Source organism: Rhamphochromis longiceps, linkage group LG11, assembly GCF_057381845.1.
Source record: "Rhamphochromis longiceps isolate RC_006_pf linkage group LG11, R_longiceps_female_GT1.1, whole genome shotgun sequence".
NCBI classification, from domain to species: Eukaryota; Metazoa; Chordata; class Actinopteri; order Cichliformes; family Cichlidae; genus Rhamphochromis; species Rhamphochromis longiceps.
This window is the reverse complement of record NC_140567.1, coordinates 34,572,427-34,841,337: the sequence shown is the minus strand read 5'-3', so window position 1 is coordinate 34,841,337 and position 268,911 is coordinate 34,572,427. Positions and strand designations below refer to the sequence as shown.

At 42.6% G+C, this 268,911-nt stretch overlaps 4 protein-coding genes, 2 long non-coding RNA genes and 169 other non-coding genes across 183 annotated transcripts in view; 47 read left to right on the top strand and 128 right to left on the bottom strand.

Annotated features, from left to right (window-relative positions):
- Nucleotides 1–29,583, bottom strand: part of LOC146659841 (uncharacterized) — a 30,637-nt gene extending 1,054 nt beyond the window's left edge. Inside the window, exons 1-8 of one of the 7 annotated variants that reach the window (XR_014913821.1) lie at nt 29,435–29,583; nt 6,085–6,139; nt 4,405–5,992; nt 3,705–3,948; nt 3,102–3,167; nt 2,595–2,751; nt 2,050–2,142; nt 1,596–1,751 (exon numbers count right to left, since the gene is read on the bottom strand). This is a non-coding gene — a long non-coding RNA (uncharacterized LOC146659841). Of the gene's footprint in view, nt 1–205; nt 1,752–2,049; nt 2,143–2,594; nt 2,752–3,101; nt 3,168–3,704; nt 3,949–4,404; nt 5,993–6,084; nt 6,140–29,434 lie in introns of those variants that run through there. The other 6 variants (XR_014913819.1, XR_014913823.1, XR_014913820.1 and 3 more) reach the window with 6 other exon arrangements.
- On the top strand, nt 29,560–68,098 carry LOC146659840 (ubiquitin-conjugating enzyme E2 E2). Its single transcript, XM_085423792.1, has 6 exons — nt 29,560–29,699; nt 32,427–32,610; nt 34,979–35,029; nt 62,452–62,584; nt 65,323–65,470; nt 67,948–68,098. The coding sequence occupies exons 2-6, from the start codon at nt 32,435–32,437 to the stop codon at nt 68,043–68,045; spliced, it is 606 nt and encodes a 201-aa protein (XP_085279918.1). The 5' UTR covers nt 29,560–29,699; nt 32,427–32,434; the 3' UTR covers nt 68,046–68,098.
- Nucleotides 68,099–72,588: 4,490 nt separating this feature from the next.
- Nucleotides 72,589–87,871, top strand: LOC146659839 (ubiquitin-conjugating enzyme E2 E1). Of its 2 annotated transcripts, none has more exons than XM_085423790.1 (6): nt 72,589–72,734; nt 74,777–74,960; nt 75,469–75,519; nt 80,971–81,103; nt 84,824–84,971; nt 87,586–87,871. In XM_085423790.1, the coding sequence occupies exons 2-6, from the start codon at nt 74,806–74,808 to the stop codon at nt 87,681–87,683; spliced, it is 585 nt and encodes a 194-aa protein (XP_085279916.1). In that variant the 5' UTR covers nt 72,589–72,734; nt 74,777–74,805; the 3' UTR covers nt 87,684–87,871. The 2 variants fall into 2 exon arrangements, with proteins under 2 accessions (XP_085279916.1, XP_085279917.1); XM_085423791.1 differs by having other exon boundaries at nt 72,621–72,730.
- A 5,472-nt stretch (nt 87,872–93,343) lies between these two features.
- nr1d2a (nuclear receptor subfamily 1, group D, member 2a) lies at nt 93,344–100,057 on the top strand. Of its 2 annotated transcripts, none has more exons than XM_085423788.1 (8): nt 93,344–93,866; nt 96,440–96,676; nt 96,763–96,851; nt 96,954–97,098; nt 97,199–97,893; nt 97,999–98,184; nt 98,652–98,862; nt 98,987–100,057. In XM_085423788.1, the coding sequence occupies exons 1-8, from the start codon at nt 93,836–93,838 to the stop codon at nt 99,184–99,186; spliced, it is 1,794 nt and encodes a 597-aa protein (XP_085279914.1). In that variant the 5' UTR covers nt 93,344–93,835; the 3' UTR covers nt 99,187–100,057. The 2 variants fall into 2 exon arrangements, with proteins under 2 accessions (XP_085279914.1, XP_085279915.1); XM_085423789.1 differs by lacking the exon at nt 93,344–93,866 and adding an exon at nt 93,887–96,309.
- Nucleotides 100,058–115,030: 14,973 nt separating this feature from the next.
- LOC146659837 (uncharacterized) lies at nt 115,031–116,931 on the top strand. The gene is made up of 3 exons (XR_014913727.1): nt 115,031–115,381; nt 115,742–116,068; nt 116,845–116,931. It is a non-coding gene; the product is annotated as an uncharacterized LOC146659837 (long non-coding RNA).
- A 12,487-nt stretch (nt 116,932–129,418) lies between these two features.
- Nucleotides 129,419–129,491, bottom strand: trnav-cac (transfer RNA valine (anticodon CAC)). Its single transcript has one exon. It is a non-coding gene; the product is annotated as a tRNA-Val (tRNA).
- Nucleotides 129,492–130,076: 585 nt separating this feature from the next.
- On the bottom strand, nt 130,077–130,149 carry trnav-aac (transfer RNA valine (anticodon AAC)). The gene has a single exon. It is a non-coding gene; the product is annotated as a tRNA-Val (tRNA).
- Nucleotides 130,150–130,731: 582 nt separating this feature from the next.
- On the bottom strand, nt 130,732–130,803 carry trnad-guc (transfer RNA aspartic acid (anticodon GUC)). Its single transcript has one exon. It is a non-coding gene; the product is annotated as a tRNA-Asp (tRNA).
- Nucleotides 130,804–130,954: 151 nt separating this feature from the next.
- Nucleotides 130,955–131,026, top strand: trnaq-uug (transfer RNA glutamine (anticodon UUG)). Its single transcript has one exon. It is a non-coding gene; the product is annotated as a tRNA-Gln (tRNA).
- A 462-nt stretch (nt 131,027–131,488) lies between these two features.
- On the bottom strand, nt 131,489–131,561 carry trnav-cac (transfer RNA valine (anticodon CAC)). Its single transcript has one exon. It is a non-coding gene; the product is annotated as a tRNA-Val (tRNA).
- A 585-nt stretch (nt 131,562–132,146) lies between these two features.
- Nucleotides 132,147–132,219, bottom strand: trnav-aac (transfer RNA valine (anticodon AAC)). Its single transcript has one exon. It is a non-coding gene; the product is annotated as a tRNA-Val (tRNA).
- A 582-nt stretch (nt 132,220–132,801) lies between these two features.
- On the bottom strand, nt 132,802–132,873 carry trnad-guc (transfer RNA aspartic acid (anticodon GUC)). Its single transcript has one exon. It is a non-coding gene; the product is annotated as a tRNA-Asp (tRNA).
- Nucleotides 132,874–133,024: 151 nt separating this feature from the next.
- On the top strand, nt 133,025–133,096 carry trnaq-uug (transfer RNA glutamine (anticodon UUG)). The gene has a single exon. It is a non-coding gene; the product is annotated as a tRNA-Gln (tRNA).
- Nucleotides 133,097–133,558: 462 nt separating this feature from the next.
- On the bottom strand, nt 133,559–133,631 carry trnav-cac (transfer RNA valine (anticodon CAC)). Its single transcript has one exon. It is a non-coding gene; the product is annotated as a tRNA-Val (tRNA).
- Nucleotides 133,632–134,216: 585 nt separating this feature from the next.
- Nucleotides 134,217–134,289, bottom strand: trnav-aac (transfer RNA valine (anticodon AAC)). Its single transcript has one exon. It is a non-coding gene; the product is annotated as a tRNA-Val (tRNA).
- A 582-nt stretch (nt 134,290–134,871) lies between these two features.
- Nucleotides 134,872–134,943, bottom strand: trnad-guc (transfer RNA aspartic acid (anticodon GUC)). The gene has a single exon. It is a non-coding gene; the product is annotated as a tRNA-Asp (tRNA).
- A 151-nt stretch (nt 134,944–135,094) lies between these two features.
- Nucleotides 135,095–135,166, top strand: trnaq-uug (transfer RNA glutamine (anticodon UUG)). Its single transcript has one exon. It is a non-coding gene; the product is annotated as a tRNA-Gln (tRNA).
- A 462-nt stretch (nt 135,167–135,628) lies between these two features.
- On the bottom strand, nt 135,629–135,701 carry trnav-cac (transfer RNA valine (anticodon CAC)). Its single transcript has one exon. It is a non-coding gene; the product is annotated as a tRNA-Val (tRNA).
- Nucleotides 135,702–136,277: 576 nt separating this feature from the next.
- Nucleotides 136,278–136,350, bottom strand: trnav-aac (transfer RNA valine (anticodon AAC)). The gene has a single exon. It is a non-coding gene; the product is annotated as a tRNA-Val (tRNA).
- Nucleotides 136,351–136,932: 582 nt separating this feature from the next.
- Nucleotides 136,933–137,004, bottom strand: trnad-guc (transfer RNA aspartic acid (anticodon GUC)). The gene has a single exon. It is a non-coding gene; the product is annotated as a tRNA-Asp (tRNA).
- A 151-nt stretch (nt 137,005–137,155) lies between these two features.
- Nucleotides 137,156–137,227, top strand: trnaq-uug (transfer RNA glutamine (anticodon UUG)). The gene has a single exon. It is a non-coding gene; the product is annotated as a tRNA-Gln (tRNA).
- Nucleotides 137,228–138,336: 1,109 nt separating this feature from the next.
- On the bottom strand, nt 138,337–138,409 carry trnav-aac (transfer RNA valine (anticodon AAC)). The gene has a single exon. It is a non-coding gene; the product is annotated as a tRNA-Val (tRNA).
- Nucleotides 138,410–138,991: 582 nt separating this feature from the next.
- Nucleotides 138,992–139,063, bottom strand: trnad-guc (transfer RNA aspartic acid (anticodon GUC)). Its single transcript has one exon. It is a non-coding gene; the product is annotated as a tRNA-Asp (tRNA).
- A 151-nt stretch (nt 139,064–139,214) lies between these two features.
- On the top strand, nt 139,215–139,286 carry trnaq-uug (transfer RNA glutamine (anticodon UUG)). Its single transcript has one exon. It is a non-coding gene; the product is annotated as a tRNA-Gln (tRNA).
- A 462-nt stretch (nt 139,287–139,748) lies between these two features.
- On the bottom strand, nt 139,749–139,821 carry trnav-cac (transfer RNA valine (anticodon CAC)). The gene has a single exon. It is a non-coding gene; the product is annotated as a tRNA-Val (tRNA).
- Nucleotides 139,822–140,406: 585 nt separating this feature from the next.
- trnav-aac (transfer RNA valine (anticodon AAC)) lies at nt 140,407–140,479 on the bottom strand. Its single transcript has one exon. It is a non-coding gene; the product is annotated as a tRNA-Val (tRNA).
- Nucleotides 140,480–141,061: 582 nt separating this feature from the next.
- On the bottom strand, nt 141,062–141,133 carry trnad-guc (transfer RNA aspartic acid (anticodon GUC)). The gene has a single exon. It is a non-coding gene; the product is annotated as a tRNA-Asp (tRNA).
- A 151-nt stretch (nt 141,134–141,284) lies between these two features.
- Nucleotides 141,285–141,356, top strand: trnaq-uug (transfer RNA glutamine (anticodon UUG)). The gene has a single exon. It is a non-coding gene; the product is annotated as a tRNA-Gln (tRNA).
- A 462-nt stretch (nt 141,357–141,818) lies between these two features.
- trnav-cac (transfer RNA valine (anticodon CAC)) lies at nt 141,819–141,891 on the bottom strand. The gene has a single exon. It is a non-coding gene; the product is annotated as a tRNA-Val (tRNA).
- Nucleotides 141,892–142,476: 585 nt separating this feature from the next.
- On the bottom strand, nt 142,477–142,549 carry trnav-aac (transfer RNA valine (anticodon AAC)). The gene has a single exon. It is a non-coding gene; the product is annotated as a tRNA-Val (tRNA).
- A 582-nt stretch (nt 142,550–143,131) lies between these two features.
- trnad-guc (transfer RNA aspartic acid (anticodon GUC)) lies at nt 143,132–143,203 on the bottom strand. Its single transcript has one exon. It is a non-coding gene; the product is annotated as a tRNA-Asp (tRNA).
- Nucleotides 143,204–143,354: 151 nt separating this feature from the next.
- trnaq-uug (transfer RNA glutamine (anticodon UUG)) lies at nt 143,355–143,426 on the top strand. Its single transcript has one exon. It is a non-coding gene; the product is annotated as a tRNA-Gln (tRNA).
- Nucleotides 143,427–143,888: 462 nt separating this feature from the next.
- Nucleotides 143,889–143,961, bottom strand: trnav-cac (transfer RNA valine (anticodon CAC)). The gene has a single exon. It is a non-coding gene; the product is annotated as a tRNA-Val (tRNA).
- Nucleotides 143,962–144,546: 585 nt separating this feature from the next.
- trnav-aac (transfer RNA valine (anticodon AAC)) lies at nt 144,547–144,619 on the bottom strand. The gene has a single exon. It is a non-coding gene; the product is annotated as a tRNA-Val (tRNA).
- A 582-nt stretch (nt 144,620–145,201) lies between these two features.
- On the bottom strand, nt 145,202–145,273 carry trnad-guc (transfer RNA aspartic acid (anticodon GUC)). The gene has a single exon. It is a non-coding gene; the product is annotated as a tRNA-Asp (tRNA).
- Nucleotides 145,274–145,424: 151 nt separating this feature from the next.
- Nucleotides 145,425–145,496, top strand: trnaq-uug (transfer RNA glutamine (anticodon UUG)). The gene has a single exon. It is a non-coding gene; the product is annotated as a tRNA-Gln (tRNA).
- A 462-nt stretch (nt 145,497–145,958) lies between these two features.
- trnav-cac (transfer RNA valine (anticodon CAC)) lies at nt 145,959–146,031 on the bottom strand. Its single transcript has one exon. It is a non-coding gene; the product is annotated as a tRNA-Val (tRNA).
- Nucleotides 146,032–146,616: 585 nt separating this feature from the next.
- On the bottom strand, nt 146,617–146,689 carry trnav-aac (transfer RNA valine (anticodon AAC)). Its single transcript has one exon. It is a non-coding gene; the product is annotated as a tRNA-Val (tRNA).
- Nucleotides 146,690–147,271: 582 nt separating this feature from the next.
- Nucleotides 147,272–147,343, bottom strand: trnad-guc (transfer RNA aspartic acid (anticodon GUC)). The gene has a single exon. It is a non-coding gene; the product is annotated as a tRNA-Asp (tRNA).
- A 151-nt stretch (nt 147,344–147,494) lies between these two features.
- trnaq-uug (transfer RNA glutamine (anticodon UUG)) lies at nt 147,495–147,566 on the top strand. Its single transcript has one exon. It is a non-coding gene; the product is annotated as a tRNA-Gln (tRNA).
- Nucleotides 147,567–148,028: 462 nt separating this feature from the next.
- trnav-cac (transfer RNA valine (anticodon CAC)) lies at nt 148,029–148,101 on the bottom strand. Its single transcript has one exon. It is a non-coding gene; the product is annotated as a tRNA-Val (tRNA).
- A 585-nt stretch (nt 148,102–148,686) lies between these two features.
- Nucleotides 148,687–148,759, bottom strand: trnav-aac (transfer RNA valine (anticodon AAC)). The gene has a single exon. It is a non-coding gene; the product is annotated as a tRNA-Val (tRNA).
- Nucleotides 148,760–149,341: 582 nt separating this feature from the next.
- Nucleotides 149,342–149,413, bottom strand: trnad-guc (transfer RNA aspartic acid (anticodon GUC)). Its single transcript has one exon. It is a non-coding gene; the product is annotated as a tRNA-Asp (tRNA).
- A 151-nt stretch (nt 149,414–149,564) lies between these two features.
- trnaq-uug (transfer RNA glutamine (anticodon UUG)) lies at nt 149,565–149,636 on the top strand. The gene has a single exon. It is a non-coding gene; the product is annotated as a tRNA-Gln (tRNA).
- A 462-nt stretch (nt 149,637–150,098) lies between these two features.
- Nucleotides 150,099–150,171, bottom strand: trnav-cac (transfer RNA valine (anticodon CAC)). Its single transcript has one exon. It is a non-coding gene; the product is annotated as a tRNA-Val (tRNA).
- Nucleotides 150,172–150,756: 585 nt separating this feature from the next.
- On the bottom strand, nt 150,757–150,829 carry trnav-aac (transfer RNA valine (anticodon AAC)). The gene has a single exon. It is a non-coding gene; the product is annotated as a tRNA-Val (tRNA).
- A 582-nt stretch (nt 150,830–151,411) lies between these two features.
- On the bottom strand, nt 151,412–151,483 carry trnad-guc (transfer RNA aspartic acid (anticodon GUC)). Its single transcript has one exon. It is a non-coding gene; the product is annotated as a tRNA-Asp (tRNA).
- Nucleotides 151,484–151,634: 151 nt separating this feature from the next.
- On the top strand, nt 151,635–151,706 carry trnaq-uug (transfer RNA glutamine (anticodon UUG)). Its single transcript has one exon. It is a non-coding gene; the product is annotated as a tRNA-Gln (tRNA).
- A 462-nt stretch (nt 151,707–152,168) lies between these two features.
- Nucleotides 152,169–152,241, bottom strand: trnav-cac (transfer RNA valine (anticodon CAC)). Its single transcript has one exon. It is a non-coding gene; the product is annotated as a tRNA-Val (tRNA).
- Nucleotides 152,242–152,826: 585 nt separating this feature from the next.
- On the bottom strand, nt 152,827–152,899 carry trnav-aac (transfer RNA valine (anticodon AAC)). The gene has a single exon. It is a non-coding gene; the product is annotated as a tRNA-Val (tRNA).
- A 582-nt stretch (nt 152,900–153,481) lies between these two features.
- trnad-guc (transfer RNA aspartic acid (anticodon GUC)) lies at nt 153,482–153,553 on the bottom strand. The gene has a single exon. It is a non-coding gene; the product is annotated as a tRNA-Asp (tRNA).
- Nucleotides 153,554–153,704: 151 nt separating this feature from the next.
- trnaq-uug (transfer RNA glutamine (anticodon UUG)) lies at nt 153,705–153,776 on the top strand. Its single transcript has one exon. It is a non-coding gene; the product is annotated as a tRNA-Gln (tRNA).
- Nucleotides 153,777–154,238: 462 nt separating this feature from the next.
- Nucleotides 154,239–154,311, bottom strand: trnav-cac (transfer RNA valine (anticodon CAC)). Its single transcript has one exon. It is a non-coding gene; the product is annotated as a tRNA-Val (tRNA).
- Nucleotides 154,312–154,896: 585 nt separating this feature from the next.
- trnav-aac (transfer RNA valine (anticodon AAC)) lies at nt 154,897–154,969 on the bottom strand. Its single transcript has one exon. It is a non-coding gene; the product is annotated as a tRNA-Val (tRNA).
- Nucleotides 154,970–155,551: 582 nt separating this feature from the next.
- On the bottom strand, nt 155,552–155,623 carry trnad-guc (transfer RNA aspartic acid (anticodon GUC)). The gene has a single exon. It is a non-coding gene; the product is annotated as a tRNA-Asp (tRNA).
- A 151-nt stretch (nt 155,624–155,774) lies between these two features.
- trnaq-uug (transfer RNA glutamine (anticodon UUG)) lies at nt 155,775–155,846 on the top strand. The gene has a single exon. It is a non-coding gene; the product is annotated as a tRNA-Gln (tRNA).
- A 462-nt stretch (nt 155,847–156,308) lies between these two features.
- On the bottom strand, nt 156,309–156,381 carry trnav-cac (transfer RNA valine (anticodon CAC)). The gene has a single exon. It is a non-coding gene; the product is annotated as a tRNA-Val (tRNA).
- Nucleotides 156,382–156,966: 585 nt separating this feature from the next.
- trnav-aac (transfer RNA valine (anticodon AAC)) lies at nt 156,967–157,039 on the bottom strand. The gene has a single exon. It is a non-coding gene; the product is annotated as a tRNA-Val (tRNA).
- Nucleotides 157,040–157,621: 582 nt separating this feature from the next.
- On the bottom strand, nt 157,622–157,693 carry trnad-guc (transfer RNA aspartic acid (anticodon GUC)). Its single transcript has one exon. It is a non-coding gene; the product is annotated as a tRNA-Asp (tRNA).
- A 151-nt stretch (nt 157,694–157,844) lies between these two features.
- On the top strand, nt 157,845–157,916 carry trnaq-uug (transfer RNA glutamine (anticodon UUG)). Its single transcript has one exon. It is a non-coding gene; the product is annotated as a tRNA-Gln (tRNA).
- A 462-nt stretch (nt 157,917–158,378) lies between these two features.
- Nucleotides 158,379–158,451, bottom strand: trnav-cac (transfer RNA valine (anticodon CAC)). The gene has a single exon. It is a non-coding gene; the product is annotated as a tRNA-Val (tRNA).
- Nucleotides 158,452–159,036: 585 nt separating this feature from the next.
- trnav-aac (transfer RNA valine (anticodon AAC)) lies at nt 159,037–159,109 on the bottom strand. Its single transcript has one exon. It is a non-coding gene; the product is annotated as a tRNA-Val (tRNA).
- Nucleotides 159,110–159,691: 582 nt separating this feature from the next.
- Nucleotides 159,692–159,763, bottom strand: trnad-guc (transfer RNA aspartic acid (anticodon GUC)). Its single transcript has one exon. It is a non-coding gene; the product is annotated as a tRNA-Asp (tRNA).
- A 151-nt stretch (nt 159,764–159,914) lies between these two features.
- On the top strand, nt 159,915–159,986 carry trnaq-uug (transfer RNA glutamine (anticodon UUG)). Its single transcript has one exon. It is a non-coding gene; the product is annotated as a tRNA-Gln (tRNA).
- A 462-nt stretch (nt 159,987–160,448) lies between these two features.
- On the bottom strand, nt 160,449–160,521 carry trnav-cac (transfer RNA valine (anticodon CAC)). Its single transcript has one exon. It is a non-coding gene; the product is annotated as a tRNA-Val (tRNA).
- A 585-nt stretch (nt 160,522–161,106) lies between these two features.
- On the bottom strand, nt 161,107–161,179 carry trnav-aac (transfer RNA valine (anticodon AAC)). The gene has a single exon. It is a non-coding gene; the product is annotated as a tRNA-Val (tRNA).
- Nucleotides 161,180–161,761: 582 nt separating this feature from the next.
- Nucleotides 161,762–161,833, bottom strand: trnad-guc (transfer RNA aspartic acid (anticodon GUC)). The gene has a single exon. It is a non-coding gene; the product is annotated as a tRNA-Asp (tRNA).
- A 151-nt stretch (nt 161,834–161,984) lies between these two features.
- trnaq-uug (transfer RNA glutamine (anticodon UUG)) lies at nt 161,985–162,056 on the top strand. The gene has a single exon. It is a non-coding gene; the product is annotated as a tRNA-Gln (tRNA).
- A 462-nt stretch (nt 162,057–162,518) lies between these two features.
- trnav-cac (transfer RNA valine (anticodon CAC)) lies at nt 162,519–162,591 on the bottom strand. Its single transcript has one exon. It is a non-coding gene; the product is annotated as a tRNA-Val (tRNA).
- A 585-nt stretch (nt 162,592–163,176) lies between these two features.
- trnav-aac (transfer RNA valine (anticodon AAC)) lies at nt 163,177–163,249 on the bottom strand. The gene has a single exon. It is a non-coding gene; the product is annotated as a tRNA-Val (tRNA).
- Nucleotides 163,250–163,831: 582 nt separating this feature from the next.
- On the bottom strand, nt 163,832–163,903 carry trnad-guc (transfer RNA aspartic acid (anticodon GUC)). The gene has a single exon. It is a non-coding gene; the product is annotated as a tRNA-Asp (tRNA).
- Nucleotides 163,904–164,054: 151 nt separating this feature from the next.
- trnaq-uug (transfer RNA glutamine (anticodon UUG)) lies at nt 164,055–164,126 on the top strand. The gene has a single exon. It is a non-coding gene; the product is annotated as a tRNA-Gln (tRNA).
- A 462-nt stretch (nt 164,127–164,588) lies between these two features.
- trnav-cac (transfer RNA valine (anticodon CAC)) lies at nt 164,589–164,661 on the bottom strand. Its single transcript has one exon. It is a non-coding gene; the product is annotated as a tRNA-Val (tRNA).
- Nucleotides 164,662–165,246: 585 nt separating this feature from the next.
- trnav-aac (transfer RNA valine (anticodon AAC)) lies at nt 165,247–165,319 on the bottom strand. The gene has a single exon. It is a non-coding gene; the product is annotated as a tRNA-Val (tRNA).
- Nucleotides 165,320–165,901: 582 nt separating this feature from the next.
- On the bottom strand, nt 165,902–165,973 carry trnad-guc (transfer RNA aspartic acid (anticodon GUC)). The gene has a single exon. It is a non-coding gene; the product is annotated as a tRNA-Asp (tRNA).
- Nucleotides 165,974–166,124: 151 nt separating this feature from the next.
- Nucleotides 166,125–166,196, top strand: trnaq-uug (transfer RNA glutamine (anticodon UUG)). Its single transcript has one exon. It is a non-coding gene; the product is annotated as a tRNA-Gln (tRNA).
- A 462-nt stretch (nt 166,197–166,658) lies between these two features.
- Nucleotides 166,659–166,731, bottom strand: trnav-cac (transfer RNA valine (anticodon CAC)). Its single transcript has one exon. It is a non-coding gene; the product is annotated as a tRNA-Val (tRNA).
- A 585-nt stretch (nt 166,732–167,316) lies between these two features.
- trnav-aac (transfer RNA valine (anticodon AAC)) lies at nt 167,317–167,389 on the bottom strand. The gene has a single exon. It is a non-coding gene; the product is annotated as a tRNA-Val (tRNA).
- Nucleotides 167,390–167,971: 582 nt separating this feature from the next.
- trnad-guc (transfer RNA aspartic acid (anticodon GUC)) lies at nt 167,972–168,043 on the bottom strand. The gene has a single exon. It is a non-coding gene; the product is annotated as a tRNA-Asp (tRNA).
- A 151-nt stretch (nt 168,044–168,194) lies between these two features.
- Nucleotides 168,195–168,266, top strand: trnaq-uug (transfer RNA glutamine (anticodon UUG)). Its single transcript has one exon. It is a non-coding gene; the product is annotated as a tRNA-Gln (tRNA).
- Nucleotides 168,267–168,728: 462 nt separating this feature from the next.
- On the bottom strand, nt 168,729–168,801 carry trnav-cac (transfer RNA valine (anticodon CAC)). Its single transcript has one exon. It is a non-coding gene; the product is annotated as a tRNA-Val (tRNA).
- A 585-nt stretch (nt 168,802–169,386) lies between these two features.
- Nucleotides 169,387–169,459, bottom strand: trnav-aac (transfer RNA valine (anticodon AAC)). The gene has a single exon. It is a non-coding gene; the product is annotated as a tRNA-Val (tRNA).
- A 582-nt stretch (nt 169,460–170,041) lies between these two features.
- Nucleotides 170,042–170,113, bottom strand: trnad-guc (transfer RNA aspartic acid (anticodon GUC)). Its single transcript has one exon. It is a non-coding gene; the product is annotated as a tRNA-Asp (tRNA).
- Nucleotides 170,114–170,264: 151 nt separating this feature from the next.
- On the top strand, nt 170,265–170,336 carry trnaq-uug (transfer RNA glutamine (anticodon UUG)). Its single transcript has one exon. It is a non-coding gene; the product is annotated as a tRNA-Gln (tRNA).
- A 462-nt stretch (nt 170,337–170,798) lies between these two features.
- On the bottom strand, nt 170,799–170,871 carry trnav-cac (transfer RNA valine (anticodon CAC)). The gene has a single exon. It is a non-coding gene; the product is annotated as a tRNA-Val (tRNA).
- A 585-nt stretch (nt 170,872–171,456) lies between these two features.
- Nucleotides 171,457–171,529, bottom strand: trnav-aac (transfer RNA valine (anticodon AAC)). The gene has a single exon. It is a non-coding gene; the product is annotated as a tRNA-Val (tRNA).
- A 582-nt stretch (nt 171,530–172,111) lies between these two features.
- On the bottom strand, nt 172,112–172,183 carry trnad-guc (transfer RNA aspartic acid (anticodon GUC)). The gene has a single exon. It is a non-coding gene; the product is annotated as a tRNA-Asp (tRNA).
- Nucleotides 172,184–172,334: 151 nt separating this feature from the next.
- On the top strand, nt 172,335–172,406 carry trnaq-uug (transfer RNA glutamine (anticodon UUG)). Its single transcript has one exon. It is a non-coding gene; the product is annotated as a tRNA-Gln (tRNA).
- Nucleotides 172,407–172,868: 462 nt separating this feature from the next.
- Nucleotides 172,869–172,941, bottom strand: trnav-cac (transfer RNA valine (anticodon CAC)). The gene has a single exon. It is a non-coding gene; the product is annotated as a tRNA-Val (tRNA).
- Nucleotides 172,942–173,526: 585 nt separating this feature from the next.
- trnav-aac (transfer RNA valine (anticodon AAC)) lies at nt 173,527–173,599 on the bottom strand. Its single transcript has one exon. It is a non-coding gene; the product is annotated as a tRNA-Val (tRNA).
- A 582-nt stretch (nt 173,600–174,181) lies between these two features.
- Nucleotides 174,182–174,253, bottom strand: trnad-guc (transfer RNA aspartic acid (anticodon GUC)). The gene has a single exon. It is a non-coding gene; the product is annotated as a tRNA-Asp (tRNA).
- A 151-nt stretch (nt 174,254–174,404) lies between these two features.
- trnaq-uug (transfer RNA glutamine (anticodon UUG)) lies at nt 174,405–174,476 on the top strand. Its single transcript has one exon. It is a non-coding gene; the product is annotated as a tRNA-Gln (tRNA).
- A 462-nt stretch (nt 174,477–174,938) lies between these two features.
- On the bottom strand, nt 174,939–175,011 carry trnav-cac (transfer RNA valine (anticodon CAC)). Its single transcript has one exon. It is a non-coding gene; the product is annotated as a tRNA-Val (tRNA).
- A 585-nt stretch (nt 175,012–175,596) lies between these two features.
- trnav-aac (transfer RNA valine (anticodon AAC)) lies at nt 175,597–175,669 on the bottom strand. The gene has a single exon. It is a non-coding gene; the product is annotated as a tRNA-Val (tRNA).
- A 582-nt stretch (nt 175,670–176,251) lies between these two features.
- On the bottom strand, nt 176,252–176,323 carry trnad-guc (transfer RNA aspartic acid (anticodon GUC)). The gene has a single exon. It is a non-coding gene; the product is annotated as a tRNA-Asp (tRNA).
- A 151-nt stretch (nt 176,324–176,474) lies between these two features.
- Nucleotides 176,475–176,546, top strand: trnaq-uug (transfer RNA glutamine (anticodon UUG)). Its single transcript has one exon. It is a non-coding gene; the product is annotated as a tRNA-Gln (tRNA).
- Nucleotides 176,547–177,008: 462 nt separating this feature from the next.
- On the bottom strand, nt 177,009–177,081 carry trnav-cac (transfer RNA valine (anticodon CAC)). The gene has a single exon. It is a non-coding gene; the product is annotated as a tRNA-Val (tRNA).
- Nucleotides 177,082–177,666: 585 nt separating this feature from the next.
- Nucleotides 177,667–177,739, bottom strand: trnav-aac (transfer RNA valine (anticodon AAC)). The gene has a single exon. It is a non-coding gene; the product is annotated as a tRNA-Val (tRNA).
- Nucleotides 177,740–178,321: 582 nt separating this feature from the next.
- trnad-guc (transfer RNA aspartic acid (anticodon GUC)) lies at nt 178,322–178,393 on the bottom strand. The gene has a single exon. It is a non-coding gene; the product is annotated as a tRNA-Asp (tRNA).
- A 151-nt stretch (nt 178,394–178,544) lies between these two features.
- trnaq-uug (transfer RNA glutamine (anticodon UUG)) lies at nt 178,545–178,616 on the top strand. Its single transcript has one exon. It is a non-coding gene; the product is annotated as a tRNA-Gln (tRNA).
- Nucleotides 178,617–179,078: 462 nt separating this feature from the next.
- On the bottom strand, nt 179,079–179,151 carry trnav-cac (transfer RNA valine (anticodon CAC)). The gene has a single exon. It is a non-coding gene; the product is annotated as a tRNA-Val (tRNA).
- A 585-nt stretch (nt 179,152–179,736) lies between these two features.
- Nucleotides 179,737–179,809, bottom strand: trnav-aac (transfer RNA valine (anticodon AAC)). The gene has a single exon. It is a non-coding gene; the product is annotated as a tRNA-Val (tRNA).
- Nucleotides 179,810–180,391: 582 nt separating this feature from the next.
- On the bottom strand, nt 180,392–180,463 carry trnad-guc (transfer RNA aspartic acid (anticodon GUC)). Its single transcript has one exon. It is a non-coding gene; the product is annotated as a tRNA-Asp (tRNA).
- A 151-nt stretch (nt 180,464–180,614) lies between these two features.
- Nucleotides 180,615–180,686, top strand: trnaq-uug (transfer RNA glutamine (anticodon UUG)). Its single transcript has one exon. It is a non-coding gene; the product is annotated as a tRNA-Gln (tRNA).
- A 462-nt stretch (nt 180,687–181,148) lies between these two features.
- Nucleotides 181,149–181,221, bottom strand: trnav-cac (transfer RNA valine (anticodon CAC)). The gene has a single exon. It is a non-coding gene; the product is annotated as a tRNA-Val (tRNA).
- A 585-nt stretch (nt 181,222–181,806) lies between these two features.
- On the bottom strand, nt 181,807–181,879 carry trnav-aac (transfer RNA valine (anticodon AAC)). Its single transcript has one exon. It is a non-coding gene; the product is annotated as a tRNA-Val (tRNA).
- A 582-nt stretch (nt 181,880–182,461) lies between these two features.
- Nucleotides 182,462–182,533, bottom strand: trnad-guc (transfer RNA aspartic acid (anticodon GUC)). Its single transcript has one exon. It is a non-coding gene; the product is annotated as a tRNA-Asp (tRNA).
- Nucleotides 182,534–182,684: 151 nt separating this feature from the next.
- On the top strand, nt 182,685–182,756 carry trnaq-uug (transfer RNA glutamine (anticodon UUG)). The gene has a single exon. It is a non-coding gene; the product is annotated as a tRNA-Gln (tRNA).
- Nucleotides 182,757–183,218: 462 nt separating this feature from the next.
- Nucleotides 183,219–183,291, bottom strand: trnav-cac (transfer RNA valine (anticodon CAC)). The gene has a single exon. It is a non-coding gene; the product is annotated as a tRNA-Val (tRNA).
- A 585-nt stretch (nt 183,292–183,876) lies between these two features.
- On the bottom strand, nt 183,877–183,949 carry trnav-aac (transfer RNA valine (anticodon AAC)). Its single transcript has one exon. It is a non-coding gene; the product is annotated as a tRNA-Val (tRNA).
- A 582-nt stretch (nt 183,950–184,531) lies between these two features.
- On the bottom strand, nt 184,532–184,603 carry trnad-guc (transfer RNA aspartic acid (anticodon GUC)). The gene has a single exon. It is a non-coding gene; the product is annotated as a tRNA-Asp (tRNA).
- Nucleotides 184,604–184,754: 151 nt separating this feature from the next.
- On the top strand, nt 184,755–184,826 carry trnaq-uug (transfer RNA glutamine (anticodon UUG)). Its single transcript has one exon. It is a non-coding gene; the product is annotated as a tRNA-Gln (tRNA).
- A 462-nt stretch (nt 184,827–185,288) lies between these two features.
- trnav-cac (transfer RNA valine (anticodon CAC)) lies at nt 185,289–185,361 on the bottom strand. The gene has a single exon. It is a non-coding gene; the product is annotated as a tRNA-Val (tRNA).
- A 585-nt stretch (nt 185,362–185,946) lies between these two features.
- Nucleotides 185,947–186,019, bottom strand: trnav-aac (transfer RNA valine (anticodon AAC)). Its single transcript has one exon. It is a non-coding gene; the product is annotated as a tRNA-Val (tRNA).
- A 582-nt stretch (nt 186,020–186,601) lies between these two features.
- Nucleotides 186,602–186,673, bottom strand: trnad-guc (transfer RNA aspartic acid (anticodon GUC)). The gene has a single exon. It is a non-coding gene; the product is annotated as a tRNA-Asp (tRNA).
- Nucleotides 186,674–186,824: 151 nt separating this feature from the next.
- trnaq-uug (transfer RNA glutamine (anticodon UUG)) lies at nt 186,825–186,896 on the top strand. Its single transcript has one exon. It is a non-coding gene; the product is annotated as a tRNA-Gln (tRNA).
- Nucleotides 186,897–187,358: 462 nt separating this feature from the next.
- trnav-cac (transfer RNA valine (anticodon CAC)) lies at nt 187,359–187,431 on the bottom strand. The gene has a single exon. It is a non-coding gene; the product is annotated as a tRNA-Val (tRNA).
- A 585-nt stretch (nt 187,432–188,016) lies between these two features.
- trnav-aac (transfer RNA valine (anticodon AAC)) lies at nt 188,017–188,089 on the bottom strand. The gene has a single exon. It is a non-coding gene; the product is annotated as a tRNA-Val (tRNA).
- A 582-nt stretch (nt 188,090–188,671) lies between these two features.
- On the bottom strand, nt 188,672–188,743 carry trnad-guc (transfer RNA aspartic acid (anticodon GUC)). The gene has a single exon. It is a non-coding gene; the product is annotated as a tRNA-Asp (tRNA).
- Nucleotides 188,744–188,894: 151 nt separating this feature from the next.
- On the top strand, nt 188,895–188,966 carry trnaq-uug (transfer RNA glutamine (anticodon UUG)). The gene has a single exon. It is a non-coding gene; the product is annotated as a tRNA-Gln (tRNA).
- A 462-nt stretch (nt 188,967–189,428) lies between these two features.
- trnav-cac (transfer RNA valine (anticodon CAC)) lies at nt 189,429–189,501 on the bottom strand. Its single transcript has one exon. It is a non-coding gene; the product is annotated as a tRNA-Val (tRNA).
- Nucleotides 189,502–190,086: 585 nt separating this feature from the next.
- trnav-aac (transfer RNA valine (anticodon AAC)) lies at nt 190,087–190,159 on the bottom strand. Its single transcript has one exon. It is a non-coding gene; the product is annotated as a tRNA-Val (tRNA).
- Nucleotides 190,160–190,741: 582 nt separating this feature from the next.
- trnad-guc (transfer RNA aspartic acid (anticodon GUC)) lies at nt 190,742–190,813 on the bottom strand. Its single transcript has one exon. It is a non-coding gene; the product is annotated as a tRNA-Asp (tRNA).
- A 150-nt stretch (nt 190,814–190,963) lies between these two features.
- Nucleotides 190,964–191,036, top strand: trnaq-uug (transfer RNA glutamine (anticodon UUG)). Its single transcript has one exon. It is a non-coding gene; the product is annotated as a tRNA-Gln (tRNA).
- A 462-nt stretch (nt 191,037–191,498) lies between these two features.
- Nucleotides 191,499–191,571, bottom strand: trnav-cac (transfer RNA valine (anticodon CAC)). The gene has a single exon. It is a non-coding gene; the product is annotated as a tRNA-Val (tRNA).
- A 585-nt stretch (nt 191,572–192,156) lies between these two features.
- Nucleotides 192,157–192,229, bottom strand: trnav-aac (transfer RNA valine (anticodon AAC)). The gene has a single exon. It is a non-coding gene; the product is annotated as a tRNA-Val (tRNA).
- A 582-nt stretch (nt 192,230–192,811) lies between these two features.
- On the bottom strand, nt 192,812–192,883 carry trnad-guc (transfer RNA aspartic acid (anticodon GUC)). Its single transcript has one exon. It is a non-coding gene; the product is annotated as a tRNA-Asp (tRNA).
- A 151-nt stretch (nt 192,884–193,034) lies between these two features.
- Nucleotides 193,035–193,106, top strand: trnaq-uug (transfer RNA glutamine (anticodon UUG)). The gene has a single exon. It is a non-coding gene; the product is annotated as a tRNA-Gln (tRNA).
- Nucleotides 193,107–193,568: 462 nt separating this feature from the next.
- trnav-cac (transfer RNA valine (anticodon CAC)) lies at nt 193,569–193,641 on the bottom strand. Its single transcript has one exon. It is a non-coding gene; the product is annotated as a tRNA-Val (tRNA).
- A 585-nt stretch (nt 193,642–194,226) lies between these two features.
- Nucleotides 194,227–194,299, bottom strand: trnav-aac (transfer RNA valine (anticodon AAC)). Its single transcript has one exon. It is a non-coding gene; the product is annotated as a tRNA-Val (tRNA).
- A 582-nt stretch (nt 194,300–194,881) lies between these two features.
- Nucleotides 194,882–194,953, bottom strand: trnad-guc (transfer RNA aspartic acid (anticodon GUC)). The gene has a single exon. It is a non-coding gene; the product is annotated as a tRNA-Asp (tRNA).
- A 151-nt stretch (nt 194,954–195,104) lies between these two features.
- trnaq-uug (transfer RNA glutamine (anticodon UUG)) lies at nt 195,105–195,176 on the top strand. Its single transcript has one exon. It is a non-coding gene; the product is annotated as a tRNA-Gln (tRNA).
- A 462-nt stretch (nt 195,177–195,638) lies between these two features.
- trnav-cac (transfer RNA valine (anticodon CAC)) lies at nt 195,639–195,711 on the bottom strand. Its single transcript has one exon. It is a non-coding gene; the product is annotated as a tRNA-Val (tRNA).
- A 585-nt stretch (nt 195,712–196,296) lies between these two features.
- On the bottom strand, nt 196,297–196,369 carry trnav-aac (transfer RNA valine (anticodon AAC)). The gene has a single exon. It is a non-coding gene; the product is annotated as a tRNA-Val (tRNA).
- Nucleotides 196,370–196,951: 582 nt separating this feature from the next.
- Nucleotides 196,952–197,023, bottom strand: trnad-guc (transfer RNA aspartic acid (anticodon GUC)). The gene has a single exon. It is a non-coding gene; the product is annotated as a tRNA-Asp (tRNA).
- A 151-nt stretch (nt 197,024–197,174) lies between these two features.
- On the top strand, nt 197,175–197,246 carry trnaq-uug (transfer RNA glutamine (anticodon UUG)). Its single transcript has one exon. It is a non-coding gene; the product is annotated as a tRNA-Gln (tRNA).
- Nucleotides 197,247–197,708: 462 nt separating this feature from the next.
- On the bottom strand, nt 197,709–197,781 carry trnav-cac (transfer RNA valine (anticodon CAC)). The gene has a single exon. It is a non-coding gene; the product is annotated as a tRNA-Val (tRNA).
- A 585-nt stretch (nt 197,782–198,366) lies between these two features.
- On the bottom strand, nt 198,367–198,439 carry trnav-aac (transfer RNA valine (anticodon AAC)). Its single transcript has one exon. It is a non-coding gene; the product is annotated as a tRNA-Val (tRNA).
- A 582-nt stretch (nt 198,440–199,021) lies between these two features.
- trnad-guc (transfer RNA aspartic acid (anticodon GUC)) lies at nt 199,022–199,093 on the bottom strand. The gene has a single exon. It is a non-coding gene; the product is annotated as a tRNA-Asp (tRNA).
- A 151-nt stretch (nt 199,094–199,244) lies between these two features.
- Nucleotides 199,245–199,316, top strand: trnaq-uug (transfer RNA glutamine (anticodon UUG)). Its single transcript has one exon. It is a non-coding gene; the product is annotated as a tRNA-Gln (tRNA).
- A 462-nt stretch (nt 199,317–199,778) lies between these two features.
- trnav-cac (transfer RNA valine (anticodon CAC)) lies at nt 199,779–199,851 on the bottom strand. The gene has a single exon. It is a non-coding gene; the product is annotated as a tRNA-Val (tRNA).
- A 585-nt stretch (nt 199,852–200,436) lies between these two features.
- On the bottom strand, nt 200,437–200,509 carry trnav-aac (transfer RNA valine (anticodon AAC)). Its single transcript has one exon. It is a non-coding gene; the product is annotated as a tRNA-Val (tRNA).
- A 582-nt stretch (nt 200,510–201,091) lies between these two features.
- trnad-guc (transfer RNA aspartic acid (anticodon GUC)) lies at nt 201,092–201,163 on the bottom strand. Its single transcript has one exon. It is a non-coding gene; the product is annotated as a tRNA-Asp (tRNA).
- A 150-nt stretch (nt 201,164–201,313) lies between these two features.
- On the top strand, nt 201,314–201,386 carry trnaq-uug (transfer RNA glutamine (anticodon UUG)). The gene has a single exon. It is a non-coding gene; the product is annotated as a tRNA-Gln (tRNA).
- A 462-nt stretch (nt 201,387–201,848) lies between these two features.
- On the bottom strand, nt 201,849–201,921 carry trnav-cac (transfer RNA valine (anticodon CAC)). Its single transcript has one exon. It is a non-coding gene; the product is annotated as a tRNA-Val (tRNA).
- Nucleotides 201,922–202,506: 585 nt separating this feature from the next.
- Nucleotides 202,507–202,579, bottom strand: trnav-aac (transfer RNA valine (anticodon AAC)). The gene has a single exon. It is a non-coding gene; the product is annotated as a tRNA-Val (tRNA).
- Nucleotides 202,580–203,161: 582 nt separating this feature from the next.
- On the bottom strand, nt 203,162–203,233 carry trnad-guc (transfer RNA aspartic acid (anticodon GUC)). Its single transcript has one exon. It is a non-coding gene; the product is annotated as a tRNA-Asp (tRNA).
- A 151-nt stretch (nt 203,234–203,384) lies between these two features.
- trnaq-uug (transfer RNA glutamine (anticodon UUG)) lies at nt 203,385–203,456 on the top strand. Its single transcript has one exon. It is a non-coding gene; the product is annotated as a tRNA-Gln (tRNA).
- A 462-nt stretch (nt 203,457–203,918) lies between these two features.
- Nucleotides 203,919–203,991, bottom strand: trnav-cac (transfer RNA valine (anticodon CAC)). Its single transcript has one exon. It is a non-coding gene; the product is annotated as a tRNA-Val (tRNA).
- A 585-nt stretch (nt 203,992–204,576) lies between these two features.
- Nucleotides 204,577–204,649, bottom strand: trnav-aac (transfer RNA valine (anticodon AAC)). The gene has a single exon. It is a non-coding gene; the product is annotated as a tRNA-Val (tRNA).
- A 582-nt stretch (nt 204,650–205,231) lies between these two features.
- Nucleotides 205,232–205,303, bottom strand: trnad-guc (transfer RNA aspartic acid (anticodon GUC)). The gene has a single exon. It is a non-coding gene; the product is annotated as a tRNA-Asp (tRNA).
- Nucleotides 205,304–205,454: 151 nt separating this feature from the next.
- trnaq-uug (transfer RNA glutamine (anticodon UUG)) lies at nt 205,455–205,526 on the top strand. Its single transcript has one exon. It is a non-coding gene; the product is annotated as a tRNA-Gln (tRNA).
- Nucleotides 205,527–205,988: 462 nt separating this feature from the next.
- trnav-cac (transfer RNA valine (anticodon CAC)) lies at nt 205,989–206,061 on the bottom strand. The gene has a single exon. It is a non-coding gene; the product is annotated as a tRNA-Val (tRNA).
- Nucleotides 206,062–206,646: 585 nt separating this feature from the next.
- trnav-aac (transfer RNA valine (anticodon AAC)) lies at nt 206,647–206,719 on the bottom strand. Its single transcript has one exon. It is a non-coding gene; the product is annotated as a tRNA-Val (tRNA).
- A 582-nt stretch (nt 206,720–207,301) lies between these two features.
- On the bottom strand, nt 207,302–207,373 carry trnad-guc (transfer RNA aspartic acid (anticodon GUC)). The gene has a single exon. It is a non-coding gene; the product is annotated as a tRNA-Asp (tRNA).
- Nucleotides 207,374–207,523: 150 nt separating this feature from the next.
- Nucleotides 207,524–207,596, top strand: trnaq-uug (transfer RNA glutamine (anticodon UUG)). The gene has a single exon. It is a non-coding gene; the product is annotated as a tRNA-Gln (tRNA).
- Nucleotides 207,597–208,058: 462 nt separating this feature from the next.
- On the bottom strand, nt 208,059–208,131 carry trnav-cac (transfer RNA valine (anticodon CAC)). The gene has a single exon. It is a non-coding gene; the product is annotated as a tRNA-Val (tRNA).
- Nucleotides 208,132–208,716: 585 nt separating this feature from the next.
- On the bottom strand, nt 208,717–208,789 carry trnav-aac (transfer RNA valine (anticodon AAC)). The gene has a single exon. It is a non-coding gene; the product is annotated as a tRNA-Val (tRNA).
- A 582-nt stretch (nt 208,790–209,371) lies between these two features.
- On the bottom strand, nt 209,372–209,443 carry trnad-guc (transfer RNA aspartic acid (anticodon GUC)). Its single transcript has one exon. It is a non-coding gene; the product is annotated as a tRNA-Asp (tRNA).
- A 150-nt stretch (nt 209,444–209,593) lies between these two features.
- trnaq-uug (transfer RNA glutamine (anticodon UUG)) lies at nt 209,594–209,666 on the top strand. Its single transcript has one exon. It is a non-coding gene; the product is annotated as a tRNA-Gln (tRNA).
- A 462-nt stretch (nt 209,667–210,128) lies between these two features.
- Nucleotides 210,129–210,201, bottom strand: trnav-cac (transfer RNA valine (anticodon CAC)). The gene has a single exon. It is a non-coding gene; the product is annotated as a tRNA-Val (tRNA).
- A 585-nt stretch (nt 210,202–210,786) lies between these two features.
- On the bottom strand, nt 210,787–210,859 carry trnav-aac (transfer RNA valine (anticodon AAC)). Its single transcript has one exon. It is a non-coding gene; the product is annotated as a tRNA-Val (tRNA).
- A 582-nt stretch (nt 210,860–211,441) lies between these two features.
- Nucleotides 211,442–211,513, bottom strand: trnad-guc (transfer RNA aspartic acid (anticodon GUC)). The gene has a single exon. It is a non-coding gene; the product is annotated as a tRNA-Asp (tRNA).
- A 151-nt stretch (nt 211,514–211,664) lies between these two features.
- On the top strand, nt 211,665–211,736 carry trnaq-uug (transfer RNA glutamine (anticodon UUG)). Its single transcript has one exon. It is a non-coding gene; the product is annotated as a tRNA-Gln (tRNA).
- Nucleotides 211,737–212,198: 462 nt separating this feature from the next.
- Nucleotides 212,199–212,271, bottom strand: trnav-cac (transfer RNA valine (anticodon CAC)). Its single transcript has one exon. It is a non-coding gene; the product is annotated as a tRNA-Val (tRNA).
- Nucleotides 212,272–212,856: 585 nt separating this feature from the next.
- On the bottom strand, nt 212,857–212,929 carry trnav-aac (transfer RNA valine (anticodon AAC)). The gene has a single exon. It is a non-coding gene; the product is annotated as a tRNA-Val (tRNA).
- Nucleotides 212,930–213,512: 583 nt separating this feature from the next.
- On the bottom strand, nt 213,513–213,584 carry trnad-guc (transfer RNA aspartic acid (anticodon GUC)). The gene has a single exon. It is a non-coding gene; the product is annotated as a tRNA-Asp (tRNA).
- A 151-nt stretch (nt 213,585–213,735) lies between these two features.
- On the top strand, nt 213,736–213,807 carry trnaq-uug (transfer RNA glutamine (anticodon UUG)). The gene has a single exon. It is a non-coding gene; the product is annotated as a tRNA-Gln (tRNA).
- A 462-nt stretch (nt 213,808–214,269) lies between these two features.
- Nucleotides 214,270–214,342, bottom strand: trnav-cac (transfer RNA valine (anticodon CAC)). Its single transcript has one exon. It is a non-coding gene; the product is annotated as a tRNA-Val (tRNA).
- Nucleotides 214,343–214,927: 585 nt separating this feature from the next.
- Nucleotides 214,928–215,000, bottom strand: trnav-aac (transfer RNA valine (anticodon AAC)). Its single transcript has one exon. It is a non-coding gene; the product is annotated as a tRNA-Val (tRNA).
- A 582-nt stretch (nt 215,001–215,582) lies between these two features.
- Nucleotides 215,583–215,654, bottom strand: trnad-guc (transfer RNA aspartic acid (anticodon GUC)). The gene has a single exon. It is a non-coding gene; the product is annotated as a tRNA-Asp (tRNA).
- A 151-nt stretch (nt 215,655–215,805) lies between these two features.
- On the top strand, nt 215,806–215,877 carry trnaq-uug (transfer RNA glutamine (anticodon UUG)). The gene has a single exon. It is a non-coding gene; the product is annotated as a tRNA-Gln (tRNA).
- Nucleotides 215,878–216,986: 1,109 nt separating this feature from the next.
- trnav-cac (transfer RNA valine (anticodon CAC)) lies at nt 216,987–217,059 on the bottom strand. The gene has a single exon. It is a non-coding gene; the product is annotated as a tRNA-Val (tRNA).
- Nucleotides 217,060–217,641: 582 nt separating this feature from the next.
- On the bottom strand, nt 217,642–217,713 carry trnad-guc (transfer RNA aspartic acid (anticodon GUC)). Its single transcript has one exon. It is a non-coding gene; the product is annotated as a tRNA-Asp (tRNA).
- Nucleotides 217,714–229,295: 11,582 nt separating this feature from the next.
- On the top strand, nt 229,296–230,009 carry LOC146659667 (C-type lectin BiL-like). The gene is made up of 3 exons (XM_085421954.1): nt 229,296–229,551; nt 229,683–229,771; nt 229,911–230,009. The coding sequence occupies exons 1-3, from the start codon at nt 229,296–229,298 to the stop codon at nt 230,007–230,009; spliced, it is 444 nt and encodes a 147-aa protein (XP_085278080.1).
- The last annotated feature ends 38,902 nt before the right edge of the window (nt 230,010–268,911 follow it).

Sequence of the window (268,911 nt, the reverse complement as noted above, 5' to 3'; positions counted from 1 at the left end):
TGTATGAACATAGATGATATATTTTCAGGTTAGATAGTTTAGATTAGTTACTTCAACACATTTCTTATTTGTGGCAGTAAAATGTTAAATTTAAGTTAGATTAATTCAAATATTATATTTTCAGCCACCTTGTGCTTTATTAATTAGTTTTACATAAATCTATTTTGTCAACAGGTTCCACACAAATGAATTAAGTACATCCAACTTATTTTTTAAAATTTATTTTATTGCCAACACATTCAGTGAGCATTTGTGTAAACCCAGTCCAAAATAAAACACAACAGCTCATTAGGGTTAGTAATTAACAGTATGTAGACAGATGCAACATCAAGACTTTAAATTAAATGTCTGTATCTACCAGAAATAGAAGAGAAAAAAAACGCATTGAAGATCACATAACACATTGATAAGATGACACTTGAGTTATGCACATGTGATGCTAGTAAGGTCTGTGAGTGTTTTTTTCTTTTAGTGTCTAAAATGGATAGCAAAGTTGCTATTTGCAATGATTGCTTAGGGTCAGTCCAGTAACACAATGCCAATGAAGTGCTTTCCTTTAACAATGCAAAGTGAAGTGTCCACCTCAACAGCCACAATTTAAAAAAAAAAAAAATGTAACAACAACAACAATAATAATAATAATAATAATAATAATAATAATAATAATAATAATAATAAAAAATAGTCCACTGATATTAGCAATCAAAGAAAATTACATCACCATCCCAAATAAAACTTTAACAAAACATGCCAACATTATGGTCTAACAATAAAACAGCTTGTCAGCGTTCAGTTTTTTTGCAACAGCACAGCAGTAACCATTTAACACTCGCCACTGTCAACATTTATTTTACCAGTGTTTGGGCAAAAAACTTCAGATGTAAACAATTTAACATGGAAACAATTGTTCGTCTTTAAAAGTCCACAAAATATACATTCATCCTGCATTCCCAACTTGGATGATCTGATATCCTCGTGTTGGTGTTGTTCCCAGACCATCATGAAAATGTTGTTCCAGGTTCAACATTGCAAGTGACCAATCACATTGTTGTGACGTTATTCTATTCCAAGCCATTCGTGCATTTATGAAATTCCAATGTTGCAAGGACAATATCAATTCTGCTTACTGTTTATTAAAGGGTTACGGTTAGGGTTAGGGTCAGTTGATCGGCGGACAGAGGCGGTTTCACGCAGCTTAAGTACAGTTTTTTGTTTTACGCCGGTTTTTCCCGAAGTCGCAAAAGTATGACGTCACAACATTCTGATTGGTCACTTGCAATGTTGATCCTGGAACAACATTTAGTATGATGATCTGGGAACAACACCAACACGAGGATATCAGATCAACCTCCTAACTTACCCTTATTTTTAGTATGTATTGCAATTACCTTTACAATGCACACAATGTAACACAAACTGAATATGTACATATTTCCACCTCATAACAATATGCCTTGAACGCTAATATACACACCACCCTTCAACATTTCTGGTGCAGTATCATCTCTCAATTAAATCCTTTAAATCTCAATGCTTTTGATTGTCTCTTAGCTTTCAGTCTTGAGGTTAACTGAGATTCAGTGCATATATCCTACCCATTAAGAGTGCACATGCAGAGGCCAGGTCTTCCAGGTCATGCAGGACACACTAGATGGTTATACCCACATCGGCTGGAGGAGTGCTGGCATCAGCTCTTTCGATGGTAAAGATAGCAAGGGTAATTTGTTCCAGCTCCCTCTGAACAGCTGTAGCTTAGACACAAAAACATAGAAAAATGGCATCCAGTTTTAAAAAAAGAAAGAAAGAAGGGCCAAAGCTACCCTTTAATGACGTAAACACAATATTAGGAACATGCACCCCAGTGCGCCACTATTTTAGACTACAGATTCAACGATAAATATAAATAGTTTGGGTATACAAGAAGATTTCCCAAAACATTTAAACAGGTTCCATGCAAATTACAACAACAACAACATTACAACATGCAACAACATTAGTTATTCAAAATTTGGTTTAATACAGATAAAAAACTAAACTAAAATTACCAACCAATTATTCTTTGAAGAGGATGCTTGGGTCTTCATTCAGGTAAAAAGGTAGTGCCCTGAGGACACACTCCCTCCCCTTTTCAATGGTTTCCTTCTGTAGAGAGTGGCAGAGATACAGGAAGAGAAAACAGATATACTTTAGGATGACAGAAACTCACATTATACGCAAAATGAATGACATATCCACTGCACAGATAGACATGTACACAAGACCAACTAATCATCACATGGACATGAATAGTTAACCTGTTGGGCAGGGTTTCCACCACATTATATATGTCCATAATGGAGGTAAAGACAAACTAATACATCATCTTTTTTGCATTCAAAACATAACATAAAAACATTCACTTCTGGTTTAACCTAAATCAAGGGATCAGATTTTACATATGTTTAGGTAATTTAAATTTTCCAACGTTTTGAGTACCAAACTTTGTCTTGCTTAATATAAATGTAAGTGCACTGTGCAGCTACCATACACTAGCTGTTTAAATTTGAAAATGATCTTATTAGCCATAATATTTTGCTACCAACAGAATAACGCACCTGTGTGGCTGGGGCCAAAGTTTGTCTAATTTTCTTCCCTGCAACGCCTCCTTTTTTTCTTGAAGACTTTTATGAGCTGGTCAGTGTATTGGTCAAGTTGTGTAAAAAGCCTTGGAACATGTGCAGCAGTAGTAATCCTCACATATTCTGCTTCCACCTGAAAATATGTCAACAAACACAACATACTGTACTGTAAATATACATACTATATGTACACATATACAAACTAAAACTAATGTAGTAAGACCTCATTAAAGCTATAATTTTAACACAAACATTTACACAAAATGCTAATGGAGCCATTACAGCTTTTATTGTTATTTATCAAGTTCCAAAAAATATTGATCACAGCTGATCTGAAAAGAATTTCATGCCTCAGGCCCTTGAACTGCAACCTTTACCATGGTTCAGATGTGGAGAAGAAATAACAGGGGCATGGGATGGGTCACAAAAGAAAACTTAACTTATAAAACAGTTTTGTTTTTAAAAGTATAACAGTTCACATACCACATATAAGCTCAGCAATACCACATACACCACATCAGTATAGGAGGGAGCAGGTAAAGGCAGGATCTGAGATTTATAAAGAAAAAAAAAATTCCTTAATTTCAAGAAGCAAATTATTGTTTGAATTACAACTAAATAAAATACTACTCAGAAGAAAAGCAAGAGATTGACACTGCCATGTGCTAACTTTCTATAGAAGCAATTATCACCAGGTCTGTCGACCTCCATTGTCTGTCCACTCATATGTCTTGAATAATTTTATTAAAAAAAGTAAGTGTGTACTTTCACAAACTGTAATTTATAACTACATTGATATGTATAACTCCGCTAGGAAACATGCTGTATTTACAGACCATTTTTACATAATACAGATTACTGATAGAGCAGAACAATGGTGTCACAGTGGCTTTCGCCCTTGACTTTTTGGATTTTAAATGTCACTTTATGCTATCCTTGCTATCCTATTCGATATTTCCGACTCTCGGATTACAGAAAAGGAATCCCAAGAAAGCAAATGGAAAAATAACCCCTTGAAAGAATAACCCCATGAACCCCTGTAGCTAATCCCTTAATAAAACAAAAAACAATAAAAATGTTTCTTACACAGTCCACAAAATAAGCATGTCCAGGACCCAGTAAAACTAATGTAAAACAAGCACACGCAAACGATATAACATGTCTTGTAAGACAAACGCAAAATATAACCATGCTGGACATATAGATACTACACAACATAGTCAAAGAAAAAAGTGGTCTTACCTCTCAAAGAAACAGTAGCTTGGCGCCAAAACAGCCTTTTTCAGTTAAATTTGAAGTCTTGTGCATGAGCAGGCACAAGCCGTGAAACCTAGTGATGGGCAGATGAAGCCTCATGAAGCACTGAAGCTTTTCATCCAATTGGTTCACCCCAACGCGAAGCTTCTTGAAGCTTCATTTGCTCTAGCAGGACACCTACTGGACGTAAAAATATTAGTTGGCATGAATTTGAAGAGTGTGGCATTTTGCACACAGCCTGTAAATGTCAACAACAAAAGGAGTGTGTAAAACATCTATATTGTAGTGATGGCAGTATACTGTGTATATTTATGCTGGCAGTATGGAAAATGATTATTTGCGGCAAAGTTCGAACCGTTTCCTGAACCAGTCACGTGGTACAGCCGGGCAGCGAGGCTTCGGACGTCATCATTTTCAGCTCCTCCCATAAATGAAGCAAGCCTCGATACGCGCTTCGCGGAAACGCCCCCTCCATTACTCGACACACGCTTCGAAGCCTCGATACAGAACGTCACATCACTAGTGAAACCTTCTTGTTCTGCGCGGTTTCATTACAACTGTTTTTGCATTACTGCCACCTTGTGGATATACAAGGTATATCGATCCTAATTGACTTAACTTAAATGTTATGCGATCAAGTAACACATTAGTATTATGTACGTTGAATAATAGACACAATTACGTAGACTTGATTAGAAAAACATATGTTAACTTAACAAAAACATATATTTTAAGTAAAATGAAAATAAATAATTAATATACACTGAACAATCCACCTCATTCATTTTTTTGAGTGTAATGCTGCTGTTTCCCTCCTCTTTTGGTTGTTTTTATTCATTCTATTTACTTATTGTTTTTATAATAAAGCCTTTTTACTATGTTTATTGATAATAAATATTCATTCAATCATCCGTATGCAGTTAAAATATAAAAAAAAACTTCAAATGCTGTCTTTTTCCAAATAACCACTTGAATTCCTTTATTCTTATCTCTTTAAATTTAGCCTAAAAAAACAAGCACAGAAGCCTTCATCAGGGAACGAAAGTGGGACTCCGTGGGAGTCCATATTCACCACAGCTGCAGTTGTTTTGATGACCTCAGTGTCAGACTCAGATTATCATCCCTGTCTCCCTAAAAGTCCCAAAGCCAGATGCTGTAGCCTACAAAGTGCAGCATCATCTCTGTGAAACACACTGTACTGCATACTGTAATATAATGCATAATATAAAACCACATAATAACTATATGCAGTTTTTGTGCTAGAGAAAATGAAAATTGACAAGCAAAAAAAAAAAACTTTTGGAAAACTGATGACGGTTGACGGTTGGAAGGTCGGGTAGTCGGGTATAGTGCTGCACCAAAAGTCTCCCTGTGACTGTTTAGTTGTAAGCAGGTTGCTGCAGTCACCAGTAGTTTGCATGGAAGACGCCGACTTGTCTGCAAACACTCACTAACAGTTCAAAAGGTAGTGAAACTGAAAGGTGGTGAGAAACAAAGACCATTTATATTTAAAGTAAACATTATGCTTCTTGAAATATGTTGTTTGCAGCAGTAAAGCAGGCCATTTAATCTGAAGGTTTCAGGGTTTTTGCAGGTTTTGTCTCAAGTGTTTGCAGAAAAGATGCCGTCGTCTATGCATCGTCTAACGGCATCCACTGCAACCTGCTAGAGATCAAAGTAATCGTAAGGACGTTTTTAGTGTTGCAATATTTTTGGGGTGTTTTCATCTGATGAACAACATCCAGCAATGGCTCACCAACCAGTCCAGGAGTATTCAGTACCCCACCCCTTTCCAGGCCTGCACGACTGAGGCCCAACATTCAAATTTGGGTTGGGATCAAGCACGATTTTGTCACGGCACACTGAGAGGACTCAAACTCAGAACTTACCACGATCAGTTTTACAAGATTTAACAAGGAAACTCAAGAATATTTTATGATCCCAATGGATCCGACTGCAGACAGGCTAAATACACAAACAGTGGTTTCCAACTTTCTTTATTCAGCTTCAGCTCTGAATAAAGAAATGCCAGGTTTTTTTTTATATTTAAAATCTCTTTATCGCATCCTCGTCAAGTCTTCCCAGCTCCCAGCAGCAGAGTCAGGGGCTGAACAGCTCTGAAAATGTGAGAAGAGAAATTCAGTCAGAGTTCACATTTTCAGTTCCTCCCCTGAGGGACCGCTTCACTAGCTTCTGTGCTCTTCATCACCTGCTGATTATCGCAGTCTGCTCAGTTCGTCACCCAAATGTCCAGAGGTCAGAAGCTAAACACACAAATGAAAGAAAAATAACTGTAATGTGAACATAAACTCTAATTTTATGACCCATGTAAACGGTAAATCACATTTACACAACTTCCTCCTCCCTGCCACTTTATCTTTCATAATATGTCCTGCATGTATCACCATCACAACACTGTGATAAACAGCATGCAGGGAATGCAAACAAACCATTAATCTCCTTCTGCCAACAGAAAAACAACCCACACCGCAAACATTTCCTAAATAACCAACTCCTGCTTATTTACACTGCACTATTAAGGCTGCGAGGATGATGCAAACAATGAGACAGCGGTGTGTTTGCTTTAAAAAGGAACTGGAAGCAAAACCGTTTATGAATATTTTACTGTGGAGAGCGGAGAGCGACAAAGAGGACGTCTGGAGTCAGCTTTTGATAGTTTTTAAACGGCCCTGTGTGTGTTTGTGCGGCGTATGAGTAAATAACTGGAAGTAGCTGCGGCACTTTGTCTCCCTCGCTCTCTCTGAATACCTGCTGCCAAAGTACACAAGAGGAAATAATAAATAGAAATGCAAAAAGAGAACATCTGGTGGGAACAGTTAAAAAAAAAAACACATGAAAAATTGTGATTATACTCAGGGAAAATACACAGGGGCCTTACAATAAACGCATGTGTTTTCCTTTGTTAAAATGCATTGGATATTTCTCTCCGAGTTATGACGCTGAAATCTGTCTCCCACACACAGAGCGAGCATTTTTTTTTTTTTTGGAAAGTGACCAATGCAGACATGAAAAGCAATCAGATGTGATTGTGTTTGTAATTGGAGAGGAGTTCTGTGCGGCTCCGTAGCAGAACATGGTTGATTGTGTTTGAATAGTTGCTGATTGACTGTAGCTCTGCTGCAGCCAAGCTGTGCACACTATGTGTCCAATAGTTTTCTTTTTCTTTTAAAAAAAAAAGGAACTTGAAAATTGCTTCGTAAACTAAGGAGTTAACCATTTATTCCCCGTGCAATCATATTGCTCCTTAGGTCACAAATTCAGCCTGACTGCTGGACTGAAATAACTCTGGTGAAGAGTCGCCACTGGAAAGAAATGTGCAAGGATGGGTTTTGTAATGAAAAATTAACAAGCTGTGCTGTGTGGGAAATAACACAGAAGTATTCAAAAGTGCTACTCTTGTGGAGAGGTAATTATTGTCTTTCATAAAAATAATATTCTTAGAAATACGAGTCATTTTTGGGATTGTACATGCCACATTTCTGGAAGTTTCCTGAACAATAAATAATCTCACATGCAATAATATCACATAATCTCAATCAAATTGTAGCTCCACGGTTTAGCAGTCAGATTAAAAGAGTTTAGACTGGGTATGTCTGAAGACAACTACACAAAAGAGGAGTGTAAAGGCAGGTAAACACTGTGAAATTTCAGATTAAAGACAACCACGATGGAAGAATCACAGTAAAATTTCGGTCACAGTTACAGAGACACAAAGTGGGTGTTATAATAATATTGTAACCAATGAAAGCCTGGGACAAAATTATGTTGTACCAGAAATTTTGTGTGACTCACAACACTTCATCCTACATCTGCATCATCATCACATCGAGAAAGAATAAATAAAGTGGAAAAAAAGTGGAGGAATTGTAGATCTGCCTTCAAGTCCAGCAGAAACCTCTGGTGAACTCAAGCTGTCTCAATAAAAAATGAGAGCCCTCACAGACTGTATATAAAAGATGGGCAGAGCTTCCAGAGGCCTGCGCTATGAAGCACGATTGAGTCTTATCCAGATAACTTCATGGTTAGGCTACAAACCTATGCTGCAAAGCTAAGATATCTAAGATATCAGCATGTATGAAATCTGCTCTTCAGAAAAAATCATCACCATTCCTGGAAGAGCCCTCAGACCTCTGTGTGCAGGTAGTGGGAGGTTTATCAGTAATAAAGAGATTCTGAGGTGCAACTTTATTCCTTGAATTTTTCCCTGCTGATACAAACAATTTTACTAAAACTATTTTTCTATAAGCAAACATGACATCTATGCTGCTGACCTTATATCAAATTTGCACATAGACTAACCTTAGGTTTGAATTCTGTTCAAACGATCGTGGCTCAAGAGTTGGGAGTTTGCCTTGTAATCGGAAGGTTGCCGGTTTGAGCCCCGGCTTGGACAGTCTCAGTCGTTGTGTCCTTGGGCAAGACACTTCACCCGTTGCCTACTGGTGGTGGTCAGAGAGCCCAGTGGCGCCAGTGTCCGGCAGCCTCGCCTCTGTCAGTGCGTCCCAGGGTGGCTGTGGCTACAATGTAGCTGCCATCACCAGTGTGTGAATGTGTGTGTGGATGACTGGATATGTAAAGCACTTTGGGGTCCTTAGGGACTAGTAAAGCGCTATATAAATACAGGCCATTTACCATTTTACCATTTCTGTTGTTACATGTGAAACATCACTGAGGCTGTTAAATATTAATTTAATGGAATACTCAATGATAACCCATCCATTCATTTCATTAAATGATACAGTTGTAATACTGTTAACTCGTAACCAGCTTTGTGCGTCCTCTTATTCTGACCAATGTTGGGGTAAGTGAATCCAGATAACAGGAAGACTTATTTCATAGTATGGGCAAAGGTCTTAAAAGTGCAATCAATGTTGTCTTAAACATGCATTCTTAATAACAGCCAGCAGGTGGCAGCAATTCTGGTTGCAAAATAAAACAGACATTTTGTTCAATGGCTGGAAATTGTACAAAGTATCTTGTAGAGGAGATCAAAATGGCAAATGTTTCTTTCGTTGAAAGAGATCCTTCCGTTGTTTCTGACATCAGTTTCAAACAGCTCGTTCAGTTGTAACCTCACCAGTTGCTGTTTGGTTGGTTTTGGTAAAATGTTAGATAAATGGAGTGGAGACGGTTAATTTACCTCAGTAAAGAAACATAACTAAAAAATTATGCATCATAATAAAATCATATGTTCAATTTGAAATAACTTTTTTCTGAAATTAAATCCTCTGAAGTCTATTTTCAGTATCCCAAAAACAATTTATGTTTATTTTTCATAGACTGTTACAAATATCTGTAACTGTACCCAGCAAGACAAAGGTCTGTGTTTACAGCACAGCAGGGCATCGCTGTGGTCTCCTTTCCCTTTCAGTGATGATCTGCCCTCTATCTTTTTTCTCCTCTTCCCGTTTCTGCTATTGTCTGTGTTCCCTCCATGGAGCCATGACTGTGACTGGTCTCACCTGGCTCGCTGGTTTGCACACCTGCACTCAATCTTTAATCAGTCTCCCTCTGCATTTAATCCCTCGCCCATCCATCCAATTTTGCCAGATTGCTCTGCTGGCTAAGTAGAGGTACCATGCAGGGTTGCTAGTATTTGCACTGTAATCTTTCTGGAGAGTTTAACTAAGACCAGAGCTTTTCCCTCTGGACATAACTCTGGGTTTTCTGCCTTTACTCTGACCTTCTCATGTATGCCACCAGCCACCCTGCCTCCGTTCCCTCTGCCTGCTCCCTGTCCTCACTATCTCTCTGCTTTAGTCATTTCATGTTTCTATACTTCTCTGCTTCAGTTCGCCACTCCAGACCTGTAACGTTAACAGAAATGGTCACGGTGACAGCACCCGTTAGTTGCTATGCTCCTTATTTTGAAACATCAGTGATTGTGTTTTAGACTCAGCTGTTGTTGCTGATGTTTCCATATTTGGCAGGATGGAGCAGTAACTTATCTTTTAGAGTTAGCAAGCCTGGTTAGCAACCTGCATTGTGCAACACGTGGCAAAAACAACAGATTTATTTGCACAGCCTGTACCTGTAACATTCCTAACTAAAGCAGGCACATCCCTAGCCTCAGGCTTCAACCAAACCAAATGGTTTTGTAATTTGTCAGTTGTTATGAATCAGCTACAGAGACGGATCAGGCTATTAAAAAAAATCTTAATTTCATGCCAAGAATTGGACGCTTTAATGTGGGACTCTGAGGAAATACTTAAAATGCTTTTCAAGCCACCCTCAAACTAGAGAAGCTGCAGTTGTTTGACTTCATTTTTCAGCCAAGAAGATTGCCACTTGGTTTACAAGAAAACCGATGTCATCGACCACTTTGGGGAGGTGACGGTCTAGACATCTGTGGACTTTTCTTTGAAATAACTGAAAGATAAGTAGTTTTGATTGGAGCAGGAATCTTCAGGAGGGCTCTCATCTGAGTCATATTTGGGGTCTGCCTCTTCAGCATGACACCAAAGAGGAGGTAGTCCAGTAACTGATAAAAAGACCACTGATTGGTAAATGGTCTGTATTTGTATAGCACTTTACTTGGTCCTAAGGACCCCAAAGCACTTTACACTATATACAATCATCCACACACACATTGGTGATGGAAAGCTACATTGTAGCCACAGCCGCCCTGACAGAGGCGAGGCTGCCGGACACTGGCGCCACTGGGCCCTCTGACCACCACTAGTAGGCAACAGGTGAAGTGTCTTGCCCAAGGACACAACGACCGAGACTGTCCAAGCCGGGGCTCGAACCGGCAACTTTCCGATTACAAGACGAACGCCCAACTCTTGAGCCACGATCATCCCTGCACGCAGTGAAGAGCTGGTTTAAAATAAGTGAAGGACGGTATAAAGGGTTCAGTCAGGCAGCTCTGAGGGTTGTGGTAGTTCTTTCTAGATTAAGTTTTACTGGGCTTTTGAAATATTTTCATATTCTTGAGGCTAAAGTCAAAGAGACTTTATTTATCCCCAAGGGGCAATTCAGATAGATGACACCTTGCCGACCATACATACAATACACAAACATCACATTGGGGAGACAGGTCAGGCTAGGTAGCACTGGCCGGTCGACCACATGAGCAGCGACCCCGAACCGAAACCATAGAAAATGCACAGCATGAGGAAAGACGAGGAGAAAAAAAAGAACTCCCCCCAGACTGAGCTTCAGCAGGGAGATCAGTTTGAGAACAGGAAAAAACCACCTCAGCACATGAATCATCACATCTCACAACATAGAAGACATAAGCTTCGAAGGCGTTTGGAGGGGTCAGTGTACATGCGTATGTGTGCGTGTGCGTGTTAAATTGCTGTGATGTGACACAACAGATGTGGGACATCAAAGGGAGGGTCACTGGTTTGCATCCAAAGCCCAGCTGCTCTCAGGAAAGACACAGACTGGCTTCCAGGGCTGAGGAACACCCAGGTGTGCTTATATGCTGAGCACATAAATGAAAATCATTTTCTATTGTGTGCAACATAAACCTGCTCACTAAATACATATAGGTAAACAATGTGTTGTTCAATGATGTTAAAACAAACCTCATGCTCATTTTTTGCAGCAAAGTCTTCAGCTCTGACTCAGACTGGAATGCATCCAGCTCTGCTTGAAAATAGACTTGCACGGGACTGATCCTCAAACAGAACAAGACAGCAATAAAAACCTCCCCTGCAGCCTTGAATTTGATTTGTTTTGGTGCTGTTGTGGGGAAAAGTCAGCTTCATAGCATTATGTGAGTACTTTATTCTGAAGAGAGAAATCAACATCATCATCTCTGTTTTGAACTCACAAATATCAGAATGGAAGTCACGCAGGCAGACTAGACTCAATTTTCCAACCTCCAGCTCAGTGAGATTTCTTTTTTTCTGCTGACACAAGGTTTTCATTTCACAGTAAAGACATGCTTCTTGCTTCAGCTATTACCTGAGAGGTGTACCTTTTCTTCTCTTCCAGCTAAAATCCACTTTCATACCAACTTATAGCTGGTTTTAAGGACTCAATCCTATCAAAGAAACGCTATAAAAGTCCATTAGGACCAAATGCCTTTCTGTGACATTTCAGGAGGATGATTACACCTGGTAAAACAATTTAAAGCCTCAAAGGATCATTGAGCATCAAACGATTCTGGACCAGGAGTTCATTTTTCCATGCTTATGGGACTATAAGGAAAGCTTTTAAAGAACCTATCCTTCCCATGCTCCGCTGCCGAGCGGCTCTCACTTCTGAAAAAGAGAGATGATAGCTTTGAATGACCTTGACACGCTTTGCTTTGTCTCATCACTGAGCTGCAATTCCAAGCAAATCAAGCACTGCCATGCCTGAGCAAGAGAGAGAAAACAAGACCCTCAGGAATACACACACGCACATGCACACACACAATCTCCCAACCCGGTCACACCTTCTTCACTTCACCACCGTGACATTAAAGATGACAGCAGCACCAAGAGGAAATGAGAAACATGAGAGTGGGAGGTCGGGTGATTAGTGCAGGTCTCACAGCCCCACCTTGTGTTCAAAGGCAGGAAGTGACACACATACAGACACATAATAGGGATGAAATAAAGATTATTCAGTTGCTGAACACATTAAAATAGAGTCCTCATAAGCAGATGGACATAAAGACAGTGGAGCTACAGTTTGCTGTAGAGAACTGGAATCAGGTTAGGCTGTGCTGGAATTGCTACACTGTTGTCACTGACGCACTGGTGCACGTGTTATGCTGCTGCAACCTGTTTTATACAATAATTCTCATTTTTGGCTCAAGAAATGGACTCATCATCCTTACAGTGCACATAAAAAATGAAATAAACATGGCAAACAATCTGAAAATAAAGAATCCCTTTGATTTTACCTCTGCTGAATCATGAGGTCTGAATGAAACTAACTAGTAACTAATCGAGGGATAACCATCCAGTTCTGTTTCTCACAAGCTGATTTGCAATTACTTGAAGGTACATATTTTATTTCACTGTTAATCAACCTATATGTAAAGTGCTTTTCAAGTTATATTTTATTATTTATTCATCAGAAAAATATTTCCAGTGGCATAAGCTTAATTTTATTTGACCACATGGCTAATTTAATCCTTCAACATGGAGACAGAAATTAAGTCAGACAGAGCAGTAAAAGCAGGACCTCGAAGAACAACTTAAGGGAAGCTAGAGGAGCTTAAACAGGGCACCGTGTATGACAATCAATGGAAATTCTGGGATTGTGGACAGAAACTAACTGGTTGTCTGCTTGATCTAATGTTCATGTTTGAAAATCCAAGACTAACAGTGCCATAAAGACCAGTTACTTAATGGATCGAGACTTCATCCGTAAAGATTTGCAACAGTATCTTTCATCTCAAAAATGGGCAATCAAAACTACCTTCATGGTTGTTCCTCTTGCAGAAAGTCGGCGCTTTCCCACAAGAACTTTCACACAGACTCACAAAATACTAGCAATAGAGAAAACAGACTTTTAAATTGGATCCACTATAAGAATACTGTGCATGTGATCAGTACAATCAATCAATAATAGCCTAATATGAAGTAACAGAAATCAATAGTGCAAATCAGCCTGTTACCAGTAATTCAGAAACACCCCAGGGTTGGGTTTTTTTTTAGAAATCTCTCTTTTTAAAAGCAGCATACATTAAATATATGTTGTAGTACGCCTCAGAGCCTGCATGTAAAATATGTGCAGTTCCCATTTTGCATGCTTATTAGCCACATTAGCATTCAGTTAAAAGCACCGCTATGGCTAAGTGAAGCCTCACAGAGCTGATAGTCTCTTGTTTTCTGCTGCCCGTTTCTGAAGCAGATCATATCCCAGTTTTCAAACGTGTCATTAAACAGTAAACTGTCACTTTTACAGACACGCAGCCTGAATCTCTGATTGAATGCTGATTGCAGAACAGAGAAGAAGATCACGATGAAGCAGCAGAACGACACAACAGATGAATCCTGCTTGTTGGCATGAAAAATATTAAAGGCAGTCAACTGACATGGAGCAGATTAGCGTTTAGATGAATAATGAGAACGTACGGAGCTGGTAGATGGGCATATTCAGCATTGATGGTATGATTTCTCTCTCTCTCTCTGCACTATAAAAGACGTGGCTACTAGCTGAGCTCACGTAGGCTGAACCAGCATTAATCTCATAATTTAATATTCAGTCTAAGCACAGCTCTCAGAAAAGGGGAATGAGAAGAAAAGCAGCTTGGCCTAAGGGGGACGGTGTGATTCCGAAATGTTGACAGTGGCCTCTTGCCATCAAAACCACTGAATCTTATCAGTTTTACAGACTTGTTTTTTGATTGTCGACTTATTTCTGCAGATGAATGCAGATTATTACAGATGGATTTCGTTCCCCCTCTGTTCCTCCACCCCCGTGCCTTTTTCGCTCACAGCAACATCTGTGACAAATATAAAGAATACAATGAAAACCCACTTAAGCTCACTTAACACTCATGCATCCAATCTGCAGGAGGGTCCGATAACAAGGCTCTGCCACAGGACTTGCAGCCTACTGCTTCTGGATTGGAGCACGAGGGGTGAACGAGGGAAGCTAGTGAACATGCAGGACCAGGTTTTGGATTGTTCTAGGGGTTAAACTTTATCCACTGGATTTCCATCACAAAAGCCTCCTCAGCAGTGAGCAGACGTGACCTTGGGGCCTGCCAGGGACAAACTGAGGAAGTGAATTCAATGAAGCGTCCTCCATTCACGTGTAGGCCTAATAGGTCGCTGTCTATCACACCAAGTACCCGACCCTAGGCACACCTCCTCCTCTTACACTGGTCAGAGTCCCTTTATTATGCTGATCTAATGACTGTGGAGGGTAATCCCAAGGACCTTCATTTGAATCAGGGTGATGTGTTACGCACTCAGCCAGATTTGAACTGACACTGGGCCCCATACCTGCCAACTTGGGTGAGCGTTAAAGTCAGCCGTTGCAGTACCAAAACAAATTTATCCTTCTACAATTTGTGCATTCGTTTATTCTGATCTCATAGTAAAATCTCTTGATGCAAAAAAACAAATACCTGCACACAAAGAAAGCAGTGGTAGAACGTGTGCTGCAGAGATATGATATTGCTGGAAGGATCTGTCTTGTTTGAACAGTAATAGAAAATATCTCAGTGAGTCCAGTTTGACAACAAAATACAAATTATTTATAGAAATATTTGTCTTGATACTGACCCTAATGATTTAGTTTCAAGAATATCGACTTCACCAGCTCACCTCTGTGATCCCTATAACTTTCTTATCATGATAAATAGCCGACTGTATGGTTACACTTTTAGCTACACTTCGCACTTTTGCTCTGGAAAGCTCCTGCCCTTCCCCTTCCTCATGGTCGGGGATTCCTGGAACTCAAGATTGGGGTTATCGAATTTTTAATACACAATTATCATGGGCAAAAGAATCTCTAATAATGATATTATTGTCATAGCTATAGCAGGAATGCGTAGTTGTAATACTCCGTATTGTGACCAAAATCACAAGAACTAATTTTGGAGAATAATCCAGTACGATCATAGAGTGCATATATTTAATTAACGTAGAACAACAATTCTGAAGTCTTGAACTTCACTGTCATCATTGTGGGGTTTTTTTTTTCCTTTTTTGGACCATAGTTGTATTAGTGGAGACAAGACATTAAACATATTGCTAAGCTGGGCGAGCAAGAAAACAGGCTAAACAGAACAAACTTAAAACTATCAGACAGATGGAACAACTGCCACCTATGTGTAAACCTTTAAATGTTTTTTGCCTTTTAATACACTGAAAAAGACCAGACAGAACCTGCCTGTCACTCGAATTGATCACATCTCTAATAATGCAAAACTTTAACCCTTAATACAAATTAGAGGAGTTATACACATTAAAAGAATACGCAAAGTAGAACAGCCATGAATGAGGTATCAGCCACAGGAATTAAAACGCCTTTATTTCTTCTGTAAAGTTGGGTACTTTAATATGGGAGTATATAGGAGCAAAGTGAAGGAGGAGATGAAAGCAGCACAGCGGGAGGTGAAACGCTGCCTGAGGGAAGCAAAGGACACCTACAGGAGGAAGGTGGAGCAGAAGTTGGAGAGGAACAATATGAGGGAGGTCTGGAATGGTGTGAAAACCATCACAGGCCACAACACCAAGAAAAGCACAGTGGGGGGGACTGTGGAGAAGGCAAACGAACTCAACAACTTCTTCAACAGGTTTGACCAGCCCACAACCCCCCCACCCTCACCCTCACCTTCACTACAGAGTCCTCTCCCCACTCTCCTGCCTCCCTCGCTTCCCCCCCTTCCTGACACCATGACACCCCCCTCCTCCAATCCCTCTCTCAGCAGCAAGACATCTCCCCCCCTCCCCTCCTCCCAAACATCTCACAGTGTCACAGTGGATCAGGTCAGGAGGCAACTGAGGAAGCTTCGCCCCAGAAAGGCAGCAGGCCCAGACAAGGTGTGTCCTAGGATGCTTAAGGCGTGTGCTGCTGAACTTGGGGAGCCGCTACAACGAGTCTTCAACCTCAGTCTGCGACTGGGGAGAGTGCCCGCCCTATGGAAGACATCCTGCATCGTCCCGGTCCCCAAAAAGAACCGGCCCAATGAGCTGAATGACTTCCGACCGGTGGCACTGACGTCACATCTTATGAAGACTCTAGAGCGGCTCTTCCTCAACCTCCTCCGACCACAGGTACAACATGCCCAGGACCCACTACAGTTTGCATACAAGGTGGGTGTCGGAGTGGAGGATGCCATCCTGTACCTCCTACACAGAGCCCACTCACACCTGGATGGGGGAAAAGGCACGGTCAGGATCCTGTTTCTTGACTTTTCCAGTGCCTTTAATACCATCCAGCCCTGTATGCTTCAGGAAAAACTGAACAGGATGGAGGTGGACCCCTGCCTGGTGGCTTGGATCTCCGACTACCTCACCGACAGACCACAGTACGTCAGGCTGAAGGACATCACATCTGACACAGTGGTCAGCAGCACAGGAGCACCACAGGGAACTGTGCTGTCCCCTCTTCTCTTCACCCTGTACACCTCTGACTTCTGCTACAACTCTGAATTATGCCATATTCAGAAGTTTGCAGATGACACGGCCATCATGGGGTGTATCTGGGATGATCAGGAAGAGGAGTACAGAAGTCTGGTGAGGAACTTTGTCGCATGGAGTCACACAAACCACCTGCAACTCAACACCTCAAAGACTAAGGAACTGGTTGTGGACTTCGGGAGGTCCAGAGAAGGTCCACTGCCGGTTCAGATAGAGGGGGAGGAGGTGGAGGTGGTCAACAAGTACAAGTACCTCGGGCTGTGGGTGGACAATAAACTGGACTGGTCATGCAACACAGAGCACCTGTATAAAAAAGCCCAAAGCCGACTGTACTTCCTCAGGAGGCTGAGGTCTTTTAACATCTGCAGGAAGCTCCTGAGGATGTTTTACCAGTCAGTGGTTGCTGGAGTACTTTTCTATGCTGTGGTGTGCTGGGGGAGCAGCACAGCAAAGAAGGACTCATCCAGGCTGGAGAAACTGATCAGGAGGGCTAGCTCTGTGGTCGGCATGAAGCTGGACACTCTGGTGACAGTGGCAGAGAAAAGGACATTAAAGAAACTGATGGACATTATGGACAATGCTGGGCATCCTCTGCACACGGCCATAAACAATCAGAAGAGTCTGTTCAGTGACAGGTTGCTTCTCCCCAAGACAAGAACTAACAGACTTAAAAACTCCTTTGTCCCACACGCCATCAGACTGTTTAACTCCTCTCTGGAGGGGAGAGGGAGGGGAAACAGGAGGACAAAGGAGGGGGGAACAACTAAGCTGCAGTGCCTCTGCACCTCACTGTACAATACCTTGTGCAATACTTTTTGTAAATAGTCAACAGTGCAATAGACTCAATACTTGAAATGTGCAATTCACTTGTATTTTTATTTTTTATTCCTATTTATTCTATTTATCCCCTTTGTATATTTTATTTATATTTGTCTCTGTATTTATATATATGTGTGTGTGTGTGTGTGTGTGTGTGTGTGTGTGTGTGTGTGTGTGTGTGTGTGTGTGTGTGTGTGTGTGTGTGTGTGTGTGTGTGTGTATATATATATATAACAGTTCTGTAACTGTAACTTCGGTCGTTGCTGTGCTTTTTTTGGAAGTCGAATTTCCCAGAGGAACCCACCCGAGGGATTAATAAATTTCTATCTTATCTTATCTTATCTTATCTTATCTTATCTTATCTTATCTTATAGCCGACCTCAAGTGGCCACTTAAGGAACTGCAGTTTTTTTTTACATTTGCACACTGTGGTTTTGAATTTTATTACTTATAACTCATTTTACTGAGAAGGTGCCAAACAACCAGAAATGATACCAAAAAATAAAAATAAACAAATATTTTTTTCCATAACTGAGTCACAGTGTAGACCTTTTATTTCCTGCTTTAAGGGAGTAGAATATGTGTTTCACAGTTACATGTTCAACAAATAGACAAAGTGCTAAAGACGAAACTACTATTAACCACTCTGGTGTTTTGGAGAGGGGAAAAGACGGTACTGGATGCGATGTTTGCCATTACCATGATTGCTGACATGGTCAAAATAAATTGATGAGATTTAAATTTGTGACGTACAACCTGTTTACCTTTTGGTATTCAGTCAAATACATCGCTAACTTTATTCATTGTGTGCTCATTTTTGGCTCTTGAAGTGCAGGGAAAATAAAAGTATTTGAAATTCTGGTGAAGATTAACCACAATGCACAAAAAATATAAAAAATGTACAAGTTTTTACAAGTTATGAACATCTTTCAGTTTGTAAACGATCATCAGTGCTGCTGTACCACAAGGTCATTGGTCTAAGTGAAGGTGTTGATCCGATTTACTCATTAAGTAAAAACAAAACTGTTTTTATTTCAGATTTATATTTTTCACTCATGAGAATTTATAACTCAGAGAGCTGCTGAGAGAGATGCAGACTCCCAGTCTTCTTTAATTAATGCTCAGCACAGTGAACTTCATAAATAAGTATTTTCTCAGACTTGGAGCCAACCCTCTTCAGCCCAGCAGACGATTTGGTGTGTCCCTGCCTGCAAACTCGTGTGAGATTATTCAAACCCAGAGCACAATTTTTAATTCTAGCCTAGATCCCAGAGTTTCCCAGGACACCAAATATGTTAAAGTGAATTACAGGGTAATGCAGTGAAAACAGTGCAGCAGAAGCCTAAAAAGAATCCACGTAATGAAATGCTGCAGTCATAAAAATATTCCCTCAAATTACACAGAAGTTTAATACAGCTTCATTAAATGATGCAAAATCTAAATATATATATATATATATATATATATATATATATATATATATATATATATATATATATATATATATATATATATATATATATATGTGTGTGCTGTTTTCTAACTGTGGAGAGTGTTTTTCTTTTTTCAAGTCAAAGAGACATGGGAATAAAAGATGCAATAAAGCCTAATGTGTTGCCTTACCAACAAGGTTACAGCCTCAGGGCTCCAGCTCCCCCGGGCCCCATATTCACTCTGTGTCAGTCGCTTTATGAAAAATGCACCATTATATTCCATAAACCAACTGACCATTAAATTATAGTGTCAGCTCAAATGATAAAGCTCTCTGATAAGGCATCTTCATTTCCACACAGCCATTTTACCTTTGCTCTGATGTGCACGTTGCATATTCCCAAATGAATTTATGTTTCAACAAATTACCATAAATAGCGGGTAATCAGGGACTGCAAAGAAACTGTTCGCCCCGGGGCCCCTTTTCAGGGTTCATGTTTATGGGTCAAACAAATGAGTCATTCTCTGGTTTAAAAAAAAAAATCGGAGCTTAAGCAAATAAAACGCTGTTTTTTTTGTCCTTCCCTACAAGCAAAGAATGTAAAGCATCTACACAGTGTGATTTTTATGAGGACTGGAGACAAACTGGTGTAAGAAGTCGATTTAAACGTCCTCTTTAAGATCCTTTAAAGCAACAGGAAGCCATCAACACCATAAAAACACTCCAGAGAAAGTTGCAAACACAGGCAGAATGTTTGGTGCTGGCAGTAAATTCAAAATAATCACTTTTCTTTGTTTTGTCCATCATCTCAGTACAGTTATGGTTAAATGCAGGCTTCCATGATTAGTAAACCATTTAATTTATTTATATTTCATACAGCTTCCCAAGTTGTTGAATTTGATCCTACATGGAAAATCTAATATTTTTATAATAATGGATTGCATTTACATAGCGCTTTTCGGGACCCCTCAAAGCGCTTTACAATACCACTATTCATTCACTCTCACATTCACACACTGGTGAAGGCAAGCTACAGTTGTAGCCACAACTGCCCTGGGGCAGGCTGATAGAGCCGAGGCTGCCATATTGCACCATCGGCCCCTCCGGCCAACACCAGTAGGCGGTAGGTGAAGTGTCTTGCCCAAGGACACAACGACCGAGACTGTCTGAGCCGGGGCTCGAACCGGCAACCTTCCGATTACAAGACGAACTGCCAACTCTTGAGCCACGATCGTTCCTTCCTTGTAAAAGTTCATATTCTAGTTTGTTTAATTATTGCACACCTTTTACAACCGAATAATATAAAAGCTATTATGCCAGTACACACCTTCAGTGCACGTGGCAAATTCTCAGGCTATACATTTTCCAGTGAAAGTAAACAATCTGAATCTGATAAATCTCTGTGTAAACAAAACATGAAAAGCCTGCTGCAATCACAGACTGAGCCTTTACGTGTTTTATTGATTCTTGAACAGTCATCCCACGGGGATATGAGTCTGCAAAGCATATTGGATAAATCATGATTTATTATTTTTCTGCATGTGAAGAAATGCTGCCAAAATATGCATAAATGTAATTAACTGACATTTCACTCAGTGAGTTCCCATCAGGCACTGGTTATCAAACAATTTATTTCTCGTAGTTTACGACCGAGCTTGCCCTCAGGCGTGCCCACAGATCACTGTGGATTGACTCTTGGGGAGGCAGAAGAAAAGAACAGTGCTTCCAAGTAAGCCATTACCTCTGCCTATGGGGTTATTAATCCACACAATAAAGGTTTTAGCTCTCAGCAACCCAGAGAGAGAGTTACAGTGATTATGGCCAAACCAAACAACTTTACAGCAGTGAGAATGAGGCTGAGTTTAAGTACTGCCTGCTATGTGCTAAATATTCCTTAAAGAGATTAAGACCTTTGTTCATATCATATTCATATCAACTGTCTAACTCGAAGTTGCACATATTATTAAATCAATAAGTAATATAAAATACACCATGCTGAAATAGGTCATTCTACACAGTGTGTGCTATAATTGTATAGTAAGTTTGCATTTATATGCACTGTGTCGTTACTGCCGTCAATTAAATCTCATAAAACACCTGCATATAAAATGTCACTCAATTGAAAAGGAAAGAAAATTGTCACCTTTTGTTTTCTTATTATGTCCTCTAATAAGGCTATCGCTACTGATGAATTAATCGTTAATAAGCACTTACTTTCTAAAGCTGGTTTAAAACGACATCTGTCTTCCAGATTTTATAAGCATGTGTTTGTGTTCAATTTGAAAAATAGTAGAATGCTGTAATATAAATATAATGGCTTTTAGAGCAGAATATTTCTCTCTAAATTGTTGCATATAAACTGGTATTACATGAAAATACTAGTGCAAGTTCAGGCATTAAAGACTCTTTAGAAATGTAAGTGTGACTTTCATTTCCAGCGATCACCTTTCTTACATAAGGCACCGCATTCTCCGGGTTTACCTTTTATCCTCTATGAAACTATATAATAGTACTTTACTACAGACAACGTTTATGTTCACTCACCCTAACACATGGACGACTTAATCTGACTTGGCAGTCATATGGTTGCAGTTACCTTGCTTAAGCTGTTTTGTGTTAAGCATAATGAGAGCCATCAAACTCCGGTAAATGCGAGACACTCCTCAAAGACCCTCCGCTGAGGACTTTTCAAATGTGCCACGGTAACAATTACATGTAAATCAGACCAGCAGGCTGGAATTTTAAAAAGTTGAAACAAAAGAGATGGATGAGAGCAGATGAAACTTTAATGGATGTTGGGAAGGAGTTTGGTTATTTTAGCAGCATTTGAGCCAGAAAGAAGAAAAGATGTTAAATCAGATAAATAACTAAACCTGATGAAGTAAGGCAAATATTTTTCTTATGATTTTCTGTTCCTACTTCATTTCAAGCTTTAATCCAGTTTTTAAAAGGTGATTTAATATCCTTTTAGTTATTTTCTGTAATTTGCGTACAGATACTATTACAATGGCTGTCTGTGAAGGTTCTCAGTCATCCAGGTCGTCGTAGTCTAAAGAGCCTCGAAAGAAAAGCGTTTGAACTTCTTTAAGTTGCTTAAAGACGTTTCACCTCTCATCCGAGAAGCTTCTTCAGTTCTAGGATCAAATGGCGCAGAGTCTCAGATTTAAGCCCTGTGGGAGGGTCCCCCTAAGAGGGACAATGGACCCCCTAATGATCCTCTACAAAATCACATGAGCCAAGGTGTGAAAACAGGTCACAATCAGCCAGGGTTTCGGGTGAGCTCATTGTGAAACCTGGCCCCACCCTATCATGTGATTTTGTGAGATCAGATGGCCCAGGATGTGAGTGGGCGTTAAGGCGTCTGGGAAGGGATCTCAAAACTGGATTATAGATGGCAGAGAGTTGGTGTCGTAAACCACCGCCTCTGTTCAAAGATGGCCGTTCACAGAGAGTGGACTCTTTCAAACCGTCTGTTTATTACAATGGTTGGTACTCATATTAAACACGGATACAGTTTTAAATAATGAGGTCAGAGTATGTACAAGTAATCCCCGTGAGACTGCTTTAAAAAACTCAGTTTCAGACAGTTTTTTTCTGCACTTGACTCTTTATAGATATTTCTAACTGGGTCATCTTCCCACTAAAAGCCTCAGTCATATAGACCTAGAGACCAGTCCACCACACCCTGGCAACATTCAGCCACTTGGGGGAAAAAAATCTGTATTCCCCAACCAAGTTCCGAGCAGTTGCTGGATGCTGCTGGCTATATGTAAATAAAATCAATCACAAAGGGGATGAGAAAAAATAATAATTACATAAGTATAAGAAATAACAATCATACCAGCAGTGTAAGGATTCACAAATGCCAGCAAACTCTTGGAGATTTCTGAAACTATCGTAACGGATTTGAGGGGATGTGGAAAAATATGTTTACACCTGAAAAAAACACGACCACAACAAAGACTGAGGAGGGAAAAAAGTGCCAGTATTTTATTTGTTTCTGTCGTTTGGCCGGTGTATAAAACGCTGGGACACGACCACATGGTAATTGCCTATGCTGTGCCAGCACAGCATAGGCATAAGTGCTGGCCACAACATCAGCCACCTACATAGGTTACATCCTAGACTCCACAAAGATCTCCCACAGAAGCCTAAATCAGGCATTTAGCCTGGCTTTAGCAATACATTTCACAGCAACTGCCAATAACCTCTAGAAATCCCCTTTTAACCTGTCAGGGAATACTAACTTTTTCCCCATGAGCAGTGGTTACCAGGTGGTTGCCAAGAGGTCTGTAGACCTGTGTGGCCCGAATGCTGCTCAAACCCTCTGCTTATGTGGGACAGACAATTAAGAGAAAATTGGTTTAAAAGGTGAGGTAGAACTGCTTGTGTAAAACAGAAGATGAGCAGGGATGAGAGTGCATGAATAAAAATGTGGAAATATTCATACGAGGTCCCTTTTAATAACTTAATGTTCCAATGAAACTACTATTTTACCCCAGCCTTCAGCACAAGCAGTGTGTAAGTGCCTTAATGCAGCCATAAAATTCTTTAATCATGCTTCAGCTGCTAAGCTGAGGGTTTTACCATGTGTGGCTATAACAAGCAGTTAACACTATCTAGTAGCACCAAAGCTGTGATTTTAATAATGATAAATATGCCCGCTAATTCAGTAGTCAATTATTGTGTGGAGGTGTGTTCATATTTACACTATGAGACGCAGATCTTGTGAAGACTGCAATTATCTACCATCTATATGGAATTAAGGCTATTTAAAGATGGCAAATAGCAAGAGTAGTGTCTGCAAAATGAATTCATTCTTATTTTATCTGACCAGTTGGCAGTTATTTAACCTGAAGTGAAATGGGGATTGGAACTGCTGTTTGAGACTGAAGAAGTGCTTTAGTGCTTCACGGATGCTCAGCTGTGTGGATGGGAGAGTTTGCACGGTTTCACAGCGAGTGCACCACACTTACTTTCAATATTTCATGAAAGTGCTGCACGAGCACAGTGTTGTTTGAACGGAGTGAATCACTGAACAAAGTATTTAATTCATGCATTGACTTTTCCACTACAGTTAAAACATCACAGAGCTATTTCTTTGGGGTGTGGTTGTTCAGCTCAGCAGCGTTGGGTTTAGTCGATATTATCGTGCTGCCTGATGCAGAGCCTCGGGTCCTGTCCGCATTTGTTTCACCAAAAACGGTGATGTCACAGCTCCAGATATTGATGGATATCACGGGTTAATGGAGTGCAATGAGAGTGTCACAAAGAACTCTATCCAAAAAGATGCCACTAAATGTCATCCGCCACCACCGGAGTCAGTGCGTGGTTAAATTTAGGTGGGTGAAAGCTTCATGTAAGCGATTCCCCGTGGCTACGTCGTGATTCACACGCTGCCTCAAAATGATGCTTTTTTTGGTTGATTTTCCAACTTCTTGCAACAGCTGTGAGGGCGATAATTCCAGCGTTACACGGGCACTGTGAGGAAATTAATTTCTCCACAGCCTATAAAAAGAATGAAAAATCACCTCTCTGTTTCAGTTACTTATCTTAAGGCGATACTGTACCAGCTGGAGTCTAATGAGCACGGTCACGCTGTAATTTTGGAAGTTCACACTGACCATTCACAGCCCAGCTTTTTGTACAAATTAAATTTGAATTCCCTCTTTTTTCCCCTTCAGTTTGTGTTTATAAGACACACAACATTTCAGGCTGCACTGACAATCATTCGGGCAGTGGGGCTCTTTTAAATTAACGCTTCTCACAGTTTCTTGTAGACAGACTCACAACAATGAGAGACCCACAGCAATATTTGTTAAACATGAAACAAACTTGTTGCTCTTACATTGTCCTCTCTGACTCCAGTGAAGCGTAATCTGCCTTTTGTGCAGACTCTGTTTGTGTGATTCCTTCACTGTGCTGCGGTGACTGATGGATGCTTGTACACAGACTAAGAAAGAGCGAGAGAGACCTCTCAGCTGAAATGCGAACAGGGAAAAAGCATCTTGGACAAAGGTCTTAATCTCTTTGGAAATTAGACAGTTATTATGTATGTTGCAGGCCAACGAGGCCTACTTTGACTCTGCTGTGTGGGCGTGTTGTGTTGCTGTCTTCCCAGCCTTAGGTGCCACCCATTTTCCTGTATAACCAGGAAATGTCTTAGTAATTAACCCTGAGAATGCTTAATCTATGTGTTTATTCTTGCTTGAGGGAGAGTGCGCGTTAATTCTCATCATTGTTTCCCAGTTTTATTTCAGCATTTTTGCTCTGTTTTTTTTTTTTTTTGTTGAAAACAGGTGCTCGGCTGTCCCTTTAAGCTAAATTATCAATTAAACCCTTTTTTAACTCCCTGCCTCCTTTTCCTCGTATACGTTTATTGTTCCTTCTCCACATCTGAAGCGTGGACTCTCTGGAGAGCGTAACAAATGAACACTCATCTGGGATTCAGACCCAGGACTTCTTAAACGTGTTATTTTTGCTTAGATTTCTTAGTTTTTGCTTAGTTTTCTAGTAAGCTAAACAATTCACAAGGACTACCAAAGTAATGCATAGTCATAAACATGTGCATAGCTATCTGTTATCGCAACTGCACACGTTTAAACGTGTGCTGGCTTGCAAGTGACACGTCAGTCCTGTTAGGTCCAACATTTAAAGATTTCTGTTTCTGCTGTTTTACAGAAATTGACCAGGGTACTCAATCAGACATGCAGCAAACATAGAACAGAGGAACAGAGATGTTTCTGGATTAATGGAGAGGAGTGCACATTTGAAAGCAGCTTTAGACAAAAGATGTGACATTTACTGATGTAAGTGGGTCTCTTCTCTTCTCACGGAGGGGGGGTATGTGTGTTAGATCTTTGGGTACAGCATTTGTAACTCTTTAATCTCAAATACCCACTTACTATCTATTTGGATATGCAATTTCATTGTGGAAATCACCATTGAATCATGTAGTTGAAAGCTCCATTAAAAATGCTGGTAGGTGAATGTATGAGCTCAGATTTTGTTGTTACGCTTCAATTCTCTTCTTTTTTTCATCTTCACTGTCTTTTGCATGTGCCCCTGCTGCTTATGTAAAATCATGATTTTCACATCAATTGGCACAGAGCAGGGCGAATCTGTTATTGTTTGCTTGCATGCATCTTCAAAGCCACAGATTTCCACTCTTAGTTGGATGTGAAAGCACAGTCACGGCTCTGTGTTCAAGCTGAAGCCCAATGTCCCCTCTAAGCTCTAAGCGCTGAATGTTCACAGACTTCAACTGACGTCACCGCTGCTGTCGTGCCACGATCGGTGATGAAACACCAGTTTGCCAGGCTTGAGATTCAATTCGTCACGTTAATTTATTAGGAATTTGACATTCAAAAGCAGATCTTTTTCACTTGAAGGTTTCTGCAAAGTATTCCAATCAGTACTCATGCTTTTAGACTGTGATTAAAAGAAAAATAACAGGCAAACTTGATGCATAAGAGCACTGGATCAGACTGTGCTAACAGGACTACACCATGCACTCAAAAGGTTTACTTTACTTTATTGTTTACTTCCCATATTCCTCTGTTTTCTGGCTCTTACCCAGGTCGAGGTTGCAGGGGCATGCTCTAACCACCTCGCCTACGAGGCGTCAAGGAGGCATCCTGGTCAGAACCCTGCACCACCTCAACAGGTGGATGACAAGCTCCTAACCCAGACACCCTTTTGAGGAACCTCATTTCTGTTGATCGTATCAGCGATCAACAGAAATGAGCTGTCACTTCCCACAGCTCATGGCCATAACACAGGAATGTAGATCGACCAGTAAATCTGCCTGCCTTCATGCTTACTTCTCTCTTTACCACAGACTGGTGCAGCATCCCCATCACTCCAATTCATCCATCAATCTGTGGCTCCACTCTCCCCCCACTCATGAATAAGAACCGAGAAACTTGAACTTCTCCACTTGAGACCCCAAATGATTCCCAAACCAAGAGTGGGCCCTCCACAGTTTCAAGAACCATAGCCTCAAACTTTTCATCCCAGCCATTTAACACTTAGCTGCAAACCACCACCATGAAAGCTGGAGGTTTTCACTCAATGAGGCCAACAGGATCTGCAAAAAGCAGAGACGATGATCCTGAGACCACAGACATGCCACCCCCCATCTCTTGGATTCACCTAGAAATTCCTTTCATAAAAGCAATGAACAGAATCGGTAACTAAGGGCAGCAGTAGCGGTTTCTGCCAGAACAAGTCTGACTCGTGTAAGCTGCTGTGTGACTGAGAATCTTATAGCTGTGTCTAAACACGTCAGATTTCTTCAGTGTAAATTTGTGTGGTCACTGGTTGATGACTCGGTTCACGTAAATAAAACCACACGCATGCATGCTGCAGGCTGTTTTACTGAACCAGATAATCCCGTTCGGTGCAAGGCTCATTCAAACCACCATTATGAAACACCTCTCAGTTCTAAAAACAGCAATATCATAAGATTAGTAACACATGTTTTTATTTAACATCAAAACTTCCTCTGTGTGGACTCACACAGTCATCACTGTACAGCGCTAGAGTGCTGTGGGCTACGCATTCTCTCAAGCAGACTAAATGGAAAGCGTATATAAAGGGACAAAAAATTCAATCAGAAAGACCTCGACTACATACTGGTTTCACAGTGGGACGGCGCCGTCCTCTCACACGTGCATGTATCAAAGCCTGTGAGCGCGTAAAGGGAGAGCACTGGAAACAGGCCTCTCAGCCACCGTTACAGCAATCCCTCATTCTGACTGAAACATGTTTACACAGAGTTAACAATGCGAAAGATCGAAACGTCAAACAAAGAGTTTCCATAAAATGTTGTGTAATAATGAACACCTGTCAACTGTGGCTTTCATTTCCACAACATATTAAAATGTGAGGTGCAATTGGATTTTCTTCCACTGCATGGTTTAAAAATAGGTATGTATTTCAGAGGAATGACTGCTTTCAGCAGAGGCAAAACTATCACATCTTCCTAAAGATGAATATATCTGAGTTTTGCACTTAATGATAAAGAAATTCACATCAGCCAAAGCCTATTTTTCAAGACATTTAAATGTGTATGGATTAAAAACAAACCGTCCCCTTTCTGTCCTAAGCGCCACTAAACAGGGAAGTGTATATTTATGCAACTAATTACATTTAAATGTATTTATATAGTGCCAGTTCACAACAACAGGAGTCATTTGTAAGGTAAAGACCCCATGTGCACACAGGCTGTGACTGTAAGCAGCTGCAAACATCCTACAGTGGAGGCTGCAGGACGACAGGACTGTAAGTTGGACGGGTGAGATGCTCAATAATAAATAAATAGACATGTTTTAGCTATTTATTTACTTATTTGTAAATCTCCAGCAAAAAAAGGGAAAAGTATCCATGTGAATGTCAATAACTGGTGATTTTCCACAGATGGGAGGTGGGGGAAATACATACTGTGTAAAAAAGGTCTGAACTATTAATTATGGTCAATGCCACGAATCCTAGCTTAAGTTACAACATCCTGACAAACTGTAGGGTTTTTTTTTTTTAGTTTGTTTGGGGGGTTTTGTCCTGAGGAGCCAAAACCCCTGTAGCTTTAAACTGAGTTATCAATGTCCACCATTTCTGAACTACTTTACACTCATAAAAGTGTTGATTATACCAAACAAATGTATAATAAATACTCTGTGTGTGCACAGAGTTGCAGGAGTTGGGGCTTTAAGCTGTGTGCAATTCAATAGGGTAGAGTAGGAAAAATATAAAGGAAAAACATTTCCTGCACACACGGGGCTCGTAATTTGTGGCTCCGCTCCTGAACACACTCAGTAAAATCTGATAAAGACATTTTATATGTTCCTTTACAACATACTGAAACCTTATTCAGATTTTCCCCCCAGAGACACCAAAACATGTTCCCTACTGCAGCTTTAAATCCAGCTTTATTGTGATACACACGATTTCAAACCAACTTTGCAGTCTTACAAGTGTCTACCAGAATAAGCAAACACATCATGCGCTACAATGTGTGTACATATGCTGCAATTGGGCTTAAATACCCGTGAGCTGTGTACATTGCAATAGGGTGGAGTTGGGAGGGGAAGTAGTGGGGCTGCGGGGTATTTCTTGCACACATGGGGCTCATAATTTCTGGCTACGCTCCTGCACAGGCTGATAAAGACATTTTATATGGTGACTTATTGTTACACGACTAACGTATTTTATTCCTCGTATTAAAAAAAGAAAAAACTTACTCATTAGGCCCTTTACTGCTTTGGCCTCGCGTAGGCTACTTCTCTCACCAATGCGGCGCACGTGCACGAGCGGTGTGCGCAGACCGGGAGCGCGCGCGGAGGCGGTCCGGGGCTTCCTCAGTTTTCTGTAATCGCTTTTCTGCTGCTGCTACCTCCAGTTAAATAGCAAGGACACGGGAGCGAGCAGGCGGCCGTGAGAGGATATACTTTTTTCGGTACCTTGGGATTACGACGCGGAATTGCAGCATCGACGGCCAGCTGTCAGGTAAGGTCGACACACGCGTTCAGCCGCCGTAGATCCGCGAAAAGTAACTAAATGTCCCGTAAAAAGTGTCGTTTTCCAGTGAAGAAGAAGGGAGGAGGAGGAGGAAAAGAAGGGGGAGGTGGTGGTGGTGGTGGTGGTGGTGGATGTGTGGGACGAGCCTCCCTTTGTGCCGAGGCAGGGTCACTGCTCTTCACCGCACAATGTGGACACTCCAGAAACGGCGAGGAGCCACACGTTTACCCCCCGCACCGCCACCGCACACCGCTCCGCTGGCACTGCCGCCGCTCACCGTCCTCCATCAGCCTCGCCGTCGGACGAGTCCGGCATTAACGCCTTCTCCTATGCGCATTTTCATTGAGTTTAAAACACCGAGGCCTGCTTCTGCTTCTTTTTTTCCCTTTAAATACCCCCCTCAGCGGTAATATAACGCACCCTTCTCCTCCTCCCCCCGGCCTTTTAACGTTAGCTAGCTCCCAATTATGTTTATGGTCGCTTTTGTTTTAGCCGGCCCCTTTTGTGTGCTTCACCCCCACAAATGTTGACCTCCTTGCTCTGACAAAGCAATGAAGTGATGTCTTATGCCACACACACCTCTTAACTTGTGTCCGTTGTTATTTTTGAGGGGATATACGGACCCTGGCATCTCGAAACCGGGTACGTTTCAGCCGTTGGTGTCCTTACCGTCACCGTGAAACGCCCCCCCCCCCCCTCATAGAAAGACGACCTATCCCCCGCTTCAGTTGATCGCTTTTATTCATTTCGTGCCTATCAGAGAGCTTAAATCTATCAGTTTTGCTTTTAAAAAATAAGTTCATGGTATTTATTCAAGCCCAGGGGCGTTTCCAGGATTTAGAAAAACAAAACAAAAAACAGGTAGCATATTGGGGGGGGGGGGGGCAGAAAAAATCTGAATCAGAAAAACGTTGAGAAAAACATGTTGGGTACCAATTTCAGGCTCATGGTGTGACATGAAAAATGGTGCTTAACCACAGATTGGGATTTATTTTAAATTTTTTTGTAAAGTGGCAACACAGTCAAAGGGTAGCAACTAACAGCAACCAGACACTGCTGACAATCAGCTGCATTCAGTAACTTCAAGAGGACAGATGCAACTGTGAGGCTTGAGATTGACATTTGAATGTGGTAAATGCATTAGAGGATTACCTTGCTACAAAGCATTTTGCCAAATTGCAGTATTTGCTTGTTGTCCGTTGCTTTGTCACTGATGGTTTGTTGCTATTGGACATTCCCATCTCTGGTCAGTCACCTCTACCTTAGAATGTCCACTTCGCACCACCCCGTCTAAATCACTGGATATGGTTTTCATTTGCCATGTTGCTGCCAGTTATGTTCTTTTTTTTCCCCCTTTCTTTTTTGGGCACCCCCTGGTGCATGCCCGCCAATTTCATAACTTTTAATGCAACATAATTACATGAAAAAGTAAGGGCTTGAATAGAGGTGGATATAGAATAGAAAATTAGCTTCACTGTGCACTGTGAAAACCCATCAGCTGGTATTCTCCTGACATCACTGATGATCAGAAATGGAGGGAAAGTTTACTGAGATCATTTGAAGGCAACTAGCTCGGACACTTTCTTTGATGCTTTTTAGATGAAGAAAAGAAAAGAAGCATAGGGCCTCTGCAGGACTTCATGTTACTGTAATTTGACTCGCGCTATCGGCCTTACTCCTTATCCTTTTGACTCCTTGGGGTGAACACTCATGGGTTTTTAACGCAAATGTATTCATGCAAGTAATGCAAAACTTACATCACTAGCTTTACTGCGTGTAACTTTTAACATGAATTTAATCTAAAAGGTCATTATTATTATCAGTTTGGGTTTTTTTAAATGGTTTAAAACCTCCCAAGGTGAGCTCAAGTTATCAGCTGAATCATCTGAAGTTCGGCAAGCACTGGGCAGCACTTTCATGAAATACCAGCTATTGCCACTAGATGAAGCATTGTAGGAAATTCTTAATTATAAAGATTTCCTGGCAAAAGCACAGGAAAGTTTCTTGAGGAAATGGAGACTAGAGGTACAAAGAATTGCCAAAAGTAAAAAGAACAAAACATTTTAAGTTGCCCAGAGGTAAAATGATGCCCCCTGGTGGTAAGGTTTTAGATAACTTACAAAACGTAACATAGCATAGGAAAAGTAGATTTATTTGTTTAAAATCTGCAAAAGAATATGTAAATAATTTTCAGTCGGGGCTGAAGCCACCCCACGGCCCCCACTCTGGACACACCCCTGTTCCTGCGTTGTCTTTGTCATTTGTAAACAAATGAGCAACAGAACCAGGGTAGTGTATTGATATTTATATTTTTCATCCACAAAGAGCTTTCTGTGTCTCAAACTACTACCACATTATCCAGTAAAGAAGAGGAGAGAGTATGACACAGAGCAGTGACAGGACCTCTAGTTTGTTTTAGAAATCTAGGCCAGTGGAGTCTACCTAATGACTGCTCTGTCTGTAACCCCTAGCAGATGATTGGGTGAATGTCTCATTATATTCTTAACAGGGGCCTTATACATGTGTAATCTGCTGCACTGTAAGCTTTGACAAATGTCTTTTCATCAGCTTTCACTCTGCACAATTTTAACCCTCGCCCACACCCAGCTTTTGATTTAGATTAAGTACATTTTGCTGTCCCCAAGTCTACCCAACTATCAGACATTGTGGAAACTTGCAACCTATTAATATTTGCATGTTCATTTATTGCTTTAGGGCCCACGATGTCCAGCGAAGTGCAGAGACCAGACGACAGCCCCAGCACAAGCGGGGGAAGCTCGGATATTGAGCAACGGGAATCGGTACCTGCTGAACAGGAGCGAGAGCAAGCACAGCCCAAAAAGAAGGAGACTAAGATCTCGAGTAAAACCGCTGCTAAACTTTCAACTAGTGCCAAGAGGTAAGAAAAGAAGAGAGGGCTTGAATCTGGCTTTGAGAGCCGAGCGTTTACACAGGAGTTGTTTGTTAAACTGAAGGCCTCTCCCCCTTCTTGTGCCCCAGGGGTGTGAAGTAATATAAAAAGACTGCAGTCCCACAGGCATTGTCATTTCAAACATCCACGCGATTCAGTGTGCCGCTTAACCCACAGAAAGGAAGAAACTCACCCAGCTCTGCGCTGAGGTGTCACTGCTGTCATTTATAAAGAGAGATTCTCGTTCCAGCCTGTTTGTTCGACTGGATGCGCCTCGTGCTCCACAGCCTACACCACCACCAACACTTACCTCCAACCAGTCTTCGCACTTATTCCCAAAAAAGACAGCCGATGAGAGAATTATGCAACCACTTGGCTTAGGCCACTGAGTCTTTTTATAACAGAGACTGACATTATGAACATCTCTGGGGGGGTTTTGTAAGCAGAAAAAGCCAAAACATGGGCGGACTTCAGCGTTGTTTTTGTGCAGCAGTGCCTGAATCCCAATTTTCTGGTTATCTGTAGCAAATGATCAAAGCTGTCTAATTTATCCTCGTGCTTAATAAACAGATAATAGGAGTACTTAATCTGGTTATATTTGCGATCTAACACTTGAAATCTGCACTGTTATAAACTGTAAGTAGTTTTACTTTTACCCAAGCAAGCATGACTGATTTGCATATATTTAAGGCAACTATCAACAATTGTCCAAAACCGCAACTTCTGTTCACTTCTCAGTTTCTTTTTTTCTTGGTGGTGTGGCTGATGTGGAAGCCGCTGGCCAATAATTGACTTGTTTTAAACAGGAGGGTGGAAAGAAATCACACCAACGGACTAGTCTAAAAGTAAGAAAACATTTGGCAATCAAAGCTGAGCACAAGCTAATGGACAAAATTACATGCTCTCCATAGACGTATTGCATTTTTATTATGAGCTATTTGAAACAGTTAATTGTATTCTTAAGAAACCAAATCATATTTTTAATATCACTAAAATGTGTGGCACAAATTAGTAATTACTTCTTTCCTCGCGCGGATGTGCCGAATAAGGCTGCACTTGGCAATAACCAGTAGTATCACTGCAGGAGCGGAAGGAGAGGAGGTTAATGTGCACCTACTATTGTAGCACTGTCCACCCTCCATAATGCACGTGTGGCCCAAGTGGGTGGATGCTGGAAGTTAGAAATAGTCTAACTTCCAGCATGAAGAGACTTTTACATGCTGACATACAATTATGGCTGAAAAGAAAAGTGGGTGGATATTAGGTGAAAGTGAAAAGGTGGAATTACATCATGACATATTTTGGCTCTTTGCTTCCTTACCTTCTTCACAGTTCTACTAACTCCTTCAGCCTGTTTTTAGATGTTTAAAATGTTGCACCTGCCTGTCCTCCACTCTTCATCATGCCAAACAACACACAGCAGCTTTCCACTGACAAAGCAAGCGTCTCTCCAAGTACAATCTTATTACTCTGTAACTCAAAAATCAATCAAACTGTCAGAAATATCCTTCTGTTTTCTCCCATGATGCTGATAAATCAGTGTAACCGCTTCCCACACACACACAAGCATGAGCTTGTCATGTCAATGTTGGTTGTTTGTGGAGCTTCTGAATGAAACTATAGTGAAGCATGTTCAGTTTAGTATGACTCTCATGAAAATGATCATATTAAAGCATCAATAATTATATCATCATCATCAGTGTGGAGAACTGTATTGCAAAGCCACACTGTTATTACACATATTACATGTCAGCAGGTTAAATATCAGGGCTGACATACAGCCAGTCATTGTCTATATGAACCTATTGCAGAACTTTCCACCTAACTTGAGGGGAAGTTCACATCTTCCCCTGACAGGGAGGGTGAGGAGCACCGCAGCCCCGATTAGTGGTGGGCACGATTGTAAAATCACAGAAAACTGTTCCCTGGTGTTGGCATTTAATAAAATAAAGACAATTAATATAAACAGTTAGTATTTTAGGTGCAGACTATCGAGGGCAGCAATGTCTAATTGCGTAGTCGACCACAGGTGTGGACACTTGATTATGATTTAAGCAGACTCGACATCAGTACTGTAGTATCATATTGAGTTTTTAGAATCTCATTTATAAGCCATTTAATAGGGGAAAAAAAGGTGTTTTCTAGTTGAGTAAACGGAATCCTAATTACAAGAAAAACTTTCTTTTAGGGGAAAGGCCAGAACCTCTTTGGAGGTCGTCTGCATCTCTTTTTCCGTTAGAGATTTGGGTTAAAGGCAACCACACCTCTTTGAAAGCTTTTGTATCACTGAATAAATGCACCAAGGAAATCTCCACTCTTTCAGATGAATTTTAATTTGCAAATCTTTCTTTTGCAGGATTCAAAAAGAGCTTGCGGAAATAACACTAGACCCACCTCCCAACTGCAGGTAAGGAGATGTTACACATTCGGAGCATTGCTGTAATGACTCATAACCCTGAGTGTAGATGGTAAAGCTGATATGGGCAGCAGCAGCAATGTGCTGCTTTCATGGCTTTTCTCTGGGAAAAAAAAAAGGAGATGTAATGCAGTTGTGTTTTTGTAACTCACCGCATACTGCTGCTGTTTGTTTGTATTTTTTGTTTGGTGTATTCGAGTGACTTAAGGCCACTGTGGAGTTGTTGTTGTTGCTGCTGCTGCATAATGCATGCTGCCTTTTTTTTTTCTTTAGATGACAGTATTCTGGTCCTCTGAAATGGTGGAAAACAAGTGTGCGGTGTGACTTTAAAACCTGTTTCGATTCTCGTGTGGGTCCCCCCCCCCCCCCAGCTCGCTGCGCTGGGGATTTACCACAGACAATGGTTATTATGTGCCACTGTCGCGGCTCTGAGCCCTTTGAGGAAGAGATACGGTCGCGAGCGAGCGGCAGGCCACATGTGCATCGGTCTCTGCGGACATGACAAAAGGCATACCTTTGGGAGGAAGCCAGATTTTATTAACCCAAACCACACAAAGTGACACTGTCATTGATTGTGCCTGTGTTTATTACTGCACAATAATTACTCTCTGAATCAGCACTCGACTGCAAATTAAGAAAGAAAATGGACGCCAGTGTTTGTTGACACTTGTGGGAGATGCTGATGTTTTCTGACCACTGTGATTGGCTATATCCGTTCAGGCACCTGCTTAAAATGATTAAGGAAAACCGCTTTGTGTGACTCATCTGGCAATTTGAAATTACTACACCCTAGACGGCCTTGTTTATTGCATGAATTAATCACCCCTGCTGGGTCTCATCAGAAGCCCACCATCATTAACGATAAACATTGAGCTAACCTTTTCATTTCAGCTCACGGCTCGGTTTTGTTATTGTACCGGGGGCTAAAAGAGATGTTGTTTTTTTCCTCGAGGTCTCTAATCTATTTCACCCCCACCCCCCTCCGTCTTAAAACTAGGTTGGCTCACATGAAGGATTTAGCTTGAGGACACAGCTAAGTCATTTGAAAGTAAAATAATCGCTAGCGGAAATTTCACAGTCATCGTCTTAGTGGGGGAACTAGTTGCCTGGGAAACAATTAAGCTTCTTCAAGATAATCCTTTGTGTGTGTGTGTGTGTGTGTGTGTGTGTGTGTGTGTGTTGCCTTTCTGTATTTAAGATGACACCAAAAACCTAATAATGTGTTTTTTGTTGTTTTTTTTTCACGTCTGATGTAGTGAACTAGATTAGCCCTGTGTTAACAATGACGGGGGGGTCAGGTGCATCAGAAAAGCAGATGATCACAGCACAGTTTATATTCTCGCACGACTGAGCACCCAGCCGCTGCGTTTATGTCGTCATCATTTGTATGCCACACACTCATCGCTCCTCCTGGCCAGGTTAGCCTGAGAGGTTATTCAATTCATTCCCCCCGCGACAAATGGAGGCACAGACTGTTGCCCCCCCTTTCATGAGGCAGATAGAGACTTGTGTCAAAGAGATTCACTTTTGTACTTTCAGTAAATGCAGCGTTGGTGGCCATCAACTCAGGAACCATCCAGATTATTCCTCCATTTGTGTCAACGGTCAGAGAGAATTTCTCTTTTTCTATCGTACAGCTAAAAATCTGCAGTCTCCTTTGTTTCACCGACAGTCTTTTCACCTTCAGGGCAGTGGAAGGGATCCCGCAGCTTTGCTGCCTGCAAAATGGAGAGCCCGTCTTTGCATATTTAGCCTTCCTTTTTTTTTAAACATGCACAGCAGCTTTGAACTTTTTAGGACTTAAGATTAATTAATAGTACCTCATTGAGTAGGGCCTATGCTGTAGTGTATTTGAGGTGGTCTGGGCATCTGATCAGGATGGCCTCCCTTAAAGGGTTTTCCAGGCATGTCTAAGTGAGAGGACACTTCGGGGTAAACCTAGAACTCACTGGACACATTATATCTTTTGCCTGCACTGGAACCACTTCAGGATTCCCCCATGAGGAATTGGAAAGCAGTGCTAGGGAGGGCGAATACCATGGAATTTGGAATACCATGTTTAGTTGGAGTAGAAAATCAACGGATGGATGAAGAGTTTTTTTTGCTTTCCATGTTTCTGGTGCTGTGTGTGCAGAAAACTGTGAAAAATATTCCCACCTGATTCTCCTGAAATTATCGAGTTCATGTGTAAAAATGGCTCATCAGTGAAGATGTGTGCTAAGAGTCCAAATTTACCTTTCACATCTTGGGAGGTGTTGAAGATCTAATTTAGTGAAGCATCTATGGCAGGAGGTTCCCACTAGATAAATATAATAAAACACCCACACATTTTCTTCATTCCACGTTCCTGTGATAACCCTCAAAATGTGTTGTTTAAATGAGCTGCCTGTCTTGATAAATCTCTCTTACTAATGTTTCCTGTCTTTCTCTGGCTGTAGAGAGGCTGCAATATTAATGCTTAAGTTGTTTTAAAACCAAAAAATCAATTCCTATGCAGTGTGAACAAAACTGTCATACCTTCAGTGCAATGTCACCACTTGGAAATCGCAAGCCGGTATTTAAATGTGTCTCCAAGCTTTATCTCACCCTCGGCTTTGTGACAGTCTGCTTGTCACCTTGGCAGTTGTCATGCATCAAACGAACAGGAACATGTTGAAAGCCCAAGAGGATTTGACATGGCAATTATTCTCACTGTCATACACTTCAAGTATATTGTACAGGCAGCTTGTGCTTTTACACCTATTGAAGCGTATAAAGCAGCTTTTGCGACGAATTGTTTTTTTGTTTTTGTTTTTTGGGGGGGGGGGAGGGGGTCCCTCTCTTTCCATCAACATGTGCAAATATTGCATTGATCTTACTAGGATGAAGTTTTGATTAGATGGGCTTAAAGCGAAGCATGAAAGGCTTATCACTAATACCAGATTTTCAAAGCCACAGAGATTCAAATGTATGCTGCCATCATCTGAAAGTGTTGCACATCTTCAGACAGTTAATCAGGTTTACAAAGGCTGCTGACCCACTGAAGGCATTTTATTTTTCATAAGCCCTTTACTCTCCAGTAACAATACAGATTATTTTCCCCATTATTTGATTCTTTAAAACGGCAAGAAAAGGTCTCATCATTTCCTAAATCCCCCTGTAGCACACATTTCGTGTGATGTGCAAAAGGTACCACTAATATTCTGGTGCATTTAGTGCTTAATCAGATTTTAATCTCAATTGTGATTCTGGCTTCCAACGATTATGCAAGCAAAATAATTGGTATAAAGTGATTACCGACTTGATTTCACTTTAATTGAGTGAAAAGGTGTGTCATGAATCAAGCGCACACCTCTCCCTTACAGCGGTGTGTTTTTGCTGCTCCCTGAAAGCCCAGATTCATTTGCTGTTTGGCTAAGCTGAAGCCAAGGTGAGTAATGTGGGATTTATACTTCAGCTTTAAACCCTTCAGAAATCCTCCATCGTAGCCAAATAACATCCGTCCGACTGTGATTTGTGATTGGCCTGTTCGGTACCGTAGTGTCCTCCAGCACACTTCTTCTGCTGCTGCCATTTTTTTTCTTTTTTAAATCCGCTAAGAGAATTTATAAACTCAAGGAAAGATATTCCACCCCCAGCTAGTGTTTTGGCACAGAAAATCCAGAACAACACAGGCGTTGTGATGGTTACATCGTAGGCTCTGCATTAGGCTCGAGGCGGGGATTATACTGCGGCGCGAGCGTGGACAGCTGCACCCACCACGGACGAGTAGTCATTTGTGTTGCGCTCCTTCTAAGGCTGTAAGGACGCATGTGGAGTTGGTCAATCGTCGTCATAGTGTAGACTCCACGGGACTACACTACGACGAGTCATAAAAAATGGGCAGGTGTGCAGACATCTGCAGAAATCACTGCACTTGCCATCTGACAAAATTTACATCATGTGAGCCCAAGCACACACTAGCATACTCATGAACATGGAAATTATAGCCAAGTGAAGCATTTGTCAACAAGATCCAAGTAGTAAAGTTTTTGCAGTTGAACCCTTGGAAGGACTGTCGTCTGCCTGCAGCTGTCTTTGTTTCTGGATCTTTCGGCGTCTCTTACCCAGTCCACTTTTGGTAGTACACGATACTTAGCTTGGCTTCAGCTTGTTGTCACTCTTTTCCCCCAAGGCACTCAAGCCCATTGCTGCCTTAGGCTCTGTTCGCCCTCATCTGCTCCCACAGTGGAGACAGGCTGGCAGGGATCAGCATTTGCCCTTGCAATAGGGGATTTTCTGTGAAAAACACCCACTAGTCAACTCCCTTTTAGGACAAACCTGTGTCCTCCACGCCTGCCTCCTTTTTTTCTTCAATTGAATTATATTTTAACGTTCAAGGAAACATACAGTAGAAACATGTGTTTTTAACATGAAATAACTGCATGTCTTTTAAGCTAATGAGAAGGTGATCATTATTTTGCTTATGATCAGCAGCTTTACTAGTGAGTGGGTTAGGGCTGCCACGATTTGTCGACTAGTCACGATTACGTCGACTATCAAAATCGTCGACGACTGATTTAATAGTCGACGTGTCGTTTGAAGCTTTGTAAGATCGCAAAAGACGCAGGAATAATAGCAGGATTTAAGAGTGTAATAACGGACTGAAACAGAAGATGGCAGCACAGCATGTACAAGGATGCCAGCTGCCGTTAAACCCCGAAGAAGAAGAAGCAGCTGTGTCCCAGAATTCATAGCGCGGCCCAGCTTAGTTTCCAACAATGGCGGTAGCTAGTTAGTTTTAATATTACTCTTATTATTCTTTCTGGGTCACAAAATAAACGTTTAACATATTTTCAGGCGAGAATGTAGCTGTGTAAACCTCAAATATCGGCTCAGTTTAGCAGGACACCACATATTTTCAAAAGCGCTCCGACGTTTTCGGAGACGTCTGTTACCCACTAGCTCGATAGCTTAGCCGGGGGCTAGGTCACTAGCGCCGTGAGAACACCGGACTCCCGGCAAATTGTTTTCAAACCCACCGCCGTCTTTCGCGACTCAGGTTAAATATATATGAGTCACTTAGATAAATTAAAAATGTTGTTGTTTGGCTTTTTTTTTTTTTTTTTATTTGTTCCTGAGTAAATCGGTTTGGCTGAGATTAAAGTTATAGTTTTTACACAGCTGAATAAACGTCAAGCAGACAGCTGATTATCAGAAGTGTGAGATGCTGGAGAATATACTCCGGTGTCCTGTTATATTTTAGATAGCAAGGAGTTTATTAAACTTCACCGAAACAATCTGCAAATTTCATTAAAATTGAATAAACTATCATCTTGTCTTTATTTTTAGTTAGCACCTTAAAAGCTTAAAGCTGTAAGCTAATGATAGTTATATAAGAGCAGATGCTGCTGGTGCAATAAGCTGTAGTTTTACGTCCAGTGGATGATGATCTGATTAGTCGACTAATCGCATAAATAATCGGTGACTAGTCGACTATCAAAATAATCGTTTGTGGCAGCCCTAGAGTGGGTGTCACGTGTCCTGCCTCCTGCACGCTCAGTCCAGGTAATTACCTCATCCAAACCACAGAGTATTTTCAGCAGTGCAAACTCATCTGAGGCAGGCTATTTCCTGCTTTGTGAAAAAATGGCAAATGTGGAAAATATCCTGACTTAATTCTCCATAAACTGTCCGAAATTCATGTGCGAAAATGGCTTTTGGCACAAATATTACAAGTTTGAGCTACAGCTAAAGACGTTAAAACATAATGCCCGTCCAAGGCTGCAGGAACAAAGTGGAATCATTTTTATCAGCTTTATCTGCTAAATCCCTTTTCATCATCATCCCCCATCTTCCTCTTCTGCTCTGTTTCTTTAAAATACTCTGGCCAAAAACACTCTGTTCTGCTTCTCAGCTTATTCCCTGACCGATCCCTTCTTCATTTCTATCAAATCATGAGTTGTTACTACTCAGCACAGCAACATTTCAAAGAAAAATCCAACCGGGGTCCAAAACCTGCTGGTCTGGACACTGTGCCATTTCATCTCACAGTCAGTCAAACAAAAACTTCCATTACACCCTCGGAGGAGTGATAGCCAAATAATGCTCAGCTGCTTGAAACGTTAATATTAAAAGCCAGCTTTTTGTGTTAGCTCATCCACACTCAGAAACAGCTGCTATTGTTCAGCAATCACGGCTGAATAATCCGTTGCTGAAGAGCTAGACATACCAATTTCTCCTCCTGAAGCAAATCGAATAGATTAAAAGCAGGGCAGCCACAACCTACGGTGCACTTTGAGTAACAAGTTCAGCTCTCTTTTCTGTCAGGACGCATTCAGGGAAATGTAGGAAACCACTAACTGAAGTAGATAAGGTTGAGGGAAGCTTAATTAAAAAGTAGTTTAAAACAGAACAGCTTCTGTGCCGATTTTGCCGATTATAAACTAAGAGCACTTAAACAGTGTAAAAACACCCACAGTTAGTACACATTAGTACTGTTTAGTAATTATTCTTTTAACCAGATTTCTTAAAATGTTCTTGCTGCTTAAGTATCAGTTTAACAGTATGTCTGTGTTTATGCAGTACATCATAAAAGACGTCATAAAAGCAAAATCTAGGAAACCATTTGTTAACCAGACGGCGGGCTAGGTTAGAGACTGAGAGCCACTGCCAGTCCAACAGCTAGAGATTGCTAACCTATTCCTAGAGCTCCTTGCCACCCCTATTGTGATTTACAGTTTCATTATGTATTTAAAATGCTGATGGAGTAGACTAGTCGCACACAACCGACCCCAACGTAGGCCTGGGCATAAAGAACCATACCTGCTATGACCAGGTCCCTCCTATATTTTCAGATCATCTCCCTGCACTTTGCTCTTTCTCATGGTAAACTCTCAAAATTTGTTTGGCCATAAAGCCTTATTAGGAGTATTTTTATGAGTAACTTAACTTACAAAAATAGGTGCACGTGTTTATCTATGAAAGTCACCGCACTACACATAATTACAAATAATCTCTCAGCGCAACCTGGCAATGCACACCCTGATTCAAGGGGTCTGTGTGTGTGTCTGTGTGTGTTCTCTACACCGGCAAACACATCAGTTATATGCTCGCTACCTCAGCAGCTGTTGTTGATTCACTACATCAGATGTCTTTACTATTAGAGGAAGACTTTAAAATACACTCAAATGAACGATTAAAATTAATGTCGTCCTTCAGTCTCAACAGAATCTTTCTGTAGAGCCAGCTGTGCAACATAGGAGGTAGGACTGTCTATAAAGATAATAAAAATATATGGTTTACACAGTTTGTTATGTTAAGCAAACAAAGACACTAAAGCAAAGTTTTCCTGGCTTTTCCTGCTTGCTTACTTAAGAAAAGTTTATGTACCGTAATTGTCGGGCTATAAGCCGCTACTTTTTGCACAAGCTTTGAACCCTGCGGCTTTTAGTCAGGTGCGGCTTTTCTATGGATCGTCCATGAGCGGATTTGTTTTGTTTGTTCCGCTGTTGTACGGCACTACGTTGCCTGGCGGAAGGATCGGGGTTCAAGAGTGGTATTTTGATCACATGTCCATCCGCCAGGCAATGTAGTGCCGTACGAAGTAGCGCGAAAAACAAACTTCAAAGTAGCGCTACGCGTTCAGCTGGAGGCGTGGATGATGAGCGGCGATAAACTTGCGAAAAGCAAGTTATGCTCAACTCCACCGGTGGATTCTGACAGCGTGGAAAAGTGTGAAAACATCCACGATCACCAACGGATTTCGAAGGGCTGGACTGCTGCATGATGGAGAGGAGGACACCGCCACGGCCCTTCTGAGGGTGTTCGACTCCGACACTGACAACGAGGATTTCTTTGGTTGGTTTTGAAAGTGACAACGAAGGAGAGAAGCGGAGAGTGGATGACGAAGCCATCCTGAACCTGTTCGTTTCCTGGAGAAGAGGACTTTGGTGGTTTTAGTGCGCAGGAAGAAGAGAAAGATGGTGGTGAATGACTGACTTTTCTTCTTGTTAAAGCTGTGTCACTGCACCTCAGCCTAAAAGGTAGTCTGAATCTATTTTTCTGGTGTGCTGTAGGTTATTGTTATGTACTACATTTGTTACTCATTTATGAAGCACAGTACATGTTTTGTACTTGTAATTACCGGTACTTGTACATATACCTAAAAAGTTATGCAAATATGTACCCATAACTTGTTTTTCAAAATATTAATAAAAGGGGTGTGTCTCCAAACAGCCGTCTCTTTCCTGACAATTCCCTTTGTGCATATTCTTTTACATATGATAAGTCAACATTGAAACACCTGCGGCTTTTAGTCAGGTGCGGCTAATGTATGTACAAAACAGGATTTTCCCCTGATTTTAGCTTGTGCGGCTAATATTCAGGTGCGCTCTGTAGTCCGGGAAATACGGTATGTCCCTCATGTTTCTTCACTTTTTTTTTTTTTTTTTTTTTTTTGTTATAAACAAAATGTTAAAAATGAATAAATCCTGATAATTTTCCTTCTGTGAAAGGTGGAATGTCATGGAATGTTAAATTACTCCTTTTATATTCGGATTAATATTCTTGCTGCAGCTTTGTTTCCAATTATACCAACAAGTATAACTGATAATTATAACAAAACATCTGCTATTCTTAAATGTTAAAACTTCAGCTACTTTCTTGTTATGCAGGTTTTACACTGTTTTCTGACACATTCAAGACTAGATTAACGAAAAGGTTATCACTAGGTTAGTAAAAAAAAAAAATCCCGTCTTGCAGGCCTTGTTTGCTGCTTGCTTGGAGCGTCAGCTAGCTGCCTCACGTCTTTCTTCCTTTTGTTTGGGTTTGAATTACAGATGTATTACATGGCTGACCTTTGGAACAAATGGTCTTCTTTGGTCTATGCATTTCCTTTTGTGTTGACATGATTCCAGAACTAAGCTGTCACTGCTTGACGATATCGGGCAAGCTGTTAGAAAAATGTCCCTTTCGCACTGCATCACATGCTTGCTGGCTCACAGCCTTAACACGAGTACGCACCTCCATCATCATCAAGACTCTCACAGAAATGAGGCTGCTGTTCTTGTAGGTTCTGACCTCTAATTCTCTTCTCGTCTTGGTGTCTGAGGTGGCTGTGCATTGGTTTTTTGCCGTGCCCCTCGGGGGATTATGTGTGAGTGACACAGCCAGCATAATTTTTCATGGCGTTAACATTAAGCACAGCAGGGAGGGCTTATCAATATTCATTAAGGGGCGGAGGGACCAGAGGAAAAGAGACCGGGGTGGGCTCCAGGAATACCTCCCGGGTGTTTGAACTGATAAACGTATTGTGTCTGGAAGCATCAGTGAATTATTATTGGTGTGATTTTAGTGCTATGATGTGCAGCAGATAAACAAGCACCTTTTCTGTGCTTCAAGGTGTTTCCACTGCTTACCTTTATGAAGTGTTTCTTCACTGTGTCAGCCGCCCAAATACAGAGACAGGCTGGATGACCGAGGAAAAAAGACATATACACACACACACACACACACCATCTGTCACTGGGGTCGGTCATTCACTCTGTGATGGATTTGTTGTATTTCTGTGCTAATTTTGCATGCAGAGTGTTTTGTTTTTTTTATGTAGATACACTTGCGTTATTTGCATCCTCCGGTCAAAAAAAAATACATCATCCTTTTTGCGGGTTTTCTTTGATGTTCACTTCACTGTGGAAACTGATGCACGTGCTGAATTTCTCACCTTCATCTGCCATTTATACTGGTGTGATGCACGTGAAAATAGGTACACTGAAAATAGGCTTGTCTGTGAAATGGGAGACATCTCGAGCTCAAGTGTCAGTTAAAAGTATCGCGATTGATGGAATTTGTTGTTTAGAAAAATATAGAGCACAGTTTTCCACAGTTCTGTCTTCGGGTGTTTTTCCTTTCTGTCTAACCAGCAGTCTTGAATAAAAGGCTATTTAATGCACAGCAAACTGAAAAAGTTTATTTTTATATGTCACCAAATGTTATCGACTTTATGTCCTCTGGTCATCGTGTTTTCTGTGCGAACACAGCTGTAGATTCTCCACTTCTGCTTTGTTTTTTTTTTATTCGGTTTCTTTTCCAATAACAGTCACTGACAGTAGTCACAATTTATGTTTTTAATAAAACAATGGCAGTTAAAAAACAAACTTTTCTTTCACTTAACTGAATGTCTAAATAAATCGCTTTCTGAAATGTTGGAGCAATCTCCTTTCATATGTCAGCTCTGTAATTACACCTCCAAAACACTGGTTAGTGGCAGTCTTGGTAGATGTTTCATCTTTTTATTGTTTTCTGTCTGAGAGAATAATCTTCTGTTATCAGTTTCCTAGTGGAAAAGTTCATTGACCGTTAACCATCGAGCACAAGCGTTTTTCATCTCGTACCAGCTCGGGCAGACTCCGGGTCAGTGGTCTTGGAGTACAGCTGGTGATGCCTGCATGGCAGTTCAGTTGTAGGCTGTCTACAGGATGAGAACCTTAACCTGCAGGGATGAGAACCACTTGCCTCATAATCTGTGCGGTTTGATTATTTATTTAAGGGAGTGTGTATGCACCTACATGTACATCATGTTGACACAAACTGAACATCATGTGGTCCAGACTGTATAATCTGTTGCTCATATGCACAAATGAACCAAGTGCTCTCAAAGACTATCAGAAAAATGAAAGATATCTTAAGTGTGCATCCGTTTTCGTGTCCCTACATAAAAGCTCCTGAAACGAATAGTTTTTCCAGCCAAACAAATCTGTCCTGTTTTTTTTCTCCTCACAAAAAGTTTAATGTGCGAAGGTAATAAGTTGTTTCCTATAGATTGCAGCTAACATATGCTCTCCCTCTGACACAATCCACAGTTTAATTCATCCTTAATGTTTTCCACTACGGCACTTGTTTGACAGTGAACATGGTCCGCCTTGATTCATGTGTGTCATTGAATTCTCAATGTCCTCATTTGTGAGGTAGTTTTCTGGCAAACATTTGTCCGCAGTGTTATTAATGGGTTTGCGGGGAAGTCGAGCATGAAGCATGGAGTGTGGACATTTTGTGGTGGATTGTTGCCATTACAGCGCCGCTTTCACACAAGCAGTTTAGGTCATTGAGAATGACTGAATGGTAATCTGAGGCTGGCAAGTAAGCAAACAGAAGGAATCTTTTGGCAAGCGAACAAATACTGTAACTCACAAGTAAACAGTTGCTCTTAGATCCCATTACCCTTCTGACTGGGATCTTAAAAAGTAATAGATTTCCCCCTGAAGTCACAAATCACAGCTCCTGCCAAGAAGCTTTAAAGTGTCTTAATGACATATTTGTGGTCTCTGGGATGAAATGTTAACACTCTTAACGTTCTGTTGTAAGTGATGAAAAGAAATGAATAATAACCAGGGAATAAAAACGTGCAGCTTAAAAATAAATAAATAAATAAAAAATCTTGATACGTTTCTCTACCTGCAAACCTTGGGGCTAACACGGTGTCCGGGGAATAGACCAGAGAAATATCGGGCTGTGTAGCAGATGTGGCAGCTCAGCTTGTTCTGATCACTGACCTTTTTGGTAATAAGTCCACTCCCTCAGCCAGGAGACTAAATGGCTGCCCAGAGTAGCTTTGTGGAGGGTGCAGAGAGGCTGAAGAGACGGCTCCAATTACAGCTGAACAGACTTTAGTGGATGGCTGTAAAATGAAGAGTATTAACATTGCACACTTGACTAATTTAGTTCATAAATTGCAAGAGGGTGCAGTTTTGTCTCGGAGGCAAATCTGTTTTTTAGGCAGTTTTCTTTCCTGAAGCAGTGTTCCTGCAAGTCCCTGCCCAGGCAACCAGTTTGCATGTCAGCACAAATTCTAGCTTATTTTATTCAAGCAGAGCAAACGTTTATAATTACCCCATGATAGAGTTCCATGCTCATAAAGCAATTATAAAAAGCTTCTGTACACACCAGTTATGATTTAGATCTCGGCATGTTCTTTGAATTTTATTTATTTTTGCCAAATTGTGCACATTTGGTTTGTCGGGCCTCATTTTAGGGAACCGAAGTTTCTCCTTAATAGATCAGTCACCCTTCACTTTAGGTACACAGCATGTTCTTTGTCGACTAAGTGGTATTTTTATGACTCGTATGGCTCTATGCTGTCGTTTATGCAAAGCATGTGTGCGTTATGCTAATGATATATGCTCTGCTTTATACATTTTTAGCTTGAGGCAAACATTTGCACTGCACCAGATGCTGGCAGCAAGCAGCAGGAACATGGAGAGGGAAAATGCTTACCACACTGAATTCTGTGTCGTACCTCAGAAGCATTGTGAAGAGATCAGATCCTCTGTTTATTTACAGCTTTGTGAACATGGGAAGAAAAATGCACATTTATTAAGAACAAAATAAATCTGTTTTTATGACTAGTAAAACCAAAGATAAGATTCTATGCAAGTCCTGCAATCTGCTGTAAATTGCCTTTTTTGTTTTTTTGTTGTTTTGTTTTTTTTTTTTTTACCAATTCCTATCATCACTAAGTGTTTATTCTATTACTTCCAAAGTATATATCCCCAAGGCTTTTACTGTAAAGGAAAAGACAGGAAGAAGCTCTAGCTGCACATGTGTAGAGCAAACGGGCTTTCTAGTCCAGATCTGGCTCATTTCCCTTAAGCAGCCTTGCTTATGATTGGCTGCCGCTCACAAATGGAGGGTTTTATTTCCAGTGGGTGAGGTTTCTCTGCTAGCAATCAGAGCTGTACTTTTAGGAAAAAATAATTTTTAAAAAAAAAATTTGCTCTTGAAAACACGAAATAAAACAATAAGTTAAAGGTTTGATTTCTATGCGAGTGCTGTTTGTGATATATTCTAAATAGCCTTTTTCTTCACAGTAATTGAAATACAGCTGCATGAACATGACAGACTTTTTAAGTAAAAGGCCTCTCTCATAAAGTATACTTCCTCAGTTCAACACTCACAACAGTGTGTATTGATTGAACCGAGCGCACACACAGTCGTCTCCCTGTGGGAATCAAACTGTATTATTCCCTTCGACTTGGAAACGCATGCATCCACCTACTCAACCATTTCCCTTGTTGCTGTATAAACCTTCCGGTCAGTAATTGCAGTATTCATTGTACAGACTAACAAAAAAAGGCTCGATTTAAAAAAAACAAACCATGTCATTTGAGACAATAAAGACGAGAGAACAGAGGAAGGAGGTGTCACCCCGGCTGTCGAGCTGCACAGTAATTGGTCTTGGGGCTCTTTCACGGTTGGGGGGAAAGAAGATTGCTTCATTATAGTTCCTCTTCTGATAACCGCCACAGCCGCTGATAGAAAAGAAGATCTTAACTGAATGGCGGTGCTGTTAGGGGGGGGGAAAGTGCCTGTGGGGAATGAACTGGAATGGCGAATAATACAGATAATAGCTTTATTTGTGCTTAGCGGTATTCACAAGCTCCAAAACATACTGATTCACATTCAATTACGAGTTTACCTCCCTGTTTTATTTATCAGCCCCTTGGTGCAGTTTGTGGCTCAGACAGCTATTTACCTGCCGCTGTAAACAGCTCTGTGTGTGACAGTCTGCTTCTGGAGCTCTCTGTTTTTGCTCTTTGTTTTGCTCACACACAGCATCACGTTTGATTATGTTTGCATGTTTCTGTCGGTGACCTTTTAGATTATGTGCAAGCAATATTGGATCCAACAGCATCTTTTCAGTGTCACACTCCCTCACCCTTTTTACGCTTTAAAGGTGGCGGTGTAGTTTCTCGTTTCGGTGAGAGTGCCAGCTGTGGTTAGCTTGAAGTCATCGGCTTCCTGTAGAGACCAGTTTATACAGTGGTTAGAGGGAAATAAAATCCATAGAAACCTTTAATAAAATTCCTGCAGCTCACAGCTGTACGTCTATATGTTCTGTATATAAACAGTCATATTTTCAGAAAAACATTTCCAGAGTTGTTGAAGATATTAGTGACTGGGGAGCTAAATTCATCCATGTGTTTTTAATATAAAAATCAGCTGCAAATGCTGGGAAAAAATTCTCGAAATATGTTGAAACATCCTTTCATGAGGAAAAAAGCTGAAGACCAGCACTGAGGCCCAGAAATTTCACAGATTGCTCAACTTTTCACATAGTTGGTTAAAGGGGTTCTATTATTATATCTATTTCCAGCTCCATATTTTTATTGTTGTAGTTTTGCATAATTCAGTCAAAAATCATCCCAGATTGTCACATGGTTTATTTTGTAGTGAGCTTTGAAGTTTTGTTCTGTGTGTGTTTTTGTGTGTAAATTTAAACAGCTCCCGTCACCACTGTCCTTTAAAATTTGTAGTAAATAATGTTTACATTAAGAGTAGTGTTAGTGTATAGAAACAAACGTGGACACTACAAAGTAAGATGGCTTTCCATTGCCAGACGCCTTCTTGGATGCATCTTGTGTTGGGATTCTCCTCCTTCTGACGCTCAGTTTACTTCAGCTGCACTCTGTTTTATCAAAATACCAGTATTCGTGTGGGGCTTGGCCCTAAACATGCAGGTGAGGACTCGGTAAAAAGAATAGTTAAAGCTTTGAGCCACTCACCTGCAGCAGTTATGCACTTGCTTAGATAACATCTACCCTTCTCATTCCACATAATATAGACTCCTAGTGGCAACTGTCATCACCACAGCAGGCAGAAAATAAGCTTTCTGTTGTTGTTGTTAAATTTTGTGCCACAAGAATACCAATGGTGGGTTTTTAACAGAAGAGGCGTTTGCACCGGCGCATACCATTTGTAAATCTGGCCCTGTGTCTCAGCGGCTTGGGAACGCCTCGTTGTTCTCCAGAAGAGCTGCAGGAGGAGTCTCAGCTTAAACTGCTACCCCCACAACCCAGATAAGTGGCAGATGATGGATGTTTAGCATGAACAGTATATATGACAGGATCAAATTAAAGCATAATAGTTCCCCTTTAATCTGATGGCTGTTCACATGCAGATTTATTTGATTATGTTCTGTTGACTGCAGCCTATGCACTGGACAGTCTGGCTTTAACATGGTGAGACCAGTAAAGAAGCCGTCTTTGAAGCCTTAGCGCTGTATTTGTTGGATGTGTTTCAGTGATGGTGAAGAGGGAATTTGTGTATTGTTTGTCTTAAAGTCTGTTTCAGAAAGACTCCATCACCACCACGCAGTCCTTTTGGCACACATGGCGGATGTTCTTGCTGTTTCCCTGCAGCTGCGCTTTTCACTCGTGCATTCTTTAATAGTGGTTGCTTGCAGTGTTTTCTTTGATGTAGAAAAACTTAAGTTTATTCTGGTCTGACATTTCAGTTTGTTCCAGAGCATCCTCAAGTGGTATCTGATGTTTATCAATTCCCTCTTTAAGAGTCTAAGAGAAGCTTTTTCCTGTAAACATGATCAGAGCAGATAATTTTACATCTGCTTAGAAATTCAGAAGCATGTCTCATGACCAACAGTCTTTCATCAACTTAACCTGATCCCTGTTGGCTCTAGGTGACAATAACCATGAGATGGGTCAGCGATGTTGCAAAGATTAGTCCTGCTCTCATGCTTTAAGATAAAGGTTATCTTTTGCCATTGGCACCTATCTGTAGATTGCTCCGTCTATGAGGTGTGGTAGTGTGGGTGATTAAATGTGTGAAGGACTCTCTGGTTGCGCAGGCCGAGCCGTACCATGGGAAAGAAAGGTCATTTAATATATATGGAAATGTTACGGCTGGCTGTGATTATGTGGCGCAGCTTGGATAGTTTTTAGGAACTGAGAGTGAAAGGTAAAAATGACGAGGCAGGCCTGTTGTACAGTGTACTCTTTATACGCCACAAAGAAACTGAAACCTCAAGACGGTTTGCAGAGGAAAAGGAAACTGTCCATTTTTATTTTCTCCCAGCTTTCAGTTCACTTGAGGATTTTCGTTGAGGCAAAATACTGAAGGCCGGTGTGAGGGGTCATTAAGTTGAACATCCTCACAGGCAACGCTGTCATGAATTCGTTGCAGGTTTCATACATGCAGAAGTCGTAAGCTCTTCTACAGATCACCCAGCTGAGGCGAATGTGAGAACACTGAGTTTTCTTACAAGGTCCATGGAAACCTCATTGAGTGTTGAAGCAGACTATTTCCTGCTGTGCTACATCTGAAAACAGACAACTGTGGAAAATATCCTGACCTGAGAAAATGACCAGAGGTTTGTGTGTGTGTGTGTGTGAAAACGGCTTTGGTATTGTGCTCATTGTTGAGGTCAGTGTGAGATTTGATTACTCGCTCCTTCTCACAGACACTGCCAGCATAAAAACATGACTGAATCGTGTCAACTACACAGCCTTCTGCTGCTAATATTAGCCATGCTCAACAAATCATCCTGTATGCCTTTTACAGGAGATTTATGTGAAGGTTAAATAAATTTCTTATTTCAACAAACAAATATCTAAAAATGGAGCAAAGAGAAGCAAAAATGATGGCGTGAAGAGGGTTGTTTATTAAGGGGTTAGGGCCAGGGTAGGCTGTGTTTTTGATCATGAGGTCCATGTCAGAGGACATGGGCCTTGGCCAGATGGTGAATTCACAGAAAAGATGCCTCAGAATAACTGTGGGGTAGTGGTATCCGTCATATGTCACCAAAAGAGGTGAAAGGCCCTGAGTAATTAGGACAAAGACAGAAACCTTTTTGGTATATGAATCTCACTGAATAAGGGCTCTGTTTTACTCATTTTGTCTGGAGCTGAACTAAGCAGTAAGTGAGTTTAGGTTTCCTGTAAAGGAAAGAGGTGTGTTTGTTTTGTAACCAAAGCAAAACAAGAGAGCTGTGTCCCAAAAGTGGAAGCGGCCTATATAACACCTCATTTTCAATTCACGTCACTGGAAGACAGAAATTTGATGTAAAATAAAATGTTTTTAATAACACAACACTCATGTATGTATATTTAACCACATCCATTAGATTTTGGTGCTGTTTTTTCTGTTCTGTTTTAATCAACTACTAAATTAGTCACCAGGAAAGTCCCTCATTCATCCCTAAAATAAATGTCCGGAGAAAGAATGAACCAAAAAGCAGAAGCGGGATGAATCTGTGTTGAAACGTCATATTGGGGCTCTGCTGTGTAGGAAGCAGCACAGCTGTCAAAGTGGGTTCCTCCGTGATCATAATCTCTGAGGACAAGGCAGTGGCAAGTTTCTCACAGACACCCGCACACTAATGCATCCCAGACCCCTCAAACAAATGACCCAAATACTACATCGAGGCGTTTGGCTGACAGTGCACTGCAGATGTAGCGTGTTATTGACCACAGATTATTGTTATTTCAGCCTGTAACAAAGCCTTTAAATAGCACTGTTAAGGTGGTGAACGTCATGTAAGTGTGCAGAGCTGCTTCTGTCTGCCTGAAGAGAGGATTGTTTTCCCACAGAGGCAGAGAAAGACAGAAGGGACGGAGAATATTTATGACTGTCACTCCCCATTTCAGGGTTGGTTGTAAGATTATTGCGGGTTAGCTTTTTTTCAGTTTCACAATTTCACTTGATTATTTATTTATTTTTATTTTTTTTGCCAAGGCACCAGCCAAGCATGATCACACAGAATCCAAAATCTTAAGTAAATATGTAAAATATTATGTTTTTTCAAAAAAGATTTTAATTACATTTACTTTAAAACAAAAGCCTCACAGCAAGAAGCTCCTGGGTTTGAACCACCATCTGTCCGGGGCCTTTCGTTGTGGAGTTCACATGCTCTCCCTGTGCATGTGTGGGCTCTCTCTGGGCGCTCTGGCTTCCTCCCACAGTCCAAAGACATGCAGTTAGTGGAGTTATGTTAACTGGTAATTCTAAATTGCCCGCATGTGTGATTGTGAATGCCAATGGTTGTCTGTCTCTTTGTTAGTCCTGCGACATGCTGCAAACCTGTCCACGGTATACCCCACCTCTCACCCAGTGGCAGCTGGGATAGGCTCCAGCCCCCACCCCTCTCCATTAGGATAAGAGGAACATGCATGGATGAATGCAAGGAGGGGAAAAAAAACACCCGACTACAACGATTGCACTGAAATTTGTTTGTGATCAAATTATTATGGAGTCCCAGGTTTTTAGACTGGTAACACATAATTCAATCAAACAGATCTTATTTTTTTTAATATATATTTTTTGAAACAAAAGAATTCTTTGAGCTATCAAAATGTTTTTTCTTTTCTTTTCTTTAATTCTTTTATACATAGAAAGCAAGGATGCATGGAGACCATAAAACACATCTACAAGCATGTGTGCGTATTGAAAAGACTGAGCCCAGGCAGCTTCTGTTTTTCCCAGCAGCAGTGAAGATGACACTGCGGTAAATTATGGTGAAGCTGGAGCCTCTCTGATATGCACACAGCGAGAAGCAAAGCGGAAGCTTCGTGATTGGATGGAGTGAAAGAAAATGGAGTTGCTTTGGAGGCGACAGTGACAGCTCTTGCTGCTGTAATCGCTATCACAATAGAATTTGAAGAAAAAGTGATCGTTTTGAACAAACCCGCATGCACTGTGGGTTAGTTTTCACAGTGACAAAGCTATAGAAGAAGTCTGAATAAAGGCTGCCTGGTTGTACATAAACTGCTAGCTTACTTTATTTAAATTTTTTCCTGTAAATTTTGCTCAAAGCTGGCAGCAGCGAGACCCTCTTTGTTGCGGGGTTTGACTAAAGGCTAGATTAATTGCAGAGCTTATTATTATGCAAACACATTTTTTGACTATTAATTTAAAATGGACTATTAAAATTACTACATAGTCATATTGTGGTGTTGCTGCCACAGTCTGATGTAGTGGGCAGAGGGCGAGCCTTCCTCAGTGTGTCGCACCCTCTCTGTGGTCATTAGGAGTTAGGTATAGGGCTGCCACAAACGATTATTTTGATAGTCGACTAGTCACCGATTATTTATGCGATTAGTCGACTAATCAGATCATCATCCACTGGACGTAAAACTACAGCTTATTGCACCAGCAGCATCTGCTCTTATATAACTATCATTAGCTTACAGCTTTAAGCTTTTAAGGTGCTAACTAAAAATAAAGACAAGATGATAGTTTATTCAATTTTAATGAAATTTGCAGATTGTTTCGGTGAAGTTTAATAAACTCCTTGCTATCTAAAATATAACAGGACACCGGAGTATATTCTCCAGCATCTCACACTTCTGATAATCAGCTGTCTGCTTGACGTTTATTCAGCTGTGTAAAAACTATAACTTTAATCTCAGCCAAACCGATTTACTCAGGAACAAATTAAAAAAAAAAAAAAAAAAAAAGCCAAACAACAACATTTTTAATTTATCTAAGTGACTCATATATATTTAACCTGAGTCGCGAAAGACGGCGGTGGGTTTGAAAACAATTTGCCGGGAGTCCGGTGTTCTCACGGCGCTAGTGACCTAGCCCCCGGCTAGCTATCGAGCTAGTGGGTAACAGACGTCTCCGAAAACGTCGGAGCGCTTTTGAAAATATGTGGTGTCCTGCTAAACTGAGCAGATATTTGAGGTTTACACAGCTACATTCTCGCCTGAAAATATGTTAAACGTTTATTTTGTGACCCAGAAAGAAAAATAAGAGTAATATTAAAACTAACTAGCTACCGCCATTGTTGGAAACTAAGCTGGGCCGCGCTATGAATTCTGGGACACAGCTGCTTCTTCTTCTTCGGGGTTTAACGGCAGCTGGCATCCTTGTACGTGCTGTGCTGCCATCTTCTGTTTCAGTCCGTTATTACACTCTTAAATCCTGCTATTATTCCTGCGTCTTTTGCGATCTTACAAAGCTTCAAACGACACGTCGACTATTAAATCAGTCGTCGACGATTTTGATAGTCGACGTAATCGTGACTAGTCGACAAATCGTGGCAGCCCTAGTTAGGTATTGTTTATACTTCCTAATAATTCTCTGATGAACAAATCCAGGTGACTTAGTGGTATTTTGATCCTTAGTGGTGTTGCTGCTGTTGTTATGGATAGGGTTGCCAACCGTCCCTTAAAAAACGGAATCGTCCCGTATTTAGAAACAAAAGCACACGTCCCGTGTTGAGCTAATAAGGGACGCACTTTGTCCCGTAATACAGTGAGAATCAAAAGTAGTCTATAAATGTTAATGGAATTAACGCTTTGTTTGAAAGCATAACTCCCAGCCCCTCTCCTGCTTTGTGACCAATGAGCTGACAGCACACTTATGACAATTCAGATTACCGCTCATCTCATTGGTCGAGGAAAGGTCGCTTGCGGAGAAAATACCGGAAGACAACAGATGACCACAACAAGAAGCATGGCCAACAGGGGAACAAACGCCGACACTGCGGTCTCGGACGACAGTACACCTAAAGCTGGGCAGACACTGTGTGATTTTTTTTTCAGTCGCGTTATTCAGCTCCTGCTCAAACTGCACGATTGACTCGCAGGGGTTAGAAGTTGGTAGGTCACGATGCAGGTCTCACACTATACCACCCGATGCTCTGATGCGACCCGAGTGCTCACACTGTGCCTCCATAACATGAAGGTTATAACAGAAAATCTGTCGCTCTGTCTTTCACTCACACAGACACACAAACCACCACCATCAACTTTGCTAAATTGCTAATGAAAAACATTGATCAGGCAGCTGTGAATGAGCAGCAGTGTAAATCCAACTATTTTCACGGTTGTTGTGGTCGTGATAATTTTGTGATGCCACATCGAAAAGGCTCGGATGAGCTTTCCGAAGTTCTACAAGTTGTGCCTCCATCGCTTGTGTCCAGATCACACGCTGCACAGCCGTGCTGCTCCGTCTTTTTCACCGACGTTTACGTGTTTGCGCGTGAGCAGTGTGAGCGGCTCACGAGCGATTGATGATCGGGAGCTGCTCGAGGTGTTAATCGCTTCTCGTTACCCCACGTATACTACACGATGCACGATGAAGGCCAAAATTGGGCCGATCACCAAATCGGTCGCACGACTCAAAAATCGTCTCAAAATGGGCCAGAAATCGCACAGTGTAAGCCCAGCATTAGAGCAGCAATGTTTGTTCGCTCAGAGAAAGAAAAAAAGGCTGCAAAAGCACAGGGAGGAATGGGAAAAGGGAAACACCTGGCTGGAAAAGGTCACCATAACACCTATAAAGCGCACTGCACTGTGTGCCGGCGCACTTTTTCCATAGGCATGCTTCTAATGGTGGGCACATGAAGAACATGAGGGGCGTGAAAGCTCAGGGAACCCTTAACCAATTTCTTGTCCACCAGGCCACGGCAGAAGCAGATATGGTATGTAAACACTGGTTTGTTTTTTAAACCCTCTGGTTAAGGTTAATATGGGCATGTGCAGTGAATATCAGCGCTATGTGGCCAGAAGTGTGATAATATAATTTATTTTGTGTAATAAACAACTGCAAGGATAGATGATTACAACAAATAGATGACTAATACATAAAAGTAATACATAGATGAATAATGATGATGAGTTATGATGCGTAATCATGGGAACAAGTGGGTTTACAAACAGGAGCAGCTGATTAGCTTTAGAAAAGCTGAAATAATACCTCAGCTGAAGCCAATTGTACTAAATGCACTAAATGTGCACAGTTACAAGAATATTTTTCGTTCTATTGCTTTCTATTAATTTATATAATTTTAAGTTAAGCAGGACAGAGTTCTTTTAAAGAAAGATTTACTTTTATTCTCAAAAGTTAAGCATGACAGGCTTCTGTTTAAGAAAGAGACCTGTTTTACTGTGTTAATGTTGTCATTTTGAGCTAAAAATAAATTGCTAAATGATCATTTGTTTCCCATATGGTCATATCACAAAGAATATGCATCTGCTTAAATCAAATTCAAGTCAAATGGTTAAAAAATAATTTCACACACACAAAAAAGAGCTACCACACTGGGAAGGGTGAAGACAACTGGGTTGCCCGGCCCTGGCCACGAGGTGTCCCTTATTTATTTTTCAGGGAGTTGGCAACCCTAGTTATGGAGCACTTTTTAAAATATATATAATGTCTCTAAGTCATCGTTGGGGTTTTAACTGACAGTTGCTACATCCGAAGCCAGTGTTGAACTCTAATAAAATAAAAATGGTAAATGGCCTGCATTTGTATAGTGCTTTACTTAGTCCCTAAGGACCCCAAAGTGCTTTACGCTACATTCAGTCAAAATAGAAATATCTTGGTCACTTGAGGTTTTAAAGGTGTATTTGCTGTGTTGTAACTCAAATATTGCCTTGGTTATCTGCTAACTACTCTATAATGTGTGGAACACAGAAAGTCAGGCATTTTAACTGATCACCACAACAGCCTGGTGAAGGAAATCTCTTACAAACACTTAAAATCGTGCATCTGCAGATGAACTGAACCAACTCGAACTTTATGACGGCTGCAGCGCTCAAATCTCCCAAAACTAATAGCCTCTGAGAGAGAGACTGTCAGATCCTGAATGAGCTGGCCTTCAACCAGCTGCAACAAAGCACCATGGGAGCGCCGGAGCCGGTGGGGGGAGGAGGTCTCCAAGCAACAGCCAGTGGTGGCATGCACATTCAGCTATTGACTTAGCCTTTATCCACAGCCCTTGTGCGGTTGTCAGCTCCCCTACAGCAATCTCGCTGCTGAGCGCGCACCTCTGCCGTGCCCTATCATCACTATCTTTCCTTCATGTCTGAGTTATTATCGCCACTACAATCTCATCACCCTCAAAAGAAGTGAGCATCTCCTTCTATTGGGGATGCCAGAGAATGAAATAGTCACCTCTTTTATTCACCGCGGTGACACAGAAGCTTTTGAATAGATGTGATAAAAGTGTTACCTTGATATGTGAGTGTGTCTGTGTGTATGTAGCACAGAAATGTAAGCTAAAGAGTCACAGAAGGAAGATATCCTCAAGCAAGAAAAATAAGCTGTCTTTGTGGTTCTTTCCCAGCAGGAAATGCAGAGTAATGTTGAGCCAGTGAGTGGCTCAGCTCACTCGTCCACATTTGAAAAGAACTAAATCATTTATTTATCAGTCAGATTTACACTAAAAGGCCTGCGTTTGAAAGCCATACCCACTCACAGATAAAGGTGGGTGTATGCTTGGAATAAGCTAGATGTTATAAAGCATCATTTGACAACATCTGAAGGTTGTTTTGAACAGTTGTTCAGACTAAAGGATGAGGTAAAAACCTACTGTTAACAGCGAATGAGGCACAAAATGAGTTCACATAAAGGCAGGCGCTGACATAACGACTGCGGTGCCAGTTATGACAACATGTCCGGACCAATTTGGACCGAGTCTTTTCCAGGGTGGCTCAGCTTGTGTTCACATTCAGCGGACAAACTAAGTGGTGTGTGATGTATAAAGATTGCAGTTGTTTTTGTTGCTCCAACATCAGCAGCCACGCAAAGAATTTTTCATTTTTTAACTAAATTTTATCATTCTTTTTTGTTTTTAAGTTAATCAAATCATTTGATTACAGATCAAATACATTTTCAAATCCACTTGTGAATAACCCTTTCAAATAGTTTTCCGTGTTTTCAAAAAAGATCCAACCTCCAGTCCATCGTAGTATGTTAGCCTTCCACGTAGTCTCAGGCTACGTGGAGTATTTCAGACATCCTTCTCCCAGCAGAACTTCTGAGTTCCCCCCTCTAGATGAGCGTGCATCCTAACTTGATGGCCAGACCAGCAGTAGCAGTTCAGCTGTTCTCCCTATCTCTACCCTACACTGGAAACTCATTTCAGCTGCTTGTTTTCGCAAACTTGCTCTTTTAGATCTCATGACCACGGGAGGGTTGGAATAGGGATGGTAAAGCCTTTTGGCTCAGCTCTCTCTTCACAACAACAGTCTGGTGCAACGCCTACATTACTGCAGGACTTCCCAGGATACTTGAACTCCCTCGCTTGGGGCAGCCTTTCTTCCCCCAACCCAGAGAACCATAGCCTTCTGCTCCTCAGGCCTGAAACCCGTCCAATTCAGCTACTCGCCGGTGGATTTCACTCATGACTCAATTGAATTAGATTCTCACAGTCTGGACACTCTGCTCAGTCAGCTGTGATTCTCCCTGTTCTGTACAGGCTGCACTGCTGTTTTTTTCACTTATCTGCTCTGGCTCAACATGCTATCCCCGACCACAACTCCTCCCTCTTTATATTTATCTGTTAAAAAAATCAAGCTAGCATTTGGTCATCATATAACATGCATATCAAAATGACAGCATTTAAGTAGCAGGAACTGGAAATGCTCAGGAGGAAATGATGGTACCAAACCAGCCAATCACAGCTGTTCTTTCCTACATTGATTTTGAGAGGTGCTCATCAGGTTTCAGTGTAGGATTTTAACTTTTTCCTTCAAAATGCCAGTGGATTCAATTGACCCGCTTGTTCTAGTGTTGCCCATGTTTGACATTTCTTACTCTTATGATTGACATGTTACACTAAACAGATCTGCTGTCCTGAAAGCTCTAGTCCACTAGTTCTCTGCTCTGATTTAACTTCTCTTTAGAAGGGATAGTTGGATGAGAGGAGCAGTTCATAATGTGTGTTTTTCCTCACTGTATATTGTTATGACAGGCCCAAACTGCTGGCTATCAGATGTCAACATCTGTCTCTGTGTGCCTGTAAATCCTTCTTCTTTGTGCTCACTGCCTACAGTGGCTTTAGCTGTTGTGCTCAGACCGAACGTTTGTTTGGAGGCGAAACGAAGCCTGAAATTTTGGGGTTATTTGGTGTCTTTTCAGCATATTTAGACAGCACTGTTTGTGCCTGCCAAAACAAACTAAACCAGTGTTGTAACACTCCACGGTTTAAATGGACCCTCTTACCACCCGTGTGCTGTTTAACACCACCTGTGTCCTTTATGCGACAATCACTCATCCAGCAGTCACCGTGCACTGTTTTAGATATCACACTTTAAAGTTTACAGATACAAATGACTAAAACCACGATTCTTTTCAAAGTCAGATTGTTTTATTATTATATCAAGTGTATTCTGCTGTAATTCCCCAGAGAATAAGTAGTCATAATGAGCTAATTAAAGAAGGCTTAAGAGACGGGCAGTGTAAAAGTAGATTAGTGGAAATTTGTGTGTGTTGACACTGGAAGGAAGAAGGAAATGTCTCAAGTCTGATTTCTATTTACGGAGAGTGATCTATTGTCAGGGGCATGCTTGGAGCCAGATGCTGCTTTTAACAGTTTAACGTTGGAGGCTGTTGCAGAGTCTCTTCCAGGAAATATCTCTCAAGCTCTTGGTTTAAATAAAAGTGCTCTCACAGCCCTGTGTGCCTGCGCTTCATATGCACACATTTGTTAGCACATCTGCCAGACGCTAAGGTTTGGCATTAAACACCATCCCTGGTAATTACATGAAATAGGAGGGATTGTTCATTGTCCCGGGCTTTGTGATCTGGACATTGTCCTGGTCTCTAAATGGCTCTGTGCCAGATCAGGGTCTTATTGTAGACAATGGTGGTTGGGGGGAAGGAAGCCCTTAATATGGAAATGGTATTAATTACGGCGCCTATACAACAGATGTGACCTTCAATCTCTGCGCGACATAAATACTCCTCTAATGAAGACAAAAACAGCATGAATATTTAATCATTTTGCACCAGTTGGGCTTTTTAAATATCTCATGTAAAAGTCTTTAAGGTCATATTTGTCTTTTTTTTTTTTTTTTTTTTGTCATTTTTCAACAAAAAATAGAACAAATAAATCCCACAATCATGGCCGTCAGTGGTAAAATGAAATGCGTATGGTGTCGGGACTAAAAGTGAAGGGCACACATTCAACAACGGAAAAGAAAACGTGACAGAAAAAGTGCTGGAATGTGTAAAAAATCTGGACACAAAGTACACCAGATTGTAGTGGAATTAAATGCTTTATATATTAGAATATACACCTAAATATAAGATTTACAGATGCAGAATCAAACACAAATATTTTTGTTCTGTGTACCTCAGTGAGGCAGTTTTCACTTGCTCAAAGTTTAAATCGAATGAATGGTAGAAAACGAACTCTGCTAATATTCATTTATTTATGAGAATATGTTTTATGACCCATGAGCTTTACTCGAGTGGGTGGCCCCACTATCAAGAAAATCTCCACACTCTCATTTTCAAAATTCAGTCTGCTAACCAGTCAGCCCCGGCCCTTCTCTCTCTTCATGTTTCCCTACGGGTGGGCTCATTTCCAGCTCCACCGTCTTGGGCTACTTGTGGTGACGGCACTACTTGTTCTGTTATGGAGATTTGCTGTGAGCTGGTGGTCCGCTCTAACCAGAGCTTACAGCAGGTGGAGAGCTGGCTGAAGTGACCACAAGGCTACAGAGCAGAACGAGGACTACCATCACAAACTGCTGTTCAAGATGTGGAGTACAAGTCTGTCCACAGGAAGAGAAACAAAATGAAGAGAGGCGATAACCTGCTCTTTTTTTTTTTTTTTTTATTGTCAGAGTGTATATATTATGATTTATTAATGTATTTAAGTGTGGGTGCACCTCCTTTCATGCTCACACACACGCGCTCCCTGCCCAAGCTTCATGTTTTATTGATGATTATAGCGGTGGTTTAGTTTTCCTTTTAGGAGAACTAAACAATCATATTCTGGGCCAGTGTGCGTAACACTCATATCCAGAGATCTGCTCCATTAGTTCTTCCTAAAAAACAAAAAAAAAACAAAATAAAACTAAACAATAAAACTAAACCTGCAGAAAAAAATCATTGCATTTCATTTCAGTCGGATACGATATCCAGTGTTTTTCCCAGCTTTCCCCAGATGTGTGTAGTTGTGTAGTCTGAGAGAATATCAATTCTTCCATTTCACACGTTTCCTGAAGTATTTTTATCCATTCAGGGAGAGCTGCAGAGTCTTTATGCAACTGTTTCTTAGTTATTGCTTTATCTGTCTTATTTTTAGAGCCCAGTTGGCACATTTTCCAAAAAAGTGTCACCAAAATGAATCTGTGAGCTGATTATTGAGCTTATCTCTGTTACCACATCAACCAGTGAGAAGAAACCACAGGACAAAACCAAAGAGCACTCTCTCTAACACTGGCCATTACTGTTTTGTTTTTTTGTTTGTTTTGTTTTGTTTTTTGGAGCATTAAAGCCTTTTTGCAGATGAATTATTTCCATGTACACGTGCGTTGCTGGTCTTCTTCTGTTAGCTTTTTGTGTGTCTTTCATTTATTGAGGTCTCATGCTCATGCAGTATCATTAGTGTGTGTCAGTTTTTCAGAAATGCTTCACTTCCTCGACCCCCCAGTGGCAAGAAATCCAATCTTCTGATCAAAATTTTGAAATATGGTGTAAATCCTTCAAAAATAGCCTTGAACTAAAAAACCCTCAACCCTCCATGGCTTCAGCATTCCCCAAATCTCCATCATTAACTTGTCAGAAGCAGGCATTTCACCGCCTCAGCTGCCGCCCCAAATCTCTATCAGCCCGCTGGCAGTATGAACACCAGGATGTCGATTTCAATGCTCCGTGCTGATTAACATATTAACCAATCTTTTGTTTCAATTTTCCAGCGCCGGCCCCAAAGGAGACAACATCTACGAGTGGAGGTCGACCATCCTGGGGCCACCGGGCTCAGTGTACGAGGGAGGGGTCTTCTTCCTGGACATCGCCTTCACACCAGACTACCCTTTCAAACCCCCCAAGGTCAGCAGTCAGAAGACGCAATTGTTTAGTCGTTTGGATTTTTTAGCAGCGGGCCAAATATTAACTACACACTGCACAGACTCTGGACGGACTGTGGGGGTGTGGAGGATATATCTGGCTCATTTCTTAATCTGGAAACCAATGATTAGCCTGCAGCAGTGCACAAAGCATGACCACATATTTCCTTTCATAATAAAAGCGCATTCGTGTGATATTTTCACAGCAGTAAGGTAAAGACCAACATCTGAACCTGCAATTCCCAAATGTAGACACCCACGTCCCATTTTCAAATCTGAAAAGTAAGTTTCCTTTGTTTTGTTTTCGCTGGTTGATTCTCCAGTAAGAGCTTAACTTCTGCTCTATTTGACTTCCTTTGGTGTTCAACATCAAACATGTTGTTTGAGGAATAAGTGCTGCAGTTGAGTTGAATATTTGACCCGTCCTGTTTTCACTGTATAAAGGACTCCCATTCTTGTAATATGTGGCGTTGTCTGCAGAATACTTTTAGTGATGTCAAGTTGACGGCATTTACTGAACATGCAGACTGTTGGGGACGATCTCCTTTAGTCTGTAGTGCTCCCGATTATACTTTCACTTGGCCTTCATTCCCCCCCACCCCCACACACACTCTCCATGTTAGTTACGTGCACCCCTCCCCGTGCTCCCTCACCCTCTTCTCTCCCTCTTCCTCGCTCTTTGTGCCATGTAACCACCAACTCTGTGTTTGACAGCAGACTCAAACAAACCCAGCTTTCTGTAGTCAGAGGGAGCTCGAGTGTTTCCGCCCCCTTCAATACCGCCAACCCCTCCAACACACTGTGATCTACAGCCAGCCCCACCCCCCCCCCCCCCCCCCCCACCCCACACACACACACACACACACGTCTTCGTCCTTTAGCCACCGTACACTCCTCACTGCAGAAACACTTTCACATCTGAGGCTTTACAAGAAAATAAAAAAAGTCAACCTAACAAGTTCACCAGGTGGATGTGTTTGTGTTTCTGAGCCAGGAAAGAGGAGCGCTGTGTCCGCAGAGGCGGTGGGGGTGAGAGGGGTTGGTTATTTATAACGTCCTGCCTTGTGTGTGATTTTCAGCGCTGGCCCCAAAGGAGGGGATAGGTTGGGGGGGGGGGGGGTGCCAGCGCTCATTAGATGTTTCCTCTGGAGGGTCAGGGTCAGGAGGGCCAGATGTTCATGATTGGAGAAGCAGAGGTGTCAAGTGTCCGGACCATACAGATGTCAAGCTCGAATCTGAGCGAGACGGCAGACATAAACAGCTCTGTGTTTGGAGGCTGTTAGCTGAGAGGGCGTGTTATGCAGTCTGTGGTTGCAGGAGCCTGTTTGCTGAGACAGGTAAGCTGATCAACTCTCAATGTGCTCGGTTGTTTTTACACCATGCTGCCCTCTGTTGGCCAGCCAGTTTCAGCAAAAATATAAAAATGTGAAAAATTCCAGAGGATAAAACCAAAAATAATCATGTTCACAATAATAAAAAACAGCTGTTTTAGATTAACTGTGTATTTATGGCTCAGTATTGATCCAGAAACTGTGACAAATGGTGCAGAATGGCCCTCAGTGAGGCGATCAGGCAGACCCATTATACTAGGCCTGATGCTGATACATCGGTGTTAATGTGAGTAACGGAGAAAAGCTTTTAAGCTGCCCTCCTCTGTCTCACCTGTTATTATCACTGAAAGTATCAGACTACATGGTAACATATTCTTTTTTTAAGATCTTTTATTTTATCCCACTTACAGCTAACATGCTGGTTTTACAGGCTTAATCATTTGTTGCCCTTTTTACTCGTCTTCTGCTGGGTGGTGGCTTTCAGTGTTGGTTGAGTGTTAGTGTTTATGGAATTAAAACTGACTTCCACTTATCTGGATCCAGGTGCCGGGGGGTGGGAGGTTAACAGTGTAGGCAGAGATGTCTTGATGCATGCTCAATCATCCAGGTAAGTAAATCTCCAAAAGTTGATTCTACTCATCTGGACGTAGCGTTTTGTGGGAGAAACGTTTCGTCACTCAGCCAAGTGACTTCTTCAGTCTCAGCTGACTGCAGGTTTCCCCAACCTTATAAACAGTACATTTGCATAATGACTGAAACCAGCCCAGTGAAGGAACAATGGGCTGGGAGGTCAGTGCCTTAATCTTAATTGTGTAGGCAGAGATGCCTTCCCAATGCCACTGCTTTTAGTTTCTCTGGAGAAGAGACAGAGGTGTTCCCAGGGAAGCCAAGGTCCTGGTTCTGCCCCAGGGTCTCCTCCCAGTTGGTGTTGCACAAAGCATCTCACCAAGCTGGCATCCAGGAAGCATCCTGATCAGAAGCTGGAACCATTTTAATTGGATCCTTTTGGAGGAGTAGCGGCTCTACTCAGAGTCCCTCTTGCATGACCGAGCTCCTCGTCCTGTCTCTAAGGGGAGCTCTTTCATAGGTAGCTCATATCCACCCCTTGTACCCGGAGTCTTATTCTTTTCTCCCCAGAGCTCACAGTGATATTTGAGGGTGGTTACATAGAGCAGCCAGTAAATCAACAGCTCTTCCTTGACAATCAGCTCTGGATTCACCTGGTATGATGTCCACAAGGCAAAGGGAAAAAGGGATCTCATGTTTTGTTTAATGCAGAGATCACCAAATAAAAACATAAACAACACTGATGGGAAAATCTCAAATATTTCTCTTATTTTCTTTTTTAAAGCCCTTCTTCTCTAAAGTGCATTTGTCTTTGTGTCTGCAGGTAACTTTCCGTACCAGGATCTATCACTGCAACATCAACAGTCAGGGGGTGATCTGCCTGGACATCCTGAAGGACAACTGGAGCCCCGCCCTCACCATCTCCAAGGTGTTGCTGTCCATCTGCTCCCTGCTCACAGACTGTAACCCAGGTATCTGTTTAATGCTGTTTGTTATGGCCAGAGACTTTTTAATGTAGGTAACTGTTCTGTCTTCATTTCCTTCTTTCTGTCCTTTGAATGCAGTGTTTGTTTTTACTTAACTCTGATGTGAAATGTGGTCTTATGTTTCCAGAATGCTAACTATTCCTGTGTATTAAGGAAACCACAGCCAATTCAAGCCCTCATTGTTTCCCCAAGGCCGTCAGATGCTGACAGATATTTGGCACAATTAGAAGCTTAAAGTTGTAAATACCAAAACCACATTTCGCACCAGGAAAGAACAACTGACCCACAGTCTTATAAGAAAAAACACAATGTCATGTTAAAAAGCAAACCAAAAAAAACACTGGGCTGTTATTAGCTTTGTGGCTTCAGAGCAAGATGTTATGTTTGCACAGTGTCTGCAACCATTAAGCAGCTACACTTGAAGAGGTGAGACAGGAAGTAGCAGAAACTCAGGACTTTATGTAGAAAAATGTAAGGTTATCAAATGTTAACGTTATTTACACTAATTTTAAGCTTAATGCTTTGAAATTGAGTCATTGTTGGGTGTATAGTGTATGATGAGACCCTATTAAAGAGTCTTCCTCATAGCTATACTGCAAAAAAGTTATTCGGGTGAGGTTTGGCCAGCTGCTGGTCCAGTGACTTTTTTTTTTCCAGCAGCAGCTTGAGTTCACAGGCTAAAGTGAATGTGAACAACAGAGATTTTAGTTTGCTGTTAATACACTCAGAAAAATAATTATTGGCCCTCTTCAGCAGTAGTTTTTAATAAAATCAAATTGATTTTTTTTTTTTAAGCTTTTTATTATTCATTAAGGAAAATATGCTTGGTATAAACTCAATCTATATGAGTCTAGTAAATTTTATTTGACCCAATTCCATTAACTTTAACATTTTACTTGTGTAACAAAATTACAAGGAAAGTCTAAATGTAATTAAAGTACCGAAAGTCAGAGGTTTAGACATCAATATTTTTTCAAGTGTATCCTGTTTTCAAATACAGGAAGTGTTTACGGTTACCAAAATAAGAGACTGTTCTTACTCCTAGTTTATACTTGCCTTTGTTGCCCTGGTGAATGGCAGCACTAGCCAAAGTGCAGGTGCACGCCTTGCTTTGTACGGGCAGCTTGGTCTTTACTGCAGTTTCACTGCTCTCGTACAGAAGCTCAGAGAGTCTCCGCTTCAGCATCTTCAAAAGACGAATCACTCTGGGAAAAACAACTTTAAAATCTGTGTGACTGCTTTCTTGACCGTACCAGTGTTGGGCTGTGTTCTGTTCTTTTTGTTCTTTATGGTGACACCTACAGAGCACCAGGATAAATGGTTTATAGGGCTGTGGTGATGTTACACACAGTAGCAGAGCGTAACAACGATGGCAATGATTCTAAGCACAGCAGGAAGACGTTTGCGGCTAAAAATAGACATGTGCAAAGTGTAAAACAGGAAACCTGTTCATGAACTTGTTCATGAATCAGAGTTATTAAGGTCCAGCCCAGGCAGCCTTAAGTCTTCTCAACAAACAGATTTATAACAGCAGCAGTGAAGCAATCAAAACTTTGCAGGCAAAAAGCCACTGAAGATCTTATCAGTCCACCTTATCAAGAAGCTTAAAAGCTAAAGGAAAAACATCTTTTCAGCTGCTCTCATCCACAGCGGGTTTCTTTTACAAAGCATCTAACTTAAGGTTCTGAGGTCTAAACCATCATCAGTGAGGACCCTGACTGTGAGCTATCAGATAATGTTGCTTTTGTTCTCTGAAGCCAAAGACACACGTCAAAACCCATTTACATTTTTAACCAACAAGTACTTTTTGCTTTTCTCCGAAACATAGGATTAGGATTAAGAACTCGCAGGATTAAAAAGAAAGAAAGTCTGTCGGTGTGTGCAGATAAACAGCTTGTTTAGTTTGCCAAATTTAAAGATTGAGGCAGTTTCGTTGTAAACGTTGCTGCCATCTGACAGCAGCCCTCCAGCATGCAGGGATGTGTCTAAACCGGAGAGCAGAGTGTACTCATCTCAAGAGCTGGAATAAATATTGCTGTTTTTGGTTTTCTTGGCCAGTTAAGGGAAAACGGTTACTTTGGAAACCATTTCTTTAGGACAGTTCGTTTATTTCTTTATTCATTAGGACTCCCAATGGCCGTAACACAAAGCACAGCTAGTCAGCATTAAATACATCCAACAACTTTAACCGTGCACTAAAATTAATGAAAGCAGGCAAAGTTCAGTGATGAAGAAAGATTAATCAGTTACATCAAAATAAAGATCCACAGGTTTTCCTTCAGTGACTGCTTGAATGAGCCTCTGTTTGATATTGTTTGGCAACCAGAGCGCTCAACCATAATGATCTACATTCTTCTGTTATGCTGCATTTCCATTGCTTATTTTATTTGACGTGTTGTTTGTTTTACATCTGGACTTTTGAGTCTGTAATAAAGATTTATTGATCTCTCTCTCTGTTTCAGCCGACCCTCTGGTGGGAAGCATCGCCACACAGTACTTGACCAACAGAACAGAGCATGACAGAATAGCCAAACAATGGACGAAGAGATACGCCACATAGACTCCCTGCCGTGACCCGCCCCCTCCTTCACCTCCCTCACCCCTCACTGAACCTCTCTCTACCTCTCTCACCCCTTAGTCTGTCAAAGCACACTCACTAAGTGCAGCGGTAAATCTGCCCTCCTGTCACCCTTCCTCTTCCATCTTCCTCCTCTTTCTCCTCTTCTTCTTCTTCTTCCCTCTTTTATCTACCTTTTCTGTGTAAAAACAAAAAACAAACAAAAGAAAACAAAAAAAAGTCCTTTGTTCCTTGTTGACTTGAAAGCTTCTTTTTTATACAAAGAGTAGATTGGGATTTTTATTTTCCAATATCTGAATGTTGGAAGTATTGTATTGGAGAAAAAAAAAACACAGAATATTATAATTATCATAAGCATTGTCCTTCAGCTATACATTATGTATTCTCATTTTCTTAGTGGCACCTGGAACAAACATGCAGAGTATGCTTTTACTTTGTTTTTCTCGTTTTTATTTTTTTGGTTGTCACCAGTATGATATCTGCATGGAACAGGAAAGTGGCTACTTCATGCTTTTTAACTTTCTCTGATTTTGTTTGTACTGTATGTATTTTTTCAAAGGCTTTTGAGGCAGACCGCAAAAGTATAGGTCTGCCTGTGAAAGAGGCAGGACTTGTATATTTACTGGCTACCCGCCACCTCTGCAATTGCAGAGTGGTTTGTTGTGCACTTGTATTACTGAAGCACCCAATAAAACACACTGTGGTTGGCTTGTGAGAAAACGCTCTGCTCTCTGTGTGTAACTGCAATCTCTTCACCCTTAAATATTTACACTTGTTCATTCAGTCGCGCACCCTCCTGACTGCTGATGTTGCATGTTTCACATACGCGAACACGCCTGATTATGAAACATTACAGTCATAAACATTACAGCACTTCTTGGCACACACTGGGTGAGGGGTAGATTTTATTACCCACATGAATGTGATGTGAAGTTTTTAAGTTAGCTAGTCTTACACCTCAGAAACTCAAAATGGGCCTTCAGTTTGTGGACAGAAAGACAAACCTTTTGAAGATATTGCAGAGACTGTATACAAAAGATGGATGTAGTCCCCGATTGGTTTTCATTTTATGTCATTGAAGCCATTAGAATTTTGTCTCCTGCTGTGCTGACTTTGTTTTGGTTTTTTTTGTTTTGTTTTGTTTTTTTTGGGGGGGGGGGTGCTTGTAGGCTAATAAAATCTGAGCTCTTGACCCATCAAAACTGAAAAAGACAAAGATCTTAGAATGTCTTTGTCTCATAACAGGTTGTGTTACTTATCAAATATTTCCATTAGACTAGTTCAATAACTCTGAATATATTGCTGTTATCCAGATGGATGAGTATAAAAACATAAACAAATAAATTACCCCCTCACTCCCTCGGATGTGTGATCAAGGGGAAAGTTAACTATAGAGACCCAAGCCCTTTTAGTCCAGACTGTAAAAATATTTATTTCTGCTGTTTTGGAACCAGCCTCAAGTGGCCACTAATGGAACTGCAGTTTTTCTGGCACACTGGCTTCTTCTTTTTCCTTTTTCTTTTTTTAGCTCCAGAGGACGTGACTTAATTAATTAATTTAGTCAACTGAACTAAAAACAACTTTAGAATTTATTTTAAAAAATAAAGTTTGCTTTTATTGAGTTACCTGTGCTTTTAGCCTGTTTACGACGACCAAAACTATTACACCATCATTTAACCATAGGAATTCACATGGACATATTCATATGGAGACCAAAGGTTGAATAACCATAATAAACATGAGCTCATCTTTAACTTGATTTATTATGAGGTTTGTCACTTGTTCAGCAAAAGAAAATAAAGTGCATGAAGGTGGAGAGACGAACCAGAAATGTTCAAAATGTCATTATGTTTCCTTCCTTTCATGCCAGGAAAAAAAGAACATAAAATATAACAAAATATTCCTGGAAAATGGTGCGAGTTGAAAATGTCTTCTTTTTTTTTTCCGGATATATTTTTTTTAAGAATAGAGGTGGCCATGTAGGGGGGGGGGGGGGGGGGTCACTAAAAACAGAACAGTACAGGGAGGGGGAGGGGTGGCGACAGGAAATCGTGAGGGGAAGTTGTATATGCAGAAATAAATGACTTAATGTTTCAGCTCATTGTAGGATGTCTCCTCTCTCTTGTGCTCACATTTATTTAACATATTACCAACATAGGACCGTCTTGCCAGGGAGCCGCTGGGGGGACCAGCAAATGGTGGCGTGTACTGTCATTTCAAAGGACGATTACTGTTTTAAAACACAAACGCATCACGGTGGCTCTTTGGCGTAACCACCTTAGTAGAAAAGTTATAAAGCTGCAATGACCCATTCAGAAAAAAAAGCTCTCCTGATGCGAAATACAGCCAAAAGTTGCCCTTTGTAATTTCTGCACTCTGAAAAGGCCTCCAGTGGGCCCGATTGGACCTTTCAGTGTGCCATTATGGCCTGGGGACCTTATATTTGATACCCCTGGTTTATACCGTTCTAATAAAAAGGTTAATGTACTTTTTTTCTCTCTCCATTAAACGGTCAGTACATCCCTTCTGCTTATTGGTAGAATTGATGATGTTTTCCAAGAAAATAAATATCCAGTCCTTAAAAAGGATTTTTTATGTATGTGAACTGGGGTCCACAGTGAGTCCAGAACTATTAAAATATTCAAAACAAAAGAATGGACCTGAAGGGGGATTAAAAAAAACACAAACTAAACTTTGTAGTACTTCACACAATATATTTTGGCGGTGTGCCATGTTTGAATCATAAATGAGTCATAGAGCAAAAAGCTTTTAAGCCTTTTCAACAGAACAAGAGCTGACTGATCCCTTGTTTCTTACAGATTTTGGTATTTCGCTTGCTCTCCTGATTAATGCTCCAATTGGCTGGTGCTTTGCATAAGTAATAATGTGGCCATTAGACTGTAAGACTGGCCAGAAGGCTGCTCGCCAAACGAGATAAAGTCTCCATCTCAGACTAAATTGGTGCTTAAAACAACTGCATTTTTTTTACCACACATTAGATTACAGGATTAGGTTGATGTGTTGCTTTTAAAACAGCAATCTAACCTTTGCTGGCTCCCATGCTGTTCTTATTGCCCGCGTACAGTACATGTTTTTTTCCAAGATAATAAAGGAGAATTGTATTCCAATTTCAGTCCATTACAGCATTTTAGGCTAAATTTTTCCACTCGATGTACTTTATAACTTCACTGAAGTGCCTAAACAGATAGTCAAAAACCTTGAAAACAACACTTGAAATTGGTTAAAGAAAATAGTATTCCACTGTCAAAGCACAGCAGTAGTCACCGTTTGACTAAATTACCCCATTAACCTCTTAAACCTGCGCACCCTCCACGGGTAACTGCATCATGATGTACTTCGTGGGTCATTTAACAGCTGCAAGGCACGTTTCCCTTACAAATCTATTAATATGTAATTTATCAGTAATTGAGCCACGGTCAGCCCAAATAACAAGGGCCTGAATTTTTTGTTTGTTTGTTTTGTTTTTTGCACATAATGGCAGGCACAAGCGCAGAGAATTGATGCGCCTTTAACACAGAAATACAAACTATTCGCCATTAACCTTTCAAAACTGTGAAAATGTGCTTTCGTGCCAATTTTGGTTGCAATACTTTCAACTCGTGGTCCTGCAATAACACGTTGTGAGTAATTATTGGATGAGTCCACAGACATGTGGTCAGTTTAAGTGGGTTTTTTGTCAGTTTCTGTGGCCGATGAGGCAGCAGCTTAGTCATAGCTAAAGATCTGTTAAATAAGACCTCCTGAATACAGCAGACAGAACATCACACTTTTCAGATTATCTGCTTTAGGTATTGCAAATGTGACCAGTGTGTAATAATCACCTCACATACTGTTTGGTAAATCTAGCCCATGCACTTTAGCTGCCTTCTGTGATCCTCCAGGTCACATAATGTGCTAGATTGTTGATTTGGCTACTGCTATTTTTTTTTATTTTTTTTTGCTCTTATTGCTTTATTGATTTTTTTTCTTCTTCAGCCTCCTTCAGCTGTTGGGTCTAATATTTATATCCTAAGAGACGTCTTTGAGATCTTTCATGGAATAATAAGGGAAAGGCCCATGTATGAAACGGCTTCTTGGTCAACTGCTTTTAAGCCTCTAAAGCGGTGGTATGTATGAGACACTTACTTCAATACTTTCGTTAAACCCCTTCAAATCAACCTGGAAGCCTGCACTTCACTGCACAGTTACTGGTGTGCAGGAGAAAAGACAAAAGCAGTGTCATTGTCCAAATATGCACGGCCCTGACTGTGTAATGCTGCGTTCGGGATTTTGCTCAAGCTTAAAATGCTTTAATGAATGTGCTGATTAATTAAAGGTGCAGTAATGATAGCTGCAACTGAGCCAACTTTAAGATATTCCTCCTGTTTCTAGAAACACAGAATCAACTGCCTGTTTGTTTTCTAATCATTACTCTTTCTTCTTGTGTACTGAATTGGACTGCAGCGCCCGAAATAAACTTTTTTTTTTAAATTATTATTAATATTATGTAACCTGCGTGAAGCACTCGCTGCAGGCCTGTACTGTTTCCAGAGTACGACCGGTGCAGTTCAGCCCACTGCAGCCGCGGTAGGCTACTTCCGTTCCGCAGAGGGCGACAAGCACCAGCCAGCTAGCCTCTACTGTGGCGGAGGTCCAGACACAATAGAGTGGGTAAGTTTTATTAGCGAATAAAAAATGGCTTAATGGCATTTATTTATCAGACTCATGTGAACTGTCTGCGTCTCTGCGTGTGTTTTTTCAGTCGAAGTCGATGGTTTAAAAAGAGAGGAGCACACGAACGAGAAGGTCGCGGTTATCACTTAGTCGCACGGAAAACGGGCTCCGACTATGTGCTGGAGCGCAGCTGTTGCTCCCGGCTAGTACCTAACGCGTTTAATGTTTCACTCTCAAACTGACACCCTTCATACGACAAGTTTGATATACGACAAGTTTGATATACGAGAATACGATGCAACCATGTGTGGTGCTACACAACCCGACATTTAAATATATATTACTGCAGAAGGCCAGAGTCTTTGCTAGTTGAAGTTGGGGTAAGAGTGGGGAGATCTGAGGGGACAAGGGGGGCGTTAGCCGGTAGCATTAGCTTTGGTGGAGGGTGTCACCACAGGGATAAACTTAAAATCATCTGAATTTTTTAGCATTGACCCCTCGTCAGGCACACTGAGCTTCTTGGCTGTGAAATTATTCGTTTTAGTGTACATAGCGCTAGCTAGCTAGCTTGTTCGTCTACTAACGTTAGCTAACGTTTTCCGTGACGCTAACGTTAAATCAGCATTCGCGAACGGCTTTGTTTGCGCTACCTCCTCTCCCACACGCGTACCCCCACAACCTGAACAGACAGTCGCTAAATATTGCTCACATTTACGTGTTGTCTTTGTTGACTTATTATGTAACCTAAATTACTTCAACTGCATCCAGTTAATCGAGTCGAAGCGACGTTTTCGCGAAATCGAGTTCGCTTAAATCGAAAGATTTCAGCCGCAGCGAAACGTTCGCATCGCCGCGTCTCGAAAACCGATCAGCTGGTGCTCTTCTGAGGCCACCGTCGATCAGAGGCGGAAGACCAGCTTAATTACGCCCTCTGAGGGCAGCTGGAGCTGAACGGTTCGTTTTCGCTTCGGATTTGGTGAAAAAAACTCCACGGGGCTGCTGTTAAATAAACACTTTCACCTCGTTTTGCTGATCACCTTTCCTACCCCCCCCCCCCCGGGATGTTGCTGAAGTCGACCTTCTGTGGCGAAACTGCAATGTCCAGGAGATGGACTTTAAAATGCATAAATAGCCCCTGAAGTGAAACCAATTCCCATCAGTGATCCAGGACAACTCTGACCTTTATAAAGACAAAGGGTCTGCGTTAACTTGCTTGACAGAGCTCGGTGACTGTTAATTCTGATCATTTAAAAAACAATTTTAAGTTTGAGTATATTGAAACAGACTTTAAAAAATGCCAGGAAACCCCTGTTTAAGACACTTTTATACTTCAGTAAATAAAACACATATATATTTTATCACCATCTAGGTGATCTTTTTTTCTAATTTTATTTTCTATAAGTTGTATTGGTCAATTAAATATGAACAAATTCTTTGGACTGCAATGAGATTTTGTGGTACAATATCAAACATCAAATATGCTTTGGATCATTTTGAGGTTGAAGAAAAGCTCAAACAGAAAATGTTGGAGGCTGTAGCTCAGGGGGTAGAAGAGGTCAGAAGATATTAACACAAGTTCACATTCTGTTAGATAGAAAGCACTTAAGCATAGAAAAAAGTGCTGGTGTGAATAGGTGAACGAGGCATGTTGTATAAAGTGCTTTGAATGCTTCAGTAGAGTAGAAAAGTGCTCTATAAGAACCAGTCTATTTACCAGAACTAGTAATACTTTTATGTATAGTCTCGGTTCAGACTTGGTTATGAGCTTCTTTCTTTCATAAAGGATGTTCTGGCGTCTCCTCTGCTTCAGTATTTGGAGAATTCAGCCAGTTCTTGTTAAGTCTGCCATACATTCACATAAAAAACCTTCAGCTGCAAATGAAGGTGGTTTAAAGCTCTATTTTTCTTCCTCAACCCTCCGCTGTGCTTCTAAACATTCACAACATGGAAGTGGCTTATTAAATGGCTGCTTGGAGGTCAAATTAACAAAAGCCCCATTTAGAAATGACTCTGAATCTTTTTGGCTTTCCACCTTTTAGGTTCCGGCTCTTCTCCAAACCAAACCGGTATGTCGGATGAAGACTCCCGTGCCAGCACCAGCTCTTCGTCATCGCCGCCTTCCTCCAGCCAGACCAGACAGAAGGACACTTTCTGCAAGAAGAAACGGGAGAGCAAAGCCAGCATGAGCAAGAACTCCAAGCTGCTTTCCACCAGCGCTAAACGGTAAAAAACCTAAACCATAAATCAGAAGTATCTCAAGGACATCCCCGTAATTCTCTTTAATCTCAAGAATTTGATTGTTGGGGGGTTTCTGTGTTAACAAAAATTCTGTGGGTTTATTTTTAGGGGTAAATTTTAACATAATTTATAAGAAGAAGTCCATTAGAGACATGTGTTTCAGCACACCACAAGATTGTCTTTTAGCACTTCCCTTTTCTCTTCTGTGTGTGTGTGTGTGTGTGTGTGTGTGTGTGTGTGTGTGTGTGTGTGCGTGCGTGCGTGCGTGTGTGTGTGTCTGTCTCTGTGTGTCTGTCTATATCTATATATTTGCACTTTCAGTCTCACTTTCACCAACACTTGTTCTTTTACACAAGGAATTGTAGCAGAAATTACATTAATTAATCCCTAAGTGAATATGTAAATTTCACATTTAAATAAGAGGGTCTGAGTCGTAAATTCTGTGATTTCTGGAGTAATTATTACTGTAACTGACTATTTCTTTGATGTGCAGGATTCAAAAAGAGCTGGCTGACATTACACTGGACCCTCCACCAAACTGCAGGTGGGTTTCACTCTGTACCACATGTCAATTATCTACCTAGCTGCACTGGTAATAAAACCCATCACTGTATTTTTCCTCAGATACCAGCCGCTGTAATATACAATACAGAGCAATACTGTGGTCAAATCCAGATCATAATTACAATGGTTAACATTTTTTCAGAATTTGTCCGCTGTGGAGATAAAATATGTTTGTTTTTTTTAATCTAAAACTAATAATTGGCTGCTGTTTCCAAGATATTCCTTATATTTAACACCTGTGTACATTCTTAGAAAGCATTGCAGGGTTATTTCTCCAGAATTCACAAAGTTGCTGCACTGAGTTTATTTAGAGCTCAGCTTGTAAGGTCAGGTCAAGATGCTGGGGCTAGTTGGGAAACATCATTTTCATCATTTACTTAGAATATTATGAAATGTAGATATGTGGGTTTTTGCTGCATGTCATGTATGTCTCCATAACCAAACGTATTTATTCACCGACTTAGAGCACCAATAGGGGAAATGCAAAGTTAGACAAATTAGTGCATATTTAATGAACTAGGGCCTCTAATGCAAAAAAGTCTTTATGTAAGTAATCAACTGGTGAAGTTTGATATTTATTACTTTTTTAAGCAGTGAATACTAGTGTCCAGTTAAAATGAATTCCATCATGTGCACATTTTAAGGCTGTTTTCACAAATTGTCTCATGCTCTGATCCTGAAATCTTCTATTCAGCAGCTCTTAGGTCCACCAGGCTTAGCAGTAGTATTCCTGCCTATACACTCAGAGCTTTGGCTGAAAAGCGTGTTCTTTTAACACCTTCAACTTGATTTATTGAGCATTTTATTCCTGAAAAAAGTGAAATGGTTTTTTTCTGACTGATGACCGACGTCAGATTTATGCAGAGATGGGATATCCAGAGTTATTTTTATTTATTTTTATTTTTTTAAACACTTTACGATGCGATATCTGAACATTACCCAGTGTTCACACATCTCTATTTAATGCATACTTGCATGCATTTCCGTATTTGCATATTTAAACACAAACATTTCAGAGAGCTTGTAATGATTAGTGTAATTATGTCAAATGTTTGTAATTACTAAATACTAGTTTCTAACTAAAAACTTCTAAACATATACGATACATAAGGACTCTTTTTTTTTTTTTTTTTTCTTTTTCTTATACTTTTAACTAGAAATCTTCACTTTAGACACTTTACAAACTGCACACACACAAATCCAATTTTAATCTTTTTATTCTGCGGTATTTTACATTAACAGTCAGTATACTAAATATACCACTTCAGATTCTCGGGGAAAAGTAGTGATTATTTAATAATTATTTTAATTATTTAATTGTCCTTAAATGTTAAAAGTAGCAATGCACCACTGTGATCGGAAAGACTGTGCTTAAAACTGACATGTTTGAGTTTAGCCTTTGCCTGCAGTGTCCTCAGGCAAATCACTGAGCCCCGCCACACTCCAGGTGGCTGTTCGGCAGCTGCGTCTGACCTTTGACCTCTCTCTGAAAGGAGGGAGAGAGGGAGAGGAATCTGTCCCACTGTGGCTCAGCAGATCAGACAAACAACCTCAGGCTACAGACCATCACACAAATGAACGCTGTCTGGATGTTTGCAGATAAATGAAAGAAACAGGAATTGGTGTCAGTTCACAGCCACAGTCCTAAAAGAAACGGCGGTTTCTGCTTTGACTTCAGTTGTTACTGCTGCCACTTTTCAGAAAACAGCAGCTTCTCGGGCTCCTTCAGGCATCAGACAGAAACTGGCCACTTTCATGTTGTTGCCTCTACCTGATTCTCGCTTTTGTAGATGTCCAGCTGTTTTCAGACATTTTATAGACAGGAGAATGAGGTCAGGATATTTCCCACAGATGCTCCTTTCTCACATGTGGCAAACAGCCGAAAATGGTCCCCTTCAGGCATGTTCACATTACTTGACGTGCCATGTGTTTAGAAAAGTTTCAGCCTGTTTACTAAATCAGACTGTTGGCTACAGGGATGCACACAGCACAACGTTTATCTAATAGTCACCCTACGGTGTGTTGTTTTTGTTTTTTGTTTTCTCTTTTAATTGTTGTTCAGTAGTTTAACAAGTTTAGAAGCCACTGCAGATGTTGTCTATGTTGTGAAGGCAGGAAGCATTATAAGAGCTGTATGTTTGTTTCAATCCTGGCACAGAATCATCAAATGAAGATAATCTAGCTGTTGTCTTAACTCGTGACTTTTACATAGTGAAGAAAAGTCTTTTTTTTTTTTTTCTTTTTTTTTTTTTTGAAACAGGTGACTTAAGGCAAGGTGCAGCCTGCTGAATTGTTGGTTGATTGATTTTTGGCCTGTACAATCTGAGTCAATAACAATAATTCAGTATTATCTGCCTGCTACAGGTGACAGGTTTACATCTTATTCTACAAATCATGTTTTCAGGCCAAATCCACCTCATTAAAAAAATCAGAATATTTAAAATCATTTAAAAGGTTAATGTAGTTTAGAGCTCATGATAGAGTAGCTGGCCCTGTCACTTCCTGTCCTATAAGGTCATTCTAGTTTAAACAGTACTGTGACTGTTTCAAAGGTCCTTTTTGAAGACACTTTATAGTGCAAACATGATAGCCATCCTGCTGTTTTCAAACTATGCACCACCTTGTTTTAACCCATAAAAGAGGTAGGTGGAGTCCAGTTATCTTAGACCAATATAGCTCAAGTAAGTCATATCCTATATGACGGCAACATTAATGTCTCATAAGGGTGCTACTTTAAGCTGATTAGCAGTGTGGAAAGAGTCTTATAATTAGAATTCATCCACTTGAAAGTCAGAGCCTTTCATCTATCACATTTGCTGCTATATCTTTTAACATCCAGATAATTAGTCCAGATGGTTCTCCCTGGATCGATATTCCATGTTGTCGTTGGCAGTGAAGCTCTGTGCTAACCTTGATTAAAAGCGAACAGAAGAGCGCAATATCTAACCCTACCCAGCGTCCCTGCTGCACCACAGGAGCTTTCAATCAATACTGATATTATGGCTCATAGCAATGAACCCTGAGGGGTTCACAGCCGCATGTTCTACATGTCAGAGGGATAAAGGCTGGGCTGCTTTGAGGAAAAATCAATACAGATTACAGATCATGAGGCATAGATGCATCACTGGGGATTTGCTTTCAACTCTGGCATCTTCTGAATGATGCTCAAGGGAAAAAGCTTCGACTCTCTATGTTTGAAGGAAAATATGCTACAAGTACAGTGCTTCTCTTTTTTTTTGTCCAGTGTTTGTTAATGGAATTTACAGATGTTTCCCACACGTGTCACATGTAGGGAAGTCGTGAAGTTGCAGTTTTCAAGACAGAACAGCCAAACGGATACATTTGCTGAATGTGTGTTCGATACTTTGGTGTCACGGTTCGATATTTTTTCGATACAAAAAAATGTTCATGCCTTTTTAATTTGTCATTTATTAAAATTATAAATATATATTTGAACTCAAAAGTACAGTTTTTAAATTTAATGTTGCTGAAACAACAAAGTAATAAAAAACTATCTGATCGAGAAATCACTCATCTTTGGAAAAGAGTTTATTACAGAGAAATGGCTCTTTCCAAAATAAAAGCTATACTATACGCTTCTTCTGGGCTATATTCTCAGCAGCATATTAAACATATCAGGTCCCCATAATGAGAATCATGTGCTAACGGCTGTCTAAATGACTCGGGTAAAGTTTGTAGCATGTGTGCTTGTTGTTTTTGTCTGCTTCCACTTGTCTTTGCACTAGGATGATGTCGGAGTAAATGTGCAGTCATATTCGTTGTCTTCCCACTAGTGCTGTCAGCGTTAATCTCGTTGAAATTACGTTAATGCCACAACACGGCAAATCTCCGTTAACGAGCTACCGCGGATCGCCCCGTGCGTGCGGCTGGACGGCGTCAACACGTTAACAAGCTAACTGCGCTAACGCACTAGTTCCCACCAATGTAATTGAGCATTGCGTGGCACATCCGACATAGTGTTTTACATTTGTCCATGACGCGCTTACCTTCAGGGTCATACTTCACATGAAAACCAAAATAGTTCCAAACGCCTGAATGAGGGTGGGGGAGGTTCAATTTGCCATGTTGCAACGAGCTTAGCTTCTGTCTCGCTAGCTTGCGCTGCGCTCAGTGGATCTGCGCTCGACAGTGCAGCCTAGGCAGATAAGTCGAACGCAGATCCACTGAGCTCTCAACACAGACAGCATCGTCAGAAGAAAAGTTGATAAAATAAATTAAAAATTTTGTATTGTTCGATACATATGCGTACCAAACCAAAAGCACTGTATCGAATGGTTCAATATTGATACGAGTATCGTTGCACCCCAAAATACAAAAAGTTTTGTTTTCCTCTTTCCCATTTTCTCCTTCTCTGTAACAGAGTGTTTCAGCTACACATTTTTCAAATTGGACAATGTAAATTAGCGTCAACAATGACGAATTAAATATTTATTTTCCAGGTTCATGTGCATGTAGTTTTTTTTTCTCTCCTTCTGTCTGGGCAGCAGATGGAAAGTTGTAAGTAAGATGACCATTAGTAAGACAAAAAATTTGCTTTTAAAATGGTTAGGAGTGACTCTTGAAGCTCTTTTCTGAACTGAGAGGTTTCTGTCATATTTCAGGTCTGCTTATAGAACAGAATGATTGGCTGTGCATCAGACATTAGCGAGGGAGGTCGCTGCCTGTGCAGCAACCTTTAGAAAAATCCGGATACTATTCTAATGGCTATTAAAACCAGATCTTTACTGAGATGTTAGAACTAATCGCTAAGGTTACAGGAGGTGTTGTCAAATGTCGTTTTTACGGGGGGGGCGTTACTTTGGGTGGGATTTCCCTTTAACAGCCCACTGAATTCATCTGTCGAATTACAAACGCGGCATTTATCATCAGCTTTAGCTCCTTTTTGACGCCTTCTTCGGCGTGCTGCCAGTAAACGTGAATTTTATTGTGATTCATTGTGTTTTATACACACAGTATGTGAATGAATGTGACTTTCATACTGTAGTACACACTGCTTTGATCACTGCCGCTGATGCACATCCACTGTGCAGCTTGTAATCTACAGTCTGTGTGTGGGTGTCTTTTTTTTTTTTTTCTTCTTTGTTTCTTTCCTCCCTTTCTGACTTCATTTGCGTCGGTGTGTCTGCTCTGTGGATGTTGTCTGTTTGCAGATGAGATTTGTATCGGCAAAGCTTTTTCCCCCTCCTTCGTTATTATTGATGTAGTATGATAAACACCAGAGATGACCGACAAAGATTAGAACTTTCATTCTTTAAAATGTGACTCATGGCACAGCAGCAAATAAATATTGTATTTTAGGCTTATGTGGGTGGTGCAATAAACTAAGTGTACCTTGATGTTTTCAGAATATTTTTGTGGCTTCACCAGAACATAAATCCAGTTTAAATGAATTTAATCCTTCTGATTGCAGTGCTGGTCCAAAAGGAGACAATATCTATGAGTGGAGGTCGACCATCCTGGGACCGCCGGGCTCTGTGTACGAGGGAGGCGTCTTCTTCCTAGATATCGCCTTCACACCCGACTACCCCTTTAAACCCCCCAAGGTACTGATACACAATACTAGAACCTCATGTCTGTTAACTGTACCTCAGAAGCAGGCAGCAGGTGCTGAAACTGTTTCAGCTGCAGGGTTTTAGATAACAACATCAAATCGAGTTCAAGGACTATATTTGATTTAAAAGACAAGGTGTACTATGTTTAACCCAAAAGTTGGAAGGTTGGGTTATTAAATGAAGCAAAACAAACAGATGTCACCTGATATAAAAGTAGCTCTGCATAACGGTGTAAAGTTTGACAGTGCAGGGTTGGGGGGAAAAAAAAAAAAACCCCGTCTGTTTTCTCAAGTCAGTACATCTGTTAACTTGAGAAAACAGATGTGTTACTTTATGAAGAATCAGTTTTATAAGATACCAAGATGGAGCTTTATTAGCTACACATTTGCTCGCTTCTTATCAAGAATATTTTTATTTCAAACAGCAGGAAAAGTAGAAATATACAGTGTGCTCCTTTTAATAAACACACATATCCCAAAGGGATTTTTTGTCATAAATAATTTCCAGAAAAATGGGAAACAAACAATTAAGAAAAAACTGTTCACACTGACTTCCAGTTAAATCTCCATCCCCACACTGTTCCAAAAACACGTTGGTGTTTATTTATGTTTTCAGTTCAGTTTCAGATTGCTTCCAGTGTGGGCTTGGTTCTTTCACTTTATTTTTTCCTGTGGTTTTACTTTAGTTTTTAGTTTTTACAAGGCAAAACTGAGCATGTTCAGAAATATATTGGACATAGTATAATTTAAATTTTTATTTTGTCTAATTAAAATGTTTTTCACATCGAGTTTTAGTTACCTTTGCTAACCTCTCACTGAGACACTGTACAGTTTCATAATACCAGGATACAGGACTTTACACAAAATATGTTGTCTCATTTAAAAAAAAAAAATCTTGACACAGATAAGCACTGTGGTTTTCAGTCATTACTCAAACAAGAGTACCGTATTAATCATCTGTTGGTCTGTTTTTTTTAAGCTGTAGATTTTGTGCTTCATTGCATGTTGCTGAGAGGTTTTAACATTGTGAAGCTCTGTAGTACACACGATTTTCTGACAACCAGTCCTGTGAATGTGAAAATCACCAGATCATTTTATTTTTAAAACAAAATGATGCTCCAAGCTTCAGTAAAACTTAGCTTTATTCTTTATTAGCGACGGTGACTATAAACATGGATCTCTTAAGAGAAAACACGCCCTCTCTAGGCACACTGTATTAAATATGCTATAGAATACATGTTCAAATAGCACAAAAAAGCCTCCAGCTCCACTCCCACACACAAAACAAACACATTGTACAACCTTTTGTTTGCCAGATTGCTTTTACTGAGACCCTGCTCCTCTTGCTTTTGTAACAACACAGCAGCTCATGATGGTCACATTTAACCTCTAAAATTACAGCCTAATTATCCCAAACACAGTTTAAAAAAAAAAAAAAAGTGGATTCAGTCCAGATTTCTGGGAAATCGGTGCTTCTACTTTCCAATTCAAGCATTTATGCATTATTCTTTTTATTTTGTGCTAATGCTAATGTTTGCAATTTCATGTTAATAATAATGAATTGGATTTATATAGCGCTTTTCAAGGCACCCAAAGCGCTTTACAATGCCACTATTCATTCACTCTCACATTCACACACTGGTGGAGGCAGCTACGGTTGTAGCCACAGCTGCCCTGGGGCAGACTGACAGAAGCGAGGCTGCCATATCGCGCCATCGGCCCCTCTGGCCAACACCAGTAGGCGGTAGGGTAAAGTGTCTTGCCCAAGGACACAACGACCAGGACAGAGAGCCCGGGGATCGAACCGGCGACCTTCCGGTTACGCTTCCCAACCCCCTGAGCCATGGTCGCCCCTTTTGTTTCCTAAATGGAAGCGTTTTCTTTTTCCATCATATAACTGCTTCAGCTGCTTACTCTGGATCAGCATCACACATTTACAGAGTTTACAAATGACTGGACGAGTGTTTCATTTGTTTTTCCCCAGAGGATTATTTGAATGATTTAAGCAGCATTTTTTTTAAACATACAGAGTCACAGCGGTGACAGTGAAAACTCTCATCCCAGTGGATGTGTATAGTTTCATCAAGTCCGTTTCCCAGTGGAATGAAACAAAACAAATACATGGTAAAAAGCCCAAACAGCAGTGGGAAACAACCTGTTCTGATGGGATTACAAATTAAGTAATAAACCACCACAAAATATTAAATGATGCTAAAAATGGACTAATTTAAACCCAAAGCATAGCCCTTTATACTTAATTGGCCCATTCATTACATTTAGTTTTAATAAAATAAACATCTGGTCTCTATGTTTGAGTAAAATTTATTTTGTTATGTAAATATCAACAGGAAATCTGCTCTGTTAAACAAAAGCAAAACTGAAGATTAAATGTAAGCACATTTCTGATAATCACAGCGTTTTACTATTCATGTCTGTGTAGGTGGTTTTTGTTTGGGGTTTGTGGTTAGGGACACTTGACGCAATCAGATTTTAATTTCGTGCTTTTGCTGCTTCAGTTCATGATGGAAATATAAATTCATGTAAAAAGAAAACACATATACTGGCTGTTTTCATAAGTAAGTTATTTGAGGAGAAAATTTTATGACCATGCGAGTCATTCAGTAAAAATTGGTCATCGTCTTTTATCTGAACCCTCAGACTCCCAGATTTTATTTATTTATTTATTTTTTTTAAATAACAATTTCAAAATCATGCAATATTTTATTTTCATACTATGAAAAAACTGAAGTTACAGGCCCTCAAAGTACACAAATAATTACTTTCTTTATGGTTAGATGATGAGCCTGGTGTCAAATGTAGATCAAAATGAGACATCTCAGAAGTTCTGTTCTGAGCAGTCACCTGTTCATCGTGGTGACATGACCTGTGAAAGCTTTCCAGTGAATTATAATAGAAAAGAAGTGCTGGTTTCTACTCCTCCACGCTACACACATTGAGTTATTGCAGTTTTGCTACTGAACAAAAGTAATCATGAAAAAAAGCAACATTAAGGGTTTAGATTGTGGCACTTCAGGTGGGTGTAAAATTTATTTGGGGGAACCCCACCATCACCCTGGTGGGGTTCTCTGTGTGTTTCCTGTAATTTATTTTTTAGTCTTAGATTATATTTAATGTCTGTGAGAAGTGATACAGCATGATAAATACCAGAGATGACCAACTGAGACAAAAACCGATTATCATTCTTGGAAATCTTGAGTCACGCTACAGTAGCGCATAAACTGAGTGTTTTCGTCTCTTTGGGGGGGGAAATGAGTATTAGACATTGTACGCTGAGATGAAAAGGACTCAAATTTCCTCCAAATGTTTTCCACACTTCACTTGTTCCACAATAATTTTGCATTCAGTTTTGACACGGAACATTTACTGTAAATGACTCACTGTTTATGGCTGATTGTTGTACTGATAAGGAAAAGTGAGGTTTCCTTCCAAGACAGTTAAGATGACGTACTTCTTTTCAGCCACTAGGGGGCTTTTGTCTACTGAAGAGGTTTCATTGCAGTCCAACACTGACTGAAATTCTCTACACAGAACAAATATTTTGTCATATTTTGAGCTGTGTGAGTGCTTAATTTTGTTTTTAATAACACATGTGAAAGTGATCAATACAGGAGTGTTTGAAGAGAAATGCAGAACACAGTACAGACTTTTTTTTTTTTTAAGTGTTTTTCATGCAGGATCTTTGTGTCTGCAGGTAACTTTCCGTACCAGGATCTATCACTGCAACATCAACAGTCAGGGGGTGATCTGTCTGGACATCCTGAAGGACAACTGGAGCCCCGCGCTCACCATCTCCAAGGTGCTGCTGTCCATCTGCTCCCTGCTCACTGACTGTAACCCAGGTAAGACATGCACGCTGATGAAAGCTGCATCATTTGAGTACTCAGAAAGCAAAGATGTATTTTTGTAACAGCTGTAACATCTGACAATTACTCATTAAGAAACATGGATTTATTTCAATGTAATCTGATGCCCATGAAAAACAAACGCAGTGAAGGGAAAACTGGGTCATCCAGGCTTGGGCCAGCTGGTGTTTTTTATTGAAAAACTTTATTCATTGTTTATGGTGTAGATTTAATGTAAAAGTATAACTCCTATATGTAGCGTCTTCATGTAAGGTACAGCAGTGGTCCCCAACCCCTGGGCCACAGACCGGTACCGGGCTGTGAGAGTTGAGGCTCGGTCGTGAAATTTATGATTTTCAGGGTTTTTATCGTTAACTCTGTTTCCCTGGGTCTTTTCCTGTGTTGTAGTTGTTTGTCTTATTTTGAAAGAATTAATTATGCATTACCATAGCGACCAGAGAGCATTAAGGGGCAGAGAGGAGGATGTTACTCTCGATGTGGTTAGTGCAATTCAGGAGGACGCTGCTAATAAAGTTACACATTTACACAATACTTTTTTTTTTTTTTTTTTTTTTTTGTAATTTTGGTCCTGTCATTTTATTTTGTTGTATTTATCCGCGACACCTTAAAGGCCTGTCCGTGAAAATATTGTCTGACATTAAACCGGTCCATGGGACAAAAAAGGTTGGGGACCGCTGGTGTAGAGTAATGGAAGAAGCTGCGTTACAGACAGACTGGTCCTCAAAACACTGTCCCGCTGAGCTGTAATGAAAATGAGAAGTGCGATACAAACAGGAGGAGGGAAGATAAAATGTTGCCCCTTTTTGAAAACATGTTGGCTGAGAGCTGAACTTTTTCCATTTCCAGTTTGTAAAACTTCAGGTTTTACCACCACTCGGCTAATCATTAGCAAGTATTTGCAGACAAACTTGAAAAACTAAAGGTAACCATGGCAATTCGCCACCAACTGTCACATTCAATATGGCGGACAACTCTTGAGCAATGCCTGCATCACGTCATGTGACAAACCTCATTGCTGCCAAAAGCAGAGAGGTGAGAGACCCTCAGATGTCAAGTCGTTAATGATCTTTTTACAGGTTTACAATTGTGAAACGCGCACTCTTTCCAGTGCATCATCAAATCAACTGCATCATTTCTCTTTACAGCAGTGGGTTTTTGTACCTCCAAAAAGGGCAGACTCACTGGACAGAAGTAAAAGCCGTGAAAGTTTTTTAGATTGAGCCTGTTAATCGTGGCATTGTCAGGATCGCCGCTGTCAGCTCTCTGTCACTTGTCCCGTCACCAATGTGCAGGTCTCCTGAGGCAGTAAAAAAAAAAAAAAAAAAAGTTCATCGTCATTGGAAGCCAAAGGAGTGATTAAAATAAAAATAAAAATTAGATGAATGGCCCTTCTCTAATGCATGTCACACTGGTTTTATTGGTATCTTACTTAGTGTGAGACTGAAGAGTCTTTGGTGAATAGCAGCACTATTGCCAGTTGGCTGCTTCAGGTCAGGGATTCTAAAAATGAGGCGCTGCAAAGTTTTCCTCTTTTCCTCACCCTGCTCAGTCACTGACATGCGCTGTTACTGTCACACTGTGGGAAACTGATACAAATTTAATAGCCTGCTGCTCCACATTTACTGCAGGTGTGCGTGTCGCACCGCTGCTTTGACAACCATTCGAATTGATGACCCCGTATTTTTACCACATACCTTCCACAGCTGTGAACTCTGATCTCATGACCCCAAAGCTGCACATTGTAAACGCGGTCAGATTTTATGTGCTCAGCATGCTGCTGCAGGCAGCTAGCATAAAAGTTTTACTCTGATTCATTCACCAGTGAGGAGAACCTGTCTGAAAGACAAGACAGCAGCCGTGTTGTAAAAGAGAGGGTGTAATTTAGCTTTTATGCAGCATGAAGCATTAAGAAAGAAGGCAGAGTTCAAAGTGAGGTGCAGTTTTAGAAATGTGATGTGAATTCCAGCTGACGGTCCACCTAAACATTTACATGATTTCATAAAATGGAAACATGTGACTCAAGTTTGTGTAAACCATCAATTTTATCATTTTATTTTTTCCAAAAAAGTAAATTGCAGTTGTATGAGAATGACTAATCTTTCAAAATAAGAGCATGAGGACTGTACAGTAGTCAGTGTCACTGAGAAACTGCTCAGATCCAAATGTTCAATAATTAAAAAAAACAAAAAACTTCTTAAACAATTGAAACCTTTTAATTTGCTTCAGTTTTTTGTTTTTGTAGCATTCATGCACAGAGATCATGAAAAAGTGGTGTCGAAATGAATGTTTTCCAAGTCTTAAATTGTTGCCGACCAGCCTACGAGCTTTTTTTTTATTTGAAGTTTTTAATCTGTATTAAAGAGACTATCGAACCTTTTCACCCTGCCATGAAGACGCTTCCGGGAGCTCTGAATTTTAATTCCAAACATGGTGGAATGTTAATTTATAACTTAAACTGTCATTTGGAGGTTTTAGATGGCAAATCGGAAGAACAGATTTGAATGTACTGCACATGCATTCCAGACGAAATGTTTCTAAAGTAATTTATTCCAATTTATTCTGATTATTCCCGTTTCTTCTGTTCACCCAGCCGATCCCCTGGTGGGAAGCATCGCCACCCAATACACGACTAACAGAGCAGAACATGACCGAACAGCCAAACAGTGGACAAAGCGATACGCCACATAAACCCACAGAGGACGGCAGCAGCAGGAAAAGGAGGAGGAGGGTCAAAGGGTCGCTGGGTTGCTTGTTTTGGGGGGAGGGGGTGTTATTTCTATCTCAGATTTTTAGTACTTTATTGTCTGGTATATTTTTTGCTTCCTGATTAAGTTATCTCCAGAAACGTGGTAATAAAGGAACACAATGGAAAGGAAGTGATGAGTCTGCCTCTTTTCTTTTTAAAAAAAAAAAACATTGTTAATTGAAAACTGAATTCCACATACAACTCTGTGCATGTTGAAACTTCCGCTGCAAGCATTGTAAAAATATTTGTGAAGGCACAAGAATGCACCGTGAAGCATGCCACACACCCATCGGCATTTATAGCCTAAGAAAAGCTGCCAAAATAAATGAGATATACAGTAAACAAAAGCACTAGTACAAAGCATAAACTGTAGTAAAGAGAAGCTGTATACACGACTGCAGTGCCGACCCTCTTTAAAAACTGAAAACGTACATTAGGGGACTGATAGTCAGGCACCCCTGTTTAGCTTTTATGGAGTCATTTAGTTGAAAGTAGATGCATTTAGTGTTTATATATGCTAAATAAGTGTTTAGCTTATCCATAAAAATGCACATTTTTCTTTTTGTTTATACCTGTCATGTTTACCTTTACAACTGTAAGAAGAGCACCTGCTAACATGCAGGATTAACCATGTGTCAGAGAAAAGTAGTGTCCTAAGAGAAAACATGCCTTCCATACCTGAGGGAACATGCTTAATTTTAGTGTTTGTCAGTTGACAACCCAACCTGTCCAACAAGGCTTTGATGGACATGTGACATTATGGACGTTTACATGACTGTGAGCCAGCAGCCTTCACAAATTGTTGTCTTTGTATTGTAACACCTGTTCTGAAACTCTTACATCTTGCTCTTGAAGCAAACACGAAAACAGATGGAAACTAAACTGAAGTGAGCAGACATGCTTGGGGAAACTACCGAAACTGAATTCAAAACAAAAAGTCAGAATAGAAGAAAAACTGATCTGAAAATACGAAACTACATTAACTCAGTGAGTAATTCAGTTGAAGCCTGTATGTGCTGTTACAGGCCTGTATTAAATCATATCATTAGCTGCTTTAGTACATTTCTATGAAGTAGTATTTTTTTTTTTTTAAACAGACACATAAGTTTAAATGAAACTTATCATAAAGGGTTATATTCAGCCTATGAATCCTGAATAGACTCAGAAAGTTGTGATATTTTTGAAGTGGTTATTCAATTTAGCTTAACAAGTGCATCGGGTAGTTTTAACTCCCAGGACACGATAATTGCTCTTTGTGACCTCTCTCACTTAGAGCTGGTGTTGGATTAAACACAGAAGTCTGCAGACTGAAATTAGAATCTACAGTGCAAAAGTCTTGATTACCACTTATCCTTTATATTTTGCTTCCAAGGTGCCAGATTTTGTTGTAGTTTTTAAAGCGGTCTGGAGTAGTAATTCTCCAGGCTGTCTGAAGGTTGTTGCTTTTAGACATTGGCTGCTTTTTCACTCGTTTTCAAACCAGTCTTTAAACCTGACTATTTTCAGTTGAATGAGTTTTGCATATCCAGTCTCTTACCACTGACCTATGAATCATATGTCAAGCATAAAAAAAGCACCTAACTCAAATGAACCATGTTGTGTCAGACAACAAAGAATTAGCTTTAGAACCTTTGTTAGCAGCCTGTCTCAAAAACACGATTTTTCCCCCATTTATTTAGTTGAATCTATGAAAAATCCCAAAGAAGACAGACATAAAATGGTATTAAAGTCATTAGCTGAAAACTTCAGCATGATGTGCAGTGTGTCTTTAAAAAAAGTCACTGGAAACTGAACAAGTGGGGGACAAAAGAAGTGGAAGTCCTAAAAACCTTAAAACAGTCTATACCAGATGAACAATGATTTAAAGTCCTTCAAATAACAGGAAGACATCCAAAAAATACCTGATGCAGAACTGAAAGATGCATTTAGCCCTTCAGATGATTCATCTAGCCCACATTTTCGGCTGCATTTCAGCCTGTGGTGTTGGGATTTTGTCAAATGAACACAGAAAAGTACCATCAGATTTTGATCTGCCATGGATCTGATTGGCAACAGCTTAATTTTTAATGCCTTAATTTTTCCAGCATGACAGTGATCCCAAACATCCAGAGAGGTCCTTCAAGAACTATTCCTGAAGACTACTTAAAGTATGAGAACACTTCCTCAGAGAGTTCAGGCAGTCTTTAAAAATAAAGGCAGTCATATGAAATATTGATTTTCAAGCTCACTAGAAACTCTGCTTTTGCTTTATATATTGTATGTTTGGATGTTTTTCAACAAATCACTGAATCTATTTCCCATTTTCCTAGTAAAATATAAAGAAAATGAGTGGCTGAAGACTTCTGCACAGCACTGAAAGGTAAAAGTGGTTTGTTCTGCCAACGTGCAGAAGCTTTGACAGTTAACTAAAGATGAAACTGCTGCTGGCTTTTACCAAATATAGAAGGTCTCTGATGTGGGTTTTAGGTGAGTGTCAAGTATGTAGATCACAGAGGTCAGGTCAAACCCAGGTCACCACCGGGGATGCCATGTTCCAGATTTTTCTGCACTGGGTCAGCATCACTTTGGAAAAAAAGAACAGTGCTGATCATCATGGTTGCAGTATGAGCAGGAAAAAAAAGATTAAATACATGCATGAGTAACAAGAGGGCGAGCTGTCAATTGTTTAAATGTTGTAAATGCACTAAATCAAAGCAGGGAACTTATAAGAAACTGGAAATCCAATATGTGTTCAGCATTTATTATTTAATTTTATTATGATTTTATTTAAGTCATTTGTAGTTTTAGGCTCTTGTTATGCACTCAGCTGTTAACAAAATGTGTGTCAGTCTTCTTAAAATACTGGGGTGATGGGGTGTGGAGCATTGGCGACCTGCAGAGTGAGAATCATTCCAAGGATGCCTGAACGCTGGGCAGAAAGACAAATCTGGTCAATGAGCACTTAGTCACACAGTCACTGTGCATGTGTTTGCACGAAAAATTTTAAATCATGACAACTTCATATAAACTGGCTTTTTGTCAAGAAACCAGTGAATCAAAGTTATAATTTCCAAAACAGCTGGATTTGTACATGCTCAAACAACAAATTCCAAATTCAGGCAACACTAAATCCATTGAGCTAGCTATAAATGTTACTGTATAGTATAAATGTTAATCATTCATCTCACTCAATCTCATTGTAGATATCGTGTCAGTGTAGCATTCAATGCTACAAGTCATTTATGATATGGTAAGCATATTAAACATGGTTTTATTGCATGCCGTTGAAATGAATAATGAATATCAAGGACACAGTCCTCGAAGGGTTTTGTTAATAGTTGCCAAATATGCAAAAACTGATCAGTTCGATTACAATGTTGAGTTTGTGTTATTAGAAGTTTGTAAATTACTGAAGCACATATATGATTGAGTTCAGTTTGAATGTAAGTAAACATTGCTCATTGATTTGACCACCTGTCTTCACAATATTATAATAAATCTTGTTCAGGGGTTGCCACTATCATCTGCCCCCCTCTCTCTCAACAACTCTCTCCAAGTCCTCCTTCACTCCATCATCTCTTTTTTCACCCACCATCAGGTCCATCTTCAACATCATTTGTCTAATTTCCTCTGCAGTTATTTTTTCTCTGCACAAATACGCATGTCAATTTAAAAAAGTTACATATAATTTCAAAACCATTTCCATCTAAAAAGTTATTTCACACTTTACTAAAAATTAAAAGGAAAAATAATCCTGGTTCATAGCGAGCATTTTCCCCAGGTAATTTGCAATAGCTACTCCAAGACTACTGCAAAAAAAACCCACAGAGACCAGCTGGGTTCACTGACAAGTAGATTGGTGCAAGAACACAGTGATTGAATTACAGGCGTTTACAAAGTGAGCATGAGTCCAGCGCCATAATCAGAGGTATTTCCAGGGTGCTTTACATGGGGACGTGGCAAAGGGAGGATCAAGAAGTGGTCAGCCCTGCTCTGAATCCCCACTGCTGTTGACGATGTCACTTTTTGCATATATGCTTCTGTGTGGGCCTCATCATAAGAAATGCTGAGCTAAATATATGGTGGACTTGGAGCTCATGAAAGGTTTACTCGATAGAGAAAAGTCTTCAGAACAACTGAGTGTATACACACCGTCAGAGCTATGAAAGCAGCACATATACACACTGACAGTGTATCAGCTAATGCATTACTAGTGCATTAGCATAATGAACAAATGAGATACAATTACAGCATAACACACTGCCTCATGGGGCCATTATCCTTGTGCTAATCGATATACTGTGTTTACACTCCACATTACTACCATAGCTCCATATTTTAGTGGTTTACACAGTTACTTTGCAAAAAATTTGCTAGTTCAGCTGCACGTTGTGTCAGGAAGAAAATGTAGAGTTAAAAAAAAAAATCAAAACATGAAGAGCTATCTGCCTGAGACTCCTTGTGACAAGGAAGCAGCTCAAATTAGCTTTCTATTACTAACCACCATATTCTTTTAGCAATCTTTTGCAAACAGGGATTGGGCTGCCAGGGCCTCCTTCAATGACAACCAATCAATCCAACCTCTACAGGCCTGTTCAGGGTGGTGGGCTGGCTTAGCTCTGTGGGCTTAGGCCTGAACAGCAGACGCTCACCCTTGAACCCCAGGACAGGTTAATTTTGTCCCTTGCTTTCCTCATTGACAAGGTTGCAGCACACCTCTCAGGGCAAGCAGAAGGTACAATCCACTAGACACCAGTCCAAGATGGAGACAGTCATACATTCACTTCACAAGGTTCTGCAGTAGTGATAAATTTGAGAACCTGACCGATGCAGATAGAGGGCGAAGAGCAAACTCCAACAAGGAAGCTTAAATAAAGAACCTTCTCACTGTGAGGTGACAACACAAACCTGCACCTGTGCTTGCTTAAGCCATGTTTTACAAAAATATACATTTCTAAAAAGATTACCTTCTTTCTGAGTGTTAAACAACTGAACTATGCAAAAATATTAACATTTAGAGACAGTTAAGGAAACTTCTTTCCTTTTACAGTTTTTTTCCTTATAGAACCTCCTGTACATACTTTTATTGTGACCTTTTTTTGTCTAATTGTAGTTAAATTGTAACTAACATTTGTTTATTTCTATCAATTACACTTTACAACTACAGCTTTAAAGTTTAAACCTCAGCCCAGGTTTAAACAGTTAGCGAAACAGTTATAAAAGAAAAAAAAAGTATTCCACATTTATAAACTGCAGATATCACAGCTGGAATCATGCGAGGGACAGATGTTTACACTTATAGTTGTCTTATTTTAAATACATCGTTAATTATTAGCGTTAGGACGCAACAGTGGCCACTTTTTTCCAAAGCTTGTTTTGTTGGTTTTCATGGTGACGCCTGTCCACGGAATGGTCTAGAAAACACGCTGGCGACAGGAAGCAATTTCAAAGTCGTGGTGACTGACTAGAAAAACTCGGCAGTTGGCGTCCGTGGACAGAACACGGGGCCGTGCATGTCTGGTGGGCTGTGAGGGGAAGGAGAGGCGTTATTCAATCAAACCTGAATAACTCAACGGTTCGCCTGCAGCCGCAGCGTGAACTGCAGAGCTTTTTGGGGCTTCTCCACTTCACGTTGTGCTTTGCAACGTGACCGCTGTTATCCAGTCCTCTGTTACGTCGACGGGGCGCTTGGCTCCGCCCTCACCAGTGTCCTGAAAGTGTGTCACTGGGTTAAAGTGGCTCGAGCAGCCCTGGCGGAGGGGCGTGGCTGACAAATGGGTCACATGGGCGAGCCCACTATTGAGAACATTTAGTTCTCTCCACGAACCCGCAGTCACAAACACGGCGAAATAAAGAGGGGGGAGTTCCTCCCGATTCAGCTGCCTATACTCGACCTGCTCTTTCTCAGACGCGCCTTCATGACTCACCGAGTTGGACCTGCAGAATTTTTCCGAAATAGAAGCTCGATGTGAGCTCGTGCACCGTCTTTGACTATCAGAGTTCAGTACCATTCGTTGATCTGTGAAGTGGCAGAATAAATCCTGATAGACTGTGCGAGTTAGTCAGATATCTGTTGGACATTTTTTTTTAAATTTTCTTAATTCATTGATCAGAGATGCCTGAGGACATTGGGACAGCCAAGCCTGGTAAGTTTGTTTTTCTTTAATAGTTAAAGTAATAGATATTTAAGCCTGTCACAACCATTGCATGCACTGTGCAGAGACGCTACTGCTACTACTACTGCTGTGTTTTTTGATTAACGGTGTCAGCTGCTTTTAATATATTTATTACAAAAAAGTTTATTTATATGGGCTTTTGACGGTTGTGGATGGGCTTCCCATTAAAGGTATGCGTGACATTGACTTGTACTTGTGTGTACCTGTGTGTCATGCACTTATTTAGTGAATAATAAGGAATTTAAAGTGTTTTAAACAGCAGGAGGTGAATGAATGGCGTCCTAGCGAGTGGACAGTATTTTAACGCAATAATCAGACTTAACGTTTGAACACCATCGTGTTTTTTCTATAGACTTGTGTTACGTTAAGTTGTCGCAGGTTTTAAAGTGTGCTAATAGACGTATTTTCGCTGTATTACCGTGTTTTAAAACGAGGTTAGGAGTGCCACTGAGGCGCTGCGTCGTTTACATTTGACACAACAACAGTGTTCCACTTCCCCGAGCCCTCTCACATGGACAGCGTATCCTGGCCATGTGCCTCTGTGTACACGCTCCCAGGGAACACTGCTCTGATTGGTCGAGGGGCGTTCCCTTCTTGGGCGCACGCTTCGGCGGTGCTCTACTCCGATTGGTCGGGACGAAGCCCGTGACGTAGGGTGTTGCACAATCCACTCCGAATGCGGCTCTCCTGGCGCGAGGCTCTCTTGCTGGGTACACGTGAGCCGGGGAGAAACAGCAGCGAGCTGACCTAGATTTTTTTTCCTGTCTTCTTGGCGTTTCGCTTTCACAGAAATTCATGACAGGTCCACGTGTGGGAGGGCCGTGAAAGAGAGCAGTCATGGCTCGGGTTAGGTAATCGTCTGCCGCGGCCTCTGGCACTAAGGGGCTTTTTAAAGAAAGGGTTAATGAAGAAAAACAGTTTAGCTTTCACGCAGGTATTCCAGTAAACCCCGACTCTTCACACGTACACGTTATATTCGTGGAAATTTCCCAAGTATGTTTGGCAGGGGCGTTTCGAGGAGTTTATAGACGGGATGGCACTGGTGTGACCCAGAATGACTTAGCGCAGACGGTGCTGTGTGAGAAGTAGCACAACACACAAGTTTTTTTAGTTGTTGTTTTTTTTGTAAACGTTTTGAATATCTGCCACCAGTCATACTCAGTACTACAACACACAGCTTCAAAGTATATTTATAAGGTACATGAAGTAAGAAGTAGAAGTTACACAGAATTATACAATATTGGCTCTTAACTAGCGACTAGTTTTATACTTTAAAACTTTTAAAGTTAGTGGCATAAAAAGGCCATGGGCTTCCAAACTGAAGGGTCTCTAGAGCTTTTACAGAAGACCCGCAGATGCAGTTTTCTCAGTAAACCGTGTTTTTGAACTTGATCTTACAAAGCATGTTTGGCATTTAACATCCGCATCACCCTACTTCCCATTCATTCACTTCAACAAACTGGCGTTTGCCCTGAGGGAATTAACAGGTTATTTGAAATTTGAAAGACTTTCCTGAACACTTTAAGCAGACCTGTCTGTGGATCTGTTGGCATAAAAACTGCGGGGCTAAAACACGGGGCCAGCCCGCTGAGATTTTCTTGCTGAACATGTCATTACGTAACACACGGTGGATGTTTTCCCTTTGTGTTACTTGCCTCCTACACGTGTTGCCTTGCTCTGGTGCTTCACTGACCCGTCTAGTCGTTAAGTCATTGGAGCACGCTGCCATGGCACAGAGACCCAGGCTTGTTATGTAACAGTGTTATCCAACCAGCAAGCATTGGAGGTGATAAAACGGGTCATCACAGTGTTGAATAAACCAACCGGGAACAGCACATGCTAGACTGCTGTGCTGCCTGGGTGTGTCAGAGGCACCTGTTTCTACTGTAGATGTTTGTGTTATTGTTTTATTCCCGTTACCGTTTCTGTTTCACAATAAGAGTTGGCACGCTTGATGTTTTGTATGTCAGAAAGACAAATATCTGGATCTGCTGATATGGCTGCAATGCACCATAATTCTTGGTATCAGGTTTACATGGAAACGGGCTATCACAGGTCCACAGATAGCAGTGTTTACCTTGTGTGTTTGCACTGGTTCACTTTTGTGTTAGAATTAGGGTGGACCACCACCGCCCAAAGGCTATTCTGACAGGCAACGTAAGCAAAAGTTGTAGGTTACAGTGAAAATAATGCTGAAAGCAAAATCCACCTCAAATGCCGTATGAACATTTACATTAGCCAGTTTTTTTTATATGCATCTCTGCACAGGCCAGTGAAGAAAGCCATTGTATTGGAATGAATTTAAACAGCAGTACATTAAAGCCATTTTGCCTCGAGAATCCTAAGGATAATGTTGCTTCTTGTTGATTTTTCCAGGCCATATTTTGCCCATGTGTGTATTAGAACAACAGCAGTAAGTTGCGTCTGAATTTCTATGTTGAGAAAGACTAAATTCATGGTTTTCGGATGGAGCAAGTATATAAGTAAAGAGCCTTTCCCTGATTTTAAAGTGACCCTCTTGTCCTCTTTCTTTCTGTCTGCAGGAGGTGTAATTGCCTATATTTCCTCCGGGTCTGCCCCCAGCCCAGAGTCCTGCATGAGCAGCAGCTCCAGCAGCGGCTACCTGTCGATGTCACCAACTCCTTCCCGCCCCTCGCTGCCTAGCAGGGCCGTAGGCATGGTAGTGGATATTGCTCCACCAGCCAAGAACGGCAGCCCGCGGGGACACGGCGGTGAAAAGGCCGGCCGCTCATCTGCGTCTTCAAAGAGCAGCATCACAAGTAAGCACTAAAGCCTTCATTTTATGATCAGCACGCTTATTTATGTGTCACATGTGGTGAACCCCTGTTCATCTTTTTCTTTAAAGAAATCAACGGCATGGTGCTGCTCTGCAAAGTGTGCGGGGATGTGGCGTCAGGCTTCCACTACGGTGTCCACGCTTGCGAAGGATGCAAGGTGAGACGCATCCCTAGAAGGATTCATTTAAAATTAAATTCACATCCTCTTGTGCACATAGCTCATGCTCAACACTGGGGGATCTTGGGAAATTGTTTTTAGGGCTTCTTCAGGAGGAGCATCCAGCAGAACATCCAATATAAGAAGTGTCTAAAGATGGAGAACTGCACCATCATGAGGATAAACCGCAACCGCTGTCAACAGTGTCGCTTTAAGAAGTGCCTGGCTGTTGGGATGTCTAGAGATGGTGAGAGTTAAGATTTATTTACATTCAGAAAGCAAAAAACACCCTGTGATTTATGTTTACGCTAAAAGCTTAGTAAACTTAATGACTGGTTCTCTCTCAGCTGTTAGATTTGGCCGTATCCCAAAAAGAGAAAAACAGAGGATGCTGCTTGAGATGCAGAACGCCATGAACAACATGATGAGCAACAACAGCCAGTTGCACAGCATGCTCCAAGGACACCAGAGCCCCCCGCTGCCAATGGAGGCCATGACAAGTGACTCCAACTCCTTTCCATCCTCTTCCTCCTCTGCTTCCGATTCGCCATCGTGTTCCAATCCGTCCTCCCCGCAGTGCCCTCAGGACTCAGAGTCAGTGGTTTCTATGGACACCACCTCAAGCTCATCCTGCTCATCGGACAGCGGTGAGGACGAGGCACTTGTCACACTGAACAGGCAGCACCAAGATGCCTTAGCGTTCACCCAGCAGAGATCACCAATGCAAGGTCAGACCTCACCAGCCACAGTCTCCGTGGAGATGGGGTGTGAAAGACGATTGGAGGAGCAGCAGGATAGGTGGAACTGCTGGAACAACAGCGTGGCGGTGAGAGATTACCAGAACTGTCCTTACAGCAGCGGCCAACACGTCACCAACCCGGCCTACAGGGAGGAGAGGGGAGGTTGCCAGCAGCAGCTCAACAGCACCCCTAGCTGTGAACAGTCAGAAGACAGCCAAAGACAACAGACAGAGCTCCACACACAACCTGCCTCACATGGTTATAATGGACCAAACAGCTGTGTGAATAACAGGGCACACTTGGTGAGTGATTTCATTTCTCCCTCTTTGAAAATCTTCAGAGTCCAATGAAAAGAAAAGCTGGATTAATTTTCATCACACTGACATCTTTCTTGTTTGTTTTTCCAGCTGTGCCCGATGAACACCTCACCTTACGTGGACCCCAGCAAGCCCAGCCAGGAGGTTTGGGAGGAGTTCTCCATGAGCTTCACACCAGCCGTGCGAGAAGTGGTCGAGTTTGCCAAAGTGATCCCGGGCTTCCGCGACCTACCCGAGCACGATCAAGTCGGCCTGCTGAAGGCTGGAACCTTTGAGGTAAGAAGGCAAACAGACTGAACACAAACACTCGTGTTATTTTGTCCTCGCTTTGAAGTCAGACACTGCAGGCTCGTTAATACCAGGAATACAGGAGCCACAATACAGGTGCACACAGGCAAATATTTGTTCTGATAACAGTTGGGATAGAAATGAAAGAGGCTTATCGAATCTTCTGTTTCAACTGTGTACCAGTAAATTCTTGTCAGATTCTTCGAGGAGCTGAACCTCAGTTAATTTAAAGAAAAAATTGATACAGTGCAAAGTTGCAGATTCTTGGTCATATACCAACTACAGTATGCAGTGAAATGACCCTGCTCTTAAGTATGGTGCCAAAGGTTTAAAGTGGGATGAGACTATGAGGCATTTATTACATTATAAAGTGAGAAGTGCAGTTATTCGTATATTTCTGTTGGCTTGATCAAAGTCTTTGTCATGGTCTAAATAATTCCCGTCTTTGCTTCCAGGTGCTGATGGTTCGATTTGCCTCTCTGTTCAACATCGCCGAGCGGACGGTGACCTTCCTGAGTGGCAAACGCTACAGCCTTGACACACTACGCTCATTGGGTGCCGGCGAGCTCCTCAACTCCATGTGCGAGTTCAGCGAGAAGTTGGCGGCGCTGCGGCTCAGTGCAGACGAAATGAGCCTCTTCACCGCTGTGGTGCTTGTCTCAGCTGGTGAGTAACATACACCATACATATATGGACAACAGTTTAACAGCACAACTAGCAGTATTATCACAACGGAAGGAGTTCTCCAGTAATAATGCCCTCTCTCTTTGTCGTCTTTGTTCCGGCTCAGACCGCTCAGGGATCCAGGACCTAATATCAGTGGAGGCTCTGCAGGACAAACTTATCCGAGCACTGAGGAACCTGGTGATGCAGAACCACGGCGACCAGTCGGCCACCACATTCACCAAGCTGCTGCTCAAACTTCCTGAACTGCGCTCGCTCAACAACATGCACTCGGAGGAACTACTCTCGTTCAAAGTGCACCCTTAAAAAGCTTCCTGAGCGGGTACTCGTGTAACTTCCACTTCCTCCACACACACCTTCACCTGGACCTGCCTCTTACCGTGCCCTCTCAGCCCCCCCCTTTCCCTGCAAACTGACCAACCCAGTTGTGTGTTTGTTTCTAGAATGTATGAAACTGTTTTGTTTTTTTATTCTATTTTTGTGGAAAAGAGAACAATTAAAAATGTACTGTATTTATAGACGACGTAGCTTACGCTTGTTGCACACAAACACACGCAAGTGCTCGTGTGTCAGAGGTTTATAGTTTTGCAGTTCGATGCAGTTTTCTATTTTTAAAAGCACGAAGAGTATTTAACTGGCTTAATGAGAATATAGAATAGAAACGAATTAGTCCATGATATTGATTATTTTTTAACATGTTTCCTCCAAAAGCCATTTAATTCCAAAGTGTATTCTCTAATGAGCGGGTGAATGTGAGAGATTTTATATATATATATATATCTATATGACATATACTGTACCTTACACACATTTTGACTGCTACATGTTTGTTGAAGAAAACAAGCTATCAGAAAAATATTGAAAATTGTGTGAAGATTGCTGCTAATGCATGGCTGTATTAATGCAAAACTACTATTATCCCCCCCCAAAAGCATCTGTTCAGTTAATTGACTCGCTAAATCTACAGTTATATGCTTTGTGTTTAAATTTGGTTTTCATACTCATGTCCATGCCAACTGCTGGTTCACCTTCCAGTGATTTCTGGGCAAAGTCAATAAGGCTATTTGAAGCAAAAACACTACATTTGCACTTTTGGGAGAGAGGAATTTTTTTTTTTTTTTTTTTTTTTTTTTAAAATATATGTATGCTTTCAGCACACAAATGTTTTTGCCTTTTTCCACCAAACTGTTTTCAGCCCAGCACTCAATTTGAATTTGTTTTTGTCAGCCGTTTTGTTAAAATGTTTCTTCTACTGGCAGCACTGCCACCTGTAAATAAATATAAATATCTGAGGAATATAGAATATAAATATGATATAGTATAAATAAAAACAATGGAAGAATAATTTGTGTGTGTGGTTTTTTTTTTTGGTTTTTTTTTTCTTTTTTTTAAATAAAAAAAAAAAAAGGTTTTATACTGTACATGTCCAGAAATTTTGGGGATGTAATGGTTGTTATCTACCACTAGATGGAGCAATGTGCACATGGTGTCTCTATTTAAACATGGAAACATCACTCTTGAAAAACAAAATGTTATTTATCCTAAAAGGAACTGCTGCCAAAGTGCCTCAGGTAGGAACGGAGACAGTAATTAAGCAATGAAATATTGTAGACTTCACCCCTGACTGAAAAAGTCTGGCCTGAAGGGCAGCTTCAGAACTCAAGCACTAGATTCATAAAGGTAAGGGTCCATAAAGTAGCAGAGAATGTTGCAAAGAAAAAAATAACATTGTAATTTTTTAATTAAACCCCACATCGACTCATAACTTAAACTTCACATTAGAGCCACAAGGGGGCGAACCACTACATCAAGACGACATAGGACCTTAGAGATGCCCTTTAATTGATCTACAGTCCACTGAATCCTCATCAAAAATGGAGTCTATGGAAGTGTGGCTGTCAAGAACCCATGTTTTAAGAGGCAGTTTTTCATGATTTTGTTGGATAACACACAGTGAAGATTAGACAGGAAAGCATGGAGTCAGGGATAACACACAGCAAAGGGCCTTGGGTCAGACTCAAATCCAGGCTGGTACATCGCCTGATCAACCTAGTGAGATAAACTGGCACCCAAGAATCCATTCTTAAAGAAGGAAAAGACAGTGGAGGCTCTGTCATGGCCTGGGCTTCATTTCAGCCTGTGGCTTCTAATGAATGCAGAAAAGTACAGTCAGATTTTCATCTACCAGACAAAAACAACTAGAAAGCACCAGACTGGCAGCAACTTCATTTTTCAGCATGACAATGATCCAAAACACAATGCTAAAAGAATACCTGGATAGAAAACAATTACCATGGATCACCATTACTAGCCTCCCAAGAGCCTGGACCTCAACATTATTAAAGCAGTGTGGGGTGGAGAAAAGAACTAAAGACATCCAACATTCAAAGAAAAACTTTGAATGTCCTTCAAGAAGCCTGGAGAACTATTCCTGAAGACTACTTAAAGAAAATTCAAGAAAACTGGCAAAGAGAGTTCAGGCTGCCAAATTTGGATTTTTAAGCTTGAGTAGTTTCAAATCTGAAACTTAAAGTTTTAAAAATAAATAACCTTGAACACAAAGTACGATACTTTAATTCAAAATATAGTTGAATAGAAGTAGAAAGCAGCATGACAGAAATATACATGAGGTGCAATCAACCGGTACTTTAGCAAAATAACTGAGTGGGTTTTTAGGTATAATTTAAAGATTAAATTGTTTTATTGTATCAATATGTTGTTTATTATGAGGTATTGTGTAGACATTTACAATAATTTAATATATGTAACGAGATAACGCAGTGTGTCAGGGCCAGACAGTTTGATCGTGCAGCTGATTATCCTAAACTACCAGGATTTTTCTTATTGTTACATTCAACCACTGACGTTTTGTGGTCCAAACATTTGAATGAATCATTAATGGAGGTTTGAAGCTTTCGAGTTGCTTGAATGTTTTGTCAGTGCTCAGGTACCTGTGTAATGACAATCACAAACAATGAAATATCTACCATGTTTTAGGAATGAGGAAAACTCAATGTAAGCGCACATTTTTACAAGGAAACTCCAGCTTTAATCTATATAGTACAGTAATTGCACAACACCTAAATTCTTGAGAGAGAAATATGCTTAAGAGAGCTTAGATATATGGCGATTTTATGTTGAAGCTAATTTGAATGTTGTAGCTTTCTTTTTTCTTATGTCTGAGCTGGCATTGTGCAACCCTTTGGATTTGAATGATACCTCAAGGGAGCTTTGAATGCAAACACACACAGAAAAAAGCTCAACCAAGCAAACAAACAATTAAAAAACTAATTAAGAAAAAACAAACAAGCTCCACACTCATTTTTACTCATTTTATTAATGATGTTATGTCCTCAGGCTCATTCATTGATATGCATTTATTCAAAAGTAAAAATTTCCATCACTCTTTTGCAAGTCTAAGATTTTCTGTGTTCATTCATAACTTCTTATTGCTACATTCAACCACTGATATTTCGTGGTCCAAACATTTGAATGAATCATTAATGCAGGTTTGAATGCAAATCAGGACAAGCTTGCAACTTACCAGAATGTTTTTTCAGTGCTCAGGTTCAATACAATTTACCCGCGTAATGACCTGAATCACAAACAATTTAATGCCTACCATTGTTTTAACAATGAGGAAAACTCAATGTAAGCACATATTTGTTTTACAAGGAAACTCTAGGTTTAATCTTTATATTACAGTAAATGCACAACATCTAAATTCTTTTAAGCGAGAGAAATCTGTTCAAGAAATTTTTGATATATGATGATTTTAGGTAGAAACTAATTTGCATGTACTTTTCTTACATCTGAGCTGGCCTTGTGCAAACCTTTGGATTTGAATGATACCTTAAAGGAGCTTTGAATGTAAACACACACAGAAAAAAACCTCATCCAATCAAACAAACATTTAAAAAACAAGAAAAAAAAAAACCCTCCACACTCATTTTAATAATGTTTTTTTTCCCCCTCAGGCTCATTGATTGATATATTTATAAAAAAAAAGTGAATATTTCCATCACACTTTTGTATCATCTCATAAATCTAAGTCACAGATTGAAGAGACATCGTAATAGTGCTGTTTGTGTTCAGTAAGAAATCAGATAAGTCGTCAACTCACAAATACAGACTTGAATTGAAAAAAAGAAAAATACATTTTTTTCAGTTCTTGTTCTGTATTTCGTTCTGTTGTAGCAATGCAGAATGACATGTTGAAAAGTTAAATATAACATACAGCAGCGTCTTTTTTCCTCTTCTTCAAAGGTCACAATTCATAAACAAATTTAATATGAGCTAGACCTGCTAGAAAACGCAAGACAAAAAAAGTCAAATCTATTTTGGGTTGTTAAACAGCTGTTAGAATTACTTTGCTATTCAGGTTTTATTTATGCATATTACTTCATTTTTTTTAATGTAGATATGATTAAAAAAAAAAAAAAGTTTATTAAAGCTTCCAAAACATTATTTCCCCTCAATCAAATCTCATGTTGGATCTTTTTTGGATGCGTTTGTGGTCCACACACAAGGTAAGATTTTCCCCCAAAAAAATCAAAAATTGATTTTTGGACATCAAATATTTAAATATTACTTAAATATTTAATAAGCTTTATTACTAATAATAAAATCAACCCAACAATCTTCCCTTCCCCATGGTACACAACTGTCGACAACTGGTATCTGAGAGTTGATCTGAATATGGCTCAATAAATAAATATGAGCTACTTTATGTCATGTGAAGGGTGTTGCAGGTAGAAGTGGTGGTAAGGAGGACCCACAGTGCAGACACTTGGAGGCAAAATGTAAACTCAAAATGTAAACCAGCTTTAAAGCTGAACTCAAAAGTTACAAAAATAAAAATTACAAAATAAACTCACGCTGGCAGACAGCACACACAGTAAGATGAGGGTAGAGCACGACACGGACAGATGAAAACACAGGGCTTAAATACGCAGAGGGAGCAGTCAGGGAACGAGAGACAGGAGGGAATACAGCTGGGGCAAATCAGGGCTGACGAGACAAAGGAAGCAAAACCAGACACATTAACATGAGATGCGGCTTTTTAAAGTAAAACAGGAAAACACAGAGACACAGACTGAGAAGGGGATACAGCAGACAGGGGAGACAGAGCAAGGAACACAGACAGAAACCAGAAATCACAAAGAAACCAAAAGATGAGAAATGATAAATAATATCAAAATCACAGTTCAATAATAAAGTAAGCTTAAAACTGGGTCGACGACCCAGGTCTCCTAACACTTGAAGCCTATCGCTTATTCACACAGGGTTACCACATTTGATTTGTTGGGTTTTTAAAGGATGCTCTTCCTGATATTAAGAGGGGATTTGTGCCTTCCCAGACTCAAATCACTTTTTCTGTTTCACTTGTTTGGCAAATGTGTAAACCACTGCACTGTGTAGCCAGTCAAGCCCACTATGAAGGTGAAAAAACTGCTATGGGACCCAGTTATTATCTGGATTTTTCAGTTGGCAACACACAGTGATCTCTTCAGGAACCAAAAGGACCACAGAGCCAGCCTTCCTGATCAGTTTTTCCAGCCTGGATGAGTCCTTCTTTGCTGTGCTGCTCCCCCAGCACACCACAGCATAGAAAAGTACTCCAGTAACCACTGACTGGTAAAACATCCTCAGGAGCTTCCCGCAGATGTTAAAAGACCTCAGCCTCCTGAGGAAGTACAGTCGGCTTTGGGTTTTTTTATACAGGTGCTCTGTGTTGCATGACCAGTCCAGTTTGTTGTCCACCCACAGCCTGAGGTACTTGTACTTGTTGACCACCTCCCCCTCCTCCCCCTCTATCTGAACTGGCAGTGGACCTGCTCTGGACCTCCCGAAGTCCACAACCAGTTCCTTGGTCTTTGAGGTGTTGAGTTGCAGGTGGTTTGTGTGACTCCATGTGACGAAGTTCCTCCCAGACTTCTGTACTCCTCTTCCTGATCATCCCAGATACACCCCATGATGGCTGTGTCGTCTGCAAACTTCTGAATATGGCATAATTCAGAGTTGTAGCAGAAGTCAGAGGTGTACAGGGTGAAGAGAAGAGGGGACAGCACAGTTCCCTGTGGTGCTCCTGTGCTGCTGACCACAGTGTCAGATGTGATGTCCTTCAGTCTGATGTACTGTGGTCTGTCGGTGAGGTAGTCGGAGATCCAAGCCACCAGGCAGGGGTCCACCTCCATCCTGTTCAGTTTTTCCTGGAGCATACAGGGCTAGATGGTATTAAAGGCACTGGAAAAGTCAAAAAACAGGATCCTGACCGTGCCTTTTCCCTTGTCCAGGTGTGAGTGGGCTCTATGCAGGAGGTACAGGATGGCATCCTCCACTCCGACATCCGCCTTGTATGCGAACTGTAGTGGGTCCTGGGCGTGTTGTACCTGTGGTTGGAGGAGGTTGAGGAAGAGCCGCTCTAGAGTCTTCATAAGATGTGACATCAGTGCCACCGGTCGGAAGTCATTCAGCTCATTGGGCCGGTTCCTTTTGGGGACCGGGACGATGCAGGATGTCTTCCATAGGGCGGGCACTCTCCCCAGTTGCAGACTGAGGTTGAAGACTCGTTGTAGCGGCTCCCCAAGTTCAGCAGCACACGCCTTTAGCATCCTAGGACACACCTTGTCTGGGCCTGCTGCTTTTCTGGGGTGAAGCTTCCTCAGTTGTCTCCTGACCTGATCCACTGTGACACTGGGAGATGATTGGAAGGAGGGGGGGGGAGATGTCCTGCTGTTGAGAGAGGGGTTGGAGGAAGGGGGTGTCATAGTGTCAGGAAGGGGGGGAAGCGAGGGAGGTAGGAGAGTGGGGAGAGGGCTCTGTACTAAACCCGCTGTGTTGCTTTCATCTCCTCCTTCACTTTGCTTGTGAAAGCCTTCTTTTTCATGTTGAGGACAGTTTTGACTTCCTGTGTTACCCACAGTTTGTTATTAGGATAACACCGTATCGTCTTAGCAGGGGCGACCGTGTCCACACAATTAATAAAATCTCCCAAATTCAAATTTGGAGCTGTTCCAGAAGAGGGTCCTGACAAATGAGGGCTTTGTCTCTCATTCTAGTTTTAAATATCCTGGAAATTACATATAAGCTTGCAGTCTGATTGCATTTATTTGTGTATGTGATTCAACTCTTGAGCGATCGTGGCCCAAGAGTTGAGAGGTCGCCTTATTATCGGAAGGTTGCTGGTTCGAGCCCCGGCTTGGACAGTCTCAGTTGTTGTGTACTTGGGTAAGACACTTCACCCGTTGCCTACTGGTGGTAGCCCGATGGTGCCAGTGTTCTGCAGCCTCGCCTTTATCAGTGCCCCAGGGTGGCTGTGGCTACAACGTAGCTTACCATCAGCTGTGTGTGAATGGGTGGATGACTGGATGTGTAAAGCGCTTTGGGGTCCTTAGGGACTAGTAAAGCGCTATACAAATACATGCCATTTACCATATAATAATGAAAGCCTCGGGGTTTTGTGTCTGCAGTCTTGCTGTAACTGTGTGTATTTCCTCACAATTTGAAGCCTACATGGGATAAATGTGGGTTGGCCCTGCCCACACAGCCCCACAGAGTTTCCCGATACTGGTTGAGAGTGCATCTACACAAGATGAGAGGCTTATTGCCTTCCCTTCAGTTGAGCTGTAATGTTAGTGAGCTACATGCTTCTTTTGGTTGGCAGTTGTAGGTTATGATGGAATTTGTCACGTTTAATCTTTTGAGGTCTAAGTTGTCATTGGTAAGGACCTCAACTCCAACACTAACCTGAGACAATCAGAAAACTAATTTTTGTTTTCATTAAATTGTTTTGTACATCAGGAAATAAATAAAACGATCATCCTAACTGACACAAATCAAAAACTATTTGTCTGTTGTCACCTTCTCCAACTTATAGGGTTAGGTTTAGAGCAGGAGTATTAAACTAAAATTTGAGGAGGTTCAGTGGGAGAAAATCTTCTCAAGCGCCTGTACCTACTACAACAAATGACACAGCTACAACACAGGCACTGTGGAGAGCATCCTCACACAGAACATCACATCCTGGTTTGGGAAAAGCTTTGTTAAGGACCAAAAAGCACTTCAGAGAGTGATCCGTACAGCAGAACGCTGCTACAGGATTGCTCTCCCCCCGCTTCAGGACACCAGACTAGAGCAGCACAGATACTGAAGGACCTGTCCCATCCTGGCAACAAACTGTTCCAACTTCTGCAATCAATCACACACACACACACACACACACACACACACACACACACACACACACACACACACACACACACACACACACACACACACACACCTAAACCTACCGGCACAATTTACATTTCCCTCCAAGGTGCTCAGGAACTTTTACTCATGCACCATAGAGAGCATCCTGACGGGAAACATCTTAACCTGGTTCGGGAACAGCACCATGCAGGACAGACGAGCTCTACAGAGGGTTGTGCGATCAGCTGAGCGCACCATCCGCTCCGAGCTCCCTGACCTGCACTCAAACTACTGCAGGCGGTGCTGGACCAAGGCCAGGAAGATCGTGAAGGACCTCAGCCATCCCAACAACGGACTGTTCTCTCTGTTGAGGTCAGGAAAGCGATTCCGCTCCCTGAAGACCAACACAGAGAGACTGAGGAGGAGCTTCTTCCCGCAGGCGATACGGTCTCTCAATAACACCACCACACAGTACTGACCCACACATATAGTTCTTACACACACACTGGACTTTCTGGACATTGTTTTCACTTCATCACTTAAATCACTTTAAGCATATTTGCACTGCACAAGACATAATGTGGATTGCACAACACTGGTCACTATATTCTTCATTTCCAGTTAATACTTGTACAGCTGCTGTTATTTTGTATATATATATATATATTTATTTATTTATTTATTTATTTATATTTCTTCATGCATTCTTATATAGTTCTATAGTGTGTATTGTGTATTTTGTTGTACAGTTATTTTATTTTCAACTTTAATTTATATATTTTATCTTATTCTTTCCCAGTTAAATTTACCCTTCATTCTAATTTGTGTTGTACAGTTATTTCATTTTTAACCTTAATTTATATTTTATTCCTTCCTAGTTAAATTTACCCTTTTTAATTTTTCATATTTATTTCCTATCTTATTCATAGCCTTTTCCTTTTTTTTTCTTTAGGTCACGAGCAGTTGTCTAAGCATTTCACTGCATATCGTACTGTGTATGACTGTGTACGTGACAAATAAAATTTGAATTTGAATTTAATTTTAAATATCTTCATATTGTCTATTCTGTAAAATAGTCAGATTGCCTATTCTTATTTAATTCACTTAATGTACAGAATTGACCTTCTTGCTGTTTATATGCTACTACTGCACATTCATCTAATGTATATATTATATATAATGCTCTCCACCCCCCCCCTTTTGCACAAGTCAAAAAGAGAGACGCGAACTTGAGACGCGAACTTGACACGGTGGAGACAGAGCAACTAAGAAACACAGAGATATAACCATAAGGCAAAGAACCAAAAGACTAGAGATGATAAATAATACACAGAGGGAAATCCTGGAACACAAGAACACTAGACTGGAGGGAGTAACAAAAGACCAACCATGAGAACATAATTCACAATACAGAGTGACAGAAAACACAAGAAACTCCAAACATGCGAAGACACAGACCAAGGAACACGGACTTTACACAGAACAGAGAGGGCACAGAAAAACATGAGGGGCAAGGGATCAAAAATAGAAACCACAGAGTACTCGAAAAAAATACAAAAATCACAAAGAACTAAAAACTCTGGGTGAGGAGACCCAGGATCCTGACAGGTTATCATATTTGATTCAAACTGTTTATTGTCATGTGTACAGAAGAAATAGCATTTCTCTGTGCAATGAAATTCCTCCTTTGCTGTCCATATACAAATGCCAAGTTAGGTAAGGTTGAAAGCAGAGGTTCACAGAAACGTAAAGCAGAAGATGAAGTATTGCCAAATATGTTTCCAAACCAACTTCATTCTAAGCCAAAGCCTAAAAATATGACGAAACATATTTTGCTGAGGTAGGTCTCCGCGACAGAATTAGTTTGCCCTGCGTCGGAAGCATGTGCTGGGCTCTTCAAATCACAGACAAACAGTATCCCACATTCTTGATTTTTAGTTCACAAACACTTGTTGTAATGACTAACTACATTTTTGAGATGTTAGCTCTTTATACAGTAAAGTTACAGTGGGATACAAATAATATCAGTCTGATCCTGCCACGATTTGTTCCCCCTGTCCGAATCACGGACAAACAGTAAAGCATAGTTTTTTATGTTTTTCAACTCATTTTGCACAGAGAGGCATTTTTTTGAAAAATGCATTAATAGCAATGTTGACTATTATTACACAGGAAAAAACACTACACATAAAATAATTACACTATGACGCCTCTGTCTTTCTAAATGGAGGGACAGTTACTGTGTGTGTATATGTAAGCATGTAAAAACTGCACATAGTCAGATTAACAGTAACAGCAAAAAGTTTGGGAACCACTGGGTTAAAGGAACAAGATAAATAGGGATAAAAATAAGACAAGATATTGAGATAAATAAAAATAAAAATAAGAATAAAAAATAATGAAAGATAAATGAATAAGTACAAAAATAAGTAAGTGAAGACAAGTGAGGTATGCAGATGTTGAGGTAGATGATGTACAAAGAAGCTTAATGTGTAAAATTAACTTAGTGTGCAAAGTGTCCTGATGTGCAAATTGCAGTTGAGGTAGGTCAGCTGTTCAGTCTGATACTAGTGGGGAAGAAGGAGATGTTGTCATGCGGCGGCTGTGTGAAGGCAAGAGAGGACCCAAATGCACGGCTCAAGACACGCGGGGATAAACTCAAAAGGCAGGTCTTTATTAATAGGAACATAAGAAGTCATACAAAACTATACTGGGAGAAATTAAAGCTGAGGCGCTGGGAAGACACGGGGGAACGCACACTACCTAGAGGGACGACACAACACGGAACAAAGGGATACTCTGACATAAATACACAGAAGGTAATGAGGGAAGTGGGAACACACGGGGAACACAGTTGAGGACAATTACTCATGACCGAGCGGGGAGGACACGGAACTGAAAATACTGACACCAAGATGTGGACCTTAAACACAACACAGTACACAGAGAAAGAGGCAGAGAGAGAGAGAGGCAGAGAACAAGGATGAATACACGAGAGGACGAGGAGAACACAGAACACAAAGGACGGGAACACAGTACCAGAACAAACACCACAATAAAAGTATGGACACAAGGGGAATCCAAATACCAAACCAAACAATCCAATGAACATAAGGAACAAAATACAAAACCACAGGAAAACTAAGAACACTGGGTCAAAATGACCCAGGACCATGACAGATGTTGAGTTGGGACATTCTGGACTTCACACTTCTAAACCTTCGTCTCGAGGACAGAAGTGTGAGTGTGTGTGAGCAGGCTGAGTGTACAGTTTGTGGATGAGTTTGTGAGGGATGACTGTTTTGAAAGCAGAGATGTAGTCAACCAAAAGTACCTTGATGTAGGAGTCATTATTTTCCAGGTGGAAGAGGGAATAGTGAAGGGCATTAGCGATGGCATCTGATGTGGACCTGTTGGGCCGGTAGGCATACTGCAGGGGATCCAGAGTGTTTGGAATATTTCTCCTAATGTAGGCCAGCGCCAATCTCAAAGTTGGTGTAAAACACATTGAGGTCATCCGGCAGACCACCTGGAGAGCTGATGATGTCGGTGGTGGCCCTATACTCTGTGATGTGCTGCAGGCATTGCCACATCTGCCTGGGGTCAGCAGAAGAATAGAAGCCATCCAACTTCTCTCTGTACTGCCTCTTTGCTGCTGTAATGGCTTTCCTCAGTCCATACTCAGGCCATGGAGAAGATCGTAAAACAGCACATCGTAAGAGCAACTGACCCCCTGATGGACCCACTCCAGTTTGCTTACCATGCATGCAGAGGTGTTGATGATGCCAAAATCTTCATCTTGGACTCCATCCACAAACATCTGGAGCTCCCTGACTCCTCCGCCAGACTTCTGTTTGCTGATTTCTCATCAGTGTTCAACACTCTGCAGCCTCATATCCTGACCACTAAACTTTCCACCCGATTTTACCTGGATGATCAGCTAATCCTGTGGATATTGGACTTTTTGACCAACAGGACTCAGAAAGTTCGGGTCAACAAGTCTCTTTCTGGTTTCCATTCCACCTCCACTGGCTCCCCCCCAGGGCTGTGTGCTCTCCCCCCTGCTCTTCATCCTTTACACCGATGACTGCAGATCCATGCAGCCCAACTGTCACCAGGTTAAATATGCTGACGACACAGTTCTGCTGTCACCGCTGTCAGGCCCCTTACAACACCATGGGCCCGCTCTGCAGGAGTTTGTAGAGTGGTGTAACAGCTCCAAACTTGAATTGAATGTGAGTAAAACCAAAGAGATGGTGACCTTCTCCAGTAGACAGAGGGATCTGGCTGCTTCAGTCACCACCACCATCAACAGGAAGCCAGTGGAGGTAGTTGAGGAGTACAAATACCTGGGAACCATCTTTGACAACCTCCTGAAATTCTCTGCCAACACAGAGGAGATTCTCAGGGGGTGCCACCAACTGCTATACCTCCTTAGGAAACTCAACTCCTTTGGAGTCAGCACATCCATCTTTTTACTATGCCTTCCTGGAAAGCATCATGACTTTCTCCATCACCTGCTGGTTCACTCCCTCAGCCTTCAGAACAGGAAGAGACTGCAGCACACTGCATCAGTGTGCTCTAAAATCATTGGACTGCCTGTCAGAACTCTGGCACAGGTTTTCAGCCAACAGGCCCTTAGACAGGCAGCCAAAATCATCAACGACCCCTCTCACATTTCAATGGCTCCCCTTAGGGTGACGCCTCTACTGCATTTCCTGCAGGACTGAGAGGAGGATAGCCACCAAAGCCACTCTGGTTTTTAACTCCAGCTTGTAAGAACGTTTCCCATACCAGAAACATAAACTACCCTCTTCTTATACTACTGACACTTTATTTGCAGTTATTTATTCACCTTTAGTCACTTTAATTTTAAAACTGTGTAATTTTAAAACTGTATATACTGTATATTCTGTGCATTTATTATTATCTTCAATGTTCAATATTGTTTGTTAATTGCCCCTTGGGGATAAATAAAGTCTTCTGATTCTGATTCTGATACTTCGCGACTTTGTACTCCGTCTCATTGCCTAATCTGAGTGCAAGAGAGCGAGTACGCAGCATGGGTCGTACCTGACTGTTGATGTAGGGCTTCTGCTTGGGGAACCTTCTGATTTGTGTGGTGGGCACAATATTGTCAACACAGGTGCTGATGTACCCAGTCACATACTCAGCATAGTCCTGTATGTTGACAGAGCAGTTCTCCATGGTGGCTGCAGTTTGAAACACATCCCAGTCTGTTCGAGCAAAATAGTCCTGTAGGATGGGCTCAGTCTCTGGGGTCCAGAGTTTAACAGGTTTGATGACAGGGTTTGATTGTTTCAGCTTCTGTCTGTAAGCCGAGTACATGAACAGAGAGATGTGGTAAGACTGTCCAAAGTGGGGATGTGGTGCCGCCCTGTATGAACCGTGTATGTTGCTGTAAATGTGATCCAAGGTGTTCTTGTCACGGGTATGAATGGCCATGTGTTGGTGATATTTTGGGAGTACAGTCCGCAAATTGCACTTATTGAAGTCACCAGCAACAATAAAAGCAGCATCTAAATGTCTCTAATGCACTGATGACTTCATGACGCTGGGTTCAGTCTGACTTCAGTCAGCTCGCGGCAGGATGTAAACAATGGCCAAAAATACAGCTGAGAACTCCTGTGGTCTGGTCTCCTATGTGTACAGAGTGAGTCTGCAGCTGGACGGCGCATTCCAGGACTTTATCTGAGAGCCAGGTCTTGGTGAAAATAAGAGCGCAGCATTCTCTTATCTCCCTCTGTGTTGTGATCCTGGCTCGTATTTCGTCGAGTTTGTTTTCCAGGGATCGCACGTTGGTCAATAAGAGGCTGGGTAGCGGTGGTTGGCTAGCCCGAGCTTTTAGTCTTGCCTTGTTTGCGTCGCCATCTCCGAAGCACTCTCCTGGGGTAGGGTGGCTCACTTGGACTCGGTGCTTTGTGGCCTTTCTGGGAGTGGTGGCGTTTGCGGTGGCTGCCGGGGAGAACGATGGCTGAAAGCTCCAGTGGTAAAGCTGAAAGCTCAGGTGGTAAGAAAATAGTAGAATCCAGATGATTGTGTGAGTTGCCGATGTCTAGTAGTGCCTGTCTCATGTATGTTAACAGTGCACAACACTTGTCCAGTGCAAAAAGAACAGAAAACACAAAAAACAAAAGAAAGTCGACATTCGAGAGTGGAGCGAGCAAACATGTCTGCCTCGAGGGTGCCATTGTCTTCGGTAAGGTAATATGGATTTTTAATAGAATTTTTACAGGTTGACATTATGTGGTCTGAACATTTGAATGAATCATTAGTGGAGGTTTGCATGCACATCAGCACAACCTTGCAATTTACCCAAATGTTTTTTCAGTGTGTGGAAAGAAAATCAACCTGATTCATGACCTGAAAAACAAACAATGAAAAAATTACAATGTAAGTTTACCACTGATGTAATTTACTTTGGTAAAACTCAATATAAACACAAAATGTGACTTATGTTGGTGCTTTGAACACATATCTTAATAGATATGAATAGAAGATAGAATGCCTTTATTGTCGCTATGCAGTTGTACAATGAGATACAGAGCACAGTTCTGCAGCACTATACACATATTGGCAGTATTAAATGGTAAAAAATGGTAAATGGCCTGTATTTGTATAGTACAGAGGAAAAATATATAAAATGTACAAATATACAAGCCAGTTTTAAAAAGTAATATGTAATAAATAGCATTATGTAATTTCACATAGAATTAGGTATTGCACAGTAGTGATTCATAGAGGAAATGGGGAAAAACTGTGTGTGTGTGTGTGTGTGTGTGTGTGTGTGTGTGTGTGTGTGTGTGTGTGTACCATGATGTAGTAAGTTAGCAGGCTCTCAATGGATGAGTGGTAGAAGGTCAGCAGCAGGTTGGAGTTCAGCTTGTACCTTCTGAGGACCCTCAGGAAGGGCAGCTGCTGTTGGGCTTTCATAAACAACATGATGAACCACCTAGATAATTATTTCATAAGAAATCATGGAAGTTGTAAGGAGTTGTAAGCTCTAAGGTTAGCACAGTTTATTTGGGACGGTCACGAGAAAGCCTCACAGTGTCATCAAGGGTGTGTCACAAGTTAACTTTAAACTTTCCACTTATTTGCATCATATTATAAAAGCAACCTCAAAGAGAAAAGAACACACAGTGACGAGCAGCTGTGTGTGTTTGGTAACTCAAGAAGTGTGGCAAGTTCTTGTCTTATATTATCTGTCTGTCTGTCTCTCTCTCTATATATATTTAGAGAGAGAGAGAGAGAGGGGAAACATTTTTGATGTACTGTCCTTTCTAATCACTTTTTAACCAATGTCATTCTAACAAAATGCTCTATATTTATTATAGCTTTCAGTGTATTCATTATGCTGAATCAGATATGACACAATCTTTTTTTTTCCTCCACAGTTAATCAGAGTGAACATGGATGTGTTTCTAGTCCTTCTCCTGCTTTCAGGTAAGATTCCAGCAGTTTGGTAATTTCTCATTCAGCATATAATAATTCACTGTTTTTTTCAAATATAAATTGTTTCTACCTTGAATTTTTTAAAAGAGAGGTAATAACTGACCAAATATGGAGCAAGTTTTATTAATTCATATTTGAGGGCGAGCTGTTGCTCCAGCATTATGACTTTACTCCAACAAAAATGCATATATAATTAAATTAAATAAAAGTAACAAATTAACGAAATTAATCTGGAATCTGGGTGACTATCAGTTTAGAAATTTTCAGATTCACTGACATAGGCACAAATGAAAAGTGGTTTCTGTCCACATATTAATAAGTTGAACCATCACTGATCTACTGAGCAAATCTTATTTAAGGAATTCTTTTACTGCAGAAAGTAAAATTCTATAGAACTCCAAGTATACAAGCATTCTGAATAAATAAACAGTATTTCTTAGTAAAATCTCAAATAAAAATCCATTTCCTTCTTCAGCTTTCTGTGTCCCCACTGCTTCCTTTCCAAACATCTATTACTTTGTGAATGAGAATATGACCTGGGATGAGGCCAATGCTTACTGCATCAAGGAGTACCTTGGACTTGCACAAATTACTTATCCAGAGAACAACACTGCTCTGGTGAACACTCCAGCCGGGGTATACACCGGCAAAGCCTGGATCGGACTTCATATAGACGTAGGTTGGGCCTGGCTGGATGGACGACCACCCACATATTATAGTTGGAGCCCTGGCCAGCCACTCAACACTGGCCCTGGATATTGTGTGTCCACAAATTACAGAGGATGGTATAGTGTAAAATGTACAGAAATGCTTGGCTTCATTTGTTTTGACGGTAGGTATAAAGAGATCATTTGTTGTAAGGTTTTACTCCTGTAGATTAAATTGACCCTTGGTACTAATTTAGCAGAATGAGGCTCAAAACATGAAATAAATAATAAACATAAAAATACAACTTTTAAATATTCTAGTTTGAGACTGGAATAAGTCTCCCAGTGAAGCTCAAACCTGAACTACTCAGTATAAATATTAAGAAAATATAAAGACTATATATATGCAGTACTGACATATGATTTATATGGTGTATTTAAATCACAGCTTTTTTCTGCATAGCCTATTTTTCAAAACATAAATGAAATCATTAATATATGTATAATGTTACTAATGGAATCTATAACTTCTGTTTCTTTAACAGGCAGTGATTACATTGTTAATAAGACATATGTGACTTGGAATGAGGCCAAAATCAGCTGCAAAAACAAAAATTCAACTCTGGCACAAATCCTTGATGTGGAAACATTTGATAAAGTCAGCAGAGTTGTGGATAAAGAAAAAGAAATTTGGATTGGCCTTAGTTTTTCTCCAGTCTGGTTTTGGTCAGAAACTCAACAAATCAGCACATTCATGAACTGGAAAACAGGACAACCTAACAATGAGTTTGATTGCGCTGCTATATTGGTGGGAGATGGAACTTGGACCACCGAACCATGCATTAAACAATATCCTTTCTTCTGCTATGCAGGTATGAATGACATTTCCCTAGTTTTAACACTCAAGTGAATTTCCAGAGATGGTATGACCAGAAAATATTTCTTGCACACTAATCAAGATATAATGAAGACAATATACTTTGTTTAATTCTAGAAATATTTTTGCCTGTTTGCTTGTTTTCTGCCCCTGATAAATGGCAAAGATGGTCATGTGACATTCTCTATCTGCTGAAGGCTGAGTCTAAGGCTTTAACTAGTTTGATTTTTTTCTTTAGCAGTTAAAGTACAACTATTTTTAAAAAATGTAAACAACAAAGTCATCAGCAGCACAAAAATACAAATAACGAAGTGCACCTGCAGCATTTGCTTTTCTTTTTTTTTTAATTTAAAAGTGTATTAAATCAATGCTAGTTGCAAAAATAACTTCAATCCATTAATAAATCTACAGTATTAGCAAGTCTAAACATTACCTAGATATCTTAAGCTTTATATTTCCAAAAAAAATGTAGTCACTTTATCCGCATGCAGCGCAAAGACAAGTAGAAAATTTGACAAATTTATATAAAAAAAGAACAATAAAAGCTATGATATTCGTTTAGGTCAAAGAGGTGCACTTAATAGCATCTCTCCAAACATGGCATCTTAATGTTGTGACTGTGTTCTGTATATTTTAACAGGGTTTTGGTTAATGTTTAAGACATTCTATTTGAATCTAATAATATACTTATATATTATTAATAACTTCCTCTAAGCCAAGTACTTGTCAAATTCCATATGATTTATTTGGAAATGTTTTGTTTTTGTGTAGTTTACAAATCAAAGAAAACAGTGGTGAGCATGAATATCCAAACTGATGTCGACCTGGAAAATCCAGATAACCAGGCTGCCCTGATGCAACAGGTATAGTGTTTGTTAACAAGTTAGCCTCACTTGATTAATATTACCAATAAGAGAGCTTTCTCCATTCTCTCAGCCAGTGTTGTGTCCAATGTTCCCTCTAATTTTTCATGTGTCTGAGCGAACACACAAACTGCCTGAGCGGTCCCTTGGACCACTGTGAGCAACAGCAGAAGTGTGCAGTGTGATCACGCCAGCATTGAATCCATCCAAGTTAAATGGTTTATTAAAATAATCAAATCTCAACATTTACATTTATGTTAAACTACTTTTAATTAACTGCTTTAGCCCACTTACAATGAAAATTTAAAATAATCTTTTCATGACCTGTGTACACTCTTGGAAGTAAAAATAACTTGAACTCCAATTTTGAAAAGACAACTTTTTTTTAAGTAAAGCTCTGACTTGTATTATGAGTATGAGTCTGTGGTTTGGGAGAGAGTCCTGTAACTCTGTCTGCAAAATACAGTATATAATGACCGATGTTGGGCAATTAATTATATAGTTACTTCTTCAAAAAAGTTACTGAGTTGTGCAAAGTTTTTTTGCAGCTGTTTACCTAAAAATGCTGCCAAGGCATTTTTTAAATAAACATGTAAAACTATTTACAGAACAATCATGTGTTCTGCATCAAATGTGATGCCACACAAATTCTTTGTGCCACTCCAAAAAATAATTTCTGTCCACTATGAGATAAATGAGAACAACAGCCTGATACCTGCAGGCCTGACAGCAGGAGATGTATCACTCCTGTAACACCTGTAACATTCAGTAGTCGCCTCATTGTTCTGACACACACAACAAAACTATTGACTACACTACACACTAACTACACAAGATTTGCGCTAAATTTCGCAAATCTCTCACATCTCAAAACACCACCATTACTCCTAAAACTTCCCCCTCCCTAAACAACTAAATGTCATGTTTTGATTGGTCGACATGGTACATTATGTCACTGTAATCCAGGAGTGATAAAAAGGTGGTAGCGCTAAGCCTTTTTTGTTGCAGTGAAAGAGAAGCACAACCCATTTTGGAAAAAGAACCCCAACTTCACCTTAAGTTTCTTTAACAGGTGTGGCCTAGAGGAAAGATTATCATCAATCACAATACCTAATGTGAGGTCAAAGTTTCAATAGAAATGCCTTGAGAAAATACAAGAAACAGAAAAACTGCAGGCCCCCTTATTTCTATTAAGAACAACATGGCCTTTTTTGCATTTAAAACCATTCGGAGCCCACACAGCTGTGAGTGTATACATTAATTAGAGCTAGCTGTAACTGTTTGAAAACCACGACCATGGTACAAGCACAGCAATAAATAATTGTATCATCTGCACTAAAATGGACAGATGCATTTAGATTTTGTACTAAGCCATCGAAATAAATGAATAGTGTAGGTCCAAGACAGAATCCTGCAGCACTCAGTAAGTGAGATTAAAAAAAAATGGGAGAGAGAAATGTTAGGTCTGAAAGGCCTATTTCCAATAGTGGATGCTAAAGTGATGCCATACAGAGTAAGCGTCTGGTAGATTCTATATTACTAAGATTTTTAGGTAATGCCACTTTCTTCAGGGATAACTCCTATTTTTAATTTTGTTAAAGCATCTCTTCCTAACAAATTTAGTGGACAAGATGGGTCATAGATGCACTGGTTTCTGCAGCCACGACCACTTTCTCTATGTGACATAAAGAGGGGAACGGTTAGCTGTTGCAATGTCACATGTCCTGTGGCTGATTTCACAATTAAAGTGTCTTTTGAGAAAGTTACATTTGGGACTTCTACTGTTAAGACAGATCTACACGCTCCTGTGTCACAAAGGAATTTTACTGGGACACCATTCACGTGTACTATAACTGTTGGCTTTGCTTCTGATCCCAGCAGTAGTTGTTCAATATTGTAAACTTCCCCTTCACTTGTTTCACTTCCTTCCTCTCGTGCTAGTCATTCATCACGGCGTCTGCGCCTGTCATCATCACTTTCTTGTTCCTGGCTTACACTTCTACAGTCTCGAGCAAAGTGCCCGTATTTACCACAGTTATAACATTGTATATCTCTTTTGTCTCTTCTTTGTCCTACTTTCTGCTTTCCCTTACGTGGCTTAAAACCTGCTGTGTGTTTTTGTTGTCCTGAGAAAGCTATGAAGCCTGTCTCTGGGTCAATCATGAAAACTCCTTCTGTTTTTTCTTTCTGTTTATACACTTTAACTGCATGCTCAGCATATTGCAGGGCGTCAGGCAGAGTGCCTGTGTTTTGTGTCACCCAGTGTTTGTCTACGTGTGTTTTTATTTTGGGCATTAGGCCATTCAGGAAGGCATTTTTTAATTGTTGTTGAAAAGCAGACTGTGGATTTGGATCGTGATCCAGTCCTGAATTTTGCCCGAAAACAGGACGTAAGCGATCCAGATAGTCTGATGCTGTCTCTCCTTCCTTTTGTTTGCACTCTCCTATTTTTCCATAATCTGGCCTTGGGGCTAAATTGACTTCTATTCTGCCGTACAAGTCATTTGTTTCTTGAACTAACTGAGGAGTGTCTGGTCCTAGGACGTCGCCGTTTTGGTCGTTTCCTGTGTAGGCTCCTCTGACTCTAGGAAAACGTAAACCTAATAAATCTTGAAGAACTTGGAGCATTTCATGACCATTCAAACCCCACCCACGACGAATCAACTCTACTGCATGTCGCCACTGTTGAAAACCTTCATTAAGGGGTGGGACATCTTTTAGCACATTCTCTCTGTCCTTATGGGACCAGGGTCTGAATGCGTATATCAGAGGTTCTCCATCTATTGGTATGATTCCTTGGCCGTCTACAGGCCCACTGGGTTGCCCATACCTAGGATTTGATAAGGCAACCATTGGAAACTGACCTACAGTTCCTTCTTTTTTGTAGTGATTATGTTTAGTCATAAGATTAAGCTGATGTTTTGCCTCAGCATAGGGATCTGGAGCAAAAGGGTTATGAGGAGAGATTACAGGAAGCGGTGACGCAGGAGTTGGTGCAGCTGCTGCTGCTGCTGCTGTGTGTGTGGGCTGAGAGGAAGGTGCATAAGGAGGGGGGTTTTTTTCCTCTCCAGCAGCTTTCTGTTTATCTTTATTTTCTTGTTTTTGGGCACGTTTAGCACTGCGTTTATCATTTTCTGCCTCCCATGCTTTGAAAAGTCGCCATTCAGCTACACGTTTTGCTTTTTTCTTTTGACTTTTTTCCTCAAATAGTTCTTTTTGCAAAGCAGCTTTTAAAGCAGTTATTGACTCTTGATTGCATTTGCCTTGCCAGGCTGGACAATAAATTTTATGTGGATTTCTCCACCTATTTGCACTGACTCTTCCTGCATTTTGACAGTTTCTTTCAAGCTTTTCTTCATCTGCTGTTAATTTTACTTTAGTTTTAGAATTACCCATTTTGAACTAATTACGTCAGAACTGTGACACCTTCTTTGGCATGAAAAAGTGAGAATGGGTTTTCAATAACAGCCTTCTACTCACTCGCTATTCGAGTGAGCGGTTATTGATTTTACGTGATGAAGCACAACCCTTTTTCCACTTTAACCAATACGTGAGTGTACACAGGAAAACAGTTTGAGAAGTGGTTCGACCGCTTATTGGGTCGTAAAAACAACTCACTCCTCTATTTCAACACAAACAAAGCGCGTTTTTTATAATTTTTATTGAGATTTTTCCATAGGCCTATTTCATGTAACCTTCAACCTGTTCCGTTGCAGCCACTCCTAGAGTGACCGGAACTCGTTCCGTTACAGCTGCTACCCAGAGCAACCGGAACTTTTAATAGCGATTTCTAGATTATCGCTCTTGCCTGTTGTCTCTTTAAGTCCCTCTCTGGACTATGAGATCTGTCGGCGCTCACCAGGCTTACACTATTTTAAAGGAAAATCTCAATATCAACGTATTGTAACGCTTGATGGAATGCAGTGTTTCATATTCACCTTACTGTGGCGCTGCGTTTTTGGATCCGGTGCTCATCGGGTCCTGCAGCCGTGAAGGCCTGTGTAAGACGCTGACCGGAGGTCGAATTCACGCTCCCGGATTTTCTTTTGCTGTGCACAGACTCTTTTCCAGCGCAGGCGTCACGACGTCAGGATCCGATGAAGACCGCTGTGGAAAACTAGACGTTAAAAATAACAGTCAGTTATCCGGCTCGAAGGACCAATTAAATGTCAGGGGTTGACATTGTTCAAAACACAAGTAAGAGAAATGAGACAACTGCAGACCGACTCAGAGTGTAATTAGAAAACGTGCGCACGGGTGAATGTCTCTCTGAGAAGACACACACCCCGAGCACAGGCTCGCTGCTTTATTTATAAGGCAAAAATGGGTTACATAGTACTTCCTCTTTTTAACAGTCAGGGAAGAGGTTAAACATGAAATCAGCTTATCTGATCTTTCACACACTGGGATTAAAAATACAGTAGTATATCATGCTTTATCTGACATCACAGACATTATAGGAAAGAATGCATCATTATATCATGCTGTCAAAACATCTCAAACATTTCAGACACTTAAGTAAGGAATGCATTATGTTCTCTTTAACAATAAACTTGATTAGGTAATTCTTCAACAATAGGCTTGGTTATGTGAAAATATATGAACACACTAAATATAAGGCACACTTGGTTAGAATATAAGGCCTACTTGATTATATTGTATTATAGAGATTTGGTTGTAGTGTATAATGTAGAAAATCTCTTAACAAGTTTTATCTGAATTTAGAAGCGGGAAATCATCCACACCTTTATATCTTTAAGACATTTCACTAATTGGGCAAAGTCTGGTTTATGGCTAGATCAAGCTGTGTAGCAATGACACTGGAAATTGGAGTCTATCAGATAGACAATTACCCTCCTAGGACCTGGCGTCCACATATGTGGACATCACATTTTGGGATGTCTGACCCAAAATAATAAATTCTGCTCTACAAGGGCCTGATATCCACTTAAGAGGACATCATACTGCCACTGTTCTATCGGAACTTTAAACATATGTCCTCATATGTGGATCTAATTTTTCTCAGAAACAAAAAACATTTAAAAAAACAAAATCTGGGAATTCTTTTTTTTTTTACTTTAAGCCCAAATATCAAAGAGAAATTAAAAATGCATGTCATGGAAGAGTTTGGGTGTTAAGAGGTTAAATAAGACAAACTCATGTCTTTTGATGTGAGAATTTGTTTGTTTCAAGTCTTCCTCAGGTTGTAGTTAAAATAATATTATTTTTGTAGGGAAAAAAATGTTTACTCATTTTATTGTGCTTATTTTACTAAGATTCAGCTAGGACCCTTTCTAACTGTCAATGATAGTTAAAAAATTGCATAGCATGGGGAATTTCTCCACTTCTGAAATCACGTGTTTCAGAGGTGACTTACAGTAAGGGTATCTAACATAATTCATCCTCTTTCTTCATATTTAGCTGCAAGCAACACTCGCTAAGCAGGGTGTGACTGACTTCAAAGTGACATGGACAAAACAGCCTGTGCAGAAGAGCAGGAAGAAACTTGATGGTACACACACACACACACACACACACACACACACACACACACACACACACACACACACACACACACACACACACACACACACACACAGAATGAGTTTTCTCTGAATATTTAAGTGGTTTTATCTCATTTCAGATGCTTGTTTGAACGTGTGAGATTGACTTCCAGAGGACTGTGCTACAACACTGTTCTTTCAAAGGATTACTTTAAATTGTACACTCTTTAAATTTATTATTAGTTAATTATATTAGTCTAGGTATAAAACGGCATGTTTTGTGTGCATTAAGTCTGAATTGTAAACATTCAACCTTTCTCATTTCAGTTTTGTATTTAAAGGTAGTATATTTGACACCACTTGTGCGACATTGAAGCAATACATTAGGGATCCATTTTATTCAAATAATGCTGTTTTGTTAAACCTGCTGGTGTATCTCAGTTTCTTGCAAAGTACCCATTAGGAGACAAGTCTGATGAGTCTTTTAATTGGATTACTGAGACTTAGTTACAGTGGCTTGCAAAAGTGTTCGGCCCCCTTGAACTTTCCCACATTTTGTCACATTACAGCCACAAACATGAATCAATTTTATTGGAATTCCACGTGAAAGACCAACACAAAGTGGTGCACACGTGAGAAGTGGAACGAAAATCATACATGATTCCAAACATTTTTTACAAATAAATAACTGCAAAGTGGGGTGTGTGTAATTCTTCAGCCCTCTTTGGTCTGAGTGCAGTCAGCTGCTCATAGACGTTGCCTGATGAGTGCTAATGACTAAATAGAGTGCACCTGTGTGTAATCTAATGTCAGTACAAATACACCTGCTCTGTGATGGCCTCAGAGGTTGTCTAAGAGAATATTGGGAGCAACAACACCACGAAGTCCAAAGAACACACCAGACAGGTCAGGGATAAAGTTATTGAGAAATTTAAAGCACGTTTAGGCTACAAAAAGATTTCCCAAGCCTTGAACATCCCACGGAGCACTATTCAAGGCTTGAACAGTGCTCTGAATGATCGCTTGAAGTTCAAGCGAAATGGAGGGAGTATGGCACAACTGTAAACCTACCAATACAAGGCTGTCCACCTAAACTCACAGGCCGAACAAGGAGAGCGCTGATCAGAAATGCAGCCAAGAGGCCCATGCTGACTCTGGACGAGCTGCAGAGATCTACAGCTCAGGTGGGGGAATCTGTCCATAGTTCAACTATTAGTCGTACACTGCACAAAGTTGGCCTTTATGGAAGAGTGGCAAGAAGAAAGCCGTTGTTAACAGAAAACCATAGGAAGTCCCGTTTGCAGTTTGCCACAAGCCATGTGGGGGACACAGCAAACATGTGGAAGAAGGTGCTCTGGTCAGATGAGACCAAAATGGAACTTTTAGGCCAAAATGCAAAATGTTAAGTGTGGCGGAAAACTAACACTGCACATCACTCTGAACACACCATCCCCACTGTCAAATATGGTGGTGGCAGCATCATGCTCTGGGGCTGCTTCTCTTCAGCAGGGACAGGGAAGCTGGTCAGAGTTGATGGGAAGATGGATGGAGCCAAATACAGGGCAATCTTGGAAGAAAACCTCTTGGAGTCTGCAAAAGACTTGGGACTGGGGCGGAGGTTCACCTTCCAGCAGGACAACAACATAAAGCCAGGGCAACAATGGAATGGTTTCAAACAAAACATATCCATGTGTTAGAATGGCCCAGTCAAAGTCCAGATCGAAATCCAATCGAGAATCTGTGGCAAGATCTGAAAACTGCTGTTCACAAACGCTGTCCATCTAATCTGACTGAGCTGGAGCTGTTTTGCAAAGAAGGATGGGCAAGAATTTCAGTCTGTAGGTGTGCAAAGCTGGTAGAGACGTACCTTAAAAGATTGGCAGCTGTAATCGCAGCAAAAGGTGGTTCTACAAAGTATTGACTCAGGGGGCTGAATAATTATGAACACCCCACTTTGCAGTTATTTGTAAAAAATGTTTGGAATCATGTATGATTTTCGTTCCACTTCTCACGTGTACACCACTTTGTGTTGGTCCTTCACGTGGAATTCCAATAAAATTGATTTATGTTTGTTGCTGTAATGTGACAAAATGTGGGAAAGTTCAAGGGGGCCGAATACTTTTGCAAGCCACTGTATTCAGCTTTGTAGGGAATTCTGATCTACACAATTAGGAATGTGTTTGACACTAAGAAGGAACATTTCAAGGATTTGTTTTGTGAGTGTCCTCTAACATTTGCCACTATGAATCTATTTATTTTCTCTTTCATTTAGTAAGCACTATTTTTCCCTCTTAAATACTATAACCTGTTTTATGAAAGGATTATCAAATTAAGTTGTATTGTTTATTTATTTTCTTATTTATTTTAGGAGATCTGAAAATAAATTCTCCTGTATGTGTGTATTATAAGCTTAGTCCCTCACCCAAGACAAGTAAAGTCACTCTGTAACAATACCAATTTTTAGTTGTTGTTAAAACTAAATACATAGTACAGAATAAACACAACATTATAAAAATCCATTCTTGGGTCTGGTCACTGAACTGGGAGTTCAGATAAGGAGGGTGGAGTGCTCACTCCAGGTCAGCTCACTCAATAAAATTACAGATTTTTAGTAGTTGTAATTTATTCCTTTGCATTTGTCAAAACTAAAGACAGATACAGCCTATTCATAAAGGAATGTAATTCGTTTTTGAGCCATGCAATCCAAACTAGACTCATATAGTTATATAGGTGAACGTAAACATTAATTCCCAGGTGAGGTCACTAGACTTCAGGAAGAGAAAAAAAGAACTACTTGCTTGACTTATGAAATAAAAACAAAGGATGTTTCCACATTTACCTCATTGCTGTTATTCAATTCTTTACAGTTCAAACTCTCATTTTTATTGTAATAATAAATAAATAAACAATTTTTTTTAAAACTTTCTTTTACTGCCGTATAAATAAATGGTCTGTAAAGCGCTTTACTAGTCCCTAACAACCCCGAAGCGCTTTACACATTCAGTCATTCACACACTGGTGATGCAGCTACAGCCACCCTGGGACGCACTGACATAGGTCAGGCTGCCAGATACTGGCACCACCGGGCCCTCTGACCACCACCAGTAGGCAACAGGTGAAGTGTCTTACCCAAGTACACCACAACTGAGACTGTCCAAGCCGGGGCTCGAACCAGCAACCTTCCAATAATAAGGCGACCTCTCAACTCTTGGGCCACAATCGCTCAAGAGTTGAATGACATACACAAATAAATGCAATCAGACTGCAAGCTTATATGTAGTTTCCAGAATATTTAAAACTAGAATGAGAGACAAAGCCCTCATTTTAAAGTTCTTTTATTGGTTTTTAAATGTCTTAATGGTCTTGGGCCTTCTTATCTCTCAGATCTGCTTTTATCATATGAACCCTTGCGGACCCTGAGGTCCTCTGGTACTGGCCTTTTGAGAGGCAGCTTTTCAATGGTATGGTCCTCGCCTGTGGAACAGCCTGCCGGAGGACCTCAGGGCCGCAGAGAACGTACATGTTTTTAAGAACAGGCTCAAGACCCACCTTTTTTAATTTAACTTTTATTTAACGTTTATTGATTTTATTCTTATTCATTTTTTAATCTTCTTACTCTATTTATATTTATATTGTATCCCGTTCTCATTTATTTTATTGTTTTACCCTGTATATATCCTATTGTGTCATATCTCCAGTGTTTCCTCAGAGGGCGCTCTCTGCACCGGGGCTTTGATCGACCGTGGCTGCTGGGGCACAGGGGGTCCTCTCAGCCCGGCTGGGAGGCTTCTTTGCCTCCCTCCTGCTGTGTGGCCAGCCTGGAGGCTGCGGTCTGTGACCGGCTCCTGGTGCAGACGGCTCCCCTGTTATAGTGTTTCCTCACTTGGCTCATGCGTACCGAGCCCAATTTAACTCTTTAAGTGTGTGTGTGTGTGTGTGTGTGTGTGTGGGGGGGGGATATGCGTGTATTCACATCGTTTATGTTAATGAGAGTGTGGGGAGTGAGTTGGAAGGTGGGGTGCGGTGGGCTGCTTTTAACCATGTAAAGCACTTTGTGCTACATTTTTTTTGTATGAAAAGTGCTTTATAAATAAAGATTGATTGATTGATTGATTGATTGATTGATTGATTGGTCAGGACCCTCTTCTGGAACAGCTCCAAATTTGAATTTGGGAGATTTTATTAATTGTGTTTTGTCATCAGACTTTCATCATTTACATGCAATACCTTCAAAAGGTATCCTTTTTCGCGCTGAAGGTCCTAACATCATGAGACAATTTCTCTTCCCTTACTGCCCTCCACAAACAGATGTCCCCAGAAGTTCAACAACCTGTAAACTGAGGTCTGTGTAGATTGTACAAAGAATATAGCACAAACATGGAAATACAAAGGAAATACATGGAAATACATTTTTAAAATAAAATTTCAAGGGTTTGTTAAAAAACAAACCTTTTTGGAAATACTTTTGTGTCTTTATGCATCATAGCATTTTATCATTCATCATATGTAGCAAGTTCAAATTACAGATTTGAATATTTGCACTATAACAAAGTCCAATTTTTGTTGCTTATCAACATTCACATTTTGGACAGAGAGGACAGATGGTTTGAAAGAGGAGTGAAAGAAGCCATCTATGTCCACTGTGAGCGACCATCTTTGAACAGAGGTGGGGGTTTACGACACCAACTCTCTGCCATCTATAATCCAGTTTTGAGATCCCTTCCCAGACGCCTTAACGCCCACTCACATCCTGGGCCATCTGATCTCAGGAATTCGCATGATAAGGTGGGGCCAGGTTTCACAATGAACCCACCCGAAACTCTGGCTGATTGGGGCCCACACCCAGTTTCACACCTTGGCTCAGGCGATTAGAGGATCATCAGGGGGTCCTTTTGTCCCTCTGTGGGGGGTCACTCCCACTAGGTTTATATCTGGGACTCTCCACCATTTGACCTTAGAACTGAAGAAGCTTCTCGGATGAGAGGTGAAACGTCTTCAAGTAACTTAAAGAAGTCCAGACGCTTTTCTTTGCAAGCTCCTTTGACTACGATGACCTGGATGACTGAGAACATTCACAGACATGTTGCTTATCAAGTTTTTCTCCTTCCCCCCCCAAATTCTACTTCCTCTCAGTACTGCAGTGTCATTTTTATCATTTTCAAACCATTTTATTTTGGAAAATCTAATTGTACAAGCTAGCCAGGCTAACTCAACTAAACAGTATGTGAGGACTCAGGGCTGTGTGTCGGACAGGGTCGTCTGCAGTACGGGGGCCCCACAGGGAACGGTTCTGGCTCCGTTCCTCTTCACCATCTACACTGCAGACTTCTCCCACAATTCCACCCAGTGCTTCCTGCAGAAGTTCTCTGATGACTCTGCAATAGTCGGCCTCATCACTGATGGGGATGACAAGGAGTACAGAGGTCTGACCCAAGACTTTGTGGACTGGTGCCAGCTGAACTACCTCCAGATCAACGCCAGTAAAACCAAGGAACTGGTGGTAGACTTCCGCAGGCACAAGCATTCTCCACTGCAACCACTGAACATCCAAGGTATGGACATTGAGACTGTGGACAGCTACAGGTACCTTGGTGTTCATCTGAACAATAGACTGGACTGGACTCATAACTCAGACGCCCTCTACAGGAAAGGGCAGAGCAGGCTGTACCTGCTGCGGAGACTCAGGTCATTTGGAATGGAGGGCCCACTCCTGAAGACCTTCTATGACTCTGTTGTGGCTTCTGCTATCTTTTAAGGTGTGGTCTGCTGGGGCGGCAGCATCTCTGCTGGGGACAGGAAGAGACTGAACAGGCTGATCCGAAGGGCCAGCTCTGTTCTAGGATGCCCTCTGGACCCAGTGGAGGTGGTGAGTGACAGGAGAACGGCGGCTAAGCTGTCATCCCTGTTGGACAACATCTCCCACCCCATGCAGCAGACTGTGACAGCACTGAGCAGCTCCTTCAGTGGGAGACTGCGGCACCCACGGTGTGGGACGGAGAGATTTCGCAGGTTTTTCCTCCCCACTGCTGTCAGACTCCATAATAAAGACTTTAACTGATCAAGCACACACATCCATACATATGCAATAATACTAAGTGCAATAATCCTTTCTGTCATCGTTGTATTCTTACTCAGTTGTATATAGCATTTGTATTTGTATTCTATTTTTATCTTATTGTATATATATATTTTTTTATTCTACTGTATATAGTATGTTATTACACCACATGCACTGCCAAAGCTTGCTCTGCTTTTAACGATGTGAGGGACCTACCTCAATGGTGTCCAGATGACCAATACAGAATAATGTTTAAAGCCAGATGTTATAGATCTTTCAGGGGTGAGAGTAAGGAGTTTCTGGATCCGGAGAAGGGAATGTTACACGTGAAAAAGACCGACTTATCGACTGAAACTGTCGGATGAAAGTGCACTACTGGTTGACTCTTGTTTATAGCCAGTCCCAGATGATGTGGAGCGTTGCAGGACGGAAGATTTGGTGGACAGTGCAATTACATTGCAAATCTTGTTAAGGCTGGACAAATAACCGATTACACTACTTAAGATGTTTATTAAAGAACAAGTTAGTGGCCCAGTCAATTCCACTCCTCTTCTGTTGGCTGATCTAATCTGCGCGTGGTCTTCATGCCGCACCAAACCTAGTTCATGCTCTTGTACTGCACTTTCCACTTCAGCGTCCTGCTGTATCTTTCATTGGCCACCGTGACTCAAGGCAACAATTCCCCTTGTACTCTTCTTACTTCCAACTTCTAACTCTGTTGCCACCACTGAAGGCTCTGAGCTTCTGGTTGACAAGCTCTTTAATGTCCTTTGCTTGGCTAGCACACAACCTATAGAAGACAAAACTAGGAGTCTTGTTTCTCAATAGGGACGCAAGTAAAACAGAGAAAATGCTGGACAAGCAGAGTTGTCTAAACAGTGAACATCAATTCCCTTGTGACCAAAGAAGCAAAACACCCATGTTTCCGCCCGGTTTCGGACCGGGGACCTTTCGCGTGTGAGGCGAATGTGATAACCACTACACTACGGAAACGGTGAGTGATGGCTTGCTTGGCTTTGGAATGTGTCTCAATCAGTAATCTGGCCAATCTGACAAATCTGATGGCAGGTTACTATCATGCCCTTGAACAGAAGGAACCATGGAGAAGAGACAGACGCTCGCTAGCAAGGAATCTGAACTATAGTCTCGATGTTAGGCTCACTTAAAAACTTTTGACATTTAGGAGTTCTCTGAAGCAAGCGCAGCTCGACATATGCTGCCCTAAGAAGCCCAGAACTGTTATCTAAAGAGGCCATGCGGTTGATCACGTTGTGCATTGGCTGAAAATAGGCCCAAGTCCTGGGCAGGCCAGCTAGAGACACTCATTTCCAAGAGCTTAGTCTGTGCCTGCATCTTCAGTAAATATGGTGACTGGAGACATGTTGGTTTGTGTGAAATTTCCTGAAATTTGGGCTATAGACAACTTTTTACAACATGAGCATCCAAAGGTTACAAGCGTCAGAGCCCTGTACAAGATTTGAGTACTTTCACTCCTCTTTGTGCCAAACAGCAGTACAACCCCATAAGATAAAGCAATGCCTGCAGGCAGACACTTTTGTATGGGGAAACAAAGAAGCATGTTTCCGCCTGGTTTCGGACCAGGGACCTTTCGCGTGTTAGGCGAACGTGATAACCACTACACTACGGAAACGGAGCGTGCATGCCCTCTCGTCATTAGAGGGGCAATTCGATGCCTTCTTAAATTTGAGGACTTTTATGACAGATCATGTAGGACTAGTGAGAAGCGGGGAACTCCCATTTGTGTCATTTTTCAAGCATTCCCCCATTTATGGTTATATTGACAATCCAAATTGTGATCTCGAGATAGCATCTCTTCAAATGGGAGCTGATCTTCTTGTTGACAAGCTCTTTGATGTTCTTTGTCAGGCTAGCACACAACCTACAGAAGACAAACACACGAGACTTATTTGTTAATAGGGACGCAAGTAAAGCAGAGAAAACGCTGGACAAGCAGAGTTCTCTTGGACAAGCTTCTCTTCTCATGGGAGCTCTTGCCTAGAAGACATTTTTGACTTATGAGTGCACAGGTGGAATTGATGTTTTTTCAAACCCATTATAGGACTAGATTGTTAGATCGACTAGGATCTGGTGGAGAAATTCCACAGGGTGTTTTTGAATGATGGACTCTGTGCAAAAAAAATGCACGTAGCGTGCGATTAACGGGTGTGTGGTCATTCCAGGTAAAAGGCAGAGCAGAGAAGGAGACTGCTCACTCCCCGTCGGGGAATCGAACCCCGGTCTTCCGCGTGACAGGCGGAGATACTGTCCACTATACTAACGAGGACCTGCAAACCTCTGTCGGCGTCATGTCAAGGTGGGATTCGCAGCAGGTATGACACGCAAACTCTCGTCGGCCATGTAAAAAACCCCATCACTTTACCAGGAACTACAGTTTTATGGGTGTTTGACAGAGAACTTTTTTCTGCTTTCAGCAGGGTTCCATGGTGTAACGGTTAGCACTCTGGACTTTGAATCCAGTGATCTGAGTTCAAGTCTCAGTGGAGCCTCATTTAGCTTTCTAGCCCTTTGCTCCGCATTAGCACAAGCTAGCATGAGAGTTTAATGACTTAAAGAACAAGTTAGTGGCCCAGTCAATTCCACTCCTCTTCTGTTGGCTGATCCCATCTGCGCGTGGTCTTCATGCCGCACCAAACCTCGCTCATGCTCTTGTACTGCACTTTCCACTTCAGCGTCCTGCTGTATCTTTCATTGGCCACCGTGACTCAAGGCAACAATTCCCCTTGTACTCTTCTCACTTCTAACTCTGTTGCCACCACTGAAGTCTCTGAGCTTCTGGTTGACAAGCTTTTTGATGTCCTTTGCTTGGCTAGCACACAACCTATAGAAGACAAAACTAGGAGTCTTATTTCTCAATAGGGACGCAAGTAAAACAGAGAAAATGCTGGACAAGCAGAGTTGTCTAAACAGTGAACATCAATTCCCTTGTGACCAAAGAAGCAAAACACCCATGTTTCCGCCCGGTTTCGGACCGGGGACCTTTCGCGTGTGAGGCGAATGTGATAACCACTACACTACGGAAACGGTGAGTGATGGCTTGCTTGGCTTTGGAATGTGTCTCAATCAGTAATCTGGCCAATCTGACAAATCTGATGGCAGGTTACTATCATGCCCTTGAACAGAAGGAACCATGGAGAAGAGACAGACGCTCGCTAGCAAGGAATCTGAACTATAGTCTCGATGTTAGGCTCACTTAAAAACTTTTGACATTTAGGAGTTCTCTGAAGCAAGCGCAGCTCGACATATGCTGCCCTAAGAAGCCCAGAACTGTTATCTAAAGAGGCCATGCGGTTGATCACGTTGTGCATTGGCTGAAAATAGGCCCAAGTCCTGGGCAGGCCAGCTAGAGACACTCATTTCCAAGAGCTTAGTCTGTGCCTGCATCTTCAGTAAATATGGTGACTGGAGACATGTTGGTTTGTGTGAAATTTCCTGAAATTTGGGCTATAGACAACTTTTTACAACATGAGCATCCAAAGGTTACAAGCGTCAGAGCCCTGTACAAGATTTGAGTACTTTCACTCCTCTTTGTGCCAAACAGCAGTACAACCCCATAAGATAAAGCAATGCCTGCAGGCACACACTTTTGTATGGGGAAACAAAGAAGCATGTTTCCGCCTGGTTTCGGACCAGGGACCTTTCGCGTGTTAGGCGAACGTGATAACCACTACACTACGGAAACGGAGCGTGCATGCCCTCTCGTCATTAGAGGGGCAATTCGATGCCTTCTTAAATTTGAGGACTTTTATGACAGATCATGTAGGACTAGTGAGAAGCGGGGAACTCCCATTTGTGTCATTTTTCAAGCATTCCCCCATTTATGGTTATATTGACAATCCAAATTGTGATCTCGAGATAGCATCTCTTCAAATGGGAGCTGATCTTCTTGTTGACAAGCTCTTTGATGTTCTTTGTCAGGCTAGCACACAACCTACAGAAGACAAACACACGAGACTTATTTGTTAATAGGGACGCAAGTAAAGCAGAGAAAACGCTGGACAAGCAGAGTTCTCTTGGACAAGCTTCTCTTCTCATGGGAGCTCTTGCCTAGAAGACATTTTTGACTTATGAGTGCACAGGTGGAATTGATGTTTTTTCAAACCCATTATAGGACTAGATTGTTAGATCGACTAGGATCTGGTGGAGAAATTCCACAGGGTGTTTTTGAATGATGGACTCTGTGCAAAAAAAATGCACGTAGCGTGCGATTAACGGGTGTGTGGTCATTCCAGGTAAAAGGCAGAGCAGAGAAGGAGACTGCTCACTCCCCGTCGGGGAATCGAACCCCGGTCTTCCGCGTGACAGGCGGAGATACTGTCCACTATACTAACGAGGACCTGCAAACCTCTGTCGGCGTCATGTCAAGGTGGGATTCGCAGCAGGTATGACACGCAAACTCTCGTCGGCCATGTAAAAAACCCCATCACTTTACCAGGAACTACAGTTTTATGGGTGTTTGACAGAGAACTTTTTTCTGCTTTCAGCAGGGTTCCATGGTGTAACGGTTAGCACTCTGGACTTTGAATCCAGTGATCTGAGTTCAAGTCTCAGTGGAGCCTCATTTAGCTTTCTAGCCCTTTGCTCCGCATTAGCACAAGCTAGCATGAGAGTTTAATGACTTAAAGAACAAGTTAGTGGCCCAGTCAATTCCACTCCTCTTCTGTTGGCTGATCCCATCTGCGCGTGGTCTTCATGCCGCACCAAACCTCGCTCATGCTCTTGTACTGCACTTTCCACTTCAGCGTCCTGCTGTATCTTTCATTGGCCACCGTGACTCAAGGCAACAATTCCCCTTGTACTCTTCTCACTTCTAACTCTGTTGCCACCACTGAAGTCTCTGAGCTTCTGGTTGACAAGCTTTTTGATGTCCTTTGCTTGGCTAGCACACAACCTATAGAAGACAAAACTAGGAGTCTTATTTCTCAATAGGGACGCAAGTAAAACAGAGAAAATGCTGGACAAGCAGAGTTGTCTAAACAGTGAACATCAATTCCCTTGTGACCAAAGAAGCAAAACACCCATGTTTCCGCCCGGTTTCGGACCGGGGACCTTTCGCGTGTGAGGCGAATGTGATAACCACTACACTACGGAAACGGTGAGTGATGGCTTGCTTGGCTTTGGAATGTGTCTCAATCAGTAATCTGGCCAATCTGACAAATCTGATGGCAGGTTACTATCATGCCCTTGAACAGAAGGAACCATGGAGAAGAGACAGACGCTCGCTAGCAAGGAATCTGAACTATAGTCTCGATGTTAGGCTCACTTAAAAACTTTTGACATTTAGGAGTTCTCTGAAGCAAGCGCAGCTCGACATATGCTGCCCTAAGAAGCCCAGAACTGTTATCTAAAGAGGCCATGCGGTTGATCACGTTGTGCATTGGCTGAAAATAGGCCCAAGTCCTGGGCAGGCCAGCTAGAGACACTCATTTCCAAGAGCTTAGTCTGTGCCTGCATCTTCAGTAAATATGGTGACTGGAGACATGTTGGTTTGTGTGAAATTTCCTGAAATTTGGGCTATAGACAACTTTTTACAACATGAGCATCCAAAGGTTACAAGCGTCAGAGCCCTGTACAAGATTTGAGTACTTTCACTCCTCTTTGTGCCAAACAGCAGTACAACCCCATAAGATAAAGCAATGCCTGCAGGCACACACTTTTGTATGGGGAAACAAAGAAGCATGTTTCCGCCTGGTTTCGGACCAGGGACCTTTCGCGTGTTAGGCGAACGTGATAACCACTACACTACGGAAACGGAGCGTGCATGCCCTCTCGTCATTAGAGGGGCAATTCGATGCCTTCTTAAATTTGAGGACTTTTATGACAGATCATGTAGGACTAGTGAGAAGCGGGGAACTCCCATTTGTGTCATTTTTCAAGCATTCCCCCATTTATGGTTATATTGACAATCCAAATTGTGATCTCGAGATAGCATCTCTTCAAATGGGAGCTGATCTTCTTGTTGACAAGCTCTTTGATGTTCTTTGTCAGGCTAGCACACAACCTACAGAAGACAAACACACGAGACTTATTTGTTAATAGGGACGCAAGTAAAGCAGAGAAAACGCTGGACAAGCAGAGTTCTCTTGGACAAGCTTCTCTTCTCATGGGAGCTCTTGCCTAGAAGACATTTTTGACTTATGAGTGCACAGGTGGAATTGATGTTTTTTCAAACCCATTATAGGACTAGATTGTTAGATCGACTAGGATGTGGTGGAGAAATTCCACAGGGTGTTTTTGAATGATGGACTCTGTGCAAAAAAAATGCACGTAGCGTGCGATTAACGGGTGTGTGGTCATTCCAGGTAAAAGGCAGAGCAGAGAAGGAGACTGCTCACTCCCCGTCGGGGAATCGAACCCCGGTCTTCCGCGTGACAGGCGGAGATACTGTCCACTATACTAACGAGGACCTGCAAACCTCTGTCGGCGTCATGTCAAGGTGGGATTCGCAGCAGGTATGACACGCAAACTCTCGTCGGCCATGTAAAAAACCCCATCACTTTACCAGGAACTACAGTTTTATGGGTGTTTGACAGAGAACTTTTTTCTGCTTTCAGCAGGGTTCCATGGTGTAACGGTTAGCACTCTGGACTTTGAATCCAGTGATCTGAGTTCAAGTCTCAGTGGATCCTCATTTGGCTTTCTAGCCCTTTGCTCCGCATTAGCACAAGCTAGCATGAGAGTTTAATGACTTAAAGAACAAGTTAGTGGCCCAGTCAATTCCACTCCTCTTCTGTTGGCTGATCCCATCTGCGCGTGGTCTTCATGCCGCACCAAACCTCGCTCTTGCTCTTGTACTGCACTTTCCACTTCAGCGTCCTGCTGTATCTTTCATTGGCCACCGTGACTCAAGGCAACAATTCCCCTTGTACTCTTCTCACTTCTAACTCTGTTGCCACCACTGAAGGCTCTGAGCTTCTGGTTGACAAGCTTTTTGATGTCCTTTGCTTGGCTAGCACACAACCTATAGAAGACAAAACTAGGAGTCTTATTTCTCAATAGGGACGCAAGTAAAACAGAGAAAATGCTGGACAAGCAGAGTTGTCTAAACAGTGAACATCAATTCCCTTGTGACCAAAGAAGCAAAACACCCATGTTTCCGCCCGGTTTCGGACCGGGGACCTTTCGCGTGTGAGGCGAATGTGATAACCACTACACTACGGAAACGGTGAGTGATGGCTTGCTTGGCTTTGGAATGTGTCTCAATCAGTAATCTGACAAATCTGATGGCAGGTTACTATCATGCCCTTGAACAGAAGGAACCATGGAGAAGAGACAGACACTCGCTAGCAAGGAATCTGTACTATAGTCTCGATGTTAGGCTCACTTAAAAACTTTTGACATTTAGGAGTTCTCTGAAGCAAGCGCAGCTCGACATATGCTGCCCTAAGAAGCCCAGAACTGTTATCTAAAGAGGCCATGCGGTTGATCACGTTGTGCATTGGCTGAAAAAAGGCCCAAGTCCTGGGCAGGCCAGCTAGAGACACTCATTTCCAAGAGCTTAGTCTGTGCCTGCATCTTCAGTAAATATGGTGACTGGAGACATGTTGGTTTGTGTGAAATTTCCTGAAATTTGGGCTATAGACAACTTTTTACAACATGAGCATCCAAAGGTTACAAGCGTCAGAGCCCTGTACAAGATTTGAGTACTTTCACTCCTCTTTGTGCCAAACAGCAGTACAACCCCATAAGATAAAGCAATGCCTGCAGGCACACACTTTTGTATGGGGAAACAAAGAAGCATGTTTCCGCCTGGTTTCGGACCAGGGACCTTTCGCGTGTTAGGCGAACGTGATAACCACTACACTACGGAAACGGAGCGTGCATGCCCTCTCGTCATTAGAGGGGCAATTCGATGCCTTCTTAAATTTGAGGACTTTTATGACAGATCATGTAGGACTAGTGAGAAGCGGGGAACTCCCATTTGTGTCATTTTTCAAGCATTCCCCCATTTATGGTTATATTGACAATCCAAATTGTGATCTCGAGATAGCATCTCTTCAAATGGGAGCTGATCTTCTTGTTGACAAGCTCTTTGATGTTCTTTGTCAGGCTAGCACACAACCTACAGAAGACAAACACACGAGACTTATTTGTTAATAGGGACGCAAGTAAAGCAGAGAAAACGCTGGACAAGCAGAGTTCTCTTGGACAAGCTTCTCTTCTCATGGGAGCTCTTGCCTAGAAGACATTTTTGACTTATGAGTGCACAGGTGGAATTGATGTTTTTTCAAACCCATTATAGGACTAGATTGTTAGATCGACTAGGATGTGGTGGAGAAATTCCACAGGGTGTTTTTGAATGATGGACTCTGTGCAAAAAAAATGCACGTAGCGTGCGATTAACGGGTGTGTGGTCATTCCAGGTAAAAGGCAGAGCAGAGAAGGAGACTGCTCACTCCCCGTCGGGGAATCGAACCCCGGTCTTCCGCGTGACAGGCGGAGATACTGTCCACTATACTAACGAGGACCTGCAAACCTCTGTCGGCGTCATGTCAAGGTGGGATTCGCAGCAGGTATGACACGCAAACTCTCGTCGGCCATGTAAAAAACCCCATCACTTTACCAGGAACTACAGTTTTATGGGTGTTTGACAGAGAACTTTTTTCTGCTTTCAGCAGGGTTCCATGGTGTAACGGTTAGCACTCTGGACTTTGAATCCAGTGATCTGAGTTCAAGTCTCAGTGGAGCCTCATTTGGCTTTCTAGCCCTTTGCTCCGCATTAGCACAAGCTAGCATGAGAGTTTAATGACTTAAAGAACAAGTTAGTGGCCCAGTCAATTCCACTCCTCTTCTGTTGGCTGATCCCATCTGCGCGTGGTCTTCATGCCGCACCAAACCTCGCTCTTGCTCTTGTACTGCACTTTCCACTTCAGCGTCCTGCTGTATCTTTCATTGGCCACCGTGACTCAAGGCAACAATTCCCCTTGTACTCTTCTCACTTCTAACTCTGTTGCCACCACTGAAGGCTCTGAGCTTCTGGTTGACAAGCTTTTTGATGTCCTTTGCTTGGCTAGCACACAACCTATAGAAGACAAAACTAGGAGTCTTATTTCTCAATAGGGACGCAAGTAAAACAGAGAAAATGCTGGACAAGCAGAGTTGTCTAAACAGTGAACATCAATTCCCTTGTGACCAAAGAAGCAAAACACCCATGTTTCCACCCGGGGACCTTTCGCGTGTGAGGCGAATGTGATAACCACTACACTACGGAAACGGTGAGTGATGGCTTGCTTGGCTTTGGAATGTGTCTCAATCAGTAATCTGGCCAATCTGACAAATCTGATGGCAGGTTACTATCATGCCCTTGAACAGAAGGAACCATGGAGAAGAGACAGACGCTCGCTAGCAAGGAATCTGAACTATAGTCTCGATGTTAGGCTCACTTAAAAACTTTTGACATTTAGGAGTTCTCTGAAGCAAGCGCAGCTCGACATATGCTGCCCTAAGAAGCCCAGAACTGTTATCTAAAGAGGCCATGCGGTTGATCACGTTGTGCATTGGCTGAAAATAGGCCCAAGTCCTGGGCAGGCCAGCTAGAGACACTCATTTCCAAGAGCTTAGTCTGTGCCTGCATCTTCAGTAAATATGGTGACTGGAGACATGTTGGTTTGTGTGAAATTTCCTGAAATTTGGGCTATAGACAACTTTTTACAACATGAGCATCCAAAGGTTACAAGCGTCAGAGCCCTGTACAAGATTTGAGTACTTTCACTCCTCTTTGTGCCAAACAGCAGTACAACCCCATAAGATAAAGCAATGCCTGCAGGCACACACTTTTGTATGGGGAAACAAAGAAGCATGTTTCCGCCTGGTTTCGGACCAGGGACCTTTCGCGTGTTAGGCGAACGTGATAACCACTACACTACGGAAACGGAGCGTGCACGCCCTCTCGTCATTAGAGGGGCAATTCGATGCCTTCTTAAATTTGAGGACTTTTATGACAGATCATGTAGGACTAGTGAGAAGCGGGGAACTCCCATTTGTGTCATTTTTCAAGCATTCCCCCATTTATGGTTATATTGACAATCCAAATTGTGATCTCGAGATAGCATCTCTTCAAATGGGAGCTGATCTTCTTGTTGACAAGCTCTTTGATGTTCTTTGTCAGGCTAGCACACAACCTACAGAAGACAAACACACGAGACTTATTTGTTAATAGGGACGCAAGTAAAGCAGAGAAAACGCTGGACAAGCAGAGTTCTCTTGGACAAGCTTCTCTTCTCATGGGAGCTCTTGCCTAGAAGACATTTTTGACTTATGAGTGCACAGGTGGAATTGATGTTTTTTCAAACCCATTATAGGACTAGATTGTTAGATCGACTAGGATCTGGTGGAGAAATTCCACAGGGTGTTTTTGAATGATGGACTCTGTGCAAAAAAAATGCACGTAGCGTGCGATTAACGGGTGTGTGGTCATTCCAGGTAAAAGGCAGAGCAGAGAAGGAGACTGCTCACTCCCCGTCGGGGAATCGAACCCCGGTCTTCCGCGTGACAGGCGGAGATACTGTCCACTATACTAACGAGGACCTGCAAACCTCTGTCGGCGTCATGTCAAGGTGGGATTCGCAGCAGGTATGACACGCAAACTCTCGTCGGCCATGTAAAAAACCCCATCACTTTACCAGGAACTACAGTTTTATGGGTGTTTGACAGAGAACTTTTTTCTGCTTTCAGCAGGGTTCCATGGTGTAACGGTTAGCACTCTGGACTTTGAATCCAGTGATCTGAGTTCAAGTCTCAGTGGAGCCTCATTTGGCTTTCTAGCCCTTTGCTCCGCATTAGCACAAGCTAGCATGAGAGTTTAATGACTTAAAGAACAAGTTAGTGGCCCAGTCAATTCCACTCCTCTTCTGTTGGCTGATCCCATCTGCGCGTGGTCTTCATGCCGCACCAAACCTCGCTCTTGCTCTTGTACTGCACTTTCCACTTCAGCGTCCTGCTGTATCTTTCATTGGCCACCGTGACTCAAGGCAACAATTCCCCTTGTACTCTTCTCACTTCTAACTCTGTTGCCACCACTGAAGGCTCTGAGCTTCTGGTTGACAAGCTTTTTGATGTCCTTTGCTTGGCTAGCACACAACCTATAGAAGACAAAACTAGGAGTCTTATTTCTCAATAGGGACGCAAGTAAAACAGAGAAAATGCTGGACAAGCAGAGTTGTCTAAACAGTGAACATCAATTCCCTTGTGACCAAAGAAGCAAAACACCCATGTTTCCGCCCGGTTTCGGACCGGGGACCTTTCGCGTGTGAGGCGAATGTGATAACCACTACACTACGGAAACGGTGAGTGATGGCTTGCTTGGCTTTGGAATGTGTCTCAATCAGTAATCTGGCCAATCTGACAAATCTGATGGCAGGTTACTATCATGCCCTTGAACAGAAGGAACCATGGAGAAGAGACAGACGCTCGCTAGCAAGGAATCTGAACTATAGTCTCGATGTTAGGCTCACTTAAAAACTTTTGACATTTAGGAGTTCTCTGAAGCAAGCGCAGCTCGACATATGCTGCCCTAAGAAGCCCAGAACTGTTATCTAAAGAGGCCATGCGGTTGATCACGTTGTGCATTGGCTGAAAATAGGCCCAAGTCCTGGGCAGGCCAGCTAGAGACACTCATTTCCAAGAGCTTAGTCTGTGCCTGCATCTTCAGTAAATATGGTGACTGGAGACATGTTGGTTTGTGTGAAATTTCCTGAAATTTGGGCTATAGACAACTTTTTACAACATGAGCATCCAAAGGTTACAAGCGTCAGAGCCCTGTACAAGATTTGAGTACTTTCACTCCTCTTTGTGCCAAACAGCAGTACAACCCCATAAGATAAAGCAATGCCTGCAGGCACACACTTTTGTATGGGGAAACAAAGAAGCATGTTTCCGCCTGGTTTCGGACCAGGGACCTTTCGCGTGTTAGGCGAACGTGATAACCACTACACTACGGAAACGGAGCGTGCATGCCCTCTCGTCATTAGAGGGGCAATTCGATGCCTTCTTAAATTTGAGGACTTTTATGACAGATCATGTAGGACTAGTGAGAAGCGGGGAACTCCCATTTGTGTCATTTTTCAAGCATTCCCCCATTTATGGTTATATTGACAATCCAAATTGTGATCTCGAGATAGCATCTCTTCAAATGGGAGCTGATCTTCTTGTTGACAAGCTCTTTGATGTTCTTTGTCAGGCTAGCACACAACCTACAGAAGACAAACACACGAGACTTATTTGTTAATAGGGACGCAAGTAAAGCAGAGAAAACGCTGGACAAGCAGAGTTCTCTTGGACAAGCTTCTCTTCTCATGGGAGCTCTTGCCTAGAAGACATTTTTGACTTATGAGTGCACAGGTGGAATTGATGTTTTTTCAAACCCATTATAGGACTAGATTGTTAGATCGACTAGGATGTGGTGGAGAAATTCCACAGGGTGTTTTTGAATGATGGACTCTGTGCAAAAAAAATGCACGTAGCGTGCGATTAACGGGTGTGTGGTCATTCCAGGTAAAAGGCAGAGCAGAGAAGGAGACTGCTCACTCCCCGTCGGGGAATCGAACCCCGGTCTTCCGCGTGACAGGCGGAGATACTGTCCACTATACTAACGAGGACCTGCAAACCTCTGTCGGCGTCATGTCAAGGTGGGATTCGCAGCAGGTATGACACGCAAACTCTCGTCGGCCATGTAAAAAACCCCATCACTTTACCAGGAACTACAGTTTTATGGGTGTTTGACAGAGAACTTTTTTCTGCTTTCAGCAGGGTTCCATGGTGTAACGGTTAGCACTCTGGACTTTGAATCCAGTGATCTGAGTTCAAGTCTCAGTGGAGCCTCATTTGGCTTTCTAGCCCTTTGCTCCGCATTAGCACAAGCTAGCATGAGAGTTTAATGACTTAAAGAACAAGTTAGTGGCCCAGTCAATTCCACTCCTCTTCTGTTGGCTGATCCCATCTGCGCGTGGTCTTCATGCCGCACCAAACCTCGCTCATGCTCTTGTACTGCACTTTCCACTTCAGCGTCCTGCTGTATCTTTCATTGGCCACCGTGACTCAAGGCAACAATTCCCCTTGTACTCTTCTCACTTCTAACTCTGTTGCCACCACTGAAGGCTCTGAGCTTCTGGTTGACAAGCTTTTTGATGTCCTTTGCTTGGCTAGCACACAACCTATAGAAGACAAAACTAGGAGTCTTATTTCTCAATAGGGACGCAAGTAAAACAGAGAAAATGCTGGACAAGCAGAGTTGTCTAAACAGTGAACATCAATTCCCTTGTGACCAAAGAAGCAAAACACCCATGTTTCCGCCCGGTTTCGGACCGGGGACCTTTCGCGTGTGAGGCGAATGTGATAACCACTACACTACGGAAACGGTGAGTGATGGCTTGCTTGGCTTTGGAATGTGTCTCAATCAGTAATCTGGCCAATCTGACAAATCTGATGGCAGGTTACTATCATGCCCTTGAACAGAAGGAACCATGGAGAAGAGACAGACGCTCGCTAGCAAGGAATCTGAACTATAGTCTCGATGTTAGGCTCACTTAAAAACTTTTGACATTTAGGAGTTCTCTGAAGCAAGCGCAGCTCGACATATGCTGCCCTAAGAAGCCCAGAACTGTTATCTAAAGAGGCCATGCGGTTGATCACGTTGTACATTGGCTGAAAATAGGCCCAAGTCCTGGGCAGGCCAGCTAGAGACACTCATTTCCAAGAGCTTAGTCTGTGCCTGCATCTTCAGTAAATATGGTGACTGGAGACATGTTGGTTTGTGTGAAATTTCCTGAAATTTGGGCTATAGACAACTTTTTACAACATGAGCATCCAAAGGTTACAAGCGTCAGAGCCCTGTACAAGATTTGAGTACTTTCACTCCTCTTTGTGCCAAACAGCAGTACAACCCCATAAGATAAAGCAATGCCTGCAGGCAGACACTTTTGTATGGGGAAACAAAGAAGCATGTTTCCGCCTGGTTTCGGACCAGGGACCTTTCGCGTGTTAGGCGAACGTGATAACCACTACACTACGGAAACGGAGCGTGCATGCCCTCTCGTCATTAGAGGGGCAATTCGATGCCTTCTTAAATTTGAGGACTTTTATGACAGATCATGTAGGACTAGTGAGAAGCGGGGAACTCCCATTTGTGTCATTTTTCAAGCATTCCCCCATTTATGGTTATATTGACAATCCAAATTGTGATCTCGAGATAGCATCTCTTCAAATGGGAGCTGATCTTCTTGTTGACAAGCTCTTTGATGTTCTTTGTCAGGCTAGCACACAACCTACAGAAGACAAACACACGAGACTTATTTGTTAATAGGGACGCAAGTAAAGCAGAGAAAACGCTGGACAAGCAGAGTTCTCTTGGACAAGCTTCTCTTCTCATGGGAGCTCTTGCCTAGAAGACATTTTTGACTTATGAGTGCACAGGTGGAATTGATGTTTTTTCAAACCCATTATAGGACTAGATTGTTAGATCGACTAGGATCTGGTGGAGAAATTCCACAGGGTGTTTTTGAATGATGGACTCTGTGCAAAAAAAATGCACGTAGCGTGCGATTAACGGGTGTGTGGTCATTCCAGGTAAAAGGCAGAGCAGAGAAGGAGACTGCTCACTCCCCGTCGGGGAATCGAACCCCGGTCTTCCGCGTGACAGGCGGAGATACTGTCCACTATACTAACGAGGACCTGCAAGCCTCTGTCGGCGTCATGTCAAGGTGGGATTCGCAGCAGGTATGACACGCAAACTCTCGTCGGCCATGTAAAAAACCCCATCACTTTACCAGGAACTACAGTTTTATGGGTGTTTGACAGAGAACTTTTTTCTGCTTTCAGCAGGGTTCCATGGTGTAACGGTTAGCACTCTGGACTTTGAATCCAGTGATCTGAGTTCAAGTCTCAGTGGAGCCTCATTTGGCTTTCTAGCCCTTTGCTCCGCATTAGCACAAGCTAGCATGAGAGTTTAATGACTTAAAGAACAAGTTAGTGGCCCAGTCAATTCCACTCCTCTTCTGTTGGCTGATCCCATCTGCGCGTGGTCTTCATGCCGCACCAAACCTCGCTCTTGCTCTTGTACTGCACTTTCCACTTCAGCGTCCTGCTGTATCTTTCATTGGCCACCGTGACTCAAGGCAACAATTCCCCTTGTACTCTTCTCACTTCTAACTCTGTTGCCACCACTGAAGGCTCTGAGCTTCTGGTTGACAAGCTTTTTGATGTCCTTTGCTTGGCTAGCACACAACCTATAGAAGACAAAACTAGGAGTCTTATTTCTCAATAGGGACGCAAGTAAAACAGAGAAAATGCTGGACAAGCAGAGTTGTCTAAACAGTGAACATCAATTCCCTTGTGACCAAAGAAGCAAAACACCCATGTTTCCGCCCGGTTTCGGACCGGGGACCTTTCGCGTGTGAGGCGAATGTGATAACCACTACACTACGGAAACGGTGAGTGATGGCTTGCTTGGCTTTGGAATGTGTCTCAATCAGTAATCTGGCCAATCTGACAAATCTGATGGCAGGTTACTATCATGCCCTTGAACAGAAGGAACCATGGAGAAGAGACAGACGCTCGCTAGCAAGGAATCTGAACTATAGTCTCGATGTTAGGCTCACTTAAAAACTTTTGACATTTAGGAGTTCTCTGAAGCAAGCGCAGCTCGACATATGCTGCCCTAAGAAGCCCAGAACTGTTATCTAAAGAGGCCATGCGGTTGATCACGTTGTGCATTGGCTGAAAATAGGCCCAAGTCCTGGGCAGGCCAGCTAGAGACACTCATTTCCAAGAGCTTAGTCTGTGCCTGCATCTTCAGTAAATATGGTGACTGGAGACATGTTGGTTTGTGTGAAATTTCCTGAAATTTGGGCTATAGACAACTTTTTACAACATGAGCATCCAAAGGTTACAAGCGTCAGAGCCCTGTACAAGATTTGAGTACTTTCACTCCTCTTTGTGCCAAACAGCAGTACAACCCCATAAGATAAAGCAATGCCTGCAGGCAGACACTTTTGTATGGGGAAACAAAGAAGCATGTTTCCGCCTGGTTTCGGACCAGGGACCTTTCGCGTGTTAGGCGAACGTGATAACCACTACACTACGGAAACGGAGCGTGCATGCCCTCTTGTCATTAGAGGGGCAATTCGATGCCTTCTTAAATTTGAGGACTTTTATGACAGATCATGTAGGACTAGTGAGAAGCGGGGAACTCCCATTTGTGTCATTTTTCAAGCATTCCCCCATTTATGGTTATATTGACAATCCAAATTGTGATCTCGAGATAGCATCTCTTCAAATGGGAGCTGATCTTCTTGTTGACAAGCTCTTTGATGTTCTTTGTCAGGCTAGCACACAACCTACAGAAGACAAACACACGAGACTTATTTGTTAATAGGGACGCAAGTAAAGCAGAGAAAACGCTGGACAAGCAGAGTTCTCTTGGACAAGCTTCTCTTCTCATGGGAGCTCTTGCCTAGAAGACATTTTTGACTTATGAGTGCACAGGTGGAATTGATGTTTTTTCAAACCCATTATAGGACTAGATTGTTAGATCGACTAGGATCTGGTGGAGAAATTCCACAGGGTCTTTTTGAATGATGGACTCTGTGCAAAAAAAATGCACGTAGCGTGCGATTAACGGGTGTGTGGTCATTCCAGGTAAAAGGCAGAGCAGAGAAGGAGACTGCTCACTCCCCGTCGGGGAATCGAACCCCGGTCTTCCGCGTGACAGGCGGAGATACTGTCCACTATACTAACGAGGACCTGCAAGCCTCTGTCGGCGTCATGTCAAGGTGGGATTCGCAGCAGGTATGACACGCAAACTCTCGTCGGCCATGTAAAAAACCCCATCACTTTACCAGGAACTACAGTTTTATGGGTGTTTGACAGAGAACTTTTTTCTGCTTTCAGCAGGGTTCCATGGTGTAACGGTTAGCACTCTGGACTTTGAATCCAGTGATCTGAGTTCAAGTCTCAGTGGAGCCTCATTTGGCTTTCTAGCCCTTTGCTCCGCATTAGCACAAGCTAGCATGAGAGTTTAATGACTTAAAGAACAAGTTAGTGGCCCAGTCAATTCCACTCCTCTTCTGTTGGCTGATCCCATCTGCGCGTGGTCTTCATGCCGCACCAAACCTCGCTCTTGCTCTTGTACTGCACTTTCCACTTCAGCGTCCTGCTGTATCTTTCATTGGCCACCGTGACTCAAGGCAACAATTCCCCTTGTACTCTTCTCACTTCTAACTCTGTTGCCACCACTGAAGGCTCTGAGCTTCTGGTTGACAAGCTTTTTGATGTCCTTTGCTTGGCTAGCACACAACCTATAGAAGACAAAACTAGGAGTCTTATTTCTCAATAGGGACGCAAGTAAAACAGAGAAAATGCTGGACAAGCAGAGTTGTCTAAACAGTGAACATCAATTCCCTTGTGACCAAAGAAGCAAAACACCCATGTTTCCGCCCGGTTTCGGACCGGGGACCTTTCGCGTGTGAGGCGAATGTGATAACCACTACACTACGGAAACGGTGAGTGATGGCTTGCTTGGCTTTGGAATGTGTCTCAATCAGTAATCTGGCCAATCTGACAAATCTGATGGCAGGTTACTATCATGCCCTTGAACAGAAGGAACCATGGAGAAGAGACAGACGCTCGCTAGCAAGGAATCTGAACTATAGTCTCGATGTTAGGCTCACTTAAAAACTTTTGACATTTAGGAGTTCTCTGAAGCAAGCGCAGCTCGACATATGCTGCCCTAAGAAGCCCAGAACTGTTATCTAAAGAGGCCATGCGGTTGATCACGTTGTGCATTGGCTGAAAATAGGCCCAAGTCCTGGGCAGGCCAGCTAGAGACACTCATTTCCAAGAGCTTAGTCTGTGCCTGCATCTTCAGTAAATATGGTGACTGGAGACATGTTGGTTTGTGTGAAATTTCCTGAAATTTGGGCTATAGACAACTTTTTACAACATGAGCATCCAAAGGTTACAAGCGTCAGAGCCCTGTACAAGATTTGAGTACTTTCACTCCTCTTTGTGCCAAACAGCAGTACAACCCCATAAGATAAAGCAATGCCTGCAGGCAGACACTTTTGTATGGGGAAACAAAGAAGCATGTTTCCGCCTGGTTTCGGACCAGGGACCTTTCGCGTGTTAGGCGAACGTGATAACCACTACACTACGGAAACGGAGCGTGCATGCCCTCTCGTCATTAGAGGGGCAATTCGATGCCTTCTTAAATTTGAGGACTTTTATGACAGATCATGTAGGACTAGTGAGAAGCGGGGAACTCCCATTTGTGTCATTTTTCAAGCATTCCCCCATTTATGGTTATATTGACAATCCAAATTGTGATCTCGAGATAGCATCTCTTCAAATGGGAGCTGATCTTCTTGTTGACAAGCTCTTTGATGTTCTTTGTCAGGCTAGCACACAACCTACAGAAGACAAACACACGAGACTTATTTGTTAATAGGGACGCAAGTAAAGCAGAGAAAACGCTGGACAAGCAGAGTTCTCTTGGACAAGCTTCTCTTCTCATGGGAGCTCTTGCCTAGAAGACATTTTTGACTTATGAGTGCACAGGTGGAATTGATGTTTTTTCAAACCCATTATAGGACTAGATTGTTAGATCGACTAGGATCTGGTGGAGAAATTCCACAGGGTCTTTTTGAATGATGGACTCTGTGCAAAAAAAATGCACGTAGCGTGCGATTAACGGGTGTGTGGTCATTCCAGGTAAAAGGCAGAGCAGAGAAGGAGACTGCTCACTCCCCGTCGGGGAATCGAACCCCGGTCTTCCGCGTGACAGGCGGAGATACTGTCCACTATACTAACGAGGACCTGCAAGCCTCTGTCGGCGTCATGTCAAGGTGGGATTCGCAGCAGGTATGACACGCAAACTCTCGTCGGCCATGTAAAAAACCCCATCACTTTACCAGGAACTACAGTTTTATGGGTGTTTGACAGAGAACTTTTTTCTGCTTTCAGCAGGGTTCCATGGTGTAACGGTTAGCACTCTGGACTTTGAATCCAGTGATCTGAGTTCAAGTCTCAGTGGAGCCTCATTTGGCTTTCTAGCCCTTTGCTCCGCATTAGCACAAGCTAGCATGAGAGTTTAATGACTTAAAGAACAAGTTAGTGGCCCAGTCAATTCCACTCCTCTTCTGTTGGCTGATCCCATCTGCGCGTGGTCTTCATGCCGCACCAAACCTCGCTCTTGCTCTTGTACTGCACTTTCCACTTCAGCGTCCTGCTGTATCTTTCATTGGCCACCGTGACTCAAGGCAACAATTCCCCTTGTACTCTTCTCACTTCTAACTCTGTTGCCACCACTGAAGGCTCTGAGCTTCTGGTTGACAAGCTTTTTGATGTCCTTTGCTTGGCTAGCACACAACCTATAGAAGACAAAACTAGGAGTCTTATTTCTCAATAGGGACGCAAGTAAAACAGAGAAAATGCTGGACAAGCAGAGTTGTCTAAACAGTGAACATCAATTCCCTTGTGACCAAAGAAGCAAAACACCCATGTTTCCGCCCGGTTTCGGACCGGGGACCTTTCGCGTGTGAGGCGAATGTGATAACCACTACACTACGGAAACGGTGAGTGATGGCTTGCTTGGCTTTGGAATGTGTCTCAATCAGTAATCTGGCCAATCTGACAAATCTGATGGCAGGTTACTATCATGCCCTTGAACAGAAGGAACCATGGAGAAGAGACAGACGCTCGCTAGCAAGGAATCTGAACTATAGTCTCGATGTTAGGCTCACTTAAAAACTTTTGACATTTAGGAGTTCTCTGAAGCAAGCGCAGCTCGACATATGCTGCCCTAAGAAGCCCAGAACTGTTATCTAAAGAGGCCATGCGGTTGATCACGTTGTGCATTGGCTGAAAATAGGCCCAAGTCCTGGGCAGGCCAGCTAGAGACACTCATTTCCAAGAGCTTAGTCTGTGCCTGCATCTTCAGTAAATATGGTGACTGGAGACATGTTGGTTTGTGTGAAATTTCCTGAAATTTGGGCTATAGACAACTTTTTACAACATGAGCATCCAAAGGTTACAAGCGTCAGAGCCCTGTACAAGATTTGAGTACTTTCACTCCTCTTTGTGCCAAACAGCAGTACAACCCCATAAGATAAAGCAATGCCTGCAGGCACACACTTTTGTATGGGGAAACAAAGAAGCATGTTTCCGCCTGGTTTCGGACCAGGGACCTTTCGCGTGTTAGGCGAACGTGATAACCACTACACTACGGAAACGGAGCGTGCATTCCCTCTCGTCATTAGAGGGGCAATTCGATGCCTTCTTAAATTTGAGGACTTTTATGACAGATCATGTAGGACTAGTGAGAAGCGGGGAACTCCCATTTGTGTCATTTTTCAAGCATTCCCCCATTTATGGTTATATTGACAATCCAAATTGTGATCTCGAGATAGCATCTCTTCAAATGGGAGCTGATCTTCTTGTTGACAAGCTCTTTGATGTTCTTTGTCAGGCTAGCACACAACCTACAGAAGACAAACACACGAGACTTATTTGTTAATAGGGACGCAAGTAAAGCAGAGAAAACGCTGGACAAGCAGAGTTCTCTTGGACAAGCTTCTCTTCTCATGGGAGCTCTTGCCTAGAAGACATTTTTGACTTATGAGTGCACAGGTGGAATTGATGTTTTTTCAAACCCATTATAGGACTAGATTGTTAGATCGACTAGGATGTGGTGGAGAAATTCCACAGGGTGTTTTTGAATGATGGACTCTGTGCAAAAAAAATGCACGTAGCGTGCGATTAACGGGTGTGTGGTCATTCCAGGTAAAAGGCAGAGCAGAGAAGGAGACTGCTCACTCCCCGTCGGGGAATCGAACCCCGGTCTTCCGCGTGACAGGCGGAGATACTGTCCACTATACTAACGAGGACCTGCAAACCTCTGTCGGCGTCATGTCAAGGTGGGATTCGCAGCAGGTATGACACGCAAACTCTCGTCGGCCATGTAAAAAACCCCATCACTTTACCAGGAACTACAGTTTTATGGGTGTTTGACAGAGAACTTTTTTCTGCTTTCAGCAGGGTTCCATGGTGTAACGGTTAGCACTCTGGACTTTGAATCCAGTGATCTGAGTTCAAGTCTCAGTGGAGCCTCATTTGGCTTTCTAGCCCTTTGCTCCGCATTAGCACAAGCTAGCATGAGAGTTTAATGACTTAAAGAACAAGTTAGTGGCCCAGTCAATTCCACTCCTCTTCTGTTGGCTGATCCCATCTGCGCGTGGTCTTCATGCCGCACCAAACCTCGCTCTTGCTCTTGTACTGCACTTTCCACTTCAGCGTCCTGCTGTATCTTTCATTGGCCACCGTGACTCAAGGCAACAATTCCCCTTGTACTCTTCTCACTTCTAACTCTGTTGCCACCACTGAAGGCTCTGAGCTTCTGGTTGACAAGCTTTTTGATGTCCTTTGCTTGGCTAGCACACAACCTATAGAAGACAAAACTAGGAGTCTTATTTCTCAATAGGGACGCAAGTAAAACAGAGAAAATGCTGGACAAGCAGAGTTGTCTAAACAGTGAACATCAATTCCCTTGTGACCAAAGAAGCAAAACACCCATGTTTCCGCCCGGTTTCGGACCGGGGACCTTTCGCGTGTGAGGCGAATGTGATAACCACTACACTACGGAAACGGTGAGTGATGGCTTGCTTGGCTTTGGAATGTGTCTCAATCAGTAATCTGGCCAATCTGACAAATCTGATGGCAGGTTACTATCATGCCCTTGAACAGAAGGAACCATGGAGAAGAGACAGACGCTCGCTAGCAAGGAATCTGAACTATAGTCTCGATGTTAGGCTCACTTAAAAACTTTTGACATTTAGGAGTTCTCTGAAGCAAGCGCAGCTCGACATATGCTGCCCTAAGAAGCCCAGAACTGTTATCTAAAGAGGCCATGCGGTTGATCACGTTGTGCATTGGCTGAAAATAGGCCCAAGTCCTGGGCAGGCCAGCTAGAGACACTCATTTCCAAGAGCTTAGTCTGTGCCTGCATCTTCAGTAAATATGGTGACTGGAGACATGTTGGTTTGTGTGAAATTTCCTGAAATTTGGGCTATAGACAACTTTTTACAACATGAGCATCCAAAGGTTACAAGCGTCAGAGCCCTGTACAAGATTTGAGTACTTTCACTCCTCTTTGTGCCAAACAGCAGTACAACCCCATAAGATAAAGCAATGCCTGCAGGCACACACTTTTGTATGGGGAAACAAAGAAGCATGTTTCCGCCTGGTTTCGGACCAGGGACCTTTCGCGTGTTAGGCGAACGTGATAACCACTACACTACGGAAACGGAGCGTGCATTCCCTCTCGTCATTAGAGGGGCAATTCGATGCCTTCTTAAATTTGAGGACTTTTATGACAGATCATGTAGGACTAGTGAGAAGCGGGGAACTCCCATTTGTGTCATTTTTCAAGCATTCCCCCATTTATGGTTATATTGACAATCCAAATTGTGATCTCGAGATAGCATCTCTTCAAATGGGAGCTGATCTTCTTGTTGACAAGCTCTTTGATGTTCTTTGTCAGGCTAGCACACAACCTACAGAAGACAAACACACGAGACTTATTTGTTAATAGGGACGCAAGTAAAGCAGAGAAAACGCTGGACAAGCAGAGTTCTCTTGGACAAGCTTCTCTTCTCATGGGAGCTCTTGCCTAGAAGACATTTTTGACTTATGAGTGCACAGGTGGAATTGATGTTTTTTCAAACCCATTATAGGACTAGATTGTTAGATCGACTAGGATGTGGTGGAGAAATTCCACAGGGTGTTTTTGAATGATGGACTCTGTGCAAAAAAAATGCACGTAGCGTGCGATTAACGGGTGTGTGGTCATTCCAGGTAAAAGGCAGAGCAGAGAAGGAGACTGCTCACTCCCCGTCGGGGAATCGAACCCCGGTCTTCCGCGTGACAGGCGGAGATACTGTCCACTATACTAACGAGGACCTGCAAACCTCTGTCGGCGTCATGTCAAGGTGGGATTCGCAGCAGGTATGACACGCAAACTCTCGTCGGCCATGTAAAAAACCCCATCACTTTACCAGGAACTACAGTTTTATGGGTGTTTGACAGAGAACTTTTTTCTGCTTTCAGCAGGGTTCCATGGTGTAACGGTTAGCACTCTGGACTTTGAATCCAGTGATCTGAGTTCAAGTCTCAGTGGAGCCTCATTTGGCTTTCTAGCCCTTTGCTCCGCATTAGCACAAGCTAGCATGAGAGTTTAATGACTTAAAGAACAAGTTAGTGGCCCAGTCAATTCCACTCCTCTTCTGTTGGCTGATCCCATCTGCGCGTGGTCTTCATGCCGCACCAAACCTCGCTCATGCTCTTGTACTGCACTTTCCACTTCAGCGTCCTGCTGTATCTTTCATTGGCCACCGTGACTCAAGGCAACAATTCCCCTTGTACTCTTCTCACTTCTAACTCTGTTGCCACCACTGAAGGCTCTGAGCTTCTGGTTGACAAGCTTTTTGATGTCCTTTGCTTGGCTAGCACACAACCTATAGAAGACAAAACTAGGAGTCTTATTTCTCAATAGGGACGCAAGTAAAACAGAGAAAATGCTGGACAAGCAGAGTTGTCTAAACAGTGAACATCAATTCCCTTGTGACCAAAGAAGCAAAACACCCATGTTTCCGCCCGGTTTCGGACCGGGGACCTTTCGCGTGTGAGGCGAATGTGATAACCAATACACTACGGAAACGGTGAGTGATGGCTTGCTTGGCTTTGGAATGTGTCTCAATCAGTAATCTGGCCAATCTGACAAATCTGATGGCAGGTTACTATCATGCCCTTGAACAGAAGGAACCATGGAGAAGAGACAGACGCTCGCTAGCAAGGAATCTGAACTATAGTCTCGATGTTAGGCTCACTTAAAAACTTTTGACATTTAGGAGTTCTCTGAAGCAAGCGCAGCTCGACATATGCTGCCCTAAGAAGCCCAGAACTGTTATCTAAAGAGGCCATGCGGTTGATCACGTTGTGCATTGGCTGAAAATAGGCCCAAGTCCTGGGCAGGCCAGCTAGAGACACTCATTTCCAAGAGCTTAGTCTGTGCCTGCATCTTCAGTAAATATGGTGACTGGAGACATGTTGGTTTGTGTGAAATTTCCTGAAATTTGGGCTATAGACAACTTTTTACAACATGAGCATCCAAAGGTTACAAGCGTCAGAGCCCTGTACAAGATTTGAGTACTTTCACTCCTCTTTGTGCCAAACAGCAGTACAACCCCATAAGATAAAGCAATGCCTGCAGGCAGACACTTTTGTATGGGGAAACAAAGAAGCATGTTTCCGCCTGGTTTCGGACCAGGGACCTTTCGCGTGTTAGGCGAACGTGATAACCACTACACTACGGAAACGGAGCGTGCATGCCCTCTCGTCATTAGAGGGGCAATTCGATGCCTTCTTAAATTTGAGGACTTTTATGACAGATCATGTAGGACTAGTGAGAAGCGGGGAACTCCCATTTGTGTCATTTTTCAAGCATTCCCCCATTTATGGTTATATTGACAATCCAAATTGTGATCTCGAGATAGCATCTCTTCAAATGGGAGCTGATCTTCTTGTTGACAAGCTCTTTGATGTTCTTTGTCAGGCTAGCACACAACCTACAGAAGACAAACACACGAGACTTATTTGTTAATAGGGACGCAAGTAAAGCAGAGAAAACGCTGGACAAGCAGAGTTCTCTTGGACAAGCTTCTCTTCTCATGGGAGCTCTTGCCTAGAAGACATTTTTGACTTATGAGTGCACAGGTGGAATTGATGTTTTTTCAAACCCATTATAGGACTAGATTGTTAGATCAACTAGGATGTGGTGGAGAAATTCCACAGGGTGTTTTTGAATGATGGACTCTGTGCAAAAAAAATGCACGTAGCGTGCGATTAACGGGTGTGTGGTCATTCCAGGTAAAAGGCAGAGCAGAGAAGGAGACTGCTCACTCCCCGTCGGGGAATCGAACCCCGGTCTTCCGCGTGACAGGCGGAGATACTGTCCACTATACTAACGAGGACCTGCAAACCTCTGTCGGCGTCATGTCAAGGTGGGATTCGCAGCAGGTATGACACGCAAACTCTCGTCGGCCATGTAAAAAACCCCATCACTTTACCAGGAACTACAGTTTTATGGGTGTTTGACAGAGAACTTTTTTCTGCTTTCAGCAGGGTTCCATGGTGTAACGGTTAGCACTCTGGACTTTGAATCCAGTGATCTGAGTTCAAGTCTCAGTGGATCCTCATTTGGCTTTCTAGCCCTTTGCTCCGCATTAGCACAAGCTAGCATGAGAGTTTAATGACTTAAAGAACAAGTTAGTGGCCCAGTCAATTCCACTCCTCTTCTGTTGGCTGATCCCATCTGCGCGTGGTCTTCATGCCGCACCAAACCTCGCTCATGCTCTTGTACTGCACTTTCCACTTCAGCGTCCTGCTGTATCTTTCATTGGCCACCGTGACTCAAGGCAACAATTCCCCTTGTACTCTTCTCACTTCTAACTCTGTTGCCACCACTGAAGTCTCTGAGCTTCTGGTTGACAAGCTTTTTGATGTCCTTTGCTTGGCTAGCACACAACCTATAGAAGACAAAACTAGGAGTCTTATTTCTCAATAGGGACGCAAGTAAAACAGAGAAAATGCTGGACAAGCAGAGTTGTCTAAACAGTGAACATCAATTCCCTTGTGACCAAAGAAGCAAAACACCCATGTTTCCGCCCGGTTTCGGACCGGGGACCTTTCGCGTGTGAGGCGAATGTGATAACCACTACACTACGGAAACGGTGAGTGATGGCTTGCTTGGCTTTGGAATGTGTCTCAATCAGTAATCTGGCCAATCTGACAAATCTGATGGCAGGTTACTATCATGCCCTTGAACAGAAGGAACCATGGAGAAGAGACAGACGCTCGCTAGCAAGGAATCTGAACTATAGTCTCGATGTTAGGCTCACTTAAAAACTTTTGACATTTAGGAGTTCTCTGAAGCAAGCGCAGCTCGACATATGCTGCCCTAAGAAGCCCAGAACTGTTATCTAAAGAGGCCATGCGGTTGATCACGTTGTGCATTGGCTGAAAATAGGCCCAAGTCCTGGGCAGGCCAGCTAGAGACACTCATTTCCAAGAGCTTAGTCTGTGCCTGCATCTTCAGTAAATATGGTGACTGGAGACATGTTGGTTTGTGTGAAATTTCCTGAAATTTGGGCTATAGACAACTTTTTACAACATGAGCATCCAAAGGTTACAAGCGTCAGAGCCCTGTACAAGATTTGAGTACTTTCACTCCTCTTTGTGCCAAACAGCAGTACAACCCCATAAGATAAAGCAATGCCTGCAGGCACACACTTTTGTATGGGGAAACAAAGAAGCATGTTTCCGCCTGGTTTCGGACCAGGGACCTTTCGCGTGTTAGGCGAACGTGATAACCACTACACTACGGAAACGGAGCGTGCATGCCCTCTCGTCATTAGAGGGGCAATTCGATGCCTTCTTAAATTTGAGGACTTTTATGACAGATCATGTAGGACTAGTGAGAAGCGGGGAACTCCCATTTGTGTCATTTTTCAAGCATTCCCCCATTTATGGTTATATTGACAATCCAAATTGTGATCTCGAGATAGCATCTCTTCAAATGGGAGCTGATCTTCTTGTTGACAAGCTCTTTGATGTTCTTTGTCAGGCTAGCACACAACCTACAGAAGACAAACACACGAGACTTATTTGTTAATAGGGACGCAAGTAAAGCAGAGAAAACGCTGGACAAGCAGAGTTCTCTTGGACAAGCTTCTCTTCTCATGGGAGCTCTTGCCTAGAAGACATTTTTGACTTATGAGTGCACAGGTGGAATTGATGTTTTTTCAAACCCATTATAGGACTAGATTGTTAGATCGACTAGGATGTGGTGGAGAAATTCCACAGGGTGTTTTTGAATGATGGACTCTGTGCAAAAAAAATGCACGTAGCGTGCGATTAACGGGTGTGTGGTCATTCCAGGTAAAAGGCAGAGCAGAGAAGGAGACTGCTCACTCCCCGTCGGGGAATCGAACCCCGGTCTTCCGCGTGACAGGCGGAGATACTGTCCACTATACTAACGAGGACCTGCAAACCTCTGTCGGCGTCATGTCAAGGTGGGATTCGCAGCAGGTATGACACGCAAACTCTCGTCGGCCATGTAAAAAACCCCATCACTTTACCAGGAACTACAGTTTTATGGGTGTTTGACAGAGAACTTTTTTCTGCTTTCAGCAGGGTTCCATGGTGTAACGGTTAGCACTCTGGACTTTGAATCCAGTGATCTGAGTTCAAGTCTCAGTGGAGCCTCATTTGGCTTTCTAGCCCTTTGCTCCGCATTAGCACAAGCTAGCATGAGAGTTTAATGACTTAAAGAACAAGTTAGTGGCCCAGTCAATTCCACTCCTCTTCTGTTGGCTGATCCCATCTGCGCGTGGTCTTCATACCGCACCAAACCTCGCTCTTGCTCTTGTACTGCACTTTCCACTTCAGCGTCCTGCTGTATCTTTCATTGGCCACCGTGACTCAAGGAAACAATTCCCCTTGTACTCTTCTCACTTCTAACTCTGTTGCCACCACTGAAGGCTCTGAGCTTCTGGTTGACAAGCTTTTTGATGTCCTTTGCTTGGCTAGCACACAACCTATAGAAGACAAAACTAGGAGTCTTATTTCTCAATAGGGACGCAAGTAAAACAGAGAAAATGCTGGACAAGCAGAGTTGTCTAAACAGTGAACATCAATTCCCTTGTGACCAAAGAAGCAAAACACCCATGTTTCCGCCCGGTTTCGGACCGGGGACCTTTCGCGTGTGAGGCGAATGTGATAACCACTACACTACGGAAACGGTGAGTGATGGCTTGCTTGGCTTTGGAATGTGTCTCAATCAGTAATCTGGCCAATCTGACAAATCTGATGGCAGGTTACTATCATGCCCTTGAACAGAAGGAACCATGGAGAAGAGACAGACGCTCGCTAGCAAGGAATCTGAACTATAGTCTCGATGTTAGGCTCACTTAAAAACTTTTGACATTTAGGAGTTCTCTGAAGCAAGCGCAGCTCGACATATGCTGCCCTAAGAAGCCCAGAACTGTTATCTAAAGAGGCCATGCGGTTGATCACGTTGTACATTGGCTGAAAATAGGCCCAAGTCCTGGGCAGGCCAGCTAGAGACACTCATTTCCAAGAGCTTAGTCTGTGCCTGCATCTTCAGTAAATATGGTGACTGGAGACATGTTGGTTTGTGTGAAATTTCCTGAAATTTGGGCTATAGACAACTTTTTACAACATGAGCATCCAAAGGTTACAAGCGTCAGAGCCCTGTACAAGATTTGAGTACTTTCACTCCTCTTTGTGCCAAACAGCAGTACAACCCCATAAGATAAAGCAATGCCTGCAGGCAGACACTTTTGTATGGGGAAACAAAGAAGCATGTTTCCGCCTGGTTTCGGACCAGGGACCTTTCGCGTGTTAGGCGAACGTGATAACCACTACACTACGGAAACGGAGCGTGCATGCCCTCTCGTCATTAGAGGGGCAATTCGATGCCTTCTTAAATTTGAGGACTTTTATGACAGATCATGTAGGACTAGTGAGAAGCGGGGAACTCCCATTTGTGTCATTTTTCAAGCATTCCCCCATTTATGGTTATATTGACAATCCAAATTGTGATCTCGAGATAGCATCTCTTCAAATGGGAGCTGATCTTCTTGTTGACAAGCTCTTTGATGTTCTTTGTCAGGCTAGCACACAACCTACAGAAGACAAACACACGAGACTTATTTGTTAATAGGGACGCAAGTAAAGCAGAGAAAACGCTGGACAAGCAGAGTTCTCTTGGACAAGCTTCTCTTCTCATGGGAGCTCTTGCCTAGAAGACATTTTTGACTTATGAGTGCACAGGTGGAATTGATGTTTTTTCAAACCCATTATAGGACTAGATTGTTAGATCGACTAGGATCTGGTGGAGAAATTCCACAGGGTCTTTTTGAATGATGGACTCTGTGCAAAAAAAATGCACGTAGCGTGCGATTAACGGGTGTGTGGTCATTCCAGGTAAAAGGCAGAGCAGAGAAGGAGACTGCTCACTCCCCGTCGGGGAATCGAACCCCGGTCTTCCGCGTGACAGGCGGAGATACTGTCCACTATACTAACGAGGACCTGCAAGCCTCTGTCGGCGTCATGTCAAGGTGGGATTCGCAGCAGGTATGACACGCAAACTCTCGTCGGCCATGTAAAAAACCCCATCACTTTACCAGGAACTACAGTTTTATGGGTGTTTGACAGAGAACTTTTTTCTGCTTTCAGCAGGGTTCCATGGTGTAACGGTTAGCACTCTGGACTTTGAATCCAGTGATCTGAGTTCAAGTCTCAGTGGAGCCTCATTTGGCTTTCTAGCCCTTTGCTCCGCATTAGCACAAGCTAGCATGAGAGTTTAATGACTTAAAGAACAAGTTAGTGGCCCAGTCAATTCCACTCCTCTTCTGTTGGCTGATCCCATCTGCGCGTGGTCTTCATGCCGCACCAAACCTCGCTCTTGCTCTTGTACTGCACTTTCCACTTCAGCGTCCTGCTGTATCTTTCATTGGCCACCGTGACTCAAGGCAACAATTCCCCTTGTACTCTTCTCACTTCTAACTCTGTTGCCACCACTGAAGGCTCTGAGCTTCTGGTTGACAAGCTTTTTGATGTCCTTTGCTTGGCTAGCACACAACCTATAGAAGACAAAACTAGGAGTCTTATTTCTCAATAGGGACGCAAGTAAAACAGAGAAAATGCTGGACAAGCAGAGTTGTCTAAACAGTGAACATCAATTCCCTTGTGACCAAAGAAGCAAAACACCCATGTTTCCGCCCGGTTTCGGACCGGGGACCTTTCGCGTGTGAGGCGAATGTGATAACCACTACACTACGGAAACGGTGAGTGATGGCTTGCTTGGCTTTGGAATGTGTCTCAATCAGTAATCTGGCCAATCTGACAAATCTGATGGCAGGTTACTATCATGCCCTTGAACAGAAGGAACCATGGAGAAGAGACAGACGCTCGCTAGCAAGGAATCTGAACTATAGTCTCGATGTTAGGCTCACTTAAAAACTTTTGACATTTAGGAGTTCTCTGAAGCAAGCGCAGCTCGACATATGCTGCCCTAAGAAGCCCAGAACTGTTATCTAAAGAGGCCATGCGGTTGATCACGTTGTGCATTGGCTGAAAATAGGCCCAAGTCCTGGGCAGGCCAGCTAGAGACACTCATTTCCAAGAGCTTAGTCTGTGCCTGCATCTTCAGTAAATATGGTGACTGGAGACATGTTGGTTTGTGTGAAATTTCCTGAAATTTGGGCTATAGACAACTTTTTACAACATGAGCATCCAAAGGTTACAAGCGTCAGAGCCCTGTACAAGATTTGAGTACTTTCACTCCTCTTTGTGCCAAACAGCAGTACAACCCCATAAGATAAAGCAATGCCTGCAGGCAGACACTTTTGTATGGGGAAACAAAGAAGCATGTTTCCGCCTGGTTTCGGACCAGGGACCTTTCGCGTGTTAGGCGAACGTGATAACCACTACACTACGGAAACGGAGCGTGCATGCCCTCTCGTCATTAGAGGGGCAATTCGATGCCTTCTTAAATTTGAGGACTTTTATGACAGATCATGTAGGACTAGTGAGAAGCGGGGAACTCCCATTTGTGTCATTTTTCAAGCATTCCCCCATTTATGGTTATATTGACAATCCAAATTGTGATCTCGAGATAGCATCTCTTCAAATGGGAGCTGATCTTCTTGTTGACAAGCTCTTTGATGTTCTTTGTCAGGCTAGCACACAACCTACAGAAGACAAACACACGAGACTTATTTGTTAATAGGGACGCAAGTAAAGCAGAGAAAACGCTGGACAAGCAGAGTTCTCTTGGACAAGCTTCTCTTCTCATGGGAGCTCTTGCCTAGAAGACATTTTTGACTTATGAGTGCACAGGTGGAATTGATGTTTTTTCAAACCCATTATAGGACTAGATTGTTAGATCGACTAGGATCTGGTGGAGAAATTCCACAGGGTCTTTTTGAATGATGGACTCTGTGCAAAAAAAATGCACGTAGCGTGCGATTAACGGGTGTGTGGTCATTCCAGGTAAAAGGCAGAGCAGAGAAGGAGACTGCTCACTCCCCGTCGGGGAATCGAACCCCGGTCTTCCGCGTGACAGGCGGAGATACTGTCCACTATACTAACGAGGACCTGCAAGCCTCTGTCGGCGTCATGTCAAGGTGGGATTCGCAGCAGGTATGACACGCAAACTCTCGTCGGCCATGTAAAAAACCCCATCACTTTACCAGGAACTACAGTTTTATGGGTGTTTGACAGAGAACTTTTTTCTGCTTTCAGCAGGGTTCCATGGTGTAACGGTTAGCACTCTGGACTTTGAATCCAGTGATCTGAGTTCAAGTCTCAGTGGAGCCTCATTTGGCTTTCTAGCCCTTTGCTCCGCATTAGCACAAGCTAGCATGAGAGTTTAATGACTTAAAGAACAAGTTAGTGGCCCAGTCAATTCCACTCCTCTTCTGTTGGCTGATCCCATCTGCGCGTGGTCTTCATGCCGCACCAAACCTCGCTCTTGCTCTTGTACTGCACTTTCCACTTCAGCGTCCTGCTGTATCTTTCATTGGCCACCGTGACTCAAGGCAACAATTCCCCTTGTACTCTTCTCACTTCTAACTCTGTTGCCACCACTGAAGGCTCTGAGCTTCTGGTTGACAAGCTTTTTGATGTCCTTTGCTTGGCTAGCACACAACCTATAGAAGACAAAACTAGGAGTCTTATTTCTCAATAGGGACGCAAGTAAAACAGAGAAAATGCTGGACAAGCAGAGTTGTCTAAACAGTGAACATCAATTCCCTTGTGACCAAAGAAGCAAAACACCCATGTTTCCGCCCGGTTTCGGACCGGGGACCTTTCGCGTGTGAGGCGAATGTGATAACCACTACACTACGGAAACGGTGAGTGATGGCTTGCTTGGCTTTGGAATGTGTCTCAATCAGTAATCTGGCCAATCTGACAAATCTGATGGCAGGTTACTATCATGCCCTTGAACAGAAGGAACCATGGAGAAGAGACAGACGCTCGCTAGCAAGGAATCTGAACTATAGTCTCGATGTTAGGCTCACTTAAAAACTTTTGACATTTAGGAGTTCTCTGAAGCAAGCGCAGCTCGACATATGCTGCCCTAAGAAGCCCAGAACTGTTATCTAAAGAGGCCATGCGGTTGATCACGTTGTGCATTGGCTGAAAATAGGCCCAAGTCCTGGGCAGGCCAGCTAGAGACACTCATTTCCAAGAGCTTAGTCTGTGCCTGCATCTTCAGTAAATATGGTGACTGGAGACATGTTGGTTTGTGTGAAATTTCCTGAAATTTGGGCTATAGACAACTTTTTACAACATGAGCATCCAAAGGTTACAAGCGTCAGAGCCCTGTACAAGATTTGAGTACTTTCACTCCTCTTTGTGCCAAACAGCAGTACAACCCCATAAGATAAAGCAATGCCTGCAGGCAGACACTTTTGTATGGGGAAACAAAGAAGCATGTTTCCGCCTGGTTTCGGACCAGGGACCTTTCGCGTGTTAGGCGAACGTGATAACCACTACACTACGGAAACGGAGCGTGCATGCCCTCTCGTCATTAGAGGGGCAATTCGATGCCTTCTTAAATTTGAGGACTTTTATGACAGATCATGTAGGACTAGTGAGAAGCGGGGAACTCCCATTTGTGTCATTTTTCAAGCATTCCCCCATTTATGGTTATATTGACAATCCAAATTGTGATCTCGAGATAGCATCTCTTCAAATGGGAGCTGATCTTCTTGTTGACAAGCTCTTTGATGTTCTTTGTCAGGCTAGCACACAACCTACAGAAGACAAACACACGAGACTTATTTGTTAATAGGGACGCAAGTAAAGCAGAGAAAACGCTGGACAAGCAGAGTTCTCTTGGACAAGCTTCTCTTCTCATGGGAGCTCTTGCCTAGAAGACATTTTTGACTTATGAGTGCACAGGTGGAATTGATGTTTTTTCAAACCCATTATAGGACTAGATTGTTAGATCGACTAGGATGTGGTGGAGAAATTCCACAGGGTGTTTTTGAATGATGGACTCTGTGCAAAAAAAATGCACGTAGCGTGCGATTAACGGGTGTGTGGTCATTCCAGGTAAAAGGCAGAGCAGAGAAGGAGACTGCTCACTCCCCGTCGGGGAATCGAACCCCGGTCTTCCGCGTGACAGGCGGAGATACTGTCCACTATACTAACGAGGACCTGCAAACCTCTGTCGGCGTCATGTCAAGGTGGGATTCGCAGCAGGTATGACACGCAAACTCTCGTCGGCCATGTAAAAAACCCCATCACTTTACCAGGCACTACAGTTTTATGGGTGTTTGACAGAGAACTTTTTTCTGCTTTCAGCAGGGTTCCATGGTGTAACGGTTAGCACTCTGGACTTTGAATCCAGTGATCTGAGTTCAAGTCTCAGTGGAGCCTCATTTGGCTTTCTAGCCCTTTGCTCCGCATTAGCACAAGCTAGCATGAGAGTTTAATGACTTAAAGAACAAGTTAGTGGCCCAGTCAATTCCACTCCTCTTCTGTTGGCTGATCCCATCTGCGCGTGGTCTTCATGCCGCACCAAACCTCGCTCTTGCTCTTGTACTGCACTTTCCACTTCAGCGTCCTGCTGTATCTTTCATTGGCCACCGTGACTCAAGGCAACAATTCCCCTTGTACTCTTCTCACTTCTAACTCTGTTGCCACCACTGAAGGCTCTGAGCTTCTGGTTGACAAGCTTTTTGATGTCCTTTGCTTGGCTAGCACACAACCTATAGAAGACAAAACTAGGAGTCTTATTTCTCAATAGGGACGCAAGTAAAACAGAGAAAATGCTGGACAAGCAGAGTTGTCTAAACAGTGAACATCAATTCCCTTGTGACCAAAGAAGCAAAACACCCATGTTTCCGCCCGGTTTCGGACCGGGGACCTTTCGCGTGTGAGGCGAATGTGATAACCACTACACTACGGAAACGGTGAGTGATGGCTTGCTTGGCTTTGGAATGTGTCTCAATCAGTAATCTGGCCAATCTGACAAATCTGATGGCAGGTTACTATCATGCCCTTGAACAGAAGGAACCATGGAGAAGAGACAGACGCTCGCTAGCAAGGAATCTGAACTATAGTCTCGATGTTAGGCTCACTTAAAAACTTTTGACATTTAGGAGTTCTCTGAAGCAAGCGCAGCTCGACATATGCTGCCCTAAGAAGCCCAGAACTGTTATCTAAAGAGGCCATGCGGTTGATCACGTTGTGCATTGGCTGAAAATAGGCCCAAGTCCTGGGCAGGCCAGCTAGAGACACTCATTTCCAAGAGCTTAGTCTGTGCCTGCATCTTCAGTAAATATGGTGACTGGAGACATGTTGGTTTGTGTGAAATTTCCTGAAATTTGGGCTATAGACAACTTTTTACAACATGAGCATCCAAAGGTTACAAGCGTCAGAGCCCTGTACAAGATTTGAGTACTTTCACTCCTCTTTGTGCCAAACAGCAGTACAACCCCATAAGATAAAGCAATGCCTGCAGGCAGACACTTTTGTATGGGGAAACAAAGAAGCATGTTTCCGCCTGGTTTCGGACCAGGGACCTTTCGCGTGTTAGGCGAACGTGATAACCACTACACTACGGAAACGGAGCGTGCATGCCCTCTCGTCATTAGAGGGGCAATTCGATGCCTTCTTAAATTTGAGGACTTTTATGACAGATCATGTAGGACTAGTGAGAAGCGGGGAACTCCCATTTGTGTCATTTTTCAAGCATTCCCCCATTTATGGTTATATTGACAATCCAAATTGTGATCTCGAGATAGCATCTCTTCAAATGGGAGCTGATCTTCTTGTTGACAAGCTCTTTGATGTTCTTTGTCAGGCTAGCACACAACCTACAGAAGACAAACACACGAGACTTATTTGTTAATAGGGACGCAAGTAAAGCAGAGAAAACGCTGGACAAGCAGAGTTCTCTTGGACAAGCTTCTCTTCTCATGGGAGCTCTTGCCTAGAAGACATTTTTGACTTATGAGTGCACAGGTGGAATTGATGTTTTTTCAAACCCATTATAGGACTAGATTGTTAGATCGACTAGGATGTGGTGGAGAAATTCCACAGGGTGTTTTTGAATGATGGACTCTGTGCAAAAAAAATGCACGTAGCGTGCGATTAACGGGTGTGTGGTCATTCCAGGTAAAAGGCAGAGCAGAGAAGGAGACTGCTCACTCCCCGTCGGGGAATCGAACCCCGGTCTTCCGCGTGACAGGCGGAGATACTGTCCACTATACTAACGAGGACCTGCAAACCTCTGTCGGCGTCATGTCAAGGTGGGATTCGCAGCAGGTATGACACGCAAACTCTCGTCGGCCATGTAAAAAACCCCATCACTTTACCAGGAACTACAGTTTTATGGGTGTTTGACAGAGAACTTTTTTCTGCTTTCAGCAGGGTTCCATGGTGTAACGGTTAGCACTCTGGACTTTGAATCCAGTGATCTGAGTTCAAGTCTCAGTGGAGCCTCATTTGGCTTTCTAGCCCTTTGCTCCGCATTAGCACAAGCTAGCATGAGAGTTTAATGACTTAAAGAACAAGTTAGTGGCCCAGTCAATTCCACTCCTCTTCTGTTGGCTGATCCCATCTGCGCGTGGTCTTCATGCCGCACCAAACCTCGCTCATGCTCTTGTACTGCACTTTCCACTTCAGCGTCCTGCTGTATCTTTCATTGGCCACCGTGACTCAAGGCAACAATTCCCCTTGTACTCTTCTCACTTCTAACTCTGTTGCCACCACTGAAGGCTCTGAGCTTCTGGTTGACAAGCTTTTTGATGTCCTTTGCTTGGCTAGCACACAACCTATAGAAGACAAAACTAGGAGTCTTATTTCTCAATAGGGACGCAAGTAAAACAGAGAAAATGCTGGACAAGCAGAGTTGTCTAAACAGTGAACATCAATTCCCTTGTGACCAAAGAAGCAAAACACCCATGTTTCCGCCCGGTTTCGGACCGGGGACCTTTCGCGTGTGAGGCAAATGTGATAACCACTACACTACGGAAACGGTGAGTGATGGCTTGCTTGGCTTTGGAATGTGTCTCAATCAGTAATCTGGCCAATCTGACAAATCTGATGGCAGGTTACTATCATGCCCTTGAACAGAAGGAACCATGGAGAAGAGACAGACGCTCGCTAGCAAGGAATCTGAACTATAGTCTCGATGTTAGGCTCACTTAAAAACTTTTGACATTTAGGAGTTCTCTGAAGCAAGCGCAGCTCGACATATGCTGCCCTAAGAAGCCCAGAACTGTTATCTAAAGAGGCCATGCGGTTGATCACGTTGTGCATTGGCTGAAAATAGGCCCAAGTCCTGGGCAGGCCAGCTAGAGACACTCATTTCCAAGAGCTTAGTCTGTGCCTGCATCTTCAGTAAATATGGTGACTGGAGACATGTTGGTTTGTGTGAAATTTCCTGAAATTTGGGCTATAGACAACTTTTTACAACATGAGCATCCAAAGGTTACAAGCGTCAGAGCCCTGTACAAGATTTGAGTACTTTCACTCCTCTTTGTGCCAAACAGCAGTACAACCCCATAAGATAAAGCAATGCCTGCAGGCAGACACTTTTGTATGGGGAAACAAAGAAGCATGTTTCCGCCTGGTTTCGGACCAGGGACCTTTCGCGTGTTAGGCGAACGTGATAACCACTACACTACGGAAACGGAGCGTGCATGCCCTCTCGTCATTAGAGGGGCAATTCGATGCCTTCTTAAATTTGAGGACTTTTATGACAGATCATGTAGGACTAGTGAGAAGCGGGGAACTCCCATTTGTGTCATTTTTCAAGCATTCCCCCATTTATGGTTATATTGACAATCCAAATTGTGATCTCGAGATAGCATCTCTTCAAATGGGAGCTGATCTTCTTGTTGACAAGCTCTTTGATGTTCTTTGTCAGGCTAGCACACAACCTACAGAAGACAAACACACGAGACTTATTTGTTAATAGGGACGCAAGTAAAGCAGAGAAAACGCTGGACAAGCAGAGTTCTCTTGGACAAGCTTCTCTTCTCATGGGAGCTCTTGCCTAGAAGACATTTTTGACTTATGAGTGCACAGGTGGAATTGATGTTTTTTCAAACCCATTATAGGACTAGATTGTTAGATCGACTAGGATGTGGTGGAGAAATTCCACAGGGTGTTTTTGAATGATGGACTCTGTGCAAAAAAAATGCACGTAGCGTGCGATTAACGGGTGTGTGGTCATTCCAGGTAAAAGGCAGAGCAGAGAAGGAGACTGCTCACTCCCCGTCGGGGAATCGAACCCCGGTCTTCCGCGTGACAGGCGGAGATACTGTCCACTATACTAACGAGGACCTGCAAACCTCTGTCGGCGTCATGTCAAGGTGGGATTCGCAGCAGGTATGACACGCAAACTCTCGTCGGCCATGTAAAAAACCCCATCACTTTACCAGGAACTACAGTTTTATGGGTGTTTGACAGAGAACTTTTTTCTGCTTTCAGCAGGGTTCCATGGTGTAACGGTTAGCACTCTGGACTTTGAATCCAGTGATCTGAGTTCAAGTCTCAGTGGAGCCTCATTTGGCTTTCTAGCCCTTTGCTCCGCATTAGCACAAGCTAGCATGAGAGTTTAATGACTTAAAGAACAAGTTAGTGGCCCAGTCAATTCCACTCCTCTTCTGTTGGCTGATCCCATCTGCGCGTGGTCTTCATGCCGCACCAAACCTCGCTCATGCTCTTGTACTGCACTTTCCACTTCAGCGTCCTGCTGTATCTTTCATTGGCCACCGTGACTCAAGGCAACAATTCCCCTTGTACTCTTCTCACTTCTAACTCTGTTGCCACCACTGAAGGCTCTGAGCTTCTGGTTGACAAGCTTTTTGATGTCCTTTGCTTGGCTAGCACACAACCTATAGAAGACAAAACTAGGAGTCTTATTTCTCAATAGGGACGCAAGTAAAACAGAGAAAATGCTGGACAAGCAGAGTTGTCTAAACAGTGAACATCAATTCCCTTGTGACCAAAGAAGCAAAACACCCATGTTTCCGCCCGGTTTCGGACCGGGGACCTTTCGCGTGTGAGGCGAATGTGATAACCACTACACTACGGAAACGGTGAGTGATGGCTTGCTTGGCTTTGGAATGTGTCTCAATCAGTAATCTGGCCAATCTGACAAATCTGATGGCAGGTTACTATCATGCCCTTGAACAGAAGGAACCATGGAGAAGAGACAGACGCTCGCTAGCAAGGAATCTGAACTATAGTCTCGATGTTAGGCTCACTTAAAAACTTTTGACATTTAGGAGTTCTCTGAAGCAAGCGCAGCTCGACATATGCTGCCCTAAGAAGCCCAGAACTGTTATCTAAAGAGGCCATGCGGTTGATCACGTTGTGCATTGGCTGAAAATAGGCCCAAGTCCTGGGCAGGCCAGCTAGAGACACTCATTTCCAAGAGCTTAGTCTGTGCCTGCATCTTCAGTAAATATGGTGACTGGAGACATGTTGGTTTGTGTGAAATTTCCTGAAATTTGGGCTATAGACAACTTTTTACAACATGAGCATCCAAAGGTTACAAGCGTCAGAGCCCTGTACAAGATTTGAGTACTTTCACTCCTCTTTGTGCCAAACAGCAGTACAACCCCATAAGATAAAGCAATGCCTGCAGGCACACACTTTTGTATGGGGAAACAAAGAAGCATGTTTCCGCCTGGTTTCGGACCAGGGACCTTTCGCGTGTTAGGCGAACGTGATAACCACTACACTACGGAAACGGAGCGTGCATGCCCTCTCGTCATTAGAGGGGCAATTCGATGCCTTCTTAAATTTGAGGACTTTTATGACAGATCATGTAGGACTAGTGAGAAGCGGGGAACTCCCATTTGTGTCATTTTTCAAGCATTCCCCCATTTATGGTTATATTGACAATCCAAATTGTGATCTCGAGATAGCATCTCTTCAAATGGGAGCTGATCTTCTTGTTGACAAGCTCTTTGATGTTCTTTGTCAGGCTAGCACACAACCTACAGAAGACAAACACACGAGACTTATTTGTTAATAGGGACGCAAGTAAAGCAGAGAAAACGCTGGACAAGCAGAGTTCTCTTGGACAAGCTTCTCTTCTCATGGGAGCTCTTGCCTAGAAGACATTTTTGACTTATGAGTGCACAGGTGGAATTGATGTTTTTTCAAACCCATTATAGGACTAGATTGTTAGATCGACTAGGATGTGGTGGAGAAATTCCACAGGGTGTTTTTGAATGATGGACTCTGTGCAAAAAAAATGCACGTAGCGTGCGATTAACGGGTGTGTGGTCATTCCAGGTAAAAGGCAGAGCAGAGAAGGAGACTGCTCACTCCCCGTCGGGGAATCGAACCCCGGTCTTCCGCGTGACAGGCGGAGATACTGTCCACTATACTAACGAGGACCTGCAAACCTCTGTCGGCGTCATGTCAAGGTGGGATTCGCAGCAGGTATGACACGCAAACTCTCGTCGGCCATGTAAAAAACCCCATCACTTTACCAGGAACTACAGTTTTATGGGTGTTTGACAGAGAACTTTTTTCTGCTTTCAGCAGGGTTCCATGGTGTAACGGTTAGCACTCTGGACTTTGAATCCAGTGATCTGAGTTCAAGTCTCAGTGGATCCTCATTTGGCTTTCTAGCCCTTTGCTCCGCATTAGCACAAGCTAGCATGAGAGTTTAATGACTTAAAGAACAAGTTAGTGGCCCAGTCAATTCCACTCCTCTTCTGTTGGCTGATTCCATCTGCGCGTGGTCTTCATGCCGCACCAAACCTCGCTCTTGCTCTTGTACTGCACTTTCCACTTCAGCGTCCTGCTGTATCTTTCATTGGCCACCGTGACTCAAGGCAACAATTCCCCTTGTACTCTTCTCACTTCTAACTCTGTTGCCACCACTGAAGGCTCTGAGCTTCTGGTTGACAAGCTTTTTGATGTCCTTTGCTTGGCTAGCACACAACCTATAGAAGACAAAACTAGGAGTCTTATTTCTCAATAGGGACGCAAGTAAAACAGAGAAAATGCTGGACAAGCAGAGTTGTCTAAACAGTGAACATCAATTCCCTTGTGACCAAAGAAGCAAAACACCCATGTTTCCGCCCGGTTTCGGACCGGGGACCTTTCGCGTGTGAGGCGAATGTGATAACCACTACACTACGGAAACAGTGAGTGATGGCTTGCTTGGCTTTGGAATGTGTCTCAATCAGTAATCTGGCCAATCTGACAAATCTGATGGCAGGTTACTATCATGCCCTTGAACAGAAGGAACCATGGAGAAGAGACAGACGCTCGCTAGCAAGGAATCTGAACTATAGTCTCGATGTTAGGCTCACTTAAAAACTTTTGACATTTAGGAGTTCTCTGAAGCAAGCGCAGCTCGACATATGCTGCCCTAAGAAGCCCAGAACTGTTATCTAAAGAGGCCATGCGGTTGATCACGTTGTGCATTGGCTGAAAATAGGCCCAAGTCCTGGGCAGGCCAGCTAGAGACACTCATTTCCAAGAGCTTAGTCTGTGCCTGCATCTTCAGTAAATATGGTGACTGGAGACATGTTGGTTTGTGTGAAATTTCCTGAAATTTGGGCTATAGACAACTTTTTACAACATGAGCATCCAAAGGTTACAAGCGTCAGAGCCCTGTACAAGATTTGAGTACTTTCACTCCTCTTTGTGCCAAACAGCAGTACAACCCCATAAGATAAAGCAATGCCTGCAGGCAGACACTTTTGTATGGGGAAACAAAGAAGCATGTTTCCGCCTGGTTTCGGACCAGGGACCTTTCGCGTGTTAGGCGAACGTGATAACCACTACACTACGGAAACGGAGCGTGCATGCCCTCTCGTCATTAGAGGGGCAATTCGATGCCTTCTTAAATTTGAGGACTTTTATGACAGATCATGTAGGACTAGTGAGAAGCGGGGAACTCCCATTTGTGTCATTTTTCAAGCATTCCCCCATTTATGGTTATATTGACAATCCAAATTGTGATCTCGAGATAGCATCTCTTCAAATGGGAGCTGATCTTCTTGTTGACAAGCTCTTTGATGTTCTTTGTCAGGCTAGCACACAACCTACAGAAGACAAACACACGAGACTTATTTGTTAATAGGGACGCAAGTAAAGCAGAGAAAACGCTGGACAAGCAGAGTTCTCTTGGACAAGCTTCTCTTCTCATGGGAGCTCTTGCCTAGAAGACATTTTTGACTTATGAGTGCACAGGTGGAATTGATGTTTTTTCAAACCCATTATAGGACTAGATTGTTAGATCGACTAGGATGTGGTGGAGAAATTCCACAGGGTGTTTTTGAATGATGGACTCTGTGCAAAAAAAATGCACGTAGCGTGCGATTAACGGGTGTGTGGTCATTCCAGGTAAAAGGCAGAGCAGAGAAGGAGACTGCTCACTCCCCGTCGGGGAATCGAACCCCGGTCTTCCGCGTGACAGGCGGAGATACTGTCCACTATACTAACGAGGACCTGCAAACCTCTGTCGGCGTCATGTCAAGGTGGGATTCGCAGCAGGTATGACACGCAAACTCTCGTCGGCCATGTAAAAAACCCCATCACTTTACCAGGAACTACAGTTTTATGGGTGTTTGACAGAGAACTTTTTTCTGCTTTCAGCAGGGTTCCATGGTGTAACGGTTAGCACTCTGGACTTTGAATCCAGTGATCTGAGTTCAAGTCTCAGTGGAGCCTCATTTGGCTTTCTAGCCCTTTGCTCCGCATTAGCACAAGCTAGCATGAGAGTTTAATGACTTAAAGAACAAGTTAGTGGCCCAGTCAATTCCACTCCTCTTCTGTTGGCTGATCCCATCTGCGCGTGGTCTTCATGCCGCACCAAACCTCGCTCATGCTCTTGTACTGCACTTTCCACTTCAGCGTCCTGCTGTATCTTTCATTGGCCACCGTGACTCAAGGCAACAATTCCCCTTGTACTCTTCTCACTTCTAACTCTGTTGCCACCACTGAAGGCTCTGAGCTTCTGGTTGACAAGCTTTTTGATGTCCTTTGCTTGGCTAGCACACAACCTATAGAAGACAAAACTAGGAGTCTTATTTCTCAATAGGGACGCAAGTAAAACAGAGAAAATGCTGGACAAGCAGAGTTGTCTAAACAGTGAACATCAATTCCCTTGTGACCAAAGAAGCAAAACACCCATGTTTCCGCCCGGTTTCGGACCGGGGACCTTTCGCGTGTGAGGCGAATGTGATAACCACTACACTACGGAAACGGTGAGTGATGGCTTGCTTGGCTTTGGAATGTGTCTCAATCAGTAATCTGGCCAATCTGACAAATCTGATGGCAGGTTACTATCATGCCCTTGAACAGAAGGAACCATGGAGAAGAGACAGACGCTCGCTAGCAAGGAATCTGAACTATAGTCTCGATGTTAGGCTCACTTAAAAACTTTTGACATTTAGGAGTTCTCTGAAGCAAGCGCAGCTCGACATATGCTGCCCTAAGAAGCCCAGAACTGTTATCTAAAGAGGCCATGCGGTTGATCACGTTGTGCATTGGCTGAAAATAGGCCCAAGTCCTGGGCAGGCCAGCTAGAGACACTCATTTCCAAGAGCTTAGTCTGTGCCTGCATCTTCAGTAAATATGGTGACTGGAGACATGTTGGTTTGTGTGAAATTTCCTGAAATTTGGGCTATAGACAACTTTTTACAACATGAGCATCCAAAGGTTACAAGCGTCAGAGCCCTGTACAAGATTTGAGTACTTTCACTCCTCTTTGTGCCAAACAGCAGTACAACCCCATAAGATAAAGCAATGCCTGCAGGCAGACACTTTTGTATGGGGAAACAAAGAAGCATGTTTCCGCCTGGTTTCGGACCAGGGACCTTTCGCGTGTTAGGCGAACGTGATAACCACTACACTACGGAAACGGAGCGTGCATGCCCTCTCGTCATTAGAGGGGCAATTCGATGCCTTCTTAAATTTGAGGACTTTTATGACAGATCATGTAGGACTAGTGAGAAGCGGGGAACTCCCATTTGTGTCATTTTTCAAGCATTCCCCCATTTATGGTTATATTGACAATCCAAATTGTGATCTCGAGATAGCATCTCTTCAAATGGGAGCTGATCTTCTTGTTGACAAGCTCTTTGATGTTCTTTGTCAGGCTAGCACACAACCTACAGAAGACAAACACACGAGACTTATTTGTTAATAGGGACGCAAGTAAAGCAGAGAAAACGCTGGACAAGCAGAGTTCTCTTGGACAAGCTTCTCTTCTCATGGGAGCTCTTGCCTAGAAGACATTTTTGACTTATGAGTGCACAGGTGGAATTGATGTTTTTTCAAACCCATTATAGGACTAGATTGTTAGATCGACTAGGATGTGGTGGAGAAATTCCACAGGGTGTTTTTGAATGATGGACTCTGTGCAAAAAAAATGCACGTAGCGTGCGATTAACGGGTGTGTGGTCATTCCAGGTAAAAGGCAGAGCAGAGAAGGAGACTGCTCACTCCCCGTCGGGGAATCGAACCCCGGTCTTCCGCGTGACAGGCGGAGATACTGTCCACTATACTAACGAGGACCTGCAAACCTCTGTCGGCGTCATGTCAAGGTGGGATTCGCAGCAGGTATGACACGCAAACTCTCGTCGGCCATGTAAAAAACCCCATCACTTTACCAGGAACTACAGTTTTATGGGTGTTTGACAGAGAACTTTTTTCTGCTTTCAGCAGGGTTCCATGGTGTAACGGTTAGCACTCTGGACTTTGAATCCAGTGATCTGAGTTCAAGTCTCAGTGGAGCCTCATTTGGCTTTCTAGCCCTTTGCTCCGCATTAGCACAAGCTAGCATGAGAGTTTAATGACTTAAAGAACAAGTTAGTGGCCCAGTCAATTCCACTCCTCTTCTGTTGGCTGATCCCATCTGCGCGTGGTCTTCATGCCGCACCAAACCTCGCTCATGCTCTTGTACTGCACTTTCCACTTCAGCGTCCTGCTGTATCTTTCATTGGCCACCGTGACTCAAGGCAACAATTCCCCTTGTACTCTTCTCACTTCTAACTCTGTTGCCACCACTGAAGGCTCTGAGCTTCTGGTTGACAAGCTTTTTGATGTCCTTTGCTTGGCTAGCACACAACCTATAGAAGACAAAACTAGGAGTCTTATTTCTCAATAGGGACGCAAGTAAAACAGAGAAAATGCTGGACAAGCAGAGTTGTCTAAACAGTGAACATCAATTCCCTTGTGACCAAAGAAGCAAAACACCCATGTTTCCGCCCGGTTTCGGACCGGGGACCTTTCGCGTGTGAGGCGAATGTGATAACTACTACACTACGGAAACGGTGAGTGATGGCTTGCTTGGCTTTGGAATGTGTCTCAATCAGTAATCTGGCCAATCTGACAAATCTGATGGCAGGTTACTATCATGCCCTTGAACAGAAGGAACCATGGAGAAGAGACAGACGCTCGCTAGCAAGGAATCTGAACTATAGTCTCGATGTTAGGCTCACTTAAAAACTTTTGACATTTAGGAGTTCTCTGAAGCAAGCGCAGCTCGACATATGCTGCCCTAAGAAGCCCAGAACTGTTATCTAAAGAGGCCATGCGGTTGATCACGTTGTGCATTGGCTGAAAATAGGCCCAAGTCCTGGGCAGGCCAGCTAGAGACACTCATTTCCAAGAGCTTAGTCTGTGCCTGCATCTTCAGTAAATATGGTGACTGGAGACATGTTGGTTTGTGTGAAATTTCCTGAAATTTGGGCTATAGACAACTTTTTACAACATGAGCATCCAAAGGTTACAAGCGTCAGAGCCCTGTACAAGATTTGAGTACTTTCACTCCTCTTTGTGCCAAACAGCAGTACAACCCCATAAGATAAAGCAATGCCTGCAGGCAGACACTTTTGTATGGGGAAACAAAGAAGCATGTTTCCGCCTGGTTTCGGACCAGGGACCTTTCGCGTGTTAGGCGAACGTGATAACCACTACACTACGGAAACGGAGCGTGCATGCCCTCTCGTCATTAGAGGGGCAATTCGATGCCTTCTTAAATTTGAGGACTTTTATGACAGATCATGTAGGACTAGTGAGAAGCGGGGAACTCCCATTTGTGTCATTTTTCAAGCATTCCCCCATTTATGGTTATATTGACAATCCAAATTGTGATCTCGAGATAGCATCTCTTCAAATGGGAGCTGATCTTCTTGTTGACAAGCTCTTTGATGTTCTTTGTCAGGCTAGCACACAACCTACAGAAGACAAACACACGAGACTTATTTGTTAATAGGGACGCAAGTAAAGCAGAGAAAACGCTGGACAAGCAGAGTTCTCTTGGACAAGCTTCTCTTCTCATGGGAGCTCTTGCCTAGAAGACATTTTTGACTTATGAGTGCACAGGTGGAATTGATGTTTTTTCAAACCCATTATAGGACTAGATTGTTAGATCGACTAGGATGTGGTGGAGAAATTCCACAGGGTGTTTTTGAATGATGGACTCTGTGCAAAAAAAATGCACGTAGCGTGCGATTAACGGGTGTGTGGTCATTCCAGGTAAAAGGCAGAGCAGAGAAGGAGACTGCTCACTCCCCGTCGGGGAATCGAACCCCGGTCTTCCGCGTGACAGGCGGAGATACTGTCCACTATACTAACGAGGACCTGCAAACCTCTGTCGGCGTCATGTCAAGGTGGGATTCGCAGCAGGTATGACACGCAAACTCTCGTCGGCCATGTAAAAAACCCCATCACTTTACCAGGAACTACAGTTTTATGGGTGTTTGACAGAGAACTTTTTTCTGCTTTCAGCAGGGTTCCATGGTGTAACGGTTAGCACTCTGGACTTTGAATCCAGTGATCTGAGTTCAAGTCTCAGTGGAGCCTCATTTGGCTTTCTAGCCCTTTGCTCCGCATTAGCACAAGCTAGCATGAGAGTTTAATGACTTAAAGAACAAGTTAGTGGCCCAGTCAATTCCACTCCTCTTCTGTTGGCTGATCCCATCTGCGCGTGGTCTTCATGCCGCACCAAACCTCGCTCTTGCTCTTGTACTGCACTTTCCACTTCAGCGTCCTGCTGTATCTTTCATTGGCCACCGTGACTCAAGGCAACAATTCCCCTTGTACTCTTCTCACTTCTAACTCTGTTGCCACCACTGAAGGCTCTGAGCTTCTGGTTGACAAGCTTTTTGATGTCCTTTGCTTGGCTAGCACACAACCTATAGAAGACAAAACTAGGAGTCTTATTTCTCAATAGGGACGCAAGTAAAACAGAGAAAATGCTGGACAAGCAGAGTTGTCTAAACAGTGAACATCAATTCCCTTGTGACCAAAGAAGCAAAACACCCATGTTTCCGCCCGGTTTCGGACCGGGGACCTTTCGCGTGTGAGGCGAATGTGATAACCACTACACTACGGAAACGGTGAGTGATGGCTTGCTTGGCTTTGGAATGTGTCTCAATCAGTAATCTGGCCAATCTGACAAATCTGATGGCAGGTTACTATCATGCCCTTGAACAGAAGGAACCATGGAGAAGAGACAGACGCTCGCTAGCAAGGAATCTGAACTATAGTCTCGATGTTAGGCTCACTTAAAAACTTTTGACATTTAGGAGTTCTCTGAAGCAAGCGCAGCTCGACATATGCTGCCCTAAGAAGCCCAGAACTGTTATCTAAAGAGGCCATGCGGTTGATCACGTTGTGCATTGGCTGAAAATAGGCCCAAGTCCTGGGCAGGCCAGCTAGAGACACTCATTTCCAAGAGCTTAGTCTGTGCCTGCATCTTCAGTAAATATGGTGACTGGAGACATGTTGGTTTGTGTGAAATTTCCTGAAATTTGGGCTATAGACAACTTTTTACAACATGAGCATCCAAAGGTTACAAGCGTCAGAGGCCTGTACAAGATTTGAGTACTTTCACTCCTCTTTGTGCCAAACAGCAGTACAACCCCATAAGATAAAGCAATGCCTGCAGGCACACACTTTTGTATGGGGAAACAAAGAAGCATGTTTCCGCCTGGTTTCGGACCAGGGACCTTTCGCGTGTTAGGCGAACGTGATAACCACTACACTACGGAAACGGAGCGTGCATGCCCTCTCGTCATTAGAGGGGCAATTCGATGCCTTCTTAAATTTGAGGACTTTTATGACAGATCATGTAGGACTAGTGAGAAGCGGGGAACTCCCATTTGTGTCATTTTTCAAGCATTCCCCCATTTATGGTTATATTGACAATCCAAATTGTGATCTCGAGATAGCATCTCTTCAAATGGGAGCTGATCTTCTTGTTGACAAGCTCTTTGATGTTCTTTGTCAGGCTAGCACACAACCTACAGAAGACAAACACACGAGACTTATTTGTTAATAGGGATGCAAGTAAAGCAGAGAAAACGCTGGACAAGCAGAGTTCTCTTGGACAAGCTTCTCTTCTCATGGGAGCTCTTGCCTAGAAGACATTTTTGACTTATGAGTGCACAGGTGGAATTGATGTTTTTTCAAACCCATTATAGGACTAGATTGTTAGATCGACTAGGATGTGGTGGAGAAATTCCACAGGGTGTTTTTGAATGATGGACTCTGTGCAAAAAAAATGCACGTAGCGTGCGATTAACGGGTGTGTGGTCATTCCAGGTAAAAGGCAGAGCAGAGAAGGAGACTGCTCACTCCCCGTCGGGGAATCGAACCCCGGTCTTCCGCGTGACAGGCGGAGATACTGTCCACTATACTAACGAGGACCTGCAAACCTCTGTCGGCGTCATGTCAAGGTGGGATTCGCAGCAGGTATGACACGCAAACTCTCGTCGGCCATGTAAAAAACCCCATCACTTTACCAGGAACTACAGTTTTATGGGTGTTTGACAGAGAACTTTTTTCTGCTTTCAGCAGGGTTCCATGGTGTAACGGTTAGCACTCTGGACTTTGAATCCAGTGATCTGAGTTCAAGTCTCAGTGGAGCCTCATTTGGCTTTCTAGCCCTTTGCTCCGCATTAGCACAAGCTAGCATGAGAGTTTAATGACTTAAAGAACAAGTTAGTGGCCCAGTCAATTCCACTCCTCTTCTGTTGGCTGATCCCATCTGCGCGTGGTCTTCATGCCGCACCAAACCTCGCTCTTGCTCTTGTACTGCACTTTCCACTTCAGCGTCCTGCTGTATCTTTCATTGGCCACCGTGACTCAAGGCAACAATTCCCCTTGTACTCTTCTCACTTCTAACTCTGTTGCCACCACTGAAGGCTCTGAGCTTCTGGTTGACAAGCTTTTTGATGTCCTTTGCTTGGCTAGCACACAACCTATAGAAGACAAAACTAGGAGTCTTATTTCTCAATAGGGACGCAAGTAAAACAGAGAAAATGCTGGACAAGCAGAGTTGTCTAAACAGTGAACATCAATTCCCTTGTGACCAAAGAAGCAAAACACCCATGTTTCCGCCCGGTTTCGGACCGGGGACCTTTCGCGTGTGAGGCGAATGTGATAACCACTACACTACGGAAACGGTGAGTGATGGCTTGCTTGGCTTTGGAATGTGTCTCAATCAGTAATCTGGCCAATCTGACAAATCTGATGGCAGGTTACTATCATGCCCTTGAACAGAAGGAACCATGGAGAAGAGACAGACGCTCGCTAGCAAGGAATCTGAACTATAGTCTCGATGTTAGGCTCACTTAAAAACTTTTGACATTTAGGAGTTCTCTGAAGCAAGCGCAGCTCGACATATGCTGCCCTAAGAAGCCCAGAACTGTTATCTAAAGAGGCCATGCGGTTGATCACGTTGTGCATTGGCTGAAAATAGGCCCAAGTCCTGGGCAGGCCAGCTAGAGACACTCATTTCCAAGAGCTTAGTCTGTGCCTGCATCTTCAGTAAATATGGTGACTGGAGACATGTTGGTTTGTGTGAAATTTCCTGAAATTTGGGCTATAGACAACTTTTTACAACATGAGCATCCAAAGGTTACAAGCGTCAGAGCCCTGTACAAGATTTGAGTACTTTCACTCCTCTTTGTGCCAAACAGCAGTACAACCCCATAAGATAAAGCAATGCCTGCAGGCACACACTTTTGTATGGGGAAACAAAGAAGCATGTTTCCGCCTGGTTTCGGACCAGGGACCTTTCGCGTGTTAGGCGAACGTGATAACCACTACACTACGGAAACGGAGCGTGCATGCCCTCTCGTCATTAGAGGGGCAATTCGATGCCTTCTTAAATTTGAGGACTTTTATGACAGATCATGTAGGACTAGTGAGAAGCGGGGAACTCCCATTTGTGTCATTTTTCAAGCATTCCCCCATTTATGGTTATATTGACAATCCAAATTGTGATCTCGAGATAGCATCTCTTCAAATGGGAGCTGATCTTCTTGTTGACAAGCTCTTTGATGTTCTTTGTCAGGCTAGCACACAACCTACAGAAGACAAACACACGAGACTTATTTGTTAATAGGGACGCAAGTAAAGCAGAGAAAACGCTGGACAAGCAGAGTTCTCTTGGACAAGCTTCTCTTCTCATGGGAGCTCTTGCCTAGAAGACATTTTTGACTTATGAGTGCACAGGTGGAATTGATGTTTTTTCAAACCCATTATAGGACTAGATTGTTAGATCGACTAGGATGTGGTGGAGAAATTCCACAGGGTGTTTTTGAATGATGGACTCTGTGCAAAAAAAATGCACGTAGCGTGCGATTAACGGGTGTGTGGTCATTCCAGGTAAAAGGCAGAGCAGAGAAGGAGACTGCTCACTCCCCGTCGGGGAATCGAACCCCGGTCTTCCGCGTGACAGGCGGAGATACTGTCCACTATACTAACGAGGACCTGCAAACCTCTGTCGGCGTCATGTCAAGGTGGGATTCGCAGCAGGTATGACACGCAAACTCTCGTCGGCCATGTAAAAAACCCCATCACTTTACCAGGAACTACAGTTTTATGGGTGTTTGACAGAGAACTTTTTTCTGCTTTCAGCAGGGTTCCATGGTGTAACGGTTAGCACTCTGGACTTTGAATCCAGTGATCTGAGTTCAAGTCTCAGTGGATCCTCATTTGGCTTTCTAGCCCTTTGCTCCGCATTAGCACAAGCTAGCATGAGAGTTTAATGACTTAAAGAACAAGTTAGTGGCCCAGTCAATTCCACTCCTCTTCTGTTGGCTGATCCCATCTGCGCGTGGTCTTCATGCCGCACCAAACCTCGCTCTTGCTCTTGTACTGCACTTTCCACTTCAGCGTCCTGCTGTATCTTTCATTGGCCACCGTGACTCAAGGCAACAATTCCCCTTGTACTCTTCTCACTTCTAACTCTGTTGCCACCACTGAAGGCTCTGAGCTTCTGGTTGACAAGCTTTTTGATGTCCTTTGCTTGGCTAGCACACAACCTATAGAAGACAAAACTAGGAGTCTTATTTCTCAATAGGGACGTAAGTAAAACAGAGAAAATGCTGGACAAGCAGAGTTGTCTAAACAGTGAACATCAATTCCCTTGTGACCAAAGAAGCAAAACACCCATGTTTCCGCCCGGTTTCGGACCGGGGACCTTTCGCGTGTGAGGCGAATGTGATAACTACTACACTACGGAAACGGTGAGTGATGGCTTGCTTGGCTTTGGAATGTGTCTCAATCAGTAATCTGGCCAATCTGACAAATCTGATGGCAGGTTACTATCATGCCCTTGAACAGAAGGAACCATGGAGAAGAGACAGACGCTCGCTAGCAAGGAATCTGAACTATAGTCTCGATGTTAGGCTCACTTAAAAACTTTTGACATTTAGGAGTTCTCTGAAGCAAGCGCAGCTCGACATATGCTGCCCTAAGAAGCCCAGAACTGTTATCTAAAGAGGCCATGCGGTTGATCACGTTGTGCATTGGCTGAAAATAGGCCCAAGTCCTGGGCAGGCCAGCTAGAGACACTCATTTCCAAGAGCTTAGTCTGTGCCTGCATCTTCAGTAAATATGGTGACTGGAGACATGTTGGTTTGTGTGAAATTTCCTGAAATTTGGGCTATAGACAACTTTTTACAACATGAGCATCCAAAGGTTACAAGCGTCAGAGCCCTGTACAAGATTTGAGTACTTTCACTCCTCTTTGTGCCAAACAGCAGTACAACCCCATAAGATAAAGCAATGCCTGCAGGCAGACACTTTTGTATGGGGAAACAAAGAAGCATGTTTCCGCCTGGTTTCGGACCAGGGACCTTTCGCGTGTTAGGCGAACGTGATAACCACTACACTACGGAAACGGAGCGTGCATGCCCTCTCGTCATTAGAGGGGCAATTCGATGCCTTCTTAAATTTGAGGACTTTTATGACAGATCATGTAGGACTAGTGAGAAGCGGGGAACTCCCATTTGTGTCATTTTTCAAGCATTCCCCCATTTATGGTTATATTGACAATCCAAATTGTGATCTCGAGATAGCATCTCTTCAAATGGGAGCTGATCTTCTTGTTGACAAGCTCTTTGATGTTCTTTGTCAGGCTAGCACACAACCTACAGAAGACAAACACACGAGACTTATTTGTTAATAGGGACGCAAGTAAAGCAGAGAAAACGCTGGACAAGCAGAGTTCTCTTGGACAAGCTTCTCTTCTCATGGGAGCTCTTGCCTAGAAGACATTTTTGACTTATGAGTGCACAGGTGGAATTGATGTTTTTTCAAACCCATTATAGGACTAGATTGTTAGATCGACTAGGATGTGGTGGAGAAATTCCACAGGGTGTTTTTGAATGATGGACTCTGTGCAAAAAAAATGCACGTAGCGTGCGATTAACGGGTGTGTGGTCATTCCAGGTAAAAGGCAGAGCAGAGAAGGAGACTGCTCACTCCCCGTCGGGGAATCGAACCCCGGTCTTCCGCGTGACAGGCGGAGATACTGTCCACTATACTAACGAGGACCTGCAAACCTCTGTCGGCGTCATGTCAAGGTGGGATTCGCAGCAGGTATGACACGCAAACTCTCGTCGGCCATGTAAAAAACCCCATCACTTTACCAGGAACTACAGTTTTATGGGTGTTTGACAGAGAACTTTTTTCTGCTTTCAGCAGGGTTCCATGGTGTAACGGTTAGCACTCTGGACTTTGAATCCAGTGATCTGAGTTCAAGTCTCAGTGGAGCCTCATTTGGCTTTCTAGCCCTTTGCTCCGCATTAGCACAAGCTAGCATGAGAGTTTAATGACTTAAAGAACAAGTTAGTGGCCCAGTCAATTCCACTCCTCTTCTGTTGGCTGATCCCATCTGCGCGTGGTCTTCATACCGCACCAAACCTCGCTCTTGCTCTTGTACTGCACTTTCCACTTCAGCGTCCTGCTGTATCTTTCATTGGCCACCGTGACTCAAGGCAACAATTCCCCTTGTACTCTTCTCACTTCTAACTCTGTTGCCACCACTGAAGGCTCTGAGCTTCTGGTTGACAAGCTTTTTGATGTCCTTTGCTTGGCTAGCACACAACCTATAGAAGACAAAACTAGGAGTCTTATTTCTCAATAGGGACGCAAGTAAAACAGAGAAAATGCTGGACAAGCAGAGTTGTCTAAACAGTGAACATCAATTCCCTTGTGACCAAAGAAGCAAAACACCCATGTTTCCGCCCGGTTTCGGACCGGGGACCTTTCGCGTGTGAGGCGAATGTGATAACCACTACACTACGGAAACGGTGAGTGATGGCTTGCTTGGCTTTGGAATGTGTCTCAATCAGTAATCTGGCCAATCTGACAAATCTGATGGCAGGTTACTATCATGCCCTTGAACAGAAGGAACCATGGAGAAGAGACAGACGCTCGCTAGCAAGGAATCTGAACTATAGTCTCGATGTTAGGCTCACTTAAAAACTTTTGACATTTAGGAGTTCTCTGAAGCAAGCGCAGCTCGACATATGCTGCCCTAAGAAGCCCAGAACTGTTATCTAAAGAGGCCATGCGGTTGATCACGTTGTGCATTGGCTGAAAATAGGCCCAAGTCCTGGGCAGGCCAGCTAGAGACACTCATTTCCAAGAGCTTAGTCTGTGCCTGCATCTTCAGTAAATATGGTGACTGGAGACATGTTGGTTTGTGTGAAATTTCCTGAAATTTGGGCTATAGACAACTTTTTACAACATGAGCATCCAAAGGTTACAAGCGTCAGAGCCCTGTACAAGATTTGAGTACTTTCACTCCTCTTTGTGCCAAACAGCAGTACAACCCCATAAGATAAAGCAATGCCTGCAGGCAGACACTTTTGTATGGGGAAACAAAGAAGCATGTTTCCGCCTGGTTTCGGACCAGGGACCTTTCGCGTGTTAGGCGAACGTGATAACCACTACACTACGGAAACGGAGCGTGCATGCCCTCTCGTCATTAGAGGGGCAATTCGATGCCTTCTTAAATTTGAGGACTTTTATGACAGATCATGTAGGACTAGTGAGAAGCGGGGAACTCCCATTTGTGTCATTTTTCAAGCATTCCCCCATTTATGGTTATATTGACAATCCAAATTGTGATCTCGAGATAGCATCTCTTCAAATGGGAGCTGATCTTCTTGTTGACAAGCTCTTTGATGTTCTTTGTCAGGCTAGCACACAACCTACAGAAGACAAACACACGAGACTTATTTGTTAATAGGGACGCAAGTAAAGCAGAGAAAACGCTGGACAAGCAGAGTTCTCTTGGACAAGCTTCTCTTCTCATGGGAGCTCTTGCCTAGAAGACATTTTTGACTTATGAGTGCACAGGTGGAATTGATGTTTTTTCAAACCCATTATAGGACTAGATTGTTAGATCGACTAGGATCTGGTGGAGAAATTCCACAGGGTCTTTTTGAATGATGGACTCTGTGCAAAAAAAATGCACGTAGCGTGCGATTAACGGGTGTGTGGTCATTCCAGGTAAAAGGCAGAGCAGAGAAGGAGACTGCTCACTCCCCGTCGGGGAATCGAACCCCGGTCTTCCGCGTGACAGGCGGAGATACTGTCCACTATACTAACGAGGACCTGCAAACCTCTGTCGGCGTCATGTCAAGGTGGGATTCGCAGCAGGTATGACACGCAAACTCTCGTCGGCCATGTAAAAAACCCCATCACTTTACCAGGAACTACAGTTTTATGGGTGTTTGACAGAGAACTTTTTTCTGCTTTCAGCAGGGTTCCATGGTGTAACGGTTAGCACTCTGGACTTTGAATCCAGTGATCTGAGTTCAAGTCTCAGTGGAGCCTCATTTGGCTTTCTAGCCCTTTGCTCCGCATTAGCACAAGCTAGCATGAGAGTTTAATGACTTAAAGAACAAGTTAGTGGCCCAGTCAATTCCACTCCTCTTCTGTTGGCTGATCCCATCTGCGCGTGGTCTTCATGCCGCACCAAACCTCGCTCTTGCTCTTGTACTGCACTTTCCACTTCAGCGTCCTGCTGTATCTTTCATTGGCCACCGTGACTCAAGGCAACAATTCCCCTTGTACTCTTCTCACTTCTAACTCTGTTGCCACCACTGAAGGCTCTGAGCTTCTGGTTGACAAGCTTTTTGATGTCCTTTGCTTGGCTAGCACACAACCTATAGAAGACAAAACTAGGAGTCTTATTTCTCAATAGGGACGCAAGTAAAACAGAGAAAATGCTGGACAAGCAGAGTTGTCTAAACAGTGAACATCAATTCCCTTGTGACCAAAGAAGCAAAACACCCATGTTTCCGCCCGGTTTCGGACCGGGGACCTTTCGCGTGTGAGGCGAATGTGATAACCACTACACTACGGAAACGGTGAGTGATGGCTTGCTTGGCTTTGGAATGTGTCTCAATCAGTAATCTGGCCAATCTGACAAATCTGATGGCAGGTTACTATCATGCCCTTGAACAGAAGGAACCATGGAGAAGAGACAGACGCTCGCTAGCAAGGAATCTGAACTATAGTCTCGATGTTAGGCTCACTTAAAAACTTTTGACATTTAGGAGTTCTCTGAAGCAAGCGCAGCTCGACATATGCTGCCCTAAGAAGCCCAGAACTGTTATCTAAAGAGGCCATGCGGTTGATCACGTTGTGCATTGGCTGAAAATAGGCCCAAGTCCTGGGCAGGCCAGCTAGAGACACTCATTTCCAAGAGCTTAGTCTGTGCCTGCATCTTCAGTAAATATGGTGACTGGAGACATGTTGGTTTGTGTGAAATTTCCTGAAATTTGGGCTATAGACAACTTTTTACAACATGAGCATCCAAAGGTTACAAGCGTCAGAGCCCTGTACAAGATTTGAGTACTTTCACTCCTCTTTGTGCCAAACAGCAGTACAACCCCATAAGATAAAGCAATGCCTGCAGGCAGACACTTTTGTATGGGGAAACAAAGAAGCATGTTTCCGCCTGGTTTCGGACCAGGGACCTTTCGCGTGTTAGGCGAACGTGATAACCACTACACTACGGAAACGGAGCGTGCATGCCCTCTCGTCATTAGAGGGGCAATTCGATGCCTTCTTAAATTTGAGGACTTTTATGACAGATCATGTAGGACTAGTGAGAAGCGGGGAACTCCCATTTGTGTCATTTTTCAAGCATTCCCCCATTTATGGTTATATTGACAATCCAAATTGTGATCTCGAGATAGCATCTCTTCAAATGGGAGCTGATCTTCTTGTTGACAAGCTCTTTGATGTTCTTTGTCAGGCTAGCACACAACCTACAGAAGACAAACACACGAGACTTATTTGTTAATAGGGACGCAAGTAAAGCAGAGAAAACGCTGGACAAGCAGAGTTCTCTTGGACAAGCTTCTCTTCTCATGGGAGCTCTTGCCTAGAAGACATTTTTGACTTATGAGTGCACAGGTGGAATTGATGTTTTTTCAAACCCATTATAGGACTAGATTGTTAGATCGACTAGGATGTGGTGGAGAAATTCCACAGGGTCTTTTTGAATGATGGACTCTGTGCAAAAAAAATGCACGTAGCGTGCGATTAACGGGTGTGTGGTCATTCCAGGTAAAAGGCAGAGCAGAGAAGGAGACTGCTCACTCCCCGTCGGGGAATCGAACCCCGGTCTTCCGCGTGACAGGCGGAGATACTGTCCACTATACTAACGAGGACCTGCAAACCTCTGTCGGCGTCATGTCAAGGTGGGATTCGCAGCAGGTATGACACGCAAACTCTCGTCGGCCATGTAAAAAACCCCATCACTTTACCAGGAACTACAGTTTTATGGGTGTTTGACAGAGAACTTTTTTCTGCTTTCAGCAGGGTTCCATGGTGTAACGGTTAGCACTCTGGACTTTGAATCCAGTGATCTGAGTTCAAGTCTCAGTGGAGCCTCATTTGGCTTTCTAGCCCTTTGCTCCGCATTAGCACAAGCTAGCATGAGAGTTTAATGACTTAAAGAACAAGTTAGTGGCCCAGTCAATTCCACTCCTCTTCTGTTGGCTGATCCCATCTGCGCGTGGTCTTCATGCCGCACCAAACCTCGCTCTTGCTCTTGTACTGCACTTTCCACTTCAGCGTCCTGCTGTATCTTTCATTGGCCACCGTGACTCAAGGCAACAATTCCCCTTGTACTCTTCTCACTTCTAACTCTGTTGCCACCACTGAAGGCTCTGAGCTTCTGGTTGACAAGCTTTTTGATGTCCTTTGCTTGGCTAGCACACAACCTATAGAAGACAAAACTAGGAGTCTTATTTCTCAATAGGGACGCAAGTAAAACAGAGAAAATGCTGGACAAGCAGAGTTGTCTAAACAGTGAACATCAATTCCCTTGTGACCAAAGAAGCAAAACACCCATGTTTCCGCCCGGTTTCGGACCGGGGACCTTTCGCGTGTGAGGCGAATGTGATAACCACTACACTACGGAAACGGTGAGTGATGGCTTGCTTGGCTTTGGAATGTGTCTCAATCAGTAATCTGGCCAATCTGACAAATCTGATGGCAGGTTACTATCATGCCCTTGAACAGAAGGAACCATGGAGAAGAGACAGACGCTCGCTAGCAAGGAATCTGAACTATAGTCTCGATGTTAGGCTCACTTAAAAACTTTTGACATTTAGGAGTTCTCTGAAGCAAGCGCAGCTCGACATATGCTGCCCTAAGAAGCCCAGAACTGTTATCTAAAGAGGCCATGCGGTTGATCACGTTGTGCATTGGCTGAAAATAGGCCCAAGTCCTGGGCAGGCCAGCTAGAGACACTCATTTCCAAGAGCTTAGTCTGTGCCTGCATCTTCAGTAAATATGGTGACTGGAGACATGTTGGTTTGTGTGAAATTTCCTGAAATTTGGGCTATAGACAACTTTTTACAACATGAGCATCCAAAGGTTACAAGCGTCAGAGCCCTGTACAAGATTTGAGTACTTTCACTCCTCTTTGTGCCAAACAGCAGTACAACCCCATAAGATAAAGCAATGCCTGCAGGCAGACACTTTTGTATGGGGAAACAAAGAAGCATGTTTCCGCCTGGTTTCGGACCAGGGACCTTTCGCGTGTTAGGCGAACGTGATAACCACTACACTACGGAAACGGAGCGTGCATGCCCTCTCGTCATTAGAGGGGCAATTCGATGCCTTCTTAAATTTGAGGACTTTTATGACAGATCATGTAGGACTAGTGAGAAGCGGGGAACTCCCATTTGTGTCATTTTTCAAGCATTCCCCCATTTATGGTTATATTGACAATCCAAATTGTGATCTCGAGATAGCATCTCTTCAAATGGGAGCTGATCTTCTTGTTGACAAGCTCTTTGATGTTCTTTGTCAGGCTAGCACACAACCTACAGAAGACAAACACACGAGACTTATTTGTTAATAGGGACGCAAGTAAAGCAGAGAAAACGCTGGACAAGCAGAGTTCTCTTGGACAAGCTTCTCTTCTCATGGGAGCTCTTGCCTAGAAGACATTTTTGACTTATGAGTGCACAGGTGGAATTGATGTTTTTTCAAACCCATTATAGGACTAGATTGTTAGATCGACTAGGATGTGGTGGAGAAATTCCACAGGGTGTTTTTGAATGATGGACTCTGTGCAAAAAAAATGCACGTAGCGTGCGATTAACGGGTGTGTGGTCATTCCAGGTAAAAGGCAGAGCAGAGAAGGAGACTGCTCACTCCCCGTCGGGGAATCGAACCCCGGTCTTCCGCGTGACAGGCGGAGATACTGTCCACTATACTAACGAGGACCTGCAAACCTCTGTCGGCGTCATGTCAAGGTGGGATTCGCAGCAGGTATGACACGCAAACTCTCGTCGGCCATGTAAAAAACCCCATCACTTTACCAGGAACTACAGTTTTATGGGTGTTTGACAGAGAACTTTTTTCTGCTTTCAGCAGGGTTCCATGGTGTAACGGTTAGCACTCTGGACTTTGAATCCAGTGATCTGAGTTCAAGTCTCAGTGGAGCCTCATTTGGCTTTCTAGCCCTTTGCTCCGCATTAGCACAAGCTAGCATGAGAGTTTAATGACTTAAAGAACAAGTTAGTGGCCCAGTCAATTCCACTCCTCTTCTGTTGGCTGATCCCATCTGCGCGTGGTCTTCATGCCGCACCAAACCTCGCTCATGCTCTTGTACTGCACTTTCCACTTCAGCGTCCTGCTGTATCTTTCATTGGCCACCGTGACTCAAGGCAACAATTCCCCTTGTACTCTTCTCACTTCTAACTCTGTTGCCACCACTGAAGGCTCTGAGCTTCTGGTTGACAAGCTTTTTGATGTCCTTTGCTTGGCTAGCACACAACCTATAGAAGACAAAACTAGGAGTCTTATTTCTCAATAGGGACGCAAGTAAAACAGAGAAAATGCTGGACAAGCAGAGTTGTCTAAACAGTGAACATCAATTCCCTTGTGACCAAAGAAGCAAAACACCCATGTTTCCGCCCGGTTTCGGACCGGGGACCTTTCGCGTGTGAGGCGAATGTGATAACTACTACACTACGGAAACGGTGAGTGATGGCTTGCTTGGCTTTGGAATGTGTCTCAATCAGTAATCTGGCCAATCTGACAAATCTGATGGCAGGTTACTATCATGCCCTTGAACAGAAGGAACCATGGAGAAGAGACAGACGCTCGCTAGCAAGGAATCTGAACTATAGTCTCGATGTTAGGCTCACTTAAAAACTTTTGACATTTAGGAGTTCTCTGAAGCAAGCGCAGCTCGACATATGCTGCCCTAAGAAGCCCAGAACTGTTATCTAAAGAGGCCATGCGGTTGATCACGTTGTGCATTGGCTGAAAATAGGCCCAAGTCCTGGGCAGGCCAGCTAGAGACACTCATTTCCAAGAGCTTAGTCTGTGCCTGCATCTTCAGTAAATATGGTGACTGCAGACATGTTGGTTTGTGTGAAATTTCCTGAAATTTGGGCTATAGACAACTTTTTACAACATGAGCATCCAAAGGTTACAAGCGTCAGAGCCCTGTACAAGATTTGAGTACTTTCACTCCTCTTTGTGCCAAACAGCAGTACAACCCCATAAGATAAAGCAATGCCTGCAGGCAGACACTTTTGTATGGGGAAACAAAGAAGCATGTTTCCGCCTGGTTTCGGACCAGGGACCTTTCGCGTGTTAGGCGAACGTGATAACCACTACACTACGGAAACGGAGCGTGCATGCCCTCTCGTCATTAGAGGGGCAATTCGATGCCTTCTTAAATTTGAGGACTTTTATGACAGATCATGTAGGACTAGTGAGAAGCGGGGAACTCCCATTTGTGTCATTTTTCAAGCATTCCCCCATTTATGGTTATATTGACAATCCAAATTGTGATCTCGAGATAGCATCTCTTCAAATGGGAGCTGATCTTCTTGTTGACAAGCTCTTTGATGTTCTTTGTCAGGCTAGCACACAACCTACAGAAGACAAACACACGAGACTTATTTGTTAATAGGGACGCAAGTAAAGCAGAGAAAACGCTGGACAAGCAGAGTTCTCTTGGACAAGCTTCTCTTCTCATGGGAGCTCTTGCCTAGAAGACATTTTTGACTTATGAGTGCACAGGTGGAATTGATGTTTTTTCAAACCCATTATAGGACTAGATTGTTAGATCGACTAGGATGTGGTGGAGAAATTCCACAGGGTGTTTTTGAATGATGGACTCTGTGCAAAAAAAATGCACGTAGCGTGCGATTAACGGGTGTGTGGTCATTCCAGGTAAAAGGCAGAGCAGAGAAGGAGACTGCTCACTCCCCGTCGGGGAATCGAACCCCGGTCTTCCGCGTGACAGGCGGAGATACTGTCCACTATACTAACGAGGACCTGCAAACCTCTGTCGGCGTCATGTCAAGGTGGGATTCGCAGCAGGTATGACACGCAAACTCTCGTCGGCCATGTAAAAAACCCCATCACTTTACCAGGAACTACAGTTTTATGGGTGTTTGACAGAGAACTTTTTTCTGCTTTCAGCAGGGTTCCATGGTGTAACGGTTAGCACTCTGGACTTTGAATCCAGTGATCTGAGTTCAAGTCTCAGTGGATCCTCATTTGGCTTTCTAGCCCTTTGCTCCGCATTAGCACAAGCTAGCATGAGAGTTTAATGACTTAAAGAACAAGTTAGTGGCCCAGTCAATTCCACTCCTCTTCTGTTGGCTGATCCCATCTGCGCGTGGTCTTCATGCCGCACCAAACCTCGCTCTTGCTCTTGTACTGCACTTTCCACTTCAGCGTCCTGCTGTATCTTTCATTGGCCACCGTGACTCAAGGCAACAATTCCCCTTGTACTCTTCTCACTTCTAACTCTGTTGCCACCACTGAAGGCTCTGAGCTTCTGGTTGACAAGCTTTTTGATGTCCTTTGCTTGGCTAGCACACAACCTATAGAAGACAAAACTAGGAGTCTTATTTCTCAATAGGGACGCAAGTAAAACAGAGAAAATGCTGGACAAGCAGAGTTGTCTAAACAGTGAACATCAATTCCCTTGTGACCAAAGAAGCAAAACACCCATGTTTCCGCCCGGTTTCGGACCGGGGACCTTTCGCGTGTGAGGCGAATGTGATAACCACTACACTACGGAAACGGTGAGTGATGGCTTGCTTGGCTTTGGAATGTGTCTCAATCAGTAATCTGGCCAATCTGACAAATCTGATGGCAGGTTACTATCATGCCCTTGAACAGAAGGAACCATGGAGAAGAGACAGACGCTCGCTAGCAAGGAATCTGAACTATAGTCTCGATGTTAGGCTCACTTAAAAACTTTTGACATTTAGGAGTTCTCTGAAGCAAGCGCAGCTCGACATATGCTGCCCTAAGAAGCCCAGAACTGTTATCTAAAGAGGCCATGCGGTTGATCACGTTGTGCATTGGCTGAAAATAGGCCCAAGTCCTGGGCAGGCCAGCTAGAGACACTCATTTCCAAGAGCTTAGTCTGTGCCTGCATCTTCAGTAAATATGGTGACTGGAGACATGTTGGTTTGTGTGAAATTTCCTGAAATTTGGGCTATAGACAACTTTTTACAACATGAGCATCCAAAGGTTACAAGCGTCAGAGCCCTGTACAAGATTTGAGTACTTTCACTCCTCTTTGTGCCAAACAGCAGTACAACCCCATAAGATAAAGCAATGCCTGCAGGCAGACACTTTTGTATGGGGAAACAAAGAAGCATGTTTCCGCCTGGTTTCGGACCAGGGACCTTTCGCGTGTTAGGCGAACGTGATAACCACTACACTACGGAAACGGAGCGTGCATGCCCTCTCGTCATTAGAGGGGCAATTCGATGCCTTCTTAAATTTGAGGACTTTTATGACAGATCATGTAGGACTAGTGAGAAGCGGGGAACTCCCATTTGTGTCATTTTTCAAGCATTCCCCCATTTATGGTTATATTGACAATCCAAATTGTGATCTCGAGATAGCATCTCTTCAAATGGGAGCTGATCTTCTTGTTGACAAGCTCTTTGATGTTCTTTGTCAGGCTAGCACACAACCTACAGAAGACAAACACACGAGACTTATTTGTTAATAGGGACGCAAGTAAAGCAGAGAAAACGCTGGACAAGCAGAGTTCTCTTGGACAAGCTTCTCTTCTCATGGGAGCTCTTGCCTAGAAGACATTTTTGACTTATGAGTGCACAGGTGGAATTGATGTTTTTTCAAACCCATTATAGGACTAGATTGTTAGATCGACTAGGATGTGGTGGAGAAATTCCACAGGGTCTTTTTGAATGATGGACTCTGTGCAAAAAAAATGCACGTAGCGTGCGATTAACGGGTGTGTGGTCATTCCAGGTAAAAGGCAGAGCAGAGAAGGAGACTGCTCACTCCCCGTCGGGGAATCGAACCCCGGTTTTCCGCGTGACAGGCGGAGATACTGTCCACTATACTAACGAGGACCTGCAAACCTCTGTCGGCGTCATGTCAAGGTGGGATTCGCAGCAGGTATGACACGCAAACTCTCGTCGGCCATGTAAAAAACCCCATCACTTTACCAGGAACTACAGTTTTATGGGTGTTTGACAGAGAACTTTTTTCTGCTTTCAGCAGGGTTCCATGGTGTAACGGTTAGCACTCTGGACTTTGAATCCAGTGATCTGAGTTCAAGTCTCAGTGGACCCTCATTTGGCTTTCTAGCCCTTTGCTCCGCATTAGCACAAGCTAGCATGAGAGTTTAATGACTTAAAGAACAAGTTAGTGGCCCAGTCAATTCCACTCCTCTTCTGTTGGCTGATCCCATCTGCGCGTGGTCTTCATGCCGCACCAAACCTCGCTCATGCTCTTGTACTGCACTTTCCACTTCAGCGTCCTGCTGTATCTTTCATTGGCCACCGTGACTCAAGGCAACAATTCCCCTTGTACTCTTCTCACTTCTAACTCTGTTGCCACCACTGAAGGCTCTGAGCTTCTGGTTGACAAGCTTTTTGATGTCCTTTGCTTGGCTAGCACACAACCTATAGAAGACAAAACTAGGAGTCTTATTTCTCAATAGGGACGCAAGTAAAACAGAGAAAATGCTGGACAAGCAGAGTTGTCTAAACAGTGAACATCAATTCCCTTGTGACCAAAGAAGCAAAACACCCATGTTTCCGCCCGGTTTCGGACCGGGGACCTTTCGCGTGTGAGGCGAATGTGATAACTACTACACTACGGAAACGGTGAGTGATGGCTTGCTTGGCTTTGGAATGTGTCTCAATCAGTAATCTGGCCAATCTGACAAATCTGATGGCAGGTTACTATCATGCCCTTGAACAGAAGGAACCATGGAGAAGAGACAGACGCTCGCTAGCAAGGAATCTGAACTATAGTCTCGATGTTAGGCTCACTTAAAAACTTTTGACATTTAGGAGTTCTCTGAAGCAAGCGCAGCTCGACATATGCTGCCCTAAGAAGCCCAGAACTGTTATCTAAAGAGGCCATGCGGTTGATCACGTTGTGCATTGGCTGAAAATAGGCCCAAGTCCTGGGCAGGCCAGCTAGAGACACTCATTTCCAAGAGCTTAGTCTGTGCCTGCATCTTCAGTAAATATGGTGACTGGAGACATGTTGGTTTGTGTGAAATTTCCTGAAATTTGGGCTATAGACAACTTTTTACAACATGAGCATCCAAAGGTTACAAGCGTCAGAGCCCTGTACAAGATTTGAGTACTTTCACTCCTCTTTGTGCCAAACAGCAGTACAACCCCATAAGATAAAGAAATGCCTGCAGGCAGACACTTTTGTATGGGGAAACAAAGAAGCATGTTTCCGCCTGGTTTCGGACCAGGGACCTTTCGCGTGTTAGGCGAACGTGATAACCACTACACTACGGAAACGGAGCGTGCATGCCCTCTCGTCATTAGAGGGGCAATTCGATGCCTTCTTAAATTTGAGGACTTTTATGACAGATCATGTAGGACTAGTGAGAAGCGGGGAACTCCCATTTGTGTCATTTTTCAAGCATTCCCCCATTTATGGTTATATTGACAATCCAAATTGTGATCTCGAGATAGCATCTCTTCAAATGGGAGCTGATCTTCTTGTTGACAAGCTCTTTGATGTTCTTTGTCAGGCTAGCACACAACCTACAGAAGACAAACACACGAGACTTATTTGTTAATAGGGACGCAAGTAAAGCAGAGAAAACGCTGGACAAGCAGAGTTCTCTTGGACAAGCTTCTCTTCTCATGGGAGCTCTTGCCTAGAAGACATTTTTGACTTATGAGTGCACAGGTGGAATTGATGTTTTTTCAAACCCATTATAGGACTAGATTGTTAGATCGACTAGGATGTGGTGGAGAAATTCCACAGGGTGTTTTTGAATGATGGACTCTGTGCAAAAAAAATGCACGTAGCGTGCGATTAACGGGTGTGTGGTCATTCCAGGTAAAAGGCAGAGCAGAGAAGGAGACTGCTCACTCCCCGTCGGGGAATCGAACCCCGGTCTTCCGCGTGACAGGCGGAGATACTGTCCACTATACTAACGAGGACCTGCAAACCTCTGTCGGCGTCATGTCAAGGTGGGATTCGCAGCAGGTATGACACGCAAACTCTCGTCGGCCATGTAAAAAACCCCATCACTTTACCAGGAACTACAGTTTTATGGGTGTTTGACAGAGAACTTTTTTCTGCTTTCAGCAGGGTTCCATGGTGTAACGGTTAGCACTCTGGACTTTGAATCCAGTGATCTGAGTTCAAGTCTCAGTGGAGCCTCATTTGGCTTTCTAGCCCTTTGCTCCGCATTAGCACAAGCTAGCATGAGAGTTTAATGACTTAAAGAACAAGTTAGTGGCCCAGTCAATTCCACTCCTCTTCTGTTGGCTGATCCCATCTGCGCGTGGTCTTCATGCCGCACCAAACCTCGCTCATGCTCTTGTACTGCACTTTCCACTTCAGCGTCCTGCTGTATCTTTCATTGGCCACCGTGACTCAAGGCAACAATTCCCCTTGTACTCTTCTCACTTCTAACTCTGTTGCCACCACTGAAGGCTCTGAGCTTCTGGTTGACAAGCTTTTTGATGTCCTTTGCTTGGCTAGCACACAACCTATAGAAGACAAAACTAGGAGTCTTATTTCTCAATAGGGACGCAAGTAAAACAGAGAAAATGCTGGACAAGCAGAGTTGTCTAAACAGTGAACATCAATTCCCTTGTGACCAAAGAAGCAAAACACCCATGTTTCCGCCCGGTTTCGGACCGGGGACCTTTCGCGTGTGAGGCGAATGTGATAACTACTACACTACGGAAACGGTGAGTGATGGCTTGCTTGGCTTTGGAATGTGTCTCAATCAGTAATCTGGCCAATCTGACAAATCTGATGGCAGGTTACTATCATGCCCTTGAACAGAAGGAACCATGGAGAAGAGACAGACGCTCGCTAGCAAGGAATCTGAACTATAGTCTCGATGTTAGGCTCACTTAAAAACTTTTGACATTTAGGAGTTCTCTGAAGCAAGCGCAGCTCGACATATGCTGCCCTAAGAAGCCCAGAACTGTTATCTAAAGAGGCCATGCGGTTGATCACGTTGTGCATTGGCTGAAAATAGGCCCAAGTCCTGGGCAGGCCAGCTAGAGACACTCATTTCCAAGAGCTTAGTCTGTGCCTGCATCTTCAGTAAATATGGTGACTGCAGACATGTTGGTTTGTGTGAAATTTCCTGAAATTTGGGCTATAGACAACTTTTTACAACATGAGCATCCAAAGGTTACAAGCGTCAGAGCCCTGTACAAGATTTGAGTACTTTCACTCCTCTTTGTGCCAAACAGCAGTACAACCCCATAAGATAAAGCAATGCCTGCAGGCAGACACTTTTGTATGGGGAAACAAAGAAGCATGTTTCCGCCTGGTTTCGGACCAGGGACCTTTCGCGTGTTAGGCGAACGTGATAACCACTACACTACGGAAACGGAGCGTGCATGCCCTCTCGTCATTAGAGGGGCAATTCGATGCCTTCTTAAATTTGAGGACTTTTATGACAGATCATGTAGGACTAGTGAGAAGCGGGGAACTCCCATTTGTGTCATTTTTCAAGCATTCCCCCATTTATGGTTATATTGACAATCCAAATTGTGATCTCGAGATAGCATCTCTTCAAATGGGAGCTGATCTTCTTGTTGACAAGCTCTTTGATGTTCTTTGTCAGGCTAGCACACAACCTACAGAAGACAAACACACGAGACTTATTTGTTAATAGGGACGCAAGTAAAGCAGAGAAAACGCTGGACAAGCAGAGTTCTCTTGGACAAGCTTCTCTTCTCATGGGAGCTCTTGCCTAGAAGACATTTTTGACTTATGAGTGCACAGGTGGAATTGATGTTTTTTCAAACCCATTATAGGACTAGATTGTTAGATCGACTAGGATGTGGTGGAGAAATTCCACAGGGTGTTTTTGAATGATGGACTCTGTGCAAAAAAAATGCACGTAGCGTGCGATTAACGGGTGTGTGGTCATTCCAGGTAAAAGGCAGAGCAGAGAAGGAGACTGCTCACTCCCCGTCGGGGAATCGAACCCCGGTCTTCTGCGTGACAGGCGGAGATACTGTCCACTATACTAACGAGGACCTGCAAACCTCTGTCGGCGTCATGTCAAGGTGGGATTCGCAGCAGGTATGACACGCAAACTCTCGTCGGCCATGTAAAAAACCCCATCACTTTACCAGGAACTACAGTTTTATGGGTGTTTGACAGAGAACTTTTTTCTGCTTTCAGCAGGGTTCCATGGTGTAACGGTTAGCACTCTGGACTTTGAATCCAGTGATCTGAGTTCAAGTCTCAGTGGAGCCTCATTTGGCTTTCTAGCCCTTTGCTCCGCATTAGCACAAGCTAGCATGGGAGTTTAATGACTTAAAGAACAAGTTAGTGGCCCAGTCAATTCCACTCCTCTTCTGTTGGCTGATCCCATCTGCGCGTGGTCTTCATGCCGCACCAAACCTCGCTCATGCTCTTGTACTGCACTTTCCACTTCAGCGTCCTGCTGTATCTTTCATTGGCCACCGTGACTCAAGGCAACAATTCCCCTTGTACTCTTCTCACTTCTAACTCTGTTGCCACCACTGAAGGCTCTGAGCTTCTGGTTGACAAGCTTTTTGATGTCCTTTGCTTGGCTAGCACACAACCTATAGAAGACAAAACTAGGAGTCTTATTTCTCAATAGGGACGCAAGTAAAACAGAGAAAATGCTGGACAAGCAGAGTTGTCTAAACAGTGAACATCAATTCCCTTGTGACCAAAGAAGCAAAACACCCATGTTTCCGCCCGGTTTCGGACCGGGGACCTTTCGCGTGTGAGGCGAATGTGATAACCACTACACTACGGAAACGGTGAGTGATGGCTTGCTTGGCTTTGGAATGTGTCTCAATCAGTAATCTGGCCAATCTGACAAATCTGATGGCAGGTTACTATCATGCCCTTGAACAGAAGGAACCATGGAGAAGAGACAGACGCTCGCTAGCAAGGAATCTGAACTATAGTCTCGATGTTAGGCTCACTTAAAAACTTTTGACATTTAGGAGTTCTCTGAAGCAAGCGCAGCTCGACATATGCTGCCCTAAGAAGCCCAGAACTGTTATCTAAAGAGGCCATGCGGTTGATCACGTTGTGCATTGGCTGAAAATAGGCCCAAGTCCTGGGCAGGCCAGCTAGAGACACTCATTTCCAAGAGCTTAGTCTGTGCCTGCATCTTCAGTAAATATGGTGACTGGAGACATGTTGGTTTGTGTGAAATTTCCTGAAATTTGGGCTATAGACAACTTTTTACAACATGAGCATCCAAAGGTTACAAGCGTCAGAGCCCTGTACAAGATTTGAGTACTTTCACTCCTCTTTGTGCCAAACAGCAGTACAACCCCATAAGATAAAGCAATGCCTGCAGGCAGACACTTTTGTATGGGGAAACAAAGAAGCATGTTTCCGCCTGGTTTCGGACCAGGGACCTTTCGCGTGTTAGGCGAACGTGATAACCACTACACTACGGAAACGGAGCGTGCATGCCCTCTCGTCATTAGAGGGGCAATTCGATGCCTTCTTAAATTTGAGGACTTTTATGACAGATCATGTAGGACTAGTGAGAAGCGGGGAACTCCCATTTGTGTCATTTTTCAAGCATTCCCCCATTTATGGTTATATTGACAATCCAAATTGTGATCTCGAGATAGCATCTCTTCAAATGGGAGCTGATCTTCTTGTTGACAAGCTCTTTGATGTTCTTTGTCAGGCTAGCACACAACCTACAGAAGACAAACACACGAGACTTATTTGTTAATAGGGACGCAAGTAAAGCAGAGAAAACGCTGGACAAGCAGAGTTCTCTTGGACAAGCTTCTCTTCTCATGGGAGCTCTTGCCTAGAAGACATTTTTGACTTATGAGTGCACAGGTGGAATTGATGTTTTTTCAAACCCATTATAGGACTAGATTGTTAGATCGACTAGGATGTGGTGGAGAAATTCCACAGGGTGTTTTTGAATGATGGACTCTGTGCAAAAAAAATGCACGTAGCGTGCGATTAACGGGTGTGTGGTCATTCCAGGTAAAAGGCAGAGCAGAGAAGGAGACTGCTCACTCCCCGTCGGGGAATCGAACCCCGGTCTTCTGCGTGACAGGCGGAGATACTGTCCACTATACTAACGAGGACCTGCAAACCTCTGTCGGCGTCATGTCAAGGTGGGATTCGCAGCAGGTATGACACGCAAACTCTCGTCGGCCATGTAAAAAACCCCATCACTTTACCAGGAACTACAGTTTTATGGGTGTTTGACAGAGAACTTTTTTCTGCTTTCAGCAGGGTTCCATGGTGTAACGGTTAGCACTCTGGACTTTGAATCCAGTGATCTGAGTTCAAGTCTCAGTGGAGCCTCATTTGGCTTTCTAGCCCTTTGCTCCGCATTAGCACAAGCTAGCATGGGAGTTTAATGACTTAAAGAACAAGTTAGTGGCCCAGTCAATTCCACTCCTCTTCTGTTGGCTGATCCCATCTGCGCGTGGTCTTCATGCCGCACCAAACCTCGCTCATGCTCTTGTACTGCACTTTCCACTTCAGCGTCCTGCTGTATCTTTCATTGGCCACCGTGACTCAAGGCAACAATTCCCCTTGTACTCTTCTCACTTCTAACTCTGTTGCCACCACTGAAGGCTCTGAGCTTCTGGTTGACAAGCTTTTTGATGTCCTTTGCTTGGCTAGCACACAACCTATAGAAGACAAAACTAGGAGTCTTATTTCTCAATAGGGACGCAAGTAAAACAGAGAAAATGCTGGACAAGCAGAGTTGTCTAAACAGTGAACATCAATTCCCTTGTGACCAAAGAAGCAAAACACCCATGTTTCCGCCCGGTTTCGGACCGGGGACCTTTCGCGTGTGAGGCGAATGTGATAACCACTACACTACGGAAACGGTGAGTGATGGCTTGCTTGGCTTTGGAATGTGTCTCAATCAGTAATCTGGCCAATCTGACAAATCTGATGGCAGGTTACTATCATGCCCTTGAACAGAAGGAACCATGGAGAAGAGACAGACGCTCGCTAGCAAGGAATCTGAACTATAGTCTCGATGTTAGGCTCACTTAAAAACTTTTGACATTTAGGAGTTCTCTGAAGCAAGCGCAGCTCGACATATGCTGCCCTAAGAAGCCCAGAACTGTTATCTAAAGAGGCCATGCGGTTGATCACGTTGTGCATTGGCTGAAAATAGGCCCAAGTCCTGGGCAGGCCAGCTAGAGACACTCATTTCCAAGAGCTTAGTCTGTGCCTGCATCTTCAGTAAATATGGTGACTGGAGACATGTTGGTTTGTGTGAAATTTCCTGAAATTTGGGCTATAGACAACTTTTTACAACATGAGCATCCAAAGGTTACAAGCGTCAGAGCCCTGTACAAGATTTGAGTACTTTCACTCCTCTTTGTGCCAAACAGCAGTACAACCCCATAAGATAAAGCAATGCCTGCAGGCAGACACTTTTGTATGGGGAAACAAAGAAGCATGTTTCCGCCTGGTTTCGGACCAGGGACCTTTCGCGTGTTAGGCGAACGTGATAACCACTACACTACGGAAACGGAGCGTGCATGCCCTCTCGTCATTAGAGGGGCAATTCGATGCCTTCTTAAATTTGAGGACTTTTATGACAGATCATGTAGGACTAGTGAGAAGCGGGGAACTCCCATTTGTGTCATTTTTCAAGCATTCCCCCATTTATGGTTATATTGACAATCCAAATTGTGATCTCGAGATAGCATCTCTTCAAATGGGAGCTGATCTTCTTGTTGACAAGCTCTTTGATGTTCTTTGTCAGGCTAGCACACAACCTACAGAAGACAAACACACGAGACTTATTTGTTAATAGGGACGCAAGTAAAGCAGAGAAAACGCTGGACAAGCAGAGTTCTCTTGGACAAGCTTCTCTTCTCATGGGAGCTCTTGCCTAGAAGACATTTTTGACTTATGAGTGCACAGGTGGAATTGATGTTTTTTCAAACCCATTATAGGACTAGATTGTTAGATCGACTAGGATGTGGTGGAGAAATTCCACAGGGTGTTTTTGAATGATGGACTCTGTGCAAAAAAAATGCACGTAGCGTGCGATTAACGGGTGTGTGGTCATTCCAGGTAAAAGGCAGAGCAGAGAAGGAGACTGCTCACTCCCCGTCGGGGAATCGAACCCCGGTCTTCCGCGTGACAGGCGGAGATACTGTCCACTATACTAACGAGGACCTGCAAACCTCTGTCAGCGTCATGTCAAGGTGGGATTCGCAGCAGGTATGACACGCAAACTCTCGTCGGCCATGTAAAAAACCCCATCACTTTACCAGGAACTACAGTTTTATGGGTGTTTGACAGAGAACTTTTTTCTGCTTTCAGCAGGGTTCCATGGTGTAACGGTTAGCACTCTGGACTTTGAATCCAGTGATCTGAGTTCAAGTCTCAGTGGATCCTCATTTGGCTTTCTAGCCCTTTGCTCCGCATTAGCACAAGCTAGCATGAGAGTTTAATGACTTAAAGAACAAGTTAGTGGCCCAGTCAATTCCACTCCTCTTCTGTTGGCTGATCCCATCTGCGCGTGGTCTTCATGCCGCACCAAACCTCGCTCATGCTCTTGTACTGCACTTTCCACTTCAGCGTCCTGCTGTATCTTTCATTGGCCACCGTGACTCAAGGCAACAATTCCCCTTGTACTCTTCTCACTTCTAACTCTGTTGCCACCACTGAAGGCTCTGAGCTTCTGGTTGACAAGCTTTTTGATGTCCTTTGCTTGGCTAGCACACAACCTATAGAAGACAAAACTAGGAGTCTTATTTCTCAATAGGGACGCAAGTAAAACAGAGAAAATGCTGGACAAGCAGAGTTGTCTAAACAGTGAACATCAATTCCCTTGTGACCAAAGAAGCAAAACACCCATGTTTCCGCCCGGTTTCGGACCGGGGACCTTTCGCGTGTGAGGCGAATGTGATAACCACTACACTACGGAAACGGTGAGTGATGGCTTGCTTGGCTTTGGAATGTGTCTCAATCAGTAATCTGGCCAATCTGACAAATCTGATGGCAGGTTACTATCATGCCCTTGAACAGAAGGAACCATGGAGAAGAGACAGACGCTCGCTAGCAAGGAATCTGAACTATAGTCTCGATGTTAGGCTCACTTAAAAACTTTTGACATTTAGGAGTTCTCTGAAGCAAGCGCAGCTCGACATATGCTGCCCTAAGAAGCCCAGAACTGTTATCTAAAGAGGCCATGCGGTTGATCACGTTGTGCATTGGCTGAAAATAGGCCCAAGTCCTGGGCAGGCCAGCTAGAGACACTCATTTCCAAGAGCTTAGTCTGTGCCTGCATCTTCAGTAAATATGGTGACTGCAGACATGTTGGTTTGTGTGAAATTTCCTGAAATTTGGGCTATAGACAACTTTTTACAACATGAGCATCCAAAGGTTACAAGCGTCAGAGCCCTGTACAAGATTTGAGTACTTTCACTCCTCTTTGTGCCAAACAGCAGTACAACCCCATAAGATAAAGCAATGCCTGCAGGCAGACACTTTTGTATGGGGAAACAAAGAAGCATGTTTCCGCCTGGTTTCGGACCAGGGACCTTTCGCGTGTTAGGCGAACGCGATAACCACTACACTACGGAAACGGAGCGTGCATGCCCTCTCGTCATTAGAGGGGCAATTCGATGCCTTCTTAAATTTGAGGACTTTTATGACAGATCATGTAGGACTAGTGAGAAGCGGGGAACTCCCATTTGTGTCATTTTTCAAGCATTCCCCCATTTATGGTTATATTGACAATCCAAATTGTGATCTCGAGATAGCATCTCTTCAAATGGGAGCTGATCTTCTTGTTGACAAGCTCTTTGATGTTCTTTGTCAGGCTAGCACACAACCTACAGAAGACAAACACACGAGACTTATTTGTTAATAGGGACGCAAGTAAAGCAGAGAAAACGCTGGACAAGCAGAGTTCTCTTGGACAAGCTTCTCTTCTCATGGGAGCTCTTGCCTAGAAGACATTTTTGACTTATGAGTGCACAGGTGGAATTGATGTTTTTTCAAACCCATTATAGGACTAGATTGTTAGATCGACTAGGATGTGGTGGAGAAATTCCACAGGGTGTTTTTGAATGATGGACTCTGTGCAAAAAAAATGCACGTAGCGTGCGATTAACGGGTGTGTGGTCATTCCAGGTAAAAGGCAGAGCAGAGAAGGAGACTGCTCACTCCCCGTCGGGGAATCGAACCCCGGTCTTCCGCGTGACAGGCGGAGATACTGTCCACTATACTAACGAGGACCTGCAAACCTCTGTCGGCGTCATGTCAAGGTGGGATTCGCAGCAGGTATGACACGCAAACTCTCGTCGGCCATGTAAAAAACCCCATCACTTTACCAGGAACTACAGTTTTATGGGTGTTTGACAGAGAACTTTTTTCTGCTTTCAGCAGGGTTCCATGGTGTAACGGTTAGCACTCTGGACTTTGAATCCAGTGATCTGAGTTCAAGTCTCAGTGGACCCTCATTTGGCTTTCTAGCCCTTTGCTCCGCATTAGCACAAGCTAGCATGAGAGTTTAATGACTTAAAGAACAAGTTAGTGGCCCAGTCAATTCCACTCCTCTTCTGTTGGCTGATCCCATCTGCGCGTGGTCTTCATGCCGCACCAAACCTCGCTCATGCTCTTGTACTGCACTTTCCACTTCAGCGTCCTGCTGTATCTTTCATTGGCCACCGTGACTCAAGGCAACAATTCCCCTTGTACTCTTCTCACTTCTAACTCTGTTGCCACCACTGAAGGCTCTGAGCTTCTGGTTGACAAGCTTTTTGATGTCCTTTGCTTGGCTAGCACACAACCTATAGAAGACAAAACTAGGAGTCTTATTTCTCAATAGGGACGCAAGTAAAACAGAGAAAATGCTGGACAAGCAGAGTTGTCTAAACAGTGAACATCAATTCCCTTGTGACCAAAGAAGCAAAACACCCATGTTTCCGCCCGGTTTCGGACCGGGGACCTTTCGCGTGTGAGGCGAATGTGATAACCACTACACTACGGAAACGGTGAGTGATGGCTTGCTTGGCTTTGGAATGTGTCTCAATCAGTAATCTGGCCAATCTGACAAATCTGATGGCAGGTTACTATCATGCCCTTGAACAGAAGGAACCATGGAGAAGAGACAGACGCTCGCTAGCAAGGAATCTGAACTATAGTCTCGATGTTAGGCTCACTTAAAAACTTTTGACATTTAGGAGTTCTCTGAAGCAAGCGCAGCTCGACATATGCTGCCCTAAGAAGCCCAGAACTGTTATCTAAAGAGGCCATGCGGTTGATCACGTTGTGCATTGGCTGAAAATAGGCCCAAGTCCTGGGCAGGCCAGCTAGAGACACTCATTTCCAAGAGCTTAGTCTGTGCCTGCATCTTCAGTAAATATGGTGACTGGAGACATGTTGGTTTGTGTGAAATTTCCTGAAATTTGGGCTATAGACAACTTTTTACAACATGAGCATCCAAAGGTTACAAGCGTCAGAGCCCTGTACAAGATTTGAGTACTTTCACTCCTCTTTGTGCCAAACAGCAGTACAACCCCATAAGATAAAGCAATGCCTGCAGGCAGACACTTTTGTATGGGGAAACAAAGAAGCATGTTTCCGCCTGGTTTCGGACCAGGGACCTTTCGCGTGTTAGGCGAACGTGATAACCACTACACTACGGAAACGGAGCGTGCATGCCCTCTCGTCATTAGAGGGGCAATTCGATGCCTTCTTAAATTTGAGGACTTTTATGACAGATCATGTAGGACTAGTGAGAAGCGGGGAACTCCCATTTGTGTCATTTTTCAAGCATTCCCCCATTTATGGTTATATTGACAATCCAAATTGTGATCTCGAGATAGCATCTCTTCAAATGGGAGCTGATCTTCTTGTTGACAAGCTCTTTGATGTTCTTTGTCAGGCTAGCACACAACCTACAGAAGACAAACACACGAGACTTATTTGTTAATAGGGACGCAAGTAAAGCAGAGAAAACGCTGGACAAGCAGAGTTCTCTTGGACAAGCTTCTCTTCTCATGGGAGCTCTTGCCTAGAAGACATTTTTGACTTATGAGTGCACAGGTGGAATTGATGTTTTTTCAAACCCATTATAGGACTAGATTGTTAGATCGACTAGGATGTGGTGGAGAAATTCCACAGGGTCTTTTTGAATGATGGACTCTGTGCAAAAAAAATGCACGTAGCGTGCGATTAACGGGTGTGTGGTCATTCCAGGTAAAAGGCAGAGCAGAGAAGGAGACTGCTCACTCCCCGTCGGGGAATCGAACCCCGGTCTTCCGCGTGACAGGCGGAGATACTGTCCACTATACTAACGAGGACCTGCAAGCCTCTGTCGGCGTCATGTCAAGGTGGGATTCGCAGCAGGTATGACACGCAAACTCTCGTCGGCCATGTAAAAAACCCCATCACTTTACCAGGAACTACAGTTTTATGGGTGTTTGACAGAGAACTTTTTTCTGCTTTCAGCAGGGTTCCATGGTGTAACGGTTAGCACTCTGGACTTTGAATCCAGTGATCTGAGTTCAAGTCTCAGTGGATCCTCATTTGGCTTTCTAGCCCTTTGCTCCGCATTAGCACAAGCTAGCATGAGAGTTTAATGACTTAAAGAACAAGTTAGTGGCCCAGTCAATTCCACTCCTCTTCTGTTGGCTGATCCCATCTGCGCGTGGTCTTCATGCCGCACCAAACCTCGCTCTTGCTCTTGTACTGCACTTTCCACTTCAGCGTCCTGCTGTATCTTTCATTGGCCACCGTGACTCAAGGCAACAATTCCCCTTGTACTCTTCTCACTTCTAACTCTGTTGCCACCACTGAAGGCTCTGAGCTTCTGGTTGACAAGCTTTTTGATGTCCTTTGCTTGGCTAGCACACAACCTATAGAAGACAAAACTAGGAGTCTTATTTCTCAATAGGGACGCAAGTAAAACAGAGAAAATGCTGGACAAGCAGAGTTGTCTAAACAGTGAACATCAATTCCCTTGTGACCAAAGAAGCAAAACACCCATGTTTCCGCCCGGTTTCGGACCGGGGACCTTTCGCGTGTGAGGCGAATGTGATAACCAATACACTACGGAAACGGTGAGTGATGGCTTGCTTGGCTTTGGAATGTGTCTCAATCAGTAATCTGGCCAATCTGACAAATCTGATGGCAGGTTACTATCATGCCCTTGAACAGAAGGAACCATGGAGAAGAGACAGACGCTCGCTAGCAAGGAATCTGAACTATAGTCTCGATGTTAGGCTCACTTAAAAACTTTTGACATTTAGGAGTTCTCTGAAGCAAGCGCAGCTCGACATATGCTGCCCTAAGAAGCCCAGAACTGTTATCTAAAGAGGCCATGCGGTTGATCACGTTGTGCATTGGCTGAAAATAGGCCCAAGTCCTGGGCAGGCCAGCTAGAGACACTCATTTCCAAGAGCTTAGTCTGTGCCTGCATCTTCAGTAAATATGGTGACTGGAGACATGTTGGTTTGTGTGAAATTTCCTGAAATTTGGGCTATAGACAACTTTTTACAACATGAGCATCCAAAGGTTACAAGCGTCAGAGCCCTGTACAAGATTTGAGTACTTTCACTCCTCTTTGTGCCAAACAGCAGTACAACCCCATAAGATAAAGCAATGCCTGCAGGCAGACACTTTTGTATGGGGAAACAAAGAAGCATGTTTCCGCCTGGTTTCGGACCAGGGACCTTTCGCGTGTTAGGCGAACGTGATAACCACTACACTACGGAAACGGAGCGTGCATGCCCTCTCGTCATTAGAGGGGCAATTCGATGCCTTCTTAAATTTGAGGACTTTTATGACAGATCATGTAGGACTAGTGAGAAGCGGGGAACTCCCATTTGTGTCATTTTTCAAGCATTCCCCCATTTATGGTTATATTGACAATCCAAATTGTGATCTCGAGATAGCATCTCTTCAAATGGGAGCTGATCTTCTTGTTGACAAGCTCTTTGATGTTCTTTGTCAGGCTAGCACACAACCTACAGAAGACAAACACACGAGACTTATTTGTTAATAGGGACGCAAGTAAAGCAGAGAAAACGCTGGACAAGCAGAGTTCTCTTGGACAAGCTTCTCTTCTCATGGGAGCTCTTGCCTAGAAGACATTTTTGACTTATGAGTGCACAGGTGGAATTGATGTTTTTTCAAACCCATTATAGGACTAGATTGTTAGATCGACTAGGATGTGGTGGAGAAATTCCACAGGGTGTTTTTGAATGATGGACTCTGTGCAAAAAAAATGCACGTAGCGTGCGATTAACGGGTGTGTGGTCATTCCAGGTAAAAGGCAGAGCAGAGAAGGAGACTGCTCACTCCCCGTCGGGGAATCGAACCCCGGTCTTCCGCGTGACAGGCGGAGATACTGTCCACTATACTAACGAGGACCTGCAAGCCTCTGTCGGCGTCATGTCAAGGTGGGATTCGCAGCAGGTATGACACGCAAACTCTCGTCGGCCATGTAAAAAACCCCATCACTTTACCAGGAACTACAGTTTTATGGGTGTTTGACAGAGAACTTTTTTCTGCTTTCAGCAGGGTTCCATGGTGTAACGGTTAGCACTCTGGACTTTGAATCCAGTGATCTGAGTTCAAGTCTCAGTGGATCCTCATTTGGCTTTCTAGCCCTTTGCTCCGCATTAGCACAAGCTAGCATGAGAGTTTAATGACTTAAAGAACAAGTTAGTGGCCCAGTCAATTCCACTCCTCTTCTGTTGGCTGATCCCATCTGCGCGTGGTCTTCATGCCGCACCAAACCTCGCTCTTGCTCTTGTACTGCACTTTCCACTTCAGCGTCCTGCTGTATCTTTCATTGGCCACCGTGACTCAAGGCAACAATTCCCCTTGTACTCTTCTCACTTCTAACTCTGTTGCCACCACTGAAGGCTCTGAGCTTCTGGTTGACAAGCTTTTTGATGTCCTTTGCTTGGCTAGCACACAACCTATAGAAGACAAAACTAGGAGTCTTATTTCTCAATAGGGACGCAAGTAAAACAGAGAAAATGCTGGACAAGCAGAGTTGTCTAAACAGTGAACATCAATTCCCTTGTGACCAAAGAAGCAAAACACCCATGTTTCCGCCCGGTTTCGGACCGGGGACCTTTCGCGTGTGAGGCGAATGTGATAACCAATACACTACGGAAACGGTGAGTGATGGCTTGCTTGGCTTTGGAATGTGTCTCAATCAGTAATCTGGCCAATCTGACAAATCTGATGGCAGGTTACTATCATGCCCTTGAACAGAAGGAACCATGGAGAAGAGACAGACGCTCGCTAGCAAGGAATCTGAACTATAGTCTCGATGTTAGGCTCACTTAAAAACTTTTGACATTTAGGAGTTCTCTGAAGCAAGCGCAGCTCGACATATGCTGCCCTAAGAAGCCCAGAACTGTTATCTAAAGAGGCCATGCGGTTGATCACGTTGTGCATTGGCTGAAAATAGGCCCAAGTCCTGGGCAGGCCAGCTAGAGACACTCATTTCCAAGAGCTTAGTCTGTGCCTGCATCTTCAGTAAATATGGTGACTGGAGACATGTTGGTTTGTGTGAAATTTCCTGAAATTTGGGCTATAGACAACTTTTTACAACATGAGCATCCAAAGGTTACAAGCGTCAGAGCCCTGTACAAGATTTGAGTACTTTCACTCCTCTTTGTGCCAAACAGCAGTACAACCCCATAAGATAAAGCAATGCCTGCAGGCAGACACTTTTGTATGGGGAAACAAAGAAGCATGTTTCCGCCTGGTTTCGGACCAGGGACCTTTCGCGTGTTAGGCGAACGTGATAACCACTACACTACGGAAACGGAGCGTGCATGCCCTCTCGTCATTAGATGGGCAATTCGATGCCTTCTTAAATTTGAGGACTTTTATGACAGATCATGTAGGACTAGTGAGAAGCGGGGAACTCCCATTTGTGTCATTTTTCAAGCATTCCCCCATTTATGGTTATATTGACAATCCAAATTGTGATCTCGAGATAGCATCTCTTCAAATGGGAGCTGATCTTCTTGTTGACAAGCTCTTTGATGTTCTTTGTCAGGCTAGCACACAACCTACAGAAGACAAACACACGAGACTTATTTGTTAATAGGGACGCAAGTAAAGCAGAGAAAACGCTGGACAAGCAGAGTTCTCTTGGACAAGCTTCTCTTCTCATGGGAGCTCTTGCCTAGAAGACATTTTTGACTTATGAGTGCACAGGTGGAATTGATGTTTTTTCAAACCCATTATAGGACTAGATTGTTAGATCGACTAGGATGTGGTGGAGAAATTCCACAGGGTGTTTTTGAATGATGGACTCTGTGCAAAAAAAATGCACGTAGCGTGCGATTAACGGGTGTGTGGTCATTCCAGGTAAAAGGCAGAGCAGAGAAGGAGACTGCTCACTCCCCGTCGGGGAATCGAACCCCGGTCTTCCGCGTGACAGGCGGAGATACTGTCCACTATACTAACGAGGACCTGCAAACCTCTGTCGGCGTCATGTCAAGGTGGGATTCGCAGCAGGTATGACACGCAAACTCTCGTCGGCCATGTAAAAAACCCCATCACTTTACCAGGAACTACAGTTTTATGGGTGTTTGACAGAGAACTTTTTTCTGCTTTCAGCAGGGTTCCATGGTGTAACGGTTAGCACTCTGGACTTTGAATCCAGTGATCTGAGTTCAAGTCTCAGTGGACCCTCATTTGGCTTTCTAGCCCTTTGCTCCGCATTAGCACAAGCTAGCATGAGAGTTTAATGACTTAAAGAACAAGTTAGTGGCCCAGTCAATTCCACTCCTCTTCTGTTGGCTGATCCCATCTGCGCGTGGTCTTCATGCCGCACCAAACCTCGCTCATGCTCTTGTACTGCACTTTCCACTTCAGCGTCCTGCTGTATCTTTCATTGGCCACCGTGACTCAAGGCAACAATTCCCCTTGTACTCTTCTCACTTCTAACTCTGTTGCCACCACTGAAGGCTCTGAGCTTCTGGTTGACAAGCTTTTTGATGTCCTTTGCTTGGCTAGCACACAACCTATAGAAGACAAAACTAGGAGTCTTATTTCTCAATAGGGACGCAAGTAAAACAGAGAAAATGCTGGACAAGCAGAGTTGTCTAAACAGTGAACATCAATTCCCTTGTGACCAAAGAAGCAAAACACCCATGTTTCCGCCCGGTTTCGGACCGGGGACCTTTCGCGTGTGAGGCGAATGTGATAACCACTACACTACGGAAACGGTGAGTGATGGCTTGCTTGGCTTTGGAATGTGTCTCAATCAGTAATCTGGCCAATCTGACAAATCTGATGGCAGGTTACTATCATGCCCTTGAACAGAAGGAACCATGGAGAAGAGACAGACGCTCGCTAGCAAGGAATCTGAACTATAGTCTCGATGTTAGGCTCACTTAAAAGCTTTTGACATTTAGGAGTTCTCTGAAGCAAGCGCAGCTCGACATATGCTGCCCTAAGAAGCCCAGAACTGTTATCTAAAGAGGCCATGCGGTTGATCACGTTGTGCATTGGCTGAAAATAGGCCCAAGTCCTGGGCAGGCCAGCTAGAGACACTCATTTCCAAGAGCTTAGTCTGTGCCTGCATCTTCAGTAAATATGGTGACTGGAGACATGTTGGTTTGTGTGAAATTTCCTGAAATTTGGGCTATAGACAACTTTTTACAACATGAGCATCCAAAGGTTACAAGCGTCAGAGCCCTGTACAAGATTTGAGTACTTTCACTCCTCTTTGTGCCAAACAGCAGTACAACCCCATAAGATAAAGCAATGCCTGCAGGCAGACACTTTTGTATGGGGAAACAAAGAAGCATGTTTCCGCCTGGTTTCGGACCAGGGACCTTTCGCGTGTTAGGCGAACGTGATAACCACTACACTACGGAAACGGAGCGTGCATGCCCTCTCGTCATTAGAGGGGCAATTCGATGCCTTCTTAAATTTGAGGACTTTTATGACAGATCATGTAGGACTAGTGAGAAGCGGGGAACTCCCATTTGTGTCATTTTTCAAGCATTCCCCCATTTATGGTTATATTGACAATCCAAATTGTGATCTCGAGATAGCATCTCTTCAAATGGGAGCTGATCTTCTTGTTGACAAGCTCTTTGATGTTCTTTGTCAGGCTAGCACACAACCTACAGAAGACAAACACACGAGACTTATTTGTTAATAGGGACGCAAGTAAAGCAGAGAAAACGCTGGACAAGCAGAGTTCTCTTGGACAAGCTTCTCTTCTCATGGGAGCTCTTGCCTAGAAGACATTTTTGACTTATGAGTGCACAGGTGGAATTGATGTTTTTTCAAACCCATTATAGGACTAGATTGTTAGATCGACTAGGATGTGGTGGAGAAATTCCACAGGGTCTTTTTGAATGATGGACTCTGTGCAAAAAAAATGCACGTAGCGTGCGATTAACGGGTGTGTGGTCATTCCAGGTAAAAGGCAGAGCAGAGAAGGGGACTGCTCACTCCCCGTCGGGGAATCGAACCCCGGTCTTCCGCGTGACAGGCGGAGATACTGTCCACTATACTAACGAGGACCTGCAAACCTCTGTCGGCGTCATGTCAAGGTGGGATTCGCAGCAGGTATGACACGCAAACTCTCGTCGGCCATGTAAAAAACCCCATCACTTTACCAGGAACTACAGTTTTATGGGTGTTTGACAGAGAACTTTTTTCTGCTTTCAGCAGGGTTCCATGGTGTAACGGTTAGCACTCTGGACTTTGAATCCAGTGATCTGAGTTCAAGTCTCAGTGGACCCTCATTTGGCTTTCTAGCCCTTTGCTCCGCATTAGCACAAGCTAGCATGAGAGTTTAATGACTTAAAGAACAAGTTAGTGGCCCAGTCAATTCCACTCCTCTTCTGTTGGCTGATCCCATCTGCGCGTGGTCTTCATGCCGCACCAAACCTCGCTCATGCTCTTGTACTGCACTTTCCACTTCAGCGTCCTGCTGTATCTTTCATTGGCCACCGTGACTCAAGGCAACAATTCCCCTTGTACTCTTCTCACTTCTAACTCTGTTGCCACCACTGAAGGCTCTGAGCTTCTGGTTGACAAGCTTTTTGATGTCCTTTGCTTGGCTAGCACACAACCTATAGAAGACAAAACTAGGAGTCTTATTTCTCAATAGGGACGCAAGTAAAACAGAGAAAATGCTGGACAAGCAGAGTTGTCTAAACAGTGAACATCAATTCCCTTGTGACCAAAGAAGCAAAACACCCATGTTTCCGCCCGGTTTCGGACCGGGGACCTTTCGCGTGTGAGGCGAATGTGATAACCACTACACTACGGAAACGGTGAGTGATGGCTTGCTTGGCTTTGGAATGTGTCTCAATCAGTAATCTGGCCAATCTGACAAATCTGATGGCAGGTTACTATCATGCCCTTGAACAGAAGGAACCATGGAGAAGAGACAGACGCTCGCTAGCAAGGAATCTGAACTATAGTCTCGATGTTAGGCTCACTTAAAAACTTTTGACATTTAGGAGTTCTCTGAAGCAAGCGCAGCTCGACATATGCTGCCCTAAGAAGCCCAGAACTGTTATCTAAAGAGGCCATGCGGTTGATCACGTTGTGCATTGGCTGAAAATAGGCCCAAGTCCTGGGCAGGCCAGCTAGAGACACTCATTTCCAAGAGCTTAGTCTGTGCCTGCATCTTCAGTAAATATGGTGACTGGAGACATGTTGGTTTGTGTGAAATTTCCTGAAATTTGGGCTATAGACAACTTTTTACAACATGAGCATCCAAAGGTTACAAGCGTCAGAGCCCTGTACAAGATTTGAGTACTTTCACTCCTCTTTGTGCCAAACAGCAGTACAACCCCATAAGATAAAGCAATGCCTGCAGGCAGACACTTTTGTATGGGGAAACAAAGAAGCATGTTTCCGCCTGGTTTCGGACCAGGGACCTTTCGCGTGTTAGGCGAACGTGATAACCACTACACTACGGAAACGGAGCGTGCATGCCCTCTCGTCATTAGAGGGGCAATTCGATGCCTTCTTAAATTTGAGGACTTTTATGACAGATCATGTAGGACTAGTGAGAAGCGGGGAACTCCCATTTGTGTCATTTTTCAAGCATTCCCCCATTTATGGTTATATTGACAATCCAAATTGTGATCTCGAGATAGCATCTCTTCAAATGGGAGCTGATCTTCTTGTTGACAAGCTCTTTGATGTTCTTTGTCAGGCTAGCACACAACCTACAGAAGACAAACACACGAGACTTATTTGTTAATAGGGACGCAAGTAAAGCAGAGAAAACGCTGGACAAGCAGAGTTCTCTTGGACAAGCTTCTCTTCTCATGGGAGCTCTTGCCTAGAAGACATTTTTGACTTATGAGTGCACAGGTGGAATTGATGTTTTTTCAAACCCATTATAGGACTAGATTGTTAGATCGACTAGGATGTGGTGGAGAAATTCCACAGGGTCTTTTTGAATGATGGACTCTGTGCAAAAAAAATGCACGTAGCGTGCGATTAACGGGTGTGTGGTCATTCCAGGTAAAAGGCAGAGCAGAGAAGGAGACTGCTCACTCCCCGTCGGGGAATCGAACCCCGGTCTTCCGCGTGACAGGCGGAGATACTGTCCACTATACTAACGAGGACCTGCAAGCCTCTGTCGGCGTCATGTCAAGGTGGGATTCGCAGCAGGTATGACACGCAAACTCTCGTCGGCCATGTAAAAAACCCCATCACTTTACCAGGAACTACAGTTTTATGGGTGTTTGACAGAGAACTTTTTTCTGCTTTCAGCAGGGTTCCATGGTGTAACGGTTAGCACTCTGGACTTTGAATCCAGTGATCTGAGTTCAAGTCTCAGTGGATCCTCATTTGGCTTTCTAGCCCTTTGCTCCGCATTAGCACAAGCTAGCATGAGAGTTTAATGACTTAAAGAACAAGTTAGTGGCCCAGTCAATTCCACTCCTCTTCTGTTGGCTGATCCCATCTGCGCGTGGTCTTCATGCCGCACCAAACCTCGCTCATGCTCTTGTACTGCACTTTCCACTTCAGCGTCCTGCTGTATCTTTCATTGGCCACCGTGACTCAAGGCAACAATTCCCCTTGTACTCTTCTCACTTCTAACTCTGTTGCCACCACTGAAGGCTCTGAGCTTCTGGTTGACAAGCTTTTTGATGTCCTTTGCTTGGCTAGCACACAACCTATAGAAGACAAAACTAGGAGTCTTATTTCTCAATAGGGACGCAAGTAAAACAGAGAAAATGCTGGACAAGCAGAGTTGTCTAAACAGTGAACATCAATTCCCTTGTGACCAAAGAAGCAAAACACCCATGTTTCCGCCCGGTTTCGGACCGGGGACCTTTCGCGTGTGAGGCGAATGTGATAACCACTACACTACGGAAACGGTGAGTGATGGCTTGCTTGGCTTTGGAATGTGTCTCAATCAGTAATCTGGCCAATCTGACAAATCTGATGGCAGGTTACTATCATGCCCTTGAACAGAAGGAACCATGGAGAAGAGACAGACGCTCGCTAGCAAGGAATCTGAACTATAGTCTCGATGTTAGGCTCACTTAAAAGCTTTTGACATTTAGGAGTTCTCTGAAGCAAGCGCAGCTCGACATATGCTGCCCTAAGAAGCCCAGAACTGTTATCTAAAGAGGCCATGCGGTTGATCACGTTGTGCATTGGCTGAAAATAGGCCCAAGTCCTGGGCAGGCCAGCTAGAGACACTCATTTCCAAGAGCTTAGTCTGTGCCTGCATCTTCAGTAAATATGGTGACTGGAGACATGTTGGTTTGTGTGAAATTTCCTGAAATTTGGGCTATAGACAACTTTTTACAACATGAGCATCCAAAGGTTACAAGCGTCAGAGCCCTGTACAAGATTTGAGTACTTTCACTCCTCTTTGTGCCAAACAGCAGTACAACCCCATAAGATAAAGCAATGCCTGCAGGCAGACACTTTTGTATGGGGAAACAAAGAAGCATGTTTCCGCCTGGTTTCGGACCAGGGACCTTTCGCGTGTTAGGCGAACGTGATAACCACTACACTACGGAAACGGAGCGTGCATGCCCTCTCGTCATTAGAGGGGCAATTCGATGCCTTCTTAAATTTGAGGACTTTTATGACAGATCATGTAGGACTAGTGAGAAGCGGGGAACTCCCATTTGTGTCATTTTTCAAGCATTCCCCCATTTATGGTTATATTGACAATCCAAATTGTGATCTCGAGATAGCATCTCTTCAAATGGGAGCTGATCTTCTTGTTGACAAGCTCTTTGATGTTCTTTGTCAGGCTAGCACACAACCTACAGAAGACAAACACACGAGACTTATTTGTTAATAGGGACGCAAGTAAAGCAGAGAAAACGCTGGACAAGCAGAGTTCTCTTGGACAAGCTTCTCTTCTCATGGGAGCTCTTGCCTAGAAGACATTTTTGACTTATGAGTGCACAGGTGGAATTGATGTTTTTTCAAACCCATTATAGGACTAGATTGTTAGATCGACTAGGATCTGGTGGAGAAATTCCACAGGGTGTTTTTGAATGATGGACTCTGTGCAAAAAAAAATGCACGTAGCGTGCGATTAACGGGTGTGTGGTCATTCCAGGTAAAAGGCAGAGCAGAGAAGGAGACTGCTCACTCCCCGTCGGGGAATCGAACCCCGGTCTTCCGCGTGACAGGCGGAGATACTGGCCACTATACTAACGAGGACCTGCAAACCTCTGTCGGCGTCATGTCAAGGTGGGATTCGCAGCAGGTATGACACGCAAACTCTCGTCGGCCATGTAAAAAACCCCATCACTTTACCAGGAACTACAGTTTTATGGGTGTTTGACAGAGAACTTTTTTCTACTTTCAGCAGGGTTCCATGGTGTAACGGTTAGCACTCTGGACTTTGAATCCAGTGATCTGAGTTCAAGTCTCAGTGGAGCCTCATTTGGCTTTCTAGCCCTTTGCTCCGCATTAGCACAAGCTAGCATGAGAGTTTAATGACTTAAAGAACAAGTTAGTGGCCCAGTCAATTCCACTCCTCTTCTGTTGGCTGATCCCATCTGCGCGTGGTCTTCATGCCGCACCAAACCTCGCTCATGCTCTTGTACTGCACTTTCCACTTCAGCGTCCTGCTGTATCTTTCATTGGCCACCGTGACTCAAGGCAACAATTCCCCTTGTACTCTTCTCACTTCTAACTCTGTTGCCACCACTGAAGGCTCTGAGCTTCTGGTTGACAAGCTTTTTGATGTCCTTTGCTTGGCTAGCACACAACCTATAGAAGACAAAACTAGGAGTCTTATTTCTCAATAGGGACGCAAGTAAAACAGAGAAAATGCTGGACAAGCAGAGTTGTCTAAACAGTGAACATCAATTCCCTTGTGACCAAAGAAGCAAAACACCCATGTTTCCGCCCGGTTTCGGACCGGGGACCTTTCGCGTGTGAGGCGAATGTGATAACCACTACACTACGGAAACGGTGAGTGATGGCTTGCTTGGCTTTGGAATGTGTCTCAATCAGTAATCTGGCCAATCTGACAAATCTGATGGCAGGTTACTATCATGCCCTTGAACAGAAGGAACCATGGAGAAGAGACAGACGCTCGCTAGCAAGGAATCTGAACTATAGTCTCGATGTTAGGCTCACTTAAAAGCTTTTGACATTTAGGAGTTCTCTGAAGCAAGCGCAGCTCGACATATGCTGCCCTAAGAAGCCCAGAACTGTTATCTAAAGAGGCCATGCGGTTGATCACGTTGTGCATTGGCTGAAAATAGGCCCAAGTCCTGGGCAGGCCAGCTAGAGACACTCATTTCCAAGAGCTTAGTCTGTGCCTGCATCTTCAGTAAATATGGTGACTGGAGACATGTTGGTTTGTGTGAAATTTCCTGAAATTTGGGCTATAGACAACTTTTTACAACATGAGCATCCAAAGGTTACAAGCGTCAGAGCCCTGTACAAGATTTGAGTACTTTCACTCCTCTTTGTGCCAAACAGCAGTACAACCCCATAAGATAAAGCAATGCCTGCAGGCAGACACTTTTGTATGGGGAAACAAAGAAGCATGTTTCCGCCTGGTTTCGGACCAGGGACCTTTCGCGTGTTAGGCGAACGTGATAACCACTACACTACGGAAACGGAGCGTGCATGCCCTCTCGTCATTAGAGGGGCAATTCGATGCCTTCTTAAATTTGAGGACTTTTATGACAGATCATGTAGGACTAGTGAGAAGCGGGGAACTCCCATTTGTGTCATTTTTCAAGCATTCCCCCATTTATGGTTATATTGACAATCCAAATTGTGATCTCGAGATAGCATCTCTTCAAATGGGAGCTGATCTTCTTGTTGACAAGCTCTTTGATGTTCTTTGTCAGGCTAGCACACAACCTACAGAAGACAAACACACGAGACTTATTTGTTAATAGGGACGCAAGTAAAGCAGAGAAAACGCTGGACAAGCAGAGTTCTCTTGGACAAGCTTCTCTTCTCATGGGAGCTCTTGCCTAGAAGACATTTTTGACTTATGAGTGCACAGGTGGAATTGATGTTTTTTCAAACCCATTATAGGACTAGATTGTTAGATCGACTAGGATCTGGTGGAGAAATTCCACAGGGTGTTTTTGAATGATGGACTCTGTGCAAAAAAAATGCACGTAGCGTGCGATTAACGGGTGTGTGGTCATTCCAGGTAAAAGGCAGAGCAGAGAAGGAGACTGCTCACTCCCCGTCGGGGAATCGAACCCCGGTCTTCCGCGTGACAGGCGGAGATACTGGCCACTATACTAACGAGGACCTGCAAACCTCTGTCGGCGTCATGTCAAGGTGGGATTCGCAGCAGGTATGACACGCAAACTCTCGTCGGCCATGTAAAAAACCCCATCACTTTACCAGGAACTACAGTTTTATGGGTGTTTGACAGAGAACTTTTTTCTGCTTTCAGCAGGGTTCCATGGTGTAACGGTTAGCACTCTGGACTTTGAATCCAGTGATCTGAGTTCAAGTCTCAGTGGAGCCTCATTTGGCTTTCTAGCCCTTTGCTCCGCATTAGCACAAGCTAGCATGAGAGTTTAATGACTTAAAGAACAAGTTAGTGGCCCAGTCAATTCCACTCCTCTTCTGTTGGCTGATCCCATCTGCGCGTGGTCTTCATGCCGCACCAAACCTCGCTCATGCTCTTGTACTGCACTTTCCACTTCAGCGTCCTGCTGTATCTTTCATTGGCCACCGTGACTCAAGGCAACAATTCCCCTTGTACTCTTCTCACTTCTAACTCTGTTGCCACCACTGAAGGCTCTGAGCTTCTGGTTGACAAGCTTTTTGATGTCCTTTGCTTGGCTAGCACACAACCTATAGAAGACAAAACTAGGAGTCTTATTTCTCAATAGGGACGCAAGTAAAACAGAGAAAATGCTGGACAAGCAGAGTTGTCTAAACAGTGAACATCAATTCCCTTGTGACCAAAGAAGCAAAACACCCATGTTTCCGCCCGGGGACCTTTCGCGTGTGAGGCGAATGTGATAACCACTACACTACGGAAACGGTGAGTGATGGCTTGCTTGGCTTTGGAATGTGTCTCAATCAGTAATCTGGCCAATCTGACAAATCTGATGGCAGGTTACTATCATGCCCTTGAACAGAAGGAACCATGGAGAAGAGACAGACGCTCGCTAGCAAGGAATCTGAACTATAGTCTCGATGTTAGGCTCACTTAAAAGCTTTTGACATTTAGGAGTTCTCTGAAGTAAGCGCAGCTCGACATATGCTGCCCTAAGAAGCCCAGAACTGTTATCTAAAGAGGCCATGCGGTTGATCACGTTGTGCATTGGCTGAAAATAGGCCCAAGTCCTGGGCAGGCCAGCTAGAGACACTCATTTCCAAGAGCTTAGTCTGTGCCTGCATCTTCAGTAAATATGGTGACTGGAGACATGTTGGTTTGTGTGAAATTTCCTGAAATTTGGGCTATAGACAACTTTTTACAACATGAGCATCCAAAGGTTACAAGCGTCAGAGCCCTGTACAAGATTTGAGTACTTTCACTCCTCTTTGTGCCAAACAGCAGTACAACCCCATAAGATAAAGCAATGCCTGCAGGCACACACTTTTGTATCGGGAAACAAAGAAGCATGTTTCCGCCCGGTTTCGGACAGGGGACCTTTCGCGTGTGAGGCGAACGTGATAACCACTACACTACGGAAACGGAGCGTGCATGCCCTCTCGTCATTAGAGGGGCAATTCGATGCCTTCTTAAATTTGAGGACTTTTATGACAGATCATGTAGGACTAGTGAGAAGCGGGGAACTCCCATTTGTGTCATTTTTCAAGCATTCCCCCATTTATGGTTATATTGACAATCCAAATTGTGATCTCGAGATAGCATCTCTTCAAATGGGAGCTGATCTTCTTGTTGACAAGCTCTTTGATGTTCTTTGTCAGGCTAGCACACAACCTACAGAAGACAAACACACGAGACTTATTTGTTAATAGGGACGCAAGTAAAGCAGAGAAAACGCTGGACAAGCAGAGTTCTCTTGGACAAGCTTCTCTTCTCATGGGAGCTCTTGCCTAGAAGACATTTTTGACTTATGAGTGCACAGGTGGAATTGATGTTTTTTCAAACCCATTATAGGACTAGATTGTTAGATCGACTAGGATCTGGTGGAGAAATTCCACAGGGTCTTTTTGAATGATGGACTCTGTGCAAAAAAAATGCACGTAGCGTGCGATTAACGGGTGTGTGGTCATTCCAGTTAAAAGGCAGAGCAGAGAAGGAGACTGCTCACTCCCCGTCGGGGAATCGAACCCCGGTCTTCCGCGTGACAGGCGGAGATACTGTCCACTATACTAACGAGGACCTGCAAGCCTCTGTCGGCGTCATGTCAAGGTGGGATTCGCAGCAGGTATGACACTCAAAGTCTCGTCGGCCATGTAAAAAACCCCATCACTTTACCAGGAACTACAGTTTTATGGGTGTTTGACAGAGAACTTTTTTCTGCTTTCAGCAAGGTTCCATGGTGTAACAGTTAGCACTCTGGACTTTGAATCCAGTGATCTGAGTTCAAGTTCCAACAATGCTAGTGTTAGCGGCGCTAACGGCTGCAGACAGGAAGATACTGCCAGCACCGGAAACGTGCTCGTCATCTCCGAGCATGAAGTAAGGAGAGCCTTCAAGAGAGTGAACACCAGGAAAGCAGCAGGACCAGACGGTATCCCAGGTCGTATCCTAAGAGACTGCGCATACCAGCTAGCTCCTGTGTTCACTGAGATATTCAACATCTCTTTATCTCAGTCGGTGATCCCCACATGCTTCAAAGAGTCCATCATTGTTCCTGTCCCGAAGAAACCCCACCCTGCTTCTCTCAATGACTATCGCCCTGTAGCCCTCACCTCAGTAGTGATGAAGTGCTTTGAACGCCTGGTCAGAGACTTCATCATTTCTTCACTACCAGACACACTGGACCCACTACAGTTCGCTTACCGTCCAAATCGTTCCACAGACGATGCCATCTCTCATCTCCTCCACACATCACTCACTCACTTGGACACTAGAAGGGGGAATTATGTTAAAATGCTCTTCATAGACTACAGCTCTGCATTTAACACCATAATTCCCTCCACACTCACCACCAAGCTGGAGCATCTGGGACTCAGCTCATCTATGTGTCAGTGGATCTCCAACTTCCTAACTGGCAGACCACAGGCAGTAAGGATGGGCGGACATGTCTCAGCCTCCACAACTCTCAGCACTGGAGCCCCCCAGGGGTGTGTTCTGAGCCCCCTGCTGTACTCTCTGTACACATATGACTGCGTGGCCACTACCAGCTCCACCACCATCATCAAGTTTGCTGACGACACCGTCGTGGTGGGCCTGATCTCTGATAACAACGAGACGGCCTACCTGAAGGAGATTAGGAATCTGGAGAACTGGTGCCAGAGGAACAACCTCCTTCTAAACGTCAGTAAGACAAAGGAGCTGATAGTGGACTTCAGCACTAAGCAGGAGAGGAACTACCAGACCCCTGTCATCAACGAGTGCCCAGTGGAGAGAGTGGACAGCTTCAAATACCTCCGAGTTCACATCACGCAGGACCTGTCATGGTCCTGTCACATCAACTCTGTGGTGAAAAAGGCCCGTCAGCGTCTCTACCACCTCAGACGCTTGAGAGACTTCCAACTGCCCTCCAAGGTGCTCAGGAAATTTTACTCGTGCACCATAGAGAGCATCCTGACGGGAAACATCTTAACCTGGTTCGGGAACAGCACCATGCAGGACAGACGAGCTCTACAGAGGGTTGTGCGATCAGCTGAGCGCACCATCCGCTCCAAGCTCCCTGACCTGCACTCAATCTACAGCAGGCGGTGCTGGACCAAGGCCAGGAAGATCGTGAAGGACCTCAGCCATCCCAACAACAGACTGTTCTCTCTGTTGAGGTCAGGAAAGCGATTCCGCTCCCTGAAGACCAACACAGAGAGACTGAGGAGGAGCTTCTTCCCGCAGGCGATACGGTCTCTTAATCACAATCACACCACCACACAGTACTGACCCACACATACAGTTCTTACACACACACTGGACATTCTGGACATTGTTTTCACTTCATCACTTAAATCACTGCTGCTGTTATTGTGTATATGCTGCTGTTATTGTGTATATATTTATTTATACTTCTTGTGTATTTTGTTCATACATTCTTATATAGTTCTATATTGTGTATTGTGTATTTTGTTGTACAGTTATTTTATTTTCAATTTAATTTATATATTTTATCTTATTCTTTCCCAGTGTGTTGTACAGTTATTTCATTTTTAACCTTAATTTATATTTTATTCCTTCCTAGTTAAATTTACCCCTTTTAATTTTTCATATTTATTTCCTATCTTATTCATAGCCTTTTTCCTTTTTTGTTTTCTTTAGGTCACGAGCAGTTGTCCAAGCATTTCACTACATATCGTACTGTGTATGACTGTGTACGTGACAAATAAAAATTTGAATTTGAATTTTCATAGGTGAGGGTAGGAATATAGATCAACATGTAAATTGACAGCTTTTATTTCAAACTATACTCTGTCTTCACCACAACAGATCAGTACAGAGTCCACATCACTTTTACTCAGTGTGATTGTTTTTAATGTACTCTGTTATTGTATATTTTACACATGTTGGTATGGGATATTGTATTTGTTTTAAATGTTATATATTTATGTGGTGTGTGACTTTTGTTGCCATGATGCCAGGTTTCTCTTGGAACTGAGATTTTAAATCTCAATGAGATTCTTTACCTGGAAAAATAAAGGACTAACAAAAAAAAAAGATGCTTCACCAATACATCGGTGAGATAAGATAGAACTTTATTAATCCCTCCTGTTTCCCCTCCCTCTCCCCTCCAGAGAGGAGTTAAACAGTCTGATGGCGTGTGGGACAAAGGAGTTTTTAACAGGAGTCTCCTGTTTCACTCTCCGCTCTATTGTGAGGAAGAACCCAAGACATCATTTAAATTTGCCAGTTATAATGAATATTTTTTGTCATTTATATGGACACACTGTTATTGAACAGCCTCATGAAACAATAAATAGATAAATAAATCCATCCATCCATCCATCCATCCATTCGCTTCCACTTATCCTTTTCAGGGTCGCAGGGGGCACTGGAGCCTATCCCAGCTGTCATAGGGCGAGAGGCAGGGTACACCCTGGACAGGTCGCCAGTCTGTCGCAGGGCCAACACACAGGGACAGACAACCATTCGCACTCACATTCACACCTAGTGACAATTTGGATTTTCCAATTAACCTATCCCCACAAGCTGCATATCTTTGGACTGTGGGAGGAAGCCGGAGTACCCGGAGGGAACCCACGCAAACACGGGGAGAACATGCAAACTCCACACAGAAAGACCCCGGCCTGATGTTGGAATTGAACTCAGGACCTTCTTGCTGTGCGGCAACAGTGCTAACCACCGTACCAAGATAAATAAAAATATACTTAAATACATCAGTTAAAATTGATTAATTACACTGTAAGAGGTTTAAATGTTCCTCACCATAATCAAATCTTAATAAAAGCTTAAAATCATTTGATAGCTCTGATTCCGATCATAATTATTACTGTCCCTCTGTACTCACCGGTCTGACCTGGCACTTCTAGCTGTTTCTCCCTCCAGGAGTGGCTATGCTTCAGTCAATGCTGGATCTTTCAATGACAGTGAAACCCCAGCTCATGAGTAAAGACTGTCTAACAAATCCTTGAAAGAAACCTATCTTCTGTTCTCCTCTCCGTTTAGGAAATCTGTGGAACCGGTGCACCGGGAGCTGCAGTGATTGCACAACTCTTGTTGTGCACAGTTTTCACCTGTAAATAAACTGTTAGTATCGAAAGAGTCCTACTCTCACCTAGTGGCAAACTTAACAATTGCAAACATCAGCCCTGCACTTCACTGATGTATTTCACAGCCTTCACATAGGCATTGTAGTTACATTATGCCTCTGTAAACAATTTCTGGCTGTGCAAATGTTTATTTAAATAAAATTGAAAGTTCTCAACAAAACTTCTAAAGATATGTAGTATGGCCTGTCTAGGGTTGGCCAGACCGCAACATGAAGACCAGAACATTTATTCATCAAAATGATTTTAGCTGAGGTTGCTCTTCATGTTTCGCCTCCAGATGTCACCAAAAAGGACTGCATTTAAAAGATTTGGGTAATGAACATTTTTTCAATACAAGTTTCAATGCTTGGGAGAGCTTCATTTGGAAATCACACACACACACACACACACACACACACACACACACACACACACACACACACACACACACACACACACACACACACACACACACACACACACAAAACCAAACCAAAGGACAATAACTTTGCTCCTAACAAAGATAAACAGAAAAAAACTGTGGTCAAAATAAAAGGCAGTCCACCCTACAAACTCCTTGATGTAACAATCAACATTAAAGGCATTTACAAAGGTGCTTCACAGCTAAAGGTGTGGCTGTTTGGAATGATCAGAGGATGAATGATTGGCAGTTACCTAAATCTCCAACTAAAAACAGAAGATTAAGAACAGGAATAGTCATCCAACGAGGCTTTCTCCATTATCCTAAGAATTTATTTAAAACCCTTTAGTCCAGTTAAGTTGTACAACTTCCGATCCTGTTGTAATTTGTTCCAAGGAGCATTGAAGGAAAATCCCTTTTAAGTTGTAGTAATGTAGAGTTATATACGTATTGAGAAATTAAACATTAGACCCTTAAATAATACCAAATTATATCTGTCACCAGACGAGGTTAGCAAAGACAAAGTGAAATAGTTACGGAGGTGAAAGTCAGGAGTGGCAGATGTGTATGAGGCTGTTGCAGGGCATGCATGAGTACAGTGAGACAGTGATGAGGCGTGCGGTAGCATTAGCAAATATACTTTAATCTAAATATTCATGGAACATTGATGTGCATAACTTGTTTCTTAAACAGGCAGCGAGTATATTTTCGATGACAATCAGAGGACTTGGAATGATGCCAAAACCAACTGTATAAGCAAACATTCAACTCTGGTGCAAATCTATGACAGTGAAACCAATGATGATGTCAGTACAATGCTGACACCTGAGGATGAAGAAGGGGAGATCTGCTTCTCTATTGATCCACTCTGGATTTGGTCAGACACTGAAGAAATCAACTCAACAAAATTGTGCTGCAATAGTGGTGAAAAATGGAGCCTGGACCAATGAGCTATGCAATGCACAATATCCTTTCTTCTGCTATGGAGGTATGAATGACATTTTTCTAGTTTCATAGTCAAGTCAGTTACCAGAAGTAGTAAAATCAGAACTAATTTACTACGCATTTTTCAAAATATACGCTACCAGTCAAAAGTTTGGAAAGACCTCACTTAATGGTTTTTCTTTATTTCCATGACTTTTTCCATTGTAGATTCTCATTGAATGCATCAAAACTATAAATGAACCCATAAATGAACACATATGGAATTATGCTGTAAACAAAAACGTGTTTTATATTTTAGATTCTTCAAAATAACCAAAATAACCACCCTTCACTTTGATTACCGCTTTGCACTGTATTGGCAGTCTCTTGATGAGCTTCATTATGTCGTCACCTGAAATGGTCTTTCTACAGCCTTGAAGGCATTCTCAGAGATGCTGAGCACTTGTTGGCCCTTTTGCCTTTAATCTCCAGTTAATCTCAGTTGGGTTTAGGTTAGGTCACTGTGAAGGCAAGGCTATCTGGTGCAGCACTTCATCTCTCCAGATAGCCCATGGTCAGATAGCCCATACACAGCCTGGAGGTGTGTTTGGGGTCATTGTCCTGTTGAACTGACTGTCCAACTAAACAGACTGGATGGGATGGCATGTTGCTGTAGGATGATGTGGTAGTCATGCTGGTTCAGTGTACCTTAAATCTTGAATAAATCACCAACAGTGTCACCAACAAAACACCCCCACACCATCATACCTCTTCCTCCATTATTCACGGTGGAAACCATGCATGTAGAGAATCCCACAAAAGACATGTAAACTGGTTGGTCAAACTCCTAGGCACCCGCAAACATCCTCGAGAGAATAAAGAGCTGGACCATTGTCTCACAACCAGGACGAAAATCCCATTGTTCCTCCTTTTTCTGAGGTTCAACTAATGGACGGATTCTCCTTTCCAGCATGCTGGCATAGAATTTCCCAGGGAGGCTGAGGAGTGTCATCCTCCTATAGCTGGAACACATCCTCCGGTCCCACTTCTTATAGATGGAAACCATCTATAAGGAACCATCTATAAGAAGATGCCAATCCAGATTTACTGCCCCTGATCTCAACATTGTAGAGGCATGTCAATCAAGACAGCCCTAGAAAATCCAGACCCTTCAGGAACTCAGGGTTAACCTCATCCACCCCAGGGGCCATATCTCAGAGAAACTCACCCCCAGAGCTAGACATGGCGTTTCTGAACTCCTCCAACTACCAAGTTGTTTCTTCAGCCACTACCTGAGCTGCATTCCGCTTGGCATGTCAGTACGTACTAGCTGCCTCTGAAGTCCCACAGGAAAACCAAGTCTGATAGCACTTCTTCAGCCTGGTGGCTCCATTCACCTTTGCTGTCCACCATTTGGTTTGGGGGTTCATTTGGACTCAATGTCTCCAGTCTCCCTCGGAATGCTGCTGAAGCTCTGTGAGTTGAAGATCTCACTGATCAGGGTCTCTGCTAGGTGTTCCTAGCACACCCTCACTATACATTTAGGTATGCCAGGTTTGTCCAACATGCTCCCCAGCCACCTGATCCAACTCACCACCAGGTGGTGATCAGTTGACCTTTCCCAGGCCTGGCTCCAGAGTGGGGCCCGAATAACATTATCTCAGGCAAGGTTAAATGTTCCCTTGATCTTCTACTCATAGGAGTCTTTTGACCATTCCCAACTAAACTACAACCTCACCAAATGCATATTTAAACATCACCTTGATAAATATTATACAGTGGAACCCCGACTTATGAAATTAATTTGTTGCTGAGGGTCTTTTGTAAGTCGAAAATTTTCGTAAGTCGAAGCACCCATCGCGCGTTTTGAGTGAGGCGATGCTGAATGATAGGCTATAGGCTAAATGCTAACTAGAACAACAATATTTGTTCAAGTGGAACAGCGAAGCGCAATCACGAAGGCCAAGGAGTTGTCACATAATTCGGAAGGCATTGTGGGCATTGTAGGCTCAGCCAATCAGAGCCAGCGGATTTGATTACACGGGCATTTTGCCGTAACGCGGGCAGAAATATTGCAGTTCAGTGCCTTTGTAACTTGAATTTTTCATTAAATTGGGTATTTCTAAGTCGGGGTTCCACTGTATTTGGACTTATTTTATTCATATTACACATTTAATACTTGCAGAATTGCAGAATTTGCAAAATCATTTTTACAAAAAAATTTACAAATTTACATGAAACAAAATATTTTTCAGATTTCGATTTATTCTGAAATGTTTTGTTTTTGTGTAGTTTACAAATAAAAGAAAACTGTGTTGAGCATGAAAGTGAATGTAAAGTCTAATGAGCTATATCAGTTATTAAATTTGATCGGTTCTTTATTATAGATAATATGTGCTGATAAATCCCGTGTAAAACATGTGAGGGAACTACTGTAATAGACCCTGTAAATAAGATGTAAATAAAGAGGATATAAAAAAAAAAAATCGCAAATCAAGGACACTTTCCTGGCACAACTACACATCATTTACATTTACAGTTTGTCATGGCACTCTTCTTGTGAAACAGTCAAATGCAGCGGCAGCAGAAACACTGGATCATTTAGGGGGGAAAAAAACAAACAAACAGATGATGCTTTAGTTCACAACAGCCTTTTCTTCAAATTTAACAATGAATACAAATGAGAAACAGGTTTTATGTATTGCTTAATAAATTAATTCTTTTTTTATTATGACAACTTACTGGAATCATATTAGATTAATCTAATCATCCTGTGTGATTAGAAAGAGGACCATTAGGGGATCCATTGGCCCTCTTGGGGGGACTCTCCCATAGGGCTTAAATCTGGGACTCCCCACCATTTGACCTTAGAACTGAAGAAGTTTCTCAGATGAGAGGTGAAACGTCTTCAAGCAACTTAAAGAAGTCAGACGCTTTTCTTTCCAAGCTCCTTAGACTGTTTAAGTTGTTATACCATTTGTTTATTAGCAGGTTTTAAAATATTTTTCAGCTTCACTATCTCTAATACAATTATGTAAAATGAAACCTCAAAACTTAAATAATTATTTAGTTAACTTTTTGGTGATCTACATGTAACTTCATTGTCATTGCTTCTGTTGTTACAGGATGGGCTCAAAATTTTCCCCATGGTATTCAAAATGGTATTGAATATTTTCCCAACATGGGGTTTGAAATCCTAGTATTGTGACAATCCTATTTCCTACCACGCAGTGATTGAAGCTCTCCAACATCTTGCTGCACTAGGTAAATGATCCAAGCTTTGTCAGAAAGTAGAGTCTGCGCATCTACTTCTTATACACAGTATCACTTTTGGTCTTCCAGTCAAGTATGTCACAGTGACTTATTGGATGTGTGTTACCACCCCTAGAGGACTTGTCTTATTATTTACATATGAAAATAAGGTCCAAGACTAACCATTTAAAGGGTGGTAAATTCATTGCCTGTATTCATATGTGGAGCATTCAGATCTCAACCTTAAAACAGTTTTGACCAAACTTGTAAGTATATCTTTATATTTCCAGAATTTGAGTGTTTCAAAACATTTAGATTTTGTTATTGTGCCTTTTTTTTTTTGTTGCCTAAATTATAGATAGAACAATATGCACTTATTCTATTGCATATATTATATGTTAATAAATGAAGAGTGGTTGTCTCTTTTTAGTTATATATTGACTAATAATAAACAGATAAAAAAGAAAGATCATTTCGTCAAACTCCCGAAAATACAAAGATAACGGCTGTTAGGGTGAATAAATCTGGGGTCTGGACTGACTTGAAGACATGATTTGGGAATTCTAATTTCCAAATTTTCACTATTTTCTGTTATTTCTATTGAAAAAAAAAACTCATCCATACAATACAAACTTACACTGATCAGTCACAACATTAAAACTAATGAAAGGTTGCATGATTAAGACTGATCTTGCTCTTTGTGTAGAAAATTGGTGTGGCAGCTACTTCAACCATTATCCCTGCCACACCAATTTTCTACACAAAGAGCAAGATCAGTCTTAATCATGCAACCTTTCATTAGTTTTAATGTTGTGACTGATCAGTGTAAGTTTGTATTGTATTGATGAGGGGTTTTTTTGAAAAAAAAAAAAAACACCCCAAAAACCTGTCTGTGAGGCTAAGGCAGACGTGTAAGACGTGTAAGGCGTGGGGGCCAGAAGCTCCAATCCAGCCTAACTGACATCTTTCAAAAATGTGACAGAAGGTTTAAATTTTGGACTCTTTAACGTAATCGACATAATGAAGTAATAGATAAACAATTAAATGACAGGAAAGTTTCTATTTTTTTCCACAAGCTACTATAGAAATTCTGTTCTTTTTCTTTTGTCTAGAGTAAAATAAGTAAATAAATTATTTGTCTGGGCAATAAGACTGTTAGAACAACTTTTACTGTAATTTTTAAACATTTATTTCTTACTATTTAAGTAAGTAATGTAGTGTGTTCTCATATTATGTTCTTTTTTATATATTCCCAAAGAAAACTTTTAAAGTCATTATTTTCTGACTTTATTCTCATTCTCAAAAGCATGCTATGTCATTCTTTTGTGGATTAACACATCAGAGAAAACCGGGAACAGATATAATGAAAAGTGGCTTTAAAGTTGTTGGGTTTTTTTGTTTGTTTTTTGTTTTTATTTGTGTTGACCTATATTCCTCCTCTCTCCAGTGAAATCAGAAATGGGTTGTTTCCCAAAACTGACTCTCCTTCTCTTTGGTAAGATCCCCAAATTTGCATAATGGAAATGTGTGATTTGAATTGTAAAGTTGAAAAAGAAGCCTTAGTAGGACATTTTCCATTACCTCAAAAACAGTGTGTCAAAAAAATCTTATGTTTCATTTTATTAAAACTTTGAGGAGGTGCAAAGAGGCATTGAATGAACCCCTACAAATGATCTCTATTCCTCAAAATTAAATATATAAATCTAAAGCTATAATTTTGACTCTGTGCATAACATAAGCTACTCCCATGCAGACACTGCCTCAACTTTCACTCATAAGTTTTCATGAACAAGAACTTTACGTCTCTCTTCTAGTATTTTATGAGCATCTGCTCTCCTCCATGTGTCTGTTTCAATGGAGACCAGCAGAGCACACATAACCACGAGTTGAGTAACATTACTTTTATGGGGAACTTACATTAAAGGTAAAATGTGACTTAAGTTATTCAGCTACCAACAGAGAAAAGTGGCTTGTTGAAGTGCTTTCATGCAACTAAAAATAAAAACTGTTTTCAATTTAGCTTGCACGTCAATTAAGCCCATATGGGGGAAACATTGTCTCTTTTTATAGTCCTTGTCACTACCCTTGCTTCAGCATTTTGGATTAGCTGAAGGTTATGAAGAGATATTGTGTAAATGCAAGAAAGCATTCCAATATATGCTTATATACACAGAAGGACATATACTGGTGAAAAACGATTTCATGATTCCTCACAGTGTTACAGTGTTGGCCATTGTTATTTGAACTGGAATCCATAAAAGAGACCAAAATCAAGTCTGCAGGAGCAACTCAGTGCTGAGTTGCTAAATTCTAAAACTGAATGTTAGCTTTCTGACTAAATAGGAAAATATGCCATGGTTGAAATAAACCTGAATTATTGTTTCATCTTCAAGAAATCCAGCAGTTATGACCCCAGCAACAAAGTAAAATATGCTAGGATATGGCAATTCAATGGCAAATATTGAATTCAATATTGATCTTATAATATTTGGGCATTACTGCAACATTACTGGCCTCCTTGTTTTTATATTAGTAGACTGGTACCCCTGTGTAGCCTGTAAATGTAGTTACAAAGATCGCACTAAGGGCTCTTTAATGTTTGTTTATCCTTTTCTTGTGTGTATTATACAAATAATTAACTTAATATTACTTATACTATCTATTACCAATGTTAGGGTTTAGTCTCTGCTCTTGCTCAAAGTTCCCTCCTCGTAAGTACTACTACGTTGACAAAAAAATGAGCTGGAACGACGCTCAACAATACTGCAGAGAGAAGTACACAGACCTGGCCACCTTCGAAAACATGGATGATATAAGCAGGCTAAATTCAACTTTTTCCTACGACTGGGCATGGATTGGACTGCAGGATGATCCCAAGTCCTGGAAGAATACGCTAGGCAATGACACCAACTCCTGGAGATGGGCAGTAACTGGTGAAACGAGCAAAACTGTTTACAACAACTGGTACTATACCAATCCAGATAATTATGATGGAAATGAAACTTGTGTAATAATGGGTCTTGAAGGAAAGTGGTACGATAAAAACTGTGGCGCAAGCACAAGTTTCGTTTGCTACAATGGTAAGACAATATTTTCATTCATGGGTTTCTGACCTCACTAATGACTTAACCTGCATTTTTTACTAGTAGATTTCACAGAAAACATCACTGAAGATTTGTTGTATAAAATATAAGAAAACCCCTAACTCAAAAAGTTTGAGTAGTGATTTGAAAACATTAAATTGATTATCCAAATTTTTTACTCTTTCATTTACAATGTTAACTATTTGATATCCATAATAAATTCAGAATCATCTGTCATCTGCCGTGATTACTTGAATGCTTAAACACTTTCTTTCCCGCTTACTGGCTTATTTTCTATCTGCTGCAGTTACACAGCAAAACAAGAAAAATTACATGTACATCTCTATTACAAAAACATGGCCCTCTGCTCGAGAATACTGCATAAAACTCAGCATGGACTTGGCAGTGATCGAAAACAGTAAAGAGAACGCTGAGGTCAGTTCATTAAAACCAAACAATGATGCCATTTGGATCGGTCTGTACAGAGTGCCATGGACCTGGTCTGACAAGAGTCAGAGCTCCTTGGAAAACTGGAAAAGTTCCAAACCAGACAATTATCTAGGTAACCAGCATTGTGTGGTGGAGAATAACCTCCACAAGTGGGATGACGACATATGTACAATAAAATATGTTTTCATTTGCCATCAAGGTAAATGTTCAATAACACACACAAAACAAATAAACAAACAAACAAAAAAACATACCCTGACTAACAACAACTCCTGTTTCTCAGTTTGTCAAAACTTACTTTTATTTTTTGGTTACATGTTTCCTGCTAAGTGGCAAAGTTGAGGACGACAGTGAAGACTAAGTTTTTGACTGATGTTGACTTAACTGACTCTGCAATTAATGTCCAGATACTCCAACAGGTAAAAGTTTTGTTTTTGCTTCTGGAAAATTTTAAAGTAAAGCAAACAAACTACAAAGAAAAAGCAATGGATAAATATACTGACAGACAGCTTCAATAAAATGATGAAACCACCTACTTATCTTTCTATTCTGTCACAGCTAGGAGCCAAGCTAACAAATCAAGGATTGACTGATTTCAAACTGCAGTGGAAGATTCAACCCAAGAAACAAGAGAATGAGGAAAACAGAGAAACTTAGAGGAACTAGGTGTGTTTTGGATCACTGCTCAGCTTTGTAACCCAAGTGTGCTTAAGATTCAGGACAGAAATTGATGGCCAGATATTCTCCTTCAGGATTTTTGAAATTTTTAGACAAATTTTTTTTTTCCAATTTTAAAATACAAAAAGTCATTCAGATACCAAAGGAGAAACTTTTAACTCATTAGTCCAAATGATATTTAAGGTTTTGGGGATTAACATTTTTTGTAGCAAATGTGGTGTATTGTGAGTAGTGAGTAGTGGTTCTCTCCTTGGGACATATTGGGACAATGCACTTTTGGAGTAATTTCGGTAGGCCAGCCATGCCTGGGAAGTTTCACCACTGTTCAGTTTTCTCCATTTGTGGATAATCAAGTTCATTTAAAAACAGTCCTTTGAACCTTGATAGCGGGATGTACATTGTCTAAAATTAAAAATTAATTGTGTAAAATATTTAAGTGTGGGAAATATGCAAAAAACCAAGGAATGCCAAAAGGGGAAAATTAGTTTTTCATGGCACTGTATATGAAACATATGCCTTAAACTTTGCCATATTATCAAAGAGATGATGATATGTTGCTGTTATTTAATATTGTCCCCTTTATTAATGTATTATATAAATTAAAAGAAATAGTTGACAGTAAACACAAAAAGGTTATTATATTCAGCCATGTTCATTGTTTTTTGTTTTTTTGTTTTTTGTTTTGTTTTGCCTGTCCCATTTGGTTCTTTAGCCATCAGAATTGTTGTCTGAAGACCAACAAAGACTTATTTTGCCAAATGGATCATCGTGGCATTGCCGTATTGGTCCATTTGATCGACCTTTGTTTTTATTATTTATTTTATTTTATTTTCAGTTGTTACAGACGGGACAGACATGAGTGAGGGATAGGAAAGGGAGAAAGAAAGAGGAAGGAAAAGAAAAACAGAAGGGGAGAGGGACAGCGAGAAAGAGGGGGAGAAAAAATCTCCTGGATCACCTGTTGAGAGAAAAAGAATAGAAAACAAGCAAAAAAAACCAAAGCAACATGCTAAACACAACACCATCGCATTAATCTAGCTAAGTGTAAACAGCAGTAAATACTAAATATTCAATGTTGTTGTGCAGCACGCAGGACAGACAGCGCACAATGTGCTTTGAAGTAGCAGCCAAGAAAGGTGTAATTTAGGTCTATGAACAGTGAACACCCGTGTGCACACCTATGTGGATCAACACGCTTGTATTCAAATGGTTTCCACATGTAATGGTCTGCAAGAGGATGTAGAGAGCCATAGCCCCGTCCCCCAGGGCATGAAGCAGGCATGGAGGAGATCCAGGCCCCAGACATCCAGAGGCCCCAGAGTGCGAGAACCCAAGGAGGACCACCGGAGGGGCATCCGTGCCACCCTCATGGGAAGGGCTGAGGATCCCCAGACAAGGTGTCACCCAGTAGCCACCGAGCAGAAGCTAGAGGGGGCTGCACCGGCGTGCCCGCCGGCTCTGCCGGCAGCCAGCTATGCCAGAGTGAACCGGGCCGGAGGCCCGAGGGCCCCCCGCACCCCGGAGGAGGCCTGACTGAGCAACAGGCGCCAGGCCCCGCCAGGTAGCCACCGGGAGTGAGCTCGTACATACCTGAGCGCCCAGCCCCGGACACCAAGAACCACCAATGCACCGACCCCTGAGGGCATCAGTCACCGGCAGGGAGTGTGGTGAGGGGAGATAGGCCTTGGAGGGCCTGGGAGTTCCCAGAGAGGTGGAGTCTAAGACCTGACCTGACATATAGACACAGACAAACAGGCACACACAGACACAAACATGCATTCCCACCCTCATGCACACATATACAAACACTCAGCACTCACCCAACGTAAGGATTGACATAAATGGACATGTACACACAATCACACTCCCCAAACATACTCTATACCCCGGGTCCAGGTACCCTCGCCCCCAGAGGGGGAAACAGAACCCAGACCCAAGAGATGTTACCCTTCCCCTCGGGGTGGAGGCAAGCAGACCGTCCCAGGCTCCGCAGCAGCAGGGAGGCCAATCGGACAGCCAACATCTCCTCCCAGCCCCCCCGCCCCGATGGCTAGCAGAGAACGGGGGTGTGTGAAGACCCCATACCTCCCTCCTCCCGCTCATGTGTAGTGTTGCTGCGTGTTGTTCTAAAGTGCATTTAAAACAAGGGAGAGCATGGTGCTGCTGCCAGAGAGCAGCAGGTGTTAGCACGGCCCCTCCCGAGAACCCTCAATGTCTACATGGATTTAAAATTGAGAGGTGGGCACCAGCGCCAGAGGTAGGTTTGAGTACACAGACCGTCCACTGGACGCCGTTAACGTGCCCACCCTCAAGGCCCTATATATATATGTGTGTGTTATGAGAGTGTAAGTAATGTGGATGTCTAAGTTGTGAGATAAAATTGAGGCACAGGTGGCCAGAAGGGGACAGAGGGGGGGGGGGGGGGGGGGATGTCTCCCCTGCACCCTGGTGACACACCCGCAGCCCAAGGCCCTACCTGTGTGGGTGAGTGTGGTGGAGCGGGAAGAGGGAGGTAGCCAGGGATGGGGAGGAAAAGGAGGGAGGGGAGCCATGTTCATTGTTGATGTTTGAGGAATTTGTATCGTTGCAATAAAATTGTTTTAAAATTGTGGGGCTGAATTTACTATTTGAATGCCAGTAAATAGTCTGTAGGTAATCGGTCTGGTAAACTAATCACTATGATGACAAATAACACTATAACATGAAGTAATGCTTGTCGAGTAACTTGGGGTAAAGAGACCCCTGGCTGAATTGCAGCTTTCCAAGCTTCTTGCTGCTTCTCCCAATATTAAGAAGGTTTGGGGTCTCTCTGTACTCCTGAAGGATTGAATATTCAATGCACCCTGCTTCCCTGTTAGATCCTTTCCATTAGCACAGACACAGAGATAAGGACATCTGTGGCCAAAGTGTACTCATACTCTTACCAAAGATAAGAACAAAATCAGAGTAGGTTAATTACATAGTATAACTGATGTGATTTCATTATTATTTTGTGATTATTCTTGTTTTTAATTCTGCTTTTGCTTTGTCCTGCCAAATTGCTTGAATACATTTTTCAAAAATTTTCAATGACTTTTTAGCCCTTTGTGAAACAGTAAAAGAAAAAAAAGTATTATTACCAACACCACAAAACAACAACAACAAAAAAACAAAACAACCCAACCTTCCATCATGGCTGTAGAAACTCACTGATCTACTTCTATACTCACCTCCTCCGTATACTTCCATTCCTTAAGAATGGCTTCTTGATACTGACAACCACACTTCCCTGAAAACCATTTTTATGAGATTTCAGTGAATGGTCAGTGGATCAACTGAAGGGCCAGATGCATCTCTCAGGTCCTATTTCAGGTCTTAACTGCATTTTCCCCCACTTCTTAAGAACATATATTTCAGGTACTGTTCATCTCTCATTGACAGTATCAAGTCCTGCCGTTCTTTTGTTCTCCACTTCTCCAGTTTTCAGATGTTAACTTTAAGTGTAAATATTTTAATTGACTGTTCTTTGATGTTTTAACTTACAAAAGTTCTCAGCAACAGCCGAGTCAAAGTTAATTCTTATTATTGCTTTTGTCATGGTCCTGAGTCTGTGGACTCATTGGTTTTGGTTTTGATTATTATCTTGTGTTTTAGATTCATTCTTGTTGGGAATTTCTTGCTCTCAGGTTTTGTTTCTGTTTTGTATTTCGAGCTCCTTTTGTTCTGTGTCTCTGTGCCTGCCCTGGTCCCACATCTTTGTGTTCCCTCCCTGTTGACATATCTTGTGTTAAGTTTGTGTCTGTGCATACCTGTTGTTTTCCTATTTTACTTTGAAGCTACCTTGTCAAATGTCAGTGTGTTCAGTTTACGTTTCCCCTGTCTCATCAGCTCTGATTTCTCCCAGCTGTGTTGCTCTCCTGTATCCCATTCCCTGATTGCTCCTGTGAGTATATAAGCCCTGTGTTTTCTCCTGCCTGTTACTGGTCTGTGTTATCGCCCTGTGTTTCCACTGCATGTAGGTTTCAGGTTAGTTTTCTCAGTTTAGGTTTCTCTTTAGCCTGTTCACCTCAAAAAATAAAGCTCACTCTCTAGCGCTAAACACAAAGCACAGACCCACCGAAACATCAGAATCAGTGAGCTGTCTGTGCCGTCGGGTGAGAAAGACGACATATAGCTGTTTGGTGGTTGCTGAAATTTTGTGAGGTTTAACCTGAGATTCTGGCATTTCAGGCAAAATAAATTAAATGCCCACCACAATACGAGAGCTCAGGTGATTCTTGGGTCTAGTGGGCTACTATAGCAGTTTCTGCCAGAATTTGTCGACAGTAGTGGCTCCTATAAGTCATTTGTGCAGTACAAATGCAGTGTCAACATGTATTTAACTGTGCCAAGTCTCTCCTTTGCAGTGCCCCTATACTGGCTCCAGGTTTCAGCAAGGCCTTCAACGTGTAGCAGTACTGCTACACGATGGAGCAGATGGCATCAGTCACCAAGTTGCCTACTTCTCAGCTAAGTTCAAGCCTCACCAACTTAACTACTCCACCATTGAGAAAGAAACGTTAACCATTTTGATGTTTACGTAAGATCCACCGCAACTCCTGTTATGGTGTATACCGACCATAACCCTTTGGTATTTCTGGAGTGCATATACAACCACAACCAGAGATTGATAAGATGGGCTTTGCTTGTTCAAGAATACAATCCAGACATCAGACATAAGAGAGGTCAGACTCAGAATGGGTTTATTGCCAAATGTTGAACAGGTTTACAACATTAGGAAATTGCTGTGGTACTTAGTGCAAAATATACTGTCAGATGACGCTTAAATAAACATAAAAATTAAAATTAAAAGTGCTAAGTAGATAGATTTATACATGAGTGCAGGTGGTGATCAGTGCCAAACATGGAATGATGCTTTGAACACAGTGTAGGGTCATGTGTTAGTGGTGGGAACAGTCATACGGTTATTGTTCATGTGTCCGACAGCAGAGGGGAAGAAACTGTGCTTCCTGAAGTCCACAATAATCTCCACTGTCTTCTGGGCATTCAGCACCAGGTTGTTGTGGCTGCACCAGGACACCAGACGTTCAACCTCCCTCCTGTAGGCAGACTCATCCCCGTCCGAGATGAGTCCAATAACGGTGGTGTCATCTGCAAACTTGATTAGCTTGACAGACTGGTGGGTGGAGGTGCAGCAGTTAGTGTACAGGGAGAAGAGCAGAGGAGAAAGAACACAGCCCTGAGGGGAGCCGGTCCTGATGGTCCATTCTTTCCCAGCCTCACATGCTGCTTCCTGTCCGTCAGGAAGTCAGTGATCCACCAGCAGATGGGATCAGGCACATTCATCTGGGAAAGCTTGCCTTGGAGATGGTCTGGAAGGATGGTGTTGAAGGCAGAGCTGAAGTCCACAAACAGGATCCTGGCGTAGGTTCCTGGGGAGTCCAGATGCTGCAGGATGAAGTGTAGGGCCATGTTGATAGCATCGTCTACAGACCTGTTGGCTCTGTATGCAAACTGCAGGGGGTCCAGGAGGGGGGCCGTGAGGGTCTTCAGGTAGGAGAGAACCAGGCGCTCAAATGACTTCATGACCACAGATGTCAGAGCCACAGGTCTGTAGTCATTTAGTCCAGTGAGCCTTGGTTTCTTGGGGACAGGGATTATGATAGAGGACTTCAAGCAAGCAGGCACATGACATGCCTGCAGTGAGGAGTTGAAAATGCCAGAAAACACTGGGGCCAGCTCGTTTGCACAGTGTCTGAGGGTGGCAGGAGACACACCATCTGGTCCAGGAGCTTTTCGAGCATTCAGACTCTTAAACTGCTTCCTCACATCTGCTTCATGAATATGAAGAGTTGTGGTGGGAGGAGGTGGTGTGAAATCCTCCTTGGTGTGGGGTGTGGAGGGGGGTGTTGTAGGTGAAGTGTTTGATGGTGGTGATGGCTCTATGGAGGGGGGAGAGGTGGGGGAATGAGTGTCCAAAGTGTCTCTATTGTTGGGGCCGTTGGAGGTGTGAAGGCTGCTTGATGGCTCATCAAAACGGCAGTAAAAGTCGTTAAGGGTGTTGGCTAAGAGCAAGTCAGTGGGGGGTTTTAGGATTGTAGTTGGTGATATTCCTAAAACTTTTCCACACAGAGGCCGAGTCATTCTCTGAGATCTGCTGCTGCATCTTCTCAGAGTGCTGATGTTTAGCAATGTCCACTTCTTTAGTGAACCTGTACTTGGCCTCTCTGTAGCAGTCCCTGTCTCCACTTCTGAACTCTTTTGTCTTTTCCAGCCACAGCTTTTTGAGCTTAGGAGTAAACCAGGGTTTGTCATTGTTATAACTCACCCTGGTGCATGATGGCACAATGCTGTCCTCACAGAAGTGGATATAGTGACAGTGTCCATAAACTCATCCAAGCTGTTAGAAGCAACCTTCAGGGGTCGACCGTGGCTTAGGGGGTTGGGAACTGGAAGGTCGCTGGTTTGATCCCCGGGCTCTCTGTCCTGGTCGTTGTGTCCTTGGGCAAGACACTTTACCCTACCGCCTACTGGTGCTGGCCAGTAGGTCCATGGCAGCCTCGCTTCTGTCAGTCTGCCCCAGGGCAGCTGTGGCTACAACTGTAGCTTGCCTCCACCAGTGTGTGAATGTGAGAGTGAATGAATAGTGGCATTGTAAAGCGCTTTGGGTGCCTTGAAAAGCGCTATATAAATCCAATCCATTATTATTCATTGTGTCCCAGTCTATAGACTCCAAACACGTGCGAAGCTCCTCCACAGCCTCGTTGCTCCACAGTTTTTTAGTCCTCACGACAGGTTTGGAGAGCTTCAGCCTCTGTCTGTATGCGGGGATCAGGTGGATCATGACGTGGTCAGAAAGTCCGAGTGAAGCGCGGGGCACCGCGCAATAGGCCCTGCTGATCGTGCTGTAACAGTGGTCCAATGTCCTCTCCTCTCTGGTCGGGCATTTAATATACTGCTTGTATTTGGGAAGCTCTTGGCTCAGATTGGCTTTTTTAATAATAATAATGGATTGGATTTATATAGCGCTTTTCAAGGCACCCAAAGCGCTTTACAATACCACTATTCATTCACTCTCACATTCATACACTGGTGGAGGCAAGCTACGGTTGTAGCCACAGCTGCCCTGCAGAAGCGAGGCTGCCATATCGCGCCATCGGCCCCTCTGGCCAACACCAGTGGGCAAGTAGGGTAAAGTGTCTTGCCCAAGGACACAACGACCAGGACAAAGAGCCCAGGGATCGAACCGGCGACCTTCCGGTTACAGATGCGATTCCCAACCCCCTGAGCCACGGTCGCCCCATATAAAGATCCCAGGAAGAGCAGTTTGCAGTCCGCGTCTCCTCAGACGCACGAGTTTGCCAGCTCACTTTCCTTCGGCGTCTCACTTTCCTGATCAAGGTCTGTAGTAAATTTGCCGCAGATGCGACAAAAATTGGAATTAAATCCACAGGTGTTGTAGTCCTGTAGTTAAGAAGCTCTTCCCTGGTGTAAGAATATCCAGAGGAGTGCCCAGACACACAAGTTATGCACAAAAACAAAACAGAAGTAACTCACTGAAGTACCAGGGCATCCATACGCGGCGCCATCTTGGTATGGTGTGGACAATGTAATGCAGGAGTGTCCAAACTTTTTCACTGAGGGCCACAAACATAAAAATATAGGAGGGGCTGGGCCACTTACTAGAAATATAACCTTAACTTTAGTGTATTAAAGTTAGAAAAATCACTTAAAAGTGGTCAAATATGTTATATTGTTGAATATAATTAAAGACAAAACTGCCTTCATCACAGCTTTCCATAAATGGATCTTTATTGATTTATTCAGAAAAAGCTTTGGTAGCTCATTCTCATAACAGCAGCCTCAGATTTCTTCTTAGAAGATTTACAGCACAGAGAAAAAACAATAAAGGGGAAAATGGGACGGGTACATTTCAAGTTTGTTATTTAAGTTATTAGTCTTAGCAACACACCTATTAACGTTCGTTTGAAACCGTTATCAACATTAACAGACTGAACTGGACTTAATAACAGGAGTCCATATAATTTTAGTAAATTATTCTGTGAGTATCAGCTGTGCTGGGTATGTAAATCTGGCCATCCAGCTGCGGTGCTGATTGCCACTCGTGGCAAAAATACAGACAAATGTCACTTGATCAAGGATGAGATCAGCTGACTTCGCGTGTGCGTGCACTGTGCACAGCGGTGTGTACTCTGTGTGTTAACGAGAAAAACGCATTTAAGAAAGTGGTGCGCAAAAGCAGGGTAGTGACAGAATTGATGCGCATTATTGATATTTGAAGCATGTGTACCTGCAGATTAACACACGGGTACTGTGGAATATATTTTTTACTCACCTAAAGCGCTCGTGCTGTCGTCCACTCCCCGCAATAAATGATGAGTTGGGCGACCTCATATCTGGCTATTGTAGTCTTTTCCTGGACCTTTTGAGCACGAAAAAAATACTGTTGCTGACCCCGCAGGAGAGCTACACTTTGCTTTAATTTCTGCTCTCGCTCAGCACCAGTGTAGGATGCATAGGCCTGATGTTTGGTTTCATAATGACGTCGTACATTATACTCTTTCATAACTGCTATAGTTTCAGTGCAGATCAAACAGACACACTTCCCCTTGAATTCTTTGAAAAAATATTCACTCTCCCACAGTGTCTGAAATTTTCTGCATTCACTTTCTACCTTTCGCTTCTTTGGTTCTGCCATCTTTAGTAACTTGGGGTAAATTTCTTCTGTGATTGTCCTTTTTGGTGGAGCAACTGCCTTGATCAACAGCAGCTCCCCCTGGTGTTAAAACTAAGAAGTGCAATACACTCAAGCAAAAGTTGAAGTGCGGGCCATATTCTATTCTATTTATAAAATTACTTGTGGGCCAATTAACCCTTTAAAACCGGTCAGAGTGGACACGCTCCATTTTGCGTAACTATTTTTAAATCCCGGTAGCACTGCAACCACGTAAGCTAGCGCAATAATTTTTTTTGCATATGAAACCAGAGGAGTTGTACTTACATCTTATGCCATCAGCTTGTCCTAGGTCACAGTTTTCTTCCATATATAGCTTTGCAAAAACTGCATTAAAAAGCACTTGCAGCAACAAAAATATAATATTCCAGAAACACGCTTTGCCGATCCGATCAGCTGTTCGTAACACTTCCTACTCCATCAGCGTGAACTATCACATGACCGCATGACCTGCCCGAAACCGGAAGTGACGTCATTTTGCGGAAATGTAGTTTTTAACCATCGTGGCCTTATGAGCCTATTTTTGTGTTTTTAAAAGTTATGTTTGACTTTATGACTTTCTGTGTCGTTTCTGGGATGCTGAGGACTCATATTGCAATGCTGGAAATAGTTTATTTTGATGCATATGCTGTTATTTTGCAAATTTGCACTATAATATATTTTTTCGTTTTTCCTGTAGTATATGAAAATTGGTGTATCTCAAAAATAAAACTATGAAGACACTTAAAATAAATTTCCTTTTGGTGGGAAACTAGTTTGTGCAACTTTTTTGTATTTACAGTTTTGAGGGATAAGCCTCTTAAATTTCTCTAAATATATGTTAAAAATCAAAAACGATTTTCAATTTTTTTGTAGTTTATTGCACTTTTTTTGCAATTTATGTAATTACTATGCACTTAATGCATACATATTATTAAAATTTGGGCTATAATGGTTGTATTGATGTATAGCAACTTGAAATGCTCCAAAAAATGGCTTCACAGCATGTAAAAATACAGGGAGTGCAGAATTATTAGGCAAGTTGTATTTTTGAGGAATAATTTTATTATTGAACAACAACCATGTTCTCAATGAACCCAAAAAACTCATTAATATCAAAGCTGAATGTTTTTGGAAGTAGTTTTTAGTTTTAGCTATTTTAGGGGGATATCTGTGTGTGCAGGTGACTATTACTGTGCATAATTATTAGGCAACTTAACAAAAAACAAATATATACCCATTTCAATTATTTATTTTTACCAGTGAAACCAATATAACATCTTCACATTCACAAATATACATTTCTGACATTCAAAAACAAAACAAAAACAAATCAGCGACCAATATAGCCACCTTTCTTTGCAAGGACACTCAAAAGCCTGCCATCCATGGATTCTGTCAGTCTTTTGATCTGTTCACCATCAACATTGCGTGCAGCAGCAACCACAGCCTCCCAGACACTGTTCAGAGAGGTGTACTGTTTTCCCTCCTTGTAAATCTCACATTTGATGATGGACCACAGGTTCTCAATGGGGTTCAGATCAGGTGAACAAGGAGGCCATGTCATTAGTTTTTCTTCTTTTATACCCTTTCTTGCCAGCCACGCTGTGGAGTACTTGGACGCGTGTGATGGAGCATTGTCCTGCATGAAAATCGTGTTTTTCTTGAAGGATGCAGACTTCTTCCTGTACCACTGCTTGAAGAAGGTGTCTTCCAGAAACTGGCAGTAGGACTGGGAGTTGAGCTTGACTCCATCATCAACCCGAAAAGACTCCACAAGCTCATCTTTGATGATACCAGCCCAAACCAGTACTCCACCTCCACCTTGCTGGCGTCTGAGTCGGACTGGAGCTCTCTGCCCTTTACCAATCCAGCCACGGGCCCATCCATCTGGCCCATCAAGACTCACTCTCATTTCATCAGTCCATAAAACCTTAGAAAAATCAGTCTTGAGATATTTCTTGGCCCAGTCTTGACGTTTCAGCTTGTGTGTCTTGTTCAGTGGTGGTCGTCTTTCAGCCTTTCTTACCTTGGCCATGTCTCTGAGTATTGCACACCTTGTGCTTTTGGGCACTCCAGTGATGTTGCAGCTCTGAAATATGGCCAAACTGGTGGCAAGTGGCATCTTGGCAGCTGCACGCTTGACTTTTCTCAGTTCATGGGCAGTTATTTTGCGCCTTGGTTTTTCCACACGCTTCTTGACTATTTTGAATGAAACGCTTGATTGTTCGATGATTACGCTTCAGAAGCTTTGCAATTTTGAGACTGCTGCATCCCTCTGCAAGATATCTCACTATTTTTGACTTTTCTGAGCCTGTCAAGTCCTTCTTTTGACCCATTTTGCCAAAGGAAAGGACGTTGCCTAATAATTATGCACACCTGATATAGGGTGTTGATGTCATTAGACCACACCCCTTCTCATTACAGAGATGCACATCACCTAATATGCTTAATTGGTAGTAGGCTTTCGAGCCTATACAGCTTGGAGTAAGACAACATGCATGAAGAGGATGATGTGGACAAAATACACATTTTCCTAATAATTCTGCACTCCCTGTAGTTTGACCCTGCAGCCAAAGTGAGTGAAAGTTGGCAGACGTCAGTATTTACTTCAAAGAGTTTAGTAGATTTTAAAGTTGTGAGTTAATATGCGTGAATATTTCAAGGGAATTAATGAGATGTTAAAATACCCTGTGCCATTTTCACAAGGCGGTGATAGACGCTATAGATGTATTGTTTATTTTTATCTTTTTAAATGATACATTAAAAGCCAATTGAAGTAAAAAATATTTTCTGTATTTTTAAGTTTTAAGAACTGAAGATGTTAAGATTTAGATCATTAGAACTGAGTGTAGAGGAACAGAGGCACAGCTCAGGTTGAGTGTTTTCAAATTCAAATTTAAATTTTATTTGTCACATACACAGTAATACACGGTATGATATGCAGTGAAATGCTTAGACAACTGCTCATGACCTAAAAAAAAAAAAAGACTATGAATAGGATAGGAAATAAATATGAAAATTAAAATGAAGGGTAAATTTAACTAGGAAGGAATAAAATAAAATATAAAAATTAAAGTTAAAAATAAAATAACTGTGCAACAAAATACACAATACACAAATACACAACATAGAAAATATATCAGAATATATGAAGAAATATAGAACAATAACAGCAGCTGTACAAGTACTAAATGGCAATGAAGAAATATAATGTCCAGGGTTGTGCAATCCACATATATTTTTCATATTTTTCGAGATGTAATTTGAGTGGCATGGCTACATTTGGAAGTGTGTAGTGATAGTGCATATACTAGAAAAAGGATGTTGAACATGGACCTAGGAGGAGGAAAAGAGGAAGATCACAGAAGATATTAATGAAGAAGGAGGACATTCAGAGGCTTGGGTTCACTGGGTAAACTACTAAATCATAAATTATCACTGACTTGGTAAGTCAGTATGTGATGGATGAAGTGCTGAATAGATAAATATGGCTTTTCTTGTAAAGTGTACCAAGTGGTACATAAAACTGAATATATGGCACAAGATTTTTATTATTATGTCAATTTTTCTTATGGTTTCCAGGAAATTCTCCTAAATGGATCAAAAACTAACTCACATTCTCCTCTTCTTTGGTAAGAACCAAAACTTTTATTTACACCAGTTTAACAGATAAACTATGAATTCTGTTAATTTTTGATTTATGTGTTGTTGAATGCATAAAATACTGAGACAAAAAAAACATTATTTTAGCAGATTAAATAGCACGGATAGCTGTCTGCTACTATCAAATGATGCAACAACAGATGCACCCAAATCACAGTTTACAATACAAGACATTTTAATTTTTTTGTCTTTCATTTACTGAAACTGTCATGTTTGATTTCATGTACATATCTAAATGACCTGTCTAAAGCATTTTGATATGCAAGAAAAAAACAAACAAGATGAAAAAACGGACTCCCTTCATGGTGCACAATGGGTTTTGATTGTTTACACCTGATCCCTGATATTGACTCAAACGAAAAATATCTCAATGCAAATTATTTTTCCTCTGCATATTGGAGGCCTGTTACTGCACCCCCACTAGCTGCCGCTTTTCCAAATGTTAATATTATTCAGTATGATGTGATATTCATGTCTCTCAGGATGAGTGTCTTGTATTTCTGTCAGAACATGTTTAATCTAATTATGTTACTGTGTCATCACTCCCAGGACTTTGCATACCTTCCTCTTATTAAGACAACAAAATCAGCTTACTATCACCTCAAGAATATTTCAAGGATAAAAGATCTGATGTCTCAACAGGACCTGGAAAAACTAGTCCATGCATTCATCTTTAGTAGACTTGATTACTGTAACAGCATCTTTACAGGTCTACCTAAAAAAAATCAGTCAGACAACTACAGCTCATTCAGAACTCTGCTGCTCGAGTCCTCACTAAGACCAAAAAAGTGGACCACATCAGTCCAGCTCTGAGGTCTTTACACTGGCTGCCTGTCCGTCAGAGGATAGACTTTAAAGTTCTGATGCTGGTCTATAAAGCTCTGAATGGTTTAGGACCAAAATACATCAGTGACCTCCTGACCCAGTATGAACCTTCCAGATCCCTCAGGTCATCTGGATCCGGTCTTTTATCAGTTCCCAGAGTCAGAACCAGACACGGAGAAGCTGCATTCAGCTTTTATGCTCCTTATATCCAGTGTTGGTCAAGTTACTTGAAAAAGGTAATCAGTAACTAATTACTGATTACTCCCCCAAAAAAGTAATCCCGTTACTTTACTGATTACTTATTTTCAAAAGTAATTAATTACTTAGTTACTTAGTTACTTTTTAAAAACACGATTTACAACCTGAAGAGGTGATAAAGCGATAGATCTTTCAGCCCAATTCTACTTTTTCTACATAATCCATCATACAAAATGTAATCAAATGTAATCTTTTAACTTTATGCATCAAGCAAAAATATAATTTATGCAACATTCTCTGACTTGAATAAATTAGTTTAACATTTAAACCTATTTTCTGCACATTCCAGCACATATATTTTTTGTGTTTACACTCACTCTTTCAAATAGATGCAAGTAAAACACAGAAGAAAATAAATAAAGTCAAAGACTCAGCGGCCCTTTTGCTCTATTTTCACCTGTAAAGCAGGACTGGGGGGTAGGCGGAGGTTTACCCTGGTGCAGGTGTGCTGCGGTCAGTTGAAGAATCCGCGAGTTTCTCTGTTAATTTCCCATTACGTCGTTGCGCACTCGGTGCTTGCTTGGAAGTTTAGGGGTTTTTTTCGCTGTAAAAAGTTTTCTTCCCACGCACAACGGACGCTAATGTTTTTGTCACTTTTTATGGAATCAAACTCAAAGTAAGGTCAGTACTTCCAAGCTTTAAACGCTGCACGCTCATACTCTCTCCCACAATCGATATATGATCCATTGTTGATCTGCACACAGCTGTTGTCACCAACGGCGCACTTGCTTACGTCACTGTCATGAGACATTCTCGCAAAAAAATCACGGTTTTAGTAACGCAGTAACGCAGCGTTCCTACGGGAAAGTAACGGTAATCTAATTACCGATTTTGCAATAGTAATCCCTTACTTTACTCGTTACTTGAAAAAAGTAATCAGATTACAGTAACGCGTTACTGCCCATCTCTGCTTATATCTGGAACAAACTCCCAGAAAGCCTCAGATCAGCTGAAACACTCAGTTTATTTAAATCCAGGTTGAAGACTCACTTATTCTCAGCTGCATATATAATAAAGCACCAAATCCGCACTTAAGCTTAAATTTCAAAACTTACATTTTAACTACTGATTTTATCTGATTTTATCTGTTTTGATTTTATATACTGTTTTGTTTGTTTGTTTGTTTGTTTGTTTGTTTGTTTGTTTGTTTGTTTGTTAATTAGTTTGTTTGTTTGTTTGCTTGTTTTACAGTTTTTTCTGAATGCTTAAACCCTAACTGTGATTCCTGTAGCACAATCTCTAAAACTATTCAGACTTATAGCAAAACCACTCACTGAGTTTGCAAAACTAAAAGCACAAAAACTGCTTTGCACTCAGTTTGCAATTTTGTAACACACACTTTGCAAAACTGTAGGCACAATTCACTGCACAACACTCAATTACCAAATTTCCAACACACTCCTAGCAAAAGTATACACATGTATGGCTATCATTAACACTAACTTGCCAACTGTCTGGCACACTTTCACATGTGAAAACTTTTTTAGATAATTAGTTCACTTTGCAATCAGCCTAAGCACTATAATACAGGTAAGCTGTGTGTGCGGAGTACAATGGAGGGAGCAGAAAGAGTGAGAAGTAGAGGAGGCCGAGGAAGAGGACGTGGAGGTGAAGAAGTAGGATGAAGAGGACGACAAGGACAAGGAGGAGCAAGAGGAAGACGAGGAGGGGGGAGAGGAAGATGAGGAGGGGGAGAGGAAGGGTAAGAAGAGTAAGAAATAGAATTGCTGATGACATCAGAGCTACAATAGTGGACCATGTAATCAACCGTGGAATGACCCTGAGGGTAGCTGGCCAACGGGTCCAGCCTAACTCGAGCCGCTACACTGTAGCAAGCACCATAAGGACATCTTGAAATGAGAATCGGTTAGTACAGTCACTTCGCACAAAGATTTGTAGCACTGCCATATGCCAATGAGAAACACACCAATACCATTGATGTAAAAATACTGAAATTGTTACTTTACAGAATTGCTAGATGACCAGATGCTGGGGCAGAGGAAGCATGTTCACTGCAGACCAAGTAACCCATATAGTCATTATGGCGATTGCAAATAATCCTATACTTGGAAATAAACACTTGTGTTTGTTTTGATGTGTTTGAATAAACACCAGTACTTGAAGTTTGGATCCCTCTATGCTTATGGATCTATGACAGAAGTATAAGCTCAAACTGACATAGCCTACCTTGTGCACAGAGAAAGCAAAAGCCAGATGTGTTTTGTATTCATACCATCAGTGTGCAGTTGGCGCATTGTGTGCTTAGTAGATGATGGCTTGTGTGTACTGTTTGATACGGAAACACCATTTTTACGAAGGTGTGAAGAGTTAATCTAGCTGTGTTTGCTTTTGCAAGAGAACTACAATGTTTTGATGATTGGGTGACAGGTTTTCTTATTTGTGTGAAGAGTTTTGCAAAATTAGCCAATAGTTACAAAAAATGTGCTTAAGCAATCAGAAAAAACTGTAATCAATTTTAAATCATGCTTTTTATTTGTTTTTGTTTCTAATGTCTCTGTAAAGCACTTTGAATCACCTTGTTGTTGAATTGTGCTATACAAATAAACTTGCCTTGCCTCTTACCACATAAGGTACTTCCACTATGTTAATTTGACAATGAATTGGACTGATGCTCAAAATTACTGCAGAGAGAAATACACAGACCTGGCCACCATCGACAGACTGAACAGACCTCCTTTATCAACCACTACAGCAGTAGTTCCCAAACTACCGTACGCGTACCCTCGGGGGTACGCAAGTGGCTGTAGGTGGTACGCGTGGGTTGGGGTTGGAGTGGGGATCAAAAATTTTAAAAGCCGAAATTTGCGCTAATGAAGTTTTATTTGACTGTTAAATACATGACTATATACCACCCTCTGGTGTTCAGCAAAAAAATAGCTCTGACAAAATACATGGGCGTGATTTGCCCAAATGACCCAAATGACTGACACCTAACAGTTGAAGTTGCCTCCAAGCATTCAGTGCAGCGCGAAAATGGACAAGTGGTTAACAAGAAAAAAAGGCCCTACCACAGAGACACCGGCCACAACAACCAATAAGCTCATGTCTGAAGATGCATTTTCCAGTGACCGCACAGGTGATTGTTCAACAACAATGTGTTCGTCAGATTTGGATGCTAGCAGGGATGTATCTGTGGTTACTAGCCAAGTGGCTAGCATAGCTGGAGCCAGCCATGTGGAAAGTGATGAAGTGTCTGATGCGGAGCGTCAAAGTGGGAGAAAGCATGACAGCTCGGACTGTAACACAACCTCATCAAAGAAGCGCAAATATGATGACAATTATATTTCGCTGGGGTTTACGTGTATAAATATTGGTGGATTTTCCCGGCCACAGTGTGTTATTTGTGCAAAAGTATTGTCTCAGAACTCAATGAAACCTTCACTTTTGCGCAGACATTTAGAGACAAATCATCCCCATTTGAAAAATAAACCAAGGGAATATTTTGAGCGACAGCTAAAATCACTTTCAACAAGTAAAACCTGCATTCAGGTGCCAGATCTTATGAATAAAAACAGACTACAAGCATCTTACATGGTCAGTTACAGAGTGGCTAAAAACAACAAACCCCACACTATTGTGGAGGACCTCATTCTCCCTGCTGCTTTAGATATGGTAGGGACAATGTTGGGGGAAAAGGCAAAAAAGACGATACAGTCCATTCCATCATCAAACAATACTGTCTCACGGCGCATCAATGCAATGTCAGAAAATGTTTTACAGCAGCTACTTCTGCGCATGCACCACAGTGAATTTTATGCAATACAGCTAGATGAGTCCACGGATGTGGCTGGCCTGGCGCATCTTCTCGTATATGTGCGCTACATTCATGAAGGAACCATCAAGGAGGACATGCTGTTCTGTAAACCACTGGAACAAAGGACAACTGCCGCAGATATTTTTCAAAAGCTGGACACATTCATGAACACACATGGACTCGTGTGGGACAGATGTGTTGGCATCTGTACTGATGCGCACGGGCCATGACTGGGAGACACGGAGGTGTGGTTTCGCGTGTGCAAGCAGTCGCGCCAGATGCCTCCTGAGTACACTGCAGCATCCACCGAGAGGCTCTTGCTGCAAAGGGAATACCTGTCCGTTTGAAACATGTTTTGGACACGAGTGTAAAAATGGTTAACTTTGTGAAAGCCAGGCCGCTGAACTCCCGCTTATTTGCTGCGTTGTGCAATGAGATGGGCAGCGAGCATGAGACATTATTACTCCACACAGAGGTTCGCTGGCTATCTAGAGGGAAAGTGCTGACCCGTTTCTGTGAGTTGAGGGATGAACTTAAAGTTTTCTTCAATAACCATCCCTTTGAGCTGTCTGAACATTTGCATGATGAAGAGTACCTTACGTGCCTGGCTTATCTGTGTGATATATTTTCTCGTCTGAACGAGCTCAATCTCAGATTACAAGGCGTTTCTGCAACTATATTCAATGTTCAAGATAAAGTTGAGGCCATGATAAAGAAGTTAAACCTTTGGAAGAACTGCTTGGATACAAACAACACTGAAGTCTTTCCTGTGCTGCATGATTTTCTGTGCTCTAATGATCTCACACTATCTAAAAGTGTAAAGCGCGAATGTAATGTGCACCTTGAGGAGCTGGAGGTGCAGTTACGCCGATACTTCCCAGAGACGGGCGGCTCAAATGATTGGATACGTCACCCGTTCACCGCCGTGCCTACTTCGTTATCACCGTCTGACCAGGAGAGCCTAATTGAAATCGCCACAGATGGATCTCTAAAAGTTGAACACGCTCAAAAGAACCTGGCGGATTTCTGGATAGGGCTGCGCACTGAACAGCCCGCGCTGGCTAAACGCGCTGTCAAGACTCTGATGCCTTTCGCCACCACATACTTATGCGAAAGGGGATTTTCTGCTTTAACAAACATGAAAACAAAATACAGAGCAAGACTTTGTGTGGAAAACGATTTAAGACTCAGCCTTTCCCAAATTGAGCCAAACATTGAAGAGCTGTGTGCCTCTGCTCAAGCACATCCATCACATTAAATAAAGTTCTGTTTAATGAAAGTTCATGGCCTTTATGCTCTCGACAAAAAAGTGAATTCTAATAAATCTTTTGATACACTGCTAGTATTAAGTAGTAAAGTTTGTTATTAAAACTCTGTCATTACTAAAACATATCAATAAATTCATTTGGTGGTGAGAAATAATCGACTGTGCAGTATTTATTTTTATGCATGCGATATTGCAATGTATTTATAGACACTAATTAAGAATCGTTCGTAGTAGGGGGTATGCGGCTGAGGGTGACATGTTTCAAGGGGTACGTGGCTGGAAAATGTTTGGGAAGCACTGCACTACAGCATGGATCGGATTAAGAAATGGCCCCGAAGCCTGGAAGGGAACACTGAAAAATTATAGCAACTCCTGGAGATGGTCAGCAACTGGTCAAACAAGTAAAACTGTTTATGAAGTTTGGCGTGAGCCAGATAATTCTTTCAGTTCTGAATACTGTGGGTTTATGAACTCTGATGGAACATGGTCTGATAAAAACTGTTTTCTTCTTAGCCCTTTTGTTTGTTACACAGATAAGGAACTCTTTGTATTGATTATACCTACTGGCTTACCTATTAATCCATATCCAACACATTGTCAATCACAACATACAAGCGCACATGTATCTCTCCTCTTCTGTGCAGTTATTATGTTTGTATTTGTGTAATTGAAAAGCCCATCTTTTAATTGATCAGCATTTGATTCAGTTTCTTCACTAATTTGGCACTGGTTTTACTTTTGTCCTTTGCAGAGACAACAAACTCCTATGTGTATGTCACAATTGCACGCATATGGTTGGATCCACAAGCTCACTTCAGAGCATACTACACTGACTTGGTTACAATTGAGAGCTCTGTTGAAAATACAAAGGTCTTATTTTATTTTATTTATTCATTTATTTTCCCCTTTCTCACTGTCCCTCTCCCCTTCTGTTTTTCTTTTCCTTCCTCTTTCTTTCTCCCTTTCCCATCCCTCACTCATGTCTGTCCCGTCTGTAACAACTGAAAATAAAATAAAATAAATAATAAAAACAAAGGTCGATCAAATGGACCAATACGGCAATGCCACGATGATCCATTTGGCAAAATAAATCCATTGAGTATCCTTGTTGGTCTTCGGACAACAATTCTGATGGCTAAAGAAACAAATGGGACAGGCAAAAAAAAAGAAAAAAGAAAAAAAAATACAAAGGTCTTTCAAAAAAAAAAAATCACCGTCGAGTGGAGTGTGGATTGGTCTTTATAGAGAACCGTGGACTTGGTCTGATAACAGCAACTGCTTATTTAGAAACTGGCGTTCTAGAAAACCAAATAATGCTGACTTTAACGACTTTTGTGTGTGTGAATATTCTCAACATCAATGGACCGATGATGATTGTGCTCTTAAGAAAGCTTTCATCTGCGAGGAAGGTGACTGTTCCCTTCTCCAAAGAAGCTTTTCTTCTGTTTTTGTTTCAATTACTGTGCATCTGACTTGTTTGTGATTTTATATTTTATATTCTTCAGATACAGTGGTGCATACAACTGGTTAAAATAAGGATTCAAACTGACACTAACTTGACAGATCACACTATGAACACCCAGGTCCTCCAACAGGTAATTGTTTTCTCTTCTCCATTGTTTTTTAGAAGTAGGAACAATAGAAGAAAACTCTGATTTGAGGTTATATTGAATTTAACACAGAAGAAAATGTTGCCAGAAAATGCCAATTATTTTATTCCTTCTTAGCTAAGTGCAAAACTAGCAAGTGAGGAACCAGCTGACATCAAGCTGCAATAGAAGATTCAGCCCAGAAAACAGGAGACAGTCAACATGACACAAACGACTTGTACAACATTCCCTTGACAAAGACAACTATGACTAAATGAGTTAATCAATATAACTTATTTTTCAAATGAAGAACCTGTCACATTATCTCTAAGGTGACCAGAGCCAAACAAATCTGGTCACCCTAGTTTGGTAAGAATAATTATGTTTGAGAAAATTTTACACATGGTTTGTGTTAAGAAATTCTGTTGTAATATATATTTAGCAGATAAAGGTCATGTAAATGACACATGGATACTTTATTAATACAGTGATTTACTAAGTAAAAAACTTGATGGTAGTACCTGCATATGTTTTTAGCCTGTCTTTAAAACTGTGTGCCTTGTGACTGATAAACAAATTCTCCTAAATTTTGTTTTTTCAAAGGTTTTATTTGTTTATAAATAAAACCACGTGACATCTCTTGGTTTATCAATAAACAGCAACAAGCCATGTGGAATTTTTTTTTTTTCTTCTTTTGACTCTTTATGGCTAAATGATTGGAAAGTTAAATAACTTAGATTAGTCATATACCTATTAATAGCCATTAGTTTGAGTTTGAGTTGGATTTAAATATATGATATCATTTTTAAAAGTAGTCTGTTCCTAGATTTAACCTGGAGTGCCACTGTTGCAGTTTAATAGTTGAATGAACTTGGAATTTAAATCTGAAAACAAAACAAAAATAATAATAACATTTTATCATATTTTCCTTCATTATTCATACATTTACAATTGTTACGTTCCCCTGGGGGGGGGGGGGGGTCTAGGCAGGGAGGGGGAAGTAACAAAAGTGACCGGGTCAGAAAAAGGAGTCAGGGAGGCGAAGCAGTTAAATAAAACAGTTTTATTGAAGTAATTCAACTAAAAGAGACTGACAAGCCGCTGTCACCATAAAGGTAACACAAAACTCAGGCGTTGGTCAGTAATGCAAAATGTCAAAGAAAACGCAGCTCACTAGCTGAAAACCACAATACACAGCTCACTAGCTGGAAACACCACAAGACACTCAGCTCACTAGCTGTACTCACACAAATGGCACTCTGGCCCAGAGCTCACCCTGCTCTGGGCTTAAATACCCTTAATTGCTGATGGTAGTCAGCTGCGCCGGAGGGAAAGGTGGCATCTCAGGTAGGAGGTAGTGGGACACGCCCACACAGGCACCCTCAGGAGAGAGAGGCCCTGCTAGGGCCGTAACACCCCCTCCCATAAATGCAAACCCATGGTTTGTCAAATTTACGATAACACAAAGTGAGTCCATAGCCGTTCCATGGAGAAATTGCAGGCTTTCCACCTACCAAACCCCATAGCAACGGGTAGGCATTGCCTGCGGAAGCTGCCAATCCCATCTCAGTGGGTTCACAACATTGCCAGAGGGTGGCCCCAGACCCTCGAAACAGTGTCCCATGGGATAGCCAGGGCTTCGAACCATCACGTGTGGAGAACCCAGCAGGCAGCTAGCAGGCTTCACTGAAACACAGACATGATATTTAGCAAAGGGTGCAGGTCTGAATGGTGGTTTTAAACATGAACCGGAGAAAGGGTCAACCAGTGGCAGCTCAGGGTTAGTTGGCCTCGTACACTGATTACGGGGTGCTACCGAGCAATTGTGCTCCAGGTTTAGCCTTTTAGTAGGCCTGGCAGGCTTGTCAGTTTGAGAGCCACAACTGACTGTTCTCAAAGCAGGCCCCTTTTGTGTTGAGTGGGCTTTCTGCTTGAGTGCCAGTTCGACACAATTGGCAACCACATGGCCAGGCTTGTGACAGAAAAAACACAGTTTGGGCCTAGGTCTTAACACCATAACTGCGTTTTCCTTCTTAGCTGGCCCACTCTCACCTGTCCAGGATGCGCTATAGTGCAGAGGGATATCCTGTCCTACAGCACTTGCTTTGTGAGTCAGCCTAAACTCATCTGCCAGGGTGGCAGCTTGCTGTAAAGTTGTAACCCTCTGTTCACTTAAATAAAGGGCCACAGATTTAGGAACAGAGTTTTTAAAATCCTCCACCAGCATAAGCTCACGTATGGACCCCACATCATTAACCTGGCTTGCCGCACACCACCTATCAAAGAGCCTTGCCTTCTCCCTGGCGAAGTCAAGATAGGACTGTCCCTGCGCCAACTCCAACCGTCGAAAATGCTGCCTGTAGGCCTCAGGTACCAGTTCATAGGCTTTGAGGACGGCCCTTTTGATCTTTTCATAAACTAGGCCGTCCTGCCCAGACAGACCAGAACACGCTTCTTGAGCCTTACCTGTCAACCGACACAGCAACATCACCCCCCACACATCTTGAGGCCACTGCAGTGCAGTTGCCAGGCGTTCAAACACACTGAAAAAGCTGTGAACACTAGATTCACAGAAGTCTGGAACCAGGTGAATGTTATTGCTCACAAACGAGCCTCTAGACACCTGTACACTAGCAGCTGTGTCAACCATTCTGGGGATGGTGAAGAGTTAGCAAAACAACCTAATTAAGACAGTTAACAGACCACTACACAACTTACTTTAGCTTACCAACGTACCTCCCGCCACACACACACACACACGTTAACAAAACAACTTACCCAGTTCCAAAGCATTGCCCTGTCTATCTTCCGGAGCGTGCTGGGCTCGAGGCAACTTTAAAGGCAGAAGTTCAGCGACCGGAGCCCTGAATTGCCTACCCCCGACAGAGAATTAATCCCCACCCAGGATTACTCCAAAAATAACAAAGGCAAAATAACAAAAGAGTGCCCGAAGGAGGAACTTAAGAAGCTCAGCTGGACACTCACCTACATTAACTGGGAAGTTATGGATCTTTAAAAGGTGACAAAGCGAGATAATCAAAAAACCAAATCCAACACAGAACTCCCTTTTCAAAGATCCCGGACGAGCCCCCACTTGTTACGTTCCCCTGGGGGGGTCTAGGCAGGGAGGGGGAAGTAACAAAAGTGACCGGGTCAGAAAAAGGAGTCAGGGAGGCGAAGCAGTTAAAACAGTTTTATTGAAGTAATTCAACTAAAAGAGACTGACAAGTAGTGATGTGACGTTCTGTATCGAGGCTTCGAAGCGTGTGTCGAGTAATGGAGGGGGCGTTTCCGCGAAGCGCGTATCGAGGCTTGCTTCATTTATGGGAGGAGCTGAAAATGATGACGTCCGAAGCCTCGCTGCCCGGCTGTACCACGTGACTGGTTCAGGAAACGGTTCGAACTTTGCCGCAAATAATCATTTTCCATACTGCCAGCATAAATATACACAGTATACTGCCATCACTACAATATAGATGTTTTACACACTCCTTTTGTTGTTGACATTTACAGGCTGTGTGCAAAATGCCACACTCTTCAAATTCATGCCAACTAATATTTTTACGTCCAGTAGGTGTCCTGCTAGAGCAAATGAAGCTTCAAGAAGCTTCGCGTTGGGGTGAACCAATTGGATGAAAAGCTTCAGTGCTTCATGAGGCTTCATCTGCCCATCACTACTGACAAGCCGCTATCACCATAAAGGTAACACAAACAAAACTCAGGCGTTGGTCAGTAATGCAAAATGTCAAAAGGAAAACGCAGCTCACTAGCTGAAAACACCACAAGACACTCAGCTCACTAGCTGAAAACACCACAAGACACTCAGCTAACTAGCTGTACTCACACAAATGGCACTCTGGCCCAGAGCTCACCCTGCTCTGGGCTTAAATACCCTTAATTGCTGATGGTAGTCAGCTGCGCCGGAGGGAAAGGTGGCATCTCAGGTAGGAGGTAGTGGGACACGCCCACACAGGCACCCTCAGGAGAGAGAGAGGCCCTGCTAGGTCCGTAACAACAATACACTGCACAGACAACACCCATTTGATTTTAATAATTGTAGTAAAATGTCTCTTTTGTCATTATCTACCTTATATTTTATAGAAGAAATCATTTAGGTTTTATAAGTCACTTTGTATAATCTTATTTTTGAAAACTGCTCTACAAATATGCTACACAATGCATTGGCTGGTTTTATTACTAGAAATGTCTGATGTATCTATTAAACTTAACTTTCCTAATCATGATGTAATCACATTGTCAGGTTGCTTTTATGGGATTTAGTGTGTTTGTTTCCAGCATTGAAGAATAAATAAATCAAACATGGTTGGCCACCGTCAAATCAGAGAAAAGTGTGTTAATCTTTTAAACGTCCCTAAACATCTCCCTAATGTCTAATTTGATCATCTATTTAGAGCTAAAGTCCAGTGATCAGCTATTTTCAATTTAGCAACACTCAATACGACTGTGACATGAATGAGTACCCACACACACGGCGTTGCAAATTGCTTTGCGTTCTATTGTTTATAGATTTTTACACTCTCTGTCTGAGCAACTTTCCAGCTGCCACACCATTGTCCCCTCCAGTTCCAGCAACATCCTTTAAAGGAAAGACATGATTCAAGGATGGAGGTCAGGTGTGTGAGTCAGCCTCTTCTGACACCACCACAACCTGCTGCTCCATTTCTCCCCTACAGCTGAGCTATAAACCACACCCCGCCAAACCACCAACAAATGTCATCAGGGGCGACCGTGGCTCAGGGGGTTGGGAATCGCATCTGTAACCGGAAGGTCGCCGGTTCAATCCCTGGGCTCTCTGTCCTGGTCGTTGTGTCCCTGGGCAAGACACTTTACCCTACTTGCCTACTGGTGATGGCCAGAGGGGCCGATGGCGCGATATGGCAGCCTCGCTTCTGTCAGTCTGCCCCAGGGCAGCTGTGGCTACAACTGTAGTTTGCCTCCACCAGTGTGTGAGAGTGAATGAATAGTGGCATTGTAAAGCGCTTTGGGTACCTTGAAAAGCGCTATATAAATCCAATCCATTATTATCAGTAAAATGTGTTGTGTGGCATTAAATATTTTAAAGGTTTTACTGCCTAATCAGCTGCCACTACTTGCTACTGTTCAGTTATAAGCTTGTAAGCTTGTTCAGCATCACATCCTAAATGGCACCTGCGGACCATGACAGAATTTGCTGTGCCCTCTTTGATGTGGCAACTTAAGCAGCTGTTGTTTGTTAGCTGGCTCGTTGTCAGCTATCCATAGATGGGAGAGTCTCATATCTAATCTGCTAACGTGAAGCATTTGCCACAATATTGGAAATAAGGGAAGCAAAAGAGAAATGGTGGAGGAGAAGAAAGACATATTACAGTTTTTCTTGATTGCTTAAACACTATAACCAGGCCTCTAAACTAAAATTTCAAAACCGTAACGCTACTGTTCAAAAAGCTCACCCATTTCCCTGAACTATAAACACTATTCCCTGCTTTGACACATGACTCAAATTTGGTGAACTGTTACTGCAAAACTCTACACACAAATCCCTACATTTTACAGTGCTTACACCATGTAGTCATTTAGAAAGCACTAGCATGCAATAATGTTAACTTAAGTCAGCATAGCTTGAGCTCAATTAGCACACAATTAACCAGGTGGAAACACTAGGAGTCAAAATTTAGCACACACCAATCAGAACCTGCGATGGATAGATAAAAGGGCCAAAGTCAGCTCATTCAGGTTTGAAACAATGGATCCAAAGAGATGCAAAGGAAGAGGACGTGGTGGAGAAAGAGGACGTGGTGGAGGAGGAGGACGTGGTGAAGGAGGAGGACGTAGTGGAGGAAGAGGACATGGTGGAAGAGGAGGACGTGGTGGAAGAGGAGGACGTGGTGGAAGAGGAGGAGGAGGTGGTCTAGGACAACAGGAAGGTGGTGGAGGAGGAGGGAGAGGTGGAGGAGGAGGAGGACGTGGTGAAGGAGGAGGACGTGGTGGAGGAAGAGGACATGGTGAAAGAGGAGGACGTGGTGATAGAGGAGGACGTGGTGGAAGAGGAGGAGGAGGAGGTGGTCTAGGACAACAGGAAGGTGGTGGAGGAGGAGGGAGAGGTGGAGGAGGAGGAGGACGTGGTGAAGGAGGTGGAGGTGGAGAACGACGGCGACAAGGAAGGGGAAGAGCAAGGGCAAGAAGACAGTCAGTCTCGGATGAAATTCGAGCCACTTTAGTTGACCATGTCCTTGTCCATGGGATGACTATGAGGGAGGCTGGGCAACGAGTACAACCAAATTTGAGTCGCTTCACTGTTGCCTCCATCATCAGAACCTTCAGAGAGGAAAACAGGTAGGTGTACTTGCAGTAAGACTGCTTTGTACAGTAACGTTTAAGTTACTGAACTTATGTGTCTTGAGTTTCAGTATGTTTCCATTATTTGCCTGTAAAATGAATGTGTGACAGTTACAGTAATGAGTGCTTCTATTTTTGTAGGACACAGAGACGACCACCTGGTGGAGGCAGGTTAAGGCTTTTGTCGGAGGAGCAAGAGAGGGAACTTGTAAACATGGTAATTGCAAATAATGTAATCCGCCTGCAAGAGATTCAAAGGAGAGTGATTGAGGATGATCATCTTTTTCGAGGTATAAATGCCATCAGCCTCTCCACAATTGGCCGCATCCTCCGAAAGAATCAATTCCGGATGAAACAGGCATACCGAGCCCCTTTCGAACGAAACTCTGACAGAGTGAAGAACCAACGTGTGGAATATGTTCAGGTATGAGTTTTGATACTGTATAAAGTATTGTGTACCATCACAGCATGGCAGTTTATGCTGCCATTTCAGCACTCTTGAACTGTGGTTCAGGGTACCGATTGACTCTACTGTGTTATGTGTTCTGCAGAGAATCTTTGAGATTGAAGGACGGCCTGTTCCCCATGAAATAATCTTTGTGGATGAGGCAGGTTTTAACCTGACCAAAAGAAGGAAAAGGGGGAGGAACATAATTGGCCATCGGGCTATTGTAAATGTCCCTGGTCAGCGTGGGGGGGAATGTCACTATGTGCGCAGCCATCAGCCAACGAGGGGTACTCCACCGCCATGCCGTACTAGGACCCTATAACACTATGCTTCTCCTTGCTTTTCTTGATGGTTTAAGACAACATATGTTCCAGCTGGACTACAGGGAACCAGCACAGCCAGAGCAGCCTCACTACGTTGTTGTGTGGGATAACGTCAGCTTCCAACGCGCTGCTCTGGTTCGTGACTGGTTTACCAATAACCCAAGGTTTTCTAATATCTTTCTGCCTGCATACTCTCCCTTTCTAAACCCGATAGAGGAGTTATTTTCGGCATGGCGGTGGAAAGTGTATGACCGAGAACCTTATGTCCGTGTTCACCTCCTTCAGGCCATGGAAGAGGCCTGCCTAGACATATCAGTAGATGCATGCCAGGGGTGGATCAGGCATGCAAGAGGATTTTACCCCCGCTGCCTGGCTGGGGCCAATATAGCCTGTGATGTGGATGAGATTCTCTGGCCTGACCCAGACCAAAGACAAGATGCTGAGGTGGGATAATGTTTCTGGTGTGTGTTGTACTGTATAGTACATGAATGACAATGTGCCACTGTACATACATTGGTTGCGTCTTTTGTGTTTATCATGTGACAAGGGTTTTGAAGGGGAGAACCATAAGCAACCTATTTGTTTTGGAACTATTGTTTTGAATTAATTGTACCAGTGTGCAAAACTCTGTTGTAGTGTGTGTGTTTTTGAGGGCTTGTGTTTGATGTCTGAGGGCAAAGTTTGGTTTTTCAGCAGGAGTGAATAGTTTTGGGTGTAGAGCTTCATTTTGACCTGGAAATAGGATGTTTGGGAAATTGAGTGAGATGTTATGGATTTGTGTTTACTGTTGTGAGGATATGAGGCGTAGTTTCAAGAAATGTGTTTTAGCAATCGAGAAAAACTGTAAGATGATGATAATATACATGTACAAATGCTAAATGGTTATATGTAGTTTTAAAGATCTATTTGTGATCTTTAAATTAATAGTAAATTATAAGGTGTAATGTTTTTAGCCGCTCTCCAGCAGCATACATAAAATGCGATTAGGCAGAACAGAGATGCCCAACAACAGCATCGTATTTACAATTTTTTCTGATTGCTTAAGCCCTTTTTTTGCAACTATTGGCTAATTTTGCAAAACTCTTCACACAAATAAGAAAACCTGTCACCCAATTATCAAAACACTGTAGTTCTCTTGCAAAAGCGAACACAGCTAGATTACAGTTTTTACCGAATGCTTAAACCCTAACTGTGATTCCTGTAGCACAATCTCTAAAACTATTCAGACTTATAGCAAAACCACTCACTGAGTGTGCAAAACTAAAAGCACAAAAACTGCTTTGCACTCAGTTTGCAATTTTGTAACACACACTTTGCAAAACTGTAGGCACAATTCACTGCACAACACTCAATTTCCAAATTTCCAACACACTCCTAGCAAAAGTATACACATGTATGGCTATCATTAACACTAACTTGCCAACTGTCTGGCACACTTTCACATGTGAAAACTTTCTTAGATAATTAGTTCACTTTGCAATCAGCCTAAGCACTATAATACAGGTAAGCTGTGTGTGCGGAGTACAATGAAGGGAGCAGAAAGAGTGAGAAGTAGAGGAGGCCGAGGAAGAGGACGTGGAGGTGAAGAAGTAGGATGAAGAGGACGACAAGGACAAGGAGGAGCAAGAGGAAGATGAGGAGGGGGCAGAGGAAGCATGTTCACTGCAGACCACGTAACCCATATAGTCATTATGGCGATTGCAAATAATCCTATACTTGGAAATAAACACTTGTGTTTGTTTTGATGTGTTTGAATAAACACCAGTACTTGAAGTTTGGATCCCTCTATGCTTATGGATCTATGACAGAAGTATGAGCTCAAACTGACATAGCCTACCTTGTGCACAGAGAAAGCAAACGCCAGATGTGTTTTGTATTCATACCATCAGTGTGCAGTTGGCGCATTGTGTGCTTAGTAGATGATGGCTTGTGTGTACTGTTTGATACGGAAACACCATTTTTACGAAGGTGTGAAGAGTTAATCTAGCTGTGTTTGCTTTTGCAAGAGAACTACAGTGTTTTGATAATTGGGTGACAGGTTTTCTTATTTGTGTGAAGAGTTTTGCAAAATTAGCCAATAGTTGCAAAAAAAGGGCTTAAGCAATCAGAAAAAACTGTAACTCTTCACACCTTCGTAAAAATGGTGTTTCCGTATCAAACAGTACACACAAGCCATCATCTACTAAGCACACAATGCGCCAACTGCACACTGATGGTATGAATACAAAACACATCTGGCTTTTGCTTTCTCTGCGCACAAGGTAGGCTATGTCAGTCTGAGCTCATACTTCTGTCATAGATCCATAAGCATAGAGGGATCCAAACTTCAAGTACTGGTGTTTATTCAAACACATCAAAACAAACACAAGTGTGTATTACCAAGTATAGGATTATTTGCAATCGCCATAATGACTATATGGGTTACTTGGTCTGCAGTGAACATGCTTCCTCTGCCCCCAGCATCTGGTCATCTAGCAATTCTGTAAAGTAACAATTTCAGTATTTTTACATCAATGGTATTGGTGTGTTTCTCATTGGCATATGGCAGTGCTACAACTCTTTGTGCAAAGTGACTGTGCTAACCGATTCTCATTTCAAAATGTCCTTATGGTACTTGCTACAGTGTAGCGGCTCGAGTTAGGCTGGACCCGTTGGCCAGCTACCCTCAGGGTCATTTCACGGTTGATTACATGGTCCACTATTGTAGCTCTGATGTCATCAGCAATTCTATTTCTTACTCTTCTTACCCTTCCTCTCCCCCTCCTCATCTTCCTCTCCCCCCTCCTCGTCTTCCTCTTGCTCCTCCTTGTCCTTGTCGTCCTCTTCATCCTACTTCTTCACCTCCATGTCCTCTTCCTCGGCCTCCTCTACTTCTCACTCTTTCTGCTCCCTCCATTGTACTCCGCACACACAGCTTACCTGTATTATAGTTCTTAGGCTGATTGCAAAGTGAACTAATTATCTAAGAAAGTTTTCACATGTGAAAGTGTGCCAGACAGTTGGCAAGTTAGTGTTAATGATAGCCATACATGTGTATACTTTTGCTAGGAGTGTGTTGGAAATTTGGAAATTGAGTGTTGTGCAGTGAATTGTGCCTACAGTTTTGCAAAGTGTGTGTTACAAAATTGCAAACTGAGTGCAAAGCAGTTTTTGTGCTTTTAGTTTTGCAAACTCAGTGAGTGGTTTTGCTATATGTCTGAATAGTTTTAGGAATTGTGCTACAGGAATCACAGTTAGGGTCGAAGCATTCAGAAAAAACTGTAATGGATTAATGCTAAGCTTCTGAAAATTTACTGAATTTGCCGGAAGAACCAAACTGAGGGATTAATGACGTTTTATCTATCCATCTATTTGTCAAGTCATTGGAATACATAACTATACAGCAGTCTATGTATATTTATGAGTACAGCAGTCTTCCTTCTATTACATAACTTTTAAAAATTACTTTAAACAGCTTTTAAAATGCTTGCTTTCAACGACTGAATTCGGTTTACTACGGTTAATAACATGTACAAAACAGACAGTACTGTTTTTCATCTCTCCTTTAACTGCTGGCACGACTGGGGCAGCAGCCGTGTGATGTGTGGAAGGAGGACTCAAATGCAGCACTTATTCAGATGTGAGGGTGGTTTATTAAGAATACTAAACATAAAGTGAGGATGGCAAAACGGAACTACGGATGGACTAAACTGGGAGAAACTAAACCAAAGAGTAGCAAACCTGAACATTAGTGATGGCCCGCTTGAAGCTGACGCTCCGGAGCGTGTGTCGAAAAAAACAACACACTGGTTCAGAAGCACTGTGTCGAGGCTTGCTTCGTTTGGCAAAAGTCACGTGACCAGTGACGTCCGAAGCTTCATTACGCACGTAACTGCTTCGGTACCTGATTCAAACAGATATAAGGAAGTGAATCATCCACGGGATTCGTGGAGTGTGTTGATGGTGACAGATAGCGACGAGGTGATCATTCCACTGACAGATATGGAGCCAGCGAGGAAGAGAGGACGTTCTGGCGTGTGGGAATATTTTGAGTTGATTTTGCTCAATTCATTTTATCTGCCGAAGTGAAAAACTTGAAATGTCCAAAATCATGTTTTCATAATGTAAATATCATTACAGCATATGACTTTAGGAACACTTCCATGTGAATTAAAGCTAATGAAGACTACAAAAATGTATTTGACACTATACGTACATTACATTGCTACACAGTTTAGAAAATCATTTTGTTTATTGTTTTTAGGTGATAGTCTGCAGGACCCAGGAATACCTGCATATCTACCAGCTTGCAGTGTGGTTCCTGCACTCCACAGCCTCTTCTGTTCCATGCAAGTGGATTTTCTCCAGGGCAGGAGAAACTATTTCTAAGAAAAGAAACAGACTCAGCCAGCGCACAGTAACACTAATCCTCTTTTTAAATGTAAATAACAAAAGGGCTACCTTACATTGATCATGTTTTTACTTTGCAAGTTCTTGATTAGGGGTGGGTTTTGATTATCGCTTTTCTGATTACAATCCATGCTAAATTGAATAAAGTGATATTGATTCATTAAAATCCCGTGTCGATTTGTAAATTAACGTTATTATGCCTGAAACGCCAGCATCTCAGGTTAAACCTCACAACATGTCGTCAAACACCATGCAGCTAAAACAGTAACTAGGAGCAGGTTTACGGATTCTGCATACAAACGTGAACACAGAGCGCGGACCCGACGCGTCAGAGTCAGATTTTGGTGTGTCGTCGGGTCCGCGCTGTGTTTGCCTCTTTTTTTTTCGCTGGCTTCTGCAGCTGCAGGTTTCATAACTCTCTGTTTACATCTCTAATTAAGTCTCACATGTGTCAGCTTTCTTTTAATAGATACGAAATTATGGATATATACTGTTAAATGATCAGACTTGTAATATTTCTGACTGAGGCAAAACTTTCCAGATTCCAATCAAATTGAATCGGATCCTGTATCGAATCAAAATGATTCTACAAATCAGTGACGATGCAGCCGTACTCAGCTTCCTAAGCATTTTCCCTTTCCAGTTCACAATCAATCCCACCCCTAGGTCAAAAATATGTATAGGACAATTGGCCTCATCTAATATTTTGTATGAACCTGTCCAGCTGTCCAGTGATTAAACGACAAGTAGATGGAGGCAGGACTTCACAGCAGGGGCATACTCCATAATGTGCTGTGCATTATCATATGTATATTATATATATTGCTCACTTATTGTATTTACCAACATCAAGGAGTTATGAGCAAAGAAAGGCCACCATAGTGCATGTTTAAATAGGGAAAGTTTATTGATCAAAATGTATTACGCAAATACGCATTACATTTTTTTCAGCCCCCCAATCGAGAAAACAAAACCAATTACATGTTCAAAGCAACGGAACGGTGGCCCAATATCAGAGAGAACTCCACTCTTGAGTGAGCAGCGATGATTGAGCAGTCCGTTTTATTTTGCAGATTCAAGCTGCTCTTCAAAATTTTCACCACCAGATGTCACCGGAGAGGACTGTGTTGAAAAGCTTCGAGTAATGAACCGTTTTTCAATACAAGCTTCAGTGCTTCGGAAAGCTTCATTTGGCCATCACTACTGAACATGAAGGGAGGACAGCAGGGAGAGCACGCAGATTCACAGAGTAATGCAGAGTACGCAAGGTAACACAGAGGATGAACACAGGCGACACAACGAGGAACAGAGGCAAACACACACTATAAATACACAGAGGGATACTGGGAATTCACACACAGGTGGGAGACACAGCTGGACCTGATTAACCTGACGAGCCAGGGGAACACTAACACAAGGGACCAACAGAGTGAGCACAAACCCAGAAACCCAGTATCTAAAATCCCAAAACACAAATAATAATGAAAATAATAACAATAAATACACCAAACACAAAATCACTGAGTCATGGACTCAGGATCATGACAACTGCAGCATTACATTTTTTTGTTCAAAAGAAAAGAAAAAAGATATTAAATCAAAATTAAATTGGACCATGTACTCCTGGGCTGAGCATCACTCTTCAAAGCCTGCTGGAGATTTCTTCCTTTTAAAAGTGAGTTTTTCATTCCCACTGGAAGTGGTTGCTATTAGGAGGTCATGTGATTGTTGTGGTTTTCTCTTCAATATTGTCTTTACCTTACAATACAAAGTTCCTTGAGGCAACTGTGGTTGTGATTGGAACTGAAAAATGTAATTGAATTATGGGTGCCCAATGTGACATTTCCTCCTCTTCCTTTTTACTTGCACTCGTTGGTTAGGTTTAGTCAATAAACACAACTTGGTTATGGCTGAGAAAGGTTTGCAGTTTGGGTTAAAGCATGCTCCTTCATGTTGAGTCAGTTTAGCTCACTGGCTGAGCAGGTGACCTTTTTTTTTTTGAGCAGGTGACCTTATGCCACATGGCTGCCTTCAAGTCTGTGTGTCTCTCCTGCTCTCTCTTTTTCTTCTATTTCCTCCTTCTTCTTGTATACTGCACTGTCCAGTGAAGGTGAAAAATACTCCATATACAAGAAGAGACATTGCACAGATGTTTCATATTATAAAAATCATAGAAATCACAGATCAAGCAGTGAGAATAGTTTTGTATTTACCAAGTAAAACCTTGTAGAAAGTCAAATATAACTTCAAAGAGGACTTTGCCTCTGTCATCTAGTGCGACAGTAAAAAGATATATATTGCACTAATAAATTACCCCTCCGTGGTGTTAAGTTTTTAGTGAGGGTTTACAACTGGTTGTAAAGATGCAAAAAGGAATGCTGAGGATCTGTTTGACTGTTGGTCATTTAGGGCCCACTTGCCATTTGGTGCAATATCCTGAACTAAATGCTGGAGACTCATAAACGCACAAAATGGGTTTTATTAACTTTGTGGGAAAGCATTCCAAGCTGCAAAAAGGCACAATACTGAATACAACACCTCCTTGAACGGCTACATGTGCTGTCAGAATTTTTGAGTACATTCACTCAAGTGGTGTACTGTACAATAACTTGGAGATACATTTATGTACCACTCCTACCGATCCAGTATGCTGACTGCAATTGTCATTCATGGATAAGATTCAAATAAAAAGACCTGCCCATTTATGGGGATCTAAAATATAAAAACTTTCATGACTGTTGTGACAATGTTCTTTGGAAAGAAATATAACGGCCTGGGCGCTGGTGGAGCAATATATTTCGCAAAACGACAGTAAAGGAAAAATACGTTTTAAAGGTATAAAAGTTGTTAATTCTTGCAGAGGTAAAACAAAACTGTTGTTTAGTGGTAAAAAAAAAAAATGTGTTGAAGTTTTGTGCATTTCTATGTGTAAATTATAATGTAAATTAATTCTGTTCACTCAATCTGGAAATCTCACCATCAGTTTCTGTTTTGAACATTTTACCCATCAGTCTGGAACGGGGTAAATCTGGACTCATTAGAACACATTAACATTTTCTATTCCTCATGAGTCTAACATGTATGCTTACTAGTAAACCAAAGCCTTTTTCCCCCAGATTAGCCTCACTGCTACTGTTATCTTCGGACTATATAGCTATTAAATCCAAATTACTTCAGATCCCTTCATATTGTCCATATGGAAAGGCTCTTTTGTCTTTTCTATTTAACATATGCATGAGTTGCACTTCTCATTTTGCACAAAATTTCATTTCACCAGACCTTAAAGTGAGCTCTATTCACAATCATTAAAAAAAACAAAAAAACAATTTAAAAAGATGGATTCACTATACTATCCTTAAATGCTTTAATAATGCACTGGATAGAATTTCCTTAGTTGTCCTCCTTCCTTGATGCAAGTCAATAATTTGTCCCTTTTGAAACAGAATGATATCATATCCATGACTACAGGATCTGTCTTCAGGTGTGGTTGTTTAAGAGAAGTTGGTTAAATAACCTGTTGCCAGCCACTACAGTAATTATCCAATCTAGAGCTCTTTACTGTTTGCCTCGTTAAAACCCTGATGGTGACTTTTTAGCAGGGCAGTATTTATAGTTTCACTGTGAGCTAAAATGAGTTTGGCACCACTGGTTTAGGTATTTGGCACATTTGGAGCAGACAGTATTCTATGAGTAGTGCTATCCACACATTAAGATACAGTGTGTAGTATTAAGATATTAAGATATATGTGGTCAATACCCAGCTTGTCTTAGAGCACCATCATCTGGCAAAAATGTATCAAGTGCCCTGATTTATGGCTAAATATCTGTATTGCTGTCAGATTCAGCTCTACTGTGTGTTTATTGATGTGTAGCAAATCTTACCATGCTTACATGTTAAACTAAAATGGTTAACATTAAACTTGCTTTACATCAGATGCTAATATTCTCAACACAGTTGTTACATGGCATAATTATAAATGCCTATAGAGTCATAGCCTGCTAACTTAATGTGAATAGATCATTGTATCTTGGCCCTATGCCACAATAATCAATGATGGATGGCTTAATACATGCAAATGAAAACAAATGAATATTGCGAAGATGGACAGTAAGAAAAAATGTAAGTGATGCTAAGTGGGACATAGGAAAGAGAGAAGAAGCGGCGCGGGGGAGGATGGATAAAGAAAGGAGGACAGGGGAAGACTGAGGTGGGAGGGAGGTCTAGCAGCAGCAGGCTGTAGGAATGTTTCACATGCCTGTCCTCTGCATGACCTCGCCTCCCTGGAGTGTGGGAGATACTGGGAGTAATTAGCCTCTTTTAACATTGGAGCTGTGCTGCCTCTCTGCCTCAATGGGGTTAGCAGTGGCATTGAAGGAGATCAAGTGTATTTATATTTTAAAAAATAGCTTTGGCTTCCTGCTTTGGCACCACACGCTGTAGCACTCTGTGCCTTTCCAGTGGATAGACACAGACAACTACATGTGCAGATTCTTTTGTGTCTTTTTTTTAGGTTATTCCAGTCATTTCCAGTTAGAAAATGCTGTAAATTACTTCCATTATCTTGAAGTGGAACAGATTTCCTTCCCCCACCCACTAACCCATCTTACAGCTGACCTACTTTATCTTCTGGTAGATTTAATTATGAATTCTTCTAACTGGAAATACTTCTCACTTAGAGTCAAGGATCAAGAATTAAACCGGACATGAATTAAGAGAAACGGAGCCTGGGAAGTATTGATTTTGTAAAAGGCCACATGGTTTTAATCATGGAATGCCAATACCAGTGTTATCACATTTACTTTGATGCCCTTTATTTAAAACAGATGGGTCTCTCTTTTTAACTCTTTACCCCTTGAAAAACTACGAGGAGTAACTGCTAAAGCGCTTTTCTCAACAGAGCACTTCCTGTCATATTTCAGGCCTGCTTATAGAACAAAATGACTGGCTGTGCATCAGACTTTAGTGAGCGTGGTCTCTGCCTATTCTAATGGTTGTCAAACCATGTCTTTATTGAGGGGTCAAAACTTGTAACTAAGGGTACAAGGAGGTTGTCAAATGTCATCTTTATTCAGGAAAGAGTTAAAAGCATAAAGCTGAAAAGAGTGTGCACAATTCTGAAAAAACAAGTAGAAGGCCACTGCCATTTAAATAACAATCAGCTATTTATTGTCTCCATACAGGTGAGTCGGCAGTCTGAAGTTTAACCTCCAAACCAAGTGAGCTGCTGTGTTGACTCTGGAACAAAATCTGATGTATTCAAGGCAAATCAGCTACATTGTTGGTTTGAAAACACATTTGCCTACCTGTCCTCTGTACCCTGCATGTTCTCCCCATGTTTGCTTGGGTTCTTTCCAGATGCTCTGGCTTCCTCCCAGAGTCCAAAGACATGCAGTTAGTGGGGTTAGGTTAATTGGTGAAATTTCCTATAGGTGTAAATGTGAGTGTGAATAGTTGTCTGTCTCTGTGTGTTAGGCCTGGGTCAGATTGACATCTTGTCCACCCCCCTCTCACTCTAGCTGAGATGGGTTCCATCACCCCATGACCCTGATAAGGATAAGCAGAAGAAGAATGGATGGATGGCTGGAATTGCTAGTTGGTTGGTACAGTGTAGTGGTGATGTCTTCTGGCTCTAAACGTTTACGTTTAAATAACACTACTCATAATTTCAGTAATACTTATAGTTCTGACATCCTATCCTCACTGATGCTCATGAGCATCTTGGAAAGTAACTTAAAGAATGAGCTCCTGGAAATTAACTTTCTCTGAAGAGTGGCTGGGCTCCCTTAAGGGGAAGAGTTCAGTCATTTGGGTGGGACTCCAAGCACAGTCTAGACAAAAGGAACTATTTACCGGATTAATTAGTATACCTCCCAGGTCAGGTGTTTTAAGCCTATTCTACAAGCAGGAGGCCTGTGCAAACTCAGGACACCCTGGAGCGGTGGCTGGCCAGAGGGAGTTCTCTCTAGGCATCTCTGCTTTGGCTGTTACCCTCACAATCCAGATAAGCGATGGATGGATGTGAAATCTAGTTTCACGAGGTCCCAAGCTGGAAAAATGGGAGGGTTGCATCAGAAAGGGAATCCGATGTAAATCTGTGACAAAATCTACGCAGCCAAAAGTATCAGAGTTTATCACTGTATTCTGTGAGCAAATTTTAATAACATTTTTAGACTCTGTTGGTTTGCATTTTTTTGAAAACTCTGTGTACCAAATATTTCATCAGCACTTTCTTTTTGCTCGTTGTATAAAAATAACTACCATTGCATTATTTCGATTATCAATAAAAACATGAGGATTTAGGCTCAAGTTCTTGTTATCGGATTCAAATTTTTCCCTATGTGGTCCTATGAAACATATTTGCAAACTAATAATTCTTTGTAATAAAAAGAAATTAAATGCAGTAACAGCTAAGTTCGGGTTACTAGAGGAGTCTGTTAGAAAAAGTAACTGCTAAGTTTATTCTGACCTGAAATGAAGATGAAGGAATAAGTTCTCCCTTCAAGCAAATGTGCACTGGATTTTTAACAGGAGAAAAGCTGATACAGTTTTTCATGAGTAGAAAGAAGAAAAAGTTGCAAAACCACAGGTATTATTCCTCCAAAAGTTGGCTACAGCTGGCATCCAGCTCTTATTGTATTAAATACTCTTACAGTATATAAAAAACTATTATTTTACATCAACAAGCCATCATAAACATCAAATCCAGGTTGCAAAACCATCTTAACATAATAAAACCTATTTTAACTGTAGTAAGAACTTACCATGAATTTTCCTCGACAAGATTTCTCAGTTAGTCCATTTATTCTTCATCAGCTCTTCCTTTCTTATTTTCTTATTCTTATTTTTCAAGCAAAAAACTTAAAGTCAAATCTTCTGCGCGAACATTACAAAGAGCTACTTTTGCCATTGAAGTCTAGACTTATGGGGTAAATCAAACTTGGCATCGACATGTGTTGGGACAGGACAATTTTACACATTTTACCATCTTTTTCAGAAATAGATATTATTTTTTATAAAATAGTAACATCTCTCAGTGTTCTCATGTTTTATATTGCTTTGAGGGGTTTGTAAAGTACTGCATTCTGTTTTTATTTACATTTTACACAATACCCAACTCTTCAAGAACTGGGGATGAAAAAGATTTTTCAAAAACAGGAACGGTCTAATTTATAAGGTTGACAAAATTTCTAGGGTTAAAAAGCAAAGCCAACACTGCCTTAAACTTCTATTCTTTTTAATGAGCAGGAGTTGAGTAACTCCTTTGGCTCCAAATTGACTTCCTGTTGTGTGG

Excerpts from the sequence above, each read along its gene's own strand:
- LOC146659840 (XM_085423792.1), top strand. The coding sequence starts at position 32,435 with ATGTCCAGCGAAGTGCAGAGACCAGACGACAGCCCCAGCACAAGCGGG. Across the intron at positions 62,585-65,322 it reads ACCCTTTCAAACCCCCCAAG|GTAACTTTCCGTACCAGGAT; the intron begins GTCAGCAGTCAG and ends TTGTGTCTGCAG. Across the intron at positions 65,471-67,947 it reads GCTCACAGACTGTAACCCAG|CCGACCCTCTGGTGGGAAGC; the intron begins GTATCTGTTTAA and ends TCTCTGTTTCAG.
- LOC146659839 (XM_085423790.1), top strand. The coding sequence starts at position 74,806 with ATGTCGGATGAAGACTCCCGTGCCAGCACCAGCTCTTCGTCATCGCCG. Across the intron at positions 81,104-84,823 it reads ACCCCTTTAAACCCCCCAAG|GTAACTTTCCGTACCAGGAT; the intron begins GTACTGATACAC and ends TTGTGTCTGCAG. Across the intron at positions 84,972-87,585 it reads GCTCACTGACTGTAACCCAG|CCGATCCCCTGGTGGGAAGC; the intron begins GTAAGACATGCA and ends CTGTTCACCCAG.
- nr1d2a (XM_085423788.1), top strand. The coding sequence starts at position 93,836 with ATGCCTGAGGACATTGGGACAGCCAAGCCTG. Across the intron at positions 93,867-96,439 it reads CATTGGGACAGCCAAGCCTG|GAGGTGTAATTGCCTATATT; the intron begins GTAAGTTTGTTT and ends TTCTGTCTGCAG. Across the intron at positions 97,099-97,198 it reads TGTTGGGATGTCTAGAGATG|CTGTTAGATTTGGCCGTATC; the intron begins GTGAGAGTTAAG and ends GTTCTCTCTCAG.
- LOC146659667 (XM_085421954.1), top strand. The coding sequence starts at position 229,296 with ATGGACTTGGCAGTGATCGAAAACAGTAAAGAGAACGCTGAGGTCAGT. Across the intron at positions 229,552-229,682 it reads TGTTTTCATTTGCCATCAAG|TGGCAAAGTTGAGGACGACA; the intron begins GTAAATGTTCAA and ends TTTCCTGCTAAG. Across the intron at positions 229,772-229,910 it reads ATGTCCAGATACTCCAACAG|CTAGGAGCCAAGCTAACAAA; the intron begins GTAAAAGTTTTG and ends ATTCTGTCACAG.